We start from the raw sequence: 252,201 nt of genomic DNA on the forward strand, positions 1-252,201 counted from the left end.
TCGGCGAGACACTCACAGACCAACGGACAAGCGGAGCGGGTCAACGCCATCATGCAGCAGTACCTGAGATGCTACGCGAATCAGCAGCCTACGACATGGGTGGACTACCTGCCTCTCGCCGAGTTTGCCTACAACAACATGAAGCACGTGTCCACGGGGGATGACACCGTTCTTCGCCAACAATGGGAGACATCCCAGAACCTTCCCGGGATTAGAGAGAGTGGGGGAGGGGGAGCCACAGGCAGCGGACGCCTTCGCGTCAGAGTTGCAGGAGGTCCACGAACAGCTTCGAAGGCAGTTAGAACTAGCAAAGCACGTATACAAACTGCAGGCTGACAGACACAGAAGGGCCGGGGAAGACATACAGGTGGGAGACTGGGTTTGGTTAGCAGCCCAGGCAGTGCCGGCCAGATCGTTAGCGAAGAAGAAGCTCGGACATAAGCAGCTAGGGCCTTACCAAGTCGAGGCACAGGTCAATCCAGTGGCCTTCCGGTTGACACTTCTGGAGGGATCCAGAATGCACCCGGTCTTTCATAGATCAGTGCTCACGCCCTACAAGGCACCTCACAGATTTCAGGAGCCAGGGACGGCACCAGACCCGCTCAGGGAAATGCCCACAGAAGGGGGGTCGCCAAGGGGGAGGCCATCAACGAGGTCACAGAGATTTTAGACTCGAGATGGGGGGAAGAGGGGGTTGAGTATCTCCTCGCCAGGGAAGGTACCCTGGCAAGCGCCAACAGCTGGTTGCCGTACTATGAGGTGGAGGAGCACTACCTCAAGGACGAGTTCCACGCACTCTTCCCACACAGGCCGATGCCGGCAGACTATTTCGACGAATATCTTTTCAAACCCACACTTTCAGCCAGCACGTTCCAGGGGTTCGCCTCGGACGAGGAACCGGCACCAGACACACGTTCCCCGGAGGGATCACCCTCGGGGTCTGCCTCAGACCGCTCTTATTGGTGGGACGATCGACCGGAGGAGCAGTGGCGCAGGAAGTGGCTGGAGGGTCCTTGGAAGGCAACATCCCCCGAGGAGACCGGGGGAGAGACGGACATGGACGTGTTGGGAGAGGACCTTGGGTTCGAGCACGGAGGCAAAGAGATGGAGGCAGAGGAGATTGATGTCGGCGAGAACATGGAGGACGATCCGGATTTATACAGCTGGATGCACGCCACGGGGGACGAACTGTATCCGGCACTCACCCCCACAACGATGGAGCACCCAGTACCCACACCTGAAGGAGGGGAGGGGGGAAGGGGGGGCTTCAAGGGGGGGATGGATGTCAGGGGCTCAGGAGCAGAGGCACAGGAAAGGGAGGAAATGGAGAGCGAGGGGGAGGAATCCGAAGGAAATGTAAGCGATGACAGTGGTCCGAGGTCTCTGAGTCTGTCCAGCGAATCGGAAGACTCACAGAAAGGGGCTCCCATGGTCAGAGCAAGGGGGGTGCCTAGGGGGACACACCAGGAAGAAGGGGCCAGAGGGGACTCAGAGGGCAGCAGTTGGAAATCAGGACCAGCTTCCCCACCAGAACACAGTAGGGGGGAGGAGTCCCAGGTATCGGGATCAGGCTGCTCACCACCAGCGGGAGGAGATGAGTCAGGATTGGCCACGCCTCCATCGGAGAGCGGGGAAACGGTCAAGAGGAAGGTTGGAGGCTGGGCGCGCGCGCCAAGTTCAAATGTACAGGAGGGCGGCACAGTTGGTAGCCCGGATAGGGAGCCAGGTCCTAAAGCCCGCCGAAAGGAGGGACAGGAGTCAGGGGGGTCAGCATCAGAAGAGTCCAGAAAGGAGGAGACCCCGGGGGGCAGAAGGACCCAGAGGAGAAAGGAGAGATGGAAGAGGTGGAGTAAGGCTAGAGTCTTAAATTGGTGTACAGGGGGCGGAGACTCAGACGGAGCTTCGCCGATCTATGTTCTAAGACGTAGAGCTGCACGCTGCGGCTTGGAAATGGAAACTGAACTTCAATAAAGACTTTTGTACATTACTACCGGCTACCATTGGTCCTCTGTGAGCTGGGACCTAGAGGCAGCTCTGACACTTTGCTATTTGTGGGTGAATGAACACAGAAAGAAAAATCAAAGCTTATTCCTCCTCTTTCTATTGAGATGGAACCACAACACCCATGCTTAATTTGGGCTGATAAGAAACATTTCACACTGCGATTGTTGGGTGAACGTGCATTCTAACCCAAAAGAACACCAATTTAAAATAAGCCCAATCAGAGCTTTATTATCACCTCTTCATGCAGATGGAAGAGAAAAGAGGGTGTTTTGTTACTTTGGTCTCATTACATACACTTTGCCATTTCTGGGTCAATGTGCATTTACACCAAAGAAGACGATATGCGCGACATCCAAGATTCTTCTTTCAATGTAGATGGAACCCAACACAACCTGTTTTGCTTTGTTTTGGCTTATTACACTTCGCTTTGCTATTTGTGGGTGAATGAACACCGAAAGATCAATCAAAGCTTATTGTTGGGTGAACGTGCCTTCTTTTTCCCCGATATAAATTTTTATTAGTTATTCCATAAAGAAAAACAAAGGTTAACACACAGGTAAAGGAAAAGGTACACAAAAAAGGATAAAAGAAAGACAACATACAGTAAAAATAAATAAAAAATACAAAAATACACAAAATTATTATTTTCTTAACTCTCCTATTTCGTGGCTATATCTTTCAGGACTTCCTTCAGCTTGGCCGCAAATCATTCGAAGCAGTAGATAAGGTTACACGTTTCATCGTTGATATTGCCATTATACCTACTTTTGTTCTCTATTTTCCTTACACAATATCCCATAATCTATCACAGTACATCTTTAAATCCCTTTAGCGTTATTTGCCCTTCACTTATACATTCCAGATAATCTACGTACTTTCCCCAATCCTTAGTGAACACTTGGTCTTTTATATATCTAATTTTCCCCATTAGTTTATCGAGCTCTGCATATTCCGATAGTTTAGATCTCCACTCCTCCACTGTTGGGGTTTCCTGCTGTTTCCACCTCTGAGCTATTACAACCCTTGCTGCCGCGAGCGCATAGTATACCAATCTGCGATCTTCCTTTTTTATCTCTTGTCGTAGTATCCCTAATAGGAAGATTTCCGTTTTCTTTATAAACGTGTACCTTAGTACCTTTTCTTAATTCCGTATATACCTTCTCCCAAAACTGTTTTATTTTTCGGCATTGCCACCACATGTGGTAGAAGGAGTCCTCTACCTCTTTGCACCTCCAACACTTGTTATCCACCTTGTACATTTTTGAGAGTTTCATAGGTGTCAGGTGCCACCTATAAAACATCTTCATAACGTTTTCTTTTATCACAGTACACGCCGTAAAGTTCAGCCCGTCCTTCCATAACTTTTCCCAGTCCTCAAATTGTATACTATGGCCTATATCTTTTGCCCAGAGGATCATCACTGATTTGACTTCCTCATCGGCTAGATTCCAGTCTAACAGCATTCTATACATCTTAGATATATTTTTCACTTTGTTGTTTATTATCTCCGTCTGAAATTTAGAGTCTTTGTCTGCATAGCCTCTTTCTTTAATATCCTTGCTAAGCATCTGGTTTACCTGTTGGTGGTAGAGCCAATCATAAACATATTCTTTTATTTGATCATAAGGTTTGGTTCTCCACTTTCCATCTACCTTCGTTACTAGTTGGTTGTATGTTGCCCAGTTGCTTCTCATATTAGTGACTTTTATACTTGTTATTTCAAGAGGTGACAGCCAGTGTGGTGTTTTCGGTTCCAGCAGGTTTTTATATCTTTCCCACACTTCAATTAGCGACCCTCTAAAGATATGGTTACTGAAACCTTTATGTACTTTCATTTTGTTCTTCCACAAATAGGCATGCCAACCGAAGCAGTTGTCGAAGCCCTCCAAATCAAGTAGCTCCGTATTTTCCAGTTTAACCCAATCCTTTAGCCAGCTCAGGCACGATGCCTCATAGTACAATTTCAGATCTGGCAGGGCAAATCCCCCCCTTTCCCTTACATCTGTTAGTAATTTGAATTGAATTCTGGGTTTTCTGCCCTGCCAAATAAATCTCGAAACTGACCTCTGCCATTCTCTAAAAATCCTACTCCCTTTTATTATAGGGATAGTCTGGAATAGGAACATTAATCTTGATAGGACGTTCATCTTAATTATATTAATCCTTCCCCACATTGACAGTTTTAACCGTCCCCATTTTTCTAAATCTCTCTTTATTTCCCTCCACACTGGCTCATAATTATTTTTATATAGGTCTATATTTTTAGATGTTAGCCAGATGCCGAGATATTTGACTTTTTTGGCCGTCTCTATCTGCGTTTGCTGTTGGATTGATTCTATTGTCCTTGGGTCTACATTTTTACATATCATTTTTGTTTTTGTCTTGTTTAGTTTGAACCCAGCCACTTCTCCAAATAGTTCTATCTCCTTCAGTAACTCTTTTGTTGAGGTTATTGGGTCTTCTGTCATCACTACTAGGTCGTCCGCGAAGGCCTTGATTTTGTATACGTTATGTCCTAAAGTCACTCCTTTTATATTTCCATTTTGTCTTATAGAATTTAAAAGGACTTCTAATACTGTTATAAATAGTAACGGAGAGAGCGGGCATCCTTGTCTTGTTCCCTTTCGTATCTTTATCTCTTCCGTTACCGTATTGTTTACAATCAATTTGGCCTTCTGTTCTGTGTATATTGCCCTTACCCTGTTGAAAAAGTCGTTGCCTACGTCCATATACTCTAGGTTTCTCAGCATGAAATTCCATATGACATTATCAAATGCCTTTTCGGCATCAATAAACATCATGATAACTTGTTTGTCAATCCTGACAGACAAGAATTCTAGCATGTCGATAATACTTCTTGTATTGTCTCTCATCTGTCGGCCTGGCAGAAATTCTGCCTGGTCCGTATGGATAATATCTACTAGAACATTTTTTAACCTTCTTGCTAGAATTCCTGCAAATATCTTATAATCTATATTCAGCAGTGAGATTGGCCTGTAATTTTTAACTTGCGTTAAGTCCGCGTCCTGTTTGGGGATAAACGTGATGTATGCTTCCTTCCAAGTTTCCGGAATTTCTCCTTTCTTTAAGATGTTATTCATAGTCTTTTTCAGGGGTCCCACCAATATAGATTTCATTTCTTTGTAATAGCCAGCAGTAAATCCATCTGGACCTGGTGCTTTACCCCTCTTTAGGTCCCTAATTAACTCCTCTATTTCCTCATTTTCAATTGGGGTATTTAATCTTTGTTTTCCTTCTGTTGGGATTTTTTGTCCCCCTTTCTCCTTCAGAAATCTATCTATCTTCCTCAAGCCGACTCTCTCTTGGTCTTTGTACAAATTTCTATAGTAGTTAAGGAACTCACTCCTGATTCCTTTGGGGTCAGTTCTTTCTTCCCCGTCTGTTATTATTTTGTTAATTATCCCTTGCTCTTTCCTCTTTTTAGTTTGCCAGGCAAGCCATTTGCCTGGTTTGTTCGCAAATTCGAAATTTCTTTGCCTAAGTCTTTTAATGTTCCACTCTACCTCTCTGTTTAATATTGTGGCAAACTGAGTTTGTAAGATTTTTATTTTTTCCTTTGTTTTTGGGCAGTTGGGCTTTTGAACTAATTTTTGTTCGTTTTCCATTATCTGTCTTAGAATTTCCTCTTTATTCTTCTCTCTATTCCTATTTTTGATTGCATTCTGTTGAATAAAGAACCCTCTTATTACCGCCTTACTTGCGTCCCAGATTATGTTGTCCTTTGTGCCTTTGTCACAATTATCCTTAAAATACTCTGATAGTTTTTTCCTTGCCATTTCCACCACCTTCTGATCGTCTAACAGATAGTCTTTTAATCTCCATCTAAAGGTTCTTGTCTCTAAGCTTTCCAATTCCATTTCTAATGGGTTGTGGTCTGATATTATTTTCGGTCTTATTTCTATAGATTTGACTCTTGAGCATAGTTCTTTTGAAATCCAAATCTGATCTATTCGTGAAAGTGATTGGTTAGGTTCTGAATGAAAGGTAAATTGTTTTTCAAGTGGGTGTCTAAGACGCCAGATGTCTACTAAACTGCAGTTATCCACCATGGTGAAAAAGGATTTTGGTAACTTCCCTTCTTTGTTTACTCCATCTCTAAGTCTATCCATCTCCAGCGAAACAACTGCGTTCATATCGCCCATTAAGATTATCTTTTGGTCTGCGTATTCCATTAATTTTTCTTCTAATCTTTTAAAGAATTCAGTTTTGCTACCATTCGGGGCATAAATCCCTACTACCATCATCTTTTCCCCTTGCCAATTAATATTGACCCCTATCATCCTCCCCTCCTCATCTTTAAACATTGTTTTAGCTTCTATTTTGTTGCTGATATACAGTACCACACCTCTTTTCTTTACCTTATCCAAGGTTTCAAATTCATTTCCCAACCGTTTATTAATTAACACTTTCCTATGTTTTCTGGCCACGTGCGTCTCCTGGAGACAAATAATGTCCATATTTTTCCTTTTCAGACATTGTTCAATTTTATTTCTCTTTTTTTATCGTTCATCCCATTGATGTTCCAGTTCCAAATTTTTAGTCCCATAATGCTTAGCTTTTCCTTTAACTATTCTTTAAGGTCTTGCTATCTATTATATATTCTCTAAGTCTTCCGTTTCTTCTACCTCCTCTCCTGACCCGCTCCCCCCCTCCTCTCCCTCTTCTGACACTCTTGGTTCTCCTGATGGGGCCCTGTCCGCTCTTCCCGCTCCAAATACCTCCACTTTAAGTTCTTTATATTTCCTAAGGAATTTCCCGGTCTCTTCTTGGTTTGTCAACTTATGTCTTTTACCTCTGTATATAAATGATATCCCTTCCGGGAATTCCCACCTAAACTCAATCTTATTTTTCTTCAGTGTCTGCGTCAAGGGTTTGTAAGAGTCTCTCCGTTTCAATAATCTGATTGGGACATCTTTAAAAATAATTATGTAGTTCCCATCTATGTTCAATCTCTTTTCTCTATTCCTCTGGAGGATCCTGTCTCTCATTTCTTTATTTTTAAATGTGATCAGACAGTCACCTGTGAATTTCTTTGCTTTTGTCACATTAACGCGCATTCTAAATGCGTTCAGTATACTATTAGCCATTTCTTCCACTGGTAGACCCATCCATTCCGCTAGCTCCTTCGCCAGTCTTTCTTTAATATTTTCATTCTGTGTTTCTGAGACCGCTCTCAGCCTCAGATTCACCTCCCTCTGCCTTAGTTCATTCATCGCTATAATATCTTTCATCTCTTCCTGTGTCTTACTTAACTCCGTCACTTCTGATTTGATCTTTTCCTTATCTCTCTTGATATCTCTTATCTCCACCTTTGCCTTTTTTAATCTTTCCTCTGTGAGCTGCGTCCTCCTAAATATTTCTTTTATTTGACCCTTTAGTTCATTCACAGTTTCCTCCATTTTTTTATCCAATATCCCAATTCTATTATCCACCAATTCTAACTTATGCTCTACATTAGCTTGACTTTGTTTAATCTCCGCTAACATCTTCAGAATATCTGACTTAAAGTCCACCTCCTGTTTGGAACCCCTCCTGTCTCCTGGGGTCCCCCCATTCGTCCCCTTCTTTCCTGTATGTGACAGCTGTCCCGCCCCCTCTGCCGTCGTGCAGTGTCCTTGTCACGCAAGGAATCCGTACTGTCTCAGACTTCCGGTGAGCCGCGATCCCAGCGCAAGCAGGGTTTTCACCGTGAGGGGAAACCCGAGCTATTCTGAAGGATAGGGGCAACTCCAGGGCGCGGAGACCCCCCAAACTCCTTTGAAGGGTGTTCAAGGAGCCTAGCTCCCGGCACGACCAAAGAAAGGACCAAACCGGCTGCCAGGTAACCTCGAGAGAGGCGAAGAGCGTAGCGGAGAGGTTCAACGGGTCGAGGGAAGCCATTTTCTTACCTTCAGATAGCGAAGCCCTGTGCTTGCAGGAAGAGCGGCGCGCTTTCAAAAAAAGAGATCCCCGATTCTTGCAACTTTGTGGCTAAGAGTAGAAACAAAGAAGCCTCGGGGGCAACAAAGAGAGGAAAACGGAGTTCAGCGGTAAGCCGAAATCAACTTAGACGCGGCGAGAAACCAGTGCTAAAGAAAGTGAGTGACTTGCCCGGGCGGTAACGCGGTTCTCTCCCAGGTCCCCTCCCCTCTTCGGAGAAATAATTGCAAACCCATAAGGAAGGAACGAAACTTTGGGGGGCAGAGGGGCTTGGAAAGGGTCCAGGGGAAAAGTGAGAACTGACGTCCTCGGTGAACAGGAGGCTGCAAAGAGGAGAAGGGACGTTTCTCTTCTTGTTTTTTCCCCAACGTTATACGCGCACATGAGAGACTCGGAAGAGAAACCCCCGCCGCCATTCAGAGTTTGAGTGTGGAGTTTGCGAAAAGGGAAAGAAAGAGGACAATCTTCTGTCAGCGTCATATCGGGAACTGTATGCATAGGGTTATATCCTTATTTCTCTACTTGGAGACGGGGGATTGAAAACGTGAAACCCCTTAAAGCTTAAAAAAAAGACATTTCGAAGATACAGCGGGGAGGTGCACTGATTTAAAGATGCTTGAGGACAAAATGGAGCCGGTGTGAGTTGCGACTAGCCCTCCCCTCCCCCCGCTCCCTCCTTCTCCCTTCACCCCGTCTGCTCTTCTTGTTCTCCTTTTTTTCTGCTAACTCCCCCCTCTTGACTAAAGCTTTTAGAACCCTGCTCAACTAAGGGACTAATATTGGACTAATCAGCAATTGGACTAATTAGCGGGAGAAGGGAAGAAACGTCTGCTTTTGAGGACATTACGTGCCTAAAAAGAACTTACCTGACAATTAGAATCAGACAAGGTCTTACAAATTAAGAACAAGATTGAGACAGAGAGGATCTATCACGGACCAAATGCATTGCCTCTGATCACTGTATATGGACTTACTGATTAATGATTATTGCTCATTAGGAGGGAAACAGAGGCAGGAAATGTAAATCCTAACAAGGGGATAAAGCGAACGTAAGGAAATAGTGGATGGTGTTAAGAATAGATAACTCTGCGTGGAAAGAGGAAGAGAGGGACTGGTATAAAGGGTGAACGTGCCTTCTTACCCAAAAAAACACCAATTTAAAATAAGCCCAATCAGAACTTTATTATCACCTCTTCATGCAGATGGAAGAGAAAAGAGGGTGTTTTGTTACTTTGGTCTCATTACATACACTTTGCCATTTCTGGGTCAATGTGCATTTACACCAAAGAAGACGATATACGCGACATCCAAGATTCTTCTTTCAATGTAGATGGAACCCAACACAACCTGTTTTGCTTTGTTTTGGCTTATTACACTTCGCTTTGCTATTTGTGGGTGAATGAACACCGGAAGAACAATCAAAGCTTATTCGTTCTCTTTCTATTGAGATGGAACCAAAACACCCATTGTCAGAGCTGCCTCTAGGTCCCAGCTCACAGAGGACCAACGCTAGTCAGTAATAATGTACAAAAGTCTTTATTGAAGTTCAGTTTCCATTTCCAAGCCGCAGCGTGCAGCTCTACGTCTTAGAACCTAGATCGGCGAAGCTCCGTCTGAGTCTCCACCCCCTGTACACCAGTTTAAGACACTAGCCTTACTCCACCTCTTCCGTTGCTCTTTCCTCCTCTGGGTCCTTCTGCCCCCCGGGGTCTCCTTCTTTCTGGACTCTTCTGACGCTGACCCCCCTGACTCTTGTCCCTCCTTTCGGCGGGCTTTAGGACCTGGCTCCCTATCCGGGCTACCTGCTGTGCCGCTCGCCTGTACATTTGAACTTGGCGCGCGCGCCCAGCCTCCAACTTTCCTCTTGACCGTTTCCGCGCTCTACGATGGAGGCGTGGTCAATCCTGACTCATCTCCTCCCGCTGGTGGTGAGCAGCCTGATCCCGATACCTGGGACTCCCCCCCCCCCACTGCGCTCTGGTGGGTAAGCTGGTCCTGATTTCCAACTGCTGCTCTCTGAGTCCCCTCTGGCCCCTTCTTCCTGGGGTGTCCCCCTAGGCACCCCCTTGCTCTGACCATGGGCGCCCCCTTCTGTGAATCTTCCGATTCGCTGGAAAGACTCAGGGACCTCGGACCACTGTCATCGCTTACGCTCCCTTCGGATTCCTCCCCCTCGCTCTCCATTTCCTCCCTCTCCGGTGCCTCTGCTCCTGAGCCCCTGACATCCATCCCCCCTCGAAGCCCCCCTTCCCCCCTCCCCTCCTTCAGGTGTGGGTTCTGGGTGCTCCATCGTTGTGGGGGTGAGTGCCGGATACAGTTCGTTCCCCGTGGCGTGCATCCAGCCGGATAAATCCGGATCGTCCTCCATGTTTTCGCCGACGGCGATCTCCTCTGCTTCCATCTCTTTACCTCCGTGCTCGAACCCAAGGTCCTATCCCAACACGTCCATGTCCGTCTCTCCCCCGGTCGCCTCGGGGGATGTTGCCTGCCAAGGACCCTCCAGCCACTTCCTGCGCCACTGCTCCTCCGGTCGATCGTCCCACCAATAAGAGCGGTCTGTGGCAGACCCCGAGGGTGATCCCTCTGGGGAACGTGTGTCTAGTGCCGGTTCATCGTCCGAGGAGAACCCCTGGAACGTGGTGGCTGAAAGTGTGGGTGTGAAAAGATATTCGTCGAAATAATCTGACGGCATAGGTCTGTGTGGGATGAGTGCGTGGAACTCGTCCTTGAGGTAGTGCTCCTCCACCTCATAGTACGGCACCCAGCTGTTGGCGCTTACCGGGGTACCTTCCCTGGCGAGGAGATACTCAACCCCCTCTTCCCCCCATCTCGAGTCTAAAATCTCTGTGACCTCGTTGATAGGCTCCCCCCTTGGCGACCACCCCTCTGTGGGCGTTTCCCTGAGCGGGTCTGGTGCCGTCCCTGGCTCCTGAAATCTGTGAGGTGCCTTGTAGGGCATGAGCACTGATCTATGAAAGACCGGGTGCATTCTGGATCCCTCCGGAAGTGTCAACCGGAAGGCCACTGGATTGATCCGTGCCTCGACTTGGTAAGGCCCTAGCTGCTTATGTCTGAGCTTCTTCTTCGCTAACGATCTGGCCGGCACTGCCTGGGCTGCTAACCAAACCCAGTCTCCCACCTGTATGTCTTCCCCAACCCTTCTGTGTCTGTCAGCCTGCAGCTTGTATGCGTGTTTCGCTAGTTCTAACTGCCTTCGGAGCTGTTCGTGGACCTCCTGCAACTCCGACGCGAAGGCGTCCGCTGCCTGTGGCTCCCCCTCCCCCACTCTCTCTAATCCCGGGAAGGTTCTGGGATGCCTCCCATTGTTGGTGAAGAACGGTGTCACCCCCGTGGACACGTGCTTCGTGTTGTTGTAGGCGAACTCGGCGAGCGGCAGGTAGTCCACCCATGTCGCAGGCTGCTGATTCGCGTAGCATCTCAGGTACTGCTGCATGATGGCGTTGACCCTCTCCGCTTGTCCGTTGGTCTGCAGGTGTCTCGCCGACGCTAGGTTGATCTTGACGTTCAGGATGCCCATCAGCTTCTGCCAGAGGTTCGAGATGAACTGGCGCCCCCGGTCGGACAGGATAGACCGTGGTAGACCGTGAACCTTGAACACGTGGTCTATGTGGTCTGTTCCACCGTGGCCACCTTCGCGCACGGAATGAAGTGGGCCATTTTGGTGAACATGTCCACCACCACGAGAACTGCTGTCTTGCCCCGCGAGCTGGGTAGATCCGTGACAAAGTCTAGAGCCACCCTCTCCCACGGTTCGAGCGGTGTCTGCAGCAGTTCCAGCAGTCCCGCCGGCGGTCTGTGTACTGGTTTGGCCCTTTGGCATGTGTCGCACCTCATGACGTAATCCGCGACTTCCCCCCGCATCTTGGGCCACCAAAAGTCTCTGGCTACTAATTCTGCAGTCTTCTCTTTGCCAAAGAGGCGGTGGGTGCGTCGTGCACCTGCTGCAGTACCTTCGCGTGGAGGTCGTCTCCCGGTACGTAGAGGGCCCCTTTGCGGATGAGCAATCCGTCGCGTATCTGGAACTCGTCGTCCTTCGCCGTGCCACTGCGCACCTCCTCCATCTTGGCTTGTGCGAAGGAGTCCGCTTGCAGCGCGCGACGTACAGCGTCCAGGTCCACGGTTGCCGAAGCGCACGCCCACGCTTTCGGTGCGAAAATGTGCTTGGCCCCCGCCTGTGCCGCCTCCTCGAGATACTGCGGCTTCCTGGACAGTGCATCCGCCATGACGTTGTTGTCGCCTGGGATGTACTCTATCCTGAAGTCGAAATCCGCAAAGAACTTCGCCCAGCGTATGTGCCTCTGGTTCAGGAACCTTGCCGTGCAGCAGTACTCCAGGTTCTTATGGTCTGTGCGGACCTGCACTGTGTGTTTGGCTCCGCTGAGGAAGTGCCGCCACGCCTTGAATGCTGCATGAATGGCCAGCAACTCCCTGTCCCAGATAGTGTAGTTCTGCTCCGACTTGCTGAGCTTCCTGGAGTAGAAAGCGCACGGCCTCCAGTCCCCATGCGGATCATGCTGCAACAGGACCGCTCCCACGGCCCTGTCTGAGGCGTCCGTTTCAACCCTCATTGGTTTGCTGGGGTTCACATGCAGCAGCTGCTCTTCGGACGCGAAGAGACGCTTGAGTTTCTGAAAGGACTGCTCCGCCTGCTCCGTCCAGATGTACTTCTTCTTCTTGGAGCTGAGCGTGTCGGTAATGGCCGCCGTCTGCATAGCGAACCCTTTGATGAACTTGCGATAAATGTTTGCAAAGCCGACAAACCGTTGGACCTCCTTCCGATTGCGCGGGCTCTTCCAGTCCAACACTGAGCGGACCTTGGCGCTGTCCATGGCGAGCCCCTTGTCCGATAATTTGTAGCCCAGGAAATCCACCTCCGTCATGTCGAACTGGCACTTCTCCAGCTTGGCGTACAGTCTGTGCTCCCGTCCAGGAAGCAGACGCACTTCTTGTAGAGGAGTCCCGCTAACATGTGATGCATGAATGCTTGAAAACAGTGGGAGCCATTTTGAAATCCAAACGGCATAACTCTGTATTCATAGATGCCCAGGGGCGTGAACATGGCCGTCTTCCACTCGTCACCCTCCCGTATTCGAATAAGGTTGTACGCCCCTCGCAGATCCAACTTGGTGAAAACGCGTCCTTTTCTCACCGTCGCGAGCAGGTCGTCGATTTTGGGCATGGGGAAGGCCGTGGGCTTGGTTTTCGAATTTAAAATTCTATAATCCACCACAAGCCTCTTTTGGGGCGTGTCTTTTTTCTTCACGAAGAATACGGGACTGCCCCCCACTGCCTTGGACTCCCGGATGAAACCGTGCTTCAAGTTGTGATCTATGAACTCCCTGAGTTCCTGCAGTTCGTCTTCAGACATGGAATACAGTTTCCCGGTCGGCAGCGTCGCCCCTGGCAGGTCAATCTTGCAGTCATAGGACCTGTGGGGAGGTAGCTTGTCCGCTTCCTTCTCGCAGAAAACCTCCAAAAACGCTGCGTACTTGTGGGGCACTGCTTGCAGCGTGCCTAATTGTAGCTGCGGGTCATCCTCTTCTCCTTCCGGGCTAGGCAGAATGCAGTGTTCTGCACAGTAGGAGGAGCCGAAAGTCAGTTGGCGCTGGTACCATGCCAATGCTGGGCTGTGCCTGTGCAGCCAACTCATGCCCAATACTACAGGCGTGTCCGATAGTTGGGTGACATTGAAGCTGATGACTTCCCGGTGATTTCCAATTTGCATCACCATCGGCGGCGTTTGCTTTACCACCTGCCCCGCAGCAATTCCCTTCCATCCACCATGAGAACTTTCAGGGGCAGCGTGGCTGGCAGGAGCGCTATGCTGTGTTGCTTGATGAAATCCAGTCCTATAAAGTCTGCATTACTACCAGAGTCAATGGCAATGGGCACTTCCATAGTGAGTCCATTGGGTAGCTGGAGCGATGCAGTGAGTTGCACCACTGGTTTGGGCGGGAGTGGGTCTGTGGGCTGCAAAATTTCTGGGGAATGCTTCACTGACTCGTCTGGCTGGGCCCCAGTGCCTCTGCTTCCAGCCAGACTCTGTCGTTTCCCTACTGTGATTCTCTCTGCTGATTTGCCTCTGTTACTGTTGCGGAGGCTGCAGTGTGCTTGTGGAGCCTCTGGGGACACTCTTTCGCCATGTGCTGAGCACTGTCGCAGATGCAACACTTCCTGTTTTCTCTAGGAGGCTTCGCTTTGACTGCTCCCGGTGTTAGGGCTCTGGTTGCTGACTGAGCCCTGGTACCTCCTATCTCCATCGGTTCCACTCCCCCTCCCAGCGGAGGAGTGGATTGAGCGCGGGAAAGAAGGGAGGTGCTCTCCCCGGCGTGTGTCCCCAACGCCCTTCGTCTTTGCTCCATGGACGTTCTTCCAGACGCACCCCAACCGTCAGCGCCCTCTGGACAACTTCCTGAGTGCTTTGGGGTCGTTCCCCCCTTGCAATTTCGTCTTTCACAGCTCCATTCAACCCTTCCCAGAAAAGGTCTCTGACTGCAGCTGAATCTTTCTCCCATCCCAGCGCATTGACCAATGCAAAAAAGCGGGAATGATACTGCCTTACAGTGGCTCTCCCTTGTTTCAGTCCATGTACCTCTTTTCTGGCGATATCTACGTCTATTGTTGATAAAAAACACGCATCCATCGCTTTAATGAAGGCATCCGCACTTTGGAGCGCCGGATCCTTATCTCTCCACAGATTGCACAGCCACGCTTTAGCTTCTCCATGGAGATGAGTTAATATAAACCCCACCTTCTCCGGCTCATCTCTAAAGTCTTTCTCCAGCAACTGCAGTGCAAACACCACATCTGCTCGGAAGTTAGGGTACTGCTGCAGACTCCCATCGAAATGAGACACCAGGCTGCCTCCTCTCTTTCCCAGCCCAATTCCCTCTGGTTTGGGTCCCGGTAGCCCCTGCTTAGTCATCATTTCCAACCTGGCTTGCAGATCCCTGCAGGTAGCAGCAGTATCTTCTTCCCTCTTCCTGGATGCTAGTATCTCCGCACTGAGTTGCGTAACTGCATTTTGCAGGTCTAACATTATTTCTTCGGTAGTCATCCTGTCCAGCTTTTGTGAGCTCGCGAAGCACCAATCTTCGCCCCTCGCTGCGTCCACTCACGTTGCGAGGTGTATTGGGAGACGGAGCTTACTGTCAGAGCTGCCTCTAGGTCCCAGCTCACAGAGGACCAACGCCAGCCGGTGGTAATGTACGAAAGTCTTTATTGAAGTTCAGTTTCCATTTACAAGCCGCAGCGTGCAGCTCTACGTCTAGAACCTAGACCGGCGAAGCTCCGTCTGAGTCTCCCCACCCTGTACACCAGTTTAAGACTCTAGCCTTACTCCACCTCTTCCGTTGTTCTTTCCTCCTCTGGGTCCTTCTGCCCTCCGGGGTCTCCTCCTTTTTGGACTCTTCTGACGCTGACCCCCCTGACTCTTGTCCCTCCTTCCGGCGGGCTTTAGGACCTGGTCCCTCTGGCCCCTTCTTCCTGGGGTGTCCCCCTAGGCACCCCCCTTGCTCTGGCCATGGGCGCCCCCTTCTGTGAATCTTCCGATTCGCTGGAGAGACTCAGGGAATTCCTCGGACCACTGTCATCGCTTACGCTCCCCTCGGATTCCTCCCCCTCGCTCTCCATTTCCTCCCTCTCCTGTGTCTCTGCTCGTGAGCCCCTGACAGGGGCTATTCTGGTGCACACCCTAAAAAACACCATGTAAATTTAAAGAAGCCGAATGAAAGCTTATTCTTCTTCTTTCTACGCATATGGAAGCAAAAAGACGCTGTTTTGTTATTTTGGTCTCATTACATACACTGCGATTTCTGAGTCAATGTTGCATTAACACCAAAAAACACGAATTGAAATAAGGGAAATCAAAATTATTTCTATGTACATGTGTCAGACCTGCCTCCAGGTCCCAGCTCACAGAGGACCAACGCTAGCCAGTAGTAATGTACAAAAGTCTTTATTGAAGTTCAGTTTCCATTTACAAGCTGCAGCGTGCAGCTCTACGTCTGGAAGCTAGATCGGCGAAGCTCCGTCTGAGTCTCCACCCCCTGTACACCAGTTTACGACTCTCGCCTTACTCCACCTCTTCTGTCGCTCCTTTCTCCTCTGGGTCCTTCTGCCCCCCGGGGTCTCCTCCTTCCTGGACTCCTCAGACGCTGACCCCCCTGACTCCTGTCCCTCCTTTCGGCGGGCTTTAGGACCTGGCTCCCTATTCGGGCTACCCACTGTGCCGCTCGCCTGTACATTTGAACTTGGAGCGCGCGCCCAGCTTCCAACCTTCCTCTTGACCGTTTCCTCGCTCTCCGATGGAGGCGTGGCCAATCCTGACTCATCTCCTCCCGCTGGCGGTGAGCAGCCTGATCCCGATACCTGGGACTCCTCCCCCCTACTGCGCTCTGGTGGGGAAGCTGGTCCTGATTTCCAACTGCTGCTCTCTGAGTCCCCTCTGGCCCCTTCTTCCTGGGGTGTCCCCCTAGGCACCCCCCCTTGCTCTGACCATGGGAGCCCCATTCTGTGAGTCTTCCGATTCGCTGGAAAGACTCAGAGACCTCGGACCACTGTCATCGCTTACGTTTCCTTCGGATTCCTCCCCCTCGCTCTCCATTTCCTCCCTTTCCTGTGCTTCTGCTCCTGAGCCCCTGACAACATGGAACCCAAATCAACCTGTTTTGCTTTGTTTTGGCTTATTACACTTGGCTTTGCTATTTGTGGGTGAATTAACAACGAAAGAAAAATCAAAGCTTATTCGTCCTCTTTCTATTGAGATGGAACCAAAACACCTATACTTGATTTGGACTGATCACAAACATTTTACTGCGATTTTTGAGTGATTGTGCATTCTAACTCCAAAAACAACAATTTTTAATAAGCACAGATGTCAGGGGTTTAGAAAGAGAGACACAGGAGGGGGAGCAAATGGAGAGTGAGGAGGAGGAGTACGAAGGGGGAGCAGGCAGTGACAGCAGCCAGAGTCACTCCACAAGTCTCTCTAGCGAATCGGAGGACTCACAGAAGGGAGAGCCCATGGCCAGAGCGAGGGGGGTTCCAGGGGGGAAGCCCCAGGAGGGAGGGGCCAGCGGGGAGTCCCTGAGCAGCAGTTGGAGATCAGGACCAGCTTCCCCACCAGAGCGCAGTGGGGAGGGGGAGTCCCAGGAGTCGGGACCAATGCAGCCTCTGCAGAACTTCCCTGACATCTCTCTCGTGAGCCTCTTGCGACTCTGAGAAGATCAGGATGTCGTCCAGGAAGCAGACGCACTTCTTGTAGAGAAGACCCACCAAGACATGATGCATGAAGGCTTGAAAACAGTGGGAACCATTCTTTAATCCAAAAGGCATAACTCTATATTCATAAGTGCCCAGCGGCGTAAACATGGTCGTCTTCCACTCGTCGCCTTCCCGCACGCGAATGAGATTGTACGCTCCGCGCAGATCCAACTTGGTAAAGATGCGACCCTTCCTCACCGTCGCCAGCAGGTCATCGATCTTGGGCATAGGGAAGGCCGAGGGCTTGGTTTTCAGGTTTAAGACGCGAAAGTCCACGACCAGCCTCTTCTGGGGCGTGTCCCGCTTCTTTACAAAGAACACGGGACTGCCCCCCACCGCCTTGGACTCCCGGATGAATCCCCGCTTCAAGTTGTGCTCTATGAACTCCCTGAGGTCCTGCAGTTCATCCTCAGACATGGAGTACAGTTTCCCCGTCGGCAGCGTCGCCCCCGGCAGGAGGTCAATCTTGCAGTCGTAGGGTCTGTGGGGAGGCAGCTTGTCCGCTTCCTTCTCGCAGAAGACTTCCAAAAACTCTCTGTACTTGTCGGGTACCGCTTGCAGCATGCCCAAGTTTAGCTGTGGTCCTTCCTCGTGCCCCTCATCTTCCAGGTCAGCCAGGATGCAGTGTGCTGCGCAGTAGGAGGAGCAGAAGGTCAGTTGACGTTGGTACCATGCCAATGCCGGGCTGTGCCTATCCAGCCAACTCATACCCAACACTATGGGCGTGTCTGACAGGCTGGTGACGTTGAAGCTGATGACTTCGCGGTGATTACCAATACGCATCACCATTGGCGGCATCTGCTGCAGCACTTGCCCTCCCAGTAGCTCCCTGCCGTCCACCGTGACGACGTTCAGAGGTACCGTCGCTGGCAGAAGGGCTATGCCATGTTGCTGGATGAATTCCATGCCTATAAAATCTGCATTGCTCCCAGAATCAATGGTAATGGGAATTTCTACGGTGAGCCCATTGGGAAGTTGAAGGGATGCGGTGAGCTGCACCACTGGTTTGGGTGGGAGGGCTGCAATGTCCCTGGGGATTGCTTCACTGACTTGTCTGGCTGGCCCCCAGTTGCTCCATTTCCAGCCAGACAGTGGAGTTTTCCTGCTGTGATTCACTTTGCTGAACTGCTTCTGTTACTGTAGCTGCGGCTGCAGTGTGCTTGTGAAACCGCTGGGGACACTCTTTCGCCATGTGCTGAGCACTGTCGCAGATGTAGCACTTCCTGGTCCCTCTAGGAGGCTTCATTTTGACTGCTCTCGGCGTTAGGGCTCCGGCTGTGGACTGAGCCTTAGCACCACCTATCTCCATCGGCTCCTCTCCCCCTCCCATTTGAGGCAGGGATCTAGCCCGCGCCGCTTCCTTGGGAAAGGGGGGTGGTGCTTTCGTAGGCGTGCGTCCCCAATGCCCTTCCTCCTTGTCCCAAGGGCGTCCTTCCAGCCTCACTCCAATCGTAAGAGCCCTCTCCACCACCTCTTTGGTGGTTTGGGGTCTCTCTCCTCTTGCGATCTCATCCTTGACAAATCCATTCAGACCCTCCCAGAACAGGTCTCTGACGGCAGCTGATTCTCTCTCCCACCCCAGTGCGTTCACCAATGCAAAATAGCGTGAGTGATATTGCCTTACAGTGGCTTTGCCCTGCCTTAGTCCATGAATCTGTCTCCTGGCGATATCAACATCAATCTCAGACAAAAAACACGCATCCATCGCTTTAACGAAGGCAACTGCATCTTGGAGGGCTGGATCCTTATCTCTCCAGAGATTGCGCAGCCACGATTTCGCCTCTCCCTGTAAATGCGAAACAATAAATCCCACTCTCTCTTCCTCATTTTTAAAGTCTTTCTCTAGCAGCTGCAGTGCATATATTACATCCGCTCTGAAGTTAGGATACTCCTGCAGGTCCCCACTGAAATGAGACACAAGGCTCCCTCCTCTATGCACCAGCCCCATCCCTTCTGGTCTGGTGGCCTGTAGCCTCTGTGTAGTTAGCACGTCTAACCTGGTTCGCAGATCCTGGCAGGCAGCAGCTGCTTCCTGTTCCTTCTTTCTGGACGCAGCAATTTCTGCGGTCAGCTGCGTCACTGCATTTTGCAGACTCGCTATCTTCTCTTCGGTAGTCATCTCCCTGGTTTTCGTGAGCTCGCGAAGCACCAATTTTCACCCCTCGCTGCTTTCCCACACTCCACGAGGTTGTAAAATTGGTGGTTGGTGAGAGGGGACTTACTGTCAGGACTGCCTCTCGGTCCCAGCTCACAGAGGACCGACGCCCATTGGATGTTATATACAAAAGTCTTTATTGAAGTTTAGTTTCCATTTCCAAGCTTTGGGTGCGCAGACCCACGTCTTGACGCTAGATCGGCTAAGTCCCCTCTGACTCACTGCTGACCCCACACCTGTTTTGCTTGTTTTGGCTTATTACACTTTGGTTTGCTGTGGGTGAATTAACAACGGAAGAAAACTCCAATCCCAATCTTCTTTTTATGCAGATGGAAGCCAAAACTCCATTTTGCTTTGGTTGGGGGCGATTCTGGTGCACACCCAAAAAACACCATGTGTCAGAGCTGCCCAAGGTCCCAGCTCACAGAGGACCAACGCCTGTTCTTGTTATATACAAAAGTCTGGGTCCTTCTGCCCGCTGGGGTGTTGCCCTTTCTGGACTCTTCTGATGCTGATGCTGAAGAGTGCCCGGATTCTTCCCCCTGCCTCCGGCGTGCTTTAGGACCTGGCTCCCAGTCCGCGCTCCCGGCTGTCCCGCGCGCCTTTGCATTTGAACTTGGCGCGCGTGCCCAGCCGGTAACCTTCCTCCTGACCGTTACACTGCTCCTTTCACTGCTTCCCCCTTCGGGGGGGGCTAACTGGATCTGACTTCCCCTCTATTCCCTCACTCAGCGATAGGGGCGTGGTCAGCCCTGCCTCATCTTCTCTTTCCCCTGGAGGGGAAACCGGTCCTGACACCTGGGACTCTTCCCCCCTGCTACGCTCTGGTGGGGAAACTGGTCCCGATCTCCAGCTGCTGCTTTGGGAGTCACCGCTGGTCCCTTGCTTCTGGTGCCTCCCTCCCGGGAACCCCCTTGCTCTGGCTATCGGTGCCCCCTCCTGGGAATCTTCCGAATCACTGGACAGGCTCATGGAATCTCTTGCCCCACTGTCATCCTCACCTACGCTGCCCTAGGATTGTTCCCCTTCGCTCTCCGCTTCCTCTTTCCCCTGTGCCTCTGCTCCTGAACCCCTGACACCATGCGAATTTAAAGAAGCCCAATCAAAGCTTATTCGTCTTCTTTCTACGCATATGGAACCAAAAAGACGCTGTTTTGTTATTTGGTCTCATTACATACACTGCGATTTCTGACTCAATGTCGCATTAGGACCAAAAATCACGAATTGAAATAAGCGAAATCCAAGATTCTTCTTTCTCTGTCGTTGGACCCCAAAACAACCTCTTTTGTTTAGACTTATTACACTTCGCTTTGCTATCTGTGGGTGAATTAACAACGAAAGAAAAATCAAAGCTTATTCGTCCTCTTTCTATTGAGATGGAACCAAAATACCCATGCTTAATTTGGGCTGATAAGAAACATTTCACTGCGATTTTTGGTGAATGTGCATTCTAACCCCAAAAACACCAATTTGAAATAAGCCGAATCAAACTTTATCATCTTCTTTTTACGTAGATGGAACCCAAAATTCCTTTTTGCTTTGGTTGGGGCTGATTCTGGTGCACACCCAAAAAACACCATGCAATTGAAAGAAGCCCAATCAAAGCTTATTCGTCTTCTTTCTACGCCTATGGAAGCAAAAAGACGCTGTTTTCTTATTTTGGTCTCATTACATACACTGCGATTTCTGAGTCAATGTTGCATTAACACCAAAAAACACGAATTGAAATAAGGGAAATCAAAATTCTTCTTTCTATGTACATGGAACCCAAATCAACCTGTTTTGCTTTGTTTTGGCTTATTACACTTGGCTTTGCTATTTGTGGGTGAATGAACACCGAAAGAACAATCAAAGCTTATTCGTTCTCTTTCTATTGAGATGGAACCAAATCACCCATGATTAATTTGGGCTGATAAGAAACATTTCACTCTGCGATTCTTGGGTGAACGTGCATTCTAACCCAAAAAACACCAATTTAAAATAAGCCCAATCAGAGCTTTATTATCACCTCTTCATGCAGATGGAAGAGAAAAGAGGGTGTTTTGTTACTTTGGTCTCATTACATACTGTCAGGGGCTCAGGAGCAGAGGCACAGGAGAGGGAGGAAATGGAGAGCGAGTGGGAGGAATCCGAGGGGAGTGTAGGCAATGACAGTGGTCCGAGGAATTCCCTGAGTCTCTCCAGTGAATCGGAAGATTCACAGAAGGGGGTGCCGATGGCCAGGGCAAGGGGGGTGCCAAGGGGGATACCCCAGAAGGAAGGGGGCAGCGGGGACTCCGAGAGCAGCAGCTGGAAATCAGGACCAGCTTCCCCACCAGAGCACAGTGGGGGGGAGGAGTCCCAGGTATCGGGACCAGTGTGCTCACCACCAGCGAGAGGATATGAGTCAGGATTGACCACGCCTCCATCGGAGAGCGCGGAAACGGTCAAGAGGAAGGTTGCCGGCTGGGCGCACGCGCCAAGTTCAAAAGTACAGGCGAGCGGCACAGCAGGTAGCCCGGATAGGGAACCAGGTCCTAAAGCCCGCCGGAAGGAGGGACAAGAGTCAGGGGGGTCAGCGTCAGAAGAGTCCAGAAAGGAGGAAACCCCGGGGGGCAGACGGACCCAGAGGAGGAAAGAACAACGGAAGAGGTGGAGTAAGGCTAGAGTCTTAAACTGGTGTATAGGGGGCGGGGACTCAGACGGAGCTTCGCCTGTCTAGGTTCTAAGACGTAGAGCTGCACGCTGCGGCTTGGAAATGGAAACTGAACTTCAATAAAGACTTTTGTACATTATCACAGACTAGTGTTGGTCCTCTGTGAGCTGGGACCTAGAGGCAGCTCTGACACATACACTTTGCGATTTCTGGGTCAATGTGCATTTACACCAAAGAACAGGACTTGAAATACGCGACATCCAAGATTCTTCATTCTATGTAGATGGAACCCAAAACAACCTCTTTTGCCTTGTTTAGACTTATTACACTTTGGTTTGCTGTGGGTGAATTAACAACGGAAGAAAAATCAAAGCCCAATCTTCTTTTTATGCAGATGGAACTCAAAACTCCATTTTGCTTTGGTTGGGGGCGATTCTGGTGCACACCCAAAAAACACCATGCGAATTGAAAGAAGCCCAATCAAAGCTTATTCGTCTTCTTTCTACGCATATGGAAGCAAAAAGATGCTGTTTGGTTATTTGGTCTCATTACATACACTGCGATTTCTGAGTCAATGTTACATTAAGACCATAAAACACGAATTGAAATAAGCGAAATCCAAGATTCTTCTTTCTCTGTCGTTGGACCCCCAAACAACGTCTTTTGCCTTGTTTAGACTTATTACACTTCGCTTTGCTATCTGTGGGTGAATTAACAACGAAAGAAAAATCAAAGCTTATTCGTCCTCTTTCTATTGAGATGGAACAGAAAAGAGGGTGTTTTGTTATTTTGGTCTCCTTACATAGACTTTGCTATTTCTGAGTCAATGTTGCATTAACCCCAAAAAACACGAATTGAAATAAGCGAAATCCAAGATTCTTCTTTCTATGTTGTTGGACCCCAAAACAACCTCTTTTGCCTTGTTTAGACTTAGTACACTTCGGTTTGCTATTTGTGGGTGAATTAACAATGAAAGAACAATCAAAGCTTATTAGTCCTCTTTCTATTGATATGGAACCAAAATACCTATGCTTTATTTCGGCTGATAACATATATTTCACCGTGATTTTTTGGGTGAATCTGCATTCTAACCCCAAAAGAAACAATTTGAAATAAGCCCAATCAAAGCTTTATCATCTTCTTTTTACGTAGATGGAACCCAAAACTCCTTTTTGCTTTTGTTGGGGGCTATTCTGGTGCACACCCTAAAAAACACCATGCGAATTTAAAGAAGCCGAATGAAAGCTTATTCGTCTTCTTTCTACGCATATGGAAGCAAAAAGACGCTGTTTTGTTATTTTGGTCTCATTACATACACTGCGATTTCTGAGTCAATGTTGCATTAACACCAAAAAACACGAATTGAAATAAGGGAAATCAAAATTCTTTCTATGTACATGGAACCCAAATCAACCTGTTTTGCTTTGTTTTGGCTTATTACACTTGGCTTTGCTATTTGTGGGTGAATTAACAACGAAAGAAAAATCAAAGCTTATTCGTCCTCTTTCTATTGAAATGGAGCCAAAACACCTATACTTGATGTGGACTGATCACAAACTTTTTACTTCGATTTTTGAGTGATTGTGCATTCTAACTCCAAAAACAACTATTTTTAATAAGCACAGAGCTTTATCTTCTTTTTCTGTAGATGGAACCCAAAACAACCTGTTTTGCCTTGTCTAGACATTACACTTCGCTTTGCTATTTGTGGGTGAATGAACACAGAAAGAAAAATCAAAGCTTATTCGTCCTCTTTCTATTGAGATGGAACCAAAACATCCATGCTTAATTTGGGCTGATAAGAAACATTTCACTGCGATTTTTGGGTGAATGTGCATTCTAACCAAAAAACACCAATTTAAAATAAGCCCAATCAGAGCTTTATCATCATCTCTTCATGCAGATGGAAGAGAAAAGAGGGTTGTCAGAGCTGCCCAAGGTCCCAGCTCACAGAGGACCAATGCCAGTTCTTGTTATATACAAAAGTATTTATTAATGTTCAGTTTCAATTCCAAAGCCGTGGCGCGCAGCTCTACATCTCAACCCTAGACCGCTGAAGCTCCGTCTGAATCTCCTCCCCCCAGACACCAGTTCAAGACCCTAGCCTTGCTCCACCTCTTCCTTTGCTCCTTTCTCCTCTGGGTCCGTTTGCCCCCCGGGGTGTTGCCCTTTCTGGACTCTTCTGATGCTGAAGAGTCTCCGGATTCTTCCCCCTGCCTTCGGCGTGCTTTAGGACCTGGCTCCCAATCCTCGCTCCCAGCTGTCCCGCGCGCCTGTGCATTTGAACTTGGCGCGCGCGCCCAGCCGGCAACTTTCCTCCTGACCGTTACGCTGCTTCTGTCACTGCTTCCCCCTTCGGGAGGGCTCGGTGGATCTTACTTCCCCTCTATTTCCTCACTCAGCGACAGGGGCGTGGTCAGCCCTGCCTCATCTTCTCTTTCCCCTGGAGTGGAAACCGGTCCTGACACCTGGGACTCTTCCCCCCGCTACGCTCTGGTGGGGAAACTGGTCCGGATCTCCAGCTGCTGCTTTGGGAGTCACCGCTGGTTCCTTGCTCCTGGTGCGTCCCCCCCAGGAATGCCCTTGCTCTGGCTATGGGTGCCCCCTTCTGTGAATCTTCCGACTCACTGGACAGACTCATGGAAGCTCTTGCCCCACTGTCTTCCTCACCTACACTGCGCTCGGATTGTTCTCCTTCACTCTCCGCTTCCTCCTTCCCCTGTGCCTCCACTCCTGAACCCCTGACATCCATCCCCCCTTCGAAGCCCCCCTTCCCCCTCCTCCTCCTCGGCCAGTCCGGAATGGTCTCGTCTGCTTCCATCTCTCTGCAGCTGTGCTTGAACCCAGGGTCCTCCCCAACATGTCCATGTCCCCCTCCCCCCCGGTCGCCTTGGGGGATGCTGTCTGCCAAGGCCCCTTCAGCCACTCCCTGCTCCACCCCACCTCCGGTTGATTGTCCCACCAATAAGAGCGGTCTGTGGCAGACCCCGAGAGTGATCCCTCCGGGGAACGTGTGTCGGGTGCTGGTTCTTTGTCTGATGAGAACCCCTGGAATGTGCTGGCTGAAAGTGTGGGTGTGAAAAGATATTCATCGAAATAATCTGCCGGCATAGGTCTGTGTGGGAAGAGTGCATGGAACTCGTCCTTGAGGTAGTGCTCCTCCACCGCATAGTACGGCACCCAGCTGTTGGCGCTGGCCGGGGTACCTTCCCTGGCGAGGAGATACTCAACCCCCTCTTTCCCCCATCTCGAGTCCAAAATCTCCGTGACCTCGTTGAGTGGCCCTGCTCTTGGCGACCCTCCCCCTGTTGGCGATCTGCGGGTACGTTCCCTGGCGCCTGGAACCTGTGGGGTTCCTTGTAGGGTGTAAGCACTGATCTATGAAAGACCGGGTGCATTCTGGAACCCTCCGGGAGTGCCAACCTGAAGGCTACCGGATTGATTTGTGCCTCGACTTGGTAAGGTCCTAGCTGTTTGTGTCTGAGCTTCTTCTTTGCTAACGTCCTGGCTGGCACTGCCTGGGCTGCTAACCAGACCCAGTCCCCTACCCGTATGTCTTCCCCGACTCTCCTGTGCCTGTCTGCCTGCACCTTGTATGCTTGCTTTGCCCGTTCTAAATGCCTTCGGAGCTGCTCGTGGACCTCCCGCAATTCCTCTGCCCAAGCCTCTGCTCCCTGTGTCTCCCCCTCCCCCACTTTCACTAACCCCGGGAAGGTTCTGGGATGTCGTTCATTGTTGGCCATTGGTGGCCGAAGCGCACGCCCACGCTTCCGGTGCGAAAATGTGTTTGGCTGCCACCAGTGCCGCTTCCTCGAAATACTGCGGCTTCCTGGATAGCGCACCCGCCATGACGTTGTTGCCTCCCGGGATGTATTCTATCCTGAAGTCGAAATCCGCGAAGAACTCCGCCCAGCGGATCTGTCTTTGGTTCAGGAACCGCGCCGTGCGCCAGTACTCCAGGTTCTTATGGTCCGTGCGTACCTGCACCGTGTGTTTGGCTCCGACGAGGAAGTGCCGCCACGCTTTGAAGGCTGCATGAATGGCCAGCAACTCCCTGTCCCAGATGGTGTAGTTCTGTTCCGACTTGCTAAGTTTTCGGGAGTAGAATGCACACGGCCTTCAGTCCCCTTGCAGATCTTGTTGCAACAGGACCGCCCCCACCGCTCTGTCCGAGGCGTCCGTCTCAACCCTCATTGGTTTGCTGGGGTTGACGTGTAGCAGCTGTTCTTCGGACGCGAAGAGACGCTTGAGTCTCTGAAAGGACTGCTCCGCCTGCTCCGTCCACATGAACTTCTTCTTCTTGGAGCTGAGAGTGTCGGTAATGGCCACCATCTGCATAGCGAACCCCTTGATGAACTTGCGATAAAAGTTGGCGAAGCCGACGAACTTCTGGACCTCCTTCCGATTGTGCGGGCTCTTCCAGTTCAACACCGAGCGGACCTTGGTGCTGTCCATGGCGAGTCCCTTGTCGGACAGCTTGTAGCCCAGGAAATCCACCTCCGTCACGTCGAACTGGCATTTCTCCAGTTTGGCGTAAAGTCTGTGCTCCCGTAGTCTTTGCAGGACCTCCTTGACGTCCCTCTCGTGAGCCTCCTTCGATTCCAAAAAAATCAGGATGTCGTCCAGGAAGCAGACGCACTTCTTGTAAAGGAGTCCCGCTAAGACGTGGTGCATGAAAGCTTGAAAACAATGGGAGCTGTCAGAGCTGCCTCTAGGTCCCAGCTCACAGAGGACCAACGACAGCCGGTGGTAATGTACAAAAGTCTTTATTGAAGTTCAGTTTCCATTTACAAGCCGCAGCGGGCAGCTCTACGTCTAGAACCTAGACCGGCGAAGCTCCGTCTGAGTCTCCGCCCCCGTACACCAGTTTAAGACTCTAGCCTTACTCCACCTCTTCCGTTGTTCTTTCCTCCTCTGGGTCCTTCTGCCCCCCGGGGTCTCCTCCTTTCTGGACTCTTCTGACGCTGACCCCCTGACTCTTGTCCCTCCTTCCGGCGGGCTTTAGGACCTGGTTCCCTGTCCGGGCTACCTGCTGTGCCGCTCGCCTGTACATTTGAACTTGGCGCGCGCCCAGCCTCCAACCTTCCTCTCGACCGTTTCCGCGCTCTCCGATGGAGGCGTGGTCAATCCTGACTCATCTCCTTTCGCTGGTGGTGAGCACACTGGTCCCGATACCTGGGACTCCTCCCCCCCACTGCGCTCTGGTGGGGAAGCTGGTCCTGATTTCCAGCTGCTGCTCTCTGAGTAACCTCTGGCCCCTTCTTCCTGGGGTGTCCCCCTAGGCACCCCCTTGCCCTGGCCATGGGCGCCCCCTTCTGTGAATCTTCCGATTCGCTGGAGAGACTCAGGGAATTCCTCGGACCACTGTCATCGCTTACGCTCCCCTCGGATTCCTCCCCTTCGCTCTCCATTTCCTCCCTCTCCTGTGCCTCTGCTCCTGAGCCCCTGACATCCATCCCCCCTCGAAGCCCCCCTTCCCCCTCCCCTCCTTCAGGTGTGGGTTCTGGGTGCTCCATCGTTATGGGGGTGAGTGCCGGATACAGTTCGTCCCCCGTGGCGTGCATCCAGCCGGATAAGTCCGGATAGTTCTCCATGGTCTCGCCGACGGCGATCTCCTCTGCTTCCATCTCTTTGCCTCCGTGCTCGAACCCAAGGTCCTCCCCCAACACGTCCATGTCCGTCTCTCCCCCGGTCGCCTTGGGGGATGTTGCCTGCCAAGGACCCTCCAGCCACTTCCTGCGCCACTGCTATTCCGGTCGATTGTCCCACCAATAAGAGCGGTCTGTGGCAGACCCCGAGGGTGATCCCTACGGGGAACGTGTGTCGAGTGCCGGTTCCTCGTCCGAGGAGAACCCCTGGAACGTGCTGGCTGAAAGTGTGGGTGTGAAAAGATATTCGTCGAAATAATCTACCGGCATAGGTCTGTGTGGGAAGAGTGCGTGGAACTCGTCCTTGAGGTAGTGCTCCTCCACCACATAGTACGGCACCCAGCTGTTGGCGCTGGCCGGGGTACCTTCCCTGGCGAGGAGATACTCAACCCCCTCTTCCCCCCATCTCGAGTCTAAAATCTCTGTGACCTCGTTGATAGGCTGCCCCTTTGGTGACCCCCCCTCTGTGGGCGTTTCCCTGAGCGGGTCTGGTGCCGTCCCTGGCGCCTGAAACCTGTGAGGTGCCTTGTAGGGCGTGAGCACTGATCTATGAAAGACCGGGTGCATTCTGGATCCCTCCGGAACTGTCAACCGGAAGGCCACTGGATTGATCCGTGCCTCGACTTGGTAAGGCCCTAGCTGCTTATGTCCGAGCTTCTTCTTCGCTAACGATCTGGCCGGCACTGCCTGGGCTGCTAACCAAACCCAGTCTCCCACCTGTATGTCTTCCCCAACCCTTCTGTGTCTGTCAGCCTGCAGCTTGTATGCGTGTTTTGCTAGTTCTAACTGCCTTCGGAGCTGTTCGTGGACCTCCTGCAACTCTGACGTGAAGGCGTCCGCTGCCTGTGGCTCCCCCTCCCCCACTCTCTCTAATCCCGGGAAGGTTCTGGGATGCCTCCCATTGTTGGCGAAGAACGGTGTCATCCCCATGGACACGTGCTTCGTGTTGTTGTAGGCAAACTTGGCGAGCGGCAGGTAGTCCACCCATGTCGCAGGCTGCTGATTCGCGTAGCATCTCAGGTACTGCTGCATGATGGCGTTGACCCTCTCCGCTTGTCCGTTGGTCTGCGGGTGTCTCGCCGACGCTAGGTTGATCTTGACGTTCAGGATGCCCATCAGCTTCTGCCAGAAGTTTGAGATGAACTGGCGCCCCCGGTCGGACAGGATAGACCGCGGTAGACCGTGAACCTTGAACACGTGGTCTATGAACAGCTTGGCGGTCTGTTCCGCTGGGGCCACCTTCGCGCACGGAATGAGGTGGGCCATTTTGGTGAACATGTCCACCACCACGAGAACTGGTGTTTTGCCCCGCGAGCTGGGTAGATCCGTGACAAAGTCCAGGGCCACCCTCTCCCACGGTTCGAGCGGGGTCTGTAGCAGTTCCAGCAGTCCCGCCGGCGGTGTGTGTACTGGTTTGGCCCTTTGGCATGTGTCGCACCTCGTGACGTAATCCGCGACTTCCCCCCGCATCTTGGGCCAATTCTACAGTCTTCTCTTTGCCAAAGTGCCCGGCGCTGGGTGCGTCGTGCAACTGCTGCAGTACCTTGGCACGGAGGTCGTCTCCCGGTACATAGAGGGCCCCTTTGCGGATGAGCAGTCCGTCGCGTATCTGGAACTCGTCGTCCTTCGCTGTGCCACTGTGCACCTCCTCCATCTTGGCTCGTGCGAAGGAGTCCGCCTGCAGCGCGCGACGTACGGCGTCCAGGTCCACGGTTGCCGAAGCCCACGCCCACGCTTTCGGTGCGAAAATGTGCTTGGCCGCCGCCGGTGCCGCCTCCTCAAGATACTGCGGCTTCCTGGACAGTGCATCCGCCATGACATTGTTGCCTCCCGGGATGTACTCAATCCTGAAGTCGAAATTCGCAACGAACTCCGCCCAGCGTAAGTGCCTCTGGTTCAGGAACCTTGCCGTGCACCAGTACTCCAGGTTCTTATGGTCCGTGCGGACCTGCACTGTGTGTTTGGCTCCGACGAGGAAGTGCCGCCACGCCTTGAATGCTGCATGAATGGCCAGCAACTCCCTGTCCCAGATGGTGTAATTCTGCTCCGACTTGCTGAGTTTCCTGGAGTAGAAAGCGCACGGCCTCCAGTCCCCTTGCGGATCTTGCTGCAACAGGACCGCTCCCACAGCTCTGTCTGAGGCGTCCGTTTCAACCCTCATCGGTTTGCTGGGGTTCACATGCAGTAGCTGCTCTTCGGGATGCGAAGAGACGCTTGAGCTTCTGGAATGACTGCTCCGCCTGCTCCGTCCACATGAACTTCTTCTTCTTGGAGCTGAGAGTGTCGGTAATGGCCACCATCTGCATAGCGAACCCCTTGATGAACTTGCGATAAAAGTTGGCGAAGCCGACGAACTTCTGGACCTCCTTCCGATTGTGCGGGCTCTTCCAGTCCAACACTGAGCGGACCTTGGCGCTGTCCATGGCGAGCCCCTTGTCGGACAACTTGTAGCCCAGGAAATCCACCTCCGTCATGTCGAACTGGCACTTCTCCAGTTTGGCGTAAAGTCTGTGCTCCCGTAGTCTCTGCAGAACTTCCTTGACGTCTCTCTCGTGAGCCTCCTGCGAGTCTGAGAATATCAGGATGTCGTCCAGGAAGCAGACGCACTTCTTGTAGAGGAGTCCCGCTAACACGTGATGCATGAAGGCTTGGAAACAGTGGGAGCCATTTTGTAATCCAAACGGCATAACTCTGTATTCATTGGTGCCCAGGGGCGTGAACATGGCCGTCTTCCACTCGTCGCCCTCCCGTATGCGAATAAGGTTGTACGCCCCTCGCAGATCCAACTTGGTGAAAACGCGTCCTTTCCTCACCGTCGCGAGCAGGTCGTCGATTTTGGGCATGGGGAAGGCCGTGGGCTTGGTTTTCGAATTTAAAATTCTGTAATCAACCACAAGCCTTTTTTTGGGGCGTGTCTTTTTTCTTCACGAAGAACACGGGACTGCCCCCCACTGCTTTGGACTCCCGGATGAAACTGCGCTTCAAGTTGTGATCTATGAACTCCCTGAGTTCATGCAGTTCGTCTTCAGACATGGAATACAGTTTCCCGGTCGGCAGCGTCGCCCCCGGCAGGAGGTCAATCTTGCAGTCATAGGACCTGTGGGGAGGTAGCTTGTTCGCTTCCTTCTCGCAGAAAACCTCCAAAAACGCTGCGTACTTGTGGGGCACTGCTTGCAGCGTTCCTAATCGTAGCTGCAGGTCATCCTCTTCCCCTTCCGGGCTAGGCAGAATGCAGTGTTCTGCGCAGTAGGAGGAGCCGAAAGTCAGTTGGCGCTGGTACCATGCCAATGCCGGGCTGTGCCTGTGCAGCCAACTCATGCCCAATACTACAGGCGTGTCCGATAGTTGGGTCACATTGAAGCTGATGACTTCCCTGTGATTTCCAATCTGCATCACCATTGGGGCGTTTGCTTGACCACCTGCCCCCCTAGCAATTCTCTTCCATTGACCGTGACAACTTTCAGGGGCATCGTGGCTGGCAGGAGCGCTATGCGATGTTGCTTGATGAAATCCAGTCCTATAAAGTCTGCATTACTACCAGAGTCAATGGTAATGGGCACTTCCATTGTAAGTCCATTGGGTAGCTGGAGCGATGCAGTGAGTTGCACCACTGGTTTGGGCGGGAGTGGGTCTGTGGGCTGCAAAATTTCTGGGGACTGCTTCACTTACTCGTCTGGCTGGGCCCCAGTGCCTCTGCTTCCAGCCAGACTCAGTCGTTTCCCTGCTGTGGTTCTCTCTGCTGAGCTGCTTCTGTTACTGTTGCGGAGGCTGCAGTGTGTTTGTGGAGCCTCTGGGGACATTCTTTTGCCATGTGCTGAGCACTGTCGCAGATGTAACACTTCCTGTTTCCTCTAGGAGTCTTCGCTTTGACTGCTCCCGGTGTTAGGGCTCTGGTTGCTGACTGAGCCCTGGCACCATCTATCTCCATCTGTTCCTCTCCCCCTCCCAGCGGAGGCGTGGATTGAGCGCGCGTTGCGTCCCTGGGAAAGAAGGGAGGTGCTCTCGCCGGCGTGCGTCCCCAACGCCCTTCGTCTTTGCTCCATGGACGTTCTTCCAGACGCACCCCAACCGTCAGCGCCCTCTGTACAACTTCCTGAGTGCTTTGGGGTCATTCCCCCCTTGCAATTTCGTCTTTCACAGCTCCATTCAACCCTTCCCAGAAAAGGTCTCTGACTGCAGCTGAATCTTTCTCCCATCCCAGCGCATTGACCAATGCAAAAAAGCGGGAATGATACTGCCTTACAGTGCCTCTCCCTTGTTTCAGTCCATGTACCTCTTTTCTGGCGATATCTACGTCTATTGTTGATAAAAAACACGCATCCATCGCTTTAATGAAGGTATCCGCACTTTGGAGCGTGGGATCCTTATCTCTCCACAGATTGCGCAGCCACGCTTTAGCTTCTCCATGGAGATGAGTCCATGGAGATAAAGTCCACCTTCTCCTGCTCATCTCAAAAGTCTTTCTCCAGCAACTGCAGCGCAAACACCACGTCTGCTCGGAAGTTAGGGTACTGCTGCAGACTCCCATCGAAATGAGACACCAGGCTGCCTCCTCTCTTTCCCAGCCCAATCCCCTCTGGTTTGGGTCCCGGTAGCCCCTGCTTAGTCAGCATTTCCAACCTGGCTTGCAGATCCCTGCAGGTAGCAGCAGTATCTTCTTCCCTCTTTCTGGATGCTAGTATCTCCGCGCTGAGTTGCGTAACTGCATTTTGCAGGTCCACCATTCGTTCTTCGGTAGTCATCCTGTCCAGCTTTTGTGAGCTTGCGAAGCACCAATCTTCGCCCCTCGCTGCGTCCACTCACGTTGCGAGGTGTAATGGAGACGGAGCTTACTGTCAGAGCTGCCTCTAGGTCCCAGCTCACAGAGGACCAACGCCAGCCGGTGGTAAAGTACAAAAGTCTTTATTGAAGTTCAGTTTCCATTTACAAGGCGCAGCGTGCAGCTCTACGTCTAGAACCTAGACCGGCGAAGCTCCGTCTGAGTCTCCGCCCCCTGTACACCAGTTTAAGACTCTAGCCTTACTCCACCTCTTCCGTTGTTCCTTCCTCCTCTGGGTCCTTCTGCCCCCCCCGGGGTCTCCTCCTTTCTGGACTCTTCTGACGCTGACCCCCCTGACTCTTGTCCCTCCTTCCGGCGGGCTTTAGGACCTGGTTCCCTATCCGGGCTACCTGCTGTGCCGCTCGCCTGTACATTTGAACTTGGCGCGCGTGCCCAGCCTCCAACCTTCCTCTCGACCGTTTCCGCGCTCTCCGATGGAGGCGTGGTCAATCCTGACTCATCTCCTCTCGCTGGTGGTGAGCAGCCTGATTCCGATACCTGGGACTCCTCCCCCCCCACTGCGCTCTGGTGGGGAAGCTGGTCCTGATTTCCAACTGCTGCTCTCTGAGTCCCCTCTGGCCCCTTCTTCCTGGGGTGTCCCCCTAGGCACCCCCCTTGCCCTGGCCATGGGCGCCCCCTTCTGTGAATCTTCCGATTCACTGGAGAGACTCAGGGAATCCCTCGGACCACTGTCATCGCCTACGCTCCCCTCGGATTCCTCCCCCTCGCTCTCCATTTCCTCCCTCTCCTGTGCCTCTGCTCCTGAGCCCCTGACAAAGGGTATTAATTTGAAAGAGAGTTTTTTCTATGCTAAATTTTCCTTTTTATGTTTTTCTTTTTTCTGTTTTTCTGTTTGTATTTTTGATGTGTATTTTTTGTTGTTTTTGTGACTTTCTTTTGTAAAATCTAATAAAAATATGAATTAAAAAAAAAGAGAAGGCACATATCTACATGGATTGTACAGTGGTACCCCGCAAGACGAACGCCTCGCGAGACGAAAAACTCGCAAAACGAAAGGTTTTTTCATTTTCGAGTTGCCTCGCAAGACGAATTTCCCTATGGGCTTGCTTCGCAAAACGAAGCTTGCCCCGGGGACAGCGGGTCTTCTCTTTTGAAGCAAGGGGCGGCGGGGAGATCGCTTCTCCCCACCGCCCCTTGCTTCAAAAGAGGTCCGGGGGCAGCTCTTCCCGCTGCCCCGGACCTCTTTTGAAGCAAGCGGCTGCGGGGAGATCGCTTCTCTCCGCAGCCGCTTGCTTCAAAAGAGATCCCGGACCTCTTTTGAAGCAAGCGGCTGCGGGGAGATCGCGTCTCTCCGCAGCCGCTTGCTTCAAAAGAGATCCCGGACCTCTTTTGAAGCAAGCGGCTGCGGGGAGATCGCGTCTCTCCGCAGCCGCTTGCTTCAAAAGAGATCCCGGACCTCTTTTGAAGCAAGCGGCTGCGGGGAGATCGCGTCTCTCCGCAGCCGCTTGCTTCAAAAGAGATCCCGGACCTCTTTTGAAGCAAGCGGCTGCGGGGAGATCGCGTCTCTCCGCAGCCGCTTGCTTCAAAAGAGATCCCGGACCTCTTTTGAAGCAAGCGGCTGCGGGGAGATCGCGTCTCTCCGCAGCCACTTGCTTCAAAAGAGATCCCGGACCTCTTTTGAAGCAAGCGGCTGCGGGGAGATCGCGTCTCTCCGGAGCCGCTTGCTTCAAAAGAGATCCCGGACACCTGCCCCAGCCGCTGGGCTTCGTAGCGCTGCTGCGAAGCCGGGCGGGGGGCGGGAACACCTGCCCCAGCCACCCCGCTTCGGAACGCTGCTCCAAAGCGGGGTGGGGGGGCGGGAACACCTGCCCCAGCCGCCGGGCTTCATAGCGCTGCTGCGAAGCCGGGCGGGGGGGCGGGAACACCTGCCCCAGCCACCCCGCTTCGGAACGCTGCTCCGAAGCGGGGTGGGGGGGCGGGAACACCTGCCCCAGCCGCCGGGCTTCGTAGCGCTGCTGCGAAGCCGGGCGGGGGGGCGGGAACACCTGCCCCAGCCACCCCGCTTCGGAACGCTGCTCCGAAGCGGAGTGGGGGGGGCGGGAACACCTGCCCCAGCCGCCGGGCTTCGTAGCGCTGCTGCGAAGCCGGGCGGGGGGGCGGGAACACCTGCCCCAGCCGCCGGGCTTCATAGCGCTGCTGCGAAGCCGGGCGGGGGGGCGGGAACACCTGCCCCAGCCACCCCGCTTCGGAACGCTGCTCCGAAGCGGGGTGGGGGGGCGGGAACACCTGCCCCAGCCGCCGGGCTTCGTAGCGCTGCTGCGAAGCCGGGCGGGGGGGCGGGAACACCTGCCCCAGCCACCCCGCTTCGGAACGCTGCTCCGAAGTGGGGTGGGGGGGCGGGAACACCTGCCCCAGCCGCCGGGCTTCATAGCGCTGCTGCGAAGCCGGGCGGGGGGGCGGGAACACCTGCCCCAGCCACCCCGCTTCGGAACGCTGCTCCGAAGCGGGGTGGGGGGGGCGGGAACACCTGCCCCAGCCGCCGGGCTTCGTAGCGCTGCTGCGAAGCCGGGCGGGGGGCGGGAACACCTGCCCCACCACCCCGCTTCGGAACGCTGCTCCGAAGCGGGGTGGGGGGGCGGGAACACCTGCCCCAGCCGCCGGGCTTCATAGCGCTGCTGCGAAGCCGGGCGGGGGGGCGGGAACACCTGCCCCAGCCACCCCGCTTCGGAACGCTGCTCCGAAGCGGGGTGGGGGGGCGGGAACACCTGCCCCAGCCGCCGGGCTTCGTAGCGCTGCTGCGAAGCCGGGCGGGGGGGGCGGGAACACCTGCCCCAGCCACCCCGCTTCGGAACGCTGCTCCGAAGCGGGGGGGGGGGCGGGAACACCTGCCCCAGCCGCCGGGCCTCGTAGCGCTGCTGCGAAGCCCGCGCCCCCCAGCCTTCAGAAGAGGTCCGGGGACAGACTGTCCCCGGACCTGGTCTGAAGGCGGTTTCCCTAGGAACGCATTAATTGATTTTCAATGCATTCCTATGGGAAACCGTGCATCGCAAGACGAAAAAACCGCAAGACGAAGAGACTTGCGGAACGAATTAATTTCGTCTTGCGAGGCACCACTGTATCTCTAACACCAAGAAGCATTTGTTTGTTTGTTTGTTTGTTTGATTGATTTATATTCCGCAATTCATCACAGGATCTCAGGGCACTTCACAAGTTTAGAAACCAGATGAGAAATCCAGGATTGTACAATAAGTGCAACTGGGAGCCAGTGGATCCCCACCACCACACTGACGGGCTCAGAGGAGGCCAGTCTTCCGAACTCACATGGCATTACATGTTTTGGGCCAACACACACACACATATCATATATGTAATATATATATAGGTGATATATATCTCACCTTTTCCCCATCCCAGCACAACTCGTTACCAGAGCCTGAGCTGGAAGGGAGCAGCTTACAACAGCCCAGCAATGAAGCTCACCCCGACTGCCGCCTCCCGCAAACTGTTTTGAGAGACAGATTCCCGCCGCCACAAACCAGGCCAGCCTTATGAGACCCCATTGCAGGTGGAGATTGGGCTGTGGAGAGGAACGCGCACATCAACCCTGCAGGGTCCTCTGCTGTGGCTGCTGCTGCTGCTGTGAGAGAAAGCGCAGAGATGACCTTAGCTGTTTTGTTTTTTTAATAGGTTTTTTTAATTAAGAAAAAATTCTTTCATACAGCAATTTCATAATAAAGTCCCAAAGCTTTTTACAACTATTATAAATGTACAGTAAAAAAGAATTAAAATTACAGAGGACATCAGCTAACTATTACAGAAAATGACACAGAAAAGTTTTTAGCAAATATATAAGTTTTTTAAAGCGTATTTTTATTAAATATTTCTTGATTTACAAAAGTATCTGCAATGTCTCTTTTTTCAAGTTACATGTTCTACAGATCAGTTTCATTTTTTGAGACAGTAGTGTTACATTAGAAAGAAAAGGGGGTAGACCGATGTCAGGGAACTGCCATTGGAACCAGGAGTGGAGGGAAGGCTCTCCAGCGATGCCGGAGAAGGGCCCAGCAGGGAGAGAGGGAACTCATCCACTGAGGAAGGAAATCAGCGTGACACCAGGAAGAAAGGGGAGCAGGGGAAGGCTTCGGAGAGATGTCTCTAGGACTCTTCCACAGAAACTAGCGGGGAGAGCACAGGTCCTCCGCTGCCCATGCCCACCCTGCGCAGAAGACTTCCGCGAAGGGAGGCTAGGCGGAGACTTGGCGTCAAAGAACTTTTATGCTGGAAGAAGTTCAGGAAACGCCCACTGACGGATTCTGCCAGTGACTGACACAGCCGTGGAGTAAAGGCTGTGCAGCCAGGGAAAGGTTTAACTAGGCAACTTTGCCAAGAGTAGAGGCAACTTACGCACGCGCAACCCCAATTCCCATTACAACCGATTTTTGAAGACAAATGGATTACAAAAAATCTCCCAAGAAAGCAAATTAATGTTGAACTATAAAATATCTGAACAGGAAGTAGAAGGTGCCATTCAAAATATGCAATTGGGCAAATCTCCAGGACCGGACGGGCTGACTTCTAGATATTATAGATCTTTGAAAGAGTGGTTATTACAACCTTTGAAGGAAGTCTGCAATGAAATTCTGGAAGGGAAAAGGGCACCAGAGTCGTGGAAAGAGGCATATATTACACTTATACCGAAAACAGAGACTGAAAAGACTCAGCTTAAGAACTACCGCCCTATATCATTACTTAATGTGGATTACAAAATTTTGGCCAAGAGATTGAAAAAAGTTTTGATGGAAGAGATTCATAAAGACCAAGCGGGCTTTCTCCCGAGAAGACACTTGTCTGATAATTTGAGGAACATAATCGATATCCTGGAAAAACTAGAAGTGAATATAAACACTAAAGCAGTTCTGATATTTGTGGATGCGGAGAAAGCTTTTGACAACATCTCTTGGAGTTTTATGAAAAATAACCTACAGGGGATGAGGGTAGGCCAAGGTTTTGAAAATGGTATAGGTGCAATATACTCTGAGCAAAAGGCTAAATTAATTGTAAATAATGTGACGACGGAAGAATTTAAGATAGAAAAAGGGACATGACAGGGGTGCCCAGAATCCAGAAGGAGAGTTTCCGTCAAGGAACTCTTATGTTGGCGTAAATTCCGGAAGCGCCCACTGACGGATTCTGCCAGCGATTGAGGTAGCCATGCACCTATGGCTCCGCGGATTGGGAGAGTTTAGGAACTGATGGCAAAACTTGGAGGGCTTAAAGGCTTACGCACGAGCAGCCCCCTATTCCCATAACACTTTCAGTTTGTAATGTTTGGCTCCGACCTGTATACCCTGAATCTGTTGGTCCCTTCTAATCATGTTCAGCAAGACCTCCAGGACTGAAATAAAAAGCAGAGGGGAAATTGGGCAGCCTTGTCGTGTCCCTTTCTCTATCTTAACTTCTTCTGTAACCACATTGTTCACTATTAATTTTGCCTTTTGTTGATTGTGCGCCTCGCTCGGCCCGGCGGAGGGCGGGGAGGCGAGCGAGCGCCGCAGCCGCTGCGCGCCAGGCGCGTCTCCGGCCAGGTGCGTCTTGGAGGTGGCAGGCAGGCAGGCAGCCGCCTCGGCGGAGGGATGGAGGCTGCTGTGCTGAAGCCCCTGGTGGCCGAGGTGAAGCCGGGCGCCGTCAGCGCCGAGCTGGAGGTGAAGAAGCTGCAGGAGCTGGTGCGCAAGCTGGAGAAGCAGAACGAGCAGCTGCGCAGCCGGGCGGCCGCCACCTCGCCCGCCTCGCCGGGAAGCGCCGCCGCCGCCGGCGCGCTCCTGCTGCTCCCCGCCGCCACCCCCAGTGCCTCCCCGACGGCCTGCATGCCCAGCCTGGTGCCCGCGCTCCTGTGCCAAGCCGAGCCCTTCATCTACTTCAAGCCGTCGCCCCCCGGAGGAGGAGAGGGAGGAGGAAGCTGCCGCCCCAGAGGCCCCGAAGCCTCTCCCCCAGCCGACACCGTCCTGGATGAAGTGGAGGTGCTGGATCTGCAGGGGGTTGAGTGCTGCGATCCGGAGGACGACGACGACGACGAGACGTGGTTGTATGTTCCACCAACAAAGAGCATCGTACCCCAAGAAAAATCACTGACCCCTTTGCAGTGGTGTCGCCATGTTCTAGATAATCCAAGCCCTGAGATGGAAGCTGCAAAACGCTCTCTCTGCTTCAGGTTGGAACAAGCTAGTCGATGGCGGAGTCTCTTCTCTACGTCTGTCTCCTTGGCTTTCCCCTATAGCCCTGTTGCAAGCCTCACTCCATATAGCAATGGCTTTAACACTCCTGCCTTCTCTAAAACCTTCAATAAAGCAATATTAACACCTGAAAGAACAGGTTGTGTTTCTAGAAGTTCCCCTCTCAGCCCCCAGTCATCCATAGACAGTGAACTGAGCACCTCAGAACTAGAAGACGATTCCATCTCCATGGGATATAAACTGCAAGACCTCACAGACGTCCAGATCATGGCTTGGCTGCAAGAAGAGAGTCTGAGACAAGATTATGCGTCTACTTCAGCATCTGTATCGAGAAACAGCTCCAGCGTCTCTCTCCATTCGAGCAAGAAAGGGACAAGCAGCGACCAGGAATTTGATCGCTACAGCCTTGAGGACGAAGAGGAAGAATTTGACCACCTGCCCCCTCCGCAGCCTCGGTTGACCCGCTGCTCCCCTTTCCAAAGAGGAATTCCCCATTCACAGACTTTTTCCAGTATACGGGACTGCAGGAGAAGCCCGACTTCCCCATATTTCCCCTCAAACAATTATCTGCAGCAACAGTGTTACTCTCCTCAAGCCCAAAATCCTCTTGAGCCACAACCGAACAGGATTAATGGAGACAAGCTCCGAAGGAGCATGCCAAACTTGGCTCGGATGCCCAGCACCCCAACCCTCAGTACAGTGGTACCCCGCAAGACGAACGCGTCGCGAGACGAAAAACTCGCAAAACGAAAGGTTTTTTCGTTTTCGAGTTGCCTCGCAAGACGAATTTCCCTATGGGCTTGCTTCGCAAAACGAAGCTTGCCCCGGGGACAGCGGGTCTTCTCTTTTGAAGCAAGGGGCGGCGGGGAGATCGCGTCTCTCCGCAGCCGCTTGCTTCAAAAGAGATCCCGGACCTCTTTTGAAGCAAGCGGCTGCGGGGAGATCGCGTCTCTCCGCAGCCGCTTGCTTCAAAAGAGATCCCGGACCTCTTTTGAAGCAAGCGGCTGCGGGGAGATCGCGTCTCTCCGCAGCCGCTTGCTTCAAAAGAGATCCCGGACACCTGCCCCAGCCGCCGGGCTTCGTAGCGCTGCTGCGAAGCCGGGCGGGGGGGCGGGAACACCTGCCCCAGCCACCCCGCTTCGGAACGCTGCTCCGAAGCGGGGTGGGGGGGCGGGAACACCTGCCCCAGCCGCCGGGCTTCGTAGCGCTGCTGCGAAGCCGGGCGGGGGGCGGGAACACCTGCCCCAGCCACCCCGCTTCGGAACGCTGCTCCGAAGCAGGGTGGGGGGGGCGGGAACACCTGCCCCAGCCGCCGGGCTTCGTAGCGCTGCTGCGAAGCCGGGCGGGGGGCGGGAACACCTTCTGAAGGCGGGCGGGGGGCGAAAGTCTTTGTCCCCCCTGCCTGCCTTCCCAGGGGCTTTTAAATCGCCCCGGACAGCGGAGAAGTCCTCCGCTGTCCCAGGTTTTTTAAAATGCTGGGGGTGGGAAGAAAAGCCCTTGTCCCCCCCCCCAGCCTTCAGAAGAGGTCCGGGGACAGACTGTCCCCGGACCTGGTCTGAAGGCGGTTTCCCTAGGAACGCATTAATTGATTTTCAATGCATTCCTATGGGAAACCGTGCATCGCAAGACGAAAAAACCGCAAGACGAAGAGACTTGCGGAACGAATTAATTTCGTCTTGCGAGGCACCACTGTACCAATGTTGGCCCTGCCATCACTGTGAGGAACAGCCTAAGCTTTGATTCTAATCTGCATGGAGCTGGTAACGGGATATCAAGAATACAGTCCTGCATTCCTTCTCCAGGGCAACTTCAACACAGAGTTCACAGTGTGGGGCACTTTCCAATATCGGTTCGGCAGCCTCTCAAAGCCACAGCCTATGTCAGCCCAACCGTTCAAGGGAGCAGCAGCAGCAGCGGTGGCAGCGGCGGTGGTGGTGTTCCGTTGTCCGGCAACTTACAGCTACACTCCAACACAGGCATCCCGATGCCAAACAAGACTGCAAACGCCAGCATTGCAGCTCGCAGTGGCCTCCCAAGACCTTCCCTGGCCATAGGGGGGAGCAGCATACCGAGGAGCAAAATTGCACAGCCAATCCGAAGTTTTCTCCAGCCGCCAAAACCTCTTTCTTCGCTTAGTACTCTACGGGACGGCAACTGGAGGGATGGCTGCTATTGACAATGGGTCGAGCCGAAATACAGATTCTCCTACCCAGCTGGCTGGGTAAATATAACTGTGAGAGGCTGGATGAATAACACAGGGCTGTTTCTTACTCTTCTGTCATTGTCGTTGGTCACTAAACATATTACACTTAGTTGTTTGCTCAGAAAAACAAACAAACAGCAGTGTTGTCAAATTAACGTTGCAGCATTATGGTTTAGGTTTTTAAAAACACATGCATAAAGTATCCCACTGGGGGGAGCCAAAATGTGACTTCTGGGTGCTTTGCCATAACAGTGTTCAGATCTCTTTGATTTGTGTACTACTTTTTGTTGCTTTAACGAGTTCCCTTGCAAATTGACAAAATAGATCCATATCCTTAACTGCTTCTTCTTTTGTAGCCTTTCCAAGGGAGTGTATTTTTGCACACCCACACCCACATTTTGCTTGAATCATAGGGTATCAAAGCATTTTTTGTGTGCCATAAATCTACCCCCCCACACACATTTTTTAATAGTAAGGTACTGTTATGTTCAAGATGTATTTCTAACCATGCCAATCTCCCCAAATCCAGCTACAGCTATCCATACACATATTTCTAACTGCATGGGGGAATATGGATGGTTTCCAGCTGCTTAAGAAGTCACATCCAGTTCCAGTCAGATTCTTGGTGATACTCAGTTCACCTGTTCTTGGGCCTGTGTGTATGTTAGAGAGATGGGGCGAGGTGTCTGGATTTAGACCTTTCCCCACTCTTGGGACTTGAAAAAGAGTATTTTTCCCCCTTACATCACGTGCCAGGTCTATTCTTGAGTACATATATTGTTGGATTGGGGCCATGATGGACAAGATGACAGCTGTGTTGTATGTTTATGTTGTGAGAGCACACACTAAAGTATTTGCTCGAAACTGCCATGACTTCCTGGTCAACACGAACCTGTCTCTCATTTCCTTGTTCCAATGTTAATTTATTATCACGGGGGTGTTGTATTTATAAAGAGGGCGTAAATTGCAGTGCACTTGAAAGATGCGATGGTCTCTTAAATGGTTGGGTTTCGATACTTTGTAATAAAGAATAAAATTGCAATGTTTTATTAACACTTGTGTTTGGTGAAAACAAACAGGTTTTCATGGAAGTAAAACTTTTTGATAGACCTTTTGCAAGAAAAAAAATTGCACTAATCAATGCTTTCTTACTATGGGGATATGATTTTAATACTTGATTACAACTTGTATTCTGCTGATCTGGAATGTTTCAGAAATAAAGAAATCTATTTCAGCAATCTCATGCCATTCTTGGATGTGCAATAAAAAAAAATTGCCTTTTGTTCTGAATAAATCGCCCCTATACCATTTCCAAACCTTTCTCCCACCCCCATCCCTTGCAAATTTTTCTTCATAAAACTCCAAGAGATATTATCAAAGGCTTTCTCTGCATCGATGAATATCAGAACAGCTTTTGTGTTGATCTTAACTTGTAGTTTTTCCAAAATGTCAATTAAGTTCCTCGTGTTATTTGACCTATATCTACCTGGGAGAAAGCCTGCTTGGTCTTTATGTATCATTCCTGCTAGAACTTTTTTCAATCTTTTAGCCAAAATGTCCGCAAAAATTTTGTAATCCACGTTAAGTAGGGATATGGGGCGGTAGTTCTTAAGTTGTGTCTTTTCGGATTCATTTTTTGGTATAAGTGTGATGAAGCATCTTTCCACGACTCCGGCGCTCTTTTCCCCTCCATAATTTCGTTACAAACCTCCATTAAAGGTTGAATTAAATAGTCTTTCATTACTTTGTAATATTTGGAGGAAAACCGATCCGGGCCTGGAGACTTGCCTAGTTGTAAGTTCTTAATGGCACCTTCAACCTCTTGTTCAGAAATGTTGTCATTCAGTATTAATTTGTTCTCTTGAGATATATTTTGTAATCCATTTGTTTCTAAAAATTTCTCAATCTTGGTCTCATTCTGTGGTCCTTGTGCAAACAATTGTTTAAAGTATCTCTGGAAACAGTCTTTAATCTCCTGTGGGTTTTGTATATTCCTTCCATTTACTTCAAGGTTGGTCACAGTATTTAATTTTTGTCTTTTCTTCAGCTGCCAGGCTAGCAGCTTTCCGCACTTATTGGCCGATTCAAAAGTTTTTTGTCTCATTTGTTTAATCTTCCATTCTATGCCCTGGTTAACCATTTTCAAATATTGTGCCTGATATGATTTAATTTCTCGCAGAATCTCCTGTGACTTTGGTTTAGACCTTAGTCTCTTCTCTCCTTCTCTAATTTTCTCTAAAATCTTTTCTTTTCTTTCCTCTTGAAGTCTCCTCTTGATAGCATTTTGCTGAATCAAAAAAACCCTCATTACAGTTTTACTTGCGTCCCAGATTACTCTTTTTTCCACAGTTGTCTTTAGGTTTATTTCAAAATAATCTTTCATAATTTTTTGGGCCTTCTTAATAATTTCAAGATCCCTAAACAAGGTGTCGTTGATTCTCCATCTAAAGGAACCAATCAGTGTTAATTTCATATGCATTCTCACGGGATTGTGGTCGGAGCAGATTTTTGGGCAGATTTCCACCTTCCGAATCTTAGGTGCCATCCCTCTTGTAATCCAAATTTGGTCAATTCTTGTCCAAGTCATATTGCCTTCAGAGAAGAAAGTCCCCTCTCTACCTAGGGGGTTTTTAGTTCTCCAAATGTCAATCAAATCCATATTGTCAGTCAATTCGAAAAAAGTCTTTGGTAGTCTTCCATCTTTTGTGACTACCTGTCTTTCAGATTTATCCATGTTTGTTGACACAACACCATTCATATCTCCCATCAAGATAATGTTTTGGTCCATATGATCCAACAGCGTCTCGTGCAGTTTCTTATAAAACTCCGATTTCACCTCATTAGGTGCATAGACTCCAATTATTAATACTTTTTCTCCTTGTACTTGTATTTCAATTGCTACAAATCGTCCATGTTCATCTTTAAAAAGAAATTTTGTTGTCAGTTTCTCTTTTGCGTATATCACAACTCCTCTTTTTTTAACTTTGTCCGATGAGATAAATTCTTGGCCTAGTCTCTTATTTATCAATAATTTCCTGTGGAGTCTTGTTATATGTGTTTCTTGTAAACATATCAAATCCAATTGTTCCTTTTTCAACATGTGAAAGATTCTCTCCCTCTTGCTAGGGGAATTAAGACCCCGAATGTTCCAGGTTAACATCTGCAGAGACATGTTGTAGTTATTGTAAAGTTCCTCCTACCGCTCCCAAAAGTTGTTCTTCTTCTGATGGTTGTGTCTCTTTCTCTAATTGGTCCAACCCCAAGGGGTGCCTTCCTAGATCAGGTGGTCCCAGTCGTAATATTTCCAGTTCTTTTGTTCTGGCCTCCTTTCGTAGATCTTCACCAAAATCTCTCAGGAAGCTCACTTTGTCTTCCTTTGATCTTATCTTTATTTTCTTTCCTTTGAATGTAAACGAGAGGCCTTGCGGAAATTCCCACCTGAACAAAATGTTGTTCTTCCTTAGTAGGCCTACCAGATCTCCGTAAATAGTTCTGAGATCTAATAAGTATTTTGGGATATCTTTAAAAATTTCAATTCTCTCCCTTCCAATCTCAAGTGCTTTCTGATAGTGTAGACTCAGTATTTTATCTCTTTCTTCTTTTGATCTTAGCGAAATCAGACAGTCCCTCGCTCTGTTCTTCCTTTTGACCCTTCCCAGTCGAAAAGCACTCACTATCTTAAATTCTTCTGAATCTAGGCCCCAAAAAGTCTCAAATTCCAATGTAAGAAATTCTATTAATTCTCCTTCTTCTGTTTCTGGGACCGCCCTTATTCTCAGGTTAGCCTGCTTCTCCTTCAATTCGATCAAAGAGAATTGTGCCCTATAATCATCCAGTTTTTTATTTATTGGCGGTATCTTTTCTTCTACCGCCAATACCCTCTCTTTCGCTTCCTCTGCTGTCTGTTTTGTCTCCTTGGATTCCTGCAGCAACCTGTCAATTGCCTGGGTATTAGAGTTCACTTTTTGTCCCACGTCATTCACTTTTTGTCCCAGGTCTTTGATAGTTGAGGTGTTTAAATCAATCTTAGCTGTCAAATTTTGTAAAGCTGAAAGAATCTTGTCTAATGTTGTAGAATCTGGTCCTTCTCTTTCTGTGACTTGTGAAGCAGAAAGTCCTGTTACCGATGCTCTTCTGTGCTGTTGTTGCTGCTGTGCCAGCAATTGCTGCTGTTGTCTAGTTTTGATTCTTGTTACTTGAGACTTCTCCTTCGGCTTATCTTGTTGTTTGTCTTGATCCATTCCTGTGCCTCTGAGAGTCAAGGTCACTCACACAGCTCTCACAACTCCCAGGTTTGTTTCTCAGCAGTAAAGAAAAAGAGACAGCTGCAGTGGAAAATCCCCAGCTATGACACAAAGTTCCTCTAGGGGAGCAGAGTAGCAAAAAGTTTCATAAATGATGATTGTAAAACAGTAACTTCATAAGTATCCCAATATTACAGAAGTAGCAACAATTACAAGCTCAGATGTTCCCTAAAAACGTTGCCATTCTCTTGCAGAGATCTGCAGTAAAGATACAATGTCTATAAAGCGGTGCATTCAAAGTGACCTTTCAGTTATTTAAGGCAGTCCGATATCAAGGATTGAGTGGTGGGTTCTTTCCCCCCTTTTCCCAACTTGTGGGGGGGGCTCGTCTGTCAGGCAGTGAGATTTAACTCTTTAATCAGTATCTTTGGTTCAAAGCTCCTTTGTCCCTTGCTTTTGTTCTGTCTACAGATCGGCAAAGCGGGCTTCCTGTTTAAACTTTGCCGATTTCAGGTTCAAATTCAAGATCAAAGTCCCGGATCAAAGTATCAAAGTCAAGTTCCACGTTTACTTCTATTAGGTCTTATTCTTTGATCCTTTCAGATTTCCCCAGTTCTTACTCACGGGTAGATGTTTCAGCTCGATGTTTCACAGGAAAAAGGTCAGCGCTCTCCGGCAACTGCTATGCAGCTTCACTCCGCAGAAGTAGCGATCGACTCCCAGCACAGCGCCAAACCCCCGCTCCACTCCGTAGCTCTTTACAGAGCTCCTTTGACTGTTCGGGGGGGCGCATGACGTGCCCACTGAGTCCCACGGCCCCAGGCTTCTCCCACCTGCGGGTTTTTTGAGGGTCCTCCGCTTCTCTGCAGTGGTGGACCCGATTTCTGCGGAGCTTCTCCCTCCGGTTAGAGGGAATCCGCTATTGCCGATAGGCGCTGCCTCCGGAAGCCAGATATGTGCCTTCTCAAAATGCACAAACATAGCTCCAAAAGTGATAGCGGCTAATAACAGCCTTTTAAAATTTAAATGCCCCCGCCCTTTAAAATTTAAAGGGAATAAAATCTCCTTGTCATGGAAATGCAGTTCCTCCTAGGTAGGATTTTAGTTGCCTTAAATATACTGTCAAGACCAGAGATAAGCAAAATGGCACCTAAGTGGTATCACTTTATTGATTTAATTAATTCTACAGGAGCAGGTCAGTAACTCCAGGTCAAAACCCAAAGGCCCCAGGCCTCGAACATATGCATTGCCAACCCTTTTATACAATTTTGTAACTTGTAAAAAATACCAAATGTGTCAAAGCAATGAAACGAATGTGTGCACATCAGTTTTATCTCTGTTAATAGCAATATCCTTTATTGCTGTTTATATCTGTTTATCTTATTGATACATTAGCCTCTGCCATGTCTTTACCCTCTGAAGGTTGTGGATTCTCCTTCATTGGAAGTCTTTAAGCAGAGGTTGGATGGTCATCTGTCATGGAGATTCATTTAGTTGAGATTCCTGCATTCTTGTAATTTTGAAGAAAAATGTAGCCAATCCACCTCACATTTTTTAAATGGAATGGTTCAGCACAACCAGCAATTTTTAAAGGAAACTTGTGGAGTGTTTATTGTAAACTGAGCCTTTCATTGCAACATGTCTACTCAGAAGTAAGCCCCACTGAATTCAATGGAGCTTACTCCCAGGTCATTGCGTAAAGGCTTGCAGAGTTTTACCATTTTTGACCCTGGTGAAAGAAAGCCTAGTTTTGCCCCTGCAAGCAGCATATTGATACAAATGAAGAATATCATTGCAGACCTCCTGCAAACTTGCCCCCTCCCAGGCCTTGCAGAGAGGAAGAGAGGGAGGAACCTTGGCTCCCTGACTTAGTTCTCTCCTACATGAGAAGGGCAGGGGATCCATGCATCCTCCCCCTGCAGCCCTGGGACTCCCCCTTCTTCCCAGTACACCTCTGGAAGAATGATAGAATCATGGAATTGTAAAGTTGCAAGGGACCCATGACAGATGACCAATGTTTAAAAACCTTCAATGAAAGAGAGTCCACATTCTCCTGAGGGAGAGTGTTCCACTGTCAAATAGCTCTTGCTATCAGAAAGTTCTTCCTGAATAAAGAGAAGATTCATCAGGTACTTGCAGAGGGGAGAGACAAAAGCCACCCCTTCCCCTTTCAGAAAGAGACTTGGAAGTATGAAGAGAATGATGGGAAAGGGGGGATGGATGGGGCAGTTGTTTAATTTTTAACTGTTTAAATGTCACTCTTGGAGTTGGGACCCGAAGGCCCTCCTGTTGGGGAAAGAAATAATGGAGAAAAGCTACTTTCTGCTTGTGACTTCTGTGCATGAGGAAATCCTGAGAGAGCCATAGGAGGTGGTGCACTTGCATCCTCTGAGGATGCCAAAGCTGGGGCTTCTGATTTCAATTAACTGCTTGTGGCCTTCAACCAGAAGTGAGGCTGAGAGACTTCAGAGAAGTGTGACTAGCCCAAGGTCACCCAGCAGCTGCATGTGGAGGAGCGGGGAATCAAACCCGGTTCACCAGATTACGAGTCCACCACTCTTAACCACTACACCACATTGGCTCTCAGTCCTTTATATGGAAGATGCCCGATGCATATGGGGGCCTGGAAAACTTTGCCTGTAGCATTCTCAAATGCCAGCTTAATAACTAAGAGAGGAAAGTCCCTGAAACATACCAGAACTGCTTTGTTATCTTTCCACAAAATAAATACATCTATATAACACCTGTTGGTTGGATGCCACCCACAATCTCTGCTGAGGTTTGGCAAGATTCCAGGGGAGTCCCAGGCACTTACCCAGGGTCTGTGTTCCCTTGAGAATGAAGGCATGGAGGAGGCTGTAGTAGCTTTAAGAAATATGATATATTGACATATCTACACCTGAATTTGGATGGAAGGAGTCCAGATCTAACAACGTGGTCATCCAAGAGGGGTTTGTTCCCCACAGCAGTGCAGCAGTGGAGCCCAAGGCATCTCTCCCAGCCTCCCTTCAGCCATCCTGCCAAAATGGTTCTCTCCTTTGTTCTCAGCCCCCAACTCTACATATGACATCATGCTCTGCTACCCTGGTAACCTTCCAAATCTCCTGTCTCTGTTTGTACATCTGGGCAGGGGGGAAGGACAGTTCTCTTGCATTACCAATGGCCCTCAGTGACCCTGCATCACTTCTTAGTAGCCCTAGCGTAGCCAGGTTGTTTTGCATAAGCTTGCCCATAATTCGTCTGCAGTTTGTATTTTCCCTTCATATTCCAAATGGATGCTTTATTTGAGATTCCTGCATTGCTAGGGGTTGGACAATAACCCTATGAATCAAAACCCTATCATTTATTATTTTCTTGGGGTTGGGGGGGTTCCCCTCTCAAATTCATAGAACACCTATATTGCCACTAGAAGAAGTTGTTCAAGGACATGTCAGCAGGATTGCTGCTCTTGAGGGACAGGCTCATCGGACTTCCTTGAGTGGGAATTGACCTCCTGAGAGTGACATGAACATGTTCCTCATCAACAGCACCTGGAAGAGCTACCCCAAAGTAGATGTTGGTCTATGTCCCACCGTCTCCGCCCTGGCCCACCACCTAAGGATACCAGCTGCTGCAGCATCTGGCTAGGCTGGCTAAGCAATGGACATTATGTTTATTTCAATGAACTGAATAAAGTGAAAGATTATTAGTCATGGGGGCATGGAGAGTATTAACAGTGCTTGGTTTATTTTTTTAGTTGCTAATACTGTTTTATAGATTATAAATGCTTTGTTAATCATATAATATGACTTTTGCTGTAATTGTAATGTTTAGCATATTTTTGTTACCGCTTTGTTAATACATTGGTACCTCAGGTTACAAACACTTTGGGTTACAAACTCCACTAACTTGGAAGTAGTACCTTGGGTTGAGAACTTAGCCCCAGGATGAGAACGGAAATCGCGCACCAGCGGGAAAGCATGCCTCAGGTACCACTGTTGTGTTTTCTAGGCTGTAATTGTTTTTACTGATGATTTGTTAGGCTGAAAGAGCTGCTCAATGCCCCAATGCTGGGTCTGAATACAAAACACTCTGAAAACTTGGGGAACCTACAGCCCAGATCTCCTACAAACCCAAAGGAGCAGCAATCTTATCTCCTTCAGAAATGTTACTAAAAATAGCCTAACTGCATGGACAAGAGTCAATGTGAAAGCTGTGCAAACATTCTTTCTTCTCTTCTCTCCATTCTGGGAGATTAGACAACTTCCAGGTGCACACAGGACTCCGCATTTTCAGTGAGGCCAGTTTGAGAGAAGAGAACATGCTGTGGCTGGGTTGCAGTTTACTGCTGGCGGCTCTTGCAGGTACAACCCCCCCCCCAAAATCTGGACAGTTTATCTGCCCAAGAATAGTCATGAAATGTTGGGTGAGGATGAACAAAACTGCAGTACAGAAGCTGGAATGCAAATCCATGGCCATCAATCCAGAAGAGGGCTAAGATTTCAGTGTGCAAGTAGAGGTGTCCTGGCAACAGAGGAGGGGAAGGAGAACCAGGCAGTTAAGCCAGGAAACAGAAATGCAGGAGGGCTATCTCCATTATCAGTCATACTCAGATTTAACCCACTGATATTAATGGGCATGCCTAACTTAAGTCCACTGATTTCAGTGGGACTACTCTGAGTATTACTTAGTTGGATACAACCCAAAAACCCACTCTCTACACTGACCATTCAGACTATTCACCCAGCCCCACTTTATTAAAAAATCTCAGTGGTGTTAGACTTACCATATCAGCATTTGGTCAATCTGTGCTGTCCATCACTGAATTTGTTCTGTAACAGCGTGTGAAACTGACATATCCCTAAGCCACTCGGTCCCAAAGTACCATGAGACCCCAAAGTACTTACTTTCCAACGTGACCACCAAGATCTGTTGATGGGGCACTTCTGCTGGACTCCTCACCCCAATGAACCCTGAGGTTTAGCTGGACGTCATTAGGGATTGAGCCTTTGGTGTGGCAGCCACTGCCCTGTGGAACTCCCTGCCACCAAGAGCCATCCCTCCCTTCAGACATCTTTTGAAAACTTTAATGTTTAGAGAAGCTTTTGTACAATGAATCTTCTTTCATAGTATTGTAGAGTTGGAAGGGACCCCTAGGGTCATCTAGTTCAATCCCCTGCAATGCAGGAATCTCAACTCTGTTAACTAATTAGTATTTATTGGCATTTTAATGATGTTTTCATGCTGATTTTATTCTCATATATAATAATACACATATACAGTACATATATATGGTTGTAAGAAAATAAATTAACATCTCATATCAGAATAATCAAAAGCAGTCAATTATTTGGGTTGATTGTACAAAGAGGAAATGTCACTATTACATGGGGCAAACCAGCATTGTACTATATAGTTACTTGTTGCGTGGCAAGAACCCTCCCCCATGTGAAATGAATGAAGACACTGGACACAGAGTTTAAGTTTTAATGGGCATAAAAGGCCACAACTTTATTGATTACAGAATTGGAAGGTATTGGCCTTAGGCATTGCCTCCTATTGACTACCTGGCACAGTGACCGGGAAGGGTTGTCCACAAGCCGTGGGAGTCTTGTTGAAGTACGCCAACTAGGATCCCACGGGTGTCACCGCTCTGGGGCGTGCCGGAGGCCCTTACCTCCCTAGGTTTCGGACAAGGCAACGCCCCCCGGAGTCCTCTACCGGACTACCCATTCATTCTGGGAGGTGATGGCGCTCCTCCCCCTTTCTTCGTTCACAAAACAATTAACCCCTGCCAATGCCTAACCGCCACTCGAGCAACGCCTTCAAGCCTGTAACCAATACCTTCAAGCCTGTAACCAATCCCTAATCCCTGCTATAATGTCCCCCAACCAGATATCGTTTCCGGCATCCGACAGATGCACACCATCCTTTCTGTAGAGGGCCTCGTTGCTGAATTGGATGCTCGGGTGGCCAATGACGCCCCCGCCCAAAGCCGCCACTCTACGCTCAACTGCCCGTTCCAACACCTTTCGGGCTTTATTAACTCCAACCGGGCTCGTACAGTCCCTCCAAGTCCTCCTCTCAAGCAACGAGGACCACAAGATCGTAATATTTGGGTAGGCCGACAGCAGGCCAACAAAGTCATCAAAGATGTGCCATCTCAAATCAATAGCCTTCCGATAAGCCAGATCATTCTCCTCCAGCTGTACGATCAAGGCATCTGGTGGGCCCTCAGAGGCAGCTTTTGCCATCACCAGTGGCATAAATTCACACCAGCGCATCCCTCTCCACGCCATCCAGGTCAGCTCAATATTTGCGGGCAAGTTAAGGTTTTTTCCCAAGCCGGTGCTCATGGCTCGAATCCTGGCCCAGTGCACAATGCTGTGGCCCAACAGCCAGATGTGAACCTTTTGAAATTCTGGAAAGCAAATAGACAAAGAAAGCAAGGTCAAATGCGATCGCACTAGTCAAAGGTTCTTCCTTACATAAGCTCTGTACGCGTTAGATTTCCAGCGGCCCAGGTCCTTTATTCTCTCTGCGGAGAGGCCAAGGTGCACAGCTGTGGTAGCAGCACCAATCCGAAAGGAGTGTGCGGCGAATTCGGCCGCGGGCAGCCCACATGCGGCCAAAGCCTTTCGCAGCACCCGCGTAAACTGATGTCTGGCCAATGGTGAGCCGTCTGCGTGGATTAACAAGGGGCCGGGGCTTCGGGGCCTTAGGTAGAGGAAACGCCTCGCATCCCTAACTGGGCATGGGCCGCCGCCTTGAGTGGCTGGCAACCGTAACAGGGCCCCTTTGCCCTGCTGGTCCGTTTTGGAGCTCCTAACCTGTACCAATAACTCGCTAGATGACAGGGATATATCACTTAGGAGGATGCCCCTCTGGGAGTGAGGAGCCCCACCCTCACAAACCACTTCGCCTATGCGAAGGGCTCCGAAGAAAGATATGGAATAAGCGGCTGAAAATAAGCGAGCTTCGTATTTTGACCAGCATATTGACCGTAACTTCCTGTGAATCCGAGCCAGGATGTCAAAAGTTATGGGTCTCCTTTTGTCTACGCTGGGGGGCTGAAGCCGGCGCCACCCTTCCAATGTCTTACGTACTATAAACCTAGCACACGGGTCAGTGTCAAAAAAGGTCTTACAAAAATAGGAAATCCCTGCGGACTGGATAAGCGGCACAAACAACCCCCATGAAAGGGGGATTTGGTTGCTTATATGACTCACGTGAGGAGGGCCCACGCTCTCGCAGGAGAGCATGCCGCTTTAACATACGATGAGAACTTTCGTAGAAACGCTTCCCTCCTGCCCTCCACGCGATGGGATCTGACGGACCCTAACTATTGGAGTGAAGATGTCAATCCTTACATCGAAAAGAAACACCAGGATGCAGCTAAGGCGGGTAAGACGGAGGCAAAGCGGCGCCGGCAATGCTGGGAGTACAACAGGGGTGTATGCTCGCGACCCTCCTGTAAGTATCTTCATGAATGCGAAAGGTGCTGGGGTAACCACCCCACCTCTTCTTGCTTCAAGAACAGGCAGCAGCCCTTTCGTGGGGGAAGGGGGTTCTTCCACAGCAATAACAGGGAGCCCCCGGTACTTCCCACCAAGGGGCCGGTAGCCGCCAGTAACTTACACCTGGGTCTAGCCCCCTCCCCTATCCGCCTGCAGCCCCTCAAAACCCTCCTTGATCGCTATCCTGATAGAAGAGCAGCATGATACCTCTGGGAAGGGTTCTCCAAGGGTTTTAGAATCCCCGTGGCTTTTCCCCCTAACACCGGGGACCCTCAAAACCAAAAATCAGTCAGGGAGAGGCCAGAGGTAGTCAGGAAAAAGATTGAAAAAGAAATCAATGCAGGTAGGGTTGCAGGCCCCTTTAACGTGCCTCCTGTGGAGGGTCTGCATCTATCCCCATTAGGCATTGTACTGAAGAAGGCCCCGGGGGAATTCCGCATGATCCACAACCTCTCTTATCCTAGGGGAGGCTCGGTCAATGACGCGATCCCCCAGGAGCTTTGTATGGTGAAATACGCCTCCTTCGATCAAGCGGTAAAGATGATCCGCACGTTTGGGCAGGGGGCCCTCCTGGCCAAATGTGACATTGAATCAGCGTTTCGCCTTCTCCCAGTACACCCAGACGATTTTCGTTGGTTGGGATTTAGGTTCGAGGGGGCGTATTTTGTCGACAAAGCTATGCCTATGGGTTGTTCCGTGGCTTGCTCAGCTTTTGAGTCCTTCAGTACATTCCTGGATTGGGCCCTACGCTTCAGAACTGGGTCTTCGGGTGTGTCCCATTACCTCAACGATTTTATCTTTCTTGGTGGCCGATAGCAGGCAGCGATGCTCCGCCCTATTGGAAGCCTTCGTGGCGCTGGCAGGCGAGTTAGGGGTGCCACTGGCAGCGGAAAAAACGGAAGGCCCATCCACCTCGCTGGTATACCTTGGCATAGAGTTAGACACCATGGCCCAAACGTCCAGACTACCTCGGGAAAAACTGTTAGCCCTTCAGGAGCTGATACAGCAGATCCTCCCCCTAAAAAAGGTCACACTAAGGCAAATACAGTCCCTGCTGGGTCACCTTAATAAGGATAAGTGGCACAAACGACCCCCATGAAAACTTGATACCTGTCAGGGGTTCAGGAGCAGAGACACAGGAGGGTGAGCAAATGGAGAGCGAGGAGGAGGAATCCGAGGGGGGAGTAGGCAGTGACAGTGGTCAGAGATATTCCTCGAGTCTCACCAGTGAATCGGAAGACTCGCAGAAGGGAGCGCCCATGGCCAGGGCGAGGGGGGTGCCAAAGGGGAAGCCCCAGAAGCAAGGGGCCAGCGGGGTCTCATTGAGCAGCAGCTGGAAATCACGACCAGCTTCCCCACCAGAGCACAGTAGGGGGGAGGAGTCCCAGGAATCGGGAACAGTGTTCTCGCCACCAGCGAGAGGAGATGAGTCAGGGTTGACCACGCCCACATTGGAGAGCGGGGGAACGGTCAGGAGGAAGGTTACCGGCTGGGCGCGCGCGCCAAGTTCAAATGTACAGGCGAGCGGCACAGCAGGTAGCCCGGATGAGGAGCCAGGTCCTAAAGCCCGCCGGAAGGAAGGGCAAGACTCAGGACGGTCAGCGTCAGAAGAGTCCAGGAAGGAGGAAACCCCAGGGGGCAGAAGGACCCAGCGAAGAAAGGAACAGCGCAGGAGGTGGAGCCGGGTTAGGATCTTAAACTGGTGCGGAAGGGGTAGTGAGTCAGAGGGGACTTCGCCGGTCTGAAGTCAAGACGTAGGATTGCACGCTCTGGGGTTTGAAATGGAAACTAAGCTTCAATAAAGACTTTTGTACATTAAATCAACTGGGCGTTGGTCCTCTGTGAGCTCGGACCTGGAGGCAGTCCTGACAGTAAGTCCCCTCTCGGGTCTTTTTGAAACCTCGCAACGTGAAGGAACGCAGCGAGGGGCGAAGATTGGTGCTTCGCGAGCTCACAAAAACGGGGCAAAATGACTACCGAAGAACACATAGCAAGCCTGCGGGAAGCAGTGACGCAACTTAACGCAGAAATTTTGGCATCCAGGAAAAAGGAGGCGGAAGCAGCGGCTACCTGCCAGGATCTGCGAGCCAGGTTAGAAAAGTTGACTACACAGGGGCTGCCGGGACCCAGACCAGAGGGGATTGGGCTGGGAAAAAGAGGAGGGAGCCTTGTGTCTCATTTTGATGGGAATTTGCAGCAGTATCCTAACTTCAGAGCAGACGTCATTTATGCGCTAAAGTTGCTGGAGAAGGACTTTAGAGATCAAGAGGAGAAAGTGGGCTTCATAGTCAGTCATCTCTATGGAGAAGCTAAAGCATGGTTGCGCAATCTCTGGAGAGATAAGGATCCAGCCCTCCGGAATGCGGATGCCTTCATTAAAGCGATGGATGCTTGTTTTTTGTCAGAGATTGATGTAGATATCGCCAGGAGAGAGATTCATGGGCTGAAACAAGGCAAAGCCACTGTGAGGCAATATCACTCCCGTTTTTTTGCATTGGTCAATGCATTAGGGTGGGAGAAAGAGTCAGCTGCCGTCAGGGACCTGTTTTGGGAGGGGCTGAACGGAGCTGTGAAAGACGAAATTGCAAGGGGGGAGAGGCCCCAAACCACCCAAGATGTAGTGCGGAGGGCGCTAACGATTGGGGTACGCATGGAAGGACGCCCTTGGAGCAAGGAGGAAGGGCATTGGGGACGCACGCCAGCAAGAGCACCGCCTTCCTTTCCCAGGGAAACGGTGCGCGCTCAATCCACGCCTCCGCTGGGAGGGGGAGAAGAGCCGATGGAGATAGGTGGTGCTAAGGCTCGGTCAGCAGCCGGAGCCCTATCACCGGGAGCAGTCAAAACAAAGCCTCCTAGAGGGAACAAGAAATGTTACATCTGCGACAGTGCTCAGCACATGGCGAAAGAGTGTCCCCAGAGGATTCACAAGCACACTGCAGCTTCAGCAACAGTAACAGAATCTGTTCAGCAGAATGCAACACAGCAGGGAAATGAAATGGTCTGGCTGGAATCGGAGGCACTGGGGCCCAGCCAGACAAGTCAATGAAGCAGTCCCCAGGGATCTTACAGCCCACAGACCCCCTCCCACCCAAACCAATGGTGCAACTCACCGCATCTCTCCAGCTTCCCCATGGGCTCACCATGGAAGTCCCGATTACCATTGACTCTGGGAGCAACGCGGACTTTATCAGACTGGAATTTCTCAAGCAACACAACGTGGCGCTCCTACCGGCCACGACACCCCTGAATGTAGTCACGGTGGACGGCAGAGAGCTACTGGGGGGACAAGTGCTGCAGCAGACACCTCCGATGGTGATGCGAATTGGGAATCACCGTGAAGTCATCAGCTTCAATGTCACCCACCTGTCAGACACGCCCATAGTGTTGGGCATGAGTTGGCTGGACAGGCACAGCCCGGCATTAGCTTGGTACCAGCGCCAACTGACCTTCGGCTCCTCCTACTGTGCAGAACACTGCATCCTCGCTAACCAGGAAGAGGAGGGGCAAGAGGATGGACCACAGCTGAACTTAGGCATGTTGCAAGCAGTACCCGACAAGTACAAAGAGTTTTTGGAGGTTTTCTGCGAGAAGGAAGCGGACAAGCTGCCTCCCCACAGGCCCTACGACTGCAAAATTGACCTCCTGCCGGGGGCGACGCTGCCGACGGGGAAACTATATTCCATGTCTGAGGATGAACTGCAGGAACTCAGGGAGTTCATAGATCACAATTTGAAGCGGGGATTCATCCGAGAATCCAAAACGGTAGGGGGCAGTCCCGTGTTTTTTGTGAAGAAGCGGGACACGCCCCAGAAGAGGTTGGTAGTTGATTTCAGAATCTTAAACTCGAAAACCAAGCCCTCAGCCTTTCCCATGCCCAAGATAGACGACCTGCTGGCGACGGTGAGGAAGGGTCGCATTTTTACCAAGTTGGATCTACGCGGAGCGTACAATCTCATACGCGTGAGGGAGGGCGACAAGTGGAAAACGGCCATGTTTACGCCCCTGGGCACCTATGAATATAGAGTTATGCCTTTTGGATTACAAAATGGCTCCCACTGTTTTCAAGCCTTCATGCACCACGTCTTAGCGGGTCTCCTCTACAAGAAGTGCGTCTGCTTCCTGGACGACATCCTGATCTTCTCGGAGTCGAAGGAGGCTCACGAGGGCGATGTCAAGGAAGTCCTGCAGCGGCTGAGGGACCACAGGCTTTACGCCAAACTGGAGAAGTGCCAGTTCGACAGGACGGAGGTGGATTTCCTGGGGTACAAGCTGTCCGACAAGGGACTCGCCATGGACAGCGCCAAGGTCCATTCGGTGCTGGACTGGAAAAGCCCGCGCAATCGGAAGGAGGTCCAGAGGTTTGTCGGCTTTGCCAACTTTTATCGCAAGTTCATCAAACGTTTCGCTATGCAGACGGCGGCCATCACGGACACCCTCAGCTCCAAGAAGAAGAAGTTCATCTGGACGGAGCAGGCGGAGCAGTCCTTTCAGAAACTCAAGCGTCTCTTCACGTCTGAAGAACAACTACTGCATGTGAACCCCAGCAGGCCCATGAGGGTGGAGACGGACACCTCAGACAGAGCCGTGGGGGCCGTCCTGTTGCAGGAAGACCACCAGGGGGACTGGAGGCCATGCGCTTTCTACTCTAGGAAGCTCAGCAAGTCGGAACAGAACTACACCATCTGGGACAGGGAGTTGCTGGCCATTCATGCAGCCTTCAAGGCGTGGCGGCACTTCCTCATCGGAGCCAAACACACACGGTGCAGGTCCGCACGGACCACAAGAACTTGGAGTACTGGCGCACGGCGAGGTTCCTGAACCAGAGGCACATACGCTGGGCGGAGTTCTTTGCGGATTTCGACTTCAGGATAGAATACATCCCGGGAGACAGCAACACCATGGCGGATGCGCTATCCAGGAAACCGCAGTATCTAGAGGAAGAGGCACCGGCGGTAGCCAAGCACATTTTCGCACCAGAAGCATGGGCGTGCGCCTCAGCCACGGTGGACCTGGAAGCGGTACGTCGCACGCTGCAGACGGACCCCTTCGCTCAAGCCAAAATGGAGGAGGTGCGCAGTGGCACGGCGGGGGGCGACGAGTTCCAAGTACGTGACGGACTGCTCATACGCAAAGGGGCCCTCTACGTGCCGGGGGACGACCTACGAGCGAGAGTACTGCAACAGTTGCACGACGCACCCAGCGCTGGGCACTTCGGCAAAGAGAAGACGGTGGAATTAGTAGCCAGAGACTTTTGGTGGCCCAAGATGAGAGGGGAGGTCGCGGATTATGTCAATAGGTGCGACACCTGCCAAAGGGCCAAGCCGGTACACAGGCCACCGGCGGGACTGTTGGAACCACTGCAGACACCGTTCGAACCGTGGGAGAGGGTGGCTCTGGACTTTGTCAAGGGGAAAGACAGCAGTACTCGTGGTAGTAGATCTGTTCACCAAGATGGCCCACTTCATTCCTTGCGCGAAGGTGGCCACGGCGGAACAGACGGCCAAACTGTTCATAGACCACGTGTTCAAGGTGCACGGCCTGCCACGGTCCATCCTGTCTGACCGGGGGCGCCAGTTCATTTCGAGTTTCTGGCAGAAGCTGATGGGCATCCTGAACGTCAAAGTCAACCTGTCGTCGGCGAGACACCCACAGACCAACGGACAAGCGGAGAGGGTCAACGCCGTCATGCAGCAGTACCTGAGATGCTACGCGAACCAGCAGCCCTCGACCTGGGTGGACTATCTACCGCTGGCCGAGTTTGCCTACAACAACACGAAGCACGTGTCCACGGGGGTGACACCGTTTTTCTCCAACAATGGGCGGCATCCCAGAACCTTCCCGGGTTTAGAGAAAGTGAGGGAGGGGGAGCCGCAGGGAGCAGACGCTGTGGCAGCGGAGTTACAGGAGGTCCACGAGCAGCTCAGAAGGCAGTTAGAGCTAGCAAAACAAGCTTACAAAGTGCAGGCAGACAGACACAGGAGAGTTGGGGAGGACATCTGGGTGGGGGAATGGGTCTGGTTGGCAGCCCAGGCAGTCCCGGCCAGATCGTTAGCCAAGAAGAAGCTCGGACATAAGCAGCTAGGGCCTTACCAAGTCGAGGCACAGATCAACCCAGTGGCCTTCCGGTTGACACTCCCGGAGGGATCCAGAATGCACCCAGTCTTTCATAGATCAGTGCTAACACCCTACAAGGCGCCTCACAGGTTCCAGGCGCCAGGGACGGCTCCGAGCCCGCTCAGGGAAGCGCCCACTACAGGGGGGTCGCCGAGGGCGGAGCCGCTCAACGAGGTCACAGAGATTTTGGACTCCAGATGGGGGGTAGAGGGGGTTGAATATCTCCTCGCCAGGGAAGGTACCCCGGCCAGCGCCAACAGCTGGGTACCGTACTTTGCAGTGGAGGAGCACTACCTCAAGGACGAGTTCCACGCACTTTTCCCACACAGGCCCATGCCGGCAGATTATTTCGACGAATACCTTTTCACTCCCACACTCTCAGCCAGCACGTTTCAGGGGTTCTCTTCAGATGAGGACAAGGCGCCAGAGACTAGCTCCCCAGAGGGATCACTCTCAGGGTTCGGCACAGGGGGCTCCTATTGGTGGGAGGATCAACCTGAGGTGGGGTGGCGCAGAGGGATGCCGAGAGGACCACTGCAAGCAGCATCACCCCAGGAGACGGGGGATGAGGGGGTCATGGGCGAGTTGGGGGAAGATCCCGGGTTCGAACACGCCGTCCAGGAGATGGAAGCCGAGGAGATCGCCGTCGATGAGCCCGTACAGGACTTCCCGGACTTATCCCGATGGCTGCACGCCACGGGGGACGAACTGTATCCTGCACTCACCCCCACAACACTGGAGCCACCGGAACCCGCACCTGAAGAGGGGGAGGGGGAAGGGGGGGCTTCGAGGGGGGGATGGATGTCAGGGGTTCAGGAGCAGAGACACAGGAGGGGGAGCAAATGGAGAGCGAGGAGGAGGAATCCGAGGGGGGAGTAGGCAGTGACAGTGGTCAGAGAGATTCCTCGAGTCTCACCAGCGAATCGGAAGACTCGCAGAAGGGAGCGCCCATGGCCAGGGCGAGGGGGGTGCCAAAGGGGAAGCCCCAGAAGCAAGGGGCCAGCGGGGTCTCATTGAGCAGCAGCTGGAAATCACGACCAGCTTCCCCACCAGAGCACAGTAGGGGGGAGGAGTCCCAGGAATCGGGAACAGTGTTCTCGCCACCAGCGAGAGGAGATGAGTCAGGGTTGACCACGCCCACATTGGAGAGCGGGGGAACGGTCAGGAGGAAGGTTACCGGCTGGGCGCGCACGCCAAGTTCAAATGTACAGGCGAGCGGCACAGCAGGTAGCCCGGATGAGGAGCCAGGTCGTAAAGCCCGCCGGAAGGAAGGGCAAGACTCAGGACGGTCAGCGTCAGAAGAGTCCAGGAAGGAGGAAACCCCAGGGGGCAGAAGGACCCAGCAAAGAAAGGAACAGCGCAGGAGGTGGAGCCGGGCTAGGATCTTAAACTGGTGCGGAAGGGGTAGTGAGTCAGAGGGGACTTTGCCGGTCTGAAGTCAAGACGTAGGATTGCACGCTCTGGGGTTTGAAATGGAAACTAAGCTTCAATAAAGACTTTTGTACATTAAATCAACTGGGCGTTGGTCCTCTGTGAGCTGGGACCTGGAGGCAGTCCTGACAATACCCATCTAACCAATTTTCGAAGGTGCGCTCTGCCCTAGGTGTTCTGTACCTCCTCTTACCGTAGGAGCGCTTCTTCTCACCCTTTCCAGTAATCTTAGTTGGGGGAAGGAGGGTGAACATGTCCACGTAATCACCATTGAGGATCTTATTCCTCTTTTTCTGGGACAAGTGGTTCCCTAAGATGAAATCAGTGTACTGGTTGGTGGCGACTTTAACGTCCTCTACTAGTGCCCCATCCTTCCAATCCAACACACCGTTAAAGGTCTTACGATGAGAATTAGCTCTCCTTTCATGAGCCCAAAGTGGAATCCCGTGATTCTCCTCTCCTAGCCCCCAATAGCCATCCAAGGGGCCCTCGCTATCCGAATCAGAAGATGACGTACCTGAGTCGTCCTCAGTATCCGAGGGCTTGCTTCTCTTTTTCTTCGCCGAAGTATGCTTCGTCTTGCATTTCCTCTTCCCTCCTTGCGGCTCAGGATTGGCTGGGTTCACGTTAACCGGCTGAGCCACCAGTGGCTCTCCCTGTTCCTCCTCCAAGGCAGAACCCGCGCTGTCCTCTGTAGAGCTGTGTTGGGGCTGCTGCTCCTGAAACACACTAGGAATGCCTACACTCTGTGAGAGAGCAGTACCCCTGGAAGCCTTGGCTGGAGCTTTTCCCTTGCCGGGGCCTTTTGCCGTTGTCTTTCCCTTGCTATTGCTTTGTTTGGCTCCCCTAGCAATGGCTGCCTGGGCCCGGGTATTAGGGCGGCCTGTAACAGCCATGACTGCCTGATCGTTGTTGACCCCAGTAACAACTGGAATGTCCTGCAGGCCCTGCCTAGCGGGAGGAGTTTCTGGAATCACATCCTGCGATGGCTCTGGGGCTGAAGAGGCCAAAGCCCCCTTGGATCTACACCGCTTGTAAAAGGCTTCAAAAGCCATAAAAAATTGAGCAAAGTCTTGAGGATCACATGGCATGGCCGGCGCCTGTGCACCCCTGTTATCTGCTGGGGGAGGCTTATGGTTACCAAAGGTGGATGGTTGCTGGTCTCCCCCGGAAGCCATTATTTATCAGATAAAATTAAGGGCGGCAACAGAAATGCTCCTACAACTACCGGTACTGTGCTCCGTATGGGCCTAGGGAGGGCTGGTTGTCCAAGTTCAGTATTGTCAGAGGGCCTGTGGGGAGGCAGCTTGTCCGCTTCCTTCTCGCAGAAAACCTCCAAAAACGCTGCGTACTTGTGGGGTACTGCTTGCAGCGTGCCTAAGTGTAGCTGCGGGTCATCCTCTTGCCCCTCTCCCTCCGGGCTAGTCAGGATGCAGTGTTCTGCGCAGTAGGAGGAGCCGAAAGTTAGTTGGCGCTGGTACCATGCCAATGCCGGGCTGTGCCTGTGCAGCCAACTCATGCCCAATACTACAGGCGTGTCCGACAGTTGGGTGACATTGAAGCTGATGACTTCCCGGTGATTTCCAATTTGCATCACCATCGGCGGTGTTTGCTTGACCACCTGCCCCCCCAGCAATTCTCTTCCATCGACCGTGACGACTTTCAGGGGCATCGTGGCTGGCAGGAGTGCTATGCGATGTTGCTTGATGAAATCCACTCCTATAAAGTCTGCATTACTACCAGAGTCAATGGTAATGGGCACTTCCATAGAAAGTCCATTGGGTAGCTGGAGCGATGCAGTGAGTTGCACCACTGGTTTGGGCGGGAGTGGGTCTGTGGGCTGTAAAATCTCTGGGGACTGCTTCACTGACTCGTCTGGCTGGGCCCCAGTGCCTCTGCTTCCAGCCAGACTCCGTCGTTTCCCTGCTGTGGTTCTCTCTGCTGAACTGCTTCTGTTACTGTTGCGGAGGCTGCAGTGTGCTTATGGAGCCTCTGGGGACACTCTTTTGCCATGTGCTGAGCACTGTCGCAGATGTAACACTTCCTGTTCCCTCTAGGAGGCTTCACTTTGACTGCTCCCGGTGTTAGGGCTCTGGTTGCTGACTGAGCCTTGGCACCACCTATCTCCATCGGTTCCTCTCCCCCTCCCAGCGGAGGCGTGGATTGAGCGCGCGCTGTGTCCCTGGGAAAGAAGGGAGGTGCTCTCACCGGCGTGCGTCCCCAACGCCCTTCGTCTTTGCTCCAAGGACGTTCTTCCAGACGCACCCCAATCTTCAGCGCTCTCTGGACAACTTCTTGAGTGCTTTGGGGTCGTTCCCCCCTTGCAATTTCGTCTTTCACAGCTCCGTTCAACCTCTCCCAGAACAGGTCTCTGACTGCAGCTGAATCTTTCTCCCATCCCAGCGCGTTGACCAATGCAAAAAAGCGGGAGTGATATTGCCTTACAGTGGCTCTCCCTTGTTTCAGTCCATGTATCTCTTTTCTGGCGATATCTACGTCTATCGTTGATGAAAAACACGCGTCCATCGCCTTAATGAAGGCATCCGCATTTCGGAGAGCGGGATCCTTATCTCTCCACAGATTGCGCAGCCACGCTTTAGCTTCTCTATGGAGATGAGTTAGTATAAAGCCCACCTTCTCCTGCTCATCTCTAAAGTCCTTCTCCAGCAACTGTAGCGCAAATACCACGTCTGCTCGGAAGTTAGGGTACTGCTGCAGACTCCCATCGAAATGAGACACCAGCCTGCCTCCTCTCTTTCCCAGCCCAATCCCCTCTGGTCTGGCTCCCGGTAGCCCCTGCTTAGTCAACATTTCCAACCTGGTTTGCAGATCCCTGCAGGCAGCAGCTGCTTCGTCTTCCCTCTTCCTGGATGCTAGTATCTCCGCGTTAAGTTGCGTCACTGCATTTTGCAGGGCTACTATTTGGTCTTCGGTAGTCATCTTGTCCTGCTTTTGTGAGCTCGCGAAGCACCAATCTTCGCCCCTCGCTGCGTCCACTCACGTTGCGAGGTTTTTTTTTACAGAGACGGAGCTTACTGTCTGAGCTGCCTCTAGGTCCCAGCTCACAGAGGACCAACGCTAGTCTGTGGTAATGTACAAAAGTCTTTATTGAAGTTCAGTTTCCATTTCCAAGCCGCAGCGTGCAGCTCTACGTCTTAGAACCTAGACCGGCGAAGCTCCGTCTGAGTCCCCGCCCCCTATACACCAGTTTAAGACTCTAGCCTTACTCCACCTCTTCCGTTGTTCTTTCCTCCTCTGGGTCCATCTGCCCCCCGGGGTTTCCTCCTTTCTGGACTCTTCTGACGCTGATCCCCCTGACTCTTGTCCCTCCTTCCGGCGGGCTTTAGGACCTGGTTCCCTATCCGGGCTACCTGCTGTGCCGCTCGCCTGTACTTTTGAACTTGGTGTGCGCACCCAGCCTCCAACCTTCCTCTTGACCGTTTCCGCGCTCTCCGATGGAGGCGTGGTCAATCCTGACTCATCTCCTCTCGCTGGTGGTGAGCACACTGGTCCCGATACCTGGGACTCCTCCCCCCCACTGCGCTCTGGTGGGGAAGCTGGTCCTGATTTCCAACTGCTGCTCTCGGAGTCCCCGCTGGCCCCTTCCTTCTGGGGTATCCCCCTTGGCACCCCCCTTGCCCTGGCCATCAGACCCCCTTCTGTGAATCTTCCGATTCGCTGGAGAGACTCAGGGAATTCCTCGGACCACTGTCATCGCCTACGCTCCCCTCAGATTCCTCCCCCTCGCTCTCCATTTCCTCCCTCTCCTGTGCCTCTGCTCCTGAGCCCCTGACAAGTATTATCAGCACAGACCTAGCAGCCAGTCGGAATGGGCTGGCTGTAAAGTTCAGTATTACCAGCCGTTGCCTGGCAGGTGGTCCTAGTTCAGTATTGTCGGCACAGACCTAGTTGCCACACAATCAAAATGAGCTGACCGTAAGGTTCAGTGTTAACCGCAGTGGTCTGGCTGGTGGTCCTAGTTCAGTATTATCAGCACCGACCTAGCTACAGCCCGGCCAGAATGAGCTGACTGTACAGTTCAGTATTAACAGTATTATTATCTATCTATCTATCTTTACCTAATTATTTATTCCTATTCATTCATTTATTTTCTTATTAGTTGTTCGTTGTTTTTTTAAAAAATTTTTATCTATTTTATTATATTTTTTATTTTTTATTAATATTATTGTTATTATTTATTTATATTGTTTATTTATTTACCTATATATCTACTATTGCCGCTGAAGTTCTGAGCCCATAAAAGAACTGGGCAATGGGGAGCCTAGAGAATGAATTCCTAAATTATATTTCCAAAGCAAGCACTTTAATCAATTCCTCTGTTGATTGATTCTATTTATGTTGGATCTGCAGATTAATTATATCCGCTAACCCTCTGAATTGCCCCAGAGAAATGAGATCACTTTGTAAATTAAATGGCAAATAAAACACTTGATTAACTGTTGCCTGATCCAAGGCAGGCGCTGTAATAGATCTGTTGAGTAACCAGATCTATAGAATACTTAAAATTCCGGATTATATATGCCCTGGAGCGCACAGCTCCTTGATTGATTAACTCAAATGCCTGTGAAGATGCTGCTAAAAGTGAATTTACTCTTGCCCGTTGCCTGCTCTACTGCTCTGGCTAACGCTACCCCAATAATAATGCACGCAAAAGCAAAGCAAATAATAGCTGCCGCTCTATAAAAGTGACCTAGCAGAGGCAAGCCCCTTCCACGAGCGTTGCCGCGCAGCCGCTTAAAAACTTCTGATCGTATGTTAATGTAAAGCGAGGGGTGAGGGGGAACGCTGGAACAGGCTTAACTCCCACGTGGTTTGCCTCACCTAAAATGGCCGCCGCCGCTAAGCCACGTGGGCCAACAAAATGGCGGCTGAGAGCTATCCTGTTGCCTAGCGACGCAGGAAAATACTTCTAGAAGTAGCCTTTTACCGCGAAATTCAGAACCCCCAAAGCAGAGCCGCGCTGCAGGCAGGCCCCCAGAAATGGACACACACTATCAGACAATAGCACAGCCTCTTGCTTTGCGATCCCACAGCGTGAAGGCAAGGCAGCTATCCACGGAGAAAAGAACAGGGAGAAACAGATGAGGGAGACTCAACAGCAAGGAAAACGGCAGGAAAGCAAACACACAACAAGCCAAGCACCCACGCGCTCTTCCGACCAGCGGCTTGGCCCCCCGCCCAATTCTATTGTAATTCCCCAAATGCGACCTGATCGGAGCGGTGAAAAAACTCCTCCTATGGGACAGGGTGGCTCACGCTGCTGTAGGGGGCTTGCAGGAGCCGTTCTCCAGCGGCAGGCGACCTACGAGAATAAGACCCCCCAAAGGACCCCCAGCGATTTCAGCTCTATTGGACCTGCGGTGCTGTGAAGGCTGGATACCCAGCGGTGCCAGCGAAAATGGCGGAACAATCCCCCTGTAGTGATTTCAGCTCAAAAGGCAAAACAGCAGCGGCCGCAACCAGAGGCTAAGGCTTGCTGAAAAAAGGCTCCGCGCGGTAACAAAGAGCGCTCCGGGGATTCCTGCAAGCAGAAGCACTCCTGTAGGCAAACGAAAGGGAGAGGACCCCGAAGCAGGCAGGGAGGATCCGAAGCGAAGTGGCCACAGGAACCTCGGAGAAACGCCTGAAGGAAAAGAGCGAAAAAAGCGGCGGCAGAAGCAACAGCTGAACCACAGGCAGGGAGGATCCGAAGCGAAGCGGCCACAGGAATCCCGGAGAAACGCCCGAAGGAAAAGCGAAAAAAGCGGCGGCAGAAGCAACAGCTGAACTGCTCGGCTGAGTGAGGGCAAAGAGGGCGGTCCCCGGGCGGGCTCGGCCATAAATAGGCCAGGCCACGCCCCCCGGTCCGACGATTGGCGGGCCGGGCTGGCAACACGCCTGGGGATTCCCCAAATCACGCGGGAGCAAGGGCAGCCCCCGCGTGAGCCATGTGGGAGGGGTTTCCGCCCGCAACCCCCTCTCCTTCTCAAGATCGGAAATGGCTTTATAGTTACTATAGTCTACAATAGTCTACAATAATACATTATGATCTTTCCTGTGGTTTAAAACTGTGGCTTTTATTTTAGCAGTATGAGTGATGGTATGTAGAACTCTGGCAGAAATTAATCAGGAACAGTTGCCAGCCACACTTACTTGCAATATGAGACCAGTAATTCAAAGGATTCCTATGCAGGGAGATGGAGGTGGAAAGCAGGATATGGTGGCAAAAAGTTGAGCCTTTGTTTACTAGCAGGAAGAGATTGCATGCAGCACCCTCATCTAGCTACCGTAGTCTGTCTGACAGATGCCATGGGATAGGCTGGATGCCATTTCCTGAGTTCACGAGGCCACATTGCATTTTAGCATGTTCCTAACCAGTGAAAAAGTCTTGATTTTTCCCTCTACCAATTATATATTGAGCTGTTGCAGCTACTGAGAAGTTGGTTGGTAGTGCCAAGTGCCAACAAGACAAGTCTCCCTCCAGTCAGTGCACCATGTCTGCAGTGGGGCCCTCATCAGCCAAGAATGGGTGTTGTCCTCAGCTCAGTGCAGCAGGAGGTGGGTATAAGCCTGCTTCACACCCTTTGTACACAATCTGTCTCCCACAGGGAATAAAGTCCATTCTCTGTTGTTGGCTGCTCTGTTCTCATTTGAATTAGGAGGGCAACTTGTGCATTTGACTGCCTGCCTACAAGAATCCTTAAGGGTGAGCAAGGAATCTTTCAACCCAGGCTGTGGCAGAAAACTCTAGGGAGAACACTATTGACCTACCTGCTCTTCTTCCAGCAGACATGGAGGTCTGGCTTGGCCTACAAGTCCCTGAGACTACTCCTAAGGAGAAGCAACAGGTCATTGCTGCTGCCAAGCTGGTCCCTCATAAGCAGTTCAACAACTACATACTGGACTATGACATCATGCTCATCAAGCTTGCACAACCAGCTGTCCTGGGTGAGCTAGTGCAGCCCATCAGTTTGCCCAGCCAATGTGCCATAGCTGGGACCCAGTGCCTGGCTTCAGAATGGATCAGCAGCAACTGTGAGTACAGAGAGGGTGGTGCTGAGAGACTAACCAGGACCAGCAACAACTGTGACAGACTGGAGCAGGGGGCTGCTGGAAGATGCCCCTCTTCGTGGCCATGGGGGATTATGGTTGGGACGCACAAGGGGACAATGAAATTCCTTAGTGATGCATGGGATAAATGACACCATGCAAAAAAGGGAAGGGTAGATGAACGGCAAATGGTGGGAGGGAGGCACCAACAATTCATTGTACTATGATAGATTCATGGCAGGTGGCAGTGCCCCCTTGAAGCAGAAAGAGCTCAAGGAGAGAGGGGTGAGGCCTGAGCATAAGAGTCTCCCTCCTGCCTTGCCCCAGGCAGCTGCTCAGGATAATCGCGGTTCGAAACAAATGGCAAGGAGAAAATTTGATTATGCACCAAATGGTAATAAGACTGAATTCTACAAAACCCTAGAAGAAAAACTATTTGAATATATGGATCAGAAAATTATATTAATGGGTGATATGAATGGAGTGGTTTCGCTGGAAATGGATAGACTTAGAGAAGGAACAAGCAAAGAAGGAAAACTACCAAAATCTTTCTTTTCATTGATAAAAAATTGTAATTTGACAAATATTTGGCGTCTTAGACATCCGTTGGACAAACAATTCACTTACTACTCCGAACCGAATCAGTCAATGTCAAGGATAGATCAGTTTTGGATTTTGAGCGAACTGATTCCAAGAACCCAACAAATAGAAATTCAACCGAAAGTAATTTACGATCATAGCCCAATAGAACTTGAATTGAAAGGCTTTGAGGAAAGAACTTTCAGATGGAGACTGAAAGATTATCTCTTGGATAACCAGAAAATTGTGGAAAAAGCACAAAAGAGGCTAACAGAATATTTTGTTGACAACTGTAACAAAGGTACGAAGACAAAAGTGGTATGGGATGCAAGCAAGGCAGTAATGAGAGGATTCTTCATACAGCAGAACACAATCAAAAATAAGAATAGAGAAAAAGGTAAAGAAGAAATCTTGAAGCAGATAATGGACAATGAACAAAAACTAATTAAGAAACCAAACAGCTCGAAAATAAAAGAAAATATTAAAGCCCTACAAGCTCAGTTCGCAACCATAATAAATAGAGAAGTGGAATGGAATATCAAAAAACTGAGACAAAGAAATTTTGAATTTTCGAACAGATCAGGAAAATGGCTTGCATGGCAAATTAAAAAAAGAAAGGAACAGAGTACAATAAATAAAATTACATGGGAAGGAGAAGAGATAACCAACCCGAAAGAAATTAGAAAGGGGTTCTTGGACTATTATAGAAGGTTATATAAAAATAAAGAAAGGAACAATTTGAGGAAAATAGAAAGATTTTTGAAAGATAAAAAGGTGCGGAAGATCCCGACAGATAAAAAAGATCAACTGAATACCCCAATTGAAATAGAAGAGATAAAAGAAGCAATAAAAGATTTAAAAAGGGGCCAGATGGATTCACCGTGTGCTACTACAAAGAAATGAAATCTATTTTGATGATGCCATTAAAGGAAGTGATGAACAACATTCTAAGAGAAGGAGAAATTCCGGAAACATGGAAAGAGGCATATATTACATTTATTCCAAAACAGGACTCAGATCTAACCCAAGTCAAAAATTATAGGCCGATCTCACTGCTAAACACAGACTACAAAATATTTGCAGGAATCCTTGCAAAGAGGATGAAGAATATATTACTAGAAATTATCCATAAGGACCAGGCAGGTTTCCTTCCAGGCAGGCAGATGAAAGATAATATAAGAAATATAATTAATATGATGGAATATCTGTCTGCCAGGAATGATAAACAAGCCATAATGATGTTTGTGGATGCAGAGAAGGCTTTCGACAATGTAGCATGGGACTTTATGTTGAAAAATTTGGAACATATGGAAGTCGGCAAAGAATTTTTTAATGGAATAAGGGCAATCTATACAGAACAAAAAGCTAAACTGATTATAAATAAAGTAGTTACAGAAGAAATAAAGAAATAAAGAAATAAAGATACAGAAAGGAACAAGACAGGGATGCCCACTTTCACCACTATTTATAACGGTGTTAGAAGTCCTTTTGAATTCGATTAGACAAAATAAGAAAATAAAAGGAGTGACAATCAGCCAAAATGAATACAAGATTAAAGCGTTTGCAGATGAATTGGTAATAATGATCGAAGAGCCAATAACTACAGTAAAAGAAGTATTGGAAGAAATGGAACAGTTTGGAGGAGTGGCAGGTTTTAAACTAAATAAGAAGAAAACGAAAATGATCGTGAAGAATATGGATCAAAGTGCTATAGAAATAATGCAACAACAATCACAGATAGAGGTGGTTAAAAAGGTTAAATATCTTGGAATATGGGTGACTCCTAAAAATATAGATTTATATAAGAATAACTACGAGCCAGTGTGGAAAGAAATAAGAAAGGACCTGGAGGTGTGGGGAAGAATGAAATTGTCATTTTGGGGAAGGATTTCTACAATCAAGATGAATGTGCTACCAAAAATGTTATTTTTATTTCAGACTATCCCCATAATTAAGGGGAATAGAGTTTTTAAAGAGTGGCAAAGAGCGATTTCAAAATATATTTGGCAGGGCAAAAAGCCAAGAATTCAATTCAAGTTGTTAACAGATATAAGAGAAAGGGGAGGCTTTGCCCTGCCGGATTTGAAATTGTATTATGAGGCATCATGCCTTTGCTGGTTGAAAGATTGGGTTAAATTAGAAAATAACGAACTGCTTGACTTAGAGGGGTTTGACAATACATTTGGATGGCATGCGTATTTATGGTACGAGAAAAAGAAAGTCCATAAAGGTTTCGAGAACCACATATTCCGAGGTCCTTTAATTGAACTATGGGATAGGTATAAAAACCTATTAGAATCTAGAGTGCCACACTGGTTATCCCCTCTTGAAGTTTTGAGTGTAAAGAAAATTAATATGAGTAGTTGTCAGGGACTCAGGAGCAGAGGCACAGGGGAGAGAGGAAATGGAGAGCGAAGGGGAAGAATCTGAGGGCAGCGTAGGGGAGTATGAAAGTGGCCCAAGAGATTCCATGAGTCTCTCCAGCGAATCAGAAGATTCCCAGAGGGGGCGCCGATGGCCAGGGCAGGGGGGGTCCCAGGGGGGACACACCAGAAACAAGGGGCCAGCGGGGACTCCCAAAGCAGCAGCGGGAGATCAGGACCAGCTCATCCACCAGAGCGTAGTGAGGGGGAAGAGTCACATGTATCAGGGCCAGCTTCTCCTCCAGCAGGGAGAGGAGATGAGTCAGGGCTGGCCACGCCTCCATCGCAGAGTGAGGGAATGGAGGGGAAGTCAGGTTCAGCTAGCCTCCCCGAAGGGGGAAGCAGTGATAGGAGCAGTGTAACGGTCAGGAGGAAGGTGGCCGGCTGGGCGCGTGCGCCAAGTTCAAATGTACAGGCGCGCGGCACAGCAGGAAACCCGGATTGGGAACCAGGTCCTAAAGCCCGCCGGAGAGAGGGGGAAGACTCAGGGGACTCCTCAGCGTCAGAAGAGTCTAGAAGAGGCGAGACCCCAGCGGACAGGCGGGCCCAGAGGAGAAGAGAGCAAAGGAAGAGGTGGAGCAAGGCTAGAGTCTTAAACTGGTGTCTGGGGGGAGGAGATTCAGACGGAGCTTCAGCGGTCTAGAGTTTGAGACGTAGAGCTGCGCGCCGCGGCTTTGAAATCGAAACTGAACTTCAATAAAGACTTTTGTAAATAGTAACGCACTGGCGTTGGTCCTTTGTGAGCTGGGACCTCGGGCAGCTCTGACAGTAGTGAATGGATAACATATAGTCAACTGTTATTTAAAGAAGGAGGAAAATGGAAAATGAAACCATATGAGCAGGTTAAAGATTATGTATATGACTGGTTGCATTATTTTCAAATAAATGAAATGTTTAGGAAAGACAGTAAGGAACATGGCTATGCGGATAAGGATTCTAAATTTCAGATGGAAATCATAGATAATGATGGGAAAATACTATCCAAAATGTACAAGTTGCTGTTAGAATGGAATTTAAAGGATGAAGAAGTTAAGTCGGTAATGATTCACTGGGCCAGAGATGTGGGTACAATTTGAGGACTGGGAAAAACTATGGAAGGAAGGCTTAAAATATACTGCATGTATGACGTTAAAAGAAAATGTTATGAAAATGTTTTATAGGTGGTATATTACACCTGTAAAATTAGCAAAAATGTATAAGACATGTAATAAGTGTTGGAAGTCCAAAGATAAAGAAGGTTCTTTTTATCATATGTGGTGGGAATGTAAGAAAGTGAAAGACTTCTGGGGAAAAATATATAATGAATTGAAGAAGATTCTAAAATATACATTTATAAAGAAACCAGAAGTCTTTCTGTTAGGGATATTAGGAAACGAGATAAAAAGAAGAGATGGTAAATTTTTCCAATATGCAGTAACAGCAGCAAGAGTGTTACTGGCCCAGAAATGGAAACAGCAAGAAATACCGACTGTGGAAGAATGGAGAATTAAGTTGTTGGACTATATGGAGCTGGACAAATTGACAGGAAAGATTAGATACTTAAGAGACCAAAAGTTCATCGAGGACTGGGGGAAATTTGTGGAATATCTGGAACATATAAGTGAGGGACAGATAACGCTAACGGGATTTAAAGAAGCACTGTGAAAGACAGTCCCTTGCCTGAGCTAAGCCAAGCCCCCTTGCCCACCTCACCAGCTTCTTACAGACATCTCAGTTCTGTTTTCCCATCAATGCCAACCACAGAGATGCCAACTGAGAGTGCCCACAAATGGCAAGTTTAGTTGATGGTGCTCATACGCTATGTCACTGCACTGAATGGTGCCCAAGGCAGCCTGAAACAAACACCAACTGATTATCAAAACACAGCATCCTTGGAGCAGCTACTGCTGCTGAAAGCTCTTAACTCTATCCCTTGATAAAAACAGGGTTATGACAGGAGGGATGCATTCCATTGTCTCTGCAGGCAGGGGCAGAGGAAGGGGGTGTGGTGGGTGGGTGCCACCCTGGGCGTCACCACTGAGGAGGGTGACAAAATGCTGGGTGGCACTCACCACGGGGCCTGCAGCATGCCCAAACCACCAGTGGTCAGGACCTCATTAGCAGGACCAGTGGTCAGGGATGATGGGCCTTGTATTCCCACAACATTGGGTGACCCAAGGTGGAGAAAGGCTGCTCTACACTGACTGGCAACCTCTCTCTATCTCACACGAGGCAGAGATACCTGGATGCATTGGGTTCGCTGATGTGTTTGGTGCAGAAGTTTCCCCTACGCAGGTCGCTCTCTCTGTGGTCTTTGTGGTCTTTAAGAACAGGCGACAAAGTCCATGGCCAGTCCTTTGGCAAACACACAGGCCAGAAGTGAAACCAATTGAATCATCTGAAGCAAACTTAACAATAATACAAGGCTATGGCTATATGCACACTAACTTGAAATGAATTTTGTTGAGATCAATGTGACATTTTGGAACCTGGGTGAAACTATCCTGAAAAGGGCAAGTCAGCATAGAAGTCTTTTTTTTGTTTTGTCTTTTGATGAAATGGCTGCAGGTCTGTCCTGCACATTTTTCTGGAAGCAAGTCCCAAATTTATGGGTTCAGGGAAAGGCCCAAAGAAAAAATCTATGCCAATCCAGGCTATTTGCCACAGAAAGGCCTTCATTTGGCACCAACACCCAAGCTAAACACTCTGTCCGTTTGCCTCAGATTCTAGAGAATTGTAGGCTTCAGAGATCCCCAAGGGTCATCCAGCCCACCCCCTGCAATGCAGGAAGTTTGATTGCAACTGACACTCACTCACTTGCTCATGAGCACCAGAAGCAGGTGTTGTCCCCTTCCAACGAAAACCCAATCTGTTTTTGGAGATCTGCACACACCTCCTCAGGTTGGGCAGGTGGCCTTGTTTCCATTTCACTATTTCATGAAAAGTATGTGTTGCTTGATTGTAGAACAAAAAACCTCAAAGCAGTTTACAAAACCAGCAAAAGCACAGGCAAGCGCAGCAAAATCCTTGGCAGTGAGCATGGGTGTGGGGGGGCAGGGGGCAACGTGGGATTTTCACTTGAGTAAATGCAGGACAGGATGGCCGAGAAGCCATCCCCCCTCTTGCAGGGGGACCTCCATGGACAGATGCAACCTAGCAGGGAATGGGCTAGGCTGGGGAGGGGGCGAGCGAAGACCAGAAGCTTAACGCTGTGATGCAGCAGCAGCAGCAACAGCAGCAGCAGCAGCAGCAAAAAAGGCGAATGCTCTTCTTGGCTACCTCCACAGATGTCTAGTGTGCAGATCCAGGGCCCAAATCCTGGAGAGTCAGTGTTCCAGTTCAGAGGCAAGAGCATTTATGTTGCAGGTAAATCCTCACTGTTATCTGCAAGGGGGGCTGGAGAGACCCCCACCATGCCACCTGAAGCCCTGGAGAGCAGCAGCCAGTCAGTGTAGAGGTGGTGTGGCATAGTGGTAAGAGCAGTGTTTCTCAACCTTGGGTCCAGACAACAGCTGGGAAGAAACAGTGGATCAGAATGTCGGTCTAGGGCCCGGGAGGCCTGGTTTCAAATTCCCAACTGGCCATGAAGCTCACTGGGTGACATCTGGCCAGTCGCTCACTCTCAGCCTGACCTCCCTCGCAGGGCTTTTGTGAAGACAGAATGAGCAGGAGTGGCAGAGCCTAGGAAAAGGGACAGGCCGCCTGTCGTTCTCTCACTTTAGCCTGGGGGCTGATGCCGTAGCTGGTGAAGGCATACTGCCAATGCAGCAGCCCCAGCTGGGTGATCAGGAGCCGGCAGTAAGCAGTGAAGGTTGTGGTGAGGAAATGCCAGTAGAGAGCTCGGTCCAGAAACCAGATCTCAGAATGCGGGTGACAACTGGAAGAGAGAAGAGAGTCTGCACGATGAGAAGAACAGACCACCCCACCTTTCAAGGGGGCCTAGGGATGGCGAACTGGGCCTCGGTGCTTTCTACAAAGGATAAAGGCGTTTCCAAAGGAAATTCATCCTCTGAGGCCCTTCTTCGGGTGCCTCCTCCCCGAGAGGAGGGTGGCTACACAAGAATAGACCTTTTCTGCAGTGGCTCCCTGTTTGTGGAAGGCTCTCTCCAGGGAGGCTCACCTGGCACCTTTGCGACCTATCTGTAGGCGTCAGGCGAAAATGTTCCTCTTCAACCCAGCTGATTGACACCTGATATCTTTCTAAATATGTTGGGTGGGGGGATGCTTCTTTTTCTTCTTATTTTTATTATGCATTTTGTGTTTTTTATATTGCAGTTTTAGGTGGTAAACCGCCCTGAGATTTGTGGATGAAGATAATAATAATAATAGGGAAAGATGAAAGCCAGGCATAGCTTGCTTCAGGAAGACTTCATCACAGGCCATGATAGAGAACAGCCTTTGTCAACCTGGTGCCCTCCAGATGTTTTGGACTATCCGTCCAAAGCCCATCAGTCTCAGCCAGCACAACTGTATGGTGCGAGGAACAGTAGTCCTGCCCTATTCCATGACGGGGACTCAGAGAAATAAGAGGGGCTGAAGACCTATAGGGAGTGGGGAAAGGGCCAATCCGTCGTCCAGGAATGGCCCTACTGCAGCTAGCGAACCAGACAAAGCTGGTAAAAGGCACTGCTAGCTCCCTGACACTTTCCATTAGCTCTTGCTAACATTAGATGAATTTGCAAGTCACAAGACCTCCAAAGAAGGAGACTCCACCACACTCCTTGGCAGCAAATTCCACTGTCGATCAGCTCTTACTGTCAGGAAGGTCTTCCTAATGTTTAGGTGGAATCTTCTTTCTTGTAGTTTGGGACCATTGCTCCGTGTCCGCACCTGAAAGACCAGGTGTGCAGACTGGGAGTCACTTTGGACTCACAGCTGTCCATGGAGGCGCAGGTTACTTCTGTATCCAGGGCAGCTGTCTACTAACTCCACCTGGTACGCAGGCTGAGACCCTCCCTGCCCATGGACTGTCTCACCAGAGTGGTGAATGCTCTAGTTATCTCCCGCTTGGACAGTATGCAATGCGCTCTACGTGGGGCTACGTTTGACGGTAACCCAGAAACTGCAATTAATCCAGAATGCAGCAGCTAGACTGGTGACTGGGAGCGGCCGCCGGGACCACATAACACTGGTTCTGAGAGATCTGCATTGGCTCCCAGTACGTTTCCGGGCACAATTCAAAGTGTTAAAGCCCTAAACAGCCTCGGTCCAGTATACCTGAAGGAGCCTCTCCACCCCCATCATTCAGCCAGGACACTGAGATCCAGCGCCGAGGGCCTTCTGGTGGTTCCCTCATTGCGAGAAGTAAGGTTACAGGGAACCAGTCAGAGGGCCTTCTCGGTAGTGCCGCCCACCCTGTGGAATACCCTCCCTTCAGATGTGAAGGAAATAAGTAGCTACCCTATCTTTAAAAGACATCTGAAGGCAGCCCTGTTTAGGGAAGTTTTTAACATTTAACGCTGTATTGTTTTTAATACTTCATTGGGAGCCGCCCAGAGTGGCTGGGGAAACTCAGCCAGATGGGTGGAGTATAAATAATAAATTATTATTATTATGATACAAGGTCGGGGTCTCTCTTGGTTTCCTTGATGGCTGGGTGGAAGTCGCCCCCACCTCACCCCTCCTTGTTAAGAGGCGTGTAACATGGAGCAGGGACTTCTGGGTAGCTGCCCCTGTTCTGCATTGCTGGGGGTTGGACTAGGTGACCCCGCAGGTCCCTTCAGACGCTACAGTTCTATGATCCCTGTTCAGATATGGCATGCACCCGCTCATTGCAACAGGCGAGAAGCCCCCTGAGAAAGAACTTGCCATCTTTTCTCGTGTATAAGACGAGGTTTTTTACCCCCAAAATCAAGTGTCAAATTGGGGCTCCTCTTCTACAGGGGGAGTGCTGAGGGGGGACGGGCGCTTGGTTGTAGCCGCCAGGAAGAGATTCCCAGCCATGATTTCTTTGCTGTGGAAAGGGCTGTTGTCGACTGGCAGACGATAGGTGACTTGGTGGTTGATGCCTGCAATTGTGCAATTTGATTAATGGCTCCCTCCCCCCAAATAAAGCTCAACCACTCTGGGCAACCCCTCCCCAAAAAAGCTTAACAAGTCTTGGCAATCTGCCCCCATTTTCTAAATTTTGAGTGCCCAAAAATAGGGGGCGTGTTATACATGGAAAAATACGGTACCTTTCATAGAATCATAGAGTTGGAAGAGACCACAAGGGCCATCGAGTCCAACCCCCTGCCAAGCAGGAAACACCATCAGAGCACTCCTGACATATGGTTGTCAAGCCTCTGCTTAAAGACCTCCAAAGAAGGAGACTCCACCACACTCCTTGGCAGCAAATTCCACTGTCGAACAGCTCTTACTGTCAGGAAGTTCTTCCTAATGTTTAGGTGGAATTTTCTTTCTTGTAGTTTGGATCCATTGCTCCGTGTCCGCTTCTCTGGAGCAGCAGAAAACAACCTTTCTCCCTCCTCTATATGACATCCTTTAATATATATGAACATGGCTATCATATCACATCTTAACCTCCTCTTCTCCAGGCTAAACATGCCCAGCTCCCTTAGCCGTTCCTCATGAGGCATCGTTTCCAGGCCTTTGACCATTTTGGTTGCCCTCCTCTGGACACGTTCCAGTTTGTCAGTGTCCTTCTTGAACTGTGGTGCCCAGAACTGGACACAGTACTCCAGGTGAGGTCTGACCAGAGCAGAATACAGTGGCACTATTACTTCCCTTGATCTAGATGCTATACTCCTATTGATGCAGCCCAGAATTGCATTGGCATTTTTAGCTGCCGCGTCACACTGTTGGCTCATGTCAAGTTTGTGGTCAACCAAGACTCCTAGATCCTTTTCACATGTACTACTCTCAAGCCAGGTGTCACCCATCTTGTATTTGTGCCTCTCATTTTTTTTGCCCAAGTGCAATACTTTACATTTCTCCCTGTTAAAATTCATCTTGTTTGTTTTGGCCCAGTTCTCTAATCTGTCAAGGTCATTTTGAAGTGTGATCCTGTCCTCTGGGGTGTTAGCCACCCCTCCCAGTTTGGTGTCATCTGCAAATTTGATCAGGATGCCCTTGAGTCCATCATCCAAGTCGTTGATAAAGATGTTGAATAAGACCGGGCCCAAGACAGAACCCTGTGGCACCCCACTAGTCACTCTTCTCCAGGATGAAGAGGAACCATTGATGAGCACCCTTTGGAGTTCAGCCCTTTCTGTGTCCCCTGTTTGCATTTCACCATCTTCTCCTCTGAGTGACCCCACTGTTTCTTTGTTCTTCCTTTTGCTACGAACATACCCATAAAAGCCTTTTTTGTTGCTTTTAACCTCTCTAGCAAGCCTGAGTTCATTCTGTGCTTTAGCTTTTCTGACTTTGTGTCTACACGTGCTGGCTATTTGTTTGAATTCCTCTTTGGTGGTTTCCCCCCTTTTCCATTTTTTGTACACATCCTTTTTTAATCTTAACTCAGTTAAAAGTTCTTTAGATAGACACCCTGGCACCTTCCATGTTTCCGTCTCATTGGTATTGCCTGAAGTTGTGCTTTTACTATCTCCCTCTTAACAACTCCCAGCCATCATGAACTCCCTTTCCTTTTAGTATTACTGTCCATGGGATCTCACCCAGAACTTCCCTAAGTTTTATGAAGTCGGCGTTCTTAAAGTCAAGAAATTGAGTCCTAGTATGCTTGGCTGCTCCTTTCTACTGTATAGTAAACTTCAGAAGAGCATGATCACTCGCGCCTAATGATCCTTCCACTTCTACCCCACTAACCAGGTCATCAGCATTGGTTAGGACCAGATCTAAAATGGCCGTTCCTCTTGTTGCTTCTCCCACTTTCTGGGAGGTAGACCAGGCTGACAGGCACTGACTGACCCCCCACCCCATGGCCAAGTGGGGATTCGAACTCTGGTCTCCCAAGGGACAAATTGTACAGGGAATGCGTACAATGGAATTTTATGAAATCAAAACAGTACAGTTTGTTACCGCAAAAATCCGAGGGCTCCCTTGGACAAAAACAAAGACACCAACCAGGATAACTTGGAGCAAAACAGCAGCCTGTAGGCTTGGCCTTTATTGAACTGTTGCAACAGGGTGTTCCCCCCACTTGCAGGAGAGAGGAAGGACACAGAAAAATGGTGTGCAAGACCTTATAAAAACTTTTGAAATTCCCATCCTCTAGGTCAAGCCCACCCCCAGAAACATCATGCATACATTACAGAAAGGAGGGGTTGAGGGAGGAGTTGCGGTGGTAACCTGAGTGTCCTGTCACCTGGCTGGTTCCCTTCTCCTCCTCCCCATGAGTCATTTTCTGAAGACAAAAAGTAGTTGCAGTTTCCTTCCCCCTGAGGGAAGATCTGATCATTGTCCTTTGTTCCAGTCCATGCTGAACCCACTCCCATATGCAAGTTCTTTGTGATCTTGATTGTCTTCTGTCTAGGACCATCAGGGTTGGCATAGCAACTGGGCAGGGCTCCTGTGGATGTGCTGGGATGATGAAGGGATTATGGTGCCCTGTATCAAACCTTCCCCATTTTGTAGTTTTTCCTTCATGGAGTAAAATAAAAGTGTAACAGTGCCAGTACCGAGTTTGGATAGAAGTGAAAAACAGGGGATCACAAACCGGGGGAAACTCCCTAAATCCTTTAGTGACTTAGAGGAAAATTTACACTTAATTGACATTTGGAGGTATAAAAACCCCACTACTAAACAGTTTACTCACTACTCAGAACCTCACCAGAGTTGGGGCAGGATTGACCAGATATGGGTGACAAGGGCCCTCTCGTGGAGAGTTAAGAGATGTGAGATACAACCTAGGACCCTCTCTGACCACTGCCCCCTGGTTTTGGAAATAAAAAATGAATTAAAAGGACAGTTTAGGTGGAGGATGAATGAATATTTATTTGAAACCGAAGAAGTGGTGGAATTGGCTAAAAGTACCCTGAAAAATTATTTTGAGTTAAATTTGAATAAAGATACCCCAATAGAGTCGGTGTGGGATGCCAGTAAGGCAGTACTAAGGGGTTTTTTAATACAACAAAATAATTATAGAAGGAAGCTAAGGGAAAAAAAGAAGGAAGGTATTCTGGCCCAATTGAGGAACTGTGAAAGGAAATTGACTTTAAACCCGACAGATGAAGAGTCCAACCGAGCTACGAAAGTGCTGCAGTCCCAATATTCAGCCATATTAAACCAAGAGGTAGAACAGAAAATTAAATTTACAAGACAGAAATATTTCGAGTCGGCGAACAAAATGGGGAAGCTACTTGCGTGGCAGTTAAGGAAAAGAAAGAAACAAAATGTGATCAATAAATTAGTAGTGGAGGATAATGTTATAGAAGACCCAGACGAAATAGAAAATAGGTTTATTAAATTTTTTGAAAAGCTGTACGAAAGAGGAGAAGAGGATAGCTTAGAAATAAAAAATTATTTGGACCAATGTGGAGGGAAATATTTTACAGAAGAGGATTGTGCACAATTGAATAAGGAGGTGACAGTTGATGAGATTAAGGAGGCTATCAGTAAGATGAAGAATGGAAAAGTCCCTGGACCGGATGGTCTGCCCTCAAAATACTATAAAAAGTTGGTAGAATTATTAGCACCTGTGCTCAAGGAGGTTATAAATAACATTTTCCAAGAGGGGAGGATCCCTGGATCTTGGAAAGAAGCATACATTACGTTAATCCCAAAAACTGAAAATGAAAAAACAGACATAAAAAACTATAGGCCAATTTCACTGTTGAATGGCGATTATAAGATCTTCGCAGACATTATGGCAAATAGGCTTAAGAAACATCTAAAGAAATACATCCATAAAGACCAGGCGGGATTCCTCCCCGGCAGACAGCAGAAGGATAACGTCCGGCACGTTTTAGATATTATTGAGTATTTGGAGGCGAGGCCAGATATACCAGCGGCCCTTATCTTTATTGATGCAGAAAAAGCCTTCGATTGTGTATCTTGGAAATTTTTATTACAAAACCTCGAAAAAGCAGGAATAGTGGGCCCCTATCTGAAGGCTATTAAGGCAATATATTCAGACCAACAGGCTAGGCTGATTATTAACAACAATTTGTCCAAACATTTTTCGATTATGAAAGGTACAAGGCAGGGCTGCCCTTTGTCACCCTTGTTGTTTATTTTGGTCTTAGAAACAGCGGCAAATAAAATCAGAGAGACTTCAAACATTAGGGGAATAAGAGTTGGAGAGAAGGAATATAAATTAAAGGCTTATGCCGACGATTTGGTCCTATCCTTAGAGAATCCAGTAGAGAGTATCAGTAGAGCTGTAGAACTTCTGGAAGATTTCGGTAAACTGTCTGGATTTAAATTAAACAGGAAGAAAACAAAAATAATAATAAAGAATTTGGCTGAACAGGAGAAATTACGGTTGGAACAAAAGATTGATATTAAAGTAGTGAACAAAGTGAAATATCTGGGAATTTGGTTATCCCCGAAAAATATCAACTTGGTGGAGGATAACTATAATAAGATCTGGAAAGAAATTAAGAAAGATATGGACACCTGGCACAGACTGAAATTATCCTGGACAGGGAGGATGGCATCGATTAAGATGTGTATCCTCCCGAGACTGCTATTTCTGTTTCAGAACATACCAGTTATCAAAGGTTCCGCTTGCTTTAAGAACTGGCAAAAGACTTTGACCAAATTTATATGGCAAGGAAAAAAAGCCAGAGTGAAGCTTAAATACTTGACAGATGCTAGAGAGAGAGGTGGCTTTGCAGTACCAAATATAAGACTTTATTATGAGGCAGCCTGCCTATGTTGGATAAAGGACTGGGCCACCTTAAGGGATACAGACCTATTAGACCTAGAAGGATTTGATTTAAGATTCGGGTGGCATGCTTACCTATGGCAGGAGAAGGGTAAAGTGCATAGAGGCTTCTCCAATCACATAATTAGAGGACCCCTATTAGAAGTTTGGAATAAGAATAAAAAACTGATTGAAAAAAGCACCCCCTAGTGGCTCTCCCCAGTTGACATTATTAAAATAAAGAAACCAAATATGACAGGTGAAAGATGGACGTATGAAGATCTTTTAGTCAAATCAGAAGAAGGGTGGAAGTTAAGAACATACGATGAGCTGAAAGGTAGGATTAAGGAATGGTTTCACTTTCATCAAATTAATGCACTGTGGCGTGAACATAAGAGACTGGGAATGGGAGAAAAAAAGTCCAGATTCCAAGTGGAAATTTTAGAAAGCGATAATAAACTCCTTTCCAAAATGTATAAGCAACTATTGGAATGTGATACTAAAGAGGATGTGGTGAAAGGAGTTATGGTTAAATGGGCCAGAGACCTAGGACATGAGATAGGATATGATAAATGGCAGAATCTCTGGAAGAAGGGCATGAAATTTACAGCGTGTGCCGCCCTGCGCGAGAATTTGGACAAAATGATGTACCGATGGTACCTGACTCCGGCAAAACTAGGGAGAATGTATAGAAATGTAGACAATACTTGCTGGAGATGTAAAGATAAAGTAGGGACCTTCTTCCATATTTGGTGGACCTGTGATGAGGTGAAGGGGGTTTGGGGACAAATTTATGAGGAATTAAAGAAAATCTTGAAGTATAACTTCCCCAAGAAACCCGAAGCGTTCCTCCTAGGTATGATTGGGGAGGAAATAAAAAACACAGACCAGACTTTCTTCCAATATGCTACAGCTGCGGCGAGGATTTTAATAGCAATAAAATGGAAATCCACCGATATACCTACGATAGGAGAGTGGCAGGTGAAGCTATTTCAATACAGTATATAGAATTGGCAAGATTAACACAATGTATTAGGCATGGCAATATTGTAAAACTGAAAGATGATTGGACTAAATTTCTAAACTATATTGAGAACAATCTGAGAATTAAGAACTTAACAGTAGACAATAATTAACTCCTATGACGTGTAAAGATACAACAAGAACAACTGCAGAAGATATATGAGATTACATAATCCTAAACTGAGGTAAATGGAAGTCAAATGTATGCATGTGTAAGGCTTAAAACTTCTTTTCTTTCATTTTTCTATTCCGCAATCTCGTTGCTTGTTCTCGTTTCTCTCTTTTTTTCTTTTTTTTCTTATCTTTTTTTTTCTCTCTTTATTCTTGATCTGGATATATGTAACCTTAATTTTTAACCGTGATGACCTGGACATATGTAGTACTTCTTTTGGATTTGTATATATTTGTGTATTTTTCTTAAATAAAGGATAACCCCCCCCAAAAAAAGTGTAACAGTGCAAATCCGATGTATGGTTGATTTTTCTATGAATTTATAACAGAAGCGTGGCGTATGTAGTGTGTGAGTGTGAGTGTGTGTGAAGTTTGTACAAACTGAATGATTGGGGTGGGAGGTTCCTGCTACAAGTTTAATGATTTTAAAGGTGATCAAAATCCATATAAGAGTGTCTATCCTCAAAGAGTACTATTTACATGGACACCCTAAAAGCTGAGTAGAGAGTCTCTCTGAACAGAAGGCTGTTGTGTATCCCAATATTATCTATAAATATAGAAAAGTCTTGGAAAACTGCTTATAATGAGTACTATTTTAGGAAGACTAAGGACAGATTGTGAAGTTGAGGCTCCAATACTTTGGCCACCTCCTGAGAAGAGAAGACTCCCTGGAAAAGACCCTGATGTTGGGGAAGATGGAGGGCACAAGGAGAAGGGGACAACAGAGGACGCGATGGTTGGATAGTGTTCTCGAAGCTACCAGCATGAGGGAGGCAGTGGAAGACAGGAGTGCCTGGCGTGCTCTGGTCCAGGGGGTCACAAAGAGGCGGACACGACTAAACAACAACAACAGCAAACTAGCAGCTGGAACCTTGTCAGGAGATAGGAGGCAGATATTACCTTGGAAGGCAAGAGCTTGCTAATGAAGGGGAGTTAAAATAGCTCAAGGAAGACACAGGGCAACAAGAGAATAAATGCCTTAAAAAGAAACTTGTAAGATTTAAGATTGCTCGGAAGAGACCAAAAGGACAGAATGTACCCCCAAAGCTAATAGGGAGACCCCAACACTGAAAGAAGAGAACAGTAAGTGACTGCTCTTTAGGAAATCCTTGCGACCTAGGCCACATTCACCCAGAAAGCGAGAAAACTGGCCAACTCCGGAGAATGGAAGACCCTTTGAAGATAAGAAAGTGGCGCTGTAGAATTCCATGCTGAGTCATAAATGATGTCAGAGCAGCAGTTTTCATTGCTCCTACGTCATGAGGGGCTTGCCTTTCGAAATGGGTCCAAGGTCTGGTCTGAAGTGCATACATCGCTTCAGTCTCTCGAGATTGGAGACTAGTTGCAACTAATCAAGGGCGGCTTTCCCTCAAATCCTTGGTCATTTTGATTGGCTAAGAAACTCTTGCTTCAATTCCGTCTTCCCCCAGACCTCTGGGAGATTGGCAGCCGATGGAAGCTGTCATGCAGTGGTTGTCATGCAGCGGTGAGACTTGACTTGAGAAAATAAACTTGCTCCTAAACAGCACAGCCAAAGAGCATACACAGAGTGCTCAGAGCGGCTCCTTACAGATTAACTGCGGTCCTGGAGCCACTCTGCCTTAGTTTACACAGCAGCAGCAGCAGCCCAATTCTACAGACTTCTCCTGCCTGAGACACCCTCAGGCCCACCCTCAGTCACACCTGGCGACTATTTCGAGGGATGTTTAAAACAGAAATTTGAATGTTGTTTTTCTCCTGTCCTTGTTTATCTCCTGTCTGGCAGGTTACTTGATTGGATTGCCTGGGGAGCCTGGCCAGTCTTTCCTAATGATAAATACTTAGTTCCTGGGCCAGGTCACAGGCTCACCCTATTCAAACACAGACATACCCTTAAGACAGGATTTGTGAAGGAAAAGACCATGGGGAGGCTTTTCTATTTTCCTTTGACCTTGCAGAGAAAACATTTGGTCAGTTTGGGAATCAAAATGGTTGCAGGTCGGTCTTCCTGTGCTGATCTATGTACGTGCTTGGTTGGTGCACTTATGAACTGTCAGGGCTGCCTCCAGGTCCTAGCTCACAGAGGACCAACGCTACCCGGTAGTAATGTGCAAAAGTCTTTATTGAAGTTCAGTTTCCATTTACAAGCCGCAGCGTGCAACCCTACGTCTAGACGCTAGATCGGCGAAGCCCCGTCTGAGTCTCCACCCCCTGTACACCAGTTTAAGACCCTAGCCTTACTCCACCTTTTCCGTTGCTCCTTTCTCCTCTGGGTCCTTCTGCCCCCCTGTGTCTCCTCCTTCCTGGACTCTTCTGACGCTGACCCCCCTGACTCCTGCCCCTCTTTTCGGCGGGCTTTAGGACCTGGCTCCCTACCCGGGCTACCCACTGTGCCGCTTGCCTGTACATTTGAACTTGGCGCGCGCGCCCAGCTTCCAACCTTCCTCTCGACCGTTTCCTCGCTCTGCTCCTGAGCCCCTGACATGAACATTTAACATATATCTAAGACCTCAAAATTCCTATCTCAGGGAGGAGTCCCAGCATTTGACTGCTAACAGTTAGGCTGGAGAGATTTGTGCAGGCCTTGCCAGGCCTTCTAGGCCTTCCTGCTTCTGCTGACCAGAAGCTTGGTCTCAGGACAGGGGTGTCAAGGACTGTCTGGATGCAGAGAATTGGGGGGAGGCCCAGGCTGGGGAACCCCCAGGGGAAGAAGGCTCTTAGAAGCAAAGAAAAGCCCTCAATGACTAAGACCCAAATGATTCCACCTCCCTCACGGAGAATCTCTGGTGGTTCCCACACCCCTGAGTTTCATCTAGTCTTCACTAGGGATGTACCCTTTAGTGTGACAAGCCAAGCCCTGTGGAACTCCCTGCTTCTAGATGTTTGTGGGCACATGCGCTAAACCCTGTCTGTGGTGCCTACCTCTTTTCCCAAATGATAAGACAAGAGACCAGAGTATGGGTTCAAATTGGCCACAACTTGATTGAGCTTCAGAAGTGGGGAGCTTGGCACAGGCCTTGGCAGGCAACCCTCTCAGCCCGCTTGGCTGAGGATATGCAGGCAGTTGAGGCCCAGTGAGAGGGGACTGCAAAGTGCAAACTTACACAGCATGCCCTTCCACTGACCTCGTCTGGGGAGTTTCACCTACATGCCGCCGCTCTAGGACCAGGGACTCCCGGTTTTGCCCTTCAATGGGCCCTGCAAGCATGACTGCATCCCCCCCCCACTTGATGTTAGACTAAAGGCTACCTTGCCAAGGCCTAGAACCGCCACTCGAGGCCCTAAGGGGCCTTGCCGCCAAATCCCACAACCGAGGACCAATCAAACCCCGCAATCTATCCAGTCCCCAAAGGCTCGTCACAAGTCGTGGAGCCAGAAGTCATTGTCCAGTGGGGTCAGGTGCACCCCGCCCCCCCCCCCCGGAATAGGTCAACTCTATCTGCTGTGATGGTGGGATGTGGGATACAGAACCCACCAATTTGGCGCATGGTGTTGCGCATGGCCCTGCTAATTTTACTCACTGCATAATTGAGGCGAGAGGGATTGGAAGCCCCCCTCCAGCGAAGACGGGATAGGAGATTGGACCAGCCGATGGTCATTGATGGGTACAAGGCATGCAGGCTTTTTAAATCTGCCCTTGCAGCAAGGGCAAGGGCAATGCCTTTTTGCTCCACTAGATCGTTCTCCCCTGCATGCATAATCAAGACCCTTGGAGGGCCATGGGTCGCTGCGGCACTACGCAGCATGGGCATCAAGCTCCGCCAACGCATGCCCCGCTGGGCCATCCAACAAAAGCGTACCTTGGGGTGGATGTTAAGGTTATGGCCACGATTTTGAGACTGTGCATAATCCGTTGCCCAATGGACAATGCTGTGGCCTATAACCCAGATCTTCATGGTGGGCAAACCTGTAAGACAATTAAATTGCAAGTGATAAGGAGGAGGAGCCGGGACGAATGTGACTTTTGTAGGCCGTTGAGCGCCAGCGCCCCAGTGTCTTGATGTGTGCGGGGTCCCAACCCTGTATCGCCGCTGAAGTGACAGCCCCGATACGGAACAAGTGCCCGGACTATTCCTGGGGACTAACACCGCAAGCAGATTAGGCTTTGCGTAAGAACAGCAAAAGAGGCTTGAGCTCAGGGGTCAGCCTCTTTTCTTTTGGCCTTAGGCCCGCCGTCCATTGTCCTCCCTGGCCGAGGGCGGGTCAAAGGCCAGCTCAAGCAGGTGGGTGGCACCCACCCAGGTGAGCCTCGCTCGGTGCCGCAAACCCTGCCCACCTGTGGGGAAGGGAGGGCGGATATTGTCAAGGAGCAGCCCTCCCTTCCTTCAGAGATCTTTGGAAAGCTTTGTTGGTTTGCTGAAACAGGCATCATGATTTTAACCAATGAGTATTGCTTGATATTCATTGACATTTTCATGGATCTTTTGTTGATTCTCCCTTCTTCATTTTCCCACTTGCTATATTGCTACAAAGGGATGCGGGTGGCGCTGTGGGTTAAACCACAGAGCCTAGGACTTGCCGATCAGAAGGTCAGCTTCACCTGGAAACCCTGATTCCCCTCCTCTGCTACCGTTCTACATTAAGAACACAAGAAGAGGCTGCTGGATCAGGCCCATGGAAGATGCCCTCAGAATACTGCTGCCCTACGATAGATGGGATTTGGGTTTCCAGGTGAAGCTTGGCAGAACTGAATGGAGCATTTTCCAAAACCTTGCCCCAGCCTTTTGCCTCGCAGTCATGCTCAGCTCCATGCCCCTCTGTCTATGGAGCGCAACCTTCTTCCACTTCAATCAGGCCTTATGGTTGCTTAAGAACAGATGAATAGGCTCTGCTGGTCAGGCCAGTGGCCCATCTAGTCCAGCCTCCTGTTCTCACAGTGACCAACCGGATGGCCATGGGAAACCAGCAAGCAGCATCCGAGCGCATGAGCCCTCCCTGCTCCTGAGGTTTCCAGCAACTGGGATTCAGAAGCAAATAGGCAGAGCAAAGCATTTCGCATGCGCAGAGGTATTTGTCTGCTTTCGCATGTGAGGAAACGCTTGTATCAGGTGGTCCGCCAGAAACAAAAGGGTCTCCTTGTGCTCAGGTCAGGAGCAAATGCAAGGAGCAGGTGTGGCAACAAGAGAGCACTCAACAACCCCCCACCCAAATCCCCAGGGGTAGACTTTGGTGATATGGCGCCCTGAGCTAGGAAACAGCAGGGCTTGAGCTGACCTCTTTGAATTCTGAGGTGCCGGAAGAGAGCCCAGCTTCCATCTGCCGTAAGGCCTATTATGGCCTGGCATTGAAGTCACAGTGGCCTCTGCCAAAGCTGGCTTATTCAAAGTACATTTACAAGCCATTCTGAGGCTGCCTACCCAGAAGCTCAAACGTGGTTACAACTTCTTCTTTTTTACAATTATATTTTATTGTTTCAATATTTTAAAAATCATATACAGTCAAAACACAATTTTGACTTTTCTCTTAATTTTTGTCAACTTCCCACCCTGTTTTCCACGGAGCTGTTGTTTCTCTCCTGCTGCACCCCATCTTCTGTTTGTCAAATCATAACCCCAGTACTATAATCCAATTACTTACGTTGCTCATAGCTCAAATCCTCCTTACGAGTTCAGCGTACTATAATCCGAAAAAGCCCTATTTGTCCACAAAACTGCTAATTTTGCTAGTTCTGCATAGTCCATTATCTCACTTATCCCTTCTTTGGAACTTCTTTTTCCTTCCATTTCTGCGCATATAGAATCCTAGCTGCTGTTGTTACATATAGAAACAACTTTAACTAATTATAACTGTCAGGGGTTCAGGAGCAGAGGCACAGGAGAGGGAGGAAATGGAGAGCGAGGGGGAGGAATCCGAAGGGAGCGTAAGCGATGACAGTGGCCCGAGGTCCCTGAGTCTCTCCAGCGAATCGGAAGATTCACAGAAGGGGGCGCCCATGGTCAGAGCAAGGGGGGTGCCTAGGGGGACACCCCAGGAAGAAGGGGCCAGAGGGGACTCAGAGAGCAGCAGTTGGAAATCAGGACCAGCTTCCCCACCAGAGCGCAGTGGGGGGGAGGAGTCCCAGGTATCGGGACCAGGCTGCTCACCACCAGTGAGAGGAGATGAGTCAGGATTGACCACGCCTCCATCGGAGAGCGCGGAAACGGTCGAGAGGAAGGTTGGAGGCTGGGCGCGCGCGCCAAGTTCAAATGTACAGGCGAGCGGCACAGCAGGTAGCCCGGATAGGGAACCAGGTCCTAAAGCCCGCCGGAAGGAGGGACAAGAGTCAGGGGGTCAGCGTCAGAAGAGTCCAGAAAGGAGGAGACCCCGGGGGGCAGAAGGACCCAGAGGAGGAAAGAACAACGGAAGAGGTGGAGTAAGGCTAGAGTCTTAAACTGGTGTACAGGGGGCGGAGACTCAGACGGAGCTTCGCCGATCTAGGTTCTAAGACGTAGAGCTGCACGCTGCGGCTTGGAAATGGAAACTGAACTTCAATAAAGACTTTTGTACATTATTACTGACTAGCGTTGGTCCTCTGTGAGCTGGGACCTAGAGGCAGCTCTGACAATAATGAATAGCAGGTCACCACAACCAAAAACTGCAGTATCTAGCTCACCATTGCAATGATAAACTCTAAAAATATAATTGACACAAGACATTTTAAGGAAAATTCATCAGGAACTATTCACTTTGGTTGTTGTTAGTGGCTGTGGACATGCCATAACATTACAGCACATGACTCCTTCCCCCCCAAGAATCATGGGAACTGTAGTTGACCTCTAAACACAGTGCTATAGGTCCCAGTGCAACACATGCCTGGCTTATCCTAGAGATCACTGTGTGCAAAATTTGCGATGCCACGAGCCTAATATTTACCCTGCAATGCCAACCACCTTTGCCCAGGACAATGTACGACACCCTGGACTCAGCTCTTCAAAAATTATTAGAATTTGGACTAAGAAACAAGAGTGTTCTGGAAGGAAGGATATTTTAAAGTGACTGGAAGATCAGAATTATGAAATTGGGGAAAAACTTGGAAAAAATATATTTAAAAAACTCTTCCAAAAATCCCTTTAAAAGAATCAAGTCTTTAAAAAAAAGTCCTAAAAAAGTATTTAAAAGAATCATTTCCAAAAAATTAAAAAATTGTACAGTAGCCCCTTAGAGGTAGGTAGTTGGTCTACCTAGCTGAATCTGGGGGGAAACAAGAGAGAAGAACGCAGGAACAAGTGAAAGAAGCTTTCTCCCGACAGCGAGAACATGGAAAGGCCTCCCCAAAATCTTTAGTTTGGAATGTATAATTGGCTTTATTGTTTGTATTATGATGTGGCATGAATTGATTTGATTTGTTATCATTGGAATGTTACTAATGGAGAATTAATTTAAAAAATATTCAATCCATTAAGAAGTTCTTAGTTCATCTTCGATGAAGGTTTGCCGGATCATAAATCAGCAAATAGAATGTAAATAGAAAAAGAGATGAGCAAGAGGTCTCCTTTCCACTGACATCATCATTCCATCATGTTGTCATAGTGCTGTGACCTCATGTCTCCAGGGGCTTGGGGGCCCTTAGCAACGCTGGTACACAGCGACCTCCATAGAGAGTGAGTGTGTTTTCTTTTCCTCCCCCAAGTCAGTGTGGTATATTTAGTTTTAATTTGGCATTTGTGTTCCCTTTTAATAAGAATTAGAATAAGAATAAGAATAAGAATAAGAATAAGAATGAGATTTTTTTATTTGTATCCTGCCCTCCCCGGCTGAGGCCGGGCTCAGAGCAGCTAACATCATAAAAAAAACCCCAGGAAGGACCTTTTAGGCAGAATTTTGTTCCAAAGCCAGAACCATTCAGCTCTTTCAGGGGCTGGCCAGGGTAAAATGTAGAAATTGGAGATAGAGGCCTGTTCAGAGCTATTTGTGGTGGTATCATTACAACCCATGGAATTCCTTACTAATTAAACGTCTCCCTGATTTCACAAGAGGAATAACCATGCTCTATATAGCTCATGTCTGGGAAAAGGTGGCATTTTCCCAAGGTCTTACCATGAGGGTGCAGTAAATGAGAATTGGCCCCTAACACTTGCTTGGTTCCCTCCCCTGTAGGCTCACGTTCTCTTTTTCTCTGGGATGCGGTGCAGGCCGTGATTTGGGCTGACTTCCCAGAGAGCCTCTGTTGTAAATAAAAAATTGCCCTTTTTCCTTATGGGGTTATCCAAGAGCCCATATAGAGTCCTTACATAGGTTCCCTATTGGTAGGAGAAGATAACAGAGGCCAACCAGAGAATATTGAGAAGCAAGGCAGCTAGTAAGCTTGATCTTTATTGATCTGTTGCAACAGGGTGCTCCCCTCACCCGCAGGAGAGACGAGGAACCCAGAACAATGGTGCGCAAGGCCTTATATGGACTCTTGAAATTCCCACCCTGTAGACCAAGACCACCCCTGGAACATCATACACAGAAGGGGTGTAACCTAAGACCACCCCTCAGATACATCACACCTACATCACAGAAAAGGCGGTCTAAACAGAAATTTAATGTTGTTTTTGTCCTTGTTTATCTCCTGTCTGGCAGGTTACTTGATTGGATTGCCTGGGGAGCCTGGCCAGTCTTTTGTAATGATAAATACTTAGTTCTGGGCCATGTCACAGGCTCACACCCTATTCAAACACAGACATACCCTTAAGACAGGATTTGTGAAGGAAAAGACAATGGGGAGGCTTTTCCAGTTTGACCTTGCAGAGACAACATTTGCTCAGTTTAGGAATCAAAATGGCTTCAGGTCGGTCTTCCTGTGCTGATCTATGTATGTGCGCCTATCACACCATCCCATGAGCGGTGTGAGTTGTTCAACCGCATTCTAAATGACATACAGCATTACCAAACCAATAAAAAGAATATCCAGTCAATCTTCAGTACCTATAAAAGAACTTCAGGGATAGGACCAGAAGCATTAGCCTCATCCTTAGGATCAGAAGCTGAGGCTCCCACAGATGAGAGTTGTTGTTTTCAACACAACAAAGCCACTTCCGAACCTGGCGAGGAGTTGGGGTTGCGGGCTTCACGCCCACTCCATGTGCGTGGGGGCTGGTTCCAGCCCCTGTGAGACTGAGGGAATCCCGGCCGCGTCGTCAACCCAGCCAGCCAGTTCGGTGGCATAGCCTGCCCTATTTAGGGCCGGCGCGGCCGGGGCTCGCCCTCTTTTCACCTCGCCAGCCATCCCGCTTTGGTTTGTATTAAGGTTGTTTTGTCTCTTGCTTACCTTTTCTTTAGGCTGTGTATCTCAATTCCTTCGGTGATCGATTTTCACTTGGATTTACCCGCGCATCGGTGTTGTGCCTCCCATCGGATTGCCTGCCTCAAGCCCGCCTGTGTTCCAGGCAGCCGCTTTGGCAGCCAGAGCTATTTAGCTCCGGAACAGCAGGGCTGAAACCACACTGGAAAACCCCATCGGCCGGGTCTTCCCTTCTCTCTGGGTGGCTTCTCTGCAGCGGAGCTTTGCGGAACGCGGTTTGCACGTTCAGCGCCAGCCCATCGCCGTTTAGTCCTTTTACTTGGAAGCGCACAGCTCGCCCGACAGATAAGGTTTGCCTGGGGGTTCTTATTTCTAGCCACATTCGCAGGGTGGTGGGGCACCTTTAACGTTTGTGGGGGGATTGGTGGAGCAAAAGGAGGGAGGCTTAAAAGGACACGTCTTTGTCGCTACCCCTTTGCATTTGGTACTGGCCGCGTTGCCTTTGCGTTCCAACGGTTGCTTCTTCACCATTATACCTTTCCAAGAACTTCAGCCAGACTTCCAGATCGGATTTTACCTCTTTAGATAGGCGAACCCTGTGATGGGGTGACCGCAAGCCTGCTGACAACCTCGCGAGGCGGCCGCAAAATGGGCGGCCTGGCGAAACCACTCGGCAAGCAAAGTTCAAATGGCCTAACAACGACTGAATCTGCCTGAGCGTAACTTTTCTTAGAGGGAGAAGTTGCTGAATGAGGTCCCTAAGTGCAACCAATTTTTCACTAGGAAGTTTTGAGGTTTGGGCGACTGTGTCCAACTCAATGCCTAGGTAAACCATAGTTGTAGCTGGGCCCTCCATTTTATCTGCAGCCAAAGGTACTCCCAGCTGTCCTGCTAAAGATGTGAAGGCTTCCAGAAGGGCCGAGCACTTATGCCTACTATCAGCTACGCGAATAAAGCCGTCCAAGTAGTCCGACACACCCTCAGAGCCTGTTCTAAAACGAAGCGCCCAGTCCAAAAAGGTACTAAATGCCTCAAAGGCTGCACAGGCCACTGAGCAACCCATAGGCATTGCTTTGTCTACAAAGTAAGTAAAGGTAAAGGTACCCCTGCCCGTATGGGCCCGTCGTGTCTGACTCTGGGGTTGCACGCCCATCTCGCTTAAGAGGCCGGGGGCCAGCGCTGTCTGGAGACACTTCCGGGTCATGTGGCCAGTGTGACGAAGCTGCTCTGGCAAGCCAGCACCAGTTCAGCACATGGAAACGCTGTTTACCTTCCCGCTATAAAGTGGTACCTATTTATCTACTTGCACTTAAGAGTGCTTTCGAACTGCTAGGTGGGCAGGAGCTGAGACCGAACGACGGGAGCTCACCCCGCCGCGGGGATTCAAACCGCCGACCATACGATCGACAAGTCCCTGGCGCTGAGGTTTTACCCACAGCACCACCCGTGTCCCGTGTCTACAAAGTATGCCCCATCAAATTTTAAACCCAGCCACTGGAAATCTTCTGGGTGGACTGACAGGAGTCAGAAAGCAGACTCTATATCACATTTCGCCAGCAACGCGCCTTTTCCAAATTTGCTAATAACCACTTGGTCAAATGAGGCATACCTCACAGAGCAAAGTTCCTGAGGTATCGCATCATTGATGGACTCTCCCTTTGGGTAGGATAGGTTGTGAATCATGCGAAACTCACTGGGTGCCTTTTTGGGGACGATGCCTAATGGGGATATATGCAAACCCTCTATGGGAGGGACAGAAAAGGGGCCGGCTACCCTCCCTGCCTTAATTTCTTTAAGTATTTTCTTGCGCGCCACTTCGGGCATCTCTCTAACTGATTTCTGATTTGGTGGGTCACCTGAATTGGGGGGGGGGAGCAACTGGGATCCTAAAACCTAAACTAAAACCTTCCCAGAGAAATAATGCAGCTGTTCTGTTGGGATAGAGATCCAAAAGGGTTTTTAAGGCTCACGTACCCTTTTTCTCTGGGATGCGGTGCAGGCCGTGACTTGGGCTGACTTCCCAGAGAGCCATCCCATGAGCGGTGTGAGTTGTTCAACCACATTTTAAATGACACACAGCATTACCAAACCAATAAACAGAATATCCAGTCAATCTTCAGTACCTATAAAAGAACTTCAGGGATAGGACCAGAAGCATTAGCCTCATCCTTAGGATCAGAAGCTGAGGCTCCCACAGATGAGTTGTTTTCAACACAACAAAAGGGATGGCATTTCACTCCTGCATCTGCTGGAGAACCCCCCCCCCTTTTCCAACTAACTGAAAGTACAACCTGGGAATATACACAGAAGCCCAAATGATTATTTGGAGGCGGATCAGGTACTGCTCGCAGCTGATGGGGTGCGGCTCTTCCTATGCTCCGGCTTCTTGAAAGCGGATCGGTGTCCTGAAGCGACTGTCTGTTGTCCATGCCTTCCCCTTTCTCCGGCAGGGGGGGAGCCAGGGAGTGAAGGAGGTGAGGACAGGTGATCCCCCCCCAGGCCCAAAGTCACCCCAGGCCTCAAAACCAAATTTCCCCTTTCTCTCGTCTACAACAGCTTTTCTCTGCTCTTCTCTGCTTTCTCACAAGATGCTGCTGCATAAGCAAAAGGTTATTTTTTATCAGTACAAGAAAGCTTCAAAAAGCTAATGAATAGGCTCTGTCAATGCCAGGAATAAGCAGGTCTGGGAACTGAGTCTTATCTCATCCAGTTGCAACACATCTTGGACACGCTGAATGCAAGGCTTCTCAACCTCCTTGGCTTCTCATCCCCCTTTCCTGGGAAGGGCGCCAAGAGTCCCAAGAGTCCCAGGACAGGAGCTTTCTGTTCATGCTCAGGGAAACTCATGAGGCAGGACTCCTGAGGAGGGGGAGAAGGGGAGGGAACTGGAGGGGAATATATGCTCTGTGCAACTGGCTGTGAATTTGTGCTTGTTTGTGAAGTTATCACACTAGCTCCTTCTACCAAGCCCGGATGATAGAAATAAAGCTCTTTCTCTGAAATTATCCCTTGAGTGCCTGTTTGACTCACCTTTCCCTCTCCCAGCTGCAATGCTCTTCCCACCTGAGGGCAAAGCCTGAAAAGGCTACAGGAGTTGTGGCATCCTCAGGCACAGAGGTTTTCCAGGTAGCTAGTCCCAGGGTCCACTTCTGCAGGCAGCGCGCCTCCACCCGCACACAAGACAAGCCGCCTGCAGGAGTCGACTCCTGCAAAGTGGCCCACCAAGGGGAGATCCTTCCAGCAAGGTTTCAGGGCAGACCTACCCCCGGACCTAGTCTGTCCTGGGATCCACCCTTAATGAGAAAACGAAAGCAAAACTATTCACACAAAAGGCAGGCCTTACATCCAGGCTTTTACTGACCGTACATTAAAAGACCTTTTCACAAGAGATATTGAAGATAATAAAACACAGCACCCAGAATTAGGAAGAGATAACCAGGCTGGAATAGTAGATCATGTCAGATCATTTTCCTCCACAAATTTTACAATATTCTTCCGCGGTATCCACTTCCTCCTCCCTTGGATCTACATGAGCTTGCTATTTCCAGGTCTGTCAAATATTTGGTCATCCTTCTCACTCTGAGTAAAAAGACTTCCTCATTTCAATGTTTACAAATAAAAATACAATACCAAATACTTTGAATCATTCCCAGATTCTGTCAATATCCAGGATAAAGGTAAAGGTACCCCTGCCCGTACGGGCCAGTCTTGACAGACTCTGGGGTTGTGCGCCCATCTCACTCAAGAGGCCAGGGGCCAGCGCTGTCCGAAGACACTTCCGGGTCACGTGGCCAGCGTGACATCGCTGCTCTGGCGAGCCAGAGCTGCACACGGAAACGCCGTTTACCTTCCCGCTAGAAAGCGGTCCCTATTTATCTACTTGCACCCGGAGGTGCTTTCGAACTGCTAGGTTGGCAGGCGCTGGGACCGAGCAGCGGGAGCGCACCCCACCGCAGGGATTCGAACTGCCGACCTTTCGATCGGCAAGTCCTAGGCGCTGAGGCTTTAACCCACAGCGCCACCTGCGTCTCAATATCCAGGATAATATTTCCCAATTGCTAAATTTCCAGCAATCAAAACTGGAATATCATATTCCAGTCTTAATAGATTACCTAAAAATGACACTTTCTTATCCAGAGATTCTATTTTTTTAAAAAAAAATAATTTTTTATTGATTTTTCCATGGATTCTACTTCTAACACTATATCTTTAACAATTTTTCATATTTCGACCCTCCTCCCCTGGACTTCCCTCGTACTCACATTTTGTTTTATTTCCCTATTGTTCACCTTGCGTATTTGATGTTTTCCCAAAATTTCCTCAATACATATAGTCTTATTTTTTGTTGTAGACAGTTGTGATTGTTCACTCAAACCCTGGCAATGAGTCCATTTCTTTATGCTGCCTCTTCATATATGTTGTAAATGGTTCCCATTCTCTTTTAAAGTCTTTGTTGTCCTTTTCATGTAATTTTTCTGTTAGTTTTGCCGGTTCTGCATATTCCATGTTTCGTTGGTATTTCTTCTGTCTTCCAAGTTTGTGCTAATAAAATTCTTGCCGCTGTTGTTGCATAAATAATTTCCAATTTTCTTTTTTTACATCTTGGTCTAAAATTCCTAGAAGGAATGCTTCTGGTTTCTTAACAAAAGTCTTTTTAAACAGTTTTTTCAATTCATTATATATCATTCCCCAATAATTCCTAATCTTTTTGCATCTTGCAGGATGGCTTTTTTTCTAAAAAGAAAAAAGAAAAACAAGATCTACCCCTCATTTGAGGACGAGGCCCCTGCCCTACTGCCGGCATTGGTGAAGCCGTCAACATCAGTGGCAGGGGCCAGACCGGCAGAGGCAAGACCCCTAGTCTTGCCAGGGCTGGTGAAGCCCCAGACCAGCAAGCAAGACCCAAGCCAGCAGCGGCCCTCAAAAAAGAAGAGCCTCGAGGACTCTGGGCCAGCGCTCCCAGGTGAGTAGGCAGAACCAGATCCCTCTTGGGTTCCCCTTGGCCTTAGACTTGGTGTTTACCTCTACGGATGTTGGTGATCTGACACTAACTAAAAGCGAAACAAAAGAAGTGCCATGGTCAGACCACTTCCTGGTGCAACTGGACTTCTCCGCGACCCTTCCCCTCTGCAGGGAGGTGGGACCGATTTGGATGGTCCGCCCCCGCTACTTAATGGATCCAACTGGTTTTCAGAGAGTGGTAGGGGATGTTTTATCCCAAGTTGATGGCCTCTCGGCTGATTCCCTGGTGGCCCGTTGGAATGCGGAGTTAACCAGGGCTATTGACTATCTGGCTCCGAAGCGCCCTCTCCGATTGCATGGAGCCCGGACAGCTCCGTGGTTTTCCCCAGAGCTAAGGGCGATGAAACAATAGTTGAGACGGCTAGAGCGCTGGTGGCGGAAAACTCACTCTAAATCAGACCGGACACGGGCTAGAGCTCAATGTCGAGCCTACCAAGTGGCAATGGCGATGGCGAAGAGGGCCTTCTTCGCCGCCTCCATTGCATCTGCAGAAAACAGCAGCAGGAGACTTTTTCAGGTGGTTTGCAATCTATCGGAACCACCTGCACCACCGGGGCCTTGTAGGGATCCCAAGATCTCCTGCAATGCTTTTGCAAAGTTTTTTGCAGATAAAGTCACTCAGATTCAGAAGGAGGTAGACTCCAAGGTGGGAGCAGGGCCAGGGCGGGAGAATGCTAGAGTTCTGTCTAGTCCTGTTATATGGGATCAATTCCAATCTGTTACCTCTGAGGTTGTGGACAGGCTGCTTGAACAAGTGAAACCGACCACCTGTCTCCTTGATCCTTGCCCATCCTGGCTGATAAAAGTGAGCCGGGAAGGGCTGGGCGATGGGCTCTGCGGGGTGGTGAATGCTTCTCTCTGTGAGGGAGCCTTCCCAGACCTGCAGAAAAAGGCGGTCATTAAACAGCAGAAAACAACCTTTCTCCCTCCTCTATGTGACATCCTTTTATATATTTGAACATGGCTATCATATCACCCCTTAACCTCCTCTTCTCCAGGCTAAACATGCCCAGCTCCCTTAGCCGTTCCTCATAAGGCATCGTTTCCAGGCCTTTGACCATTTTGGTTGCCCTCCTCTGGACACGTTCCAGTTTGTCAGTGTCCTTCTTGAACTGTGGTGCCCAGAACTGGACACAGTACTCCAGGTGAGGTCTGACCAGAGCAGAATACAGTGGCACTATTACTTCCCTTGATCTAGATGCTATACTCCTATTGATGCAGCCCAGAATTGCATTGGCATTTTTAGCTGCCGCGTCACACTGTTGGCTCATGTCAAGTTTGTGGTCAACCAAGACTCCTAGATCCTTTTCACATGTACTACTCTCAAGCCAGGTGTCACCCATCTTGTATTTGTGCCTCTCATTTTTTTTGCCCAAGTGCAATACTTTACATTTCTCCCTGTTAAAATTCATCTTGTTTGTTTTGGCCCAGTTCTCTAATCTGTCAAGGTCATTTTGAAGTGTGATCCTGTCCTCTGGGGTGTTAGCCACCCCTCCCAGTTTGGTGTCATCTGCAAATTTGATCAGGATGCCCTTGAGTCCATCATCCAAGTCGTTGATAAAGATGTTGAATAAGACCGGGCCCAAGACAGAACCCTGTGGCACCCCACTAGTCACTCTTCTCCAGGATGAAGAGGAACCATTGATGAGCACCCTTTGGAGTTCAGCCCTTTCTGTGTCCCCTGTTTGCATTTCACCATCTTCTCCTCTGAGTGACCCCACTGTTTCTTTGTTCTTCCTTTTGCTACGAACATACCCATAAAAGCCTTTTTTGTTGCTTTTAACCTCTCTAGCAAGCCTGAGTTCATTCTGTGCTTTAGCTTTTCTGACTTTGTGTCTACACGTGCTGGCTATTTGTTTGAATTCCTCTTTGGTGGTTTCCCCCCTTTTCCATTTTTTGTACACATCCTTTTTTAATCTTAACTCAGTTAAAAGTTCTTTAGATAGCCACCCTGGCTTCTTTAGGCACCTTCCATGTTTCCGTCTCATTGGTATTGCCTGAAGTTGTGCTTTTACTATCTCCCTCTTAACAAACTCCTAGCCATCATGAACTCCCTTTCCTTTTAGTATTACTGTCCATGGGATCTCACCCAGCACTTCCCTAAGTTTTATGAAGTCGGCTTTCTTAAAGTCAAGAAATTGAGTCCTAGTATGCTTGGCTGCTCCTTTCCACTGTATAGTAAACTTCAGAAGAGCATGATCACTCGCGCCTAATGATCCTTCCACTTCTACCCCACTAACCAGGTCATCAACATTGGTTAGGACCAGATCTAAAATGGCTGTTCCTCTTGTTGCTTCTCCCACTCTCTGGACAATAAAGTTGTCTGCAAGGCCAGTGACGAATCTGTTTGACCTTATGCTCTTGGCTGAGTTTGACATCCAACAAATATCCGGGTAATTGAAGTCCCCCATTACTACTATCTCCCTTCCTTTTGCATGCTTGGCCATCTGTTCCAGGAAGGCATCATCTATGTCCTCCGTTTGGCTTGGGGATCTATAGTAAACTCCCACAATGAGGTCACTGTTATTCTTCTCTCCCTTTATTTTGACCCAAATGCTTTCACTTTGGCTTTGAGGTTCTAAATCTTGGATCTCTTCACAGATATACAGTGGTGCCCCGCAAGACGAACGCCTCGCAAGACGAAAAACCCGCTAGACAAAAGGGTTTTCCGTTTTGGAAGCGCTTCGCAAGACGAATTTCCCTATGGGCTTGCTTCGCAAGAAGAAAGCCCATAGGGAAATCTCCGGGGACCTCTTTTAAATGCTAGCGGTGGGGAGCAAAGCCTTCCCCCCCCCTCCGGCCTTCAGAAGAGGTCCAGGAAGGCCGGCGGGGGCCAAAAGGCTTTGCTCCCCACCGCCAGCATTTTAAAAGCAGTCCGGGATAGCAGGGAAGCGCTTCCCGCTATCCCGGACGGCTTTTGAAGGCAGGCGGGGGGAGCAAAGACTTTTGCCCCCCGCCCGCCTTCAGAAGAGGTCCAGGACCTCTTCTGAAGGCGGGCAGGGGGCAAAAGTCTTTGTCCCCCCTGCCTGCCTTCCCGGGGGTTTTTTAATCGCCCCGGGGCGATTTAAAAGCCCCCGGACCGCTTTTGAAGGCAGGCGGGGGGGGAGCCAAGACTTTGGCCGCCCGCCCGCCTTCAGAAGAGGTCCTGGACCTCTTCTGAAGGCGGGAGGGCGGCCAAAGTCTTTGTCCCCCCTGCCTGCCTTCCCGGGGGCTTTTAAATCGCCCCGGGACAGCGGAGAATTCCTCCGCTGTCCCGGGGCGATTTTAAAATGCTGGCGGGCGGCAGCGCTGCCGCCCGCCAGCATTTTAAGATCGCCCCGGACAGCGGAGAACTCCTCCGCTGTCCCGGGGTTTTTAAAATGCTGGGGGACGGCAGCGAAGCGTTCGCTGCCGCCCGCCAGCATTTTAAGATCGCCCCGGGACAGCGAAAAATTCTCTGCTGTCCCGGCGGCTTTTAAAATGCTGGGGGACGGCAGCGAAGCCCGCCAGCATTTTAAGATCGCCCCGGGACAGCGGAAAAGTCTCCGCTGTCCCGGGGGCTTTTAAAATGCTGGGGGACGTCCCCCAGCATTTTAAAAGCCCCCGGGACAGCGGAGACTTTTCCGCTGTCCCGGGGCGATCTTAAAATGCTGGCGGGCTTCGCTGCCGTCCCCCAGCATTTTAAGATCGTCCCGGGACCGCGGAAAAGTCTCCGCTGTCCCGGGAAGGCAGGCGGGGGGGAGGGGAAGCAAAGACTTTCGCCCCCTGCCAGCCTTCAGAAGAGGTTGGGGGACAGACTGTCCCCGGACCTGGTCTGAAGGCGGTTTCCATAGGAACGCATTAATTGATTTTTAATGCATTCCTATGGGAAACCGTGCTTCGCAAGACGAAAAACTCGCAAGACGAAAAGACTTGCGGAACGAATTAATTTTGTCTTGCGAGGCACCACTGTACACATCCCTGACATATAACGCCACTCCTCCTCCTTTCTTGTCTGGTCTGTTTCTCTGAAATAGATTGTATCCCTCCATTATTACATTCCAATCGTAGGACTTATCCCACCAGGTTTCAGTGATGCCTATTATGTCATATTTAGTTTGCTGTACCAAGAGCTCAAGCTCATCTTGTTTATTTCCCATGCTTTGCGCATTAGTGTACAGACATTGAAGTCCATTAATCATTCCCCCGTGTCTCTTATTTAAGGATTTTTTCCTCCCACCACTAGGTCTGCGTGCTGTTTGCTCCATTTGGTCTATGACATTGGGATGATCATCTTCATCAATTGATAGACTCCTACCTTCAGGAGCACTGTCTCCCTCCCCCACGTTAGTCAGTTTAAAGCCCTCCTGATGAGGTTTTTGAGATTTTTTGCAAAAACATTCCTCCCAACCGTTGTGAGGTGCAGCCCATCGCTTGCCAGAAGTCCATCTTTAAGAAACTGCAGTCCGTGATCTAAGAATCCAAGCTGTTCCTGTTTACACCATTTGCGAAGCCAGTTGTTCACTTCCACTATTTTCCTCTCTCTCCCTGGGCCACGTCGTTCAACTGGGAGGACAGATGAGATGACAATTTGTGCATTTAATTGCTTCAATTTCCTGCCCAGAGCCTCGTAGTCTGTTTTGATCTTCTGGAGGCTATTGCTTGCAGTGTCATTGGTTCCTACATGAACCAAGAGGAAGGGGTATTTGTCAGTGGGTTTTATGATTCCTTGCAGTCGTTCAGTTACATCTTGGATCTTAGCCCCGGGGAGACAGCACACTTCCTGAGACATCTTGTCAGGCCCACAGATCACTGCTTCTGTTCCCCTCAGTAGGGAATCCCCTATCACCACTACACGCCTCCTCTTAGGTCTGGTCGGGGTTCTTCCGTGAGCTGTCCGTTCCAAGGTCACCTGCACATTCCCTGAGGACTGACTTTGCTGCTTGTCTTCATATACCTGATCGACTGTAATGAGGGAGAGATCCTCAAATGGAGTCTGCTCTTCGTCTTCCATGCTAAGGGAGAGGACCTCAAAGCGATTGTGTATTTCTAAACAATCAGAGCGAACGTTTCTCCATATATCTGGCTCCTGTGTTGGTGAACTAGCCTCCTTCTCAGGGAACTCCCCTGTCTCCTCCTTGGTGGAGACGGTGTGCTCTGTTGCTTTCAAGAAGAGCTCCAACTCTCTAATTCTTTGGAGCGTAGCTACACGTTCCTCCAGTTGCTGGACTTTGTCTTTTAAGAGGGCAATCAACATGCAATTGCTGCAGGTAAAGCTGCCTGCAACCTTTGGCAAGATGGCAAACATTGCGCAGGAACCGCAAGTGACTGCAGCTGTTCCCTCACCCTCCATCTTGAGAACGTGTCGTTGGGGGTGACTACAGCGGTCCTCTATCATAAAAAGCGTGAAGACAGGACAAATAACTCCCCCCCAAAAAAACCTAGGTCTCCCCCAACAAATGTTTGAGACTAGCTCCCCTAAATCTAAAAGATGCCCTACAAGCTCTGATAAGCTCCTCCCACAGCTAATCACCTACCTCAACAGAAACCCTGCCCCCTCTGACCTTTGCACAGGGAGAGCAGCTAATCAGCCACAAAGAAACACATCCGCCACATTTACTCACCTCTCTCTCTTCTCTCTCTCTCTCTCTCTCTCTCTCTCTCTCTCTCTCTCTCTCTCTCTCTCTCTCTCTCTCTCTCTCTCTCTTTCTGAAGAACTCTCTGATGAAAACTTCGAGTACTTGTGGATGGGTAAGAAGATCCTGGGAGGAAGAACCGTCAGAGAAGCCTTGGAGATGATGGATGAAAGGGAGATTTTGGACACCATCCTCCAACACCTCCAGCCACCTCCCCAGGTGGGTGTGATGCAGGGTGGATTTGATTGAAATCAAATCAATTTAAAACATATTTTTACATTCTTGCTTGTATAATCTTAATATTTACAACCAGATGAAGGTTTCATTTTGGGAATAATAAATTTCCAGAGTAGTTTTTACTACTGATTTGGTTATACTCTTAGGAATGCATAGACAGATCATTATGAAATCATTGTGGGGTATAATAAGTTAACTGTGTACAGACGCTTCAGGTTACATACGCTTCAGGTTACAGACTCCGCTAACCCAGAAATAGGACCTCGGGTTAAGAACTGCCATCGGCTCAGGGGCGAGAGGGGAAAAGCTGGGTGGATTACAGAGAGCCCCCAAAGATTGTGGGAAGCAGCACTTCCTCAGTGGAGGAAGGAGAGGAGATGCAGGGGTCGGAGGAGGCAAGGCGGTGCCAGGACACCTTGCCTGAGCAAAGCGGGGAGAAGGGGGGTCCCCCATTACCCAAGCCTTCCTTGCGCAGTAGGTTTCCACGCAGAGAGGGGAGGCGCAGACTGGGCGCCAATAAATTACTCTGCTGGGGAAGGTTGAAGGGCTGCCCACTCTCAGATTCTGCCCGTGAATGAGCAAGACACGGAATAGAGGCGCTCTGCATTCTAAAGGTTTTGATCACTAAGAAGAAGAAAGCTGGAAAACAGACTCTTGAGCCATATTTCCTGATTGCTCTCAAGCAACCAACTGATACGTCTAACAGTGGTCCTTCAGGTTAAGAACAGTTTCAGGTTAAGAACGGACCTCCGAAACGAATTAAGTCCTTAACCTGAGGTACCACTGTATATTTGGACAACTTTTCTGCTGTACCTTATTGGAAGGAGAAAAATAATCATTTCCTTAATAAGAATTTAAACAATTTATTTAACTAAAACAATAACATTATAGCATATATATCCATGTTTGTTAACTGATGTGGTTAAACATTTTTTTTTTAAAAAAATCTTAGAATGAATTTTAGCATATATGAAAAACTTAAAATAAATCCTTACTTCCCAGTGAATAGCCGTTGGACTATAATGCAATTTAAAAAGAAAAATATATTTCGAAAGATTTTTCCTCCAAAAGCATTTTATTTTAGAAATCCAATTTAATTTTTTAAAAAATGTGATTTAAATCAAAGAAATCCATTTAAAAAATGAAAAATAAAAAAAATGGGTCATTGATTTTTATCCACCCTGGTCTGATGTTGTGCAGCGTAAACCAGGATTTCCCAACCTGGTGCCCTCTAAATGTTCTGGGCCATATGCTGCCTGGGGCTGGTGGGAGCATGTAGAAGGGTTCAAGTTGAGGGGAACTGCCATGAACTATCACAGGCAAAGGCAAACTCGGCCCTCCAGCTGTTTTGGGACTACAGCTCCCATCATCCCTAGCTAACAGGACCAGCGGGTCAGGGGTGATGGGCATTGGAGTCCCCAAACAACTGGAGGGCCGTGTTTGCCTAGGCCTGAACTATTGGGAGCCCAGCTTGGAGGAAGGTCCTATTTGCAGATGCAAGAGACGACTTTCCCCTGGTGAGAAGGAGTGGTGGCCGCCAGTCTGGGGGGCTTGAAAAGAGGACCAGGCAAATTTGGGAAAGCAGAAAAGGCGACCAGTGCAGGATCTGTAGACCGGAAGAAGAACCAATCCATGAACTTGATTTGGTGGGGTGACTTGGACCCCAAGAAATGTTGCATTTTTTTTCTTTAACTTTTGCAACTGATCATTCCCGATATCTGGGAACGTTTCAGAACCCGCTATTGTGCAGTAAAAGTTTTTGTGACTGTATTGTGCCAAATATGGCCAATATTTCCTCTTCGCTCTCAAGAGCAGTTAATTTGCCAGGCCTGGGCATTTGGCAGAGCAGGCAAGCAAATACTTTATGCAACAGAAAATTTAATAAATAATCATACTGGGAGTGGTATTGTCTGTTTGTTATTATGGTATGTATTTTTGAGTTTTTATATTGTAAACCGCCCTGTGATCTTCGGATGAAGGGCAGTACAGAAATTTAATAAATAATAGTAATAGCCACAATGCCTAGATTCTGTTTGTTCATGGCAGGAAACAAAGTGCTTTAAATGAATGGTGTGTCTCCCAGTCCGGAGGATTTATTTAATCTTCTTTGGAGTGTTACTTTAAAAAAGAAGAAGAATTGATTGCAATAGATTTTACTCCAAATGATTTTTGCAAGAAGTCTATTTCTAGGCATGTGGGGTTTTTTTTTAGAGAAGACAAGTGGCAGATAGATGGCAACTGTTCTCTAGACAAAAAACATGACACTTTTCTTCATTTTATTCCCAGCAGAAGACATCCAAGCCTGGACACAACAAGGTAAGTCCTTGTCGTGAATTCCTCGCGGCGCTTTTAGCAGAATGCTCAGAGTCCCAGGTTCTTTAGTGCAGTATTCATTATTGTGAGCTCAATATATATACAAATATCTACAGAAGCAGTTCATATAATCAGACAGAGTACCTGCACCTTGAGGCAAAAGAAGACTCCACACTCATCTACACACTCAGCTGGAGAAAAATGCTCAGTCTTTACCTCCTCCCTTTCAATTTCTCTGGGAGAGCTGCCAATTCTTAGCTTTCTTTCAACGGCCTTATCAGGTACGCTTGGCAGTTAAACTTTTTCTGGCAGCAGGTTTGCATGTATCTTGGGCCAATTTCTTTGCTCATTAAAGCTGGCTGACCAACTATAACTCAAAAGATTTTTATCATCTTCAAACCTGTAGGCTTTCGTACCGCTTTCATACCCAAGAAATAGCAACTGCTGTGCCCTTTTCCCACCTTTTCTTCGGTTTTTTTACAGGTATGTCAACCCATGCCTTTGTCCCAAAGATTCTCAAATGTTGCAAACTGGGACTTTTGTTATAGAGAATCTTATAGACCACAAACAATTTCCAATATAATTCACTGTCTTAATACTCTCAGCCCAGTATTTAGTTGGAAGATTTGCATCTGCCAACAATGCTTTCAATTGTGTCTGCAAGACACCTCTCCTACGCTCTGCTACTCCATTCTCCTGAGGAGTCGCCACATTGGTAAGCCTATGTTTAATCCCTTGGGATCGCAACCAGTTTCTTAGGGAGCTTGCCATAAATTCTCCTCCCCTGTCTGTCTGAATAGAGCACACCTTTTGGCCAAGTTGTCTTTCCTTCTTACCCAGAACTTCAAAGTTTGGGCAACATCAGATTTTTGCTTTAATGGATAGACCCAGCCAAATCTAGAATAGTCATCCACTAGAATCAAACAGTACTTGTTACGGGAGACACTTGGTGGAAAAGGACCAGTTACATCAGCATGAACCAACTCCAGTGGGTTTTTTTGTTTCTCTCTGGCTTGCTCTTGCTACTGGGCAAGCCCTGCTTTTAACCTCCTTGCAGATATTGCAGTCTAAGTAATTATCACAACTTTTAATGTTTTTCATCGCCCCACACAACTCCAATGTTTTGTTCAGCACCTTAAAGCTGGCATGAGCCAGATGCCTGTGCAGCAGATGAATACACATATCATGGGTCGGGACATTTTGCACATTCGCAACCTTAGACTCACACTGCAGTACATACATATTAGTTCTAAGGCTAGCATTTGCCAATTGTTGTTGTTGTTTAGTCGTTTAGTCGTGTCCGACTCTTCGTGACCCCATGGACCAGAGCACGCCAGGCACCTCTGTCCTCCACTGCCTCCCGCAGTTTGGTCAAACTCATGCTGGTAACCTCGAAAACACTATCCAACCATCTCGTCCTCTGTCGCCCCCTTCTCCTTGTGCCCTCCATCTTTCCCAACATCAGGGTCTTCTCCAGGGAGTCTTCTCTTTTCATGAGGTGGCCAAAGTACTGGAGCCTCAGCTTCACAATCTGTCCTTCCAGTGAGCACTCAGGGTTGATTTCCTTCAGTATGGAGAGGTTTGATCTTCTTGCAGTCCATGGGACTCTCAAGAGTCTCCTCCAGCACCATAATTCAAAAGCATCAATTCTTCGGCGATCAGTCTTCTTTATGGTCCAGCTCTCACTTCCATACATCACTACTGGGAAAACCATAGCTTTAACTATACGAACCTTTGTTGGTAAGGTGATGTCTCTACTTCTCAAGATACTGTCTAGGCCTGTCATTGCCCTTCTCCCAAGAAGCAGGTGTCTTTTAATTTCGTGGCTGCTGTCACCATCTGCAGTGATCATGGAGCCCAAGAAAGTAAAATCTCTCACTACCTCCATTTCTTTCCCTTCTATTTGCCAGGAGGTGATGGGACCAGTGGCCATGATCTTCGTTTTTTTGATGTTGAGCTTCAGACCATATTTTGCGCTCTCCTCTTTCACCCTCATTAAAAGGTTCTTTAATTCCTCCTCACTTTCTGCCATCAAGGTTGTGTCATCTGCATATCTGAGGTTGTTGATATTTCTTCCGGCAATCTTAATTCCGGCTTGGGATTCATCCAGCCCAGCCTTTCGCATGATGAATTCTGCATATAAGTTAAATAAGCAGGGAGACAAAATACAGGCTTGTCGTACTCCTTTCCCAATTTTGAACCAATCAGTTGTTCCATATCCCGTTCTAACTGTAGCTTCTTGTCCCACATAGAGATTTCTCAGGAGATAGATGAGGTGATCTGGCACTCCCATTTCTTTAAGAACTTGCCATAGTTTGCCGTGGTCGACACAGTCAAAGGCTTTTGCATAGTCAATGAAGCAGAAGTAGATGTCTTTCTGGAACTCTCTAGCTTTCTCCATAATCCAGCGCATGTTTGCAATTTGGTCTCTGGTTCCTTTGCCTCTTCTAAATCCAGCTTGCACTTCTGGGAGTTCTCGGTCCACATACTGCTTAAGCCTTCCTTGTAGAATTTTAAGCATAACCTTGCTAGCGTGTGAAATGAGTGCAATTGTGCGGTAGTTGGAGCATTCTTTGGCACTGCCCTTCTTTGGGATTGGGATGTAGACTGATCTTCTCCAATCTTCTGGCCACTGCTGAGTTTTCCAAACTTGCTGGCATATTGAGTGTAGCACCTGAACAGCATCATCTTTTAAAATTTTAAATAGTTCAGCTGGAATCATGGATCACTGCCTTGCCGTGGCGAAGGGGCTTGAAGAACTCAGAGAAGCTATGAACTATGCCGAGCAGGGCACCAAAGAGGAACAGGTCATAGTGGAGAGTTTTGACCAAACGTGATCCACCTGGAGGAGGAACCGGCAAGCCACTCCAGTATCCCTGCCAAGAAAACTCCATGGACAAAGACAACAGGCATTTGCCAATACTGCCCCATTTTGCTTTATCTGGCACTGATCTCCCACAAAGTTTACTTCAAAGCCTGCTTTTGCTAAGTCAGGAATACTCAGGAGATTGTTTTGCAAACTAGGCACACACAACACATTCCTGAATGTGTGTCTCAGCTGTGGGAACACAATCTCCTCCTCACAGGCTATATTAGCTTTCTGGCCTGAGGCAAGACTTACATGGTTTTGTTTGAAGCCCTAGCATCAGTTAGCAATGCTTTTCTTTTACAAAAAGTTTGAGAAGCTCCGCTGTCCAGAACCCACAGCTCTTCATTTTCTTGACCATCTGCAGACACCCAAGCGTTAGACTCTCTCTGCTGCCTCCTGTGCTTCTGCTGTTTTTGTTGTTTCCTCGGGCAGTCCCGAAGCAGATGTCCACTGGACTTGCAGCAAAAACACCTTTTTACTTTGTTGACCACCGGCTGGTCTGCAGCAGCTCCTCCTGGCTGTTTCTCCGGCTCCCGACACCTCTGCTCTTCCCGGCTGTTGTTCCCTCTGGGATGCTCCAACGGCTGGGCTGAGGTCATCTTTCGCTCTGAACACCTGTTCTCCTCTGCATACAACCGTCCGGTAACGTATTCCAGAGTCAGCTTATCAGTCTCTACTGACTCGAGGGAATTGACCAGCATATCATAGCTGTCATCAAGGGAACTCAGGACTATAAAGACTTTGTCCTCTTCCCCCTCAGGCCTCCCTCTTAAGGCTAGCTCCTGGAAACAGCCTGTTAGGAATTTTAGGTGGTTCACCAGGGAGTCCCCCAGTGTCTTCCGACACCGGTACAGTCTCCTGGTCAATGTTATCAGTGAGCCAGCTGTCTCTCGCACATGGACAGCCTTGAGCGTATTCCACGCCTCACTTGCCGTCACCTTATCAGCTACGTAGACTAGCTGGCTGTCGTCCACTCCAAGGATGATCGTAGCCAAGGCTTTCTCATCCTTTTCATCCTCCTCAGGGGGCTGCGGTGGATCTTCCACCACTTTCCACAGGCCCTCACGCTTGAGGAAGTGTTGCATGCGGACTGACCAGATCCTGTAGTTTGTGGCCGTCAGCTTCTCCAGCAACACGCTAGCTCCGGACTGCTCCATCCCTGCAGCTCCCCTCCAGCACCCATGGCTAGATAACTGCCACCTGTACTCCTGCTCAGTGGAAGCGTGCTGGGCCCATAACCCTGTCACGAATTCCTTGCGGCGCTTTTAGCAGAATGCTCAGAGTCCCAGGTTCTTTAGTGCAGTATTCATTATTGTGAGCTAAATATATATACAAATATCTACAGACGCAGTTCATATAATCAGACAGAGTACCTGCTCCTGGAGGCAAAAGAAGACTCCACACTCATCTACCCCACTCCACCACTATTGGACAGGCTTCCCTTTTAAACCAGTGACAGCCAATCACATTACTGTGGGGTGCCACAAAAGAGAACACCCTCTCCCAATTTCAGTCATGGGGGGAGGGTGGGGAAACCCGTAAGAGGCTGTGGATGCAGGTATTAGTTCTCTTAAAAAGCAGGAAGAGCCTAGGGTCAGCGTATCCAGGACAAAAGTGTGTCATGAGAATGAAAGACGAGGCTGCTGGGTTAGACCAGCAGCCTGCACAGTCCAGCATCCTTATCTCACAGTGGCCAACCAGATGCCCATGGGAAACTGGAAAGCAGAATTCGAACACAGAGCCCTCTCCCCTTCCTGTGGTTTCCAGCAACTGGTATTCAGAAGCATTCCTGCCTCCAACAGTGGAGGCAGAGCAATTAGGACATGCTGAACTTGTCAACTTTCAAATTCCCCAAATGAGGAGTACTAAAGAGTTGTAATAGGGACGCGGGTGGCGCTGTGGGTTAAACCACTGTGCCGCTTGGGCTTGCCAATCGGAAGGTCGGCGGTTTGAATCCCTGCGACAGGGTGAGCTCCCGTTGTTCGGTCCCAGCTCCTACCCACCAAGCAGTTCAAAAGCACACAGTGCAAGTAAATAATAATAATAATAATAATAATAATAATAATAATAATAATAATAATAATTTATTTATATTCCACCCTCCCCAGCCGAAGCCAGTACTGCTCCGGCTGGAAGGTAAACGGCGTTTCCGTGTGCTGCTCTGGTTTCGCCAGAAGCGGCTTAGTCATGCTGGCCACATGACCTGGAGAAACAGTCTGCGGAAGCGGACAAATGCCGGCTCCCTCGGCCTTAAAGCGAGATGAGCTTTAAGCCCAGAGTCATTTGCGACTGGACTTAATTGTCAGGGGTCCCTTTACCTTTACCTTTAAAGAGTTGTAACATGACTTGGGAATTCAGAAGATGGGTAAAATTGCATACAAACCATTAAAACAATTGCCTAGTGCTTGCAATCTATTATTATTATTCAGTATTACCCGACATTTTAAGACGTTAAAATTGAAATTCTTTGGTTTTCCAAAAGCAGTTGATGTAGTTGGTGGGGTCTCCTCCCTGTGACTCACCCAAACCTTCCCCAACCCTTAGAACGCCCTCTACAGATACTATGGACTCAAGCTGCGGGATTCCAGGAGCGCAGAGACAGTCCACCAGTACCTGCATTTACTCCTGACGTTGCCTCTCGAAGAGGAAGCAGACAGAGAGGTGAGTGAATGTGTGTGATGTCAGGGGGGAGGAGAGCCAGCGGGACTGGGACTGTGCTCACACGGAGACTCTCCACCTCCAGCTGTGTCCTGGAAGAGCCTCCTCCTTCTGAACCCTCCTGCTTCAAGCGCCTCCCCAGGCTGCTTCCCAGTGTCCCCCCACCACAATCCAGGGTCCCCCACTCTTATTCATCCAGCCAGTCCCTGACATTACCCCACAGGCCCCACCAGCCCTCTGTCCTGATTTCCGGATTGGTCTCTGCTCGTGACCTTCCTTCCTCCAAGGATTTTGTGCCCACCCAGTCACCCCCTCAAAGCCCCTTACAGGAGGAACCGCTTTTCAGCATTCAGATATCTGGGCAGATTTGTTTAGTTTTGGGTTAGATCAGAGCAGCCAACAAGTGGCCCTCAATGCCTTTCTTGGCAGCCCTCAGCAACCTTGGAGGCACCCCTACACACCTGTAGGCCTTGCAGCGCCTTCCCAAAGCTGGGGAAGGAGGTGCTGGGCTTGGGGAAGGAGGCAGGTGTGATCTGTCAGGGTCCTAGAGTCCTCAGTTAGCTCTTTGCCACCTTTGGCAAGAAGGTGGGAAGGCGCTAGGTCCCACCAGAGCCTCGTGCCTCCTTCCCAAAACCCAGCGCCTCACCTGCCTACCTTTGGGAAGGCAGCATGCGGGCCGGGGCGTGTGTGTCAAATTTTGGCCTTGCTCCCCTCTCCCACACGACAAGTCAGTGTGTGGCCCACAGGTTCTGTGCTGAACTACTCCTGTGGCCCACTTGGTATGAGAAATTGGAGCACCCTGATTTAGATGGTGCATATTCCTGCTCTGGCGCCTTTGGGTGAGGGGTGGATTACAAATACTTCCAGGGAATAAATGATGCATTTTAATGTGGTTGGGTGTTTAAGGAAGCCAAGAACTGTATACAAGATTTGAAAATGTCAGAATGCAAGGCATCCTTGCGTTGCAAGCTGCACATGAGTCTGGGAGGTGTGGTCTGGTCAGTTCACATCAGAATCCACAGAAATATCGTTCTTCAAACCAGCCGTATTATTATCCGGGATGAAAGGATCTGTTCAAATTGGTTCTCTAAGAGTCTCATTTCTCCATTCTTAAATTTGGTTCCCCACATTTTGCAGCAATCTGCTTACAGAATCACATTTATCCTCCATCCCTCATGATCAGCTTAGCTCAATGGTTGCCATCAATTTCATTTTAATTGATTTTAATTAATTTTTATAATGAAATGTTTTTAGAATGTTGTACTATTTTATTGTTGTTAGCTGCCCTAAGCCCGGCTTTGGCTGGGGAGGGCGGGATATAAATAAAATTTATTATTATTATTATCACTAATTGCAATCAAGAAAACGACATGTTTCACGTGCCTCATTCTCCCTAGGGAATTTCTGAGGCTATCGGTGTGGCTTCAAGCACCCATATTTCCCAGGCGCTGATGGCAGTGCGGGATTTTGGCCGCGCAGCCATTGCAAGGACGACTGAAACGTCTGAGGTAAGGGTGTGAAGTGAGGAAGGAGCGCAGCAAGAGTGTAGGTCAGCCATCCCCAGCCTGGTGCCCCTTCCCCATCCGTGTGTTTTGAATTGGAACTCCCATCAGCCCCTGACAGCATGGCCAATGGTTAGACAAAGGTCCTGGCAAATTGGATCCTTAGCGGCTATTTACATCCACACCAAAGCACGTGAAGCAGCCTCTGGGTTCCTCTGATCTAGTAAAACAGAGCTGTGTTGGAAAAGAACGAATCCTGCCCCATTTCCAAATATGCTCTTTTTCAAGGGATGGGATCCTTACCATTCCAAAAAGGCAATTGGATCTGCTCATCCTCTCAGTATGGAAGCCAGACAGCTTCCTCTGTGGGTATGTCTCAGTCATCCTTCTGAAGTGGGCTCCAGCAGTCCTGTCTCTGTGGCTCCAGATCCTAGATCTGATCTGATCCCGTGGCTCAGTCAGTCAGTCAAACCGATTCGTTAGAAACCATTGGTCATCCCCCAAAGTACACTGACCCCTGTTTTTAGGTTGGTTGTCAGATGGTTGGTTGGCATTTCTTCAATAGTGAAAGCTAATGGGGGACCCCCAAGGGTCATCTAGTCCAACCCCCTCCGATTCAGGAACCTCAGCTCAAGCATCCCCGAGAGATGGCCATCCAACCTCCAACGAAGGAGAGTCCACAACCTCCCAAGGGAGAGTGTTCTGCTGTCAGAAAGCTTTGAATGAAGAACCTCTTAGAGTTTGGAAGAGGGGACACCTCTCCAACTGAGGGGAGGGAGCAGAACCCAAGAGAGAAGGCAGGCGGCAGGCTGGGAGAGGCAGAGAGAAAGAGGGGAGAGGTTTCAGCTGCATCCCGGGGCAGGGCAGCTGCCCAAGTTGCTCTCGTGCAAGGGTTCTTCTGCTTACGGGAGTGCCTGCTGGCCCCATTCAACTATGTTCTAGAGTAGACCCATTGAATTTAATGAAGATGACTAAGTTAGGCCCATTCATTTCGACAGGTCTACTTGAAGCAAAGCATAGTTGAGTGTCACTTTCTGTGTTCACCTCCATGTATTTGTCAATTAAGCAAATTATTACAAAGGCATAGTAACTGCGTGCGGATCTAACAGTTCCATAACCTGAGGGGGCCTTGGGGTCATGTGCCTCCGACTCTCCAATTCTCCAACCCAGCTGGAAGGAGATCAGAACCTTCTCCCCACTTTCAGTTAACTTCCCTCAAGCTTCTGGTCTCCGTTTTGCAACTGTGCTAGAGGAGAAGGGAGCAGGAGCCAATGAGTCCAAGGCTCATTCACACAATAATAAACCATAGTTTATCACAGAGGTAACCAAAATGGGGCCCTTCAGATGCTACAGACTGCAACTCCCATCCCTCCTGACCACTGGCCATGCTGGCTGAGGCTGATGGGAGCTAGAGGCCAACCTATGTTGATGCCCTCTGGTTTATTGTTACATCTGAACGCAGCCCTGAACTCTCTTGTGCTCTGCCATCCAAGAGAAATGAAACCCTGGTACCCCTGGATTTTTGCTGTGAGTTGGGAAATGACCAAGGAAATTTCCCAACCCTCACTATGGAGAAGATGAGCAGATCCACCCGGTTCATTTTAATTTTTAAAAAGCAGCTCCCATGGAAAAGAGCACCAGTGGTCAGTCTACCCTACACTGTCCTGCACTTTCTCCCTGGTTGACTGACCAAACCCAAAGAGAACACCTTAATGGTTCCTCGTCATCCTGGGGAAAAAGTGACCAGTGGGGTGTCACAGGGTTCTGTCCTGGACCCGTTGTTGTTCCACATTTTTTTAAAATAAATGACTTGGATGAAGGAATTGAGGGGATGCTCATCAAATTTGCAGATGACACCAAACTGGGAAGGGTAGCCAATGCCACAGAAGACAGAATCAGGATTCAAGATAACCTTAACAGATTGGAGAACTGGGCCCAAACTAACAAAATGAAATTCAATAGAGTCAAATGTTAGGCTCTACATTTAGGCAGGAAGAACTTGATGCACATATATAGGGTGGGGGAGCCCTGGCTTGCCAGCAGTTTGAGTTTCCTGGAGGAAAAAAAAATACAAAATTTGTAAGTCTGCACAACAACTTGTTGTTGTTGCTTAGTCGTTTAGTCGTGTCCGACTCTTCGTGACCCCCTGGACCAGAGCACGCCAGGCACTCCTGTCTTCCACTGCCTCCCGCAGCTTGGTCAAACTCATGCTGGTAGCTTAGAGAGCTTGTCCCCTTCTCCTTGTGCCCTCCACCTTTCACACAACAACTTACTGACTACTAATATTTTCCCAGCTGCTAAAAGGTCCCAACTAAATGGTGATTTGTCTCTAATTGCACTTAAGGTTCCCAAACTCACTTTCCCCATCTTTCCCCTCCAGAATACTAGCAAGACAAATGCCAGTATCACCGTCATCCTTTGCTGCGGGCAAATGGCATTCGGGGCACGACAGGATGATCTCCCCTTTTTCATAGACCTTATCACAGAGGAGCTCCTCTTCCAATTCCAGAACAGCAGGAAGGTATGGCTCTGATTATCACACGGACTCCTGTTGTTTGTTCTCTCAGCTATACCATACTTTTCCGTGTATAAGACGAGGTGTTTTTTATTATTATTAAAAAATGATGTTTAAAAATGAGGGTCATCTTATACACAGATAGTGCATAGGAGGGACGTGGGATTGGTTGCCGCTGCAAGCCGGAGATAGTCAGCGGCTATTGTGCATGTTATTGGTGGCTGCGGCAAGGGGTGGTGTTGACTGGCTGTCGCTGCGGAAATTGGGAAGGCGATTGGCGGTTTCTGCCGGCGAGGGACAGACAATAGGTAGGTTTGCGACGTGTGTGAGTGGCAGCATAGGTCCAGCGGGTGAGCAATTTTTGGAATCCCCTCCCCCAAATAGCTGAACAACTGTGAGTAATCCTCCCCCCCAAAAGCTCAGCAACTCTGGGCAATCCTTCCCCCATTTTCTTAATTTGGAGTCCCCCAAAATAGGGGGTGTCTTATACATGAAAAAATATGGTATATCCTGCCTTTCTCCTGTCATACGACTCCATTTCCCCCGTGGTCATCATCCAGGCACTGAGCAGACCTCCTGAGCTCCGTCAAGGTCCTTGCACCACATGCCTTCAGACTGTGCCCTAGGGCAGGGTCTCTGGCTTCCTCCACCGAAGGGTTGTAGACTGGGGTGTATACTGACTCCACCCTTAGGACCAGATGGGGCATTACAGTGGTACCTTGGTTCTCAAACTTAATCCATTCTGAAACCAAAGCGTTCCAAACCAAGGCACGCTTTCCCATAGAAAGTAATGCAAAATGGATTAATTCTTTCCAGACTTTTTTTAAAGAAACCCTAAAACAGCAATTTACCATGAATTTAACTATCTAACAAGACCATTTCTGGGTTAGGGTTAATTTTTGGATTGGGTTAGTGTTAGGACAAGGATTAGAATTAGGGTTAGGGTCAGTGTGGCTTTATGTTTCCTTGTGATTTTGATTCAAACTCAGTTTTATAAAATCCCTTCTCCTTTCAGAACGAGGCTTTGAAGAAGAGCTTTATGAAGGCAGCAACTCTAACAACCAAGGCGCTTGTGCAATCGAATGTGGGATATGTCACCTTCCCCCACAAAGACGAGCTCACCTTCTGCATCATAGTGAGTAAAAAGAAAAAGAAAAAAAGAGGGGGAATCTCCTGGGGTTTATTTTCAGAGCGTTTTTTCTGACCATCTGGCCCCAAACCATTTCTGGGTGGTCACATTCTGCTCCAGCTCAAGTTTCCAAACCCTCTTGAAAGGCAGCCCTACATTGTGGCAACCTCAGCAGGATGTCACCAGCGCCTAAGTAAAAGAGGCTAGGTTCTCCCAGGAGGAGAGGGTTGTCGATGGCTCCCAGCCATGATTGCTACCTCCACAGAGGAAGGAAGCAATGTTTCTGAATATAGTTGCTGGAAGCCACAGGTGGGGAGAGGGCTCTTGGGCTCATGGTCTGCTCCCTGGTTTCTCACAGACGTCTGGTTGGCTACTGTGAGAATGGTGTGAGGATGCTGGACTAGATGGGCCCTTGGCCTGGTCCAGAAGGCTGATCTTATGCTGTTCTTATGCGGTAGAGCTCTGCCCAGGAGAAAAAGGGAATCATAGAATCATAGAGTTGGAAGAGACCACAAGGGCCATCGAGTCCAACCCCCTGCCAAGCAGGAAACACCATCAGAGCACTCCTGACATATGGTTGTCAAGCCTCTGCTTAAAGACCTTCAAAGAAGGAGACTCCACCACACTCCTTGGCACACCACAATTCCACTGTTGAACAGCTCTTACTGTCAGGAGGTTCTTCCTAATGTTTAGGTGGAATCTTCTTTCTTGTAGTTTGGATCCATTGCTCCGTGTCCGCTTCTCTGGAGCAGCAGAAAACAACCTTTCTCCCTCCTTTATGTGACATCCTTTTATATATTTGACCATGGCTATCATATCACCCCTTAACCTCCTCTTCTCCAGGCTAAACATGCCCAGCTCCCTTAGCATCGTTTCCAGGCCTTTGACCATTTTGGTTGCCCTCCTCTGGACACATTCCAGTTTGTCAGTGTCCTTCTTATTCCCAGATCCAGGAAGCCCACTCTTCTCCTCTAGGAGGACCCACTTGCCAATTGCAAAGAAGTTGTCAAGTGGGCTGGATAGAGAGCACAACTGAGGGCTTGGTGTGGTGGTGGCAGGGATGGCGCCTCCAGTTCCCTGACATGCTGTGTGCTTCCCCACCACAGGAGGTTATCAAAGAGGAGCCGATGGGATCACTCACCATATTACACCAAGCGATGGAAGCTATCATTCGCATGACGTAAGTACGGCCAGACACAGTACGTATTTCTTCACCAGGTTTATGGACTGCTGGGTGCTGATCCTTTCCTCTCCCCTTCTTTCTCTTTTCAGTGCCTTGAGACCACGCATGGACCCCCTGCTCCGGTCACAGCTGCTACAGAAAACCATAAGGAAGGTCTTCCAATTGCCATCATTGCAGGTTACGAAGGTCAAAGCCGGGAGCTCTGTGCCAGCAACACAGAGCCAGGTGACTGGACCTTCTGCTTCTGGAGGAAAATGGGGTTGCCAGGTTAAAGGATTTGAGGGCAAAGAGTCTGAGCCGTGTAAGCTGCAAAGAATGCTGCCCAAGACATTTGACCCATCGCAATGATGTAACAGCCAGAGACTTGGGGTGTATATTTTTGATTTTAATCATGTTTCCATATTTATTGCATTTCACCTTTGGCTAAAATGCATCCACAAATGATTCCTGCATGCCTGCATTTTGTGACTCTCATGCCTCCCGCCTACGTTGCATTTAATTTTATTTGTTTGCTTGTTTGTTTATATGCTGCCCATCTGACTGGGTTACTCTAGCCACTCTGGGCGGCTTCCAACAAATTAAAACACAGCCAGACATCAAATATTTGAAACTTCCCTATGCAGGGCTGCCTTCAGATGTCTTCAGACGGAAGTATAATGATGTATCTCTCTGACATCTGATAGGAGGGTGTTCCACGGGGTGGGCCCCACCACCAAGAAGGCCCTCTGCCTTGGAACACTCCAAGGAAGTTGAGCCCAGTGTGGAGTCCTGTATCTTTATATCGCATGACCTGTAACCTTACATATATCAAGAAACGTTTGCTGTTTATGACTCTTTGTGTTACGAATTTGGACTAGAAGGCTCCAGAGCATGTGGGATTTCCATGGGGGTCTTCAGCTTCTAAGTGCTTTTGCTTCTCTCCTTCCAGGACTGCTTTCAAGAGACCATCTACATCTGGCTCAACATGCTCACCAGCTTGCTGTCGGAGGCCCCCTCTCTGGAGACGCTGCAGGAGATATTAGTGGTAAGGGAGCCCCCAAGGTGTCAGAGCAGGGGGAAGCAGCAGCTCCCATGCCGGAGGACAGACCCTCTTGAAATGATTGCACGGGGGGCATCTGCGGCCAACTCGCTGGTTGTGGGTGCTGATGGTCAAGTGGGCCTCTGTTCTGCTAGCAATGCTTGTGCAAGGCACACAAGATATGTCCTCTGCTGATGGCGTATGGGGAAGGGCCGTGGCTCGGGGCAGAGCATCTGTCTTGCATGCCCAAGGTCCCCGGTTCAGTCCTCAGCATCTCCAGGTGGGGCTGGGAAAAGGCTCTCTGCCTGAAAGGCCAAAGGGCCAACTGCCAGTCCTCAGTACCTGTGGATCAATGGCTGGGCTTGGTCTAAGGATGCTTCCTGCATTCCATTGCTATGGCTGTGGTGAGGTGTATGTTGTATTGTTGTAATTATCACACACACAAACACACAAATGACAGATTGCAGGGCGGTTCACAACATAAAAATTCAAAATCAGAACAGAAAATGCATAATAAAAAAAAAGCAACCCAAGAGCCAATTAATATCTAATTCTACTAATGCTTTTTTTATGGCTTCTTTTTTCTGTGTCTTTAGTTGTTCTTGTTTTGTTTGTAAGCTGCCTCGAGTCCCTGTCTGGGAAAAAGGTGGGGTATTATTATTAATAATAATAATAATAATAATAATAATAATAATAATAATAATAAACAAATTGCAACAAACTTTCTCCTTTACAAAACAACCCCTTTTTGCAATTTGTCCCCTCTATGAAGCTTTGTGAATTTGCAAACCTGGATTAAGGGTTGTCCTTCCATGTGATGACGATGATTTCTCTCTCGCAGCACACAAATGGCTGGATTGACTCCACAAAAATCAGTGAGAGGCAAAGAGCAGTCAAGACCACCAACGTACTCATGAAATATGTCTCCGAGCATTTGAACTTTGATGTGAGTGACCAAGGCTTAACGCTGCAATTTCAAATCGTATTGCTTTGGAAAGTTCACGTGTGAACTAGATGAAAGCTGTATGGCATGGCCATCCCAGGGGAAGGTGCCAGCCAGTGCTATTTTTCTAGAAAAAGAGGTGCCAGGACTCACCATGAACTCACCTCCCTCATTCTCTTATAATGGCAATAGCGCCCACCTGAGAGGTGCCAGTGTTAGCTATTTGCAGTATAGTAGCACTGCAGAGAGCTTGCTGGGGAGACCATGCATTAAAAAGGGACTCAGAAATAACTAAACAAGGTTTTAATAACAAACACAAAAACTCCTTATACACCAAATACACCAACAACAAACCAGACCCAACCACCAACCCATCCCCCAGGGTAATGGGAGAGCTAGGTGCTGCTCCTTATATACTACACCCATATGCTGACACAGCTTAATCAATACAACTCAGCACCTGCTGTGTTTCACGGCTGTAAAGCTGGGTCTCGTTATTTTGCTCTGGCCCTTGCTCTGGCCCCTTAAAGACATACACAACTGGTGGAACAATAATGAACCTTTACATTTAAAGAAACCATTCAATATTTCCCCTGCGGTTCATCATTGTGGAACAAAAACATAAAGCATATTTTGTACATTTCTTTCATGAGTAACCTTTGGAAGTGCTTTTGTAAAAATGTCTGCAATTTGATTGTCACCTGGAACATATTGAAATACAATCATTTCGTCAGCAATTAGTTTCTTTACAAACTGTAAACGTAACTTTAAGACTCTAGTGCGCTGCGTATTGGTCTCTGAACACAGGATAGCGAGTCCACTCTGGGAATCAAGGTAAACTCTTACTGGTAGTGTTACTTTCATCTGTAGGTCTGCAAATACTTGCAGATACCATTCCACATCACGACTGGCCTGAACGCATGCACATAATTCACTCTCTGTTGTGGAGAGACAAATAATGGTTTGTGTCTGGGACTTCCATTCAAATGGACAACCGTTATAACAAAACACCATACCAGACACATCCCTGCAATTATTTTGTTTCGCTGCATGAGATGCATCACAGAAAATTTCAAAACCTTTGTCAATACATGATGTAAACTGCAACCTATAATGTTTGGTATGTTTAAGGTACATTACCACTCTCTTAAGAGCAGAGAAACATTGCGTAGTGGGCTTTTCCACAAATTTTGCCAGAAAGTGAAAGGCATAAGTTATATCTGGTCTTGAGATTCTTTGAATGAAATTTAGCTTGCCTATAGCAGAACGATACAAAGTTTTGTTAGGAAATGGCTTATCTTCACCTGTAAAGGTGAAACCACACACCATAGGCGTTTCCTTCACATTTGCATTTTCGTAAACCCATTTTGTTTCAATAAGTCTCATATCTGGGGTTTGTGGTACAAGAGACCAGGTGTTATGCTCTTTTAAAGAAGCTATCTCAGAGTTCATAGCTTTATACCAATTTACAGCTTGGTGCTTAGGTAAATTCTGAACATCATTGTAGCTTTTTGGCTCAAAAACGGCCTTATTGGCATACACAGTATTTAAATGTTCATCTGCAAAACGTTGTGGCTTCTGTCTTTTTCTATCTGAATGTCTCAGTCAGGAAGGAGAGTCAGACTCCTCAGACTTAATGGGACTAATTGAACTACTAGTTTCAGATTGTAAATCATCATTGTCAGACTGAAGAGGTGCCTGTAGGCTAAGCTCACAGTCAGAAAACTCAAGAGAATCTAACCTCCCCTCGGGTGCCTGTGACTTTAAATCATCAAACAAATTATCAGATTCAACAGGCTTTTTGTCTTGTTCCATTAATTCAGAAGCACCATTTCCTGCTGCTGCTGCTGCTGCTGCTGCTGCTTCCTCTTCTTCCTCAGTGTCATTTATACCGTTAGTATCTGGGAAAACAGCAACGCCATTCCAATTTACAGTTTGTATCATGCTTCTGGTAATATGAAATTTGCCAGTTGCTGGTATGTAAATTCTGTACGCCCCCTGCTGGTAGCCCATTAATTTTCCCTGAACACTACTGTCAGAGCTGCCCAAGGTCCCAGCTCACAGAGGACCAACGCCAGTTCTTGTTATATACAAAAGTCTTTATTAAGGTTCAGTTTCCATTCCAAAGCCGCTGCGCGCAGCTCTACGTCTCAACCCTAGACCGCTGAAGCTCCATCTGAATCTCCTCCCCCCAGACACCAGTTCAAGACCCTAGCCTTGCTCCACCTCCTCCTTTGCTCCTTTCTCCTCTGGGTCCTTCAGCCCGCTGGGGTGTTGCCCTTTCTGGACTCTTCTGATGCTGAGTCCCCGGATTCTTCCCCCTGCCTCCGGCGTGCTTTAGGACCTGGCTCCCAGTCTGCGCTCCCGGCTGTCCCGCGCTCCGGTGCATTTGAACTTGGCGCGCGCGCCCAGCCGGCAACATTCCTCCTGACCGTTATACTGCTCCTTTCACTGCTTCCCCCTTTGGGGGGGGCTAGCTGGCTCTGACTTCCCCTCTGTTCCCTCACTCAGCGATAGGGGCGTGGTCAGCCCTGACTCATCTTCTCTTTCCCCTGGAGGGGAAACCGGCCCTGACACGTGGGACCCTTCCCCCCCCCCGCTACGCTCTGGTGGAGAAGCTGGTCCCGATCTCCAGCTGCTGCTTTGGGAGTCACCGCTGGTCCCTTGCTTCTGGTGCGTCCCCCCCGGGACCCCCCTTGCTCTGGCTATAGGTGCCCCCTTCTGGGAATCTTCCGAATCACTGGACAGACTCATGAAATCTCTTGCCCCACTGTCATCCTCACCTACACTGCCTTCGGATTGTTCCCCTTCGCTCTCCGCTTCCTCCTTCCCCTGTGCCTCTGCTCCTGAACCCCTGACATCCATCCCCCCTCCGAAGCCCCCCCTTCCCCCTCCTCCTCTTCGGGTGCGGGTTCCCGGTGCTCCAGTGTTGTGGGTGTGAGTGCGGGATACAGTTCCTCAACTCTGATGTGCAGCTGGCTGGTTGGGTCCGGCCAGTCCGGAATGGGCTCATTGACGTCGATCTCCTCTGCTTCCATCTCTCTGCAGCTGTGCTCGAACCCAGGGTCCTCCCCCAACAAGTCCATGTCCGTCTCCCCCCCGGTCGCCTCAGGGGATGCTGCCTGCCAAGGCCCCTTCAGCAGCTCCCTGCTCCACCCCACCTCCGGTTGATTGTCCCACCAATAAGAGCGGTCTGTGGCAAACCCCGAGAGTGATCCCTCCGGGGAATGTGTGTCGGGTGCTGGTTCCTCGTCTGATGAGAACCCCTGGAACATGCTGGCTGAAAGTGTGGGTGTGAAAAGATATTCGTCGAAGTAATCTGCCGGCATAGGTCTGTGTGGGAAGAGTGCATGGAACTCGTCTTTGAGGTAGTGCTCCTCCACAGCATAGTACGGCACCCAGCTGTTGGCGCTGGCCGGTGTACCTTCCCTGGCGAGGAGATACTCAACCCCCTCTTCCCCCCATCTCGAGTCCAAAATCTCCGTGACCTCGTTGAGTGGCCCTGCTCTCGGCGACCCTCCCCCTGTTGGCGATCTGCGGGGTGGGTCTGGTACGTTCCCTGGTGCCTGGAACCTGTGGGGTTCCTTGTAGGGTGTAAGCACTGATCTATGAAAGACCGGGTGCATTCCGGAACCCTCCGGGAGTGTCAACCGGAAGGCTACCGGATTGATTTGTGCCTCGACTTGGTAAGGTCCTAGCTGTTTGTGTCTGAGCTTCTTCTTAGCTAACGTCCTGGCTGGCATTGCCTGGGCTGCTAACCAGACCCAGTCCCCTACCCGTATGTCTTCCCCGACTCTCCTGTGCCTGTCTGCCTGCACCTTGTATGCTTGCTTTGCCCGTTCTAAATGCCTTCGGAGCTGCTCGTGGACCTCCCACAATTCCTCTGCCCAAGCCTCTGCTCCCTGTGTCTCCCCCTCCCCCACTTTCTCTAACCCCGGGAAGGTTCTGGGATGTCGTCCATTGTGGGCGAAGAACGGTGTCACCCCTGTAGATACGTGCTTCGTGTTGTTGTAGGCAAACTCGGCTAGCGGTAGGTAGTCCACCCAGGTCGAGGGCTGTTGATTCGCGTAGCATCGCAGGTACTGCTGCATGATGGCGTTGATCCTCTCCGCTTGTCTGTTGGTTTGCGGATGTCTTGCCGACGCTAAGTTGATCTTGACGTTCAGGATGCCCAGCAGCTTCTGCTAGAAGCTCGAGATGAATTGGCGACCCCGGTCGGACAAGATGGACCGCGGCAAGCCGTGAACCTTGAACACGTGGTCTATGAACAGCTTGGCTGTCTGTTCCGCCGTGGCCACCTTCGCGCAAGGAATGAAGTGCGCCATCTTGGTGAACAGGTCCACGACCACTAGCACCGCTGTTTTGCCTCGCGAGCTGGGCAGATCTGTGACAAAGTCCAGGGCCACTTTCTCCCACGGCTCGAGAGGCGCCTGTAGTGGTTCCAACAAACCCGCTGGTGGCCTGTGTACTGGTTTGGCCCTTTGGCATGTGTCACACCTCGTGACGTAATCCGCGACTTCTCCCCTCATCTTGGGCCACCAAAAGTCCCTGGCTACTAATTCCGCCGTCCTGTCCTTGCCAAAGTGCCCGGCGCTGGGTGCGTCGTGTAACTGCTGCAGCACTTTCGCGCGGAGGTCGTCCCCCGGCACGTAGAGGGCCCCCTTGCGGATGAGCAGTCCGTCGCGTATCTGGAACTCGTCGTCCTTCACTGTGCCTCTCCGCGCCTCCTCCATCTTGGATCGTGCGAAGGAATCCGTCTGCAGCGCGCGATGTACGGCGTCCAGGTCCACGGTGGCCGAAACGCACGCCCACGCTTCCGGTGCGAAAATGTGTTTGGCTGCCACCGGTGCCGCTTCCTTGAGGTACTGCGGCTTCCTGGATAGCGCATCCGCCATGACGTTGTTGCCTCCCGGGATGTATTCTATCCTGAAGTCGAAATCCGCGAAGAACTCCGCCCAGCGGATGTGTCTCTGGTTCAGGAACCGCGCCGTGCACCAGTACTCCAGGTTCTTATGGTCCGTGCGTACCTGCACCGTGTGTTTGGCTCCGACGAGGAAGTGCCACCACGCTTTGAGGGCTGCATGAATGGCCAGCAACTCCCTGTCCCAGATGGTGTAGTTCTGTTCTGACTTGCTAAGTTTTCTGGAGTAGAACGCGCACGGCCTCCAGTCCCCTTGCGGATCTTGTTGCAACAGGACCGCCCCCACCGCTCTGTCCGAGGCGTCCGTCTCAACCCTCATTGGTTTGCTGGGGTTTACGTGTAGCAGCTGTTCTTCGGATGCGAAGAGACGCTTGAGTCTCTGAAAGGACTGCTCCGCCTGGTCCGTCCAGGTGAACTTCTTCTTCTTGGAGCTGAGGGTGTCCGTGATGGCTGCCGTCTCCATCGCGAACCCATTGATGAACTTGCGATAAAAGTTGGCGAAGCCGACGAACTTCTGGACCTCCTTCCGATTGCGCGGGCTCTTCCAGTCCAACACCGAGCGTACCTTGGTGCTGTCCATGGCGAGTCCCTTGTCGGACAGCTTGTAGCCCAGGAAATCCACCTCCGTCATGTCGAACTGGCACTTCTCCAGTTTGGCGTAAAGTCTGTGCTCCCGTAGTCTTTGCAGGACCTCCTTGACGTCCCTCTCGTGAGCCTCCTTCGATTCCAAAAAAATCAGGATGTCGTCCAGGAAGCAGACGCACTTCTTGTAAAGGAGTCCCGCTAACACGTGGTGCATGAAGGCTTGAAAACAATGGGAGCCATTTTGTAAACCAAATGGCATAACTCTGTATTCATAGGTGCCCAAAGGCGTAAACATGCCCGTCTTCCACTCGTCGCCCTCTCGCACACGTATGAGGTTGTACGCCCCTCGAAGATCCAACTTGGTGAAGAGTAGGTCGTCGATCTTGGGCATGGGGAATGCCGTGGGCTTCGTCCTCGAATTTATGACCCTGTAATCACAAACTAATCTCCGTTGGTTCGTGTCTTTCTTCTTCACGAAAAACACGGGACTGCCCCCCACTGCTTTGGACTCCTGTATGAAACCTCGCTTCAAGTTGTGATCTATGAACTCCCTGAGTTCTTGCAGTTCGTCTTCCGACATGGAATACAGTTTCCCGGTCGGCAGCGTCGCCCCCGGCAGGAGGTCAATCTTGCAATTGTAGGGCCTGTGGGGAGGCAGCTTGTCCGCTTCCTTCTCACAGAAAACCTCCAAAAACGCTGCGTACTTTTGGGGTACCGCTTGTAGCGTGCCTAAGTGTAGCTGCGGGTCATCCTCTTGCCCCTCTCCCTCCGGGCTAGTCAAGATGCAGTGTTCTGCGCAGTAGGAGGAGCAGAAAGTTAATTGATGCTGGTACCATGACAATGCCGGGCTATGCCTGTGCAGCCAACTCATGCCCAATACTACAGGCGTGTCCGACAGGTGGGTGACATTGAAGCTGATGCCTTCCCGGTGATTTCCAATTTGCATCACCATTGGCGGTGTTTGCTTGACCACCTGTCCCCCCAGCAAGTCTGTTCCATCGACCGTGACGCCTCTCAGGGGCATCGTGGCTGGCAGGAGCGCTATGCGATGTTGTTTGATGAAATCCACTCCTATAAAGTCTGCATTACTACCAGAGTCAATGGTAATGGGCACTTCCATAGTGAGTCCATTGGGTAACTGGAGCGATGCAGTGAGTTGCACCACTGGTTTGGGCGGGAGTGGGTCTGTGGGCTGTAAAATCTCTGGGGACCGCTTCACTCACTCGCCTGGCTGGGCCCCAGTGCTTCCGCTTCCAGCCAGGCTTCGTCGTTTCCCTGCAGCTGTGCCTCTTGCTGCTCTGCTCCTTTTACTGTTGCTGAGGCTGCAGTGTGCTGTTGGAGCCTCTGGGGACACTCTTTGGCCATGTGCTGTGCACTGTTGCAGATGTAGCACTTCCTGCTCCCTCTAGGAGGCTTCGCCTTGACTGCTCCTGGTGTTTGGGCTCTGGTTGCTGTCTGAGCCCCGGCGCCACCTATCTCCATCGGCTCTTCTCCCCCTCCCAGTGGAGGTGTGGACTGGGCGCGCGCTGGCTCTCTGGGCAGGAAAGGAGCTGATCTGGCTGGCGTGCGTCCCAAACGTCCGTCATCTTTGTTCCAAGGGCGTTCTTCCAGACGCACTCCTATCGCCAGCGCTCTGTTGACTACTTCCGTTGTGCTGCTGGGTCTGTCCCCCCGTGCAATTTCATCCTTCACAGCCCCATTCAGCCCCTCCCAGAACAGGTCTCGGACGGCTGCTGAGTCCTTTTCCCAGCCCAGCGCATTTACCAACGCAAAAAGGCGGGAGTGATATTGTCTCACAGTGGCTTTCCCTTGCTTCAACCCATGCATTTCCCTTCTGGCCAGATCCACATCAACTGTTGATTGAAAACAAGCGTCCATCGCTTTGATAAAAGCTGTTGAATCCTTGAGGGCGGGGTCATTTTCACGCCACAAATTGCGCAGCCACGATTTAACTTCCCCATGCAGATGAGTTATTATGAACCCCACTTTCTCCTCCTCATCTCTAAAGTCTTTCTGAAGCAAACTGAGCGCGAAAACTATGTCTGCCCTGAAGTTAGGATACTGCTGCAAATTCCCGTCGAAATGGGATACGATGCTGCCCCCCCTCTTCCCGAGGCCAACTCCCTCCGGCTTGGGTCCTGGCAGCCCCTCCTTCTTCAAAATTTCCCACCTGATTTGCAGATCCTGGCAACGCGCTGCTGTTTCTTCCTCTCTCTTTCTGGATGCTTCTACTTCCATGGACAGCCTCGTGACTGCTTCTTGCAGGGCTGCCACTTTTTGCTCCGTAGCCATCCTCACCGATCTTCGTGAGCTCGCAAAACGCCATGTTTTGCCCCTCGCGGCACCAACTCACGCTGCGAAGGTTTTTTATGCAGACGGAGCTTACTGTCACAGGTGCCCAAGGTCCCAGCTCACAGAGGACCAACTCCAGTTCTTGTTATATACAAAAGTCTTTATTAAGGTTCAGTTTCCATTCCAAAGCCGCGGCACGCAGCTCTACGTCTCAACCCTAGACCACTGAAGCTCCATCTGAATCTCCTCCCCCCAGACACCAGTTCAAGACCCTAGCCTTGCTCCACCTCCTCCTTTGCTCCTTTCTCCTCTGGGTCCTTCTGCCCGCTGGGGTGTTGCCCTTTCTGGACTCTTCTGATGCTGAGTCCCCGGATTCTTCCCCCTGCCTCCGGTGTGCTTTAGGACCTGGCTCCCAGTCTGCGCTCCCGGCTGTCCCGCGCGCCTGTGCATTTGAACTTGGCGCGCGCGCCCAGCCGGCAACCTTCCTCCTGACCATTACACTGCTCCTTTCACTGCTTCCCCCTTTGGGGGGGCTAGCTGGCTCTGACTTCCCCTCTGTTCCCTCACTCAGCGATAGGGGCGTGGTCAGCCCTGACTCATCTTCTCTTTCCCCTGGAGGGGAAACCGGCCCTGACACGTGGGACCCTTCCCCCCGCTACGCTCCGGTGGGGAAGCTGGTCCCGATCTCCAGCTGCTGCTTTGGGAGTCACCGCTGGTCCCTTGCTTCTGGTGCGTCCCCCCGGGACCCCCTTTGCTCTGGCTATAGGTGCCCCCTTCTGGGAATCTTCCGAATCACTGGACAGACTCATGGAATCTCTTGCCCCACTGTCATCCTCACCTACACTGCCTTCGGATTGTTCTCCTTCGCTCTCCGCTTCCTCCTTCCCCTGTGCCTCTGCTCCTGAACCCCTGACAACTACGCTCACCCAATTTCTGCTTAGCGGGATAATGCATAATTATATCTGAATCCCAAATGCGTAGGTATTTCAGATTAGGGCGTTTTTTAAACAGCTTCTCATAGGGGGTTGTTAGGATATTTTCGTTCCACCTTAAACAGGGAGCAGGCTGTTGTTTGAGTCACAGTCTGTGTACTTCCGGCTCACAGGAAGTTTATGTTTTGTACATAGCTTTTGTTTCTTTCTCTGTGCCCGAACACGCAGGCAAGCAGTCATGTTTTTTCTTTGTTCTGACCAACGCTGAATAAAGTTGTAAATAATGCTCTCCTGAGTGCATCTTTCGTTGTGTGAACTCTGCAAAGGGCGTGCACAAGTCCTTGGAATGTGGAAATCTGTTTCTGAGGCTTGTGTCGCTAATTGACTGATACTGCGTTCCTACGGGAGGTTGATGGATCGTCCGAAGTCGACGTGGGGGCATGATGGCCTTTGTCTCCCTGGCAGTATCCCAACAGGGGTGACATCTAAACCAGAATAACTGCGATTTCTAACGTAAAAAAAGGCATCGAGCGCTTCAGCCCAAAAGACTTTGGGCAGATTAGCATTGTGCAGATAAGTTTTAACCCCTGCCTGCAGGTCACGCTGCACAACTTCAACAAGCCCATTTTGCCAGGGACTTTGGGGGCAAGATAACTCATGAGTAGTCCCCTGCGCTTCCAGGAATTTCTCAAAATCCTCAGAAACAAATTCCCCGCCCCGGTCAGTAAACAGGTTCTTAATTGGTTTGTTAAAATGCGTTTTTACCCAGTTGCAAAAAGCTCTGTACTTCTCAAATGCTTGGGACTTCTCAGCTATTGCATAAGTCCAACAATATCTACTATACTGGTCTATCATGGTAAGCCAGTACTTAGAACCTCCTAATGATGGTGGGAGTGGCCCAACTAAATCACAATGTACACGCTCAAATGGCTTAGTTACTTTCCTATCTGAGCACCTACCCTTGAGTGCAACCTTAATGTTATTCTTGCAACAGGATAGACATTGCATAAAGAATTTACTTTTTTTTAAAAAAAAATTATTCATTTTTCAAACACATAATAAAAAACAAACACAACACAAAACAGAAACATACACAACACTAAACATATACCGACTTCCCCATACCTCCCTTTCGCTGCATCCTTATTCCACAATTCTTTAGCAACCCTTTAGTCAATTTATCTATTTAGTTCCCTTTCATTAAATTTCCTTAAACTTATTAGTTACAGCTGTAATTCTCTACTTCTTACCCCTTGACATCTTAACATTCCTCAATTTTACAACAGTTTTTAAGATATGTTTTAAACTTCTTCCAGTCCTCTTCCACTGTCTCTTTCCCCTGGTCTCGGATTCTGCCGGTCATCTCTGCTAATCCCATGAAGTCTGTCACCTTTGTCTGCCATTCTTCCAGAGTAGGTAGTTCTTGCATCTTCCAATACTTTGCCAGAAGAATTCTTGCTGCTGTAGTAGCATACATGAAAAAAGTCCTATCCTTCTTTGGCACCAGTTGGCCAACCATGCCCAGGAGAAAAGCCTCAGGTTTCTTAGGAAAAGTCCACTTAAGGACCTTCTTAATTTCATTATAGATCATTTCCCAAAAGGCTTTAATCTTTGGGCAGGTCCACCAAAGGTGGTAAAAGGTACCTTCAGTCTCATTACATTTCCAGCATTTATTATTGGGCAAATGGTAAATTTTTGCAAGCTTGACTGGGGTCATGTACCACCTGTAAATCATTTTCATTATGTTCTCTTTTAAGGCATTACATGCCGTGAACTTAACACCAGTGGTCCATAACTGTTCCCAGTCAGCAAACATAATGTCATGACCGATATCCTGTGCCCATTTAATCATAGCTGATTTCACCGTTTCATCCTGTGTATTCCATTTCAACAGCAAGTTATACATTCTAGACAAATTCTTAGTATTGGGTTCTAACAGTTCTGTTTCTAACTTTGACCTCTCCTTCTGAAATCCTATTTTCCTGTCCTGCTTAAATGTCTCATTTATCTGATGGTAATGTAGCCAGTCTCGAACTTTGAACTTTAGTTTCTCATAACTCTGAAGTTTAAGCTTCTCACCATCTTGTTCTAGGATTTCACAGTATTTTGGCCAATTAGAATCCATATTAAGTTTTTTCACCGCCTTAGCTTCCATTGGTGACAACCACCTGGGAGTTTTATTTTCCAACAAGTCTTTATATCGAATCCAAACATTATATAATGCTTTCCTGACAATATGGTTTTTGAAACTTTTATACACCTTTACCTTTGTTGTTGTTGTTTAGTCGTTTAGTCGTGTCCGACTCTTCGTGACCCCATGGACCAGAGAACGCCAGGCACCTCTGTCCTCCACTGCCTCCCGCAGTTTGGTCAAACTCATGCTGGTAACCTCGAAAACACTATCCAACCATCTCGTCCTCTGCCGTCCCCTTCTCCTTGTGCCCTCCATCTTTCCCAACATCAGGATCTTCTCTTCTCATGAGGTGGCCAAAGTACTGGAGCCTCAGCTTCACAATCTGTCCTTCCAGTGAGCACCTTTACCTTGTCATACCATAAATATGCATGCCAACCAAAGTTATTATCATACCCTTCCAAATCCAAAATGTCTGTATCTTCAAGAAGAAGCCAATGTTTCAACCAGCAAAAAGCTGCCGATTCATAGTAGAGTCTTAAGTCCGGCAGGGCAAAGCCCCCTCTATCTTTTGCCTTAGTTAAAATCTTAAATTTTATTCTGGGCTTTTTGCCCTGCCAGACAAATTTGGATATGTCTTTCTGCCACTTCTTGAAGCAGTCCATCTTGTCCAAAATCTGTAACGTCTGAAACAAAAATAACATTCTAGGCAGTACATTCATCTTAATGACAGCAATTCGGCCTAACAAGGAAAGTCTCAGTCTAGACCATATTTCTAAATCTTTCTTTACTTCTGTCCAACACTTTTCATAATTGTCTTTAAATAAATTCACATTCTTAGATGTTAAGTTCACCCCCAGATATTTCACTTTTTTTGTTATTTCCAACCCTGTTTCACTCTGAAATCTCTCTCTTTCTTCCATTGTTAAGTTTTTCCCCAGCACTTTCGTTTTCTGTTTGTTCAGTTTAAATCCTGCTACTTGACCGAATATCTCAATTAATTCTAATACTCTTTTGGTACTAGTGTCTGGTTGTTGCAAAGTTAACACTAGGTCATCTGCAAATGCCCTTAACTTGTAATTTTTGACTCCGACCTGAATACCTTTAACCAACTGGTCCCTTCTAATCATATTTAACAAAACCTCCAGGACTGATATAAAAAGCAAAGGGGATATTGGGCATCCCTGTCGTGTACCTTTTTCTATTGATATTTCCTCCATTACCACATTGTTTACAATTAGCTTTGCTTTTTGCTTAGAATATATTGCACCTATACCGTTTTCAAAACCTTGGCCTACCCCCATCCCTTGGAGATTCTTCTTCATAAAGCTCCAGCAAATGTTGTCAAAGGCTTTCTCCGCATCCACAAAAATCAAAACAGCTTTCCTGTTAATGTCCACCTCTAATAACTCCAAAATGTCTATAATGTTCCTCACATTGTCTGACATCTGTCTCCCTGGGAGAAAGCCCGTCTGGTCCTTATGAATCTCTTGAGTCTTTTTGCCAGGATGTCTGCAAAAATTTTGTAATCCACATTCAGTAAAGATATAGGGCGGTAGTTCCTGACCTGGTTCTTTTCAGTCTCTGTTTTCGGTATAAGTGAGATAAATGCCTCTTCCCACGATTCGGGAGCCTTTTTCCCCTCCAAAATTTCATTGCATACTTCCTTCAATGGTTGTATTAACCATTCCTTCAACGCTTTGTAGTATCTAGCAGTCAAACCATCTGGTCCTGGTGATTTCCCCAGTTGCATGTTCTGAATGGCACCCTCTATTTCTTGTTCTGTAATTTTCTCATTCAGGATCATTTTGCTTTGTTCTGAAATTTTTGGTAGTCCATATTTTTAAATAAATTCTTCTATTTCTTGTTCATTTACTGGCCCTTGTGCATACAATTTCTTTAAAAAGCTTTGAAAACAATTACTTATCTCATTCGGCTTGTGGATGATTTTTCCATCCATTTCAAGACATGTCACCGTGTTCAATTTTTGCCTCTTTATCAGTTGCCATGACAGAAGTTTCCCACATTTGTCTGCCGATTCAAAAGTTTTTTGTCTCATTTGCTTTATTTTCCATTCTATTTCTTGATTCATCAGTTCCATATATTGCATCTGATAATATTTTATTTCTCTCAAAATCTCTTGGGACTTTGGTTTAGATCTCAGTTTCTTTTCTCCTTCTTTCATTTTTTCCAAAAAAAATTCTTTCTTCTCATTTTGTTTTTTCCTCTTTATGGAGTTCTGTTGAATTAGGAAACCACGCATCACGGCCTTGCTAGCGTCCCAGATTGTTCTTTTCTCCACATCTGTTCTCAAATTTATCTCAAAGTAATCTTTCAATGTTTTTTGGGCCTTCTTGTAAATCTCTTCATCTCTAAATAGGGTGTCATTCATTCTCCATCTAAAGGATCCAGTTGTTGTTAGTTTCATCTCCATCTTTACCGCGTTGTGGTCGGAGCAGGTTTTTGGGCAGATTTCTGTTTTTTTAACTCTTGGCGCCAGGCTACTAGTAACCCAGATTTGGTCAATTCTTGTCCATGTCATTTTTGCTTCAGAGAAAAAAGTTCCCTCTCTCTCAAGAGGGTTCCTTGTTCTCCAAATATCAATAAGGTCCATAGTTTCAGTCATTTCAAAAAAGGTCTTTGGTAATCTCCCTTCCTTAGAGATCACTTGTCTCTGTGCTTTATCCATGTTTGTGGAGACAACTCCATTCATTACGACATCTCCCATCATTACAATTTTGTAGTCTAAGAAATCCATTAGAGTCTCATGCAACTTCTTAAAAAATTCGGCCTTCCCTTCATTTGGTGCATAAATTCCTACTATCAAAACTTTTTCTCCTTGAATTTGAATCTCAATTGCCAGGTATCCTTGTTCATCTTTAAATATCATTTTTTGGGCCAATTTTTCTTTTGCGTAAATCACCACGCCTCTTTTCTTAACTTTATCTGATGAGATAAATTCCTGTCCCAGTCGCTTATTTGTCAATAATTTCCTGTGTATCCTGGCAATATGGGTTTCCTGCAAACATATTATGTCTAATTGTTCATTCTTCAAAATGTGAAAAACTTGGCGTCTTTTTCGGGGAAGGTTCAAACCGTTACAGTTCCAGCTCAGAAGTTGCAGAGACATTTTGTTATTAAGTACCTTTTCCTCCGACTGCTCCAAGTTTTTGTTCTTCCTCCGATGGTATTGAGGGAAGTCCAAATGATAGATTTGCAATGTCAGTTGTTTCTTTCTCTCCTACAGTTCCTTTCTGCAGATCCTCTGAGTATTTCTCCAAAAACTGTTCTTTATCTTGAATTGTTCTTATTTTAATCTTCTTTCCTTTAAAGTTGAAGGACAATCCTTGTGGGAACTCCCACCTGAATGGGATGGAATTTTTCTTCAGCAGGTCAACCAGATCTTTGTAGAGGGTTCTCACCTCCAAAATATATTTAGGGATGTCCTTGAAGATCTGTGTCTGAGAATTCTGGATCACCAGTGCCTTTTGATAGTGCAGGTTCAATATTCTATCTCTTTCTTCCTTAGATCTCAGTGTAATTAGGCAATCCCTTGGCTTCTTGCCCTGTCTCCTGCCCAGCCGAAAGGCTGTGGTTATTACAAACTCCTCATCTACCTCCAATTCATCCTGCCAGAATTCCGCAAAGTTCTCTGTAAGGAATTCCGCAAGGTTGTCCCCCTCACTTTCAGGAACTAATCTTAATTTCAGATTTTTCTCCTTCCTCTGCAGTTCCATTAAGGCCAGAGTTGCATCATGTTCATTCACTTTTTTTGCAATCGGGATAAACTTTTGCCTTGTCTCCTCTGCGGTACTTTTGGCACTTTCCGCAATTTTTCTTGTTTCTGTACTTTCTTGGATTAATCAATTTATAGAGTCTGTATTAGATGTCACAGTTGCAGTATTCAAGTCCAATCTTGCTGTCAGTTCTGTCAGTTTTTTAGAATTTTCTGTAGACTGCTTTGTCAATACTTCCAAAGACTGGTTTATTTTAAGCAGTGCCTGTGTCATAGGATCCATTGATGCTGTAGTTGCCTTTTCCTGTGCAGCTGGTGTTGCTCCTGATATTGAGCCCCTTTTTCTTTGTGCAAGCTTTGCTTTTGATCTGGTTGATATCTCATCCACTGGGGCGCTCATGTCCTCAAGGTCGTTCTCACAGGAAAAGTTTACAAGTGGAAAATCCCACTGTTTCTTCTTCAATGAAACTGTTTCCCTTTAAACCCTCTAGAGGGAGCATTCAATTGTATCCAAATGGAAATAAGAGACAAAGAAACAAGGAAACATAGAGCGATGAAAAAGTTCAAGAGTCAAACTGTAAATCCTTACTTTGTTTCAACCAAAAGTTCAGCAAAATAATTCCTCTAAAGTCCCATAATTTTGTTTCAGATAAAGTCCACTTTGTATCCCAAATTAGTCTGACAGTTCACTTTCCCGGTGCCTTATTCAGGCAGCCCGATCCAGGGGGGTTTGGCAGTGAAAGACTTTTTTCCTTCCGCTTATTTTAATGCAGGTTAACAGTGTCCAATTTTCTTCCCCCCTTCTCCTGCCTGATGGGGGGAGGTTTAAGTTCAATGTCAGGTTTGACAGATTAAAAAAGAATTTTCCTTTTAAATGCAGCTTGTTCTTTCGTTGCTTTGTTTATCATGCAGTTCGGGGAGGCAGACTTCCTTAATTTAAGCCTTTCCCGTTTTCAGCCAAATGTCAAAATTTAATGTCCCATTAGATCTCTCAGTCTTACTCATGGGTGTTACAGTCGGTCCATAGTTTCAGAAAGGAATCGGCGCTCTCCGTTGATGGCGACGCGGCTTCACTCCACGGGCTGGGTAGCAACTCTCAGCACCGCGCTCACTCCCGATGCCGCTCCGGAGCCTTTAAAAAGGCTCTTTCACAGTACCGGGGGGAGCAAAGGTACCCACCGAGTCTCCTTGTTCACAGGCTTCAGCACCTGTGATTTTAGGGGTCCCCTGCTCCTAATGATGGTGGGAGTGGCCCAACTAAATCACAATGTACACGCTCAAATGGCTGAGTTACTTTCCTATCTGAGCACCTACCCTTGAGTGCAACCTTAATGTTATTCTTGCAACAGGATAGACATTGCATAAAGAATTTACTTTTTTTAAAAAATAATTTTTATTCATTTTTCAAACACATAATAAAAAACAAACAAAGCACAAAACAAAAACATACAAAACATACCTTGCTTCAACCCATGCATTTCCCTTCTGGCCAGATCCACATCAACTGTTGATTGAAAACAAGCGTCCATCGCTTTGATAAAAGCTGTTGAATCCTTGAGGGCGGGGTCATTTTCGCGCCACAAAATGCGCAGCCACGATTTAGCTTCCCCATGCAGATGAGTTATTATGAACCCCACTTTCTCCTCCTCATCTCTAAAGTCTTTCTGAAGCAAACTGAGCGCGAAAACTATGTCTGCCCTGAAGTTAGGATACTGCTGCAAATTCCCGTCAAAATGGGATACGATGCTGCCCCCCCTCTTCCCGAGGCCAACTCCCTCCGGCTTGGGTCCTGGCAGCCCCTCCTTCTTCAAAATTTCCCACCTGATTTGCAGATCCTGGCAACGCGCTGCTGTTTCTTCCTCTCTCTTTCTGGATGCTTCTACTTCCATGGACAGCTGCCACTTTTTGCTCCGTAGCCATCCTCACCGATCTTCGTGAGCTCGCAAAACACCACGTTTTGCCCCTCGCAGCACCAACTCACGCTGCGAAGGTTTTTTATGCAGACGGAGCTTACTGTCACAGGTGCCCAAGGTCCCAGCTCACAGAGGACCAACTCCAGTTCTTGTTATATACAAAAGTCTTTATTAAGGTTCAGTTTCCATTCCAAAGCCGCGGCGCGCAGCTCTACGTCTCAACCCTAGACCACTGAAGCTCCATCTGAATCTCCTCCCCCCAGACACCAGTTCAAGACCCTAGCCTTGCTCCACCTCCTCCTTTGCTCCTTTCTCCTCTGGGTCCTTCTGCCCGCTGGGGTGTTGCCCTTTCTGGACTCTTCTGATGCTGAGTCCCCGGATTCTTCCCCCTGCCTCCGGCGTGCTTTAGGACCTGGCTCCCAGTCTGCGCTCCCGGCTGTCCCGCGCGCCTGTGCATTTGAACTTGGCGCGCGCGCCCAGCCGGCAACCTTTCTCCTGACCGTTACACTGCTCCTTTCACTGCTTTCCCCTTTGGGGGGGCTAGCTGGCTCTGACCTCCCCTCTGTTCCCTCACTCAGCGATAGGGGCGTGGTCAGCCCTGACTCATCTTCTCTTTCCCCTGGAGGGGAAACCGGCCCTGACACGTGGGACCCTTCCCCCCCGCTACGCTCCGGTGGGGAAGCTGGTCCCGATCTCCAGCTGCTGCTTTGGGAGTCACCGCTGGTCCCTTGCTTCTGGTGCGTCCCCCCCGGGACCCCCTTTGCTCTGGCTATAGGTGCCCCCTTCTGGGAATCTTCCGAATCACTGGACAGACTCATGGAATCTCTTGCCCCACTGTCATCCTCACCTACACTGCCTTCGGATTGTTCCCCTTCGCTCTCCACTTCCTCCTTCCCCTGTGCCTCTGCTCCTGAACCCCTGACAACTACGCTCACCCAATTTCTGCTTAGCAGGATAATGCATAATTATATCTGAATCCCAAATGCATAGGTATTTCAGATTAGGGCGTTTTTTAAACAGCTTCTCATAGCGGGTTGTTAGGATATTTCCGTTCCACCTTAAACAGGGAGCAGGCTGTTGTTTGAGTCACAGTCTGTGTACTTCCGGCTCACAGTTGCAAAAAGCTCTGTACTTCTCAAATGCTTGGGACTTCTCAGCTATTGCATAAGTCCAACAATATCTACTATACTGGTCTATCAGGGTAAGCCAGTACTTAGAACCTCCTAATGATGGTGGGAGTGGCCCAACTAAATCACAATGTACACGCTCAAATGGCTCAGTTACTTTCCTATCTGAGCACCTACCCTTGAGTGCAACCTTAATGTTATTCTTGCAACAGGATAGACATTGCATAAAGAATTTACTTTTTTTAAAAAAAAAATTTTATTCATTTTTCAAACACATAATAAAAAACAAACAAAGCACAAAACAAAAACATACAAAACATTTAAACATGTATAATTTCATAATCTTATTTTCATACACCTTCTTTCCTCCGACTTCCCCATACCTCCCTTTCGCTGCATCCTTATTTTGCAATTCTTTAGCAACCCTTTAGTCAATTTGTCTATTAGTTCCCTTTCATTAAATTTCCTTAAATTTATTAGTTACAACTGTAATTCTCTACTTCTTACCCCTAGACATCTTAACACTCCTCAATTTTACAACAATTTTTAAGATATATTTTAAATTTCTTCCAATCTTCTTCCACTGTCTCTTTCCCCTGGTCGCGGATTCTGCCGGTCATCTCTGCCAGTCCCATAAAGTCCATCACCTTTGTCTGCCATTCTTCCAGAGTAGGTAGTTCTTGCATCTTCCAATACTTTGCCAAAAGAATTCTTGCTGCTGTGGTAGCGTACATAAAAAAAGGTCCTGACATTGCATAAAGAATTTACATGGTTTTAAGTTTAGGCCATTAACAATATTCTTTGTCTTAATTACATCAGCAAAATTCAGATGTCCCAGAATTCTGTGTGCTTCATGGGCACACCCAGAATGTGGCCTTACATTCCTCAACCCCTGGCTTGACTGTGTGCTCTGCAATTTATAGGCGATTGGGAGTAGGTGCGAAAATACAGTCTATATAAACCATCAGAGTCCCGGGCATACAATAGACGTTTGTTCCCATCGAAAAACTCACATATTGACTTTAAGAAATGCACAGTTATGCCTTGACGAGCAAAACATCTTACTGACAATAAATTGTCCACTGACGGGCAGTAAATGCAGTTCGCTATCGTAATGTTTAAAGAGTCAAGTTTAATAGTACCCTTGCCAAGCGACTGCAAGACTTGTGAATTGGCTAAATGTACATTACCAATTTCCTCTTCAAAAGAAATAAACAAGCTTCGATCATTGCAAATGTGCTGAGATGCTCCTGAGTCCACAATAAAAGACTTCCACTTGGCACCTTTAATTCTTTTACGATCTGTAGTCCGAGCATGAAAAGCTCGCGGCTCATTTCTGTCTTTACGGTACGATGTCGGCTGCTGGGCTGACGACCGTGACTGACGAACAGAAACAGACTTGGGAGTACTTTGCTTTCTTTTGGATCTGCAGTCCTTTGCAAAATGTCCCTGCTTATTGAAGAACCAATAACGCTTTGCAGCTTTAAATGCAGTCGTATCACCACAAGTTTGCATATGGCGTTCCTCATTGTTTCTGGAAATAGGAGTAGTTATGGCACAAGCCTCCCTTCTATCTAAATCGCCCATTAATCTTGCCGTTACCCCTTCCACAGTTAATTGTGCTGGTGGAACGGCAGATATCTGGCTAGCTACACCATCAAAGTCCTCATGAAGGGAACAAAGAATGATGAAAACATACTGAATATCAGGTATCTCCATGTCCCTTTGAATTAATTTGCAGCGTATTGCCTCCAGACGTCTCAAGTGTGCTGCCAAATCACCACCAGGCTGCAACTTGGTCTGGTACAGCTGCTTGAAAAACGTCAATGCGGACACTGACTCTTTTCTAATATGCATTGCTGCAAGACTGTCCCACATTTCTTTGGCAGTTTTCTTATTTCTTATATAGACTACTTGCTGGTCGCTGACTGCCAAATTAATTATTGCCCTGGCTTTCACATCTCCTTTTGACCAAGCATTAGTTACAGGGTCAGGAGGGTCATCAGTTACATAGGTCCATACTTCTCTAGAGGTCAAAAGCGCCTCCACCCAAAAAGACCATAAACTATAGTTCTCATCTGTTAGCTGTGGGAACACCAGAGCCTTCTCGGCTTCTGGAACCCGGTCAACCATTCTGGAACTCTTCCAGACCCACAGAAACTACACTAACAGGAGAAGGAGTTTTCAAACCTTTCTCAGAGTCCAAAAATATGCAGTCATCCACTCAGCAGCTAGGCCCATAACCAAAGATGTTACCTATTTGCAGTATAGTAGCACTGCAGAGAGCTTGCTGGGGAGACCATGCATTAAAAAGGGACTCAAAAATAACTTAAACAAGGTTTTAATAACAAAAACAAAAACACTAAATACATCAACAACAAACCAGACCCAACCACCAACCCATCCCCCAGGGTAATGGGAGAGCTAGGTGCTGCTCCTTATATACTACACCCAAATGCTGACACAGCCATTCAACATTCAACCATTCAACATTCAACCATTCAACAGCCAGAACTGAGGGCAAAAGCCCTGGGGCAAGCCTAGGGTGGGCCACCTAAGCACAGCTCTCTTGCCCTGCGCCCCTCTGTCACCTTTGCCGACTGAAAGCATGCCAGACGGTTTTCTCTTGCTGGGCTCTGTGGGACGAGGGCTGAATGTGCATCTCTCTCTCTCCACCTCCTAGGTATCCCAGGATTTCCCCCTTCTTGGACAGCTGGTGGCGCTCTTGTCCCTTCACCTCGCAGACAACGTGAAGGAGATTGGCCTGCAGTCAGCGGAGGCCTTGTACCATCTCCATTACATCATGATAGCCAAAATGGGTGAGGGCGATGCTGGGAAATGGCTTGTTTCTTGTAAGCCGCAGGGTGGGAGATCTGTAGCCCTCCAGAGGCTGCTCCAACTCCCATCATCTCTGAGTGTTGCCCATGCTGGCTGCTGCTGGTGTTGATCAGCACTGGCCTAACGCCAACACCCTGTTGGCCAGAGACGAGAGGGCAGTCTTGGGGGAGGGATTCACTGCTGAAGAACATCAGAAAAGCCTTCTGGACCTGACCAGTGGCCCAGCCCAGTCCAGCATCCTGTTCCCACAGGGGTTGACCAGATGCCTGTGGGAATCCAGCAAGCAGAATTCAAGCTCTTTCTACTCCTGTACTTTGCTGCCTCTGACCATGGAGGCAGAACATAGCCATACTGGCTAATAGCCATGGGTAGCCTTCTCTTCCATGAATTTGCCTCATCTTCTTTGAAAGCCATCTTGGTCCGTGGCCATCAGTGCCTCCTGTGGCAGGGAGTTCCAGAGTTTAGCTGTGCACTGCAAGAAGAAGGACCATCCTGAAACTTCAGTTTCATTGGAAGTCCAGTTGTTCTCATCTTCTGATGGTGAGAGAGAAAGCTTTCTCTCTCCACTTTCTCCATGCCATACATTGTGTCTCCTCTTCCTCGCCGTTTTTCTAAACGGAACCCCCCCCCCAAATGCTGCAACCAGCTCCACAAGCACCCCAGTCCTTTTGGTTGCCCCCTTCTGAACCTTTTTCCCAGTTCTGAATTATAATTTTTGAGGTGAAATCGATAATTGTTTTTGTTGGTCCCAGTGGGAAAACTGGAGGTTTTGAGCAGGGAGCACTAATGCTGGGTTCTTTTGCATGCATATTCCAAAACCCGACCCTGCTTAGGTAAGGAACTGGAGAAGAGGAGGAATAAAAATAAGAAAGGCAATATGGTCAGGTGGGTCCGAGAAGACTTCTTCATCCCTGGGCCCTCCCTCTTCCACTACAACATCGCAAAAGTGGCCAAGGTAGGGGTGGCTTTTTGTACTCTTTATTGCTAAGACCGCAGCCACTCCCAGTTAGCAAAGATTTGCTCACTCGGGCCAATGGGGCCCTGCCCCACCAACTTCAGCCTGCCCTCAGGCAGCCCATGCCTTCTAGGAATGAGGGAGAGATTCAGAGCAGTTCACACTGCAAGCCAAAGCTATCAAATCGAGGCTTTCAGAAACAATAGGAGAACTGAAACACAACCCGCCTTTGAAATTCACATGTCCTTGAATTTTGCAATGCCAAACAGTGTGTAAAAAAATCCATGCGTGAGCTATTAGTGTAAATAACATTCAGAAATGCATTGTATTAGAATAAATTGATCAAAGACAAGTGCCCGGTAGCCTAAACTGCATGCAGAATTCTACTTATTGAAATTCTACCAGGTGCTGGGAGACCTAGGGTTCAGATCCCCACTCAGCCCTGAAACTCACAAGTCAGTCACAGTCTCTCAGTCTAACCTACCTCATGAGACTAAAACGGGGAGGAGAGAGAACCATGCATTGCCACCTTGGGCTCCTCAGGGCGGAAAAAGAATAAGAAAAGCTGACTCATTCGATACATCTTTCACAAGGCACTGCCAAGCCAATGAACTATGCCAACATTGTGGTGGGTGTGTTTGTTGTATATTAAGAACTAAACACACAGCCAGCAGGTTCCCACCCAGTCTGTTTGGCATTGGTTATATAACGGATAGCCACTATTATTCACCCTCTCTGTTCCTGCGAGAATTTTTTTAAAATTTTCTAGTCTGATTTTAGATTGAACCTCTTCATGTCCCAATGTCATAACCAATTTAAGATGTGGATCGAAAATAGCAAGGCGTCACCTGACTTTTAGTTTTGTTTGTTGTAAAATCTTTCAGCTACTTAAATAAACACATAAATAGAATCACCGAATTGTAGAGTTGGAAGGGACGTGGGGGTCACTTAGTTCAACCCTCTCAAGGCAGAGTGGAGATGTCTTTCACTTGGTTTGTGAAGGCACCCTTGGACTAATGAAACGTGGTCAGAGTGTGGAGCAGAAGAAAACTCCCTCTTCTTTCTTCTTTGTGCCAGGCTTTTGGGGAGCACCTCAAGCCCAGCCAGATCAACGAAATCGTGTTGAAGGCGATTGACAACCTGACAGTGGAAGACAGAGCCATCTCTCAGGCTGCAGGAAAGCTCCTGAGGTCCTTCCTTGAGGAATGCGGGATGGAAATGGAGGATGTAAGGCTCAAAACGGAGGCAGGGGGAGCAGGTTTCCTCTAAATTAAACATTCTCTTTGGACTTAGAATTAGCTTGTTTCTGGGAAGTAAGAAGGCATTGTGTGGGAAGTAAAAAGAGCCAGTGTGGTGTAGTGGTTAAGAGCGGTAGTCTTGTAATCTGGGGAACCGGGTTCGCGTCTCCGCTCCTCCACATGCAGCTGCTGGGTGACCTTGGGCCAGTCACACTTCTCTGAAGTCTCTCAGCCTCACTCACCTCACAGAGTGTTTGTTGTGGGGGAGGAAGGGAAAGGAGAATGTTAGCCGCTTTGAGACTCCTTCGGGTAGTGATAAAGCGGGATATCAAATCCAAACTCTTCTTCTTCTTCTTCAATTTCCGTGTCTGTGGCTCGCGCCTCTGTTTCCATCCTGCTGCAGTTCGGCTTCCAAAAATCAACCACCCTGTTTTTCATCTCGCTGTCTGCTTTGGCAGTATTTTAATTACATTATTCCACCCTGTTCATTTCAGTGCAAAGGAAACACAATATGGACAACACTGAGGTCAATTAATAAAACTTTGCTATGATCAAAATGTTCACCCTCCCAAAACTAACCTACCTATTCCAGACCCTCCCAATCTGGATTCCCCCAACACAACTCCGCAGATGGCAGAGAAAACTACACTCTTTTATCTTCTCACATAAAAAACCAAAAATAAGCCCCAAATACCTGCACCTCCCCACCTCAGAAGGAGGATGGGGAATCCCCAACATAGAAGCATGTTACATTGCCAGCCAAATACTCCATATAATCCCATATATACTAGAAGATGAGACAAAACAATGGGTACACCTAGAGAGGTGTACATAATTGAAAATACCAACCCCATCCCCACTAATCCCCCTGCCGCACCACCTATTATTCCACCATGCAGCACAAAACCTCCAGATAAAAACCTGGCAAACCAAAGGCTTATATCGCCTAATAGACTTCTGTAAAAATAACAAATCTTTGTCAACACAAGAAATACAAGACAAACTAGAAGACACCCAAATGCCCTGGTTAACACAACACCAATTACATGCCCTCTTAAACAATCCAACAGTAAAATCAGCAGCAACTAGGCCCCTGACAACCTTTGAAAACCTCCTCCTAACAACAAAGGGAAACGGTAAAGGGATGGTATCCGCAATATACAAAATACTACTCCAAAATCCCACAAACCCCCTAGACGCAATCAAAAAACAATGGGAGAATGACATAGGCTATGAGATTAACCCCACTCAATGGATCAGAATGTGGTCTAACCCCCCCTTTAAATCCATATTGTCAGAGCCACCCGTCTGGTCCCAGCTCACAAGAGACCCAACTCCGATCCGGTTTATTTACAGAAAGTCTTTATTGAAGATCATGGTTGCGTTTACACTCCATCTTTGTGACTCTACGTCTGTACCGTTAGATCGCTGAAGTACCCTCTGAATCTGTCCCGCCTCTGCACCAATTTAAGAGGCTTGTGCTGGACCACCTCTTCCTCTCCTTCCTTTTCCGCAGGGTCTTTCTGCCCCCCTGGGTTCCCCCTCGCCGGGACTCGCCCGAGGCTGAATCCTCTGACGCCTCCGCCCCCCTCCTTCTCGCTTTGGGGCCGGGCTCCTCCCCAGGGCTCTCCTCACTTCCGCGCGCCTCTACCTTTGAACTTGGCGCGCGTACGTTGCTTCTGACCTTTCTCTCGACCGCTACACTGCTCCCGGTGCTACTCTCCACCCCTTCCGGCTGAGCGTCCTGCTCCGATCTTCTCCCCCTGTCTCCTTCACGCTCTGCTCCCTCTGACACCCTGGTAACTCCACCCCCTTCACTCCGTTCCGGCTGAGAAGCTGGCTCCTGTGTCCTACTCCTACTGAGGCTTCTCCCTTCGCCCCCCTGTTCCTCCCTGCTTCCCCCTTGGCCCCCCTTTGGTCTGACCAGGGGGGCTCCCTTCTGGGAGTCTTCTGACTCACTGGACAAACTCATGGACGACCTTTGGTCATCGTCATCCTCCTCCTCATCTCTCTGGGATTCTTCCCCCTCGCTCTCTGTCTCCTCCCCCATCTGCTCTTCTCTCCCTGAAACCCTGACATCCATCCCCCCCTCGAAGCCCCCCCTTCCCCCCTCCCGCTCGTCGGGTGCAGGTCGTGGAAGCTGCGGCTCTTCGGGGGTAGATTCGGGATACAGGTCGTCTACTTCAATGTCCTCTGCTGGCAGTTCTGTGTATGTGTATTCGAACCCGGGTTCTTCACCCAACGCGGTCTCAGTCTCTTCACCCATTGCTACTTCCTCTGGTGCTGCCCGCCAAGGACCTATCATCCACCTCTTACGCCATTCCTCCTCTGGTTGCTCCTCCCACCAATAAGGGGTTCCCGTGTCCACTCCCGAACACGATCCCCTGGGCGGGCTTGATTCTGGTGTTCTTTCCTCGGGGGAAGAGAAACCCCTGAACGTGCTATCTGACAATGTGGGCGTGAAAAGCCAGTCATCAAAGTACTCAGCTGGCATGGGTCTATGTGGGAAAAGTGCATGGAACTCATCTTTCAAAAGGGGTTCGTCTAACGCGTAGCCTGGCACCCAACTATTGGCAGTGGCTGGGGTGCCCTCTCTGGCGAGAAAGTATTCAACTCCCTCTTCCCCCCATCTCGAGTCCAGTATCTCTGTGACCTCGTTGAGTGGTTCGGCCCTAGGCGACCCCCCCTCTTGGGTGACTCTGTGCGTGGGTCTGGTACTGTTCCTGACTCTTGAAACCTGTGTGGGGCTTTGTAGGGAGTGAGCACCGACCTATGAAAGACCGGGTGCACTCTGGAGCCTTCTGGAAGGGCCAGGCGAAATGCTACAGGATTGATCCTAGCCTCAACCTGGTATGGTCCTAGCTGCCTGTGTTCTAGCTTCTTCTTGGCTAACGATCTGGCTGGCATCGCTTGGGCCGCTAACCATACCCAATCTCCCACCTGGATGTCCTCTCCCTCCCTTCTGTGCTTGTCCGCCTGCACCTTATAGGCCTGTTTGGCCAGCTCCAAATGTCTCCGCAGCTCCTCGTGCACCTCTTGCAACTCTGCTGCGAACTGGTCGGCCTCTTGAGGCACCTCCCCTCCCGGTGCCATAAGCCTCGGAAAGGTTCTGGGATGACGGCCATTGTTCGCGAAGAACGGTGTCACCCCGGTCGATGCGTGCTTCGTGTTGTTGTAGGCAAACTCAGCCATCGGCAGGTAGTCCACCCACGCTGCGGGTCGCTGATTGGCGTAACACCTCAGGTACTGCTGCATGATCGCGTTGACCCTCTCTGCTTGGCCGTTGGTTTGTGGATGTCTCGCCGACGCTAGGTTGATCTTGACATGCAGGATACCCAGAAGCTTCTGCCAGAAGTTGGAAACAAATTGGCGCCCCCTGTTGGACAGGACGGACTGCGGTAGTCCATGCACTCTGAACACGTGGTCGATGAAGAGTTTGGCGGTCTGTTCTGCCGTCGCCACCTTGGCACAAGGAATGAAGTGCGCCATCTTGGTGAACAAGTCCACAACCACCAGTACCGCCGTCTTGCCCCTGGAGCTGGGTAGGTCAGTAACAAAGTCCAGTGCTACCCTCTCCCACGGCTGCTGTGGCGTTTCCAGCGGTTCCAACAATCCCGCCGGCTTCTGGTGTACTGGTTTGGACCTCTGACAGGTGTCACACCTGGCGACGTAATCCGCCACCTCTCCCCGCATCTGGGGCCACCAAAAGTCCCTGGCCACTAATTCTAGTGTCTTCTCCTTGCCGAAGTGGCCCGCACTGGGAGCGTCGTGCAATTGCTGCAGAACCTTTGCGCGCAGTTCGTCGTTAGGCACGTAAAGGGCACCCTTGCGAGTTAAGAGTCCGTCCCGCAACTGGAACTCATCGCCGCATTGCGACCCGTTGCGTAGCTCCTCCATCTTGGACTGTGCAAACTGATCCGCTTGCAACGCGCGTCGCACTGCGTCCAGGTCGACTGTGATGGCAGCGCACGCCCACGCCTGCGGTGCGAAAATGTGCTTCGCTGCAATTGGTGTCGTCTCCTCCAGGTATTGCGGTTTCCTGGATAGTGCGTCTGCTATAACATTTGAGTCCCCCGGGATGTATTCTATTTTGAAGTCGAAATCCGCAAAGAATTCTGCCCAGCGCATGTGTCTTTGGGTCTGCAGCTTTGCCGTTCGCCAATACTCTAAGTTCTTGTGATCCGTGCGGACCTGCACTGTGTGCTTGGCTCCTATGAGGAAGTGCCGCCACGCTTTGAAAGCTGCATGAATGGCCAACAGCTCCCTGTCCCATATGGTGTAGTTCCGCTCCGTCTTGCTGAGCTTCCGGGAGTAGAAGGCGCCCGGCCTCCAATTGCCGTGCGGATCCTCTTGCAGAAGGACAGCTCCCACCGCTCTGTCTGACGCGTCGGTTTCCACCCGCATGGGCCTGCCGGGATTCACGTGTAGTAGCTGCTCCTCGGAGGCGAAGAGGCTTTTAAGCTTCCGAAAAGAGCGCTCTGCCTGTTCCGTCCAAGCGAACTTCTTCTTCTTGGAACTGAGGGTGTCCGTGATTGCCGCCGTCTCCTTTGCAAAACCTCTGATGAATTTGCGATAAAAATTGGCAAATCCGATGAATCTCTGGACCTCCTTCCGATTGCGTGGGCTTTTCCAGTCCAACACCGCTTGGACCTTGACTCTATCCATAGCCAGCCCTTCGTCGGACAGCTTGTAGCCAAGGAAGTCCACCTCCGTCACATCAAACTGGCATTTCTCCAACTTGGCGTACAGCCTGTGCTCCTTCAACCTCTGTAGGACTTCCTTTACATCCTTCTCGTGAGCTTCCGGCGATTCCGAGAAGATCAGGATGTCGTCGAGAAAACACACACACTTCTTGTAGAGGAGTCCCGCCAACACGTGATGCATAAATGCTTGGAAAACGTGGCTGCCATTTTGGAGACCGAACGGCATAACTCTGTATTCATACGTGCCTAGAGGCGTGAACATGGCAGTCTTCCACTCATCGCCCTTCCGGATGCGGATGAGATTGTAAGCTCCACGCAAATCCAACTTGGTGAAGATCTTACCCTTCCTAACGGTCGCTAGGAGGTCGTCAATCCTGGGCATGGGGAAGGCCTTGGGCTTAGTCAGCCTGTTGATGAACCGGTAGTCCACGACCAGTCTTTTTTGGGGCGTGTCCTTCTTCTTCACAAAGAAAACAGGACTGCCTCCCACTGCTTTGGATTCCCGGATGAACCCACGCTGCAGATTATGCTCTATGAAGTCCCTGAGCTCTTGCATCTCGTCCTCAGACATGGAATACAGCTTTGCAGTTGGCAGCTGCGCCCCCGGCACCAGGTCGATCGCACAGTCGTAAGGCCTGTGAGGCGGCAACTGGTCAGCTTCTTTCTCGCAGAAAACCTCTAAGAATCCTTTGTACTTGTGAGGCACTGCCTGTACCATGCCCAGTTGCAGCTGCTGCTCGGCCCCCTCCTCCTGATTGGTTTGGATGCAATGCTGAACACAATACGATGAGCAGAAGGTGATTTGCCGCTGGTACCACGCTACAGCGGGACTATGCCTCTCCAGCCAACTCATGCCCAACACAATGGGCGTGTCTGACAGGTGGGTGACATTGAAGCTAATGACTTCTCGATGATTTCCAATTTGCATCACCATGGGAGGCGTCTGCTGCACAACTTGCCCTCCCAGCAGTTTCCTGCCGTCCACTGTGACCACATTCAGAGGCGTCGTTGCAGGCAGGAGTGCTATGCTATGCTGCTTGACAAATTGTATCCCCACAAAATCTGCATTGCTTCCCGAATCGATCGTGATGGGAACCTCCAGGGATTGTCCATTTGGCAGCTGAAGGGTTGCAGTGAGTTGCACTGCTGGCTTGGGTGGTAAAGGGTCTGTGCGTTGCAAGGATGCTGGGGACTGTTCTACAGATCCGCCTGGCTGAGCCCCAGTAGCTCCGCTTCCAGCCAGGCACTGTCGTTTCCCTGAGGCTGCTCTCTGTGCACCACTTCCGCTGCCACTGTTGCTAGAGCTGCAGTGTGCTTTTGGAGCCTCTGGGGGCACTCTTTGGCCATATGCTGTGCACTGTCACAGATGTAACATTTCCTGGTCCCTCTAGGAGGCTTCGCCTTCACTGCACCGGAAACAGGGGCTCTGGATGGTGTCTGAGCCCTAGCACCACCAATTTCCATCGGCTCTTCTCCTTGCCTCCCCAAGGGCGAAGGGTGCGTCCGGCTGAAGTCCCTGGGGACAAAAGGGGGGGTTCTCGCTGGTGCACGCGCCTGGGGTCCCTCCCCCTCGTGCCACGGGCGCCCCTCATGCCGTATTCCAATAGCCAAAGCCCGGTGCACTAGGTCTTCTAGGGTCTGGGGTCTATCTCCCCTGGCGATCTCATCCTTGACGGGGGGGCTAAGACCTTCCCAGAAAAGATCTCTGGCGGGTTTACTATCCTTCTCCCAGCCCAACGCAGTTAGTAATGCAACGAATTTAGAATGATATTGACGTACAGTGGCTTTGCCTTGCCGCAGTCCGTGCATCTGCTTGCGAGCAATGTCCACATCCACAGAGGACTGGAAACAAGCATCCATCGCTTTAATAAACTCATCAGAATCGCGGCGGGCAGGGCCATCTTCGCGCCACAAATTGCGCAGCCAAGTCCTGGCCTCCCCATGCAGATGCGAAATTATGAACCCCACTCTCTCCTCCTCATCTTTAAAATCATGACGGAGCAAATGCAGTGCATACACGACGTCTGCCCTGAAGTTAGGGTAGTCTTCTAGGTTGCCATTAAAGTGCGTAACTAGGGCGCCCCCCCGCCGTCCAAGTGCAACGCCCTCCGATCTGGACCCCGGAACCCCTGCCCTGCTTGCCTGCTCCCACCTTGTTCGCAGGTCCTGGCAAGTCTTGTCCAGTTCGTCATTCTTCTTCTGCGATGCAATGACTGCAGCTGTGAGTTCGGTAACCTGATTCCTCAGCGTAAGCAGCTGTTCCTCCGCGCTCATGGCTGCTCCCGTTGGTGAGCTTTGCAAAAAAAAAATTTTTTGCGTTCTGTGGAGGGTACTTACTGTCAGAGCCACCCGTCTGGTCCCAGCTCACAAGAGACCCAACTCCGATCCGGTTTATTTACAGAAAGTCTTTATTGAAGATCATGGTTGCGTTTACACTCCATCTTTGTGACTCTACGTCTGTACCGTTAGATCGCTGAAGTACCCTCTGAATCTGTCCCGCCTCTGCACCAATTTAAGAGGCTTGTGCTGGACCACCTCTTCCTCTCCTTCCTTTTCCGCAGGGTCTTTCTGCCCCCCTGGGTTCCCCCTCGCCGGGACTCGCCCGAGGCTGAATCCTCTGACGCCTCCGCCCCCCTCCTTCTCGCTTTGGGGCCGGGCTCCTCCCCAGGGCTCTCCTCACTTCCGCGCGCCTCTACCTTTGAACTTGGCGCGCGTACGTTGCTTCTGACCTTTCTCTCGACCGCTACACTGCTCCCGGTGCTACTCTCCACCCCTTCCGGCTGAGCGTCCTGCTCCGATCTTCTCCCCCTGTCTCCTTCACGCTCTGCTCCCTCTGACACCCTGGTAACTCCACCCCCTTCACTCCGTTCCGGCTGAGAAGCTGGCTCCTGTGTCCTACTCCTACTGAGGCTTCTCCCTTCGCCCCCCTGTTCCTCCCTGCTTCCCCCTTGGCCCCCCTTTGGTCTGACCAGGGGGGCTCCCTTCTGGGAGTCTTCTGACTCACTGGACAAACTCATGGACGACCTTTGGTCATCGTCATCCTCCTCCTCATCTCTCTGGGATTCTTCCCCCTCGCTCTCTGTCTCCTCCCCCATCTGCTCTTCTCTCCCTGAAACCCTGACACATATCAACGAAAAGAACTCACTCTGAAACTCACCTACAGGTGGTACCTAAGACCAAGAAAACTAGCGCTAATACGCCCAGGAACCTCACCAAAATGCTGGAGAGGGTGCACCTCCACAGGCACATACCTCCACATGTGGTGGGAATGCCCCAAAATCCAACTATTCTGGACAACAGCCATACGAGAAATATGTAAAATAACTAAGCAAGTACTAGAGATCACCCCAGAAGTGGCCCTACTAAACATCTTCCAAGACAACAATGCCCACTTACACCACAAAGAACTCATAACCCACCTACTTTCAGCAGCCAGAAACAGCATAACCAGACACTGGAGAGACCTGTCAGGAGTAAGCATGGACCAATGGTACCAAATAGTATGGGAAACAGCCCTACTAGAAAAATTAACCAATAAACTGAAACTGACACGGGGACAAACAGAAGAAGATGCCTTTATCCTGGTATGGCTCCCCTTTATCACAAACACAGCCCAAAAAGACAATGACAATAATCCACCAACAGCATACAAATCAATATGGCTAACCTAATCCAAAACACCCACCCACCCCACTCTCACACGAAAACAAAGGTCACCACAGCCAATCACAAACAAACAACCACACCCTAGGCCAACCCTAACCTCTCTCACCACCAAAGGAACACAAGTGAACAGCAGAGAACCGGCACGAGTAACGCTGACATCAAACCCTACACACATTAAGCCAAATAGAAACAGGTTCACCACACTTTCTCATCCTGGTCTTCTTTTATCTTCTTCCAGCTGCCTATGGTTGTGAAGGAGATTTACAACCATCTCCACCAGATCCCCGACACCCGCACTAAGGAAGAGACGCTTTCGGCTATTGTCAGCCTAGCCACCAAGCGCCTGCAGCCGGTCGTAGACAGCCTGTTGGACTGCTCAATGGAGCGTGATGAGTAAGTTTTTGTGATGTGAAAATGGGGAGGGGTAGATTTAAGGGGTTTCTTCATTTATATTTATTTATATTGAATTTCGTACTTGCAAAAAATTGTGCTCCGAGTTGTGGTTTCTTTCTTTGCTAATGTATGTGCAATATAAAGAAAATATCAAAGGCCTGACTTTTTTTAAGAAAAGGAAAAAGGAAAAAATCTGTTTTGAAAAATTGCAGAAGTGCCGCAGCGATCTGGAAGGCGTTGGTCACAGATCCGTATTCCAGCGTCAAGCTGCTGAGACCCCTCCTGAAAAGGCTGCAGGATGAAGACCCCAAAGCGGAAGTCACTTCCAGGCGACGCAGCACTTCTCAAATGCCAATGGCGGTACGAAACCACTCAGTTTCTCTCTCCTGGATTGTTTTGAATGGGAGCTGGATGGGGCTGGGGGCTTCTTGCTGGGAGGGGGTGCATCTTAATAAGTGGTCCATCCTGTGAGCACCTGCTTTGTATGCAGAAGGGCCCCAGCATCTCCATGTCGGGGAGTCCCTAGCCTGAAACCCTGGACAGCCACTGCTAGTCAGTGTAGACAACACTGAGTGAGATGGACCGGGGCTCTGAGTCGTGTCTGAGTCTGAGGTCTTGATCTGACGATGACCTCTGCTGAATGCCATTCTCCTGTCCTTGTCCCTCCAGGCTACCAACGCTCTGTGTCATATCCTGTCGTTCCCTGAGGCTGCAGGTATCCTGAAGAGCAAGTTCCACCACCTGCTGTTTGCACTTAGCACTCGGATCTGTTTTGTCCATGAGGCGAGAAGAAGAGGTTCGAGGGCGGCAAGTCTAATCCCAGAGCCCTCTTCGCATCTCGATCTGCTGACGTAAGGGACCTGCTAATGCATTTGGGGGGCCCCTCCCTTCTCTCTCTGACCCATAGCGGTGATGGCTCAGCCCTCCCCCAAGAGATAGGCTTCATTTGGACATGGAGGTTCTGCTTAGGTTAGATAGCTAGGAGACCCAGGCTTCCCCAACCCCTGTGCTCTTCAGTCGCTTTGGACCACAACTCCCACCAGCCCCAGCCAGCACAACTGGACTGAAGATGGGAGTTGTAGCCCAAAACATCTGAAGGACCCTAGGATGGGAGAGGATGTTGGAGACTCTCCCGCACGATGGGCTGATTTGGGTGTGGTGGCCTCACGTGTCATGAAACCTTAAGTCTCCATCACAGCCGAAAGGTTGCCGCTTGTGCTGGAAACATGTGGGAGGCTGCAGGGGGTGATGGTTGGGGTTGGACTGCAAGATGTCAAGGACCTAAAACTCCCCAGATGAACCTACCCAGACCTTGCGCTCATCATCGGAAGCCCCTCTTCACGTGCCTCCTCCACACAAGAAGGGGCCTTTTCTGTGGTGGCTCCCCATTAGTGGGTTGCTCTCCCCAGGGAGGCTTGCCTGGTGCCTTTAGATGCCAGGCAAAAATGGTCCTCTTCAATCAGGCCATTGGCTGATTAACCTCCTATGCCCTTTCAACTGTGTTTGTTGGAGGGAGGGGAGTTATTGGTTTGCTTTGATTCTTGTTTTTATTCTGTATTTTGTGCTTTTTAACTTGCATTTTTATGTTGTGAACTGCCCGGAGATCTACAGGTGAAGGGCAGTATACAAATTTTTAAAATATAATATTCTTAATTCCTTCACTTGACTCAGGACCGCTGTGCAGGCCCTGAAACAACTGATTGGGCGTGTTGAATACCTTGATGATTTTGAGGTTTTGGGGTTGCAAAGCTGCTGGGATATGCTGTCAAGTCCAGAAAGCTTTTTCAACGGCATTCGTCTTCTGGCAAGGTAAGAAGTTGAAAAGGACTGGCAGGTGAGGCATGAAGAGCAAGGCCTGCTTTTTGGGGAAATGGGGATAAACTTCTTATTTATTTCAGAAAATGTACCATATTGTTCACTCTATAAGACACAATTTTCCCCTCCTAAAAAGTAAGGGGAAATGTGTGTGCGTCTTATGGAGCGAATGCAGGCGGGAGGCTCTGCTCAGCGTTCAAGTAACCTGGTGGTGGTTGTTGTTGTGCAGGAACGCTGAGTCAGCTTCAGGCTTGTGAATCCTTTGTCTCTTACTCTTATGTTTCAGGACCTTGTTCACCTCCTCGACAGAACAGTACAAGAGGATTGCCCGATTGGCACGGGAATATATGTGCTGTCAAAACAATAAGAAGAGAGCCATCGGCATGGCGTTTTACTTGGAGGTAGGAACTGGAAACAGGGAATGCCTGTTCTAATGTTTCTAATGGTTTCTTTATTCCTCACAATTTAACTGTCAAATGTTCTTTAGCATTTACACATTTTTTATTTAATTGTACAACTTCAGCTGCATTCACTGCTATCATGTCTAATATATATGGACAATATTTTTTTGATAGAAGATGAATGTATACGTAATAAAAGATGCACTTACAGTGGCTTTGCTCCAACCTAGGGGATGTCCGACTCTGATACAGACACCTCCATGACCTAGCGCGCAAGTTACTGCAGGCAGCAATCATACAGGTATTCCGTTAATGGGTGGACAAGTCTTCACCTTTGGAAGGCTAAGATTTTTCTTAAAATTACATTTTTATATGTACTATTGGAAACACCTGAAAGCTGGTATAAGTTCATATATATTTATTTTTGCCTGCTTTAAAGATTGATTTTTGTGTGTCTGCTGGTTTATTATATATCTTTTTTTCTCTTTGTTCCGCTATGTATCGGGGTGGGGAGACTAAATAATAATAATAATAATAATAATAATAATAATAATAATAATAATAATAATAATAATAATTTGCTCATCCAAATAAGCTTTTTTCATTTATTTATTGAGGCCACTAAGTCTTTGAACTGAAGAGATTTCTCCAGTTTCAAGCCTCATCTCATGCTCTTTATGAGCCAGGTCCAAACCCTCCTGCAGTTCAGACCCAGCTTAGGATGTGTTTGGTTCAGCATGATTCCAACCAGCTCATACTCCTTCCTTCCCTTTCCCACCAAAATGTACCTGACTGTGAGAGCAGAGGCAAATTAGATTGGGAGGGCCATGCCCAGCCCTAGAGGTTGGAATGCGGGGTCCAGGCCCACCAGAAACCAGCGGAGAACTCCATAGTTCCAAATGGAAGCACCAGTCTAGCTTCTGCTGCGGCCAGATTGGGATGAGAAGGGGCAGGAGGGGTCATGCGTGGCTGGGTGCTTCTTGCTGGTGACCATTGAACTGAAGTGAGCTGCTTTGGGGGCCAACCTGAATCAATCCCAAAATACCGGTAACCCGTTCAAGAGGTGCGTTTTAGAAACTGAGCTCACACTCCAACTGTAAAACCATGACATTATATGCTTATGAAATACGTGATATTTGTTGTCTGATAAGGGGGGGCGGCAGCTCTGTACTTTCCATGGGTCACAACAAGCCAGGGGGTCAAAACAAGGCACCACCTTCTCAGGTGAATATCAGGCTTGAGGACATAAATGTTGCTCGACTTTATCTGGTGTCACTTAGGCTCTGACGGGGAGACCACCTGTGCTGCTGCCTCTACCTGTTCTGGCTGTCAAAGCCTCGACGACCTGCGCTGCTGCCTATGCCTCTTCTGGCTGTCAAAGCCTCGACAACCTGCGCTGCTGCCTATGCCTCTTCTGGCTGTCAAAGCCTCAACGAACTGCGCTGCTGCCGCCGCCTCTTTTGGCTGTCAAAACCACACTGACCTGCGCTGCTGCCGCTGCCCTGTATGGCTGTCAAAGGCTCGACGACCTGCGCTGCTGCCTTCACCTCTTCTGGCTGTCAAAGCCTCGGCGACCTGTGCTGCTGCCTATGCCTCTTCTGGCTGTCAAAGCCTCGACGAACTGCGCTGCTTCCGCAGCCCCTTCTGGCTGTCAAAGCCTCGACGATCTGCGCTGCTGCCTATTCCTCTTCTGGCTGTCCAAGCCTCGATGACCTGTGCTGCTGCCTATGCCTCTTCTGGCTGTCAAAGCCTCGACGATCTGCGCTGCTGCCTCTTCCTTTTCTGGCTGTCAAAGACTCAACAACCTGTGCTGCTGCCTATGCCTCTTCTGGCTGTCAAAGCCTCAACGACCTGTGCTGCTGCCTATGCCTCTTCTGGCTGTCAAAGCCTCGACAACCTGCCCTGCTGCCTCCGCCTCTTCTGGCTGTCAAAGCCTCAACGACCTGTGCTGCTGCCTCCGCCTCTTCTGGCTGTCAAAGCCTCGACCACCTGTGCTGCTGCCTATGCCTCTTCTGGCTGTCAAAGCCTCGACAACCTGCCCTGCTGCCTCCGCCTCTTCTGGCTGTTAAAGCCTCGACGACCTGTGCTGCTGTCTATGCTTCTTCTGGCTGTCAAAGCCTCGACAACCTGCGCTGCTGCCTCCGCCTCTTCTGGCTATCAAAGACTCGACGACCTGTGCTGCTGCCTATGCCTCTTCTGGCAGTAAAAGCCTCGACAACCTGCACTGCTGCCTCCAACTCTTCTGGCTGTCAAAGCCTCGATGACCTGCGCTGCTGCCGCCGCCTCTTCTGGCTGTCAAAACCACAGTGACCTGTGCTGCTGCCGCTGACCCTTACGGCTGTCAAAGCCTCGACAATATGCGCTGCTGCCTCTTCCTTTTCTGGCTGTCAAAGCCTTGATGACCTGCGCTACTGCCTCCGCCCCTTCTGGCTGTCAAAGCCTCAACGACCTGTACTGCTGCCTATGCCTCTTCTGGCTGTCAAAGCCTCGAAGACCTGCGCTGCTGCCTCCGCCACTTCTGGCTGTCAAAGCCTCGACGATCTGCGCTGCTGCCTATTCCCTTTCTGGCTGTCCAAGCCTCGATGACCTGTGCTGCTGCCTCCGCCTCTTCTGGCTGTCAAAGCCTCGACAATCTGCACTGCTGCCTCCGCCTCTTCTGGCTGTCAAAGCCTCGGCGACCTGCGCTGCTGCCGCTGCCCTGTATGGCTGTCAAAGGCTCGACGACCTGCGCTGCTGCCTTCACCTCTTCTGGCTGTCAAAGCCTCGGCGACCTGTGCTGCTGCCTATGCCTCTTCTGGCTGTCAAAGCCTCGGCGACCTGCGCTGCTGCCTCTGCCTCTTCTGGCTGTCAAAGCCTCGACGACCTGCGCTGCTGCCGCCGCCTCTTTTCGCTGTCAAAACCACACTGACCTGCGCTGCTGCCGCTGCCCTGTATGGCTGTCAAAGGCTCGACGACCTGCGCTGCTGCCTTCACCTCTTCTGGCTGTCAAAGCCTCGGCGACCTGTGCTGCTGCCTATGCCTCTTCTGGCTGTCAAAGCCTCGACGAACTGCGCTGCCTCCGCAGCCCCTTCTGGCTGTCAAAGCCTCGACGATCTGCGCTGCTGCCTATTCCTCTTCTGGCTGTCCAAGCCTCGATGACCTGTGCTGCTGCCTATGCCTCTTCTGGCTGTCAAAGCCTCGACGATCTGCGCTGCTGCCTCTTCCTTTTCTGGCTGTCAAAGACTCAACAACCTGTGCTGCTGCCTATGCCTCTTCTGGCTGTCAAAGCCTCAACGACCTGTGCTGCTGCCTATGCCTCTTCTGGCTGTCAAAGCCTCGACAACCTGCCCTGCTGCCTCCGCCTCTTCTGGCTGTCAAAGCCTCAACGACCTGTGCTGCTGCCTCCGCCTCTTCTGGCTGTCAAAGCCTCGACCACCTGTGCTGCTGCCTCCGCCTCTTCTGGCTGTCAAAGCCTCGACAACCTGCCCTGCTGCCTCCGCCTCTTCTGGCTGTCAAAGCCTCGACGACCTGTGCTGCTGTCTATGCTTCTTCTGGCTGTCAAAGCCTCGACAACCTGCGCTGCTGCCTCCGCCTCTTCTGGCTATCAAAGACTCGACGACCTGTGCTGCTGCCTATGCCTCTTCTGGCAGTAAAAGCCTCGACAACCTGCACTGCTGCCTCCAACTCTTCTGGCTGTCAAAGCCTCGATGACCTGCGCTGCTGCCGCCGCCTCTTCTGGCTGTCAAAACCACAGTGACCTGTGCTGCTGCTGCTGACCCTTACGGCTGTCAAAGCCTCGACAATATGCGCTGCTGCCTCTTCCTTTTCTGGCTGTCAAAGCCTTGATGACCTGCGCTACTGCCTCCGCCCCTTCTGGCTGTCAAAGCCTCAACGACCTGTACTGCTGCCTATGCCTCTTCTGGCTGTCAAAGCCTCGAAGACCTGCGCTGCTGCCTCCGCCACTTCTGGCTGTCAAAGCTTCGACGATCTGCGCTGCTGCCTATTCCTTTTCTGGCTGTCCAAGCCTCGATGACCTGTGCTGCTGCCTCCGCCTCTTCTGGCTGTCAAAGCCTCGACAATCTGCACTGCTGCCTCCGCCTCTTCTGGCTGTCAAAGCCTTGACGACCTGTGCTGCTGCCTCCGCCTCTTCTGGCTGTCAAAGCCTCGGCGACCTGCGCTGCTGCCTCCGCCTCTACTGGCTATCAAAGCCTCGGCGACCTGCGCTGCTGCCTCTGCCTCTTCTGGCTGTCAAAGCCTCGACGACCTGCGCTGCTGCCGCCGCCTCTTTTCGCTGTCAAAACCACACTGACCTGCGCTGCTGCCGCTGCCCTGTATGGCTGTCAAAGGCTCGACGACCTGCGCTGCTGCCTTCACCTCTTCTGGCTGTCAAAGCCTCGGCGACCTGTGCTGCTGCCTATGCCTCTTCTGGCTGTCAAAGCCTCGACGAACTGCGCTGCTTCTGCAGCCCCTTCTGGCTGTCAAAGCCTCGACGATCTGCGCTGCTGCCTATTCCTCTTCTGGCTGTCCAAGCCTCGATGACCTGTGCTGCTGCCTATGCCTCTTCTGGCTGTCAAAGCCTCGACGATCTGCGCTGCTGCCTCTTCCTTTTCTGGCTGTCAAAGACTCAACAACCTGTGCTGCTGCCTATGCCTCTTCTGGCTGTCAAAGCCTCAACGACCTGTGCTGCTGCCTATGCCTCTTCTGGCTGTCAAAGCCTCGACAACCTGCCCTGCTGCCTCCGCCTCTTCTGGCTGTCAAAGCCTCAACGACCTGTGCTGCTGCCTCCGCCTCTTCTGGCTGTCAAAGCCTCGACCACCTGTGCTGCTGCCTATGCCTCTTCTGGCTGTCAAAGCCTCGACAACCTGCCCTGCTGCCTCCGCCTCTTCTGGCTGTCAAAGCCTCGACGACCTGTGCTGCTGTCTATGCTTCTTCTGGCTGTCAAAGCCTCGACAACCTGCGCTGCTGCCTCCACCTCTTCTGGCTATCAAAGACTCGACGACCTGTGCTGCTGCCTATGCCTCTTCTGGCAGTAAAAGCCTCGACAACCTGCACTGCTGCCTCCAACTCTTCTGGCTGTCAAAGCCTCGATGACCTGCGCTGCTGCCGCCGCCTCTTCTGGCAGTCAAAACCACAGTGACCTGTGCTGCTGCCGCTGACCCTTACGGCTGTCAAAGCCTCGACAATATGCGCTGCTGCCTCTTCCTTTTCTGGCTGTCAAAGCCTTGATGACCTGCGCTACTGCCTCCGCCCCTTCTGGCTGTCAAAGCCTCAACGACCTGTACTGCTGCCTATGCCTCTTCTGGCTGTCAAAGCCTCGAAGACCTGCGCTGCTGCCTCCGCCACTTCTGGCTGTCAAAGCCTCGACGATTTGCGCTGCTGCCTATTCCTCTTCTGGCTGTCCAAGCCTCGATGACCTGTGCTGCTGCCTCCGCCTCTTCTGGATGTCAAAGCCTCGACAACCTGCACTGCTGCCTCCAACTCTTCTGGCTGTCAAAGCCTCGATGACCTGCGCTGCTGCCGCCGCCTCTTCTGGCTGTCAAAACCACAGTGACCTGTGCTGCTGCCGCTGACCCTTACGGCTGTCAAAGCCTCGACAATATGCGCTGCTGCCTCTTCCTTTTCTGGCTGTCAAAGCCTTGATGACCTGCGCTACTGCCTCCGCCCCTTCTGGCTGTCAAAGCCTCAACGACCTGTACTGCTGCCTATGCCTCTTCTGGCTGTCAAAGCCTCGAAGACCTGCGCTGCTGCCTCCGCCACATCTGGCTGTCAAAGCCTCGACGATCTGCGCTGCTGCCTATTCCTTTTCTGGCTGTCCAAGCCTCGATGACCTGTGCTGCTGCCTCCGCCTCTTCTGGCTGTCAAAGCCTCGACAATCTGCACTGCTGCCTCCGCCTCTTCTGGCTGTCAAAGCCTTGACGACCTGTGCTGCTGCCTCCGCCTCTTCTGGCTGTCAAAGCCTCGGCGACCTGCGCTGCTGCCTCCGCCTCTACTGGCTATCAAAGCCTCGGCGACCTGCGCTGCTGCCTCTGCCTCTTCTGGCTGTCAAAGCCTCGACGACCTGCGCTGCTGCCGCCGCCTCTTTTCGCTGTCAAAACCACACTGACCTGCGCTGCTGCCGCTGCCCTGTATGGCTGTCAAAGGCTCGACGACCTGCGCTGCTGCCTTCACCTCTTCTGGCTGTCAAAGCCTCGGCGACCTGTGCTGCTGCCTATGCCTCTTCTGGCTGTCAAAGCCTCGACGAACTGCGCTGCTTCCGCAGCCCCTTCTGGCTGTCAAATCCTCGACGATCTGCGCTGCTGCCTATTCCTCTTCTGGCTGTCCAAGCCTCGATGACCTGTGCTGCTGCCTATGCCTCTTCTGGCTGTCAAAGCCTCGACGATCTGCGCTGCTGCCTCTTCCTTTTCTGGCTGTCAAAGACTCAACAACCTGTGCTGCTGCCTATGCCTCTTCTGGCTGTCAAAGCCTCAACGACCTGTGCTGCTGCCTATGCCTCTTCTGGCTGTCAAAGCCTCGACAACCTGCCCTGCTGCCTCCGCGTCTTCTGGCTGTCAAAGCCTCAACGACCTGTGCTGCTGCCTCCGCCTCTTCTGGCTGTCAAAGCCTCGACCACCTGTGCTGCTGCCTATGCCTCTTCTGGCTGTCAAAGCCTCGACAACCTGCCCTGCTGCCTCCGCCTCTTCTGGCTGTCAAAGCCTCGACGACCTGTGCTGCTGTCTATGCTTCTTCTGGCTGTCAAAGCCTCGACAACCTGCGCTGCTGCCTCCACCTCTTCTGGCTATCAAAGACTCGACGACCTGTGCTGCTGCCTATGCCTCTTCTGGCAGTAAAAGCCTCGACAACCTGCACTGCTGCCTCCAACTCTTTTGGCTGTCAAAGCCTCGATGACCTGCGCTGCTGCCGCCGCCTCTTCTGGCAGTCAAAACCACAGTGACCTGTGCTGCTGCCGCTGACCCTTACGGCTGTCAAAGCCTCGACAATATGCGCTGCTGCCTCTTCCTTTTCTGGCTGTCAAAGCCTTGATGACCTGCGCTACTGCCTCCGCCCCTTCTGGCTGTCAAAGCCTCAACGACCTGTACTGCTGCCTATGCCTCTTCTGGCTGTCAAAGCCTCGAAGACCTGCGCTGCTGCCTCCGCCACTTCTGGCTGTCAAAGCCTCGACGATCTGCGCTGCTGCCTATTCCTCTTCTGGCTGTCCAAGCCTCGATGACCTGTGCTGCTGCCTCCGCCTCTTCTGGCTGTCAAAGCCTCGACAATCTGCACTGCTGCCTCCGCCTCTTCTGGCTGTCAAAGCCTTGACGACCTGTGCTGCTGCCTCCGCCTCTTCTGGCTGTCAAAGCCTCGGCGACCTGCGCTGCTGCCTCCGCCTCTACTGGCTATCAAAGCCTCGGCTACCTGCGCTGCTGCCTCTGCCTCTTCTGGCTGTCAAAGCCTCGACGACCTGCGCTGCTGCCGCCGCCTCTTCCTGCTGTCAAAACCACAATGACCTGCGCTGCTGCTGCTGCCGCTGCCCTGTATGGCTGTCAAAGGCTCGACGACCTGCGCTGCTGCCGCTGACCCTTACGGCTGTCAAAGCCTCGCCGATATGCGCTGCTGCCTCTTTCTTTTCTGGCTGTCAAAGCCTTGATGACCTGCGCTACTGCCCCCGCCTCTTCTGGCTGTCAAAGCCTCAATGACCAGCGCTGCTGCCGCTGACCCTTATGTCTGTCAAAGCCTCGACGATATGCGCTGCTGCTTCCGTGTCTTATGGCTGTCAAAGCCTCGACGACCTGTGCTGCTGCCTATGCCTCTTCTGGCTGTCAAAGCCTCGATGACCTGCGCTGCTGCCTATGCCTCTTCTGGCTGTGAAAGCCTCGACAACCAGCCCTGCTGCCTCCGCCTCTTCTGGCTGTCAAAGCCTCGACCACCTGTGCTGCTGCTTATGCCTCTTCTGGCTGTCAAAGCCTCGGCGACCTGCGATGCTGCCTCCGCCTCCTCTGGCTGTCAAAGCCTCGACGACCTGCGCTGCTGCCGCCGGCTCTTCCTGCTGTCAAAACCACAGTGACCTGTGCTGCTGCCGCTGCCCTGTATTGCTGTCAAAGACTCGACGACCTGCGCTGCTGCCGCTAACCAATATGGCTGTCAAAGCCTCGAGGACCTGCGCTGCTGCCGCCACCTCTTCTGGCTGTCAAAACCACAATGACCTGCGCTGCTGCCGCTGCCCTGTATGTCTGTCAAAGACTCGACGACCTGTGCTGCTGCCTATACCTCTTCTGGCTCTCAAAGCCTCGACAACCTGTTCTGCTGCCAATGCCTCTTCTGGCTGTCAAAGCCTCGGCGACCTGCGCTGCTGCCTCCGCCTCTTCTGGCTGTCAAAGCCTCGACGACCTGCGCTGCTGCCTATGCCTCTTCTGGCTGTCAAAACCACAATGAACTGCGCTGCTGCCGCTGCCCTGTATGGCTTTCAAAGACTCGACAACCTGCGCTGCTGCCGCTGACCCTTATGGCTGTCAAAGCCTCGACGATATGCGCTGCTGCCTCTTCCTTTTCTGGCTGTCAAAGCCTTGATGACCTGCGCTGCTGCCTCCGCCTCTTCTGGCTGTCAAAGCCTCGACGACCTGCGCTGCTTCCGCAGCCCCTTCTGGCTGTCAAAGCCTCGACGATCTGCGCTGCTGCCTATTCCTCTTCTGGCTGTCCAAGCCTCGATGACCTGTGCTGCTGCCTATGCCTCTTCTGGCTGTCAAAGCCTCGACGATCTGCGCTGCTGCCTCTTCCTTTTCTGGCTGTCAAAGACTCAACAACCTGTGCTGCTGCCTATGCCTCTTCTGGCTGTCAAAGCCTCAACGACCTGTGCTGCTGCCTATGCCTCTTCTGGCTGTCAAAGCCTCGACAACCTGCCCTGCTGCCTCCGCCTCTTCTGGCTGTCAAAGCCTCAACGACCTGTGCTGCTGCCTCCGCCTCTTCTGGCTGTCAAAGCCTCGACCACCTGTGCTGCTGCCTATGCCTCTTCTGGCTGTCAAAGCCTCGACAACCTGCCCTGCTGCCTCCGCCTCTTCTGGCTGTCAAAGCCTCGACGACCTGTGCTGCTGTCTATGCTTCTTCTGGCTGTCAAAGCCTCGACAACCTGCGCTGCTGCCTCCACCTCTTCTGGCTATCAAAGACTCGACTTCCTGTGCTGCTGCCTATGCCTCTTCTGGCAGTAAAAGCCTCGACAACCTGCACTGCTGCCTCCAACTCTTTTGGCTGTCAAAGCCTCGATGACCTGCGCTGCTGCCGCCGCCTCTTCTGGCAGTCAAAACCACAGTGACCTGTGCTGCTGCCGCTGACCCTTACGGCTGTCAAAGCCTCGACGATATGCGCTGCTGCCTCTTCCTTTTCTGGCTGTCAAAGCCTTGATGACCTGCGCTGCTGCCTCCGCCTCTTCTGGCTGTCAAAGCCTCGACGACCTGCGCTGCTGCCTCCACCTCTTCAGGCTGTCAAAACCACAATGACCTGTGCTGCTGCCGCTGTATGTCTGTATGGCTGTCAAAGACTTGACGACCTGCGCTGCTGCCGCTGACCCTTATGGCTGTCAAAGCCTCGACAATATGCGCTACTGCCTCCGCGTCTTCTGGCTGTCCAAGCCTCGACGACCTGTGCTGCTGCCTATGCCTCCTCTGGCTGTCAAAGTCTTGATGACCTGCGCTGCTGCCTCCGCCTCTTCTGGCTGTCAAAGACTCGACGACCTGTGCTGCTGCCTATGCCTCTTCTGGCTGTCAAAGCCTTGATGACCTGCACTGCTGCCTCCGCCTCTTCTGGCTGTCAAAGCCTCGACAACCTGCCCTGCTGCCTCCGCCTCTTCTGGCTGTCAATGACTCGATGACCTGTGCTGCTGCCTATACCTCTTCTGGCTGTCAAAGCCTCGACAACCTGTGCTGCTGCCTATGCCTCTTCTGGCTGTCAAAGCCTCGACAACCTGCTTTGCTGCCTCTGCCTCTTCTGGCTGTCAAAGCCTCGACAACCTGTGCTGCTGCCTTTGCCTCTTCTGGCTGTCAAAACCACAATGACCTGCGCTGCCGCCGCTGCCCTATATGGCTGTCAAAGACTCGACGACCTGCGCTGCTGCCGCTAACAATTATGGCTGTCAAAGCCTAGAGGACCTGCGCTGCTGCCGCCACCTCTTCTGGCTGTCAAAACCACAATGACCTGCGCTGCTGCCGCTGCCCTGTATGTCTGTCAAAGACTCGACGACCTGTGCTGCTGCCTATACCTCTTCTGGCTGTCAAAGCCTCGACAACCTGTGCTGCTGCCTATGCCTCTTCTGGCTGTCAAAGCCTCGACAACCTGCGCTGCTGCCTCCGCCTCTTCTGGCTGTCAAAGCCTCAACGACCTGTGCTGCTGCCTATGCCTCTTCTGGCTTTCAAAGCCTCGACAACCTGCGCTGATGCCTCCGCCTCTTCTGGCTGTCAAAGGCTAGACGACCTGTGCTGCTGCTTATGCCTCTTCTGGCTGTCAAAGCCTCGACAACCTGCGCTGCTGCTTCCGCCTCTTCTGGCTGTCAAAGCCTCGACGACCTGCGCTGCTGCTGCCACCTCTTCTGGCTGTCAAAACCACAGTGACCTGCGCTGCTGCCGCTGACCCTTACGGCTGTCAAAGCCTCGACGATATGAACTGCTGCCTCTTCCTTTTCTGGCTGTCAAAGCTTTGATGACCTGCGCTACTGCCTCTGCCTCTTCTGGCTGTCAAAGCCTCAACGACCTGTGCTGCTGCCTCTGCCTCTTCTGGCTGTCAAAGCCTCGAAGACCTGCGCTGCTGCCTCCACCTCTTCTGGCTGTCAAAGCCTCGACGACCTGTGCTGCTGCCGCTGCCCTGTATGCCTGTCAAAGCCTCAACGACCTGCTCTTCTGCCTCTTCCTTTTCCGGCTTTCATAGCCTTGATGACCTGCACTGCTGCCGCAGCCCCTTCTGGCTGTCCAAGCCTCGATGACCTGTGCTGCTGCCTATGCCTCTTCTGGCTGTCCAAGCCTCGATGACCTGCGCTGCTGCCTCTTCCTCTTCTAGCTGTCAAAGCCTCGACGATCTGCGCTGCTGCCTCTTCCTATTCTGGCTATCAAAGCCTCGATGACCTGTGCTGCTGCCTATGCCTCTTCTGGCTGTCAAAGCCTCGACGATATGCGCTGCTGCCTATGCCTCTTCTGACTGTCAAACAACGGCGACCGGTGCTGCTGCCTCCGCCTCTTCTGGCTGTCAAAGCCTCGATGATATGCGCTGCTGCCTCCGCCCCTTCTGGAGGTCAAAGCCTCGACGACCTGTACTGCTGCCTATGCCTCTTCTGGCTGTCAAAGCCTCGAAGACCTGCGCTGCTGCCTCCGCCACTTCTGGCTGTCAAAGCCTCGACGATTTGCGCTGCTGCCTATTCCTCTTCTGGCTGTCCAAGCCTCGATGACCTGTGCTGCTGCCTCCGCCTCTTCTGGCTGTCAAAGCCTCGACAACCTGCACTGCTGCCTCCAACTCTTCTGGCTGTCAAAGCCTCGATGACCTGCGCTGCTGCCGCCGCCTCTTCTGGCTGTCAAAACCACAGTGACCTGTGCTGCTGCCGCTGACCCTTACGGCTGTCAAAGCCTCGACAATATGCGCTGCTGCCTCTTCCTTTTCTGGCTGTCAAAGCCTTGATGACCTGCGCTACTGCCTCCGCCCCTTCTGGCTGTCAAAGCCTCAACGACCTGTACTGCTGCCTATGCCTCTTCTGGCTGTCAAAGCCTCGAAGACCTGCGCTGCTGCCTCCGCCACATCTGGCTGTCAAAGCCTCGACGATCTGCGCTGCTGCCTATTCCTTTTCTGGCTGTCCAAGCCTCGATGACCTGTGCTGCTGCCTCCGCCTCTTCTGGCTGTCAAAGCCTCGACAATCTGCACTGCTGCCTCCGCCTCTTCTGGCTGTCAAAGCCTTGACGACCTGTGCTGCTGCCTCCGCCTCTTCTGGCTGTCAAAGCCTCGGCGACCTGCGCTGCTGCCTCCGCCTCTACTGGCTATCAAAGCCTCGGCGACCTGCGCTGCTGCCTCTGCCTCTTCTGGCTGTCAAAGCCTCGACGACCTGCGCTGCTGCCGCCGCCTCTTTTCGCTGTCAAAACCACACTGACCTGCGCTGCTGCCGCTGCCCTGTATGGCTGTCAAAGGCTCGACGACCTGCGCTGCTGCCTTCACCTCTTCTGGCTGTCAAAGCCTCGGCGACCTGTGCTGCTGCCTATGCCTCTTCTGGCTGTCAAAGCCTCGACGAACTGCGCTGCTTCCGCAGCCCCTTCTGGCTGTCAAAGCCTCGACGATCTGCGCTGCTGCCTATTCCTCTTCTGGCTGTCCAAGCCTCGATGACCTGTGCTGCTGCCTATGCCTCTTCTGGCTGTCAAAGCTTCGACGATCTGCGCTGCTGCCTCTTCCTTTTCTGGCTGTCAAAGACTCAACAACCTGTGCTGCTGCCTATGCCTCTTCTGGCTGTCAAAGCCTCAACGACCTGTGCTGCTGCCTATGCCTCTTCTGGCTGTCAAAGCCTCGACAACCTGCCCTGCTGCCTCCGCGTCTTCTGGCTGTCAAAGCCTCAACGACCTGTGCTGCTGCCTCCGCCTCTTCTGGCTGTCAAAGCCTCGACCACCTGTGCTGCTGCCTATGCCTCTTCTGGCTGTCAAAGCCTCGACAACCTGCCCTGCTGCCTCCGCCTCTTCTGGCTGTCAAAGCCTCGACGACCTGTGCTGCTGTCTATGCTTCTTCTGGCTGTCAAAGCCTCGACAACCTGCGCTGCTGCCTCCACCTCTTCTGGCTATCAAAGACTCGACGACCTGTGCTGCTGCCTATGCCTCTTCTGGCAGTAAAAGCCTCGACAACCTGCACTGCTGCCTCCAACTCTTTTGGCTGTCAAAGCCTCGATGACCTGCGCTGCTGCCGCCGCCTCTTCTGGCAGTCAAAACCACAGTGACCTGTGCTGCTGCCGCTGACCCTTACGGCTGTCAAAGCCTCGACAATATGCGCTGCTGCCTCTTCCTTTTCTGGCTGTCAAAGCCTTGATGACCTGCGCTACTGCCTCCGCCCCTTCTGGCTGTCAAAGCCTCAACGACCTGTACTGCTGCCTATGCCTCTTCTGGCTGTCAAAGCCTCGAAGACCTGCGCTGCTGCCTCCGCCACTTCTGGCTGTCAAAGCCTCGACGATCTGCGCTGCTGCCTATTCCTCTTCTGGCTGTCCAAGCCTCGATGACCTGTGCTGCTGCCTCCGCCTCTTCTGGCTGTCAAAGCCTCGACAATCTGCACTGCTGCCTCCGCCTCTTCTGGCTGTCAAAGCCTTGACGACCTGTGCTGCTGCCTCCGCCTCTTCTGGCTGTCAAAGCCTCGGCGACCTGCGCTGCTGCCTCCGCCTCTACTGGCTATCAAAGCCTCGGCTACCTGCGCTGCTGCCTCTGCCTCTTCTGGCTGTCAAAGCCTCGACGACCTGCGCTGCTGCCGCCGCCTCTTCCTGCTGTCAAAACCACAATGACCTGCGCTGCTGCTGCTGCCGCTGCCCTGTATGGCTGTCAAAGGCTCGACGACCTGCGCTGCTGCCGCTGACCCTTACGGCTGTCAAAGCCTCGCCGATATGCGCTGCTGCCTCTTTCTTTTCTGGCTGTCAAAGCCTTGATGACCTGCGCTACTGCCCCCGCCTCTTCTGGCTGTCAAAGCCTCAATGACCAGCGCTGCTGCCGCTGACCCTTATGTCTGTCAAAGCCTCGACGATATGCGCTGCTGCTTCCGTGTCTTATGGCTGTCAAAGCCTCGACGACCTGTGCTGCTGCCTATGCCTCTTCTGGCTGTCAAAGCCTCGATGACCTGCGCTGCTGCCTATGCCTCTTCTGGCTGTGAAAGCCTCGACAACCAGCCCTGCTGCCTCCGCCTCTTCTGGCTGTCAAAGCCTCGACCACCTGTGCTGCTGCTTATGCCTCTTCTGGCTGTCAAAGCCTCGGCGACCTGCGATGCTGCCTCCGCCTCCTCTGGCTGTCAAAGCCTCGACGACCTGCGCTGCTGCCGCCGGCTCTTCCTGCTGTCAAAACCACAGTGACCTGTGCTGCTGCCGCTGCCCTGTATTGCTGTCAAAGACTCGACGACCTGCGCTGCTGCCGCTAACCAATATGGCTGTCAAAGCCTCGAGGACCTGCGCTGCTGCCGCCACCTCTTCTGGCTGTCAAAACCACAATGACCTGCGCTGCTGCCGCTGCCCTGTATGTCTGTCAAAGACTCGACGACCTATGCTGCTGCCTATACCTCTTCTGGCTCTCAAAGCCTCGACAACCTGTTCTGCTGCCAATGCCTCTTCTGGCTGTCAAAGCCTCGGCGACCTGCGCTGCTGCCTCCGCCTCTTCTGGCTGTCAAAGCCTCGACGACCTGCGCTGCTGCCTATGCCTCTTCTGGCTGTCAAAACCACAATGAACTGCGCTGCTGCCGCTGCCCTGTATGGCTTTCAAAGACTCGACAACCTGCGCTGCTGCCGCTGACCCTTATGGCTGTCAAAGCCTCGACGATATGCGCTGCTGCCTCTTCCTTTTCTGGCTGTCAAAGCCTTGATGACCTGCGCTGCTGCCTCCGCCTCTTCTGGCTGTCAAAGCCTCGACGACCTGCGCTGCTTCCGCAGCCCCTTCTGGCTGTCAAAGCCTCGACGATCTGCGCTGCTGCCTATTCCTCTTCTGGCTGTCCAAGCCTCGATGACCTGTGCTGCTGCCTATGCCTCTTCTGGCTGTCAAAGCCTCGACGATCTGCGCTGCTGCCTCTTCCTTTTCTGGCTGTCAAAGACTCAACAACCTGTGCTGCTGCCTATGCCTCTTCTGGCTGTCAAAGCCTCAACGACCTGTGCTGCTGCCTATGCCTCTTCTGGCTGTCAAAGCCTCGACAACCTGCCCTGCTGCCTCCGCCTCTTCTGGCTGTCAAAGCCTCAACGACCTGTGCTGCTGCCTCCGCCTCTTCTGGCTGTCAAAGCCTCGACCACCTGTGCTGCTGCCTATGCCTCTTCTGGCTGTCAAAGCCTCGACAACCTGCCCTGCTGCCTCCGCCTCTTCTGGCTGTCAAAGCCTCGACGACCTGTGCTGCTGTCTATGCTTCTTCTGGCTGTCAAAGCCTCGACAACCTGCGCTGCTGCCTCCACCTCTTCTGGCTATCAAAGACTCGACTTCCTGTGCTGCTGCCTATGCCTCTTCTGGCAGTAAAAGCCTCGACAACCTGCACTGCTGCCTCCAACACTTTTGGCTGTCAAAGCCTCGATGACCTGCGCTGCTGCCGCCGCCTCTTCTGGCAGTCAAAACCACAGTGACCTGTGCTGCTGCCGCTGACCCTTACGGCTGTCAAAGCCTCGACGATATGCGCTGCTGCCTCTTCCTTTTCTGGCTGTCAAAGCCTTGATGACCTGCGCTGCTGCCTCCGCCTCTTCTGGCTGTCAAAGCCTCGACGACCTGCGCTGCTGCCTCCACCTCTTCAGGCTGTCAAAACCACAATGACCTGTGCTGCTGCCGCTGTATGTCTGTATGGCTGTCAAAGACTTGACGACCTGCGCTGCTGCCGCTGACCCTTATGGCTGTCAAAGCCTCGACAATATGCGCTACTGCCTCCGCGTCTTCTGGCTGTCAAAGCCTCGACGACCTGTGCTGCTGCCTATGCCTCCTCTGGCTGTCAAAGCCTTGATGACCTGCGCTGCTGCCTCCGCCTCTTCTGGCTGTCAAAGACTCGACGACCTGTGCTGCTGCCTATGCCTCTTCTGGCTGTCAAAGCCTTGATGACCTGCACTGCTGCCTCCGCCTCTTCTGGCTGTCAAAGCCTCGACAACCTGCCCTGCTGCCTCCGCCTCTTCTGGCTGTCAATGACTCGATGACCTGTGCTGCTGCCTATACCTCTTCTGGCTGTCAAAGCCTCGACAACCTGTGCTGCTGCCTATGCCTCTTCTGGCTGTCAAAGCCTCGACAACCTGCTTTGCTGCCTCTGCCTCTTCTGGCTGTCAAAGCCTCGACAACCTGTGCTGCTGCCTTTGCCTCTTCTGGCTGTCAAAACCACAATGACCTGCGCTGCCGCCGCTGCCCTATATGGCTGTCAAAGACTCGACGACCTGCGCTGCTGCCGCTAACAATTATGGCTGTCAAAGCCTAGAGGACCTGCGCTGCTGCCGCCACCTCTTCTGGCTGTCAAAACCACAATGACCTGCGCTGCTGCCGCTGCCCTGTATGTCTGTCAAAGACTCGACGACCTGTGCTGCTGCCTATACCTCTTCTGGCTGTCAAAGCCTCGACAACCTGTGCTGCTGCCTATGCCTCTTCTGGCTGTCAAAGCCTCGACAACCTGCGCTGCTGCCTCCGCCTCTTCTGGCTGTCAAAGCCTCAACGACCTGTGCTGCTGCCTATGCCTCTTCTGGCTTTCAAAGCCTCGACAACCTGCGCTGATGCCTCCGCCTCTTCTGGCTGTCAAAGGCTAGACGACCTGTGCTGCTGCTTATGCCTCTTCTGGCTGTCAAAGCCTCGACAACCTGCGCTGCTGCTTCCGCCTCTTCTGGCTGTCAAAGCCTCGACGACCTGCGCTGCTGCTGCCACCTCTTCTGGCTGTCAAAACCACAGTGACCTGCGCTGCTGCCGCTGACCCTTACGGCTGTCAAAGCCTCGACGATATGAACTGCTGCCTCTTCCTTTTCTGGCTGTCAAAGCTTTGATGACCTGCGCTACTGCCTCTGCCTCTTCTGGCTGTCAAAGCCTCAACGACCTGTGCTGCTGCCTATGCCTCTTCTGGCTGTCAAAGCCTCGAAGACCTGCGCTGCTGCCTCCACCTCTTCTGGCTGTCAAAGCCTCGACGACCTGTGCTGCTGCCGCTGCCCTGTATGCCTGTCAAAGCCTCAACGACCTGCTCTTCTGCCTCTTCCTTTTCCGGCTTTCATAGCCTTGATGACCTGCACTGCTGCCGCAGCCCCTTCTGGCTGTCCAAGCCTCGATGACCTGTGCTGCTGCCTATGCCTCTTCTGGCTGTCCAAGCCTCGATGACCTGCGCTGCTGCCTCTTCCTCTTCTAGCTGTCAAAGCCTCGACGATCTGCGCTGCTGCCTCTTCCTATTCTGGCTATCAAAGCCTCGATGACCTGTGCTGCTGCCTATGCCTCTTCTGGCTGTCAAAGCCTCGACGATATGCGCTGCTGCCTATGCCTCTTCTGACTGTCAAACAACGGCGACCGGTGCTGCTGCCTCCGCCTCTTCTGGCTGTCAAAGCCTCGATGATATGCGCTGCTGCCTCCGCCCCTTCTGGAGGTCAAAGCCTCGACGACCTGTGCTGCTGCCTATGCCTCTTCTGGCTGTCATAACCACAATGACCTGCACTGATAAGGAGGGGCGGCAGCTCTGTACCTTCCATGGGTCACAACAAGCTTGGGGGTCAAAACAAGGCATCACCTTCTCAGGTGAATATCAGGCTTGAGGACATAAATGTTGCTCGACTTTATCTGGTGTGACTTAGGCTCTGACGGTGAGACCACCTGTGCTGCTGCCTCTACCTGTTCTGGCTGTCAAAGCCTCGACGACCTGCGCTGCTGCCTATGCCTCTTCTGGCTGTCAAAGCCTCGACAACCTGTGCTGCTGCCTCCGCCTCTTCTAGCTGTTCAAGCCTCGACGACCTGTGCTGCTGCCTATGCCTCTTCTGGCTGTCAAAGCCTTGACAACCTGCGCTGCTGCCTCCGCCTCTTCTGGCTGTCAAAGACTCGACGACCTGTGCTGCTGCCTATGCCTCTTCTGGCTGTCAAAGCCTCGACAACCTGCGCTGCTGCCTTTGCCTCTTCTGGCTGTCAAAGCCTTGACGACCTGCGCTGCTGCCGCCGCCTCTTCTGGCTGTCAAAACCACAATGACCTGCGCTGCTGCCGCTGCCCAATATGGCTGTCAAAGACTCGACGACCTGCGCTGCTGCCGCTGACCCTTAGGGCTGTCAAAGCCTCGACGATATGTGCTGCTGCCTCTTCCTTTTCTGCCTATCAAAGCCTCGATGACCTGTGCTGCTACCGCAGCCCCTTCTGGCTGTCAAAGCCTCGACGATCTGCGCTGCTGCCTCTTCCTCTTCTGGCTATCAAAGCCTCGATGACCTGTGCTGCTGCCTATGCCTCTTCTGGCTGTCAAAGCCTCGACAACCTGCCCTGCTGCCTCCGCCTCTTCTGGCTGTCAAAGCCTCAACGACCTGTGCTGCTGCCTATGCCTCTTCTGGCTGTCAAAGCCTCGACGACCTGCGCTCCTGCCTCCGCCTCTTCTGGCTGTCAAAGCCTCGACGACCTGTGCTGCTGCCGCTGCCCTGTATGCCTGTCTAAGCCTCAACGACCTGCGCTTCTGCCTCTTCCTTTTCCGGCATTCATAGCCTTGATGACCTGCGCTGCTGCAGCACCCCCTTCTGGCTGTCCAAGCCTCGACGACCTGTGCTGCTGCCTCCGCCTCTTCTGGCTGTCCAAGCCTCGATGACCTGCGCTGCTGCCTCTTCCTCTTCTGGCTATCAAAGCCTCGATGACCTGTGCTGCTACCGCAGCCCCTTCTAGCTGTCAAAGCCACGACGATCTGCGCTGCTGCCTCTTCCTTTTCTGGCTGTCAAAGCCTTGATGACCTGGGCTGCTGCCCCCGCCTCTTCTAGCTGTCAAAGCCTCGACGATCTGCGCTGCTGCCTCCACCTATTCTGGCTGTCAAACCCACAATGACCTGTGCTGCTGCCACTGCCCTGTATGGCTGTCAAAGACTCGACGACCTGCGCTGCTGCCGCTGACCCTTATGGCTGTCAAAGCCTCGACGATATGCGCTGCTGCCTCCGCCTCTTCTGGCTGTCAAAGCCTCAACGACCTGTGCTGCTGCCTATGCCTCTTCTGTCTGTCAAAGCCTCGACAACCTGCCCTGCTGCCTCCACCTCTTCTGGCTGTCAAAGACTCGACGACCTGTGCTGCTGCCTCCGCCTCTTCTGGCTGTCAAAGCCTCGACAACCTGCCCTGCTGCCTCCGCCTCTTCTGGCTGTCAATGACTCGATGACCTGTGCTGCTGCCTATACCTCTTCTGGCTGTCAAAGCCTCGACAACCTGTGCTGCTGCCTATGCCTCTTCTGGCTGTCAAAGCCTCGACAACCTGCTTTGCTGCCTCTGCCTCTTCTGGCTGTCAAAGCCTCGACAACCTGTGCTGCTGCCTTTGCCTCTTCTGGCTGTCAAAACCACAATGACCTGCGCTGCCGCCGCTGCCCTATATGGCTGTCAAAGACTCGACGACCTGAGCTGCTGCCGCTAACAATTATGGCTGTCAAAGCCTCGAGGACCTGCGCTGCTGCCGCCACCTCTTCTGGCTGTCAAAACCACAATGACCTGCGCTGCTGCCGCTGCCCTGTATGTCTGTCAAAGACTCGACGACCTGTGCTGCTGCCTATACCTCTTCTGGCTGTCAAAGCCTCGACAACCTGTGCTGCTGCCTATGCCTCTTCTGGCTGTCAAAGCCTCGACAACCTGCGCTGCTGCCTCCGCCTCTTCTGGCTGTCAAAGCCTCAACGACCTGTGCTGCTGCCTATGCCTCTTCTGGCTTTCAAAGCCTCGAAGACCTGCACTGCTGCCTCCGCCACTTCTGGCTGTCAAAGCCTCAACGATCTGCGCTGCTGCCTATTCCTCTTCTGGCTGTCCAAGCCTCGAACACCTGTGCTGCTGCCTCCGCCTCTTCTGGCTGTCAAAGCCTCGACAATCTGCACTGCTGCCTCCGCATCTTCTGGATGTCAAAGCCTTGACGACCTGTGCTGCTGCCTATGCCTCTTCTGGCTGTCAAAGCCTCGGCGACCTGCACTGCTGCCTCCGCCTCTTCTGGCTATCAAAGCCTCAGCGACCTGCGCTGCTGCCTCCGCCTCTTCTGGCTGTCAAAGCCTCGACGACCTGCGCTGCTGCCGCCGCCTCTTCCTGCTGTCAAAACCACAATGACCTGCGCTGCTGCTGCTGCCGCTGCCCTGTATGGCTGTCAAAGGCTCAACGACCTGCGTTGCTGCGCTGACCCTTACGGCAGTCAAAGCCTCGCCGATATGCGCTGCTGCCTCTTCCTTTTCTGGCTGTCAAAGCCTTGATGACCTGCGCTACTGCCCCCGCCTCTTCTGGCTGTCAAAGCCTCAACGACCAGCGCTGCTGCCGCTGCCCTGTATGGCTGTCAAAGACTCGACGACCTGCGCTGCTCCCGCTGACCCTTATGGCTGTCAAAGCCTCGACGATATGCGCTGCTGCCTATGCCTCTTCTGGCTGTCAAAGCCTTGACGACCTGTGCTGCTGCCTATGCCTCTTCTGGCTGTCAAAGCCTCGATGACCTGCGCTGCTGCCTATGCCTCTTCGGGCTGTGAAAGCCTCGAAAACCTGCCCTGCTGCCTCCGCCTCTTCTGGCTGTCAAAGCCTCGACCACCTGTGCTGCTGCTTATGCCTCTTCTGGCTGTCAAAGCCTCGGCGACCTGCGATGCTGCCTCCGCCTCCTCTGGCTGTCAAAGCCTCGACGACCTGCGCTGCTGCCGCCGGCTCTTCCTGCTGTCAAAACCACAGTGACCTGTGCTGCTGCCGCTGCCCTGTATTGCTGTCAAAGACTCGACGACCTGCGCTGCTGCCGCTAACTATTATGGCTGTCAAAGCCTCGAGGACCTGCGCTGCTGCCGCCACCTCTTCTGGCTGTCAAAACCACAATGACCTGCGCTGCTGCTGCTGCCGCTGCCCTGTATGTCTGTCAAAGACTCGACGACCTGTGCTGCTGCCTATCCCTCTTCTGGCTGTCAAAGCCTCGACAACCTGTGCTGCTGCCTCCGCCTCTTCTGGCTGTCAAAGCCTCGACGACCTGTGCTGCTGCCTATGCCTCTTCTGGCTGTCAAAGCCTTGACAACCTGCGCTGCTGCCTCCGCCTCTTCTGGCTGTCAAAGACTCGACGACCTGTGCTGCTGCCTATGCCTCTTCTGGCTGTCAAAGCCTCGACAACCTGCGCTGCTGCCTTTGCCTCTTCTGGCTGTCAAAGCCTTGACGACCTGCGCTGCTGCCGCCGCCTCTTCTGGCTGTCAAAACCACAATGACCTGCGCTGCTGCCGCTGCCCTATATGGCTGTCAAAGACTCGACGACCTGCGCTGCTGCCGCTGACCCTTAGGGCTGTCAAAGCCTCGACGATCTGTGCTGCTGCCTCTTCCTCTTCTGGCTATCAAAGCCTCGATGACCTGTGCTGCTGCCGCAGCCCCTTCTGGCTGTCAAAGCCTCGACGATCTGTGCTGCTGCCTCTTCCTCTTCTGGCTATCAAAGCCTCGATGACCTGTGCTGCTGCCTATGCCTCTTCTGGCTGTCAAAGCCTCGACAACCTGCCCTGCTGCCTCCGCCTCTTCTGGCTGTCAAAGCCTCAACGACCTGTGCTGCTGCCTATGCCTCTTCTGGCTGTCAAAGCCTCGACGACCTGCGCTGCTGCCTCCGCCTCTTCTGGCTGTCAAAGCCTTGACGACCTGTGCTGCTGCCGCTGCCCTGTATGCCTGTCTAAGCCTCAACGACCTGCGCTTCTGCCTCTTCCTTTTCCGGCATTCATAGCCTTGATGACCTGCGCTGCTGCAGCACCCCCTTCTGGCTGTCCAAGCCTCGACGACCTGTGCTGCTGCCTCCGCCTCTTCTGGCTGTCCAAGCCTCGATGACCTGCGCTGCTGCCTCTTCCTCTTCTGGCTATCAAAGCCTCGATGACCTGTGCTGCTACCGCAGCCCCTTCTAGCTGTCAAAGCCATGACGATCTGCGCTGCTGCCTCTTCCTTTTCTGGCTGTCAAAGCCTTGATGACCTGTGCTGCTGCCCCCGCCTCTTCTAGCTGTCAAAGCCTCGACGATCTGCGCTGCTGCCTCCACCTATTCTGGCTGTCAAACCCACAATGACCTGTGCTGCTGCCACTGCCCTGTATGGCTGTCAAAGACTTGACGACCTGCGCTGCTGCCGCTGACCCTTATGGCTGTCAAACCCCCAACGATATGCGCTGCTGCCTCCGCGTCTTCTGGCTGTCAAAGCCTCGACGACCTGTGCTGCTGCCTATGCCTCTTCTGGCTGTCAAAGCCTCGATGACCTGCGCTGCTGCCTCCGCCTCTTCTGGCTGTCAAAGCCTCAACGACCTGTGCTGCTGCCTATGCCTCTTCTGTCTGTCAAAGCCTCGACAACCTGCCCTGCTGCCTCCACCTCTTCTGGCTGTCAAAGACTCGACGACCTGTGCTGCTGCCTCCGCCTCTTCTGGCTGTCAAAGCCTCGACCACCTGTGCTGCTGCCTATGCCTCTTCTGGCTGTCAAAGCCTCGACAACCTGCCCTGCTGCCTCCGCCTCTTCTGGCTGTCAAAGCCTTGACGACCTGTGCTGCTGTCTCTGCCTCTTCTGGCTGTCAAAGACTCGACGACCTGTGCTGCTGCCTATGCCTCTTCTGGCAGTCAAAGCCTCGACAACCTGCACTTCTGCCTCCGCCTCTTCTGGCTGTCAAAGCCTCGACGACCTGCGCTGCTGCCGCCGCCTCTTCTGGCTGTCAAAACCACAGTGACCTGCGCTGCTGCCACTGCCCTGTATGGCTGTCAAAGGCTCGACGTCCTGCGCTGCTGCCGCTGACCCTTACGGCTGTCAAAGCCTCGACAATATGCGCTGCTGCCTCTTCCTTTTCTGGCTGTCAAAGCCTCAACGACCTGTACTGCTGCCTATACCTCTTCTGGCTGTCAAAGCCTCGAAGACCTGCGCTGCTGCCTCCGCGTCTTCTGGCTGTCAAAGCCTCGACGACCTGTGCTGCTGCCTATGCCTCTTCTGGCTGTCAAAGCCTCGATGACCTGCGCTGCTGCCTCCGCCTCTTCTGGCTGTCAAAGCCTCAACGACCTGTGCTGCTGCCTATGCCTCTTCTGTCTGTCAAAGCCTCGACAACCTGCCCTGCTGCCTCCACCTCTTCTGGCTGTCAAAGACTCGACGACCTGTGCTGCTGCCTCCGCCTCTTCTGGCTGTCAAAGCCTCGACAACCTGCCCTGCTGCCTCCGCCTCTTCTGGCTGTCAATGACTCGATGACCTGTGCTGCTGCCTATACCTCTTCTGGCTGTCAAAGCCTCGACAACCTGTGCTGCTGCCTATGCCTCTTCTGGCTGTCAAAGCCTCGACAACCTGCTTTGCTGCCTCTGCCTCTTCTGGCTGTCAAAGCCTCGACAACCTGTGCTGCTGCCTTTGCCTCTTCTGGCTGTCAAAACCACAATGACCTGCGCTGCCGCCGCTGCCCTATATGGCTGTCAAAGACTCGACGACCTGCGCTGCTGCCGCTAACAATTATGGCTGTCAAAGCCTCGAGGACCTGCGCTGCTGCCGCCACCTCTTCTGGCTGTCAAAACCACAATGACCTGCGCTGCTGCCGCTGCCCTGTATGTCTGTCAAAGACTCGACGACCTGTGCTGCTGCCTATACCTCTTCTGGCTGTCAAAGCCTCGACAACCTGTGCTGCTGCCTATGCCTCTTCTGGCTGTCAAAGCCTCGACAACCTGCGCTGCTGCCTCCGCCTCTTCTGGCTGTCAAAGCCTCAACGACCTGTGCTGCTGCCTATGCCTCTTCTGGCTTTCAAAGCCTCGACAACCTGCGCTGATGCCTCCGCCTCTTCTGGCTGTCAAAGGCTAGACGACCTGTGCTGCTGCTTATGCCTCTTCTGGCTGTCAAAGCCTCGACAACCTGCGCTGCTGCTTCCGCCTCTTCTGGCTGTCAAAGCCTCGACGACCTGCGCTGCTGCTGCCACCTCTTCTGGCTGTCAAAACCACAGTGACCTGCGCTGCTGCCGCTGACCCTTACGGCTGTCAAAGCCTCGACGATATGAACTGCTGCCTCTTCCTTTTCTGGCTGTCAAAGCTTTGATGACCTGCGCTACTGCCTCTGCCTCTTCTGGCTGTCAAAGCCTCAACGACCTGTGCTGCTGCCTATGCCTCTTCTGGCTGTCAAAGCCTCGAAGACCTGCGCTGCTGCCTCCACCTCTTCTGGCTGTCAAAGCCTCGACGACCTGTGCTGCTGCCGCTGCCCTGTATGCCTGTCAAAGCCTCAACGACCTGCTCTTCTGCCTCTTCCTTTTCCGGCTTTCATAGCCTTGATGACCTGCACTGCTGCCGCAGCCCCTTCTGGCTGTCCAAGCCTCGATGACCTGTGCTGCTGCCTATGCCTCTTCTGGCTGTCCAAGCCTCGATGACCTGCGCTGCTGCCTCTTCCTCTTCTAGCTGTCAAAGCCTCGACGATCTGCGCTGCTGCCTCTTCCTATTCTGGCTATCAAAGCCTCGATGACCTGTGCTGCTGCCTATGCCTCTTCTGGCTGTCAAAGCCTCGACGATATGCGCTGCTGCCTATGCCTCTTCTGACTGTCAAACAACGGCGACCGGTGCTGCTGCCTCCGCCTCTTCTGGCTGTCAAAGCCTCGATGATATGCGCTGCTGCCTCCGCCCCTTCTGGAGGTCAAAGCCTCGACGACCTGTGCTGCTGCCTATGCCTCTTCTGGCTGTCATAACCACAATGACCTGCACTGATAAGGAGGGGCGGCAGCTCTGTACCTTCCATGGGTCACAACAAGCTTGGGGGTCAAAACAAGGCATCACCTTCTCAGGTGAATATCAGGCTTGAGGACATAAATGTTGCTCGACTTTATCTGGTGTGACTTAGGCTCTGACGGTGAGACCACCTGTGCTGCTGCCTCTACCTGTTCTGGCTGTCAAAGCCTCGACGACCTGCGCTGCTGCCTATGCCTCTTCTGGCTGTCAAAGCCTCGACAACCTGTGCTGCTGCCTCCGCCTCTTCTAGCTGTTCAAGCCTCGACGACCTGTGCTGCTGCCTATGCCTCTTCTGGCTGTCAAAGCCTTGACAACCTGCGCTGCTGCCTCCGCCTCTTCTGGCTGTCAAAGACTCGACGACCTGTGCTGCTGCCTATGCCTCTTCTGGCTGTCAAAGCCTCGACAACCTGCGCTGCTGCCTTTGCCTCTTCTGGCTGTCAAAGCCTTGACGACCTGCGCTGCTGCCGCCGCCTCTTCTGGCTGTCAAAACCACAATGACCTGCGCTGCTGCCGCTGCCCAATATGGCTGTCAAAGACTCGACGACCTGCGCTGCTGCCGCTGACCCTTAGGGCTGTCAAAGCCTCGACGATATGTGCTGCTGCCTCTTCCTTTTCTGCCTATCAAAGCCTCGATGACCTGTGCTGCTACCGCAGCCCCTTCTGGCTGTCAAAGCCTCGACGATCTGCGCTGCTGCCTCTTCCTCTTCTGGCTATCAAAGCCTCGATGACCTGTGCTGCTGCCTATGCCTCTTCTGGCTGTCAAAGCCTCGACAACCTGCCCTGCTGCCTCCGCCTCTTCTGGCTGTCAAAGCCTCAACGACCTGTGCTGCTGCCTATGCCTCTTCTGGCTGTCAAAGCCTCGACGACCTGCGCTCCTGCCTCCGCCTCTTCTGGCTGTCAAAGCCTCGACGACCTGTGCTGCTGCCGCTGCCCTGTATGCCTGTCTAAGCCTCAACGACCTGCGCTTCTGCCTCTTCCTTTTCCGGCATTCATAGCCTTGATGACCTGCGCTGCTGCAGCACCCCCTTCTGGCTGTCCAAGCCTCGACGACCTGTGCTGCTGCCTCCGCCTCTTCTGGCTGTCCAAGCCTCGATGACCTGCGCTGCTGCCTCTTCCTCTTCTGGCTATCAAAGCCTCGATGACCTGTGCTGCTACCGCAGCCCCTTCTAGCTGTCAAAGCCACGACGATCTGCGCTGCTGCCTCTTCCTTTTCTGGCTGTCAAAGCCTTGATGACCTGGGCTGCTGCCCCCGCCTCTTCTAGCTGTCAAAGCCTCGACGATCTGCGCTGCTGCCTCCACCTATTCTGGCTGTCAAACCCACAATGACCTGTGCTGCTGCCACTGCCCTGTATGGCTGTCAAAGACTCGACGACCTGCGCTGCTGCCGCTGACCCTTATGGCTGTCAAAGCCTCGACGATATGCGCTGCTGCCTCCGCGTCTTCTGGCTGTCAAAGCCTCGACGACCTGTGCTGCTGCCTATGCCTCTTCTGGCTGTCAAAGCCTCGATGACCTGCGCTGCTGCCTCCGCCTCTTCTGGCTGTCAAAGCCTCAACGACCTGTGCTGCTGCCTATGCCTCTTCTGTCTGTCAAAGCCTCGACAACCTGCCCTGCTGCCTCCACCTCTTCTGGCTGTCAAAGACTCGACGACCTGTGCTGCTGCCTCCGCCTCTTCTGGCTGTCAAAGCCTCGACAACCTGCCCTGCTGCCTCCGCCTCTTCTGGCTGTCAAAGCCTCGACGACTTGTGCTGCTGTCTATGCCTCTTCTGGCTGTCAAAGCCTCGACAACCTGCGCTACTGCCTCCGCCTCTTCTGGCTGTCAAAGACTCGACGACCTGTGCTGCTGCCTATGCCTCTTCTAGCAGTCAAAGCCTCGACAACCTGCACTGCTGCCTCCGCCTCTTCTGGCTGTCAAAGCCTCGACGACCTGCGCTGCTGCCGCCGCCTCTTCTGGCTGTCAAAACCACAGTGACCTGCGCTTCTGCCGCTGCCCTGTATGGCTGTCAAAGGCTCGACGACCTGCGCTGCTGCCGCTGACCCTTACGGCTGTCAAAGCCTCGACAACCTGCACTGCTGCCTCCGCCTCTTCTGGCTGTCAAAGCCTCGACGACCTGCGCTGCTGCCGCCGCCTCTTCTGGCTGTCAAAACCACAGTGACCTGCGCTGCTGCCGCTGCCCTGTATGGCTGTCAAAGGCTCGACGACCTGCGATGCTGCCGCTGACCCTTACGGCTGTCAAAGCCTCGACAATATGCGCTGCTGCCTCTTCCTTTTCTGGCTGTCAAAGCCTCAACGACCTGTACTGCTGCCTATACCTCTTCTGGCTGTCAAAGCCTCGAAGACCTGCACTGCTGCCTCCGCCACTTCTGGCTGTCAAAGCCTCAACGATCTGCGCTGCTGCCTATTCCTCTTCTGGCTGTCCAAGCCTCGAACACCTGTGCTGCTGCCTCCGCCTCTTCTGGCTGTCAAAGCCTCGACAATCTGCACTGCTGCCTCCGCATCTTCTGGATGTCAAAGCCTTGACGACCTGTGCTGCTGCCTATGCCTCTTCTGGCTGTCAAAGCCTCGGCGACCTGCACTGCTGCCTCCGCCTCTTCTGGCTATCAAAGCCTCAGCGACCTGCGCTGCTGCCTCCGCCTCTTCTGGCTGTCAAAGCCTCGACGACCTGCGCTGCTGCCGCCGCCTCTTCCTGCTGTCAAAACCACAATGACCTGCGCTGCTGCTGCTGCCGCTGCCCTGTATGGCTGTCAAAGGCTCAACGACCTGCGTTGCTGCCGCTGACCCTTACGGCAGTCAAAGCCTCGCCGATATGCGCTGCTGCCTCTTCCTTTTCTGGCTGTCAAAGCCTTGATGACCTGCGCTACTGCCCCCGCCTCTTCTGGCTGTCAAAGCCTCAACGACCAGCGCTGCTGCCGCTGCCCTGTATGGCTGTCAAAGACTCGACGACCTGCGCTGCTCCCGCTGACCCTTATGGCTGTCAAAGCCTCGACGATATGCGCTGCTGCCTATGCCTCTTCTGGCTGTCAAAGCCTTGACGACCTGTGCTGCTGCCTATGCCTCTTCTGGCTGTCAAAGCCTCGATGACCTGCGCTGCTGCCTATGCCTCTTCGGGCTGTGAAAGCCTCGACAACCTGCCCTGCTGCCTCCGCCTCTTCTGGCTGTCAAAGCCTCGACCACCTGTGCTGCTGCTTATGCCTCTTCTGGCTGTCAAAGCCTCGGCGACCTGCGATGCTGCCTCCGCCTCCTCTGGCTGTCAAAGCCTCGACGACCTGCGCTGCTGCCGCCGGCTCTTCCTGCTGTCAAAACCACAGTGACCTGTGCTGCTGCCGCTGCCCTGTATTGCTGTCAAAGACTCGACGACCTGCGCTGCTGCCGCTAACTATTATGGCTGTCAAAGCCTCGAGGACCTGCGCTGCTGCCGCCACCTCTTCTGGCTGTCAAAACCACAATGACCTGCGCTGCTGCTGCTGCCGCTGCCCTGTATGTCTGTCAAAGACTCGACGACCTGTGCTGCTGCCTATCCCTCTTCTGGCTGTCAAAGCCTCGACAACCTGTGCTGCTGCCTCCGCCTCTTCTGGCTGTCAAAGCCTCGACGACCTGTGCTGCTGCCTATGCCTCTTCTGGCTGTCAAAGCCTTGACAACCTGCGCTGCTGCCTCCGCCTCTTCTGGCTGTCAAAGACTCGACGACCTGTGCTGCTGCCTATGCCTCTTCTGGCTGTCAAAGCCTCGACAACCTGCGCTGCTGCCTTTGCCTCTTCTGGCTGTCAAAGCCTTGACGACCTGCGCTGCTGCCGCCGCCTCTTCTGGCTGTCAAAACCACAATGACCTGCGCTGCTGCCGCTGCCCTATATGGCTGTCAAAGACTCGACGACCTGCGCTGCTGCCGCTGACCCTTAGGGCTGTCAAAGCCTCGACGATATGTGCTGCTGCCTCTTCCTTTTCTGCCTATCAAAGCCTCGATGACCTGTGCTGCTACCGCAGCCCCTTCTGGCTGTCAAAGCCTCGACGATCTGTGCTGCTGCCTCTTCCTCTTCTGGCTATCAAAGCCTCGATGACCTGTGCTGCTGCCTATGCCTCTTCTGGCTGTCAAAGCCTCGACAACCTGCCCTGCTGCCTCCGCCTCTTCTGGCTGTCAAAGCCTCAACGACCTGTGCTGCTGCCTATGCCTCTTCTGGCTGTCAAAGCCTCGACGACCTGCGCTGCTGCCTCCGCCTCTTCTGGCTGTCAAAGCCTTGACGACCTGTGCTGCTGCCGCTGCCCTGTATGCCTGTCTAAGCCTCAACGACCTGCGCTTCTGCCTCTTCCTTTTCCGGCATTCATAGCCTTGATGACCTGCGCTGCTGCAGCACCCCCTTCTGGCTGTCCAAGCCTCGACGACCTGTGCTGCTGCCTCCGCCTCTTCTGGCTGTCCAAGCCTCGATGACCTGCGCTGCTGCCTCTTCCTCTTCTGGCTATCAAAGCCTCGATGACCTGTGCTGCTACCGCAGCCCCTTCTAGCTGTCAAAGCCATGACGATCTGCGCTGCTGCCTCTTCCTTTTCTGGCTGTCAAAGCCTTGATGACCTGTGCTGCTGCCCCCGCCTCTTCTAGCTGTCAAAGCCTCGACGATCTGCGCTGCTGCCTCCACCTATTCTGGCTGTCAAACCCACAATGACCTGTGCTGCTGCCACTGCCCTGTATGGCTGTCAAAGACTTGACGACCTGCGCTGCTGCCGCTGACCCTTATGGCTGTCAAACCCCCAACGATATGCGCTGCTGCCTCCGCGTCTTCTGGCTGTCAAAGCCTCGACGACCTGTGCTGCTGCCTATGCCTCTTCTGGCTGTCAAAGCCTCGATGACCTGCGCTGCTGCCTCCGCCTCTTCTGGCTGTCAAAGCCTCAACGACCTGTGCTGCTGCCTATGCCTCTTCTGTCTGTCAAAGCCTCGACAACCTGCCCTGCTGCCTCCACCTCTTCTGGCTGTCAAAGACTCGACGACCTGTGCTGCTGCCGCCGCCTCTTCTGGCTGTCAAAGCCTCGACCACCTGTGCTGCTGCCTATGCCTCTTCTGGCTGTCAAAGCCTCGACAACCTGCCCTGCTGCCTCCGCCTCTTCTGGCTGTCAAAGCCTCGACGACCTGTGCTGCTGTCTCTGCCTCTTCTGGCTGTCAAAGACTCGACGACCTGTGCTGCTGCCTATGCCTCTTCTGGCAGTCAAAGCCTCGACAACCTGCACTTCTGCCTCCGCCTCTTCTGGCTGTCAAAGCCTCGACGACCTGCGCTGCTGCCGCCGCCTCTTCTGGCTGTCAAAACCACAGTGACCTGCGCTGCTGCCACTGCCCTGTATGGCTGTCAAAGGCTCGACGTCCTGCGCTGCTGCCGCTGACCCTTACGGCTGTCAAAGCCTCGACAATATGCGCTGCTGCCTCTTCCTTTTCTGGCTGTCAAAGCCTCAACGACCTGTACTGCTGCCTATACCTCTTCTGGCTGTCAAAGCCTCGAAGACCTGCGCTGCTGCCTCCGCCACTTCTGGCTGTCAAAGCCTCGACGATCTGCGCTGCTGCCGCTGCCCTGTATGGCTGTCAAAGACTCGACGACCTGCGCTGCTGCCGCTGACCCTTATGGCTGTCAAAGCCTCGACGATATGTGCTGCTGCCTATGCCTCTTCTGGCTGTCAAAGCCTTGACGACCTGTGCTGCTGCCTATGCCTCTTCTGGCTGTCAAAGCCTCGATGACCTGCGCTGCTGCCTATGCCTCTTCTGGCTGTGAAAGCCTCGACAACCTGCCCTGCTGCCTCCGCCTCTTCTGGCTGTCAAAGCCTCGACCACCTGTGCTGCTGCTTATGCCTCTTCTGGCTGTCAAAGCCTCGGCGACCTGCGATGCTGCCTCCGCCTCCTCTGGCTGTCAAAGCCTCGACGACCTGCGCTGCTGCCGCCGGCTCTTCCTGCTGTCAAAACCACAGTGACCTGTGCTGCTGCCGCTGCCCTGTATTGCTGTCAAAGACTCGACGACCTGCGCTGCTGCCGCTAACCATTATGGCTGTCAAAGCCTCGAGGACCTGCGCTGCTGCCGCCACCTCTTCTGGCTGTCAAAACCACAATGACCTGCGCTGCTGCCGCTGCCCTGTATGGCTTTCAAAGACTCGACAACCTGCGCTGCTGCCGCTGACGCTTATGGCTGTCAAAGCCTCGACGATATGCGCTGCTGCCTCTTCCTTTTCTGGCTGTTGAAGCCTTGATGACCTGCGCTGCTGCCCCCGCCTCTTCTGGCTGTCAAAGCCTCGACGACCTGCGCTGCTGCCTCCACCTCTTCAGGCTGTCAAAACCACAATGACCTGTGCTGCTGCCGCTGCCTTGTATGGCTGTCAAAGACTCGACGACCTGCGCTGCTGCCGCTGACCCTTATGGCTGTCAAAGTCTCGAGGACCTGCGCTGCTGCTGCCACCTCTTCTGGCTGTCAAAACCACAATGACCTGCGCTGCTGCCGCTGCCCTGTATGTCTGTCAAAGACTCGACGACCTGTGCTGCTGCCTATACCTCTTCTGGCTGTCAAAGCCTCGACAACCTGTGCTGCTGCCTATGCCTCTTCTGGCTGTCAAAGCCTCGGCGACCTGCGCTGCTGCCTCCGCCTCTTCTGGCTGTCAAAGCCTCGACGACCTGCGCTGCTGCCTATGCCTCTTCTGGCTGTCAAAACCACAATGACCTGCGCTGCTGCCGCTGCCCTGTATGGCTTTCAAAGACTCGACAACCTGCGCTGCTGCCGCTGACCCTTATGGCTATCAAAGCCTCGACGATATGCGCTGCTGCCTCTTCCATTTCTGGCTGTCAAAGCCTTGATGACCTGCGCTGCTGCCCCCGCCTCTTCTGGCTGTCAAAGCCTCGACGACCTGCGCTGCTGCCTCCACCTCTTCAGTTCTGTCAAAACCACAATGACCTGTGCTGCTGCCGCTACCCTGTATGGCTGTCAAAGACTCGACGACCTGCGCTGCTGCCGCTGACCCTTATGGCTGTCAAAGCCTCGACGATATGCGCTACTGCCTCCGCGTCTTCTGGCTGTCAAAGCCTCGACGACCTGTGCTGCTGCCTATGCCTCTTCTGGCTGTCAAAGCCTTGATGACCTGCGCTGCTGCCTCCGCCTCTTCTGGCTGTCAAAGACTCGACGACCTGTGCTGCTGCCTATGCCTCTTCTGGCTGTCAAAGCCTCAACGACCTGTGCTGCTCCCGATGCCTCTTCTGGCTGTCAAAGCCTTGACAACCTGCCCTGCTGCCTCCGCCTCTTCTGGCTGTCAATGACTCATCGACCTGTGCTGCTGCCTATACCTCTTCTGGCTGTCAAAGCCTCGACAACCTGTGCTGCTGCCTATGCCTCTTCTGGCTGTCAAAGCCTCGACAACCTGCTTTGCTGCCTCTGCCTCTTCTGGCTGTCAAAGCCTCGACGACCTGTGCTGCTGCCTTTGCCTCTTCTGGCTGTCAAAGCCTCGACGACCTGCGCTGCTGCCTCCGCCTCTTCTGGCTGTCAAAACCACAATGACCTGCGCTGCCGCCGCTGCCCTGTATGGCTGTCAAAGACTCGACGACCTGCGCTGCTGCCGCTAACAATTATGGCTGTCAAAGCCTCGAGGACCTGCGCTGCTGCCGCCACCTCTTCTGGCTGTCAAAACCACAATGACCTGCGCTGCTGCCGCTGCCCTGTATGTCTGTCAAAGACTCGACGACCTGTGCTGCTGCCTATACCTCTTCTGGCTGTCAAAGCCTCGACAACCTGTGGTGCTGCCTATGCCTCTTCTGGCTGTCAAAGCCTCGACAACCTGCGCTGCTGCCTCCGCCTCTTCTGGCTGTCAAAGCCTCGACGACCTGTGCTGCTGCCTATGCCTCTTCTGGCTGTCAAAGCCTCGACAACCTGCGCTGATGCCTCCGCCTCTTCTGGCTGTCAAAGACTAGACGACCTGTGCTGCTCCTTATGCCTCTTCTGGCTGTCAAAGCCTCGACAACCTGCGCTGCTGCTTCCGCCTCTTCTGGCTATCAAAGCCTCGACGACCTGCGCTGCTGCTGCCACCTCTTCTGGCTGTCAAAACCACAGTGACCTGCGCTGCTGCCGCTGCCCTGTATGGCTGTCAAAGGCTCGACGACCTGCGCTGCTGCCGCTGACCCTTACGGCTGTCAAAGCCTCGACAATATGCGCTGCTGCCTCTTCCTTTTCTGGCTGTCAAAGCTTTGATAACCTGCGCTACTGCCTCCGCCTCTTCTGGCTGTCAAAGCCTCAACGACCTGTGCTGCTGCCTATGCCTCTTCTGGCTGTCAAAGCCTCGAAGACCTGCGCTGCTGCCTCCACCTCTTCTGGCTGTCAAAGCCTCGACGACCTGTGCTGCTGCCGCTGCCCTGTATGCCTGTCAAAGCCTCAACGACCTGCGCTTCTGGCTCTTCCTTTTCCGGCTTTCATAGCCTTGATGACCTGCGCTGCTGCCGCAGCCCCTTCTGGCTGTCCAAGCCTCGATGACCTGTGCTGCTGCCTATGCCTCTTCTGGCTGTCCAAGCCTCGATGACCTGCGCTGCTGCCTCTTCCTATTCTGGCTATCAAAGCCTCGATGACCTGTGCTGCTGCCTATGCCTCTTCTGGCTGTCAAAGCCTCGACGATATGCGCTGCTGCCTATGCCTCTTCTGGCTGTCAAACCTCGGCGACCGGTGCTGCTGCCTCCGCCTCTTCTGGCTGTCAAAACCACAATGACCTGCGCTGCTGCCGCTGACCCTTATGGCTGTCAAAGCCTCGATGATATGCGCTGCTGCCTCCGCCCCTTCTGGAGGTCAAAGCCTCGACGACCTGTGCTGCTGCCTATGCCTCTTCTGGCTGTCATAACCACAATGACCTGCGCTGATAAGGAGGGGCGGCAGCTCTGTACCTTCCATGGGTCACAACAAGCTTGGGGGTCAAAACAAGGCACCACCTTCTCAGGTGAATATCAGGCTTGAGGACATAAATGTTGCTCGACTTTATCTGGTGTCACTTAGGCTCTGACGGTGAGACCACCTGTGCTGCTGCCTCTACCTGTTCTGGCTGTCAAAGCCTCGACGACCTGTGCTGCTGCCTATGCCTCTTCTGGCTGTCAAAGCCTCGAAAACCTGCGCTGCTGCCTCCGCCTCTTCTGGCTGTCAAAGCCTCAACGACCTGTGCTGCTGCCTATTCCTCTTCTGGCTGTCAAAGCCTCAATGACCAGCCCTGCTGCCTCTGCCTCTTCTGACTGTCAAAGCCTCGATGACCTGTGCTGCTGCTTCTGCCACTTCTGGCTGTCAAAGCCTCGATGACCTGTGCTGCTGCTTCTGCCTCTTCTGGCTGTCAAAGCCTCAATGACCTGTGCTGCTCCCTCTGCTTCTTTTGGCTGTCAAAGCCTCAACGACCTGCGCTGCTGCCTCTTCCTTTTCTGGCTGTCAAAGCCTCGAGGACCTGCGCTGCTGCCGCCACCTCTTCTGGCTGTCAAAACCACAATGACCTGCGCTGCTGCCGCTGCCCTGTATGTCTGTCAAAGACAAGACGACCTGCGCTGCTGCAGCTAACCGTTATGGCTGTCAAAGCCTCGACAATAAGCTCTGCTGCCTCCACCTCTTCTGGCTGTCAAAGCCTCAACAACCTGTGCTGCTGCCTATACCTCTTCTGGCTGTCAAAGCCTCGACAACCTGTGCTGCTGCCTATGCCTCTTCTGGCTGTCAAAGCCTCGACAACCTGCGCTGCTGCCTCCGCCTCTTCTGGCTGTCAAAGCCTCAACGACCTGTGCTGCTGCCTATGCCTCTTCTGGCTGTCAAAGCCTCGACGAACTGTGCTGCTGCCTCCACCTCTTCTGGCTGTCAAAGCCTCGACAAACTGTGCTGCTGCCTCCGCCTCTTCTGGCTGTCAAAGCCTCGACGACCTGTGCTGCTGCCTATACCTCTTCTGGCTGTCAAAGCCTCGACAACCTGTGCTGCTGCCTATGCCTCTTATGGCTGTCAAAGCCTCAACAACCTGCGCTGCTGCCTCCGCCTCTTCTGGCTGTCAAAGCCTCGACGAACTGTGCTGCTGCCTCCACCTCTTCTGGTTGTCAAAACCACAATGACCTATTCTGCTGCCGCTGCCCTCTATGGCTGTCAAAGCCTCAACGACCTGTGCTGCTCCCTATGCCGCTTCTGGCTGTCAAAGCCTCGACAACCTGCCCTGCTGCCTCCGCCTCTTCTGGCTGTCAAAGACTCGACGACCTGCGCTGCTGCCGCCGCCTCTTCTGGCTGTCAAAACCACAATGACCTGCGCTGCTGCCGCTGCCCTATATGGCTGTCAAAGACTCGACGACCTGCGCTGCTGCCGCTGACCCTTAGGGCTGTCAAAGCCTCGACGATCGGCGCTGCCTCCTCTTCCTCTTCTGGCTATCAAATCCTCGATGACCTGTCCTGCTGCCTATGCCTGTTCTGGCTGTCAAAGCCTCGACAACCTGTGCTGCTGCCTATGCCTCTTCTGGCTGTCAAAGCCTCGACAACCTGCGCTGCTGCCTCCGCCTCTTCTGGCTGTCAAAACCACAATGACCTGCGCTGCTGCCGCTGACCTGTATGGCTGTCAAAGACTCGACGACCTGCGCTGCTGCCGCTAACCCTTATGGCTGTCAAAGCCTCAACGACCTGCACTGCTGCATCTTCCTTTTCTGGCTGTCAAAGCCTTGATGACCTGCGCTGCTGCCTCCGCCTCATCTGGCTGTCAAAGCCTCAACGACCTGTGCTGCTGCCTATGCCTCTTCTGGCTGTCAAAGCCTCAATGACCAGCCCTGCTGCCTCTGCCTCTTCTGGCTGTCAAAGCCTCGATGACCTGTGCTGCTGCCTATGCCTCTTCTGGCTGTCAATGCCTCAACGACCTGTGCTGCTGCCTGCACCTCTTCTGGCTGTCAAAGCCTCGAGGACCTGCGCTGCTGCCTCCTCCTCTTCTGGCTGTCAAAACCAAAATGACCTGCGCTGCTGCCGCTGCCCTGTATGTCTGTCAAAGACAAGACGACCTGCGCTGCTGCCGCTAACCATTATGGCTGTCACAGCCTCGACAATAAGCGCTGCTGCCTCCACCTCTTCTGGCTGTCAAAGCCTCGACGACCTGTGCTGCTGCCTATACCTCTTCTGGCTGTCAAAGCCTCGACAACCTGTGCTGCTGCCTATGCCTCTTCTGGCTGTCAAAGCCTCAACAACCTGCGCTGCTGCCTCCGCCTCTTCTGGCTTTCAAAGCCTCGACGACCTGTGCTGCTGCCTATGCCTCTTCTGGCTGTCAAAGCCTCGACAACCTGCGCTGCTGCCTCCGCCTCTTCTGGCTGTCAAAGCCTCGACGAACTGTGCTGCTGCCTCCCCCTCTTCTGGTTGTCAAAACCACAATGACCTGTGCTGCTGCAGCTGCCCTCTATGGCTGTCAAAGCCTCAACGACCTGTGCTGCTCCCTATGCCTCTTCTGGCTGTCAAAGCCTCGACAACCTGCCCTGCTGCCTCCGCCGCTTCTGGCTGTCAAAGACTCGACGACCTGTGCTGCTGCCTATACCACTTCTGGCTGTCAAAGCCTCGACGACCTGCGCTGCTCCCTATGCCTCTTCTGGCTGTCAAAGCCTTGACAACCTGCCCTGCTGCCTCCGCCTCTTCTGGCTGTCAAAGACTCGACGACCTGTGCTGCTGCCTATACCACTTCTGGCTGTCAAAGCCTCGACAACCTGTGCTGCTGCCTATGCCTCTTCTGGCTGTCAAAGCCTCGACAACCTGCGCTGCTGCCTCCGCCTCTTCTGGCTGTCAAAACCACAATGACCTGCGCTGCTGCCGCTGACCTGTATGGCTGTCAAAGACTCGACGACCTGCGCTGCTGCCGCTAACCCTTATGGATGTCAAAGCCTCAACGACCTGCACTGCTGCCTCTTCCTTTTCTGGCTGTCAAAGCCTTGATGACCTGCGCTGCTGCCTCCACCTCTTCTGGCCGTCAAAGCCTTGACGACCTGTGCTGCTGCCTACGCCTCTTCTGGCTGTCAAAGCCTCAATGACCAGCGCTGCTGCCTCTGCGTCTTCTGGCTGTCAAAGCCTCGATGACCTGTGCTGCTGCTTCTGCCTCTTCTGGCTGTCAAAGCCTCGTTGACCTGTGCTGCTGCCTATGCCTCTTCTGGCTGTCAAAGCCTCAACGACCTTTGCTGCTACCTCCGCCTCTTCTGGCTGTCAAAGCCTCGACGACCTGTGCTGCTGCCTATGCCTCTTCTGGCTGTCAATGCCTCAACGACCTGTGCTGCTGCCTGCACCTCTTCTGGCTGTCAAAGCCGCGACGACCTGTGCTGCTGCCTCCGCCTCTTCTGGCTGTCAAAACCACAACGACCTGCGTTACTGCCGCTGCCCTGTATGTCTGTCAAAGATTCGACGACCTGCGCTGCTGCCGCTAACCATTATGGCTGTCAAAGCCTCGACGATATGCGCTGCTGCCTCCACCTCTTCTGGCTGTCTAAACCTCGACGACCTGTGCTGCTGCCTATGCCTCTTCTGGCTGTCAAAGCCTCGACGACCTGCGCTGCCTCCGCCTCTTCTGGCTGTCAAAACCACAATGACCTGTGCTGCTGCCGCTGACCCTTATAGCTGTCAAAGCCTCGATGATATGCGCTGCTGCCTCCGCCCCTTCTGGAGGTCAAAGCCTCGACAATCTACTTTGCTGCCTCTGCCTATTCTGGCTGTCCAAGCCACGACGACCTGCGCTGCTGCCTCTGCCTCTTCTGGCTGTCAAAGCCTCGACAACCTGCCCTGCTGCCTCCGCCTCTTCTGGCTGTCAAAGCCCGACCACCTGTGCTGCTGCCTATGCCTCTTCTGGCTGTCAAAGCCTTGACCACCTGCGCTGCTGCCTCCGCCTCTTCTGGCTGTCAAAACCTCGACGACCTGCGCTGCTGCCGCCGGCTCTTCCTGCTGTCAAAACCACAGTGACCTGCGCTGCTGCCGCTGCCCTGTATGGCTGTCAAAGGCTCGACGACCTGCGCTGCTGCCTCCGCCCCTTCTGGAGGTCAAAGTTTCGACAATCTAATTTGCTGCCTCTGCCTCTTCTGGCTGTCCAAGCCACGACGACCTGCTCTGCTGCCTCTGCCTCTTCTGGCTGTCAAAGCCTTGACAACCTGCGCTGCTGCCTCCGCCTCTTCTGGCTGTCAAAACCTCGACGACCTGCGCTGCTGCCGCCGCCTCTTCCTGCTGTCAAAACCACAGTTACCTGCGCTGCTTCCGCTGCCCTGTATGGCTGTCAAAGGCTGGACGACCTGCGCTGCTGCCTCCGCCCCTTCTGGAGGTCAAAGCCTCGACAATCTAATTTGCCGCCTCTGCCTCTTCTGGCTGTCCAAGCCACGACGACCTGCGCTGCTGCCTCTGCTTCTTCTGGCTGTCAAAACCACAATGACCTGCGCTGCTGCCGCTGACTTGTATGGCTGTCAAAGACTCGACGACCTGCGCTGCTGCCGCTAAACCTTATGGCTGTCAAAGCCTCAACGACCTGCACTGCTGCCTCCGCCTCTTCTGGCTGTCAAAGCCTCGACGACCTGTGCTGCTGCCTATGCCTCTTCTGGCTGTCAAAGCCTCAATGACCAGCCCTGCTGCCTCTGCCTCTTCTGGCTGTCAAAGCCTCAACGACCTGTGCTGCTGCCTCTACCTGTTCTGGCTGTCAAAGCCTCGACGACCTGCCCTGCTGCCTATGCCTCTTCTGGCTGTCAAAGCCTCGACAACCTGTGCTGCTGCCTCCGCCTCTTCTGGCTGTCAAAGCCTCAACGACCTGTGCTGCTGCCTATGACTCTTCTGGCTGTCAAAGCCTCAGCGACCTTTGCTGCTACCTCCGCCTCTTCTGGCTGTCAAAGACTCGACGACCTGTGCTGCTGCCTCTGCCTCTTCTGGCTGTCAAAGCCTTGACAACCTGCGCTGCTGCCTCCGCCTCTTCTGGCTGTCAAAACCTCGACGACCTGCGCTGCTGCCGCCGGCTCTTCCTGCTGTCAAAACCACAGTGACCTGCGCTGCTGCCGCTGCCCTGTATGGCTGTCAAAGGCTCGACGACCTGCGCTGCTGCCTCCGCCCCTTCTGGAGGTCAAAGTTTCGACAATCTAATTTGCTGCCTCTGCCTCTTCTGGCTGTCCAAGCCACGACGACCTGCGCTGCTGCCTCTGCCTCTTCTGGCTGTCAAAGCCTTGACAACCTGCGCTGCTGCCTCCGCCTCTTCTGGCTGTCAAAACCTCGACGGCCTGCGCTGCTGCCGCCGCCTCTTCCTGCTGTCAAAACCACAGTGACCTGCGCTGCTGCCGCTGCCCTGTATGGCTGTCAAAGGCTCGACGACCTGCGCTGCTGCCTTCGCCCCTTCTGGAGGTCAAAGCCTCGACAATCTAATTTGCTGCCTCTGCCTCTTCTGGCTGTCCAAGCCACGACGACCTGCGCTGCTGCCTCTCCCTCTTCTGGCTGTCAAAACCACAATGACCTGCGCTGCTGCCGCTGACCTGTATGGCTGTCAAAGACTTGACGACCTGCGCTGCTACCGCTAACCCTTATGGCTGTCAAAGCCTCAACGACCTGCACTGCTGCCTCTTCCTTTTCTGGCTGTCAAAGCCTTGATGACCTGCGCTGCTGCCTCCGCCTCTTCTGGCTGTCAAAGCCTCGACGACCTGTGCTGCTGCCTATGCCTCTTCTGGCTTTCAAAGCCTCAATGACCAGCCCTGCTGCCTCTGCCTCTTCTTGCTTTTAAAAGCCTCGATGACCTGTGCTGCTGCCTATGCCTCTTCTGGCTGTCAATGCCTCAACGACCTGTGCTGCTGCCTGCACCTCTTCTGGCTGTCAAAGCCGCGACGACCTGTGCTGCTGCCTCCGCCTCTTCTGGCTGTCAAAACCACAATGACCTGCGTTGCTGCCGCTGCCCTGTATGTCTGTCAAAGATTCGACGACCTGCGCTGCTGCCGCTAACCATTATGGCTGTCAAAGCCTCGACGATATGCGCTGCTGCCTCCACCTCTTCTGGCTGTCTAAACCTCGACGACCTGTGCTGCTGCCTATGCCTCTTCTGGCTGTCAAAGCCTCGACGACCTGCGCTGCCTCCGCCTCTTCTGGCTGTCAAAACCACAATGACCTGTGCTGCTGCCGCTGACCCTTATAGCTGTCAAAGCCTCGATGATATGCGCTGCTGCCTCCGCCCCTTCTGGAGGTCAAAGCCTCGACAATCTACTTTGCTGCCTCTGCCTATTCTGGCTGTCCAAGCCACGACGACCTGCGCTGCTGCCTCTGCCTCTTCTGGCTGTCAAAGCCTCGACAACCTGCCCTGCTGCCTCCGCCTCTTCTGGCTGTCAAAGCCTCGACCACCTGTGCTGCTGCCTATGCCTCTTCTGGCTGTCAAAGCCTTGACAACCTGCGCTGCTGCCTCCGCCTCTTCTGGCTGTCAAAACCTCGACGACCTGCGCTGCTGCCGCCGGCTCTTCCTGCTGTCAAAACCACAGTGACCTGCGCTGCTGCCGCTGCCCTGTATGGCTGTCAAAGGCTCGACGACCTGCGCTGCTGCCTCCGCCCCTTCTGGAGGTCAAAGTTTCGACAATCTAATTTGCTGCCTCTGCCTCTTCTGGCTGTCCAAGCCACGACGACCTGCGCTGCTGCCTCTGCCTCTTCTGGCTGTCAAAGCCTTGACAACCTGCGCTGCTGCCTCCGCCTCTTCTGGCTGTCAAAACCTCGACGGCCTGCGCTGCTGCCGCCGCCTCTTCCTGCTGTCAAAACCACAGTGACCTGCGCTGCTGCCGCTGCCCTGTATGGCTGTCAAAGGCTCGACGACCTGCGCTGCTGCTTTCGCCCCTTCTGGAGGTCAAAGCCTCGACAATCTAATTTGCTGCCTCTGCATCTTCTGGCTGTCCAAGCCACGACGACCTGCGCTGCTGCCTCTCCCTCTTCTGGCTGTCAAAACCACAATGACCTGCGCTGCTGCCGCTGACCTGTATGGCTGTCAAAGACTTGACGACCTGCGCTGCTGCCGCTAACCCTTATGGCTGTCAAAGCCTCAACGACCTGCACTGCTGCCTCTTCCTTTTCTGGCTGTCAAAGCCTTGATGACCTGCGCTGCTGCCTCCGCCTCTTCTGGCTGTCAAAGCCTCGACGACCTGTGCTGCTGCCTATGCCTCTTCTGGCTGTCAAAGCCTCAATGACCAGCCCTGCTGCCTCTGCCTCTTCTTGCTTTTAAAAGCCTCGATGACCTGTGCTGCTGCCTATGCCTCTTCTGGCTGTCAATGCCTCAACGACCTGTGCTGCTGCCTGCACCTCTTCTGGCTGTCAAAGCCGCGACGACCTGTGCTGCTGCCTCCGCCTCTTCTGGCTGTCAAAACCACAATGACCTGCGTTGCTGCCGCTGCCCTGTATGTCTGTCAAAGATTCGACGACCTGCGCTGCTGCCGCTAACCATTATGGCTGTCAAAGCCTCGACGATATGCGCTGCTGCCTCCACCTCTTCTGGCTGTCTAAACCTCGACGACCTGTGCTGCTGCCTATGCCTCTTCTGGCTGTCAAAGCCTCGACGACCTGCGCTGCCTCCGCCTCTTCTGGCTGTCAAAACCACAATGACCTGTGCTGCTGCCGCTGACCCTTATAGCTGTCAAAGCCTCGATGATATGCGCTGCTGCCTCCGCCCCTTCTGGAGGTCAAAGCCTCGACAATCTACTTTGCTGCCTCTGCCTATTCTGGCTGTCCAAGCCACGACGACCTGCGCTGCTGCCTCTGCCTCTTCTGGCTGTCAAAGCCTCGACAACCTGCCCTGCTGCCTCCGCCTCTTCTGGCTGTCAAAGCCTCGACCACCTGCGCTGCTGCCTCCGCCTCTTCTGGCTGTCAAAACCTCGACGACCTGCGCTGCTGCCGCCGGCTCTTCCTGCTGTCAAAACCACAGTGACCTGCGCTGCTGCCGCTGCCCTGTATGGCTGTCAAAGGCTCGACGACCTGCGCTGCTGCCTCCGCCCCTTCTGGAGGTCAAAGTTTCGACAATCTAATTTGCTGCCTCTGCCTCTTCTGGCTGTCCAAGCCACGACGACCTGCGCTGCTGCCTCTGCCTCTTCTGGCTGTCAAAGCCTTGAAAACCTGTGCTGCTGCCTCTGCCTCTTCTGGCTGTCAAAACCTCGACGACCTGCGCTGCTGCCGCCGCCTCTTCCTGCTGTCAAAACCACAGTGACCTGCGCTGCTGCCGCTGCCCTGTATGGCTGTCAAAGGCTCGACGACCTGCGCTGCTGCCTCCGCCCCTTCTGGAGGTCAAAGCCTCGACAATCTAATTTGCTGCCTCTGCCTCTTCTGGCTGTCCAAGCCACGACGCCCTGCGCTGCTGCCTCTCCCTCTTCTGGCTGTCAAAACCACAATGACCTGCGCTGCTGCCGCTGACTTGTATGGCTGTCAAAGACTCGACGACCTGCGCTGCTGCCGCTAACCCTTATGGCTGTCAAAGCCTCAACGACCTGCACTGCTGCCTCTTCCTTTTCTGGCTGTCAAAGCCTTGATGACCTGCGCTGCTGCCTCCGCCTCTTCTGGCTGTCAAAGCCACGACGACCTGTGCTGCTGCCTATGCCTCTTCTGGCTGTCAAAGCCTCAATGACCAGCCCTGCTGCCTCTGCCTCTTCTGGCTGTCAAAGCCTCGATGACCTGTGCTGCTGCTTCTGCCTCTTTTGGCTGTCAAAACCTCAACGACCTGTGCTGCTGCCTCTACCTGTTCTGGCTGTCAAAGCCTCGACGACCTGCGCTGCTGCCTATGCCTCTTCTGGCTGTCAAAGCCTCGACAACCTGTGCTGCTGCCTCCGCCTCTTCTGGCTGTCAAAGCCTCGACGACCTGTGCTGCTGCCTATGACTCTTCTGGCTGTCAAAGCCTTGACAACCTGCGCTGCTGCCTCCGCCTCTTCTGGCTGTCAAAGACTCAACGACCTGTGCTGCTGCCTATGCCTCTTCTGGCTGTCAAAGCCTCGACAACCTGCGCTGCTGCCTCTGCCTCTTCTGGCTGTCAAAGCCTCGACGACCTGCGCTGCTGCCTCTTCCTCTTCTGGCTATCAAAGCCTCGATGACCTGTGCTGCTGCGTATGCCTCTTCTGGCTGTCAAAACCACAATGACCTGCGCTGCTGCCGCTGCCCTGTATGGCTGTCAAAGACTCGACGACCTGCGTTGCTGCCGCTGACCCTTATGGCTGTCAAAGCCTCGAAGATATGTGCTGCTGCCTCTTCCTTTTCTGCCTATCAAAGCCTTGATGACCTGTGCTGCTGCCGCAGCCCCTTCTGGCTGTCAAAGCCTCGACGATCTGCGCTGCTGCCTCTTCCTCTTCTGGCTATCAAAGCCTCGATGACCTGTGCTGCTGCTTATGCCTCTTCTGGCTGTCAAAGCCTCAGCGACCTGCGCTGCTGCCTCCGCGTCTTCTGGCTGTCAAAGCATCGAGGACCTGCGCTGCTGCCGCCGCCTCTTCTGGCTGTCAAAACCACAATGACCTGCGTTGCTGCCGCTGCCCAGTATGTCTGTCAAAGACTCGACGACCTGCGCTGCTGCCGCTAACCATTATGGCTGTCAAAGGCTCGACGATATGCGCTACTGCCTCCACCTCTTCTGGCTGTCTAAACCTCGACGACCTGTGCTGCTGCCTATGCCTCTTCTGGCTGTTAAAACCACAATGACCTGTGCTGCTGCCGCTGACCCTTATGGCTGTCAATGCCTCAATGATATGCGCTGCTGCCTCCGCCCCTTCTGGAGGTCAAAGCCTCGACGACCTGTGCTGCTGCCTATGCCTCTTCTGGCTGTCAAAGCTTCGACAGCCTGCGCTGCTGCCTCCGCCTCTTCTGGCTGTAAAAACCACAATGACCTGTGCTGCTGCCTATGCCTCTTCTGGCTGTCAAAGCCTCGATGATATGCGCTGCTGCCTCCGCCCCTTCTGGAGGTCAAAGCCTCGACAATCTACTTTGCTGCCTCTGCCTCTTCTGGCTGTCCAAGCCACGATGACCTGCGCTGCTGCCTCTGCCTCTTCTGGCTGTCAAAACCACAATTACCTGCGCTGCTGCCGCTGACCCTTATGGCTGTCAAAGATTCAACGACCTGCGTTGCTGCCGCTGACCCTTATGGCTGTCAAAGCCTCGACGATATGCGCTGCTGCCTCTTCCTTTTCTGCCTGTCAAAGCCTTGATGACATGCGCTGCTGCCTCCGCCTCTTCTGGCTGTCAAAGCCTCGACGACCTGCGTTGCTGCCGCTGACCCTTATGGCTGTCAAAGCCTCGACGATATGCGCTGCTGCCTCTTCCTTTTCTGCCTGTCAAAGCCTTGATGACATGCGCTGCTGCCTCCGCCTCTTCTGGCTGTCAAAGCCTCGACGACCTGCGCTGCTGCCTCCGCCTCTTCTGGCTATCAAAACCACAATGACCTGTGCTGTTGCCGCTGCCCTGTATGGATGTCCAAGACTCGACGACCTGCGCTGCTGCCTATGCTTCTTCTGGCTGTCAAAGCCTCGACGATATGCCCTGCTGCCTCCGCCTCTTCTGGCTGTCAAAACCACAATGACCTGTGCTGATGCCGCTGCCCTGTATGGCTGTCAAAGATTCTCGACCTGCCCTGCTGCCGCTAACCCTTATGGCTGTCAAAGCCTCGACAATATGCGCTGCTGCCTATGCCACTTCTGGCTGTCAAAAACTCGACGACCTGTGCTGCTGCCTGTTGGCTATTTGCAGTATGGTAGCGCTGCAGAGAGCTTGCTGGGGAGACCATGCATTAAAAAGAAAGGGACTCAAAAATAACTTAAACAAGGTTTTAATTACAAAAACAAAAACTCCTTATACACTAAATACATTAACAACAAACCAGACCCAACCACCAACCCAACCCCCAGGGTAATGGGAGAGCTAGGTGCTGCTCCTTATATACTACACCCAAAAGCTGACACACCTTAATCAATGCAACTCAGCAGCACCTGCTGTGTTTCACAGCTGTAACGCTGGGTCTCATTATCTTGCTCTGGCCCCTTAAAGACATACACATCAAGTGGAACAATGATGAACCTTTACATTTAAAGTAACCATTCAACATTTCCCCTGGGGTTCATCATTGTGGAACAAAAACATAAAGCATACTTTGTACATGTTTTTCATGTGTAACCTTTGGAAGTGCTTTAGTAAAAATGTCTGCAATTTGATTGTCACCTGGAACATATTTAAATACAATCATTTCATCTTCAATCAGTTTCTTTACAAACTGTAAACGTAACCTTTAGACTCTAGTGCGCTGCGTATTGGTTTCTGAACATAGGATAGCAAGTCCACTCTGGGAATCAAGGTAAACTTTTACTGGTAGTGTTACTTGCATCTGTAGGTCTGCAAATACTTGCAGATACCATTCTACATCACGGGTGGCCTGAACACATGCACATAATTCACTCTCTGTTGTGGAGAGACAAATAATGGTTTGTGTTTGGGACTTCCATTCAAATGGACAACTGTTATAACAAAACACCATACCAGACACACCCCTGCAATTATTTTGTTCCACTACATGAGATGCATCGCAGAAAATTTCAAAACCTTTGTCAATGCTTGTTGTAAACTGCAACCTGTAATGTTTGGTATTTTTAAGGTACATTACCACTCTCAGAGCAGAGAAACATTGCATAGTGGGCTTTTCCACATTGTGATGCATCTTTTAACAAAAGCTTAACTGTTTCATATTTTACAATTGGTGAATAACACAAGTCATAATCCTCGCCTGAAATTTCTTGAAAATCCCTAGCGACTAATCTTGCTTTGTACCTTACAACTTCATTTTTGTCATTCATTTTAACTCTGTAAACCCATTTTGAATCAATAAGTCTCATATCTGGGGTTTGTGGTACAAGAGACCAAGTGTTATGCTCTTTTAAAGAAGCTATCTCAGAGTTCATAGCTTTATACCAATTTTCAGCTTGGTGCTTAGGTAAATTCTGAACGTCATTGTAGCTTTTTGGCTCAAAAACCGCCTTATTGGCATACACAGTATTTAAATGTTCATCTGCAAATCGTTGTGGCTTCTGCCTCTTTCTATCTGAACGTCTCAGTCCAGAAGGAGAGTCAGACTCCTCAGACTTAATGGGACTAAGTGAACCACTAGTTTCAGGTTGTAAATCATCACTGTCAGATTGAAGAGGTGCCTGTAGGCTAAGCTCACGGTCAGAAAACTCAAGAGAATCTAACCTCCCCTTGGGTGCCTGTAACTTTAAATCAAACAAATTATCAGATTCAACAGGCTTTTTGTCTTTTTCCATTAATTCAGAAGTACTATTATTCCCTGCTGCTGCTGCTGCTTCTTCCTCCTCTTCCTCAGTATTATCTATACCATTAGTATCTTGGAAGACAGCAACTCCATTCCAATTTACAGTTTGTATCATGCTTCTGGTAATATGAAATTTGCCAGTTGCTGGTATGTAAATTCTGTACGCCCCCTGCTGGTAGCCCATTAATTTCCCCTGAACACTACGCTCACCCAATTTCTGCTTAGCGGGATAATGCATAATTACATCTGAACCCCAAATGCGTAGGCATTTCAGATTAGGGTGTTTTTTAAACAGCTTCTCATAGGGGGTGACATCTAAACTAGAATGGTAACTGTGATTTCTAACATAACAAAACGCATGGAGTGCTTCAGCCCAAAAGTCTTTGGGCAGACTAGCATCGTGCAGATAAGTTTTAACCCCTGCCTGCAAGTCACGCTGCACAACTTCAACAAGCCCATTTTGCCAGGGACTTCGGGGGCAAGATAACTCATGAGTAGTCCCCTGCGCTTCCAGGAATTTCTCAAAATCCTCAGAAACAAATTCCCCGCCCCGGTCAGAAAACAGGTTCTTAATTGGTTTGTTAAAGTGAGTTTTTACCCAGTTGCAAAAAGCTTTGTACTTTTCAAATGCTTGGGACTTCTCAGCTATTGCATAAGTCCAACAATATCTACTATATTGGTCTATCAGGGTAAGCCAGTACTTAGAACCTCCTAATGATGGTGGGAGTGGCCCAACTAAGTCACAATGTACACGCTCAAATGGCTCAGTTACTTTCCTATCTGAGCACCTACCCTTGCGTGCAACCTTAATCTTATTCTTGCAACAGGATAGACATTGCATAAAGAATTTACATGGTTTTAAGTTGAGGCCATTAACAATATTCTTTGTCTTAAGTACATCAGCAAAATTCAGGTGTCCCAGAATCCTGTGCGCCTCATGGAGACACCCGGAATGTGGCCTTACATTCCTCAACCCCTGGCTTGACTGTGAGTAGGTGCAAAAATACAGTCTATATAAACCATCAGATTCCCGGGCATACAATAGACGTTTGTTCCCCTCAAAAAACTCACACATTGACTTTAAGAAACGCACAGTTATGCCTTGATGAGCAAAACACCTTACTGACAATAAATTGTCCACTGATGGGCAGTAAATGCAGTTCACTATCGTAATGTTTAAAGAGTCAAGTTTAACAGTACCCCTGCCAAGCGACTGCAAGACTTGTGAATTGGCTAAATGTACATTACCAATTTCCTCTTCGAAAGAAATAAACAAGCTTCGATCATTGCAAATGTGCTGAGATGCTCCTGAGTCCACAATAAAAGACTCCCACTTGGCACCTTTAAATCTTTTACGACCTGTTGTCCGAGCATGAAAAGCTCGTGGCTCGTTTCTGTCTTTACGGTACAATGTCGGCTGCTGGGCTGACGACCGTGACTGACGAACAGAAACAGGCTTGGGAGTACTTTGCTTTCTTTTGGCTCTGCAGTCCTTTGCAAAATGTCCCTGCTTATTGCAGAACCAACAACGCTTTGCAGCTTTAAATGCAGTTGTATCACCACAAGTTTGCATATGGCGTTCCTCATTCTTTCTGGAAATAGAGTGCTTATGGCACAAGCCTCCCTTCTGTCCAACTCGCCCATTAATCTTGCCGTCACCCCTTCCACAGTTAATTGTGCTGGTGGAACGGCAGATATCTGGCTAGCTATACCATCGAAGTCCTCATTAAGGGAACAAAGAATGATAAAAACATACTGAATATCAGGTATCTCCATGTCCCTTCGCATTAATTCGCAGCGTATTGCCTCCAGACATCTCAAGTGTGCTGCCAAATCACCACCAGGCTGCAACTTTGTCTGGTACAGCTGCTTGAAAAACGTCAATGCAGATGCTGACTCTTTTCTAATATGCACTGCTGCAAGACTGTCCCACATTTCTTTGGCAGTTTGCTTATTCCTTATATAGACTACTTGCTGGTCGCTGACTGCCAAATTAATTACAGTGGTGCCTCGCAAGACGAAATTAATTCGTTCCGCAAGTCTTTTCGTCTTGCGAGTTTTTCGTCTTGCGAAGCACGGTTTCCCATAGGAATGCATTAAAAATCAATTAATGCGTTCCTATGGAAACCGCCTTCAGACCAGGTCTGGGGACAGTCTGTCCCCCGACCTCTTCTGAAGGCTGGCGGGGAGCGAAAGTCTTTGCTTCCCCCCCGCCTGCCTTCCCGGGACAGCGGAGACTTTTCCGCTGTCCCGGGGCGATCTTAAAATGCTGGCGGGCGGCAGCGAAGGCTTTGCTGCCGCCCGCCAGCATTTTAAAAGCCCCCGGGACAGCGGAGACTTTTCCGCTGTCCCAGGGCGATCTTAAAATGCTGGCGGGCGGCAGCGAAGGCTTCGCTGCCGCCCGCCAGCATTTTAAAAGCCCCCGGGACAGCGGAGACTTTTCCGCTGTCCCGGGGCGATCTTAAAATGCTGGTGGGCGGCAGCGAAGGCTTAAAAGCCCCCGGTTAGGCAGGCAAGGGGGGCCCCCCGCCTGCCTTCGGAAGAGGTCCTGGACCTCTTCCGAAGGCGGGCGGGGGACAAAAGTCTTTGTTCCCCCTGCCTGCCTTTCCGGGAGAGCGGGAAGGCAGTGCTGCCTTTTCCGCTCTCCCGGAAAGGCAGGCAGGGGGAAGCAAAGACTTTTGCCCCCCGCCAGCCTTCTGAAGGCTGGCGGGGGGCAAAAGTCTTTGCTCCCCCCCGCCTGCCTTCAAAAGCCGTCCGGGATAGCGGGAAGCGCTTCCCTGCTATCCCGGACCGCTTTAAAAATGCTGGCGATGGGGAGCAAAGCCTTTCGCCCCCGCTGGCCTTCCTGGACCTCTTCTGAAGTCCGGAGGGGGGGAAAAGGCTTTGCTCCTCACCGCCAGCATTTAAAAGAGGTCCCCGAGATTTCCCTATGGGCTTTCGTCTTGCGATGCAAGCCCATAGGGAAAATCGTCTAGCGAAGCGTTGCAAAAACTGAAAAACCCTTTCGTCTTGCGGGTTTTTCGTCTTGCGAGGCATTCGTCTTGCGGGGCACCACTGTATCGCCCTGGCTTTTGCATCTCCTTTCAATCAAGCATTAGTTACAGGGTCAGGAGGGTCATCAGTTACATAGGTCCATACTTCTCTAGAGGTTAAAAGCGCCTCCACCCGAAAAGACCATAAACTATAGTTCTCATCTGTCAGCTGTGGGAAGACCAGAGCCTTCTCAGCTTCTGGAACCCGGTCAACCATTCTGGAACTCTTCCAGACCCACAGAGCTACGCTAACAGGAGAAGGAGTTTTCAAACCTTTATCAGAGTCCAAAAATATGCAGTCATCCACTCAGCAGCTGGGCCCATAACCAAAGATGTTGGCTATTTGCAGTATGGTAGCGCTGCAGAGAGCTTGCTGGGGAGACCATGCATTAAAAAGAAAGGGACTCAAAAATAACTTAAACAAGGTTTTAATTACAAAAACAAAAACTCCTTATACACTAAATACATTAACAACAAACCAGACCCAACCACCAACCCAACCCCCAGGGTAATGGGAGAGCTAGGTGCTGCTCCTTATATACTACACCCAAAAGCTGACACACCTTAATCAATGCAACTCAGCAGCACCTGCTGTGTTTCACAGCTGTAAAGCTGGGTCTCATTATCTTGCTCTGGCCCTTCCTCTGGCCCCTTAAAGACATACACATCAAGTGGAACAATGATGAACCTTTACATTTAAAGTAACCATTCAACACTGCCTATGCCTCTTCTGGCTATCAAAGCCACAATGACCTGCGCTGCTGCCGCTGACCCTTATGGCTGTCAAAGCCTCGACGATATGCACTGCTGCCTCTTCCTTTTCTGGCTTTCAAAGCCTTGATGACCTGCGCTACTGCCTCTGTCTTTCTGGCTGTCACAGGCTCGACGATCTGCACTGCTGCCTCTGCCTCCTCTGGCTGTCAAAGCCTCGATGACCAGCCCTGCTACCTCTGCCTATTCTGGCTGTCAAAGCCTCAACGACCTGCGCTGCTGCCTCTTCCTTTTCTGGATTTCAAAGCCTTGATGACCTGCTTTGCTGCCTCTGCCTCTTCTGGCTGTCAATGCCTCGATGACCAGCCCTGCTGCCTCTGCCTCTTCTGGCTCTCAAAGCATTGACGATCTGTGCTGCAGCCTCTGCCTCTTCTGGCTATCAAAGCCTCGATGACCTGTGCTGCTGCCGCTACCCCTTCTGGCTGTCAAAGCCTCGACGACCTGCGCTGCTGCCTCTTCCTTTTCTGGATTTCAAAGCCTTGATGACCTGCTTTGCTGCCTCTGCCTCTTCTGGCTGTCAATGCCTCGATGACCAGCCCTGCTGCCTCTGCCTCTTCTGGCTCTCAAAGCATTGACGATCTGTGCTGCAGCCTCTGCCTCTTCTGGCTATCAAAGCCTCGATGACCTGTGCTGCTGCCGCTACCCCTTCTGGCTGTCAAAGCCTCGACGACCTGCGCTGCTGCCACCGTCTCTTCTGGCTGTCAAAACCACAATGACCTGTGCTGCTGCCGCTGCCCTGTATGGCTGTCAAAGTCTCGACGACCTGTGCTGCTGCCGCTGACCCTTATGGCTGTCAAAGCCTCGACGATATGCGCTGCTGCCTCTTCCGTTTCTGGCTTTCAAAGCCTTGATGACTTGCGCTGCTGCCTCCGCCTCTTCTGGCTGTCAAAGCCTCGATGACCAGCCCTGCTGCCTCTGCCTCTTCTGGCTATCAAAGCCTCGACGATCTGCGCTGCTGCCTCTGCCTCTTCTGGCTATCAAAGCCTCGATGACCTGTGCTGCTGCCACTACCCCTTCTGGCTGTCAAAGCCTCGATGACCTATGCTGCTGCCACTGCCCCTTCTGGCTGTCAAAGCCTCGACGATATGCGCTGCTGCCTATGCCTCTTTTGGCTGTCAAAGCCTCGATGACCTGCACTGCTGCCTCTGCCTCTTCTGGCTGTCGAGGCCTCGATGACCTGCACTGCTGCCTCTTCCTTTTCTGGCTGTCAAAGCCTCGATGACCTGAGCTGCTGCCTCTTCCTTTTCTGGCTGTCAAAGCCTTGACGACCTGCGCTGCTGCCTCTGCCTCGTCTGGCTGTCAAAGCCTCGACGATCTGCGCTGCTGCCTCTGCCTCTTCTGGCTATCAAAGCCTTGATGACCTGTGCTGCTGCCGCTGCCTCTTCTGGCTGTCAAAGCCTCGACGACCTGCGCTACTGCGTCCGCCTCTTCTGGCTGTCAAAACCACAATGACCTCTGCTGCTGCCGCTGCCCTGTATGGCTGTCAAAGACTCGACGACCTGCGCTGCTGCCACTGACCCTTATGGCTGTCAAAGCCTCGACAATCTGCTTTGCTGCCTCTGCCTCTTCTGGCTGTCAAAGCCTCAACGACCTGTGCTGCTGCCTATGCCTCTTCTGGCTGTCAAAGCCTCGACAATCTGTGCTGCTGCCTCCGCCTCTTCTGGCTGTCAAAACCACAATGACCTGCGCTGCTGCCGCTGCCTTGTATGGCTGTCAAAGACTCGACGACCTGCGCTGCTGCCGCTAACCCTTATGGCTGTCATAGCCTCGACGATATGCGCTGCTGCCTACGCCTCTTCTGGCTGTCAAAGCCTCGACAACCTGCGCTGCTGCCTCCGCCTCTTCTGGCTGTCAAAGACTCGACGACCTGTGCTGCTGCCTATGCCTCTTCTGGCTGTCAAAGCCTCAACGACCTGCGCTGCTGCCTCTGCCTCTTCTGGCTGTCAAAGCCTTGACGACCTGCGCTGCTGCCGCCGCCTCTTCTGGCTGTCAAAACCACAATGACCTGCGCTGCTGCCGCTGCCCTGTATGGCTGTCAAAGTCTCGACGACCTGCGCTGCTTTGAGTAGAACAAATTGGAAACTTACAAAAGTAGAAAGATTCAATTTGGAATTGTAGCGGGGAGGCATAAACAGGAAGTCCGCCTTCCGCTTTTGTAAATAGAACAAAGCAAAGAGGCTGCAAGCTAGAGTCTTGGAAAGCCGATTGGAAAGGATTAATTTCAACCTCAAAAAATAGTAAATCCCCCCCTGGGAAGCAGGAGAAGGGGGAGGGGAAGTTTTGGACTATACTGTTCTGACAACTGTATATACCTGCGAGAGAGAGGGAAGGAAGCTAAAATTCCATTGCTCAGAACCTGGGAACGGGCTGCAAATAGGACAATAAGGCTGCCGTATCTGAAACGTGCTCTGACTCCTAGCTGTCAAAGAGAGATACATTGTTTTAAACTGTTTTTAACTGTCCCCCTCTGACTTTAAAAGGGAGGAAAAAAAGTAACTGAAAATTGAAACTAAATTTCCTGCTTGACTTATGTTTTAAAAGGAGTTATTTTGGATCAATACAAGCACGGATTGTAACTGTTTCCCCCTAGAGGAAGTTTTGGAAATTGTTATAAGAGCTGGATCAGGGGAATTTTCCACTAGAAAGATAAAACTGCCTGACTGTGGGATTGACCTTGGACTTTCTGAGTGTTATGGCAGATGGGAAAGAAAAAGTAGATTTGTCACTCCCAGAAAAAACAACAAGATCTGGGAAGTCTTGGCAGCAAAGAGCGTCAGCATCTGGTCCTTCTGCCTCACCTGCAGCTGTACCGACACAACCTAAACCAAGAGGAATGTCATCAGAAGAAGCTTTAGCGATTGCATTAGGTAAGATAAATGAATCTTTGGAAAAACTTAGCAGGAAGGTAGATGCGACAAATGTAAAAGTGGATGCGTCAAATGTGAAGGTGGACGCTGCAAATACCAAAATTGATATAAATACAGAAAGTATAAATAGTTTGGGACAAAAGGTGAATACCAACATAGAAGCCATACAGAAATTGATACAGGAATCTGCTTCGACCCGTCAGATTGCAGAGGAAACTAAGGAAAAAGTTGCTGCTGTGGAAGTCAAGGTAACTCAATTGGAAACAAAGAGAGTCCCAGATATACAGAGACAAGTTGAGGACCATAAGTTGATTCTTTCTATGATTGAGCTCAAGGAAAAACAGACGAACTTGAGGATCAGAGCTGTACCTGAATTGGAGAAGGATAGTTTGATAGAATTTCTTACGCAGGAATTTGCAGAGTTTTGGAATCTGGATTTGGAACAAGAAGGAGTGAAAATCGTGAGTGCTTTTAGGCTTGGAAGAGGAGGGAAGAAGAATAGAGTAAGAGACTGTTTGATTACCCTCCGATCTAAAGAAGAGAGAGATAAAATTTTGGGTTGGCACTTTCAGAAGACTTTGGAAATATTGCAGACAAGAGTGGAAATATTTAAAGATATCCTGAAATACCTTTTGGACCTTAGGTCCAATTACGGAGATTTGGTTGCTCTGCTGAGAAGGAACAGAATTATCTTCAGGTGGGAATTTCCCCAAGGCCTATCCTTTAGCTTTAAAGGAAGGAAAATAAAAATAAGATCAGTTGTGGACAAAGAAAAATTTCTGAGCAATCACGAAGAGGATCTACAGAAGGGACTTGGAAAAGAACCAGGAGCATCGGACAGAAGATCACCAGATAGAGGACTAGAGCAAAGAGCACTGGACAGAAGATCACCTATACTGGACATAGCAAAGCTATCTTTTGGACTGGACTGCCCAGCGAAAGGGATACCAACACCACCGACAGAACAAGAGCAAGCACTGGGCGCAGTTGGAGGAGATTTAAAGTAACTATATCATGGCACTGCAAATATTAAGCTGGAATGTTAATGGGATGAACTCCCCTGAAAAAAGACGAAGAGTCTTTCATGTATTAAAAAAAGAACAATTGGACTTGATTTGTTTACAAGAAACACATGTGTCAGAGCCACCCGTTTGGTCCTAGCTCACAAGAGACCCAACTCCGATCCGGTTTATTTACAGAAAGTCTTTATTGAAGATCATGGTTGCGTTTACATTCCATCTTTGTGACTCTACGTCTGTAACGTTAGACCGCTGAAGTCCCCTCTGAATCTGTCCCGCCGAGGCACCAATTTAAGAGGCTAGTCCTGGACCACCTCTTCCTCTCCTTCCTTTTCCGCAGGGTCTTTCTGCCCCCCTGGGTTCCCCCTCGCCGGGACTCGCCCGAGGCTGAATCCTCTGACGCCTCTGCCCCCCTCCTTCTCGCTTTGGGGCCGGGCTCCTCCCCAGGGCTCTCCTCACTTCCGCGCGCCTCTACATTTGAACTTGGCGCGCGTACGTTGCTCCTGACCTTTCTCTCGACCGCTACACTGCTCCCGGTGCTGCTCTCCACCCCTTCCGGCTGAGCGCCCTGCTCCGATCTCCTTCCCCTGTCTCTTTCTTGCTCTGCTCCCTCTGACACACTGGTAACTCCACCCCCTTCACTCCGTTCCGGCTGAGAAGCCGGCTCCTGTCTCCAACTCCCTCTGGGGCTTCTCCCTTCGCTCCCCTGCTCCTCACTGCTTCCCCCTTGTCCCCCCTTTGGTCTGACCAGGGGGGCCCCCTTTTGGGAGTCCTCTGACTCACTGGTCAGACTCATGGACGACCTTTGGGCATCGTCATCCTCCTCCTCATCTCTCTGGGATTCTTCCCCCTCGCTCTCTGTCTCCTCCCCCATCTGCTCTTCTCTCCCTGAAACCCTGACAACATGTGATAAGGCTACATAGGAAAATATTGACAAATAAAAGATTGGGACATGAATTTATTTCATCAGACAAGGTTAAAAAAAGAGGAGTAGTACTTTACGCAAAGGTGACCCTATCACCGAAATTTCTTTTCAAAGATGACCAAGGAAGATTTGTGGCAATTGAAATCCAATCACAAGGAGAGAATTTTTTGATATTAGGCATATACGCACCAAATGAGGGAAAATCGGAATTTTTCAAGAAGTTACATGAGACTCTGATGGACTATATGGATTATAATATGATTTTGATGAGGGATATGGAGTGGTGTCTACAAATATGGGCAAGGCACAGAGACAGGTAGTCACTAAGAATGGCAGACTACCAAAGACTTTCTTTGATATGACTGACAATATGGATTTAGTTGACATTTGGAGAATAAAAAACCCTCTGGGAAGAGAGGGAACCTTCTTCTCTGAGGCCAAAATGACATGGACAAGAATTGACCAAATTTGGGTAACTAGAGGGCTGGCTCCAAAGACTAGAAAGGTGGAAATATGCCCTAAAACCTGTTCCAACCATAATGCTGTAAAGATGGAATTGAAACTAACACCAACTGGTTCCTTCAGATGGAGGGTGAATGACACATTGTTTAGGAATGAAGAAGTGACCAAGAAGGCCCAAAAAACTCTGAGAGACTATTTTGAGATAAATATGAACACCACTGTAGAAAAAAGAGTAATTTGGGACGCAAGCAAAGCAGTTATTAGAGGATTTTTGATACAACAGAATGCGATTCAAAAGAGAGTCCAAAATGAGAAAAAAGGTAAGATATTGGAGAAAATAAAGGAAGTAGAGAAGAAACTGAGAGTGAAACCAAAGTCGCAGGAGATTCTGAAAGAGATAAAGCTACACCAAGTACAATATATGAAAATGATGAACCAGGAAATAGAATGGAAAATTAAACAGATGAGACAAAAGACATTTGAATCGGCAAATAAATGTGGAAAACTGCTGGCTTGGCAAATGAAAAAAAGACAAAAACTTAACACTATCACAAATTTGGAAGTAGAAGGAAAAAATATACAGAATCCAGTGGAGATTAGAAAGTGTTTTCAGATGTATTTTAAACAACTATATACACAGGTGTCAGGGGTTCAGGAGCAGAGGCACAGGGGATAAAAGTTGGCGAAGCCGACTGTCAGGGTTTCTGGGAGAGAGGAGGAGATGACAGAGGAGACGGAGAGCGAGTGGGAGGAGGGGCAGAAGGATGAGGAAGAAGATGACGGAATTCTGAGGGAATCCACGAGTCTGAGCAGCGAGTCAGAGGATTCTCAAAAGGGGGTTACCTTAATCAAGCAAAAGGGAGGAGAAGGGAGAAGCGGAGAGGAGCCCAGTGGAAGACAGACGCAGCAAGAGGCGTCTCAGCCGGAACGGAGAAAAGGGGGTGGAGTCGTCAGCCTCTCGGAGGGAGCAGGATTAGGAGAGAACAGAGAAAGGGGGTTGGAGCAAGGTGTTCAGCCGGAAAGGGTGGAGAGCAGAACAAGGGGTGGTGTAGCGGTCGAAAGAAAGGTCAGCAGCAACGTACGCGCGCCAAGTTCAAACGTAGAGGCGCGCGGAAGTGGAGAGAGCTCAGGGGAGGAGCCCGGCCCTAAAGCCAGAAGGAGGGGGGAAGAGGCGGCAGAGGATTCAGCCTCAGGCGAGTCACGGAGAGAGGGAACCCAGGGGGGCAGGAAGACCCTGCGGAAAAGAAAGGAGAGGAAGAGGTGGTCTAGAGCCAGGCTATTAAGTTGGTGTGGAAGAGGGGAGGAGTCAGAGGGGACTTCAGCGGTCTAACGTGACAGACGTACGGCCACGATGCTGAACTGTACGAGAAGCAGAAATCTTCAATAAACTTTTCCTGTAAATAAACTGCAACGGAGTGAGGTCTCTTGTGAGCTGGGACCCGTCCTGGGTGGCCGTGACAGTAAGTCCCCTCTCAGAAAGCAAAAATTTTTTTTTTGCGAAGCTCACGAACGGGAGCAGCCATGAGCGCTGAGGAGCAGCTGGTTGCACTGCGGGATCAGGTTACCGCTCTCACATCGGCAGTCATTGCTTCGCAGAAGAAGAATGACGACTTGGAGAAGACGTGCCAGGATTTGCAGGCAAGGTGGGAACACGCGGACAGGGCGGGGGCCCCAGGTTCCAGAGCGGAGGGCATTGCGCTTGGACGGAGGGGGGGTGCCCTGGTTCCGCATTTTAATGGCAACTTGCAAGACTATCCCAATTTCAGAGCGGACGTCGTATATGCACTGCATTTACTCCGTCACGATTTTAAAGATGAGGAGGAGAAAGTGGGGTTCATTGTTTCGCACCTGCATGGGGAGGCCAGGGCTTGGCTACGCAATCTGTGGCGCGAAGATGGACCGGCCCGTCGCAATTCAACTGCGTTCATCAAAGCGATGGATTCTTGTTTTCAATCCTCTGTGGATGTGGACATTGCGCGCCGTCAAATGCACGGGCTGAGGCAGGGGAAAGCGACTGTGCGCCAATACCACTCTAAATTTTTTGCATTGCTCACCGCCTTAGATTGGCCAAAGGACAGTAAGCCGGTCAGGGATCTTTTTTGGGAGGGATTGAGCCCCCCCATCAAGGATGAGATCGCTAGGGGGGACAGACCCCAGACCCTAGAAGACGTGGTGCACCGGGCTTTAGCTATTGGAATTCGACATGAGGGACGTCCGTGGCACGAGGAGGACGGGTCCCAAGCGCGTGCGCAAGCGAGGACTCTCCCTTTTGTGCACAGGGATTTCAGCCGTGCGCACCCCTCGCCAATGGGGAAGGACAGCGAGGAGCCAATGGAGATTGGTGGTGCTAGGGCTCAGAAGCCATCCCAGAGCCCTGTCCCTGGTGCAGCCAAAGCGAAGCCTCCTAGAGGAACCAGGAAGTGTTACATCTGTGACAGTGCGCACCATATGGCGAAAGAGTGCCCCCAGAGGCTCCAGAAGCACACTGCAGCACTGGCAACTGTAACAGCAGAGGTGCAACCAGGGGAGCAGCTTCAGGGAAACGACAGTGCCTGGCTGGAAGCAGAGCTACTGGGGCTCAGCCAGGCGGATCTGTAGACAAGCCCCCAGCATCACTGCAGAGCGTGGACCCTTTGCCTCCCAGACCGGCAGTTCTGCTCACAGCAACACTCCAGTTGCCTGATGGGAGACTCCTCGAGGTTCCAATAACGATCGATTCGGGAAGCAACGCCGACTTCGTGGGACTGCAGTTCGTTAAGCAGCACAACATGGCGCTCCTGCCTGCAACGACGCCTCTAAACGTGGTCACGGTAGACGGCAGGAAGTTGCTGGGGGGGCAAGTGGTGCAGCAAACCCCTCCCATGATGATGCAGATTGGCAACCATCGAGAACTTATTAGTTTCAATGTCACCCACTTATCGGACACACCCATCGTGTTAGGCATGAGTTGGCTGGAGAGGCACAGTCCCGCGGTTGCGTGGTACCAGCGGCAGATCACCTTTTGTTCATCGTATTGTGCTCAGCATTGCTTTCAGACCGATCAGGGAGGAGAAGCCGAGCAGCAGTTGCATCTGGGTATGGTGCAAACGGTGCCTCACAAGTACCAGGACTTCTTGGAGGTTTTCTGTGAGAAGGAAGCTGACAAGTTGCCGCCTCACAGACCTTACGACTGCGCGATTGATTTAGTGCCAGGGGCGCAACTGCCTGCTGCCAAGCTGTACTCCATGTCGGAAGACGAGATGCAAGAGCTTCGGGAGTTCATAGACCATAACCTCAAGCGAGGTTTCATCCAGGAATCTAAAGCAGCGGGTGGCAGCCCTGTGTTCTTTGTGAAGAAGAAAAACACGCCCCAAAAAAGGCTTATAGTGGATTACAGGTTCATAAACAGCTTGACTAAGCCCAAAGCTTTCCCCATGCCCAAGATTGACGACCTTTTAGCGACCGTCAGGAGGGGCAAGATTTTCACCAAGCTGGACCTACGTGGAGCTTACAATCTCATCCGCATCCGGAAAGGAGATGAGTGGAAGACCGCCATGTTCACCCCTCTGGGCACATACGAATACAGAGTCATGCCTTTCGGTCTCCAAAATGGCAGCCACGTTTTTCAAGCATTTATGCACCACGTGCTAGCAGGTCTCCTCTACAAGAAGTGTGTCTGCTTTCTCGACGATATCCTGATTTTCTCGGAATCGTCGGAGGATCACGATAAGGACGTGAGGGAGGTCCTGCAGAGGCTGAAGGACCACAGGCTGTACGCCAAGTTGGAAAAATGCCAGTTTGATGTCAGAGAGGTTGATTTCCTTGGCTACAAGTTGTCCGACGAGGGACTGGCCATGGACAGGGCTAAGGTTCAAGCGCTGTTGGACTGGAAAAGCCCTCGAAATCGGAAAGAGGTCCAGAGGTTCATCGGCTTTGCCAATTTTTACCGCAAGTTTATTAAAGGTTTTGCGAACGCGACGGCGGCTATCACTGACACCCTCAGTTCCAAGAAGAAGAAGTTCGTCTGGACCGAACAAGCGGAGCGGTCCTTCCGGACGCTTAAAGGTCTTTTCGCCTCCGAAGAGCAGCTGCTCCACGTGAATCCCGGCAGACCCATGCGGGTAGAGACCGATGCGTCAGACAGAGCGGTTGGGGCCGTTCTTTTGCAAGAGGATTCGCAAGGCAACTGGAGACCGGGTGCGTTCTACTCCCGGAAGCTCAGCAAGACGGAGCGCAATTATACCATATGGGACAGGGAGTTGTTGGCCATTCATGCAGCTTTCAAAGCGTGGCGACACTTCTTAATAGGAGCCAAGCACACGGTGCAAGTCCGCACGGATCACAAGAACTTAGAGTATTGGCGGACGGCTAAGTTACAGACCCAGCGACACATGCGCTGGGCGGAGTTCTTTGCGGATTTCGACTTCAAAATAGAATACATCCCAGGAGACTCCAATGTTATTGCAGACGCGCTGTCCCGAAAGCCGCAATACTTGGAGGAAGCAGCTCCAATCGCAGCAAAGCACATTTTCGCACCGCAGGCGTGGACGTGCGCTACCATCGCAGTCGACCTGGACGCGGTGCGACGCGCGTTGCAAAGGGATCAGTTTGCACAGTCCAAGATGGAGGAGCTACGCGGAGGGTCGCGAGACAACGATGAGTTCCAATTGCAAGATGGACTTTTGACTCGTAAGGGTGCCCTTTACGTGCCCACCGACGATCTTCGAGCCAAGGTTCTGCAACAATTGCATGACGCCCCTAGTGCAGGCCATTTCGGCAAAGAGAAGACGATGGAATTGGTGGCTAGAGACTTTTGGTGGCCCCAGATGAGAGGAGAGGTGGCGGACTACGTCGCCAGGTGTGATATCTGCCAGAGGTCCAAACCAGTGCACCAGAAGCAGGCGGGATTGCTAGAACCGCTGGAGACACCGCAGCAACCGTGGGAGAGGGTAGCGTTGGACTTTGTTACGGACCTGCCCAGCTCCAGAGGTAAGACGGCGGTGTTAGTGGTGGTGGACTTGTTCACCAAGATGGCGCATTTCATCCCTTGTGCCAAGGTGGCGACGGCAGAACAGACCGCAAAGCTCTTCATCGATCACGTCTTCAGAGTGCATGGACTTCCGCAGTCCGTCTTGTCCGACAGGGGGCGCCAGTTTGTTTCCACTTTCTGGCGAAAGCTTCTGGGCATATTGCACGTCAAAATCAACCTGACATCGGCGAGACATCCACAAACCAACGGTCAAGCGGAGAGGGTCAACGCGATCATGCAGCAGTACCTGCGGTGCTACGCCAACCAGCGACCTGCGGCGTGGGTGGACTATCTGCCGATGGCTGAATTCGCCTACAACAACACGAAACACGCATCCACCGGGGTGACGCCTTTCTTCGCGAACAATGGCCGTCATCCCAGAACCTTCCCGAGATTTGCGGCACCAGGAGGGGGGGGGCCTCAAGATGCCGACCAGTTTGCAGCGGAGTTGCAAGAGGTGCACGAGGAGCTGCGGAGACATTTGGAGCTGGCAAAACAGGCGTATAAGGTGCAGGCCGATAAGCACAGGAGGGCGGGAGAGGACATCCAGATTGGGGACTGGGTGTGGTTAGCAGCCCACGCGATGCCGGCCAGGTCATTGGCCAAGAAGAAGTTAGGACACAGGCAGCTAGGGCCATATCAAGTTGAGGCTAAGATCAATCCGGTGGCTTTTCGTCTAGCCCTTCCGGAGGGTTCCAGGGTGCACCCGGTCTTTCATAGGTCGGTGCTCACTCCCTACAAAACCCCACACAGGTTTCAAGAGTCAGGAGCACTCCCAGAGCCACGTAGGAGGGCGCCTGAGGGGGGGGAATCGCCAAGACCAGAACCTCTTAACGAGGTCACAGAGATACTGGACTCGAGATGGGGGGAGGAGGGAGTTGAATATTTTCTAGCCAGGGAAGGCACTCCGGCCTCTGCCAATAGCTGGGTGCCGGGTTACGCGTTGGACGAACCCCTGTTGAAGGAGGAGTTCCATGCACTTTTTCCGCACAAGCCCATGCCCGAGGAGTATTTTGATGATTGGCTTTTCACGCCCACTTTGTCAGACAGCACGTTCGAGGGTTTCTCCTCACCCGAGGGCCATACGCCCGAAACAAGCCCGACCAGGGATCCGAGACTGGGGGGGGAGGAGACAGGCCCTTGTTGGTGGGTGGATCAGCCAAGGGAGGCATGGAGTCAGAGATGGATGGTAGGTCCTTGGCAGGCAGCGCCAGGAGAAGCAGCGATGGAGGAAGAGACTGTGAGGTCTGTGGGTGGGGAACCCGAGTTCGAACACACATATACGGAGATGACAGAGGAGAACGTTGAGGTGGACAACTTGTATCCTGAACCGACCCCGGAAGTACCACGTTTTCCTCAACCTGCACCCGGCGAGCGGGAGGGGGGAAGGGGGGGCTTCGAGGGGGGGATGGATGTCAGGGTTTCTGGGAGAGAGGAGGAGATGACAGAGGAGACGGAGAGCGAGTGGGAGGAGGGGCAGAAGGATGAGGAAGAAGATGACGGAATTCTGAGGGAATCCACGAGTCTGAGCAGCGAGTCAGAGGATTCTCAAAAGGGGGTTACCTTAATCAAGCAAAAGGGAGGAGAAGGGAGAAGCGGAGAGGAGCCCAGTGGAAGACAGACGCAGCAAGAGGCGTCTCAGCCGGAACGGAGAAAAGGGGGTGGAGTCGTCAGCCTCTCGGAGGGAGCAGGATTAGGAGAGAACAGAGAAAGGGGGTTGGAGCAAGGTGTTCAGCCGGAAAGGGTGGAGAGCAGAACAAGGGGTGGTGTAGCGGTCGAAAGAAAGGTCAGCAGCAACGTACGCGCGCCAAGTTCAAACGTAGAGGCGCGCGGAAGTGGAGAGAGCTCAGGGGAGGAGCCCGGCCCTAAAGCCAGAAGGAGGGGGGAAGAGGCGGCAGAGGATTCAGCCTCAGGCGAGTCACGGAGAGAGGGAACCCAGGGGGGCAGGAAGACCCTGCGGAAAAGAAAGGAGAGGAAGAGGTGGTCTAGAGCCAGGCTATTAAGTTGGTGTGGAAGAGGGGAGGAGTCAGAGGGGACTTCAGCGGTCTAACGTGACAGACGTACGGCCACGATGCTGAACTGTACGAGAAGCAGAAATCTTCAATAAACTTTTCCTGTAAATAAACTGCAACGGAGTGAGGTCTCTTGTGAGCTGGGACCCGTCCTGGGTGGCCGTGACACCGACGAATTTCTGGACCTCCTTCCGATTGCGCGGGCTCTTCCAGTCCAACACCGAGCGGACCTTGGTGCTGTCCATGGCGAGTCCCTTGTCGGACAGCTTGTAGCCCAGGAAATCCACCTCCGTCATGTCGAACTGGCACTTCTCCAGTTTGGCGTAAAGTCTGTGCTCCCGTAGTCTCTACAGGACCTCCTTGACGTCCCTCTCGTGAGTCTCCTGCGATTCTGAAAAAATCAGGATGTTGTCCAGGAAGCAGACGCACTTCTTGTAAAGGAGTCCCGCCAACACGTGGTGCATGAAGGCTTGAAAACAATGGGAGCCATTTTGTAAACCAAATGGCATAACTCTGTATTCATAGGTGCCCAAAGGCGTAAACATGGCCGTCTTCCACACATCGCCTCTCGCACACATATGAGGTTGTACGCCCCTCGAAGATCCAACTTGGTGAAGATGCGTCCCTTCCTCACCGTCACGAGTAGGTCGTCGATCTTGGGCATGGGGAATGCCGTGGGCTTCGTCCTCGAATTTATGACCCTGTAATCAACTACAAGCCTCTTTTGGGGCGTGTCCTTTTTCTTCACGAAAAACACGGGACTGCCCCCCACTGCTTTGGACTCCTGGATGAAACCTCACTTCAAGTTGTGATCTATGAACTCCATGAGTTCCTGCAGTTCGTCTTCCGACATGGAATACAGTTTCCCGGTCGGCAGCGTCGCCCCCGGTAGGAGGTCAATCTTGCAATCGTAGGGCCTGTGGGGAGGCAGCTTGTCCGCTTCCTTCTCGCAGAAAACCTCCAAAAACGCCGTGTACTTGTGGGGTACCGCTTGCAGCGTGCCTAAGTGTAGCTGCGGGTCATCCTCTTGCCCCTTTCCCCGGGCTAGTCAGGATGCAGTGTTCTGTGCAGTAGGAGGAGCAGAAAGTTAATTGACGCTGGTACCATGCCAATGCCGGGCTGTGCCTGTGCAGCCAACTCATGCCCAATACTACGGGGGTGTCCGACAGGTGGGTGACATTGAAGCTGATGACTTCCCGGTGATTTCCAATTTGCATCACCATCGGCGGCGTTTGCTTGACCACCTGCCCCCCCAGCAATTCTCTTCCATCGACCGTGACGACTTTCAGGGGCATCGTGGCTGGCAGGAGCGCTATGCGATGTTGCTTGATGAAATCCACTCCTATAAAGTCTGCATTACTACCAGAGTCAATGGTAATGGGCACTTCCATAGTGAATCCATTGGGTAGCTGGAGCGATGCAGTGAGTTGCACCACTGGTTTGGGCGGGAGTGGGTCTGTGGGCTGTAAAATCTCTGGGGACTGCTTCACTGACTCGCCTGGCTGGGCCCCAGGGCTTCCGCCTCCAGCCAGGCTTCGTCGTTTCCCTGTAGCTGTTCCTCTTGCTGCACTGCTCCTTTTACTGTTGCTGAGGCTGCAGTGTGCTTTTGGAGCCTCTGGGGACACTCTTTGGCCATGTGCTGTGCACTGTCGCAGATGTAGCACTTCCTGCTTCTTCTAGGAGGCTTCGCCTTGACTGCTCCTGGTGTTTGGGCTCTGGTTGCTGTCTGAGCCCTGGCACCACCTATCTCCATCGGCTCTTCTCCCCCTCCCAGTGGAGGCGTGGACTGGGCGCGCGCTGGCTCTCTGGGTAGGAAAGGAGCTGATCTGGCTGGTGTGCGTCCCAAACGTCCGTCATCTTTGCTCCAAGGGCGTTCTTCCAGACGCACCCCTATCGCCAGCGCTCTGTGGACTACTTCCGTGGTGCTGCTGGGTCTGTCCCCCCTTGCAATTTCATCCTTCACAGCCCCATTCAGCCCCTCCCAGAACAGGTCTCGGGCGGCTGCTGAGTCCTTTTCCCAGCGCATTTACCAACGCAAAAAAGCGGGAGTGATATTGTCTCACAGTGGCTTTCCCCAGCTTCAACCCATGCATTTCCCTTCTGGCCACATCCACATCAACTGTTGATTGAAAACAAGCGTCCATCGCCTTGATAAAAGCTGTTGAATTCTTGAGGGCGGGGTCATTTTCGCGCCACAAATTGCACAGCCACGATTTAGCTTCCCCATGCAGATGAGTTATTATGAACCCCACTTTCTCCTCCTCATCTCTAAAGTCTTTCCGAAGCAAATTGAGCGCGAAAACTATGTCTGCCCTGAAGTAAGGATACTGCTGCAGATTCCCGTCGAAATGGGATACGATGCTGCCCCCCCTCTTTCCGAGGCCAACTCCCTCCGGCTTGGGTCCTGGCAGCCCCTCTTTCTTCAAAATTTCCCACCTGGTTTGCAGATCCTGGCAGAACGCTGCTGTTTCTTCCTCTCTCTTTCTGGATGCTGCTACCTCCATGGAAAGCCTCGTGACTGCTTCTTGCAGGGCTGTCACTTTTTCCTCTGTAGCCATCCTTGCTGATCTTCGTGAGCTCACAAAATGCCAAGTTTTGCCCCCCGCTGCGCCAACTCACGCTGCGAAGGTTTTAGTGAGACGGAGTTTACTGTCAGAGCTGCCCAAGGTCCCAGCTCACAGAGGACCAACGCCAGTTCTTGTTATATACAAAAGTCTTTATTAAGGTTCAGTTTCAATTCCAAAGCCGCGGCGCGCAGCTCTACGTCTCAACCCTAGACCGCTGAAGCTCCGTCTGAATCTCCTCACCCCAGACACCAGTTCAAGACCCTAGCCTTGCTCCACCTCCTCCTTTGCTCCTTTCTCCTCTGGGTCCATCTGCCCGCCGGGGTGTTGCCCTTTCTGGACTCTTCTGATGCTGAAGAGTCCCCGGATTCTTCCCCCTGCCTCCGGCGTGCTTTAGGACCTGGCTCCCAATCCGCGCTCCCAGCTGTCCCGTGCGCCTGTGCATTTGAACTTGGTGCGCGCGCCCAGCCGGCAACCTTCCTCCTGACCGTTACACTGATTCTGTCACTTCGGGGGGGGGCTAGCTGGATCTGACTTCCCCTCTGTTCCCTCACTCAGCGATAGGGGCGTGGTCAGCCCTGACTCATCTTCTCTTTCCCCTGGAGGGGAAGCCGGTCCTGACACATGGGACTCTTCCCCCCCGCTACGCTCTGGTGGGGAAACTGGTCCCGATCTCCAGCTGCTGCTTTGGGAGTCACCGCTGGTCCCTTGCTTCTGGTGCGTCCCTCCCAGGACCCCCCTTGCTCTGGCTATCGGTGCTCCCTTCTGGGAATCTTCCGAATCACTGGACAGGCTCATGGAATCTCTTCCCCCACTGTCATCCTCACCTACGCTGCCCTCGGATTGTTCTCCTTCGCTCTCCGCTTCCTCTTTCCCCTGTGCCTCTGCTCCTGAACCCCTGACAGCATGGTTTGGACCACTGGGGCTAGCCGTCACCGGGGTGAACCACACCAGCTTACAAGTGGACGTGGACGCCATATGCAAGGAATTTTCCTAGACACTCAACGAAACCGAGCGGAACTACTCGCAAATTGACAAGGAGGGTCTGGCAATCGTGAAGGGAGTAAAAAAATTCCATGATTTCTTGTACGGGCGGCCCTTCACCGTGGTGACTGACCACAAGCCATTGCTTGGCTTGTTTGCTCCCGAAAAGCAGACCCCCCCAAGTGCTGTCTCCTCGCGTCCTCAGGTGGTCAATTTTCCTTGCCAGCTACCAGTATGCACTGATTCACCCCCTGGGAAGGCGATATGCCACGTGGATGCCCTCAGCAGGCTACCACTACCGGAAACAGGCCCCGACCCAGCACCTGCACAAGAGGTTATGAGCCTGGAGCGGCTTCCCGACTGCCCCATTCAGGCACAAGACGTTGCACACCATTCCAAGAAAGATAGGGTCATCTCCTGGGTCCTGGACTGGGTGTGGAGGGGATGGCCCAGCAGCAGCCCCGGGCCAGAATTCGCCGGCTACACAACCCGCAAACATGAACTGTCGGCCCACAAGGGGTGCCTGTTATGGGGAAGCAGGGTCGTTGTTCCCCAGCCCCTCCGCAAAAGGGTCCTCACAGCCCTACACAAGACACACCCAGGGGTAGTAGGAATGAAGGCCCTTGCCAGGAGTTATGTGTGGTGGCCGGGGATCGATGGAGAGATAGAGGCCTGGGTCAAACACTGCCAGGCCTGCCAAGAATCCCACCCAGATCCCCCAAGGGCCCCAGTCCAGTCCTGGGAGTCTGCCCGAACACCATGGTCACGCCTGCATGTGGACTTCGCTGGCCCCTTTCAGGGGAAAACATTCTTCATAGTGGTGGACTCCTACACCAAATGGCTGGAAGTCATACCGTCCACTTCTACGTCCGCAGCCATCCGGGTACTACGCAGGCTGTTTGCAACCCACGGGCTCCCTGACACTCTCGTCTCAGACAACGGGACTGCATTTACGTCAGAAGAATTCCAAACCTTCACAGCGCAGAACGCCATCCGCCACATCCGTTGGGCGCCATTCCACCCTGCCGCCAATGGCCAAGCAGAACACATGGTGCGGACCACCAAGGACACCCTTCACCGCATGACGCAAGGGGATTGGGAGTACCGCCTTGCCACATTCCTTCTAGCACAGCACAGCACCCCCAGCTCAACGACTGGCCGGAGCCCCGCTGAACTACTAATGGGTCGGCGCCTTGCAATCAGATTGGACCGCCTTCACCCCGATAGAGCTCAGGATGAGGTAGTGGTGGGGGGAGGCAGGAACCCCCAGACCTTCGAGGCCCAGGACCCAGTGTACGCAAAGAATTTTGGGGCAGGCCCTGCATGGGTACCCGTCACAGTCACCAGGGTCACTGGCCCCATGTTGTACGAGGTGCTAACAGATGGGGGGCAATGCTGGCACCGCCACTGCGACCAGATACGGCGACTATTCCCGGGAGAAAACCTGGAGGAGGAGGACAGGTCAGAGGAGTCCCAAGGGAACAGTGGGGCAGTGAGCAAATGTGGGTGGGTGGTGTTTGGAAATCCAAAGGGTATATAATTATAATTTGTTCTGTTTTTATTTGGTTTTGCTATTTGTATGGAAATTGGGAAAGTCGTGGAAGGGAAATTTTGGTCGACTTTAGGAAAAATAGTTAAGAAAGAATAAGTATAAGTATTGATGTTGAAGTTTGCATAAGTTAAAATTGGTTTTTAAAATGGGCTAAATTAATTGAAAATAAGGTTGGTAAAATAAATGGAAGAAATGGAAGAAAGTAGAAAAATAAAATAACAATATGTTAGATTAAATTATTAAGTTAAAGTGGAGAAATAAGTTAAGGATTTGCTGAATCGACAATTTAAATTGGAATACAAGAAGGGGAGGTGTGAGGAGGTCTGAGAAACAAGTTATATGAAAATAAGCAATTGAAATTTAGGTGTTTTTGTTTTATTTTTGTTTTGTGTGATTTATGAAAATGCCAATAAATATTCATTTTTTTAAAAAAAATTGAAAAGATGGAAAGGATGTGCTGAAATAAATAATCGATCTAGAATACAAAAAAGGGAGGTGTGAGGAGGTCAAGGAAATAAGCTAATGAAAGATAAGTAATGGGAAGATTTGTTGTATTTTTCTTTGTTTTTTCTTTATTGTTTAATGGATTTTATTTTTCTGTTTTTTCCCCTTTGTATTTTATCCTTTTTTCTTTACCTATTGTGATGTGTTGTATTGTTTTTTGTTTAAAATGATGTTTTTTATTTTTTCTATTTGTACCTCTCAAAACTTTAATAAATATTATTTTTTTAAAAAAAGAATCAATCCCACTGATTTCAGCGTATTCCCCTCCCAGCCAAGTGGGTCTAGAACAGAAGGCAAAACAGAGTTGACCTGAATTGCCTTCCTTGGCTTCTTCCACTTGGCTGCGTCTCCAGCGGCAAATGTCAATCCATTTTGTTGCGCAAAAGCCGATCCATTTTGCAATGCCAGACTGTCCAAGCCAGTGCTGGATTTACGTATATACGTAAAGCTAAACAAGCTATAGCTTAGGGCCCCACTTGCTTGGGAGCCCCCCAAAAATGTACATTTCCAAAATATAAGATAAAAAAGAAAATAAAACCTACATACAGCAACAGTGTTTTGTGTTGCGTAGGTGTCAGAGCTGCCTCCAGGTCCCAGCTCACAGAGGACCAACGCTAGCCAGTTGTAATGTACAAAAGTCTTTATTGAAGTTCAGTTTTCATTTACAAGCCGCAGCGTGCAGCTCTACGTCTAGAACCTAGACCGGCGAAGCTCCGTCTGAGTCTCCGCCCCCTGTACACCAGTTTAAGACTCTAGCCTTACTCCACCTCTTCCGTTGTTCTTTCCTCCTCTGGGTCCTTCTGCCCCCCGGGGTCTCCTCCTTTCTGGACTCTTCTGACGCTGACCCCCCTGACTCTTGTCCCTCCTTCCGGCGGGCTTTAAGACCTGGTTCCCTATCCGGGCTACCTGCTGTGCCGCTCGCCTGTACATTTGAACTTGGCGCGCGCGCCCAGCCTCCAACCTTCCTCTCGACCGTTTCCGCACTCTCCGATGGAGGCGTGGTCAATCCTGACTCATCTCCTCTCGCTGGTGGTGAGCAGCCTGATCCCGATACTTGGGACTCCTCCCCCCCACTGCGCTCTGGTGGGGAAGCTGGTCCTGATTTCCAACTGCTGCTCTCTGAGTCCCCTCTGGCCCCTTCTTCCTGGGATGTCCCCCTAGGCACCCCCCTTGCCCTGGCCATAGGCGCCCCCTTCTGTGAATCTTCCGATTCGCTGGAGAGACTCTGGGAATCCCTCGGACCACTGTCATCGCCTACGCTCCCCTCGGATTCCTCCCCCTCACTCTCCATTTCCTCCCTCTCCTGTGCCTCTGCTCCTGAGCCCCTGACAGTAGGCTCCTATTTTGTTATGTGCAAATGGCTTGAAATGCCTATTATGTCTTGGTTGACCACAAACTTGACATGAGCCAACAGTGTGACGCGGCAGCTGAAAAAGCCAATGCAATTCTGGGCTGCATCAATAGGAGTATAGCATCTAGATCAAGGGAAGTAATAGTGCCACTGTATTCTGCTCTGGTCAGACCTCACCTGGAGTACTGTGTCCAGTTCTGGGCACCACAGTTCAAGAAGGACACTGACAAACTGGAACGTGTCCAGAGGAGGGCAACCAAAATGGTCGAAGGCCTGGAAACGATGCCTTATGAGGAACGGCTAAGGGAGCTGGGCATGTTTAGCCTGGAGAAGAGGAGGTTAAGATGTGATATGATAGCCATGTTCATATATATTAAAGGATGTCATATAGAGGAGGGAGAAAGGTTGTTTTCTGCTGCTCCAGAGAAGCGGACACGGAGCAATGGATCCAAACTACAAGAAAGAAAATTCCACCTAAACATTAGGAAGAACTTCCTGACAGTAAGAGCTGTCATCATGCCAGATTTAAAGTGTTCATAAGTGAAGTAGCCAAGGAAATAATTTTAAAAAGAAAAAAACAAATAAACAATACAATTGTTAACAATACAATTAGAAAAGTTTGCTCTCTATCTGTGAATTTGGCCCCACAATCTTCTTTTGGATCTTGAAATCAGTTATCAAATTAATGGTTTCCATACTTCGTTGAACGTTCCTTGCCAATAGTCATCAGTGGGAAAGCATGAATTCATCAGAAATACATTAATTCTGGTCATTTTGAATATCAGCCAATGTTCACTGGCTACAAGATTCATTAGACAGGAAGAGAGGGGAACCAGCGCTAGCACAGTGGTTTAATCGTTGGTGGTGGTGCTCTTGTGTGCAGATGCTGCTCCAATTCCTCCTATTGTGAGAAATAGCAATGGTTCGTTAATTCAAGGCTACATGCCCGGCTATCTGCAGGCTCAGGGAAGAAAGGAGAACGACTCAAAGGAGCAACAGAGACATAAGCAGAGCCTTTCAATATGCATGCCCCAGTTGAACACACAAACATGGCCAGGCTAAAGGTGCAGCAGACCACCAGGAGAAGCCAATTCGCAAAATTCTTTGTGCACCCTTCATGCTCATCCAGGGCTGTCTTACCCATGGGTGCTAGGGGTGCAGGGCACCTGGGCGCCGGGCTCTCAGGGGCGCCAGGCCAAGAGTCCGGGGCCCGAGAGTTAAGTCCAGGGAAGAGCTTGCTCGTCGGTCGGAGCGCTACAGTGTGCTCTGCAGCTAAGGGCAGCTCTGCGCCACGAGTTCGGGGGCGACCGAGCCAGCGAGACGCTGAGGCAGCCGGCCGGCTCTGCCCTTCTGCGTGCCTGGGACTGGGCAACCGGGCAGAGGGGGGCAACTGGCAGATCTTTGTACTCCGGCGCCGCATATGCTCAGTCTCGCACAGGGCTGGTCATCTTGCATGACCTCAAGGACGCGCTTTACAACCGAGGGTGAGTGCTGAAGCACTGATATGAAACGGCAGGGGTCTTCTTCGTTCCTTTAGCCACCCCAATTGCCAGTCAAATATGCCATTCTAGTATAGCTAAGCCCAGGCCCACCCTGAGGAACCTTACTTGGTGTGTGATGAGGGTGGCTTACCTGGGCAAAATCCCTCTTCTAAGGAAAGGTCATCCACAGCTTTATTGGCTGAGGGAGCCGGCGTCCAGCTTCTGGGTCATGTGGCCAGCATGACTGAGCCGCTTCTGGCAAACCAGAATTTTTGCCGACTTCCCACCCTGTTTTCCATGGAGTTGTTTTTTCTCTCCTGCTGCACTCCGTCTTCTGTTTGTCAAATCATAACCCCAGTATTATAATCCAATTACTTACGTTGCTCATAGCTCAAATCCTGTCTACAAGTTTAGCGTACTTGTCAGAGCTGCCCAAGGTCCCAGCTCACAAAGGACCAACGCCAGTTCGTTACTATTTACAAAAGTCTTTATTGAAGTTCAGTTTCGATTTCAAAGCCGCGGCGCACAGCTCTACATCTCAAACTCTAGACCGCTGAAGCTCCGTCTGAATATCCTCCCCCCAGATACCAGTTTAAGACTCGAGCCTTGCTCCACCTCTTCCTTTGCTCTTTCCTCCTCTGGGTCCTCCTGTCCGCTGGGGTCTTCCCCTTTCTAGACTCTTCTGACGCTGAGTCCCCTGATTCTTCCCCCTGCCTCTGGCGGGCTTTAGGACCTGGTTCCCAATCCGAGATTTCTGCTGTCCCGCGCGCCTGTACATTTGAACTTGGCGCGCGCGCCCAGCCGGCAACCTTCCTCCTGACTGTTACACTGCTCCTGTCACTGCTTCCCCCTTCGGGGAGGCTAGCTGAACCTGACTTCCCCTCCGTTCCCTCACTCTGCGATGGAGGCGTGGCCTGCCCTGACTCATCTTCTCTCCCTGCTGGAGGAGAAACTGGCCCAGATACATGTGACTCTTCCCCCTCACTACGCTCTGGTGGAGGAGCTGGTCCTGATCTCCCGCTGCTGCTTTGGGAGTCCCCGCTGGCCCCTTGCTTCTGGTGTGTCCCCCCTGGGACCCCCCCTGCCCTGGCCATCGGCGCCCCCTCTGGGAATCTTCTGATTCGCTGGAGAGACTCATGGAATCTCTCGGGCCACTTTCATACTCCCCTATGCTGCCCTCAGATTCTTCCCCTTCGCTCTCCATTTCCTCTCTCCCCTGTGCCTCTGCTCCTGAGCCCCTGACAGTACTACAATCCGAAAAAGCCCTATTTGTCCACAAAACTGCTAATTTTGCTAGTTCTGCATAGTCCATTATCTCATCCCTTCTTTGGAACTTCTTTTTCCTTCCATTTCTGCGCATATAGAATCCTAGCTGCTGTTGTTACATATAGAAACAACTTTAACGAATTATAACGAATAGCAGGTCACCACAACCAAAAACTGCAGTATCTAGCTCACCATTGCAATGATAAACTCTAAAAATATAATTGACACAAGACATTTCAAGGAAAATTCATCAGAAACTATTCACTTTGGTTGTTGTTAGTGGCTGTGGACATGCCATAACATTACAGCACATGACTCCTTCCCCCCAAGAATCATGGGAACTGTAGTTGACCCATGTCAACTGGGACTATAGGTCCCAGTGCAACACATGCCTGGCTTATCCTAGAGATCACTGTGTGCAAAATTTGCGATGCCACTTGAGCCCAATATTTACCCTGCAATGCCAACCACCTTTGCCCAGGACAATGTACGACACCCTGGACTCAGCTCTTCAAAAATTATTAGAATTTGGACTAAGAAACAGGAGTGTTGTGGAAAGAAGGATATTTTAAAAAGACTGGAAGATCAGAATTATGAAATTGGGAAAAAACTTGAAATTTTTTTTTAAAACTCTTCCAAAAATCCCTTTAAAAGAATCAAGTCTTAAAAAAAAAGTCCTAAAAAGTATTTAAAAGAATCCTTTCCAAAAAATTTAAAAAATGTACAGTAGCCCCTTAGAGGTAGGTAGTTGATCTACCTACCTGAATCTGTGGGGAAACAAGAGGGAGAACGCAGGAACAAGTGAAAGAAGCTTTCTCCCGACAGCCAGAACATGGAAAGGCCTCCCCAAAAAAGGCTGGATGGTTACGTGGGAGCCGGTTAAAGTTAAATCCTTCGAAGACAGAGGTCCTCTGGCTGGGACGGGATGACATGGGACTGAGGGGGCAACTCCCATCTCTTGCGGGGGTGCAATTAGTGCCAGCACCGTCCGTTAAGAGTTTGGGTGTAATCTTTGATACCTCCCTCTCCATGGAGGCGCAGATTGCAGCTATTACAAAGGCGGCATTTTTTCATCTCCGCCAAGCTAAGCAGTTGGCTCCTTACCTCTCTCGCCCTGACCTAGCTACTGTGATCCACGCGACGGTCACCTCCAGACTGGATTATTGTAACTCGCTCTACGTGGGGCTGCCCTTGAGACTGACCCAAAAACTCCAGCAGGTGCAGAATGCCGCAGCGAGACTCCTTACGGGGTCTTCGCTGCGAGATCACATTCATCCGGTGCTATACCAGCTGCACTGGCTCCCGGTGGAGTACAGGATCAGGTTTAAGGTGCTGGTTTTAACCTTCAAAGCCCTATACGGCCTAGGACCCTCGTACCTACGGGACCGCCTCTCCTGGTATGCCCCACAGAGGAACTTACGGTCTTCAAACAAAAACATCTTGAAGGTCCCAGGCCACAGAGAGGTTAGGCTGGCCTCAACTAGAGCCAGGGCTTTTTCGGCTGCGGCTCCAACCTGGTGGAATGCTCTGTCACAAGAGACAAGGGCCCTGCAGGACTTGACATCTTTCCGTAGGGCCTGCAAGACAGAGCTGTTCCGCCAGGCCTTTGGTTAGGGCGCAGCCTGACTCCCTCCTTTGGCAACCTTTACAAAACTTTATGGTTGCCATCAATCTTGATTTTAATTAATTTTTATAATGTTTTATAATGTTGCACTATTTTGGTGTTGTTAGCCGCCCTGAGCCCGGCCTCGGCTGGGGAGGGCGGGATATAAATAAAATTTATTATTATTATTATTATTATTATTATTATTATTATTATTATTATTTAGTTTGGAATGTATAATTGGCTTTATTGTTTGTATTATGATGTGGCAAGATTTGATTTGATATCAATTGGAATGTTACTAATGGAGAATTAATTTTAAAAATATTTAAATATATATATATATATTCAAGCCATTAATAAGTTCTTAGGCCATATTCGATTAAGGTTTGCCGGATCATAAATCAGCAAATATAATGTAAATATAAAAAGAGATGAGCAAGAGGTCTCCTTTCCACTGGCATCATTTCATCATGTTCTCATAGTGTAGGGGGACAGTTAGTTAGGTTACCCTAAAAACTGCTTGTGAATTCCCCCCCCCAACCAGGCCTCAAAGCCTCAAGCACTTTTCAAACTGCACTTTTCAAAGTTTTTTTCCCTCTAAGGCTAAAAGCTTTTAGCTCAGCATCTTTCTATGTAACAAAGGTAGAGAACAGTGTCTTTTGCTTCTCAGGCTAGCTGACCTTGTCCAAGCACATTTAGCTTGCTGCAAACTGAGAGGGAAAAAGGGGGTTTGGAAAAAAGGATAAAACCCTGCTGTAAAATGTTTTTTCTGCGGCCTGTTTTGTGAATCCATCACACAGGTGCCACTGCCCCCCCCCCCCCGAATGGCAGAATAAAGCTCTTTCTATGGATTTAACCCCTTGGTGTCGTTTGACTCTTTTCGTCCCTGCCCGGGTGCAACGCTTTCCTACCCATGGTTAAAAAGGCCTAGAAAGGCTACAATAGTGCTGTGACCTCATGTCTCCAGGGGCTTGGGGGCCCTTAGCAACGCTGGTACACAGCGACCTCCATAGAGAGTGAGTGTGTTTTCTTTTCCTCCCCCAAGTCAGTGTGGTATATTTAGTTTTAATTTGGCATTTGTGTTCCCTTTTAATAAGAATAAGAATAAGAATGAGAATTTTTTATTTGTATCCTGCCCTCCCCGGCTGAGGCCGGGCTCAGAGCGGCTAACATCATAAAAAAAAAACACAGGAAGGACCTTTTAGGCAGAATTTTGTTCCAAAGCCAGAACCATTCAGCTCTTTCAGGGGCTGGCCAGGGTAAATGTGGTGGTATCATTACAACCCATGGAATTCCTTACTAATTAAACGTCTCCCTGATTTCACAAGAGGAATAACCATGCTCTATATAGCTCATGTCTGGGAAAAGGTGGCATTTTCCGAAAGTCTTACCATGAGGGTGCAATAAATGAGAATTAGCACCTAACAGCTTGTTTGGTTCCCTCCCCTGTACGTTTTAGGCTCACGTTCCCTTTTCCTCTGGGATGCGGTGCAGGCCGTGATTTGGGCTGACTTCCCAGAGAGCCATCCCATGAGCGGTGTGAGTTGTTCAACCACATACTAAATGAACAGAATATCCAGTCAGTCTTCAGTACCTATAAAAGAACTTCAGGGATAGGACCAGAAGCATTAGCCTCATCCTTAGGATCAGAAGCTGAGGCTCCCACAGATGAGTTGTTGTTTTCAACACAACCAAAGGTATGGCGTTTCACTCCTGCATCTGCTAGAGAACTGCCCCCCCCCTTTCCAACTAACTGAAAGTACAACCTGGGAATATACACAGAAGCCCAAATGATTATTTGGAGGCGGAACAGATACTGCTCGCAGCTGATGGGGTGCGGCTCTTCCCATGCGCCAGCTTCTTTATAGCGGATCGGTGTCGTGAAGCAACTGTCTCTTGTCTGCGTCCTGTTGTCCATGACTTCCCCTTTCTCCAGGTGGGGGGAAGAAGCCAGGGAGTTGTGGCGTCCTCAGGCACAGAGGTTTTCCAGGTAGCTAGTCCCAGGGTCCACTTCTGCAGGCAGCGCGCCTCCACCCGCACACAAGACAAACCGCCTGCAGGAGTCGACTCCAGCAAAGTGGCCCACCAAGGGGAGATCCTTCCAGCAAGGTTTCAGGGCAGACCTTCAGCCAGACCTAGTCTGTCCTGGGATCCACTCATAATGAGAAAACGAAAGCAAAACTATTCACACAGAAGGCAGGCCTTACATCCAGGCTTTTACTGACAGTACATTAAAAGACCTTTTCACAAGAGATACTGAAGATAATAAAACACAGCACCCAGAATTAGGAAGAGATAACCAGGCTGGAATAGTACTGTAGATCATGTCAGATCATTTTCCTCCACAGATTTTACAATATTCCTCGTGGGATCCACTTCCTCCCCCCTTGGATCTACATGAGCTTGCTATTTCCAGGTCTGTCAAATATTTGGTCATCCTTCTCACTCTGAGTAAAAAGACTTCCTCATTTCAATGTTTACAAATAAAAATACAATACCAAATACTTTGAATCATTCCCAGATTCTGTCAATTTCCAGGATAATATTTCCCAATTGCTAAATTTCCAGCAATCAAAACTGGAATATCATATTCCAGTCTTAATAGATTACCTAAAAATGACACTTTCTTATGCAGAGATTCTATTTATTTTCTTAAAATAATTTTTTATTGATTTTTCCATGGATTCTACTTCTAACACTATATCTTTAACAATTTTTCATATTTCGACCCTCCTCCCCTGGACTTCCCTCGTACTCACATTTTGTTTTATTTCCCTATTGTTCACCTTGCGTATTTGATGTTTCCCCAAAATTTCCTCAATACATATTGTTCAAACCCTGCCAATGAGTCCATTTCTTTATGCTGCCTCTTCATATATGTTGTAAATGGTTCACATTCTTGTTTAAAGTCTTTGTTGTCCTTTTCATGTAATTTTTCTGTTAGTTTTGCCGGTTCTGCATATTCCATGTTTCCCTTGCCATTGTTCTTTCGTTGGTATTTCTTCTGTCTTCCAAGTTTGCGCTAATAAAATTCTTGCCGCTGTTGTTACATACATAATTTCCAATTTTCTTTTTTTACATCTTGGTCTAAAATTCCTAGAAGGAATGCTTCTGGTTTCTTAACAAAAGTCTTTTTAAACAGTTTTTTCAATTCATTATATATCATTCCCCAATAATTCCTAATCTTTTTGCATCTTGCAGGATGGCTTTTTTCCTAAAACGAAGGAAGAAAAACAGAATCTACCCCTCATATGAGGATGAGGCCCCTGCCCTACTGCCGGCATTGGCAAAGCCTTCAACATCAGCGGCAGAGGCCAGACCGGCAGAGGCCAGACCCCTAGTCTTGCCAGGGCTGGTGAAGCAAGACCCAAGCCAGCAGCGGCCCTCAAAAAAGAAGAGCCTCGAGGACTCTGGGCCAGCGCTCCCAGGTGAGTAGGCAGAACCAGATCCCTTTTGGGTTCCCCTTGGCCTTAGACTTGGTGTTTACCTCTACGGATGTTGGTGATCTGACACTAACTAAAAGCGAAACAAAAGAAGTGCCATGGTCAGATCACTTCCTGGTGCAACTGGACTTCTCTGCGACCCTTCCCCTCTGCAGTGAGGTGGGACCGATTCAGATGGTCCGCCCCCGCTACTTAATGGATCCAACTGGTTTCCAGAGAGTGGCAGGGGATGTTTTATCCCAAGTTGATGGCCTCTTGGCTGATTCCCTGGTGGCCCGTTGGAATGCGGAGTTAACCAGGGCTATTGACTGTCTGGCTCCGAAGCGCCCTCTCCAATTGCATGGAGCCCGGACAGCTCCGTGGTTTTCCCCGGAGCTGAGGGCGAATCGTTGAGACGGCTAGAGCGCCGGTTATGGAAAACTCACTACAAATCAGACCGGACACAGGCTAGAGCTCAACGTCGAGTGTACCAAGTGGCAATGCAGAAAACAGCAGCAGGAGGCTTTTTCAGGTGGTTTGCAATCTATCAGAACCACTTGCACCACCAGGGCCTGGTAGGGACCCCAAGATCTCCTGCAATGCTTTTGCAAAGTTTTTTGCAGATAAAGTCGCTCAGATTCAGAAGGAGGTAGACTCCATGTGGACAGGCTGCTTGGACAAGTGAAACCAACCACCTGTCTCCTTGATCCTTGCCCATCTTGGCTGATAGGAAGGGCTGGGCGATGGGCTCTGCGGGGTGGTGAATGCTTCTCTCTGTGAGGGAGCCTTCCCAGACCCACTGAAAGAGGCGGTCATTAAACCGCTTCTTAAAAAAACATCTTTAGACCCAGCCAATTTGGCCAACTATCGCCCAGTCTAAATTTATCATTCTTGGGCAAGGTGATTGAGCGGGTAGTTGCCGAACATCTCCAAGCATGCCTGGAGGATGCGGACCATTTAGATCCCTTCCAATCGGGATTCAGGCCTCACCATGGGACTGAAACTGCCTTGGTCGCGCTGGTCGATGATCTCCGGCGGGCTAGGGACAAAGGTGAGAGCTGTTTCCTAGTTCTGCTGGATCTCTCAGTGGCCTTTGACACCATCGACCATAACATCCTTCTGGACCATCTAGAGGGGCTGGGAGCTGGGGGCACTGTTATATGGTGGTTCCGCTCCTTTCTCCTGGGCCGTGTCTAAAAAGTGGTGTTGGGGGATGGGTGTTCAGACCCCTGGGCTCTCACTTTTGGGGTGCCTCAGGGTTCCGTCCTCTCCCCCATGCTTTTTAATATCTATATGAAGCCGCTGGGAGAGATCATCAGGGGGTTTGGGCTGGGTGTTCATCAGTATGCAGAACCAGTGAAGGCGGTGAAGGTCCTGTGTGAGTGCCCGGAGGCGGTTGGAGGATGGATGGTGGCTAAGAGATTCAGGTTGAATCCCGACAAGACAGAAGTCCTGTTTTTGGGGGACAGGGGGCTGGCGGGTGTGGGGGATTTCCTGGTCCTGAATGGGGTAACTGTGCCCCTGAAGGACCAGGTGCGCAGCCTGGGAGTCACTTTGGACTCACAGCTGTCCATGGAGGCGCAGGTTAATTCTGTGTCCAGGGCAGCTGTCTACCAGCTCCACCTGGTATGCAGGCTGAGACCCTACCTGCCTGCGGTCTGTTTCACTAGAGTGGTACATGCTCTAGTTATCTCCCGCTTGGACTACTGCAACGCGCTCTACGTGGGGCTACCTTTGAATGTGACCCGGAAACTGCAATTAATCCAGGATGCGGCAGCTAGAATGATGACTGGGAGCGGCCGCCGGCAGCACATGAAACCGGTTCTGAGAGATCTGCATTGGCTCCCAGTACGTTTCCGAGCACAATTCAAAGTGTTGGTGCTGACCTTGAGAGCCCCAAACGGCCTCGGTCCTGTATACCTGAAGGAGCGTCTCCACCCCCATCGTTCAGCCCAGACACTGAGATCCAGCACCAAGGGCCTTCTGGCAGTTCCCTCATTGCAAGAAGTAAGGTTACAGGGAACCAGACAGAGGGCCTTCTCGGTAGTGGCGCCCACCCTGTGTAACGCCCTCCCTTCAGATGTGAAAGAAATAAGTAGCTATCCTATCTTTAAAAGACATCTGAAGGCAGCCCTGTTTAGGGAAGTTTTTAACATTTAACACTGTATTGTTTTTAATACTTGATTGGGAGCTGCCCAGAGTGGCTGGGGAAACTCAGCCAGATGGGCGGGGTATAAATAAATTATTATTATTATTATTATTATTATTATACAAGGCCGGGGTCTCTCCTGGTTTCCTTGATGTCTGGGTGCAAGCCCCCCCTCCTTGTTAAGAGGCGTGGAGCAGGGACTTCCGGGTGGCTGCCCCTGTTCTGCATTGCTGGGGGTTGGACTAGGTGACCCCGCAGGTCCCTTCAGACGCTACAGTTCTATGATCCCTGTTGAGATATGGCATGCACCCACTCATTGCAACAGGCGAGAAGCCCCCTGAGAAAGAACTTGCCGTCTTTTCTCGTGTATAAGACAAGGTTTTTTACCCCCAAAATCAAGTGCCAAATTGGGGCTCCTCTTCTACAGGGGGAGTGCTGAGGGGGGACGGGCGCTTGGTTGTAGCCGCCAGGAAGAGATTCCCAGCCATGATTTCTTTGCTGTGGAAAGGGCTGTTGTCCGACTGGCAGACGATAGGTGACTTGGTGGTTGATGCCTGCAATTGTGCAATTTGATTAATGGCTCCCTCGCCCCAAATAAAGCTCAACCACTCTGGGCAACCCCTCCCCAAAAAAGCTTAACAAGTCTTGGCAATCTGCCCCCATTTTCTAAATTTTGAGTGCCCCAAAATAGGGGGTGTCTTATATATGGGGGGCGTGTTATACATGGAAAAATACGGTACCTTTCATAGAATCATAGAATCATAGAGTTGGAAGAGACCACAAGGGCCATCGAGTCCAACCCCCTGCCAAGCAGGAAACACCATCAGAGCACTCCTGACATGTGGTTGTCAAGCCTCTGCTTAAAGACCTCCAAAGAAGGAGACTCCACCACACTCCTTGGCAGCAAATTCCACTGTCAAACAGCTCTTACTGTCAGGAAGTTCTTCCTAATGTTTAGGTGGAATCTTCTTTCTTGTAGTTTGGATCCATTGCTCCATGTCCGCTTCTCTGGAGCAGCAGAAAACAACCTTTCTCCCTCCTCTATGTGACATCCTTTTATATATTTGACCATGGCTATCATATCACCCCTTAACCTCCTCTTCTCCAGGCTAAACATGCCCAGCTCCCTTAGCCATTCCTCATAAGGCATCATTTCCAGGCCTTTGACCTTTTTGGTTGCCCTCCTCTGGACACGTTCCAGTTTGTCAGTGTCCTTCTTGAACTGTGGTGCCCAGAACTGGACACAGTACTCCAGGTGAGGTCTGACCAGAGCAGAATACAGTGGCACTATTACTTCCCTTGATCTAGATGCTATACTCCTATTGATGCAGCCCAGAATTGCATTGGCATTTTTAGCTGCCGCGTCACACTGTTGGCTCATGTCAAGTTTGTGGTCAACCAAGACTCCTAGATCCTTTTCACATGTACTGCTCTCAAGCCAGGTGTCACCCATCTTGTATTTGTGCCTCTCATTTTTTTTGCCCAAGTGCAATACTTTACATTTCTCCCTGTTAAAATTCATCTTGTTTGTTTTGGCCCAGTTCACTAATCTGTCAAGGTCATTTTGAAGTGTGATCCTGTCCTCTGGGGTGTTAGCCACCCCTCCCGGTTTGAACCCCTGACAGGTGTCATCTGCAAATTTGATCAGGATGCCCTTGAGTCCATCATCCAAGTCGTTGATAAAGATGTTGAATAAGACCGGGCCCAAGACAGAACCCTGTGGCACCCCACTAGTCACTCTTCTCCAGGATGAAGAGGAACCATTGATGAACACCCTTTGGGTTCGGTCAGTCAGCCAGTTACAAATCCACTGAGTGGTAGCATAGTCAAGACCGCATTTTACCATCTTCTTTACAAGAATATAATTGGGCACCTTGTCAAATGCCTTGCTGAAATCAAGGTAGGCTACATCCACTGCGTTCCCTTCATCTACCAGGCTTGTAATTCTGTCAAAAAACGAGATCAGGTTAGTCTGACATGACTTATTTTTCAGAAATCCATGCTGACTATTGGTGATCACAGCATTCCTTTCTAGGTGCTCACAGACTGTTTGCTTAATGATCTGCTCCAGAATCTTCCCTGGTATTTTTTTTTAATATAATTTTTATTAAGTTTATAGTATACAAAATCCAACTTCCAAACACTTATTTCCATAGATCTAGTGGACTCCCCCCATCTTCCGAACACTGCATTCTCTGTAAATTTAAAACCTCAGCAAATTGTTAACTTATTTTAACCATAATAATATATCTTCCATTTTATCGTGATATCTGGTCTCTAAACATTTCAGTCCACATCCATTGTTTTAGTTTCAACACAATAAAATTATTTCATTACACCACTTCTGTCTTGTTGTTCCTTATTTTCCAATTCAAAAAATTAACCGATGCTGAAGCTGTAATTTCCTAAAAAGGAGCATTTTTTAACATTCATACAACCTATAATGCCTTTTCAAATAGTCCTTAAATTTTTCCCAAACTTCCTCCGTTTCTTCTTCTCCCGAGTCTCGGATTCTGCCAGTCATTTCAGCCAGTTCCATATAGTCCATCAGCTGCGTCTGCCATTCTTCCAATGTGGGTAAATTTTGTGTCTTCCAATGCTTTGCCATCAGGATCCTTGCTGCTGTAGTAGCGTACATAAAGAAAATTCTATCTTTCTTGGCCACCCTCTGGTCTACCATGCCCAGGAGGAAGGCCTCCGGTTTCTTGGGTAAGGTAAATCTAAGTACCTTTTTTAGTTCATTATGTATCATCTCCCAGAAGGCCTTAACCTTCGGGCAGGTCCACCAGAGGTGTAAGAATGTCCCTTCCTCCTCTTTACATTTCCAACATTTGTTGTCAGACAGGTGATATATCTTTGCAAGCTTGACTGGGGTCATGTACCACCGGTATGTCATTTTCATAATATTTTCCTTCAGGGCACTACATGCCGTAAATTTCATTCCGGTGTTCCATAACCTTTCCCAGTCTTCAAACATAATGTTGTGCCCCAAATCCTGCGCCCACTTTATCATGGAGGATTTAACAATCTCATCCTGTGTATTCCATTTAAGCAACAAGTTGTACATTCTCGAAATTAACTTAGATTTTGGCTCAAGCAGCTCTGTCTCTAATTTCGACTTTTCCTCCTGGAAACCCACTTTTTTGTCCGCTTTAAAAACTTCCTGAATTTGAGCATAATGTAACCAATCTCGCACCTTGTTTTTTAACTTTTCCATACTCTGCAACCTCCAATTATCTCCAATTTTTTCAATTATTTCCCAATATTTAGGCCAGTGGGCCTCCATATTGAGTCTTTTCCGTGCTTTGGCCTCCATCGGTGAGAGCCACCTCGGAGTTTTACTCTCCAATAAGTCTTTATATTTTGACCAGACCATAAAAATTGCCCTTCTGACAATATGGTTTTTGAATGATCTATGAACTTTAACCTTGTCATACCACAAATATGCATGCCACCCAAAAGCATTATCAAATCCTTCCAGGTCGAGGACATCGGTGTTCTCCAATAAAATCCAATCTTTCAACCAGCAGAGGGCTGCAGATTCATAATATAACCTCAAGTCCGGCAGGGCAAACCCCCCTCTTTCTTTCGCATCCGTTAGTATTTTAAACTTAATTCGGGGCTTTTTGCCCTGCCAGACAAATTTAGAAATATCCCTCTGCCATTTTCCAAAACATTCCACCTTGTCCACGATCTGGAGGGCCTGAAACAGAAATAGCATTTTCGGCAATACATTCATCTTTATAGCAGCTATTCTACCCAACAAGGAAAGTTTCAGTCTTGACCATGTTTCCAAGTCTCTTTTGATCTCTAACCAACATTTCTCATAATTGTCCTTAAACAAATTCAAGTTTTTGGAGGTCAAGTGCACCCCTAAATACTTTACTTTTTTAACCACATTTAATTCCGTTTCTTTTCTGAACTCCTCTATTTCAATAGTTGTCAAATTTTTTGCTAGAACTTTAGTTTTTTGTTTATTCAGCTTAAATCCCGCCACCCGACCAAAGTCAGAAATTAATTCTAACGCTCTTTTAGTGCTAGAGGCTGGCTCCTGTAGTGTTAATACCAAGTCATCTGCAAATGCTTTCAATTTATATTGTTTCTCTCCGACCACAATTCCCTGTGCCAACCGGTCATTTCTAATCTTGTTCAATAGCACCTCCAGGACTGAGATAAACAACAGAGGAGACAGAGGGCACCCCTGTCGTGTCCCTTTTTCAATTTTGAACTCCTCTGTCACCACGTTGTTCACTATCAATTTAGCTTTTTGTTCTGAATAAATTGCTTCTATTCCATTTTCAAACCCCCGCCCTACTCCCATCCTTTCCAAATTTTTCTTCATAAACATCCAAGAAATGTTGTCAAAGGCTTTCTCCGCATCAATAAAGATCAACACCGCTCTTGTATTTGAATTTGTCTGTAAAAATTCCAAAATATCAATGATGTTTCTTGTGTTGTCAAATAAATGCCTACCGGGGAGAAAGCCTGCTTGGTCCTTATGAATCACTTCATTTAATACTTTCTTAAACCTACTTGCCAAAATGTCTGCAAAGATTTTGTAATCCACATTTAGGAGTGAGATAGGACGGTAGTTTTTAAGTTGAGTTTTTTCAGTTTCTAATTTTGGTATCAACGTGATGAAAGCTTCTTTCCACGTTTCTGGTGCCTTCCTCCCCTCCATAATCTGGTTGCAAACTTCCAACAGTGGTTGTATCAAAGAGTCCTTCAATACCTTATAGTATTTGGAAGTGAGTCCATCTGGTCCTGGAGACTTGCCTAGTTGAAGATTCTGAATGGCGCATTCAATTTCTTGGAGCGTAATGTTACAGTTCAGGGTTGCTCTCATTTCCTGAGGTATTCTTTGTAATCCATTAGTTATGAGAAATTGATCCACCTCCGAATCTTTTTGTGGCCTTTGTGAATAAAGTTCTCTGAAATATCTCTGGAAGCACTTTCTAATTTCCTCAGGTTTCTGAACCATTCTCCCTTCAATCTCTAGATTTGTAACTGTATTAAGCTTTTGTCTCTTTTTCAACTGCCAAGCCAACAGCTTCCCACACTTATTAGCTGATTCAAAGGATCTTTGTTTCATTTGTTTAATTTTCCATTCCACCTCTTGATTTATCAATTTCGAATATTGTGCCTGGAAAAACTTCACTTCTCTCAACACTTCCTTCGATTTAGGCCTGGATCTCAGTTTTTTCTCTCCTTCTCTTATTTTCTCCAAAATCTTCTCCTTCTTTTCATTCCAGAGCCTTTTTTTAATCGTGTTCTGCTGTATTAGAAACCCTCTCATAACTGCTTTACTTGCGTCCCAGATTGTTCTTTTTTCCACGGTTGTCTTTAAATTTATTTCAAAATAATCCTTTAAAACTTTTTGGGCCTTCTTAACAATCTCCTGATCTCTTAACAAAGCGTCATTCATTTTCCATCTGAAAGATCCGGTTGTGTTTAATCTCAGTTCCATTCTCAAAGCATTGTGGTCGGAGCAGGTTTTTGGGCAGATTTCCACTTTTCTAGTCTTGGGTGCCAGTCCTCTAGTTATCCATATTTGGTCGATTCGCGTCCATGTCATGTGGGCCTCAGAAAAGAAAGTTCCTTCTTTCCCTAGAGGGTTCTTGATCCTCCATATATCAGTCAAGTCCAAATTGTCAGTCATTTCGAAAAAAGTTTTTGGTAGTCTGCCGTCTTTCGTTATGTTAGCACTTTGCGACTTATCCATATTCACTGAGACGACTCCGTTCATATCTCCCAACATGATAATGTTGTTGTAATCCAAATAGTCCAGCATAGTCTCATGCAGCCTCTTGAAAAATTCCGATTTCCCTTCATTTGGGGCGTAGATTCCTAGAATTAAAAACTTTTCTCCTTGTGTCTGAATTTCAACCGCCAAAATTCTGCCCTGTTCATCTTTAAATACAAATTTTGGTGACAAGTTCTCCTTTGCATATATCACCACTCCTCTTTTCTTGACTTTGTCCGATGAAATAAATTCTTGGCCTAACCTTTTATTAATTAACACTTTTCTGTGGAGTCTTGTCACATGTGTTTCTTGCAAGCAGATAATGTCCAATTGTTCTTTTTTCAAAATATGAAATACTTTTCTCCTTTTTTCTGGAGAGTTCCCGCCATTTATGTTCCAACTAAGAAGCTGTAGAGACATCCTGGTCTAGTACTTGAGTATCACAGTTGGGTATCTATGTTATCCTCCGTTCCCGAAGGATGTGGTGCCGGTCCGCCTCCAGATGGTACGTGTCCTGGTGGTAATCCCGGTGGTGGGGGCCAAGAATCTGCGGCTCTCTTTTGGAGGTCCTCCTCGTTGTCATGCAGGAACTTCTGCTGGTCCTCTAGTGTTTTAATTCTTACCTTCTTTCCTTTATAGGTGAATGATAAACCTTGAGGGAATTCCCACCTGTAAGGAATTGCGTTGTACCTTAACAGTCTGGCCAAGTCTGTATATGAGGCTCTAAGGTCCAACAGATATTTGGGAATGTCTCTATAAATTTCTGCTCTTTTGCCTTCAACTTCCAGAGATTTTTTAAAATGTTGGCCTAGTATCTTGTCTCTTTCCTCTCTTGTTCTCAAGCAAACCAAACAGTCTCTGGACTTGTCTTTCTTAGCCGATCTTCCCAATCTGAAGGCCGTCACAATTTTGAAGTCTTTGTCTTCCTCAACCCCCCAAAATTTAGAAAATAACTGCGTCAAAAATTCCTCTAGGTTGCCCTGCTCCAGTTCTGGGACGGCCCTCAGCCTAAGATTGCATTCCTTACTTTTCAGTTCCACCATTGACAGGTAGGCTTGCTGTTCTCCTACCTGTCTTTTCAGAGGTCTTACTTCCCCTTTGATCTCCTCAACCTTTTTGCACACTTGCTCAGCTTTTTGATTGGCTTCCACAGCTAATTTATAGTTCTCAGCCGTAGCTCCTTGCAATTTCTCAATAGCCTGGGTATGCTGGGAAACCTGATCTGATAACTTACTGATAGTAGATGTAGCTCTATCAATTTTAGATGACTGATCGTCCACCTTCTTATTCAAAAGTGCCAATTGTTCCAAGATTTGTTTCAAGACTGGATCAGTTCCTCCAGTTGCCATTTCTTCTGTAGCAAGCGTTTCAACTTCTCCCTCCTGTGCCGTCAGCACAGTTGGTACAGAGGATCTACGTTGATGTGTTAACGTTGTTTGAACAAGCTGCCCAGCTCTCTTATCTTTTTCTTTAGCTTCCTTAGCTTTGGCTGCTCTTGTTTTCCCTGGGCCGCTCATTCCCCAGCTGCCTCTGTTCAAGGTCAAATAGTCTTTCAATCCATGAGAAAGGCAAGTCCAGAGTGTAAACAATTAAACCACAAAGAATCTCGATATAATACAGTTCCCAGGCCTCTATACCTCTGCAAATCCACCGGGGGGGGTGTTTCATGAGAAGGAAAGTTTCTTTTCCGCCATCAAAGTTCCTATCCACTTTTATAATCCCCAAGTTCAAAAAGGAGGTTTCCAGATAGTTCTGTTTCAAAATAGTGCCACAAGGTGACAGAAAGGTTCCAGTATCAATATTAAAGCGATAATGTATCCATCCATGCAACAATTTATACTTCAGAAGAAGTTTCAGCAGCCTGACAGTTCTCCTTTGCAACACTGGCAGCCCGACAGCTCGGTTGTCCCCTTTAACTCCACGTCACTCCACAGTAGGGGGAAGGTTCCGTAGCAAAATAAACCAAATGATTTAATCCTTCATTCCTTTTAATTTCTAAAAACACAGTCTATTGATGCCCCTTCGTACTATTTTCAAAGTCTCTTTTTAAGCGCTTCAGCCCACATCAAATTCTTTGCTTTGCTCTGATTAGCAGGGTCGGGAGACGGACTTCCTGTTACTCGCCTCCCGTTTTCAGCCGAATTAAATAAATTTAAGTCAATCTTTAGTACCCCTTACTCACGGGTAAATTGCAGCCAATTCCGATACTTTTCAAGAAGAAAGGTCGACGCTCATCAGCAGCAGCAGCGCGGCTTCACTTCCGCGAAAAGAGCGATGAACTCACAGCGCCGCTCCCCCTTTCACGTTCCGGAGCCTCTTACGAGGTCCCTTCCTCGCTTCTGGGGGGGCTTCTGGCACCCGCCGAGTCCCACGGCCGCAGGCTCGCTCTGCCTGCGGTTTATCTTAATGGGTCCCCGCTTTGCCGTAGCGGACGACCCTTTTTCGCGGAGCCCCTCTTCACTGGGTAAAGAGGACCGCCATTGCCGTTTTGCGCCGCCTCCGGACTGAAACTGCCTTGGTCGCGCTGGTCGATGATCTCCGGCGGGCTAGGGACAAAGGTGAGAGCTGTTTCCTAGTTCTGCTGGATCTCTCAGTGGCCTTTGACACCATCGACCATAACATCCTTCTGGACCATCTAGAGGGGCTGGGAGCTGGGGGCACTGTTATATGGTGGTTCCGCTCCTTTCTCCTGGGCCGTGTCTAAAAAGTGGTGTTGGGGGATGGGTGTTCAGACCCCTGGGCTCTCACTTTTGGGGTGCCTCAGGGTTCCGTCCTCTCCCCCATGCTTTTTAATATCTATATGAAGCCGCTGGGAGAGATCATCAGGGGGTTTGGGCTGGGTGTTCATCAGTATGCAGAACCAGTGAAGGCGGTGAAGGTCCTGTGTGAGTGCCCGGAGGCGGTTGGAGGATGGATGGTGGCTAAGAGATTCAGGTTGAATCCCGACAAGACAGAAGTCCTGTTTTTGGGGGACAGGGGGCTGGTGGGTGTGGGGGATTTCCTGGTCCTGAATGGGGTAACTGTGCCCCTGAAGGACCAGGTGCGCAGCCTGGGAGTCACTTTGGACTCACAGCTGTCCATGGAGGCGCAGGTTAATTCTGTGTCCAGGGCAGCTGTCTACCAGCTCCACCTGGTATGCAGGCTGAGACCCTACCTGCCTGCGGTCTGTTTCACTAGAGTGGTACATGCTCTAGTTATCTCCCGCTTGGACTACTGCAACGCGCTCTACGTGGGGCTACCTTTGAATGTGACCCGGAAACTGCAATTAATCCAGGATGCGGCAGCTAGACTGATGACTGGGAGCGGCCGCCGGCAGCACATGAAACCGGTTCTGAGAGATCTGCATTGGCTCCCAGTACGTTTCCGAGCACAATTCAAAGTGTTGGTGCTGACCTTGAGAGCCCCAAACGGCCTCGGTCCTGTATACCTGAAGGAGCATCTCCACCCCCATCGTTCAGCCCAGACACTGAGATCCAGCACCAAGGGCCTTCTGGCAGTTCCCTCATTGCAAGAAGTAAGGTTACAGGGAACCAGACAGAGGGCCTTCTCGGTAGTGGCGCCCACCCTGTGTAACGCCCTCCCTTCAGATGTGAAAGAAATAAGTAGCTATCCTATCTTTAAAAGACATCTGAAGGCAGCCCTGTTTAGGGAAGTTTTTAACATTTAACACTGTATTGTTTTTAATACTTGATTGGGAGCTGCCCAGAGTGGCTGGGGAAACTCAGCCAGATGGGCGGGGTATAAATAAATTATTATTATTATTATTATTATTATTATACAAAGGCCGGGGTCTCTCCTGGTTTCCTTGATGTCTGGGTGCAAGCCCCCCCTCCTTGTTAAGAGGCGTGGAGCAGGGACTTCCGGGTGGCTGCCCCTGTTCTGCATTGCTGGGGGTTGGACTAGGTGACCCCGCAGGTCCCTTCAGACGCTACAGTTCTATGATCCCTGTTGAGATATGGCATGCACCCACTCATTGCAACAGGCGAGAAGCCCCCTGAGAAAGAACTTGCCGTCTTTTCTCGTGTATAAGACAAGGTTTTTTACCCCCAAAATCAAGTGCCAAATTGGGGCTCCTCTTCTACAGGGGGAGTGCTGAGGGGGGACGGGCGCTTGGTTGTAGCCGCCAGGAAGAGATTCCCAGCCATGATTTCTTTGCTGTGGAAAGGGCTGTTGTCCGACTGGCAGACGATAGGTGACTTGGTGGTTGATGCCTGCAATTGTGCAATTTGATTAATGGCTCCCTCGCCCCAAATAAAGCTCAACCACTCTGGGCAACCCCTCCCCAAAAAAGCTTAACAAGTCTTGGCAATCTGCCCCCATTTTCTAAATTTTGAGTGCCCCAAAATAGGGGGTGTCTTATATATGGGGGGCGTGTTATACATGGAAAAATACGGTACCTTTCATAGAATCATAGAATCATAGAGTTGGAAGAGACCACAAGGGCCATCGAGTCCAACCCCCTGCCAAGCAGGAAACACCATCAGAGCACTCCTGACATGTGGTTGTCAAGCCTCTGCTTAAAGACCTCCAAAGAAGGAGACTCCACCACACTCCTTGGCAGCAAATTCCACTGTCAAACAGCTCTTACTGTCAGGAAGTTCTTCCTAATGTTTAGGTGGAATCTTCTTTCTTGTAGTTTGGATCCATTGCTCCATGTCCGCTTCTCTGGAGCAGCAGAAAACAACCTTTCTCCCTCCTCTATGTGACATCCTTTTATATATTTGACCATGGCTATCATATCACCCCTTAACCTCCTCTTCTCCAGGCTAAACATGCCCAGCTCCCTTAGCCATTCCTCATAAGGCATCATTTCCAGGCCTTTGACCTTTTTGGTTGCCCTCCTCTGGACACGTTCCAGTTTGTCAGTGTCCTTCTTGAACTGTGGTGCCCAGAACTGGACACAGTACTCCAGGTGAGGTCTGACCAGAGCAGAATACAGTGGCACTATTACTTCCCTTGATCTAGATGCTATACTCCTATTGATGCAGCCCAGAATTGCATTGGCATTTTTAGCTGCCGCGTCACACTGTTGGCTCATGTCAAGTTTGTGGTCAACCAAGACTCCTAGATCCTTTTCACATGTACTGCTCTCAAGCCAGGTGTCACCCATCTTGTATTTGTGCCTCTCATTTTTTTTGCCCAAGTGCAATACTTTACATTTCTCCCTGTTAAAATTCATCTTGTTTGTTTTGGCCCAGTTCACTAATCTGTCAAGGTCATTTTGAAGTGTGATCCTGTCCTCTGGGGTGTTAGCCACCCCTCCCGGTTTGAACCCCTGACAGGTGTCATCTGCAAATTTGATCAGGATGCCCTTGAGTCCATCATCCAAGTCGTTGATAAAGATGTTGAATAAGACCGGGCCCAAGACAGAACCCTGTGGCACCCCACTAGTCACTCTTCTCCAGGATGAAGAGGAACCATTGATGAACACCCTTTGGGTTCGGTCAGTCAGCCAGTTACAAATCCACTGAGTGGTAGCATAGTCAAGACCGCATTTTACCATCTTCTTTACAAGAATATAATTGGGCACCTTGTCAAATGCCTTGCTGAAATCAAGGTAGGCTACATCCACTGCGTTCCCTTCATCTACCAGGCTTGTAATTCTGTCAAAAAACGAGATCAGGTTAGTCTGACATGACTTATTTTTCAGAAATCCATGCTGACTATTGGTGATCACAGCATTCCTTTCTAGGTGCTCACAGACTGTTTGCTTAATGATCTGCTCCAGAATCTTCCCTGGTATTGATGTCAGACTGACTGGGCGGTAATTATTTGGGTCCTCTCTTTTCCCCTTTTTTGAAAATAGGGACAACATTTGCCCTCCTCCAGTCTGCCGGGACTTTGCCTGTTTTCCAGGAATTCTCAAAGATGACTGCCAGTGGTTCTGAAATCACATCTGCCAGTTCTTTTAATACTCTTGGATGCAGTTTGTCTGGCCCTGGAGACTTGAATACATCTAAACTAGTCAAGTATTCTTGTACTATCTCCTTAGTTATTCTGGGCTGTGTTTCCTCTGCTGAATCATTTGCTCCAAATTCTTCAGGTCGGGCATTGTTTTCTTTATTGGAGAAGACTGAGGCAAAGAAGGCATTGAGGAGTTCAGCCCTTTCTGTGTCCCCTGTTTGCGTTTCATCATCTTCTCCTCTGAGTGACCCCACTGTTTCTTTGTTCTTCCTTTTGCTACGAACATACCCATAAAAGCCTTTTTTGTTGCTTTTAACCTCTCTAGCAAGCCTGAGTTCATTCTGTGCTTTAGCTTTTCTGACTTTGTGTCTACACGTGCTGGCTATTTGTTTGAATTCCTCTTTGGTGGTTTCCCCCCTTTTCCATTTTTTGTACACATCCTTTTTTAATCTTAACTCAGTTAAAAGTTCTTTAGGCTTCTTTAGGCACCTTCCATGTTTCCGTCTCATTGGTATTGCCTGAAGTTGTTCTTTTACTAGCTCCCTCTTAACAAACTCCCAGCCATCATGAACTCCCTTTCCTTTTAGTACTACTGTCCATGGGATCTCACCCAGCACTTCCCTAAGTTTTATGAAGTCGGCTTTCTTAAAGTCAAGAAATTGAGTCCTAGTATGCTTGGCTGCTCCTTTCCGCTGTATAGTAAACTTCAGAAGAGCATGATCACTCGCGCCTAATGATCCTTCTACTTCTACCCCACTAACCAGGTCATCAACATTGGTTAGGACCAGATCTAAAATGGCTGTTCCCCTTGTTGCTTCTCCCACTCTCTGGACAATAAAATTGTCTGCAAGGCCAGTGACGAATCTGTTTGACCTTATGCTCTTGGCTGAGTTTGACATCCAACAAATATCCGGGTAATTGAAGTCCCCCATTACTACTATCTCCCTTCCTTTTGCATGCTTGGCCATCTGTTCCAGGAAGGCATCATCTATGTCCTCCGTTTGGCTTGGGGATCTATAGTAAACTCCCACAATGAGGTCACTGTTATTCTTCTCTCCCTTTATTTTGACCCAAATGCTTTCACTTTGGCTTTGAGGTTCTAAATCTTGGATCTCTTCACAGATATACAGTGGTGCCCCGCAAGACGAACGCCTCGCAAGACGAAAAACCCGCTAGACAAAAGGGTTTTCCGTTTTGGAGGCGCTTCGCAAGAGGAATTTCCCTATGGGCTTGCGTCGCTTCTGACCTTCCTCTCGACCGCTACACTGCTCCCGGTACTACTCTCCGCCCCTCCCGGCAGGACGTCTTGCCCCGATCTCCTTCCCCTCTCTGCTTCCTGTTCTGCTCCCTCTGACACACTGGTAACTCCACCCCCTTCACTCCGTTCCGGCGGAGAAGCCGGTCCCGATCTCCAACTCCCACTGGGGGTTCTCCCTTCGCTCCCCTGCTCCTGACTGCTTCCCCCTTTGGCTCCCCTTGGCCTGACCAGGGGGGCTTCCTTTTGGGAATCCTCCGACTCACTGGGCAGACTCATGGACGACCTTTGGTCATTGTCATCCTCTTCCTCGTCGCTCTGGGATTCTTCCCCCTCGCTCTCTGTCTCCTCCCTCATCTGCTCTTCTCTCCCTGAACCCCTGACATCCATCCCCCCCTCGAAGCCCCCCCTTCCCCCCTCCCGCCCGTCGGGTGCAGGTTGTGGGAGCTGCGGCTCTTCGGAGGTAGATTCGGGATACAGGTCGTCTACTTCAATGTCCTCTGCTGGCAGTTCGGTGTATGTGTGTTCGAACTCGGGTTCTTCACCCAAAGTGTTCTCAGTTTCCTCTTCCATTGCTACTTCGTCTGGTGCTGCCTGCCAAGGCCCCATCATCCACCCCTTACGCCAGTCCTCCTCTGGTTGCTCCTCCCACCAATCCGAGGGTAGTGTGTCCACCCTCGAGCACGATCCTCTGGGCGGGCTCGATTCTGCCGCTCCTTCCTCGGTGGAAGAAAAGCCCCGGAAAGTGCTATCTGAAAAAGTGGGCGTAAAGAGCCAGTCATCAAAGTACTCGGCTGGCATGGGTCTATGTGGGAAAAGTGCATGGAACTTGTCTTTCAAAAGAGGTTCGTCTAAAGCGTAGCCCGGCACCCAACTATTGGCACTGGCTGGGGTACCCTCTCTGGCGAGAAAGTATTCAACTCCCTCTGCCCCCCATCTCGAGTCCAGGATCTCTGTGACCTCGTTGAGTGGTTCGGCCCTAGGTGACCCCCCCCCCTCTTGGGCGACTCTCTGCGTGGGTCTGGTACTCTTTCTGACTCCTGAAACCTGTGCGGGGCCTTGTAGGGAGTGAGCACCGACCTATGAAAGACCGGGTGCACTCTGGAGCCTTCGGGGAGGGCCAGTCGAAACGCTACAGGATTGATCCTAGCCTCAACTTGGTATGGCCCTAGCTGCCTGTGTCCTAGCTTCTTCTTAGCTAACGACTTGGCTGGTATCGCTTGGGCCGCTAACCATACCCAGTCCCCCACCTGGATGTCTTCTCCCGCCCTTCTGTGTTTGTCCGCCTGCACCTTATAGGCTTGTTTGGCTAGCTCCAAATGTCTCCGCAGCTCCTCGTGCACCTCTTGCAGTTCTGCTGCGAACTGGTTGGCCTCTTGCTGCACCCCCTCTCCCGTTGCTACGAACCCCGGGAAGGTTCTGGGATGACGGCCATTGTTCGCGTAGAACGGCGTCACCCCCGTCGACGCGTGCTTCGTGTTGTTGTAGGCAAACTCAGCCATCGGCAGGTAGTCCACCCACGCTGCGGGTCGCTGATTGGCGTAACATCTCAGGTACTGCTGCATGATCGTGTTGACCCTCTCTGCTTGGCCGTTGGTCTGTGGATGTCTCGCCGACGCTAGGTTGATCTTGACGTGCAGGATACCTAGAAGTTTCTGCCAAAAACTGGAAACAAACTGGCGCCCCCTGTCGGACAGGATGGACTGCGGCAGCCCATGCACTCTGAACACGTGGTCGACGAAGAGTTTGGCGGTCTGTTCCGCTGTCGCCACCTTCGCGCAAGGAATGAAGTGCGCCATCTTGGTGAACAGGTCCACAACCACCAGTACCGCCGTCTTGCCTCTGGAGCTGGGCAGATCAGTAACAAAGTCCAGTGCTACCCTCTCCCACGGTTGCTGTGGCGTCTCCAGCGGTTCCAGTAGTCCCGCTGGCTTCTGGTGTACTGGCTTGGACCTCTGACAGGTGTCACACCTGGCGACGTAATCCGCTACCTCTCCCCGCATCTGGGGCCACCAAAAGTCCCTGGCCACCAGCTCCATTGTCTTCTCCTTGCCGAAGTGGCCCGCACTGGGGGCGTCGTGCAACTGCTGCAGAACCCTTGCGCGGAGCTCGTCGCTTGGTACGTAGAGGGCACCTTTGCGAGTCAACAGCCCGTCGCGTAACTGGAACTCATCGTCTCTCTGTGAACCCCTGCGCAGCTCCTCCATCTTGGATTGTGCAAACTGATCCATTTGCAACGCGCGTCGCACCGCGTCCAGGTCGACTGCGATGGCAGCGCACGCCCAGGCCTGCGGTGCGAAAATGTGCTTGGCTGCTACTGGTGCCGCTTCCTCGAGATATTGCGGTTTCCTGGAGAGCGCATCGGCTATAACGTTGGAATCCCCCGGGATGTATTCTATCCTGAAGTCGAAATCCGCGAAGAATTCCGCCCAGCGCATGTGCCTCTGGCTCTGGAGCTTCGCCGTGCGCCAATACTCTAAGTTTTTGTGGTCCGTGCGGACCTGCACTGTGTGCTTGGCTCCTATGAGGAAGTGTCGCCACGCTTTGAAAGCTGCGTGAATGGCCAACAGCTCCCTGTCCCATATAGTGTAGTTTTGCTCCGCCTTGCTGAGCTTCCGGGAGTAAAAGGCACCGGGTCTCCAATTCCCTTGCGGATCTTCTTGCAGAAGGACGGCTCCAACCGCTCTGTCTGATGCGTCAGTCTCGACTCGCATGGGCCTGCCGGGATTCACGTGCAGCAGCTGCTCCTCGGAAGCGAAGAGGCTTTTAAGCTTCCGAAAAGAGCGCTCTGCCTGTTCCGTCCAAGCGAACTTCTTCTTCTTGGAACTGAGAGTGTCCGTGATTGCTGCCGTCTCCTTTGCGAAACCTCTGATGAACTTGCGGTAGAAATTGGCGAACCCGACGAATCTCTGGATTTCCTTCCGATTGCGTGGGCTCTTCCAGTCCAACACCGCGTGGACCTTGACGCTGTCCATGGCCAGCCCCTTGTCGGACAGCTTGTAGCCGAGGAAATCCACCTCCGTCACATCAAACTGGCACTTCTCCAACTTGGCGTAGAGCCTATGTTCCCGTAGTCTCTGCAGGACCTCCTTTACGTCTCTCTCATGAGCTTCCGGCGATTCCGAGAAGATCAGGATGTCGTCGAGAAAACACACACACTTCTTGTAGAGGAGTCCTGCCAGCACGTGATGCATAAAGGCTTGGAAGACGTGAGATCCATTTTGGAGACCAAACGGCATAACTCTGTATTCATACGTGCCCAGAGGCGTGAACATGGCCGTCTTCCACTCATCGCCCTCCCGGATACGTATGAGGTTGTACGCTCCACGCAGATCCAACTTGGTGAAGATCTTCCCCTTCCTCACGGTCGCTAGGAGGTCGTCAATCTTGGGCATGGGAAAGGCCTTGGGCTTAGTCATCCTGTTTATGGCCCTATAGTCCACAATGAGCCTTTTCTGGGGCGTGTCCTTCTTCACAAAAAACACAGGACTGCCCCCCACTGCTTTGAATTCCCGGATGAATCCGCGCTTCAAATTATGCTCTATGAACTCTCTGAGTTCTTGCATCTCGTCTTCAGACATGGAATACAGCTTTGCAGTCGGTAGCCGCGCCCCCGGCAACAGGTCGATCGCACAGTCGTAAGGTCTGTGGGGTGGCAACTGGTCAGCTTCCTTCTCGCAGAAAACCTCCAAGAATCCTTCATACTTGCGAGGTACTGCCTGCACCATGCCAAGTTGCAGCTGCTGCTCAGCCCCCTCCTCCTGGCTGGGCTGGATGCAATGTTGAGCACAATACGATGAGCAGAAGGTGATCTGCCGTTGGTACCACGCTACAGCAGGACTGTGCCTCTCCAGCCAACTCATGCCTAATACTATAGGCGTGTCTGACAGGTGGGTGACATTGAAGCTAATGACTTCTCGATGATTTCCAATCCGCATCAACATGGGAGGCATCTGTTGCACAACTTGCCCTCCTAGCAATTTCCTGCCATCCACCGTAACTACGTTCAGAGGCGTTGTCGCGGGCAGAAGCGCTATGCGATGCTGCTTGACAAATTGCATCCCCACAAAATCCGCGTTGCTCCCAGAATCGATCGTGATGGGAACTTCCAGGGTGGTTCCATTCGGTAACTGAAGTGTTGCAGTGAGCTGCACCGCTGGCTTGGGTGGTAAAGGGTCTGTGTGTTGCAAAAGCGCTGGGGACTGCTCTACAGATCCGCCTGGCTGAGCCCCAGCAGCTCTGCTTCCAGCCAGGCACTGTCGTTTCCCTGAGGTTGCTCTTCTTGCATCACTTCTGCTGCCACTGTTGCTAAAGCTGCAGTGTGTTTCTGGAGCCTCTGGGGGCACTCTTTCGCCATATGCTGTGCACTGTCACAGATGTAACATTTCCTGGTCCCTCTAGGAGGCTTCGCCTTTACTGCACCGGAAACAGGGGCTCTGGCTGGCGTCTGAGCCCTAGCACCACCAATTTCCATCGGCTCTTCTCCCTGCCTCCCCAAGGGCGAGGGGTGCGCCTGGCCAAAGTCCCTGGGGATAAAAGGGGGTGTCCTTGCTGGTGCACGCGCCTGGCGTCCTTCCTCATCGTGCCAAGGGCGTCCCTCGTGTCTTACTCCTATCGCAAAAGCCCTCTGCACCACGTCTTCTAGGGTCTGGGGTCTGTCTCCCCTGGCAAGCTCATCTTTTATGGGGCCGCTGAGACCTTCCCAGAACAAATCTCTCACTGGTTTGCAGTCCTTTTCCCAGCCTAACACAGTCAATAATGCGAAGAATCTGGAATGATACTGACGTACTGTGGCTTTGCCTTGCCGCAGTCCATGCATCTCCCTGCGCGCAATATCAAGATCCACAGTTGACTGGAAACAAGCATCCATCGCTTTAATAAATTCATCAGAATCGCGGCGGGCAGGGCCATCTTCGCGCCACAATTTGCGCAACCACGCTCTAGCTTCCCCATGCAAATGTGACACAATAAATCCCACCTTCTCTTCTTCATCTTTAAAGTCATTGCGAAGCAAATGCAGTGCATATAAGACGTCTGCTCTGAAACTAGGGTAGTGCTTCAAGTTCCCATCGAAGTGGGTGACTAGACTGCCCCCCCGCCTTCCAAGTCCAATTCCTTCCGATCTGGACCCTGGGAACCCTGCCCTGCTTGCACGCTCCCACCTTGTTTGCAGGTCCTGGCAGCGCTTCTCCAGTTCGTCATTCTTCTTTTGAGATGCAATGACTGCAGCGGTGAGTTCGGTAACCTGGTTCCCCAGCGCCGTCAGCTGTTCCTCCGCACTCATGGCTGCTACCGTTAGTGAGCTTTGCAAAAAAAAATTTTGCGTTCTTGGGAGGGTACTTACTGTCAGAGCCACCCGAGGTCCCAGCTCACGAGAGACCCAAGTCCAATCCAGTTTAAAAACAAAAGTCTTTATTGAAGAACATTGTTGGCTTTACATCCGAGCCCCGTGGCTCTATGTCTGTTACACTTAGACCGCAGAAGTACCCTCTGAATCAGTACCGCCCCTGAACCAGTTTAAGAGGCTTGTGCTGGACCACCTCTTCCTCTCCTTCCTTTTCCGCAGGGTCTTTCTGCCCCCCTGGGTTCCCTCCCGCCGGGACTCCCCAGAGGCTGAATCCTCTGACGCCTGTTCCCCCCTCCTTCGCGCTTTGGGACCAGGCTCCTCCCCAGGGCTGCCCTCACTTCCGCGCGCCTCCACATTTGAACTTGGCGCGCGTACGTCGCTTCTGACCTTCCTCTCGACCGCTACACTGCTCCCGGTACTACTCTCCGCCCCTTCCGGCAGGACGTCTTGCCCCGATCTCCTTCCCCTCTCTGCTTCCTGTTCTGCTCCCTCTGACACACTGGTAACTCCACCCCCTTCACTCCGTTCCAGCGGAGAAGCCGGCCCCGATCTCCAACTCCCACTGGGGGTTCTCCCTTCGCTCCCCTGCTCCTGACTGCTTCCCCCTTTGGCTCCCCTTGGCCTGACCAGGAGGGCTTCCTTTTGGGAATCCTCCGACTCACTGGACAGACTCATGGACGACCTTTGGTCATTGTCATCCTCTTCCTCGTCGCTCTGGGATTCTTCCCCCTCGCTGTCTGTCTGCTCCCTCATCTGCTCTTCTCTCCCTCAACCCCTGACAGTTAGGGTTAGGGTTAGGGTTAGGGTTAGTGTCAGGGGTTCAGGGAAGAAGGACACGCCCCAGAAAAGGCTCATTGTGGACTATAGGGCCATAAACAGAATGACTAAGCCCAAGGCCTTTCCCATGCCCAAGATTGACGACCTCCTAGCGACCGTGAGGAAGGGGAAGATCTTCACCAAGTTGGATCTGCGTGGAGCGTACAACCTCATACGTATCCGGGAGGGCGATGAGTGGAAGACGGGCATGTTCACGCCTCTGGGCACGTATGAATACAGAGTTATGCCGTTTGGTCTCCAAAATGGATCTCACGTCTTCCAAGCCTTTATGCATCACGTGCTGGTGGGACTCCTCTACAAGAAGTGTGTGTGTTTTCTCGACGACATCCTGATCTTCTCGGAATCGCCGGAAGCTCATGAGAGAGACGTAAAGGAGGTCCTGCAGAGACTACGGGAACACAGGCTCTACGCCAAGTTGGAGAAGTGCCAGTTTGATGTGACGGAGGTGGATTTCCTCGGCTACAAGCTGTCCAACAAGGGGCTGGCCATGGACAGCGTCAAGGTCCACGCGGTGTTGGACTGGAAGAGCCCACGCAATCGGAAGGAAGTCCAGAGATTCGTCGGGTTCGCCAATTTCTACCGCAAGTTCATCAGAGGTTTCGCAAAGGAGACGGCAGCAATCACGGACACTCTCAGTTCCAAGAAGAAGAAGTTCGCTTGGACGGAACAGGCAGAGCGCTCTTTTCGGAAGCTTAAAAGCCTCTTCGCTTCCGAGGAGCAGCTGCTGCACGTGAATCCTGGCAGGCCCATGCGAGTCGAGACTGACGCATCAGACAGAGCGGTTGGAGCCGTCCTTCTGCAAGAAGATCCGCAAGGGAATTGGAGACCCGGCGCCTTTTACTCCCGGAAGCTCAGCAAGACGGAGCAAAACTACACTATATGGGACAGGGAGCTGTTGGCCATTCACGCAGCTTTCAAAGCATGGCGACACTTCCTCATAGGAGCCAAGCACACCGTGCAGGTCCGCACGGACCACAAAAACTTAGAGTATTGGCGCACGGCGAAGCTCCAGAGCCAGAGGCACATGCGCTGGGCGGAATTCTTCGCGGATTTCGACTTCAGGATAGAATACATCCCGGGGGATTCCAACGTTATAGCCGATGCGCTCTCCAGGAAACCGCAATATCTCGAGGAAGCAGCACCAGTAGCAGCCAAGCACATTTTTGCACCGCAGGCGTGGGCGTGCGCTGCCATCACAGTCGACCTGGACGCGGTGCGACGCGCGTTGCAAATGGATCAGTTTGCACAATCCAAGATGGAGGAGCTGCGCAGGGGTTCACAGAGAGACGATGAGTTCCAGTTACGTGACGGGCTGTTAACTCGCAAAGGTGCCCTCTACGTACCAAGCGACGAGCTCCGCGCAAGGGTTCTGCAGCAGTTGCACGACGCCCCCAGTGCGGGCCACTTCGGCAAGGAGAAGACAATGGAGCTGGTGGCCAGGGACTTTTGGTGGCCCCAGATGCGGGGAGAGGTAGCGGATTACGTCGCCAGGTGTGACACCTGTCAGAGGTCCAAGCCAGTACACCAGAAGCCAGCGGGACTACTGGAACCGCTGGAGACGCCACAGCAACCGTGGGAGAGGGTAGCACTGGACTTTGTTACTGATCTGCCCAGCTCCAGAGGCAAGACGGCGGTACTGGTGGTTGTGGACCTGTTCACCAAGATGGTGCACTTCATTCCTTGAGCGAAGGTGGCGACAGCGGAACAGACCGCCAAACTCTTCGTCGACCACGTGTTCAGAGTGCATGGGCTGCCGCAGTCCATCCTGTCCGACAGGGGGCGCCAGTTTGTTTCCAATTTTTGGCAGAAGCTTCTAGGTATCCTGCACGTCAAGATCAACCTAGCGTCGGCGAGACATCCACAGACCAACGGCCAAGCAGAGAGGGTCAACGCGATCATGCAGCAGTACCTGAGATGTTACGCCAATCAGCGACCCGCAGCGTGGGTGGACTACCTGCCGATGGCTGAGTTTGCCTACAACAACACGAAGCACGCGTCGACGGGGGTGACGCCGTTCTACGCGGACAATGGCCGTCATCCCAGAACCTTCCCGGGGTTCGTAGCAACAGTAGAGGGGGTGCAGCAAGAGGCCGACCAGTTCGCAGCAGAACTGCAAGAGGTGCACGAGGAGCTGCGGAGACATTTGGAGCTAGCCAAACAAGCCTATAAGGTGCAGGCGGACAAACACAGAAGGGCGGGAGAAGACATCCAGGTGGGGGACTGGGTATGGTTAGCGGCCCAAGCGATGCCAGCCAAGTCGTTAGCTAAGAAGAAGCTAGGACACAGGCAGCTAGGGCCATACCAAGTTGAGGCTAGGATCAATCCTGTAGCGTTTCGACTGGCCCTCCCCGAAGGCTCCAGAGTGCACCCGGTCTTTCATAGGTCGATGCTCACTCCCTACAAGGCCCCGCACAGCTTTCAGGAGTCAGAAACAGTACCAGACCCACGCAGAGAGTCGCCCAAGGGGGGGGGTCACCTAGGGCCG

General features: G+C 50.9%; 3 protein-coding genes, 1 long non-coding RNA gene and 1 pseudogene across 5 annotated transcripts; all 5 read left to right on the forward strand.

Moving 5' to 3' along the window:
* Positions 1-38,066: 38,066 nt before the first annotated feature.
* LOC309374553 (SLAIN motif-containing protein 1-like) lies at positions 38,067-40,947 on the forward strand. The gene is made up of 2 exons (XM_081919547.1): positions 38,067-39,379; positions 40,368-40,947. The coding sequence occupies exons 1-2, from the start codon at positions 38,081-38,083 to the stop codon at positions 40,851-40,853; spliced, it is 1,785 nt and encodes a 594-aa protein (XP_081775673.1). The 5' UTR covers positions 38,067-38,080; the 3' UTR covers positions 40,854-40,947.
* Positions 40,948-49,083: 8,136 nt separating this feature from the next.
* On the forward strand, positions 49,084-67,551 carry LOC309373585 (anionic trypsin-like; annotated as a pseudogene). Its single transcript has 3 exons — positions 49,084-49,467; positions 66,586-66,723; positions 66,917-67,551. The product of its transcript is annotated as an anionic trypsin-like (transcript).
* A 24,027-nt stretch (positions 67,552-91,578) lies between these two features.
* LOC309373563 (uncharacterized protein) lies at positions 91,579-242,744 on the forward strand. Its single transcript, XM_081917884.1, has 7 exons — positions 91,579-91,692; positions 96,064-96,305; positions 115,068-115,187; positions 116,288-116,361; positions 116,454-116,589; positions 117,293-117,388; positions 242,180-242,744. The coding sequence occupies exons 2-7, from the start codon at positions 96,065-96,067 to the stop codon at positions 242,569-242,571; spliced, it is 1,059 nt and encodes a 352-aa protein (XP_081774010.1). The 5' UTR covers positions 91,579-91,692; position 96,064; the 3' UTR covers positions 242,572-242,744.
* Positions 138,495-150,610, forward strand: LOC309374790 (maestro heat-like repeat-containing protein family member 7; the record flags this gene model as incomplete). Its single annotated transcript, XM_081919970.1, has 6 exons — positions 138,495-138,781; positions 139,634-139,755; positions 140,833-140,982; positions 149,601-149,755; positions 149,968-150,115; positions 150,425-150,610. The coding sequence occupies exons 1-6, from the start codon at positions 138,766-138,768 to the stop codon at positions 150,608-150,610; spliced, it is 777 nt and encodes a 258-aa protein (XP_081776096.1). The 5' UTR covers positions 138,495-138,765.
* Positions 151,301-152,348, forward strand: LOC309373631. Its single transcript, XR_014170111.1, has 3 exons — positions 151,301-151,564; positions 151,857-151,971; positions 152,202-152,348. It is a non-coding gene; the product is annotated as an uncharacterized lncRNA (long non-coding RNA).
* Positions 242,745-252,201: the final 9,457 nt, after the last annotated feature.

Source organism: Podarcis melisellensis, assembly GCF_964234715.1.
Source record: "Podarcis melisellensis genome assembly, chromosome: 7".
In the NCBI taxonomy this organism is placed as follows: domain Eukaryota; kingdom Metazoa; phylum Chordata; class Lepidosauria; order Squamata; family Lacertidae; genus Podarcis; species Podarcis melisellensis.

Coding starts and splice junctions, on each gene's coding strand:
- LOC309373563 (XM_081917884.1), top strand. CDS start 96,065: ATGGCTTTTTTTCTAAAAAGAAAAAAGAAAAACAAGATCTACCCCTCA. Junction 96,306..115,067: donor CTCTGGGCCAGCGCTCCCAG/GTGAGTAGGCAG, acceptor TTCTCCTTTCAG/AACGAGGCTTTGAAGAAGAG. Junction 116,590..117,292: donor TGCCAGCAACACAGAGCCAG/GTGACTGGACCT, acceptor CTCTCCTTCCAG/GACTGCTTTCAAGAGACCAT.
- LOC309374553 (XM_081919547.1), top strand. CDS start 38,081: ATGGAGGCTGCTGTGCTGAAGCCCCTGGTGGCCGAGGTGAAGCCGGGC. Junction 39,380..40,367: donor CCCCAACCCTCAGTACAGTG/GTACCCCGCAAG, acceptor GCGAGGCACCAC/TGTACCAATGTTGGCCCTGC.